The sequence below is a fragment of the Homo sapiens genome, chromosome 20 (assembly GCF_000001405.40).
Source record: "Homo sapiens chromosome 20, GRCh38.p14 Primary Assembly".
In the NCBI taxonomy this organism is placed as follows: domain Eukaryota; kingdom Metazoa; phylum Chordata; class Mammalia; order Primates; family Hominidae; genus Homo; species Homo sapiens.
Window position 1 is genome coordinate 60,134,609 of NC_000020.11, and position 288,358 is coordinate 60,422,966.

Genomic DNA, 288,358 nt, shown 5'->3' on the forward strand with positions numbered 1-288,358 from the left:
TCAAGCTGGTCTCAAACTCCTGAGCTCAGGCAATCTGCCCACTTTGGCCTCCCAAAGTGCTAGGATTACAGGCATGAGCCACCGTGCCCGGCCACAAGTCAGTTTCTTATAGTAAATCTCCCCACACCCATATGTGTGTGTGTGTGTGTGTGTGTGTGTGTGTGTATATATATATATATACACACACACACATATATGATATATATATACACACATATATAATATATATACATATATAATATATATATACACATATAATATACACATATATAATATATATACACATATATAATATATATATACACACACATATATATAAGATATATATAATATCTCCTATTGGTTCCGTTTCCCTGGAGAACCCTGACTAAACCACCTTCCTAGAGAATCTAGAAAGTAGACTTTGCAGGAACATTTTCTCCCTTTTGCTAGTTGTTTTGTCTTGTGTGAACCTGAAAGAGCCCATTCTCCGAAACAGCTCTTAAGCATCTAACTGGGCCTAGTTTCCAAATAGAGCCAAGCAGCCATTTGCTGACTAGAGGTCACACACATACTCTGTGTTCCAGGAAAGCACACACCCTTGCCATGTAACTTAGGGACATTCAAGGCTGTTTTTTCCTGTTCATGCCACCTGAATCAGTAGCTGTGGGAAAACCTTATTTTCCTCCTGGACCTGAGCAATAGACTGTGACAGCATCGGCCAATCAGAACTGAGCAGTTTACATCCCACAATTGCATAAGTGGCCCAGAGTGGGAGGCTGGGTAAGAGCTTTCTCTATCAAAGACAACCACTCTCTTGGTTCTCTCCGGGCCCACCTTTGTTTTGTACTGAAGGCTGCATCTCCCCAGTTTGCAAACTGCTTGTGCAAATAGAGTCTCTGTTAACCTAATGCTTCTTTCTCAGGTGTTTGGTTAACACTTGTACATGGTAGGCATTCTGTCTATATTTGTTGGGCAGATGTGTGCGTCGAAGTGGTTAAACTTTCCCAGCCAGAGTGGGCATCTCCTCTGGGGTAAGGAGTTGGTGACATGCAGGTACCTGAGGCCCTGCCATGGGTGCATGGGCTGTGATTGTCCATAGACCACGTTAACTTAAACTTCTGGTCTAACACATAGAGTGGGCATCTTCCTAGGAAACCCTGGAAAAGCAGCAGATAGGACTGGCTCTCAGCAGTGACGAAAAGCAATAAGAGGACAAAATGTGGTACTTTACACAATGGAGTACTATTCAGCCATAAAAAAGAATAAGAACCTGTCATTTGCAACAACAGGGATGGAATTGGAGGTCATCATCTTAAGTGAAATAAACCAGGCACAGAAAGACAAACATCACATGTTCTCACTTATTTGTGGGATCCAAAAATCCAAACAATTGAACTCATGGAGATAGAGGGTAGAAGGATGGATACTAGAGGCTGGGAAGTGTTGCGGGGGTGAGGAGGACGGACATGGGGATGAATAAGACCTAGTGTTTGATAGTACAATAGGGTGAGTAGAGTCAACGATAATTTAATTGTACATTTAAAAATAGCTAAGAATATAATTGGATTGTTTGTAACACAAAGGACAAATGCTTGAGGAGATGGATACTCCATTTTCCATAGTGTGATTATGGTGCATTGCATGCCTGTATCAAAACATCTCATGTTCCCCATAAATATATACACCTACTGTGTACCCATAAAAATGTAAAAAAATGATTAAAAGTCTAGATATAATTTAAAAGAGGAAACTGTCTTTGTGTGGAGGCCAGCTGAAGACAGATACTGCATCAGGCACTTGGCAGCCTGGTTTCCAGTAGCTTCTCAACCCAGTGGAGTAGACTCTATGGCCCCATTTTGCAGATGAAGAATGGAGGTGCAGAGAAATCACAGCTCTAGCTTTGTCAGGAGGACCATAGAGGTCCAGGGGCTGGAGGTCTGAATATTTAATAGAGGGATTTGAATAACCATGGAAGTTAGCCTGGAGAGAGATTTAGGAGGCAGATAAGCCTAGTGTTCACTGTGGGGGCAGATGCCTTCCCCATCTGTGCAGACGATTGGCCCAAGTGGCCATGATGACATGGCTCCTACCTACTTCCTAATGGACCTCAGAGAATTAAACAGCGAGGACAACAGCGAGTGTTGTCTCTCAGACCCTTGGCTTTTTCAGGACTGCCTGACCTTTCTTTGTCCTTATTTGGCTTCAAGTCAAGTCAGCTCAACCCTGATTGAGCACCGGCAATGAGTCATGTCTGTGAAGGCGACACAGCCCCTGTCCTTGAGGAGCTTCGAGTCCAGTGACTGTCACTTCAGTGGAAGTTGGGCTGGACACAGTCACATGTGTATGCCAGACATGAGGCTTTGTTCTCATTACAATAATTGCCCTGCATTATTCTAGCAATTAAGCTTCTCCACGTGTGTGGATGCATGTTCCCAATTTTTTCTGGCCTCTACCGAACACAATGTTAATATTTGAGAGCAGTCCTAAAAAATTAAATAATTATACAAACTGAATTAGGATAGCATAATATTACCAATCAGAGTAATGTGGCTTTGTAATCCAGTGTGATGTCATATGAATCTACAAATTAGGAAGCATGTCAGAGGAGGAAACCACATCCTTTATTGCTTTGCCTTAAATAGCTTAAAACTAATCTTTTCCATGAGCCAACAGCTATCTCTCATGTTTAATAATGCTCCTCCCTGCCCAGATGAAGCTAACTAAATGATGTTGCCCCCTGCACCTGCAAATGCCTGGTGCCAGGGCAGGGACACAGGGAATGGCAGAAGGGGAGACCAGATGTTGGCTGAGGCATTGATTTATGGGCATGACCTTCCATGTGCCCCGAGGATGGCTGAGACCAGGGTTTGATGAATGCAGTGCTCTGTGTGAGAAGTTCTAAGGTGACAAGCAAAGATTCTATCCTCTGGAGGGGCAAGCCCTATTATTAGGTTGGTGCAAAAGTAATCGCAGTTTATGCAGTTGTAATGGCAAAAACAGAAATTACTTTTGCACCAACCTAATACCAGACAGAGGAGGTGCAAGTGCATGCCACCAGGGCAGGTGCAGGTGATGGGGGCAGAGAAAACTCAGATGTCTCCAATCTGTGCAGAGTAGGGAAACAGAAAAAGCTAAGTGAGGAAAGTGAGATTGCTATCACACAGATGCATGTCTTAGGTTTTCTGATTCCATTCCTCATGAATTTCATTAAGTAATCAAAGTGCTAAGCATGAAATGTGGGTATGCTGTCACCAGGTGGCAGCAGCATCCACTCTCCAAAATGCATTTTGTTCAAACCTAGTATGTGCTGGGTATTCTGAGCACATAGCAGAGACTAAGGCAAAGAGTCCCTGGCACTGTGGAGCTTAGAGGCTAATGAGGTGGCAGGTGCTTACACTTTAGAAACCGTTGTGAGGAATAGCTAGTGGTAGTTAAATGATACAGTGATAGTTAACAGAGAGGAAAGCTTTTCTCTCACTCCAAGCTATATTTTTATTATCACTATTAATATAAATAGAAAATAAATATTAAAATAGTTATTAAATAAGCAAAAGATAATGTTGCATTTAGTTATACGATTAAGTAGAGGTTTTCAAATATTTTTTAGCTTTGTGCAACCGAAATTATATGAGGAAGCAAAAACCACAAATACAGAAAATAAGAACTTTTCTGTTTGAACAGAAACGAGGACACTGGGGAGGCCCTTCCAATGCAGGCCAGACTTTTAGGGGCTCGACAGAACACAGCTGGAGAAACATCCACACCACACGCGGTTTCACCTGCCACACGGCAGCCCGGGTGCCCGGATCACTGTGTGTGGAGACTCAGGCTCACCGGCAAACCTCTTCCGGTTCCGGTCAGGGTGCTGCCTCCCTATCCACTGGGAGTCCTTTTGCGTTTCAGATGCTCCCAGGCTCTCCCGCAGTTTAAAGACTTAACTCAGCGGCTTTCAGGGCCTGTGGTTGAGGGACTCCGAAAGAACTGTTGCTGGTGGACCGGTTCAGGGTCTTGACTTCGCCACACAAAAGAACTTGAGAGCACGTCCAAAGTAAAGGTAAGCAAGGGAGTTGATCGCACAGCGAAAGCGCACTCTGCCAGCGGATCGGAGCGGCCGCTCAAAGGCGAGGCAGTGCTGGCCGACACTGGGGAAACCCCCTTTATGGGGGTCTTACATGATTATTCATGAAGGGCTGGGAAGGGGTGTTGCCGTGAAGCATGTTCTGGGCTGTCTCCTGGTGGCACATGTGCTGTGGTTGTGCATGCTAGTACACACATCGCATGTCTCGTTAGCATCGTAAATCTCCACCCAGTTCTTTAGTATTCTAATGAGCGCAGGTCAGCCCAAGGACACTCATCTTGGGTTTCTGCACTTGGATGAATTCGCGGATTTTTCCTTCGCTCTTTGACCTCCTCGCTAAAGGATGGTCTAACCACGAGCCTGGGATGCGGCTTGTGCACCGCAGGTGGCTTGTTCTCGCCATCTATTTAGCAAGTTTGCTCTCCTTTAAGTGAGGCTGTGACCACCCTCTCTGACCTACCTCAGAACCTGTTGCTTAGCTTCAGAAATCCAGCCTGGTGCTGGGCTGAGGTCAGCCTGAGGTCAAGCCATGCCCCTGAGACTTAACTGCCCTTGGATACCAATTTTCAGCAACAGAAAAGAATGAAAATAAAGTTCACATGAGGGCTAGTGCTGCTGGCAATGAGAAGGTCCTGTGACTACTTTTATTACCACTTCAACGATAAGGAGGTGACCTTTCATTCTCATTTCTCTCTCTCTAATATTTTGCATTCTCCAACTGTTATCTGTAAGAACATCTTAGCGCATTTGAAAAGCAGGGAAAATATGTAATAAAAACCACAACCAACCACACCATCTTAATGATAGCACTATTATTTTGTAATTCCTTCCAGTATCTTTGCCCAAGGTTTATTACTTGTTGAGTATTTGCAATTGTCCTCAGTAAAATTCTGAGACATGATTTTTAATTTAACATACCTTAAGATTTTTGTTTGCAGGTGGCTGAATTTCTTCAGAAAAATTATTTTAAGGGCTACTCAACACTGAGCAGTTAGTATTCATTCAGGTGGCCATTCTCTGATGCCTGTATTGCTTCCAGCTGTTGGGAAATGAACCCAGTGGAGAATATTGTTTTTCTTTTGCTAACAACAACATCCGTTAGGACAGATTTCCACATGTCTGATTGCTGGGCCGATGACACAAACATCGACAATAGCGCTTCACGCGTGTTGACTGATGATTTCCAAAAGCTTATCTTCCCAGTAGGCAGTTTGCCAGATGCTTCCAGAAATAGATGAGAATGCCAATTTCATCACACTGTTGCCAGCACTAGGTATGTCCACTACATTTTAATGCTAGTGTAATAGGCAAAGGGGACCTGCTGTCTGTTTCACCATTCATTTCTTTGCATGGTTGTCAGGTGGGACATTGCATTCTCCTGGAGAGGCCAGATCACTATGTCTCCCAGGAGGCCCTAGCAGAAGCTGCTCTGGTGTCCAGCTCCTGTGTGAAGCCTCCCTGGTCCCTGACTCTTGGAACAGACTTCTTTTCTGCCCTTTAAACACCCCTAACATCATGCGTGGTCCTTTGCTATGACACAGTTGTTCCCCATTCTGCATCGTCATGAGGCTGTCTACACCCTCTCTCTCTCCTGGGCAGGGCTCCGGCTCTGCAGGGGATGGGGACGTGTGTTACTCTGTTAGTCCCCTGCCTTGTCCAGCACAGCACTGTACATGCCACAGAGGCCCCACAGAGCTTGATCAAAAACTAACAATGATTAAACCAAAATTACGAATGGACAAAAAATTTCCATCAAGAAACCTCAACATTTTAATGTTCATGAGGGGGGAATGTAGGGTAAATGCACCTGATAGTAATAAGCATACCCTTAGAATGACCCTGTATGGCAGATGCGCCTAAATGTGTGTTCTGTGCTAGGGAATCCAGGAGTGGCCAACCCGGAGATTGATTCTGTGTCTATGATAAACATCTGAGCCCCTGGCCTGTTCTGTGGAACGTGGGCCGTTCACGGGATTGAGGCCCTGAGTTTGGGATTGGATGAAGGTTGCCAGGGCGAGGTTACCAGGAGGGTGTTAAGTGAAAATGGTATGTACATGACATGCTGTTCAGAAGAGGTTACAGTTTTCCTGCCCGGCCCGCCACCACTGGAGCATTTCTGTACATAAGGTGATTTCCCTGTTCAGCCCACCATCATTGAACACTCTCCCTGCACGTAAGCCCCTAATAAAACCCCATGGCTTGGTTGCTAGCTCTGGGTCTCTTCGGCCTTCCTATTGAGCTTAATAGGGGTTCAGCACAACCATGGAACAAAGAACAACAAAAAAATTGGTGATCTTAGCTCTAGTTTTCTTTCCTCCCTGAATCACTTATGAAGGGAGTCATGTGGCCTTTCAGCCTTATCTCATTTGAAAACAGAGGCTGTAGGATCAAATCTCAGTCCCCTTAGTCCTATATTTAGGAGTCAAACTCTGACTTCTTCATGGGGCTGTCATCAGATGGCAAAGCACACAGGGCAAGGTGGAGCAGGAAGCTGCTGGACGCTCTGCCTTCCTTATCGAAATAGTGAGGTTACATGGGGAGAGCTGTGGTCCTGATTCACTTGAGTGTTTTTTAGGGACCTACTATGTGCCAAGCATTGAGCTGCCTCTGATAGTGAAGGTAGAATGTGATCAATAATAGCTGTGTTTAACAACACTGTTGTCTGAGCTACTTATGATGTTAGAGCTTGATGTCAGGAAAGCCAGGTGATCAGAGTTGCCATTCAGTATTTGGCCTCACTAGTAATTTCTTCATTGTATAAAGCAGTGCTTCTCGTGCACTAGCAAGCATCAGCACACCTGGAAGACTCATTAAAACACAAATTTCTGGACCCACTCACTGAGTTCCTGCTTCAGTAGATCTGGGGTGAGAGCTGACAATTTGCATTTCTAACACATTTGCAGGTGATGTTGCTGGTCTGGGGAAACCACAATATGAGCGCCACTGCTGTCAATTGAAATAATAACAGTTCCCATATATAGGCGATTTACCTGTGCCAGGTGTTATGTGGACAGCTTTACTTGCTTTATGTCAATTCCAGAGAGACTTACAAAGGAACTATTGATAGCTTTAATTTCTGAGATGAGGTATCTGAGAGTAAAAGCTGTGAAAACCCTGTTGAAGCTGGCACAGTGAGTGGGATTGGGGCTGAGCCCCCGTCTCTCTGGCTCCAGTCACATTGCTATCCATGCTTGGTGCACCCACTGACTTACCAAGCCACTCTACCTCCTTGGGGACCCTTCTCCCCATTTACCAATAAGTCACCTTCAGATAACACTGGGCACCCCCCAGGCAGTGCAGATGCCACCTAACAGAACATTCCCAGTTCCTCCTTCAAATTCTTGGGATGTTGTTGCCTTCACCCCACTTCTCCATGTGCCATAATCACTCAATAAATTGTTCCTGTCATTTTAAATGTTTGCCTTTTAAATATCAATAATCTTGTTTCAAGATTTTCTCTTAGTCTTTGGGTTTTCTGCAGTTTGAACATAATATACCTAAGGGTATGTGATTGTGGCTTTTGTTTATTTGTTGCTTGTTTTGTATTTATCAGTTCTCTGGGTCTATCATTCATTTTGAAACGTTATTAGCCATTATTACTTTGAACACTCATGTGCTGTTCTCTCTTTTTCTGGTATTCTGATAATACATACATAAAGCCTTTTGATGTTGTTCCACAGTTCTTAAGGATTCTATTGTTTTTTGTTAAATATGTTTTTCTCTTTGCATTTCAGTTTGGGAAGTTTCTGTTGCCATATGCTCAAGCTCACTGATTCTTTCCTTGGCTCTGTCTGGGCTACTGAAGAGCCCATCAAAGGCATTCATCATTTCTTTTGCAGTGATTTGATTTTTTGTATTTCCTTTTGATTCTTTCCTAGTATTTTCATCACTCTGCTTATATTACTTATCTGTTGTTGCATGTTATCTAGTTTTTCACTGGAACCCTTAACATACTAACCACAGTATTTTAAATTATCTGGCTAATAATTCAGAGCAATAGGAACTGAGGTCAACAGGCCTTAGTGTGAGGATTTATGTTCATCTGGCTCAGAGTTGGGCTGTGTTCAATATTTGCTGTAGGTGCCAGAAGCCTCGCCTCTTGACCTTGAGTCCTGCTCTTCAGAGCCTCTGTCTGGAGCTGTTTCAACTGTAATTCACTGCTGTTATACTGAAGCCCTGTTGTTGAGGTGGTAAATTGTAGGGGAAGGGGAGTGTCCTATAATCATCAAATTAAATCTCAGTCTTTCAGTGGGGCTCTGTGTCTGGCCTGTGACTTCACAAGTGTTTCCCCCAGCCTTAGGTGAGACTGGAAGGCTGGAGGGAGCTGCAGTAGAAAATGCCCTTCCCCAGGCTGGAATGAGGCTGAGAAGTCTTTCCCTTGGAGAGTGGACCTTCCAGGGGAAGGAGAAGGTCTGGTGTCTTTCATAAGGAATACTCTTCCTTTCCCTGCCAAAGCTGGGAGCAGCTCTTTCCAGGATCTTCACCATCAGAACCTGAAGGGCTCCTGGAGATAAAATCCATAAAAGTGTGAGGTCTCCCCAAGGCTGCAGTGACCAGTCTTACATTGCCTTCTTCAGTCTCACACATTCAGTTCATAGGAATGTGTCAACTTGATCATCTAAGTGTTCCTACCAGTTTATGTCTACAGCGGCTTCTGCTCCAGAGAGGCAGAGTTCAGCTGTGATTCTCTGGACTCATCCAGAGATGGAGAGATTCCAGATTTCTGGGTAGTGACTTACCCTGTTATCAAAAGGCAAACTTAAAACAAACTTAAAGGTCTTAATGGGCTTTTATTTTCAATTTGTCAACACCTCATTCTATAGAGTCCGTGTTCTAATGAGCTGAGCATAGGAAGTTGGCTTCATGGGCAGAAAGGGGCTGAAGAAAGCAGAAACAGAAAGCAGATTGGGCACTTTGAAGATATTTTCCTTGTAGGACTAAAACAAAGAGAACTTTCTTATTATGCTGACTGGTCATTTTGAAGATATTTTCCTTATGGGACTAAAACAAAGGAAACTTTCTTATGCTGACTCAGGTTAACCAGAATCTCTCGTTTTTTAGGAAAACTGGTTCATTTCAAAGTTCAGTTTCATTAGGTAGCCCTCAGTACATTGACTCTGTTCTGGTCTGCCCAGGGCCTAGTGCAGGAGGCCAGTCCTAAACAATGGCCTCCCATGAGCTCTGTTTCACACTGTGAACTCAGTTCTCCAATAGGTTCAAGAAAGGTCATTGATTTTCAGTTTGTCCAACTTTTATTTGTTGGAAGGACTGGAGTGATGACTCTCAAGCTCTTTACATATAAACTTGAAACCTAAACTCTCTTCCTTATATGTAAAGGAAAAATGCCCCCTTTCATGAATATATCAACGTATGTCATCTGTCAACTCTTTGACATAATTTACACACTCAGATAAGCCCAATTTTTAGCATTTTCTAATTGAACAAGAGACTTATGGTTTTTTCCCAGGAAATGTTGTGTCCACTCTCCATTCCCTTGTAGGAGATTTTTGTCGGGAAACAGGAGCCCAGGAGAGCCCAGGTGACACCATTTTAGAATTAATGCCATCTTAAAACCAGCAAGGCGCATTCCTTGCCAATCACAACCCATGGTCATAAGATGTTTATGGCTAAGGAAGCAGTTTACAATGACTGCAAGGACAAACTCCTATGACAACAAAATGTCCAGATGCCCCAATGTACATAAAAATATATGCCTTCAAGATACTTCTTATTATGCTTTGATGTACATATGCACTAAAATGCCAAATACAGTTTTCTTTAAATCAGCAGAATAATAAATTTTGTCACGCTGTCAGCCCGTCTGCACATAGTCATAGCTTAGCTTAGCTTTTGCATAGATAAGACCGCTATGGAAGAAAAACTTAAAACAAGGATGATGTGTTCCTTCTCTCACTTTCTGAGGATCCCCACTCTGTAATTGGAGTAGCTTTCAATAAATGATCTCATTTTATTGTATTCTGTGACTCACCTTGAATTCCTTCCTGCACAAGATCCAAGAACCCTCCCTTGGGGTCTGGATTGGGACTCCTTTTTCCAGTAACAAGATAATAAATGAGAGATGGAATTAATTCAAAATAGCACTTGTTGGAGTAACATTAAGGGGTAAAGATCATAGGAAGTTGGGAGAATTACTTCTTGTTTGGTCCAATATTTGAAACACTGTCATCAAATGAGCCCCGGATATTTTCATATTATTTAAATGACTGACTTCTAGCCCCTAGATTTTATCTTCCCAGGAATGTATAAGTAACTTTAACAACATGCTGTATTAAAACACATTGACACAATTATATTACAAAATGAGTGCATTTTTTTTCAATATATTGGAATTAAAATACACAATCAAAGTAATAAGAATTTTTCCCACTCCTCCTTCCCCTCCTGGCAACCTCACCTCCAGGATTTGTAACAGAGCCTCTGCCCCCAGCAGGCCTTTCCTCACCAGTGCTTGCAAACTGCAAATTATATGCAAGTTGTTAAAACAGTGCCTGGAGGCCTTTATCAGCCTGCTAAGGCTTATACATGTTTTGTTTGGTAGAGAGGAATAAAGCAATTAAAATCGGATGCATTCTGTTTATATGTGCAATTTAACTAACATCACCAGTGCCTCTCGATGTCTCGAGGTGCTCTCTGATACCAAGAACACAGAGGGATCTTTTCTGAACTTCTCGCAGGAAGTGGGTGAGGCCTCATGGGGTTTGGGAAGTGTCTCTTCCTTTCTCCAGAATCGTATGCTTTGTGGGCAGAGATCTTCAATGGATTTATCTAAACAACTGTGTGCAGTGGGAAGTCAAAGACCATGGATTTCAGGGAATTAAAAAGCTGAGGGTTTCAGGAAGAAAAAGAAGGCAATTTGAGGCATTTGGACTTAATGAAACTTACTCAGATGGTGACAGCAGCATTTTCTTGGATGCACAATTGGCCACTGGGGATGCTCATACAGCATTTTTTTTTTAAGGACTTGGTGGCTTCCCAGACAGGAAGAATTTGTTTTGACTAATTGTGTTCTCTAATGAACCCCTAAACACACTTCCTCTGATAAGCCTGATGAAGTGCTTCACCTGGGAAAAGTCTTGGTGCTGATTTTCTCCACCTGGCTCTCTGGGCTGCACTTGAAGCTAGCCTGGCTCCACGCTTGCCAACTGATTCTCCATCCTCCTCCACACCCAAATGACTTGTTTCATGATGGCCAAGCGATTAAGACAATGATCCAGATAGGGCAGGCATAGAAAGCCATACACATGTATCTTTGAAACCTTTGATGGTTGTACTTTGGCAAGGAATAAATTATTTGTATTACTATTGGATTTTCCATTCTTTTATTCCATTGCTTCACTGATCCATTTGGATGTCACACAAGCCTCAAATTTAACAAATGTGAAATAGAATGCTTAATGCTAATCTCTACAACTTATTTCTCCCCCTGTTCACCTACTGTTCCTCTTTCTGCAGTGGGCTTTCCCCAGAGTTTCAGATGGCAGGTTCCCTCTCATTCTTCGGGTCTCACCATAAGTGTCACCATCCTAGAGAGTCTTTTCTTGACCACTTGTTACGGAATGAATTGTGTCTCTACTCCCCATCCCTCCACCACCCCTGCAATTCATGTGCTGAAGCTCTAATCCCCCTATGTTACAGCATCTGGAGATGGGGCTTTTAGGAGGTCATTAAGTGTCAGGCCTCTGAGCCCAAGCTAAGCCATCATATCCCCTGTGACCTGCACGTATACATCCAGATGGCCTGAAGTAACTGAAGAATCACAAAAGAAGTGAAAATGGCCTGTTCCTGCCTTAACTGATGACATTACCTTGTAAAATTCCTTCTCCTGGCTCATCCTGGCTCAAAAGCTCCCCGACTGAGCACCTTGTGATCCCCGCCCCTGCCTGCCAGAGAACATCCCCTTTGACTGTAATTTTCTTTTGCCTACCCAAATCCTATAAAACAGTCCTACCCTTTGCTGACTCTCTTTTTGAACTCAGTCCGCCTGCACCCAGGTGAAATAAACAGCCTTGTTGCTCGCACAAAGCCTGTTTGGTGGTCCCTTTACACGGACACGAGTGAAATTAAGGTTAAATGAGGTCATAAGAGAGGGGTCTATGAATTTGCAGACTTAATGGTGGAGCTCATGCACTCTCTCTTCCTCCAGGGACACGCACAGAGGGAAGGCTCTGTGGGGTTTTGACAAAAAAGAGTCAAACTCTGTAAAATATTTGAAGGGATTTATTCTGAGCCACAAATGAGTGACCAAGGCCTGAGGCATGGTCTCAAGAGGTCCAGAGAACATGTGCTCCAGGTGATTGGGTTATAGCTTGATCTCATACATTTTCAGGGGATAGAAATTATAGATAAAAACAGAAATGAATACGTGCAAGGTGTACATTGGTTTGGCCTGGAGAGGCAGGGGCTCCCAGGTCATAGGTGGATTTAAAGATTTCCTGATGGCAGTTTGTTGACAGGGTTAAGCTCTGCCTGAAGAGTTGAAGTCAGCAGAAAGAAATGCTAAGATAAGGAGGGTTGTGGAAGCCAAATTTCTTGTTATGTAGATGAAGCCTCTAGGTAGCGGGCCTCAGAAAATAGATATTAATAGTAAATGTCTTTTATCAGGTGCTAAAATGTGCCAGACTCTTAGTTAAATCTCTCCTGGGTAGGAAACTACCTGGAAAGGGAAGGGGATTCTCTATGGAATGTAGATTTTCCCCATGAGAGACAGCTTTGCAGGACCATTTCAAAATATGTCAATGAAATATGTTCTGGGGGAAAATACTTTGATTTCTTTCAGGGCCTGCTATCTGTCATGTGACGTTCTACTAGAGTCAGGTTGGAATTTGATATCTTATTGCTACATGGATTTTCTTCTGTCAGTCTTAAGATCTACATTTTAATGTTAAAGCTGGTCAGTTGTGCCTGAATTCCAGGGGAGGAGGGTATAAGGAGGCATGTCGGACACCCACTTCCCATCATGGTCTGAACCAGTTTATTTTGAAATCCCCTTGGCCAAGAGGAGGGTGCCTTCAGTCAGGGGACTTTGAATTTTATTTTTGGTTTACAGAGGACATTGTGACAAGGTGGCCATTTGCAACCCAGGAAGTGAGGCCTCACCAGAACCCGACCATGCTGGCACCTGATTTTGGACTTACAGCCTCCAGAACTATGAGAAAATCCATCTCTTTTGGTTTAAGCCACCAAGTCTGTGATATTATGTTATGGCAGCCTGAGTGACTAACACATCACCTGAGGTGAAGTAGCCCCCATTATATTCTTCATCAAGACACCTTGCATTTTCCCTTTATAGCAACCATTCCAATCTGTGGGAATTTTGCTGATGGTCCTTCTGAAGGTCAGGCTTGGCCAGGTCAGAACAATGACCCTTTCATGTATCATTCACCTCTATGGCCCTTTCCCCACCCCATGGAAAGCACTGCAGAGCAAAAATAGGTGAGCAACAAAGACCTATTAGAAAAATAATTTCAGGATGTCAATCCTGTTAGATGACTTTAAAATTAATACTTTCTATATTTGCATAAGGGTGGATTATTTTATACTCACATGGTCTTAACATATCCACTCAGAAACCCTGTGAAATGGTGGGCCGGCACCGAGGTATCCAGAGAGTTATGTCCTATTTCAGGAGGAGAAAGCCAAATATTCAAAGCAGAGAGAAACCTCACTCTTCAGTTTTCTTTGTGAAGAGAGCACTCTGAGGATCTGTTTCATAAATAATAAAGAATGACAGACACAAAGAGGGAGAAGCAGGAAAAGATACAAAGACAAAGAGGAAAGGGGAAGCAGTATGGAAGAAAACAGGCCAGGCAGGAGCAGGAAGAGAAAGCGTGGAAAGTTGCAGAGATGCAGAGGCCAAGGGTTGGAGAATGAGCCAGGGGGAGCAGAAAAAATAAGCATGGAATGTCACAGAGATGCAGGGGCCACAGGGTGGAGAGTGAGGCCAGGGGCAGCATAAAGAGTAAGCATGGAAAGTCTCAGAGATGCAGGGGCTGTGGAGTGGAGAGTGAGGCCAGGGGGAGCATAAAAAAGCATGGAATGTCACAGAGATGCAAGGGCCGCGAGGTGGAGAGAGAGGCCAGGCAGGACTGTAAAGAGTAAGCATGGAAAGTCTCAGAGATGCAGGGGCTGAGGGGTGGAGAGCAAGGACACTTGTGATAGAGTGGGAAGTTCAAAAACCCAGAGAGGGAGCAGGAGCGGTCCTTTCATAATAAGATGTTTGGGGCATCAGACTGTTAGAGTTGGTATTTAGGCAGACATGAGCAGGGCAGAAGAGGGCCCCCTGCCCCAGGGATGTCAGGTGACCATCAGGTGATAGCCAGGTTGTTGTTAAGCTGTCTCTAATTGGCCATGCCTGGCACTAGGGAAAGGCTGTCTTCCAGTAGACAGGAAACATCTGAAGCTGGTGATCAGCTTCCTGATAGGATCTCAGGAGCTGGATGAGTGGGCCCAAGTATGTGCACTAAATGGCAAAATGGCAGAGTTTAACTGGTATGTGACCTTCCTCTAGGAATGCTTACCTGGAAAGGGTAATGATCTTGCACACAATTTCAGCAAACACACTGTGCATGCTCCTCTCCCAAGTGCTGGCAGGCCACTGCATGGGAGCAGCCTGCTGCAAGGGAAGAATCAGGGAAGAAGAAATGTGGACCCTGGAGTCATGTCATACAAGACCCCACCCAAGTCGAGGGTCAGACAGAGCACTTGAATCTCTCAAGTCGCCTGCTTGGCCCTTTCCAACTGTACTTTACTCCCTTTCATTCCTTCTCTAAAACTTTTTAGTAAACTTTTACTCCTGCTCTAAAACTTGCCTCAGTCTCTCACCCTGCCTGCTGCCCCTTGGCTGTATTCTTTCTTCTGCAAGGCAAGAATTGAGTTGCTGCAGACTTGTACAGATCCACCCCTGCTAACAAGACTAGACCGCAGCCTCCAAAGGCAGCCCCCACAGTGGGCGACTGCTGACATGGGGGTCTGGGGAATGATGACCTCAGTCACAAATTTGCCTTAGACTGATATATCATATGCACTTAAATGTTTATAGAATGGCTGGCAGGTGCCATGAACCAGGGGCAAGGAAAGGCTTGGGTTGCCCCAAGGTTCAGAACCTCAAGAGCAGTTCTAAAGTAGATAGTTCTTTCTCTTAGCATGGTGGCCAATTCCAAGGGAAGATGCTCTGAATAGGATGGCCTCCTGTATTTGGGAGCTGAGACTGCTTGGGATTGCTCAGCCAGCTCACTTGCAGACTGAACACTGAAGCTGTGTGTGTGACCTCCAGGACAGCCCCAATTTCTATGCCCATGACCATGTGTTGCATATAGTTTCTTTCTTCTTCATTATCAGGAGCTACTTTCTATCTGGCTCGACAGGACAATGTGCCCGATCATGTGGAGATCAAACATGTTCCCCGAATGTTGAGTATGCAGTGTGTGCACACACACAACCCATGCCTTAGATATATGACTTGTCTTCGTGAATCGTGAAAGCATACCTTTTCTTCCCTCAGCTTGCCTTTCCAGAATAACAATAAGGTAAAGCCCACATGGCTCCCAAATAGGATCTTTGGGGATTATAATTATCTAATAATTGACACCAAAGTGATCCTCCCGACTTGAAGTGGGAGGAAATTTGGATTTCTAAACTAGGGCAAACGCTTCTTATGAAGCATCAATGTGTGTTGTGTTCCCTATTCTCTTTGCTTTAAAAAATAAAGAGAATTATATTTCTTTTTCTTCAGGCAACTTTGCAGACTATCAAAAGACATAGATATCTGAAAACTGTATCTGCCTATTCCCTGTTAGCCGTCATTTGGAAATAAATTTGATCCTTGGTTACTGCTTGACATAATGTACAGGTGACCAGCAGGAGGGAAACCAAAGTATAAACAGATCCAGTCTGTTGACAGGGATTGAATGATGCAGCAACTTGATTGCATTGAGCCATTTAAACTTTCTTTTTCTTTTTTAAGCTACAGGTTGAATTAAAAAAATGAAGTAAACTCGAGAAATCCATTAAGCCAGATTAGTATTGAACTCCAGTCAAGACCGTCACCTGTGGTCATTAGATCTGGCTGTGGGTGAAACAAAAAGTAAAGTCTGACTCCTGCTTCTCATATCCACACTTATCCAAATCACCTGAGATTAAAGAAAATCCTTTAACTGGTGTTAGAGAGGGGACCTAAGGTAGAAGATGTAAAGCATGAACTACCTACAGTGATGCCTTGACACCATAGAACCAAAAGCTCCAGACTTCTGTTCTGAGGATGGAAACGCGGTTCAGCTGGACTTAACTGTGCTTAGAACCCCACACTGGATGTGTATGGTTCCCCTAGGAGGACCAGTAGGGAGGCTTACAGAGAGGAGCCACAATGATAGAAAGCAGTGACTGCTGGGCTAATTAATAACGATAACTGTGAAAGGTCATGAGTGGAGAATTGAAGAAAAGAGGAAACTAATATTTAAATGCCTCCCAATGTGTGATGCTTAATTCAGAGAATGAAGTCCAAGTCTGCAAGCAGTAGATTTTGCATTAAATGAACTGAAATTGGAATAGGACTCAGTGGGCATTTCATTTTGCCTTGGTCTTAGGTTAAGTAATTAAAATCAACATCAGGTTGTGCCTGAAAGGTACAGCAACTGAGCAACGGCTAACTGTTGTAGCGGCAAAATTAGCAGAGGATCAAAGAGAATTTCAGAGTTTCTTGCCAGAGTAGATATGCATAAAATTCTATCCTCTGGTCCAACAAAATACATACAGGGTACAATTAAATTTAGCTAAGTAAATTAAGTATAAATTAACTGATTTTTTTATTTCTTACACTGTATTAACATTTATCAAGACTTTGACCAAAAAGTAGAGATTTTATAGTTGGAAGGGACCCAGGTGATTAGCCTATCCCCCGTCCTCCATTAAGAGCTTCACCCTCACCATTTCTCATTTCCCTAGACACATCATTGTTCACACTCTACTTGAATCATCCCAGAGACAGAGAACTCACTACCACTCCCTTCCACTTTTGAAATGACAGTGGGAAATGTGTTGAATTCATAGAAGAGAATGATCAATTGTCAGATTCAAGACAGACATTGAAAAATGAAAAAGTTACGAAGAGGGGATTTCAGAATGAGTGCATTCTAGTGATCACACGTGAGGTGAACCCCAAAACATTGTAATGCTAGAAAGTGGAACATTGTGTGGCCTATGCTCACAGCATCATTGTGCGGGAAGAAACTGGGAGAAGGGCTATCATTCTTTGAAGGGTGGCTTTTCTAGCAAGGATCGACTTCCATTTCTTTGCTTCCAGTGAAGAAGGTTGAGCTCATCCCAAAAGGCTAGGATGAATAGAAGTGGAATTTCTTTGAGAGCTTACATTGTTGAATGGTTTGGATCATGGCAGTAGTCTCCTAACTCACCTACCATCAGTCCTGCAAACTCTGTTAAATTTTATCCATTCAGCATCTAGAGATTAGATATTATTTTAAAAATATTTTTATAATAAAGGATTACTTTATGAACAATAATGTGCACAGGTCTTACCATCTTAAGTATCTATTTCAATGAGTTTTGTCAACGGTGTGTGCTCCTGTGATCGTCCACCCAAGGCATGATATAGAATACTTTTGCCATGAAACCCCTAAACAAAAAGTTCCCTAGTCTCCTTTCCAGTTGATACCCTTAGTCTGGAAAGGCAAGCACCTTCTGATTCTGTCACTGCAGGTGAGTTTATCTGTGTTCTTCGATCTCATACAAATGAAAGCACACAGAATGCCTACTTTGGGCAATGGCTTTATTTTTGTGACTCAGTCATGGTATTGTGTATTAGCAGTAGTCCTTGCCTTTTTATTGCCAAGAAGCATTTTATGAATATACTTCAATGTGTTTATCTACTCATCTGTTGATGGACATTTATGTCCAGTTATGAGCTATTATAAACAAGGCTGTTGTGAACACTCTTGTACAAGTCTTTTTGTGGACACAGATTTTCATCTCTCTTAGGTGAATCTCAAGAGGGCAGACTTGTTGGGTTATAGGGGACTTGTATATTTTTTATAGAAAACTGCCAAAAAGTTCTCCAAGGTGCTATTCTACCCTCCTGCCAGCAACATATGAGAGTTTCTATCACTCTGTGTCCTTGCCAACATAGGGTATTGTCAGTCATTTTCACTTCGGTCTTACTAGTGAATGTGAAATCGTATCTTGCTTTAATCTAGTTTTTCCTAATGACTAATGGGGTTAAATGCCTTTTCATGTGCTTACTAGCCATTTTATGTCTTCTTTTGTGAAGTGCCTGTTAAAGTCTTTTTCCCACTCTTTTAATTGGAGTGTTTGTCTTTTTATTATTGATTTTTTGGAGTCATTTAAACATTCCGGATATGAGTCCTTTGTTAGACAAATGTGTTATGGATATTTTCTTCTCTGTGGTTGTGTATTCATTTGCCAAATGGTGTCTTTTAAATAGCAAATTTTTTTATGAATCCCATGTAACCTTTATTTTTCCTTTTTGCCTTTATGTTTTCTTCTAGAAGTTTTATGGCTATAGCTTTTACATTTCAGTTTATTACATGTTATTGTAATTATTATTTTGGAGTGGAGCAAGGCGAGGTCAAGCATTTATTTTCCCCTGGATACAGCTGTCCATTTGTTTCTGCAGTATTTGTTTAAAGCGCTTTCTTTTCTCCATTGAGTTGACTTGATGCCTTTCTCAAAAATCAATGTATGGGTCTCTTTCTGTACCTTTCATTCTTTCCACTGATGGAGGTATATTCTATTTTTGTGCCAGTATCAACTCATCCTGATTACTATAACTTTATGTAAACCTTGAAGCAGAAATTATAAGTCCTGTGACTTTGTTTTTTTAAGATTATTCTATTTTAGATCCTTTGAATTTCCATATAAATTATAGCATTAGCTTTTCAATTGATGCAAAAAACCTGATATTATTTTCACTGGGATTGTGTTTTATCTATGAATCAACTTGAGGAGAATAGGCATCTTAACAATATTAGTTTATCAGGCTGTGAGCATTTATTTAGTTTTTAAAATTAATTTGTATTATTACAATACAACATACACTTGGGTTGCATAGAATGTTTCAGTCAATGATGAACTGCATAATCAACGGTGGTCTCACAAGAATATAGTACCATATTTTACTGTGTTGAGATATGTTCAGATACACAAATACCATTTTGTTACAATTGCCTACAGCATTCAGTATAGTTACATGCTGTACAGGTTTGTAGCCCAGGAGCAATAGGCTCTACCAGATATAGCCTAGGTGTGTTGTAACCTGAACCATCTGGGTTTGTGTAAGTATAGTCTATGATGTTTCTATAAGGACAAAATCATATAATGACCCATTTCTCAGTAGATATCCTGCTTGTTAAGAGATAAATGACTGTATTATAGTTTTCAGTGATGAGGTCTTACAGATCTTTTGTTAGATTATTCTAGGTATTTAATATTTTGGAATGCCACTGTAAATATATATGTATACAGGTTAAAATGTTCGTTTTCCCATTGTTACTGCTTGTATATTGGAAATACACTTGAGTTTGGTGTATTTATATTCTGTAACCTTTGTAAATTCAATTAAGTCTAGTAGTTTTTCTTTGCAGATTCTATTGATTTTTTTTCATTTACACAATTGTGTCTGTAGTAGGGACAGATACACATTGTTTTTCTCAGTGATTATAGTTTCTTTATTTTTTCTTATTTCAACAGCTAAGACCTCTAGTACAGTGTTCAATGGAACTGGTGAGAAAAGACGTCCTTGCTGTGTTCCTGATATGAAGAGGAAAGCAGTCCTTCTCCATTAAGTAAAGTATAAACCTTAGGTTTTTCATAGATGTCCTTTGTCAGATTTCGAAATTTCTCTGCTATTCTCATTTTGCTGAAAGTTTTAAAAAATTATTTAAATAACGGATTTTGAATTTTGTCAAGTACATTTTATGCATTTATTGAAATAATTATATGGTTATTCTTCTTAATTTCATTTATGTAGTGAGTTATACCAATTGAGTTTTGAATGTTGAAACCACCAGAATTCCTGGGTTAAGCTCTATTCAGTTATGATAAATTTTATATATTGCCATATTTGCTGATATTTTGCGATTGTACTATGAAGGATATTGGTCTGTAATTTTATTTGTTTGATTTGTCATGTTTTGCTACTATGGTTATGCTGCCCTAAAACAAGTGGAGGAACTGTTCCTTCTTCCTTTTTCTCCTCTTTAAAAGAATATACATTTGGTATTATTTTCTTTCTCCAACATTGGATAGCATTCACAGTGAAGTTATCTGGATGATATTTAACTCTTGGAAAGTTTTTGATTACAAATTCAAATTCTTTAAAAGATATCGATCATTTAGATATACTAATTCTTGTGTCACTTTTGTTGGCTGTGTTTTTCAAAGAATGTTTCCATTTTATCTGACTCGTTAAGTTTATTGATAAAACATCATTCCTCCTGTTATTCTTTTAATGTCTGTAGAATGTCTGGTAATATTGCCTCTTACGGTCTTCATATTGGTGATTTATATGTTCTCCATTTTTCTTATAAGTCTTAATAGAAGTTTGTAAATTGTATTAATCTTTTCACAGAACCAAACTTTGACCTTTGATTTTCTCTATTGTTTCTTTGTTTTCTATTTCTTTGACTACCACCCATTTTAAAATCACTTGCTTTATTTAACTTCCTTCAGTTAAACATGTTCTTTTTCTAGCTAATTAAGTCGAAAGCTCAGTTCGCTGATTTTAAACCTTCCTTTAAGTATATATATACATCTATAAAGATATAAGTTACCTCTAGACATCAATTCAGCAGCATCCTAAAATTTTGATATTTTATTATTTGTCTTGTTATTCAGTAGATCTGATTTCAATTTTTCCTTGTCATTTATTCGTTGATATACATTATTTAGAGGCATTTTAACAAATTTCAAACCATTTTAAGGTTTTCTAGAAATCATATTATTTTCTTAGGTTATACCATTTTAATTAGAGAACATACTCTGTGCGTTTCAATGTTCTGCATTTATAGGGACTTGTTTTTATGGCCCAGCATTGCTTTATCTTGTTGGCTGTTCAATGGGTATTTAAATACTTACGTTGATTGAGAATGTTGAGCAAATTTTTATAACCTTATAAATTTATTGTTTAGTTGTTCTAGTAATTACTGAGAGAGAAGTGGTAAAACCTCTAACTAATATTGTGGATTTGTCTGTTTCTCTCATTTCGCTGTGAATTTTTACTTAAATTTTCACAATCTTGTTTTTTTTTTTTTTTGCCTAATATGTAGCACTGTTACATCTTATCAATTAACACTTAACATAATTATGAAATTTCCCTCATTGTCTTTATTAATACCACTTACATAGAAATTTTTTTCTGATATTAATGTAATTTTCTTATGTTTATTTTTTGCCCAATATATGTTTATCCACACATTACTTTTAACCCGTATGTCTATAGTTAAAGAATGTTTTTAGTAAATAGCATATAGTTGTATCTTCATTTTTTTTCCTTGAAACTGACAATCTCTGCCTTTCACATGTTTAGTCTACTAACAGTGTCGTAGTCAATAAGATTGTATTTCAGTCTATTATTTTGTCATTTAAAAAGATGGTCCCATTTATTCTTTGTTGTTCTCTTCCTTCTTTCCTATCTTCTTTTGGGTTAACTAAATATTTTTGTAGTATTCCATTTAATCTCCTTTTTTTTTTTAAAAAAAGCAATTATTTTAACATTTAGTGGTTCTATATATCACAATATTTATCTTTAAATTATCAAACACATCTTCAAATAATAATTTGCCATGTCATGAACAATGTGAATTTTTTTTTTTAGACTGAGTCTTGCTCTGTCACCAGGCTACAGTGCAGTGGCACGATGTTGGCTCACTACAATCTCTGCCTCCCAGGTTCAAGCAATTCTCCTGCCTCAGAATCCTGAGTAGCTGGGATTACAGGCGCCCGCCACCACGTCCAGCAAATTTTTGTATTTTTAGTAGAGACGGGGTCTCACCATGATGGTGTCGATCTCCTGACCTCGTGATCCGCCCGCCTCAGCCTCCCAAAGTGTTGGGATTACAGGCGTGAGCCACCGTGCCCCACAATGTGAATATTTTATAACCACATAACTCTATTTATTTCCTACACTACTCTGTCCTCTTAGTGTCATGTATTTTACCTCTGTATGTTATGCACCTGCAATACTTTTATTCGTGCTTTAAGCAGCTCATAGTGTGGTATAATTTCTCATAATCCTAAACAAGGTCTGTTAGCATTTTTTTTGGCAGCACATATCTGCTGGATGTGAATTATTTCAGCTTTTGTCTACATAAAAAAGTCTTTATATTTCTTAATTTTGAAGTATATTTTAACAGGATAGTATACTGTAGATTGGGAGGTTTTTTTTTCTCTTAGACTTTTAAAAATATTGTTTCATTGTTTTGGGCCACCACAGTTCTTATTGTGAAGTAGCTTACATTCTTTTTAGTGCTTCACTGTATGCAATATCTTTTCTTTCCCCTGTGGATGCTTTTAAGATGTCTTCTCTGTCTTTGATATCATCAGTTTGAGTATGTTATTCTTAGTTGCAGTTTTCTTTGTATCTATCCTGTTTGGGGTTTGCTGAGATTCTTGGATCTCTAGATTGATGTCTTTCATCCCTTTCTAGTAATTTCCAACAATGATTTCAAATATTTTTCTTCATTCTTTATTTCCAATTTTGGGGGGCTTCAATCACACTTATATTAAATACTTCATATTGACTCACAGTTGTCATTCTCTAACATTTAAAAAAATTGCTCTTTTTGGAATATAAATCGTTCTATTACAAAGGCACATGCATATTATGTTCATTGTGGCACCATTCACAATAGCAAAGACATGGAATCAAACGAAATGCCCATCAATGGTATGCTGGGTAAAGAAAATGTACATATACACCATGGAATACTATGTGGCCATAAGAAAGATCAAGATTATGTCCTTTGCAGGAACATGGAGGGAGCTGGAGTCCATTTTCCTAAGTGAACTAACACAGGAACAGAAAACCAAAGACTGTAGGTTCTCACTTATAAGTGGGAGTTAAATGGTGAGAACACGTGGATACATAGAGTGGAACAACACATACTGGAGCCTATTGAAGGGTGGAGGGTGGGAAGAGGGAGAGGATCCAGAAAAATAACTATTGGTACTCAGCTTAATACCTGGGTGATGAAATAATCTATACAACAAACCCCCATGTTACAAGCTTACCTATACTACAAACTTGTACATGTACCCCTGAACTTAAAAATTAAATTTAAAAAATTGCTTTTACTCTCTTTGTGTTGCAGATAGAATAATTTCTAATGTCCTTTCTTCAAGTTTCCAAATCCTTCTGATATCCAGTCTATAAAATTAATAAAATATTTTTTTGTATCATGTTATTCAATTATTGAATTTCCAATTGTTATTTAAGGGTTTGAATATTCTGCAAAATTTTTCTACCTATCTACTAGACCTTTAACACATTTTTCATAGTGATATTAAAGTCCTTATCTATTAATTCAATGATTAGGTTATCTGTGGATTTACTTCTAATGACTGTTTTCTCTCTTGAAAATGGTTCACCTTTTCCTCCTTTCTATGTCTCATAATTTTTAATCCTATTCTAGATATTGCCTGTATGAAGACAGTAGATATTGAATAAATATCTACTGGAAAGGTGGTGTGCCTCTTCTTTTGTCAGGACACAAGTGTTGGCAGCTGAGTAGATCCAATCTGCCTTAGAGCTGGGTCTAGGCTTTCATAAGACTCATCCCGATAGGGAATTAATTCATTTAGGCTTGTCTCATTTTTACCTCTCTGGTGGGTCTTTAAAAACTGATTTTGTGGTCCATCTGTCTTGTTCTCATCGTTCATGTGGTATTAACTACCTCTTGCAACTTTCTGCATTCTTGTGATAACAGATTTCTATTAACTTTGTTGTTATTATGATGTGATGATTTTACCAACTGCAACAACTATTTTAATCCATGTTAACTCATTAAACTGTAACAGAAATCATAGGCAGGGTGTGTTGCTCTATGAAAATTGAGGGGATGGGGCTATGAAAACTTGTGGGCTTGGAAGAGAACTGTGCTATTTCTTATTGAACAAAATAATGATTAATGGCAGGGACTGTTGGAAACCAGCTGGTTTCCATACCTGCTTTAAAAGCAACACTCAACTTTAAGAAGCAATAGACTGGATAGAGAAACTGTGGTATATATACATATAGTCTTAAAGAGAATAACGGAGTATGTCCAAGAGGAGACAAACTGGGGGAAGGGAAAAAGGTAGAAAGGAAGGGGAGAAAGAACGGGAAAGGGAGGAAGAGGAGGAGGAAATAGCAAAAGAGAAAGAGGAGGAGAAAGCGGAGGAGGAGAAGAACTGATGGAGGGAGGGAGAGAGAAAGAGAACCTTCATACAATTCAAACCCCTACAGTGGTCATCTCTGAATACCAATCCCTTGGGCTTCTCAATTATGAGTTCTTACATTCCCTGTTTTGACCGAGACTGGTTTGAGTTTCGTCCCAGTTTAGCAACTGAAAGGATTTTAACTATAAATTGATTACTTTCTGTTCAGTGGCTGTATCTTAACCTATTTTTACATCTAGTTAAAGTAGAAGTTGGCAAATTGTAACCAATGGGCCAAATCTGGCCCACTCTCTGCTTTTATATAGCCCATGAGCTAAGAATAAGAATAGTCATTGCATTTTAGAATGGTTGAAAGATGAAAGAATATGACATTCGTAAGGCATATGAAATTCAAATGTCAGTGTCTTAAATAAAGTTTTTTTGGAACACAGCCAAGCCATTCATTAATGTATCATCTATAGCTACCTTATTCTCATACACGTGAGGCAGAATTGAGAAGCTGAACTGAGACTGGATGGCTCACAAAGCCTAAAATATTCACCATCTGCCCCTTTACAGAAAATGTTTGCCAATCCCTGACCTAAAGAACCTACTGCAGAAAGCATTGGCATTACTGGGGCCGTTAAGAAGATACCCTTTATTTAGGGATGAGAAGGGGTCAGAAAGCCCCATGTTCATTCTAGAATTGCCCCTTAAAGCTCTGACCTCACAGTCTCTGCCTCCCTCACCTTTCTTTGCCTCTCTCTGTTTGGGCACCAGCATGTTCCAGGCTCTGTGGTTGGGGGCGGGGATGCAGTGGGGAGCAGTCACGAGTGAAAATTGCACTTGACTGAAGGTCCAGAGACCATTTACTCACCATGCAATTCCTGGAAACTCACCCAACCCCTCTGACCTCCAGATAGTGAAGTGGGGTACTTAATGACACCCTTTTCCTAGGTTAACTGGGAAGATCAAGTGCATAATGATACATGTCTGTTACATAGAAATGGGCAGCAAATGCTTCCTCTCACTAGTATTGTGAGAAGCAGTGAGATAAACTTTGGGACAGCACTTTGTAAATGATAATGCACAGCTGAAGGGAAGTAAATATAATGTTATAATAATGGCTACATGTTTAGTTAGGACCTAAATGACTTCAGAGTCACTACATTTTCCCCCCTTTGATTAAATAATTTTATATTGCAAACCTAATCGATGCCCTTGAAAAATTTAGAATAGTGCAAAAATATAAACAATGAAAAGCAAGACTCCACTGTCCCTCACACATTCTTCCCAAGGGCAGATGAGGTTGTTATTTTTATACACTTCAGAAATGGTCTCTGCACATATCACTAGTGAATATTTGGGGTGTGTGTATGTATTTGTGTGTATGTGCCTATACCACCATCTCTTTTTCATATCAATGACCATAACATAACCTGATCTTTACTTGACTGCATTTACTTAAAAAAATTATTACATTCACCAGGGATATGTTCAAGAATGTCTAAAGCAGTACTATTTGAAATAGCTAAAAACTGGAGAGGACCTAAATATCTGTCAACATGAGGATGAGTCAGCAAATTGTATATTTATACAATAGAATGTTATCCATTGATGAGAATGAATGAAGTACAAATGTAAATGGCCCCAGGACTTAGCTATGAGGTCACAAGTTAGGACAGTGGTCATCCTGTGTAAGAGAGACCCTGGATGGGTGCCTACAATGTCCTACTCCCTGTAGCTGTTGGCTGCCCAATGTGTAGACTTTGTGAAAATTCATCATCACATATGGTTTGTGCACATTTCTGTAAGCATGATTTTCTTCAATAAAATTCATGCTAGAAATTTAAAAAAACATATCTTGGAAGTCAATTTCAGAACATATGGGTTTGCCGCCTTCTCTTTCATAGCTGTAGACACCTTTATTGTACGGACAAATGGCATTTTCCCTCAGACTCCCACCCTCTCATGCACACTTGTTTCTGGCTATTTGCTGTTGAGTGCATTTTCCAAGATATTTTCTAATCACCCTTCTAAACAGAAGCAGGTTGTTATGAGCACAGACAGATGATACCTTGGTGCATGGGACCAATTCTGCCCTGCAGATGCCAAGAGGGAGCTCAGCCTGTTCCAGGCCACCACACAGGTGTGTGGAGCCCTGACCCTTTGTGAACCAACAATGGCATCGTGTGGGCAGACATGCTGCCTGCATGGACGCATTGCTGCTAATGGGTATTCCCAAGGCATGGGTTGTTATTTGCATTTTCTCATTGTCACGAGCACCCAATGTTCTGAATATTAATGAAACAATTTCCAGCCTCCTTTGCAGGCTTAAAATATTGAGCATCAGACATACTGCTTTGTTCCCATTTCAGCCAAGTTTAATTTCTCTTAACCAGCTTTGTTGTTGTAAAGTAAAATTAATGTATGATTTCAGTGTTTAAATCTCAATTCTCGGCAATTCACGACAGATTGCAAGTGAATGTGATTTGTTCGTTAACACCTAATGGGTTGAAATAATTTATTGCACAAACATTTCCAGGAAAACGAAGCCACTTGAGCAAGAGCAAAGCAGGAAATGTTACTTGTTTATCTAATAAACTACCCTAGGGTGAGCGAGTACATTAGCATTGCACAAACTTTGTGACTTATTTATCATCACTATTTATTATTAAAACTTTATCTGCTTCAACTTAGTGAATGGCTGCCTTGGGATATACCGCTTGCAGCAACAACAACAAAATAAAGTTTATGCAATTTGCATAATATTGTACAAAGAATATTAGCTTAGAACAATATGAATCCCTGGATCATTTGCACAGCCCTTTGGTGTTTAATGTTGGTAAATATTTAAATAACAGCAAGCCTGTATAATTATAAAGATTTCTCTTTCTAATCTGCCCTGGATGTACAGCTGTTGTAAATCACCACATTCATGTGATTTGACTGGGAGAATGTTAGGGATGATGAAAAAGCACTTGTTGCTTATGCTGGCAAAGATGATGGAGACAGAAGCACCTGCAGGAGAAGTCTGAGACAAGATGCTGAGGTCTTGCTGTATTTCCTTTTTGATGGTTTACGACAGCGTTGGTGTTTCACATGAACTGGGTCCTGCATAGAGTAAGCATGCAGGAGATGGGTCTCTACAGTTCCAGCTCCTCTTTCATGAATGGAATATTTGCCTATTAAGAAAAAATATGATTCATACCCCTGGGCTTTTGCACATGCTATTTTCTCTCTGGGTCATTCTCCCTATGTGTCACCTGCTCACCTCCTAGTTGTGGCTCACTCATCCTTTTGGTTTCAGCGTAAACCTCTGCATTCTTTGTGATGCCCACTTGCCCCTGCTGGGTCTAGCTTGGTCTCCCTATTAAGCACCTTCTTGATGCTTTGCATTGCTCTCTCATAGCTGAGTCGCTCAAATGTCTTTTTTCTCCACTGGACTCTGAGCCCCATGAAGCGGGGGGATGTGTCTATGTTGGCCAGTGTGGCAAATGGTAAATCCTGATTTACAGTTTTGTTGAATTAAAAAAATGAATAACTGAATGCCTATAGTAATCCATTTAAAGAAGTGTCTGCATAAGCCATCATCACAGGCTATGTTAACCTTTCATATTAGACACATTAAAAATGAATGCTGGCTGGGCGCAGTGGCTCACGCCTGTAAACCCTGCACTTTGGGAGGCCGAGGCAGGTGGATCACCTGAGGTCAGGAGTTCAACACCAGCCTGGCCAACATGGTGAAACCCTGTCTCTACTAAAAATACAAAAAATTAGCCTGGTATGGTGGCGTGTTCCTGTAGTCCTAGCTACTTGGGAGGGTGAGGCATGAGAATTGCTTGAACCTGGGTTGCAGAGATTGCAGTGAGCCGAGATCGTGCCACTGCACTCCAGCCTGGGCAACAGAGTGAGACTCTGTCTGAAAAACAGTAAAAAAAGAATGCTATGCTAATATGCTAATGCCTTATGTTGGTGAGAGTCTGCAGATGTGGGAGCTCTGAAATAATTCACAAGAACACTTTAGATGCGTGAGGCAAAAGTCTTAAAGTGATTATTTTATTTTTGGCTCAGCAAATACGTTTGTGGGAATTTACCCTAAAGCAGTAATTTGGGAACGTGTGGACATATTTAGGACCAAGGATATTCATCACAATGTCGTTTAAAATTGTGAGAAATTGTAAACAACTTAAATGGTCAACGGTAGAGAATTAGCTGAGAGAGTTGTAATTTATCTAAATGACAGAATACTATGAAGGTATTAAAATAATGATTTAGAAATATGTTAATGACATGGAAGAGGTTTATGATATACTCTGGGGTGAATAAAGCAAATATCAAGCCTTATGAAACTATGATTCCATTTTTTGAAATAGCATTTATGTAGGCAAATGACTAGAAACTTATATTAAAATGTTAAGTCATTTTCTGTGGTTTGGCATGATTTTGTTTTTAATGTGATACTTTTCAAAATCAAAAGCAAAATGAGACAAATAAACCTATGCATTGAGTTGTTGGTTTAACCCTCACAGAGGGACATCAGTTAAGTTACTATAAAAAACAGTTACTTGGCTGTACATCTTAATGGAATATACGTTAAGGACGTAAATAACATCAAAGAAATTTTATTTTCTTTTCAGTAATTATACTGTTAATAATAACTTTGGTATTTTGTTTGGAAACTACTTAAGTAAATTCTAGGAGAAATCAAATTATGTTAACATGAACAAGAAATAATATATTTAGCTTAAGAGAGAAAAATATAAAAGAATTGAAATAAAAACCCTGCAACCTTAAATTTGAATTGAAAATATCAGCATAGATGCCCAATATACTTTCACTTAAAAGATACATTTTCCGCCTCTGTCAACTGAGCAAACCCTGAAAGAACTTAACTAGTAGCAATGGATGTACTTAGCACCTGCACTGTCACTGCTGAGCACCTATCCACTAAAACAAAGCAGGGATTCTTGGAGAAATGGCTGACTCCTAATCTGGGGCACGAAATATATGAGAAGATCCCAGATCATCTTACTCAACCCCAGGAAGCAAAAGAAAAGGTTGCTGGGTCTCCTCGGAGGACCCAGTAGCTGACCTAAATAGGCTTCCACCGGACAGAGGTCACACACTCAGGGCTTCAGTAAGAATAACAACGTGGAATGGAAACACATCGTCTGTGTTCCCATCCATGTGTAAAAGACAGACAACAGACAACAATGGAGCAAGACACATCAACCATGTCGAAATCCACAGGTAAAGCACAAAACCACCACAGAAGCAGCAGCAAATCAACACCATCACGAAATGGATTGAAAGAATGATAGGGAACCAACTCACAATTTTGAAAACCAGCAAATAAAGAGAAAAAATTGAGCATTTTTCCTGCCTTAATTTTACAACTGTACCTCAGGATAACACAGTGGTTTATTTGGGAACGTTTCTTTTTATATTGAAGAGTTCCAGCTCAATAATAATGATGGATGATAGAATTCGAATATCATAATTTTTCAGCCTCAAAGGCAATAATTGGACGATGCTGTCATCCCCAATGACTGTTGGCATCACAAAAAAGAGCAACAACCTGGTATTGTGTCTCTAGATGAAAGTACATGATACCACTTAGGGGTTTTCTTGAAAAATATTGAACCTGAAGACCAGGGATAGAGCAATACGTTAAATGATACCACAGGGTTGTAATCAACAAATTTTAGAATGTGAGAGACCCTATGTCGTCACTGACAAATAAATTGTGAAGCCATTAAAAAGAGAGGAGGAAGAACCTACAGATAGAGATTTAAGGGTCATATTAGGCAACTGCAAGGCGAGGCCTTCTTTGGATCCTAACTTGAATAAGCCAACTATATATATAAACACATACACACTATATGTAAAATATATATATACACACACACTATATATATAAAATATACACTATATATATGCATATACTATATATAAAATTTATATATACACACTATGTAAAAATATATACACAATTCTATGTATACACACACCATATATATAAAATATGTATACATACAACTATGTATACACACACACTGTATATATATACTATGTATGTACACACACATATATATACACACTATATAAAATGAATACTAATGCCTAGTGCTGAGAGTTTAGAGATGTTTTACACTATATAAAAAAATATATACACACAACTATATATATACACACACATATGTGCAATCAGGGAAATGTTGACTTTCCCTGGATGTTGGTTATATAAAGACGTTATTGTCATATGTTATGCTGATAATGGTATTGTGGCCATTTAAAAAGTCTTGTATTTTAGAGATACGTGTGAATTATTTCCAGAAAAAAATAAGCTCACCAGAACGTGCAACAGAGGTAGCTTCTTTTGACTTTCACTAATTTTTTAGGTCCTTGAGACTGTTCTGTTTTGAATACTCAAGATGAGATTTAATTATTTTCAGTGCTCAGAAATTTTCTTCTATAATTTTATTGATCCTTGCCACAACTCCATTTATTCTGTTTCTCATTTTGTAATTCCCTTGGGTAAATGAGGTATCCTGGGCTGGTTCTATATTTCTCTTTTCCTTTTTTCTCCAAATTCATCATTCAATCATAATAGAATTAATTGAATTAAATGAAGTTGATCCAAAGCAACTTATATCCCACATCTTATATGCCAACTTATATGCAACTTATATGCAACTTATATGCCAACATCTAGATTTCACATCAGCCAGATATCACGACAATGGAAAGCTTGAAATATGAAAGAAAAAATACAAAGATCCTTCTTATTTTGTAGGAAAGTGAAGTTTACGGAAAAAAACTAACAATCACCTTTTATTCTGTAGAGAAGCAGTGAGAGCTGAGAGCTTCAGACACATTGGAAATAATATGAAGTATTTGAATCAATTATATGACGGCAACAAAGAATAATTCTATTTTTGTGGGTCAACCACTAATTGCAGTATAATGTTCTCAGCACTTTCATCTGTCATTGCTGGGAAATATTAATGGGACTCTTAAGACCAAGGCTTCAGCACAACTATTGGGTAATTAGGGCACGAATCCCCATGCATACTTAATTGTATGATATAGGACCAGGCTAACTTTAGAGTGGGGGTGGTTTCAGAATGACAATACAGAGAAACACCTCCTTGGTTTCTATAACTCTAAGACATCAGATTAAATTGAGTATGTTGAAAAGAATTGCACTGAAATATCCCAGACTGTGTTTCTGTTCTAATTAGCTTATTTACAAAGTTTAGTTCATCTATTTTTCCAAAAAGACGTTTCTCTGGACTGCCCGACAATTCTGTAGTCTTCTAGTTACTGAAATCCAGCTCAAAACATAGGTTCATTTCCCTTTTAAAAGGGAATTTATTGTCTCATATAATGGAAAAGCCAGAAGCCAGCATCCCAGGCATGGTGGATCCAGGTGCATAAATGGCGTCCTCAGGAATCAGTTCCTGTTCTCGTGTCTTTCCACCTGGTGATGAAGGTGGTCACCAGGAGTTTCTGGCCACATCTTACCAGTTTAGCAACCCTGCTATAAAGAGCACTAAGGCTCTCGTTAGCCTAGCTGTGGTCACATTTGCAGCCCTAAGCACATCACTTGGCCAGGGGGATGCTGTCCATTGGCCAAGCTTGGGTCCCAGGCCCACCTCTGAAACCACAATATGGGTTCAACCTCCCATACGCCAAATGGCAGAGGGTAGTTCTTTGGTGGAAACTTTGTCTCCACAACCTAGAAAAGGGAGAATGAACATTGGGCAGGCAGAAATCACAACAGACATCTTTTGTGGAATTTTAAATAACTTCTGGAATATTAGTCACTGCTCTGTCTAGCCTGACTGTTTCCAGGCTTGCTAAAGGAACAATAGCAAGGCTGACTTGAAATGCTGGCAGAAGCTTTGCTGTTCTGTATTTGAGGGTAAAAGAAGGAGCAGTTTGAGGAGAATGTGAATGTTGAGCTGTCCATCTGTCTTTCTCTCTAAGGATGCAAAAGCAAGAATGGTCAGATATACATTTACTGATGGATCGTTGACTTTTTAAAATTCCTATGAAAAAGCAACCTGTAATCCTTTGAGATTTTAGAAGTGATAAAATGAATCCCCTCTAGTCAACTACCCTAATGGGAAATACAACAGACACTTATTTATTCTAGCTTTACATTAACAAAGGTTATGTGATAGAATAGCTTTCAAGAATGCTGTTTCTAGAACTTTCTGTTTGGTCAAAGAATGAATATTATACAGTCACAAACACATGGCCAGCCACCTGAGGAAAGGCAGCATCTAAATGACACTATGAGATAGGAAGTTCAAATAGTCAAGTGTTTATTAAGGTGGGTATTCTGAAGTCTCATCAAACTTTAGCCCACATATATTGAGCAATGACTGTATACTGTATGATTTACTGTGCCTTGGGCATGCAGATATATTAATGACATGACCTCTGGTGTCTAACAGGGATGATCTGCTTATAACAGGTTCTACATCAGATTAATTCAAAGAAAATGGAGAAGAGGACTTATAGTGAAATGTCAGGAATTTTATGTTTTTCAATAAATGGAGCTTCATTCCTAGACCTACTGATGGAATGAATAGAGTAAAATTCAATTTTAGGATTTTTGTTCCAAAAGTCCTTACAGCTAAGGGGCGTAGATGTTAATCTCTGAAATGGGTGAGTTTGTTTTGTCTTAAATTGTGTACTGCCAGGATATATGATGTCAGACAAAATAGATTCAGGCATTGATTTCCGGGTGAGTTTAATTGATTGCTATTTCTTTCTGCTTGACTAGAGATTGAGGTTTGCTGATGTTTCTGCATGTCTAATATAATTTCCATTTGGTATTTGGCTTGCTTATGTAAAGGAATACATATTCAATTGAGTTGAGAAAGACCAGACCATGGTTGTTCAAAACCCTGGGGATGTGGCTTATGCTTGTTAGCACTTAGTCTTCTCTGGTTTCTACACACAGTTTCATTGTGACACCAAGCTCCCTGTCAACTTTCACCACAAAATAAGTACAAAAATATTTACATGGGTGTAAAGACTGATGGTTGCCTTAACATCTATGGCCAGTGGAGGGAAATAACTCATTAGAAGGATTAGAAGACCTGGGCCAATTTAAAATTATGTATAAATGCCAGATTCTAATGAGCATTTCAGCCACAGTGGGTGACAGTAAATTAATGTAAGCAAGGTTTGTCTTCTTTTCTTTACTTTCTCAAATCTCAGTGGGAGACATGTAGAGTTGGGGCCTGTTGCTACCATCTCAAGTACAAACATTTCTTTATGTCTGTAGTGAAAGTGGGGATCTGTTGTTGGGTCATTTCAGCCCATCTCAACAAATGCAGGTATCGAAGTGTGTGTTTGCAGGATGAAGACAAGCTGCATTCCAGGAAGAAAGTTTTCAGGCAAATAGTTTCAGGACCAATCATCAGTTATATCAGGACAAACAGGACTTCTTCATGATCGAGGGAGCCCAGGCTATTGTCAATTCCTGAAGCTTCCAATACATTGAAAAATGAAGGAATCTTGAAACAGGTTATAAAAATTGGATATATTTATATTCTTTTCATTGAAGAAATTTATGCTTTTTACACAGTCAAGTGCAGTGACTAAATGCGTGATCTTACTTGAGGATATGTCTAGCAATTACTCCCTGGACATTTGGGAATATAAGGCCAATACCATGAAAGACAGAGGGCAGAGGAAGAAGGAAGCTGGATTTTAGGCTATGTCACTGAACCACTGAATGACTCCTCACCTGAAATCCTCAGGTAAATGTCCTACTGCTATACTCTTCGTAGTTGAGCCAGTAAATTATTTTCTAAGTCAGGATGAGTTAGGTGCTGGTTCCTTGCAGCTGAAATCATCCTAGCTGATGTGGACCTGCTTCTGCCCAGTGCCTCCACCCTTTAACCACTCTTAGCACTCACACAATGCTGAGGCTGTCTTCATTTAATTGAAAGGTTAATTATAGGTGGAGGTCTGTTGTAGAATATGTGGTTATTTTGGTCTCTGCAACAGTAAACAGGTTTGACAGTGCTCTGACTGACTTGACTGGATGGATGGATTGTTGATATGACATAATTCTAGCTATTAGCTGTCAATCCTTTCATCCTGAAAGATGCTGTTTTCTCATTTCTTTACACTGGTTTGACAATTTATACAGCTTGAAATGCTTTCCTATGCATTATCTCATCTGATCATAAATCCACACTTGGGGTTATAGAATAGACATTTTCTACTTTTTCAGTGGAGGAAGCTGAGACAGCAGCCGCCCCAGGCCAACATAAACATAGAATCCAGGGCTCCCCATGAAATGTGTGTGACCTCCCTGGCTCCACATGGATGGGCCAGTCTAATCAGTGTCTGCATTGTTGGTCTGCATTAGGCTATAAGCGACTGAATACAGTGACTCAGACCAATCCAAGCAGCAAGGATATCCATGGTGCTATGTAACAAGAAATTCGGAGTCAGAATGCGGTCTAGGCATGGATGTCAGGCTCTGGAGACTATCTGCATTTTTCTGGTCTCCCATTGCCTTTGAGGGATTGGCGTCATCCTCCAGAGATGGCAAGGTGGCCACAGCTGATCCAGGCATTATCTGACTCAACAACATCCAGGAGCAGGACCTTCTCTTCTCCTGTTCTTTATTGGAGCCTGGAAACCTTTTCCATAAGGACATGCAGCAGACATTTCCATTTTATCTGCACTGGGTCCATGCCCACTCCCCCATCAGTCATTGAAGGGGAAAGGGAGCCTATAATCCTCTTAGAATAACCTGCTGATGAGAATCAGTTGTTGGATAGTGAACCACAGTAACCCCCACAGCATGCATCTAAAATGCGCTGACCTAGAGTATGCAGCAGGTGAAGAAAGTTGGCCTGGACATGGTGGATGGCTGCTGTCACAGCCCCTCATTTGTTCATGCCTCTCTGTGTCCTGGTATTTGCGTCAGTGTGGTCCACTCTCACGCTGACTCAGGACCTGGCCAGAGGACTTGTTTAGGTCAATGAGAAAAAAATCAAATATTACACAAAGGGCTTGTCTTCTATTTGCTCTTGGGAACTGTTACGGACTGATTGCATCCCACTAAAATTCATAGGTTGAAGCCCTAACTCCCAATGTGACTGTATTTGAATGTAAAGCCTTTAAGGAAGTAATTAAAGTTAAATGTGGCCAGAAGGGTAGGGCCCTACTCTGATAGGACTGTGTTCTTATAAGAGGAGGGAGAGATACCAGAGACTACTTCCTCTCCACAGGCTCACAGAGGAAAGGTCACATGAGGACAGAGCAAGAAGGCACCCGTCCACAAGCCAGGAAGAGAGGCCTCACTGGAAACCAGTCCTGCTGGCATCTTGATCTTAAATTTCCAGCCTTCAGAACTGTGAGAAAGTGAAGTCATATTGTTTAAGGCCCCCCATAGTCGGTGGTATTCTGTTATGGCAGTTCTAGCAAACTCATACAAGAACTTTACAACCACCATCCCAAGAACAAGCCTGGGCAGGCCTGCTGGGTGATAAAAGATGGGACACCTAGGTACCTTCATGGCCTCAGCCTGCAGCCAGCCAGCCTGTAGGCAGGCACGTTAGTTCAATGACCACCAGCTGACCACAGATGAGTGAGTCTAGTGAGACCAGTAGAAGAGCTACCTACTTGAGCCCAGCCCAGGTTTCAGACACACATAATTAAAAGCCAAATAAATGCTTGTTTTAAGTCACTGAGTTGTGGGGAGGTTTGTTATTCAGCTATACGTAATCGACACATGTAGGATATAGAGGTTTTCAGCCACATACTCAATTGAAACAACTTGAGTTGCACATCCTTTGTTGGTCTGATTGGGAATGCAATTTATTGACACTGTTGGTCAAAGCCATATCTACAGGGATCAGGTAGTCAGGCAAATGAGCAAGACAAGCTGCATAGAAAAATAATCATCAGGCCCTTTTAGTTTGAGTTTTGTTGTACATATTTGGATAAATGTACAGATACAGAAATAGCCACAGACCATAGGAAAGCAACTGTCTAAGAGAGGTGCCGGATGACAACTGGTACACACAGTCTCAAGGATGGGGATTCAGTAGGGAGTGGTGGGGACTATGGGGAGCTGGAATGAGCATGTCACTAACAGAGATAGCCACTGTTCCGCTCCAGCCCTTGTTGCTATGTAGGCATGTGGGCCCAGTGTTTTGCTATGAGAATTTCCAATTTTTCAACAAATACCAGAAATCTGGATTTTTATGTAACATTTTATATTTTTAAAACACTGATTCACTTGGAAGTAAAACACTGAACAGGCAAAATAAAACTCATTTTAGGCTAAACTGCCACTTTGTAATGTCTGCTCTGCACAAACTGGCTAACAGTAGAGTTAGAAGTCAGTAAACTACCCTGATGTCAAGTGGCTGGTTTGGCTGAGTTTTTACTTTCCTATTTGTTTGGGATTTGCATATTTATAGTGTACAGATGCAAATGAAAGGCTTTGCAGAAAAGTGGATTCTGAATCCAAAATATAATAGACAGGAAATAAAACAATGAAAAAAATACAGTCTTTGATTGCAGGTCTTTCTGCCTCCAAGCTCAGAGAAAACAAACAAAATGCAAAAACCTAATATGGGTAAACCCAGTAAGAAAAGTTTTTCAAAATCAGAAAACAAATAAATGGGGGTTTGGACCTTTGCATTCCAAAATTATTCTCAGCCAGATGGTGAATTTCTTGAATTAAGTCAGGGACCAGATTTTATTTATTTTTGTATCCAGGGCAGCTGGAAGCATCGAATCAAGTTTAAGTGAATGAATGAATCAATGAATGAATATTTCACATGGATTTATAGGTAATTAACATATGGCCCATGTGTTGGGGAGTGGCCCTGTGTGCGTTACCACCATGCTGTTTGGAGTCAGGAGACATGGCTTTTTATCTGACCTACTCTTCCGTTTTAGCCACATTAGTTATGTAACCTCTGTGTGTCTCCATTTCTCATGTGTGAAGTGAGGATAATAAAAAATGCATACCTGTTAGTGCTGTGAAGATGCGATGGAACCTGCCTGTAACTGTACTTCATGGCCTGACATGGAGCTCGGGTCCAGTAAATGTTTCTGAGGTTGATGCCTAGTTAGTTTTAAACAGTGGATTACCAGGGGAGTGGGCAGGAGAAGATGACACCTACTTTACTCCTCTTCAGGGACACGGATTTTGAGTCCAGCAACCTGAATTTGGACTAGCTTATGCCAACACATTCTTTCTATGGATTCTGTGAGAATCAGCTCAGGTCACCTCTTGGGCAGAGGTCTGAGGAATCTGGAAAGCAACCCAGTGCTGTTTCCAAAGCATTGTCAACAGCAATGAGGCAGATGCTGCCCTTGGGAATGATTCTTTGCTACAGAATTGGCCATTTTCAGCAACACACAGTGATGTTGTAATAAGGAGATAAAACATGTGAGTCTATAGCCGGCCTTTTATGGGGTGTTCGATGCATCCCAGTTGTTCTTAAATAAGCAAAGAGAAATTGCATCCTCTAGGCCGGTGGAAGCTTGCGGCTTTTCATTTTCTGCCTCTTTTTGGGTATTGTTGCTTTCCTTTTCACTTTGCTCTAATAAGGAATGTTCTCTCTAGAGCAAAATAAATGCCAATCTTATGCGTTTCTGAAGGGAGAGCTATTGTGGTTGGAAACTACTGAATAATTCTCAGAGTATTATTTTGTCATTATTACTCAACCTTTACTATCATATTCCTGATGTTGGCTGGGACCTCCTGGTCCTCTGAGGCACATAGACAAGGTCAGGGCCAGCTCCCATCACGTCCCATACTCGGAAAGGAAAAACCTGCACTGAAACTTCTCCTCTCCTCCAGTGGGCAGCAGGGTGAGCGGTGACTCAGAAGGTGGGAGCTCATTCTCATGGCTTCTTTGCATCCCAGGGGACACCTGCCTTGCCTGTGGGCTATTTTGCCCCATGTTGAACCAGATGGAAAAAATCTTTTTCTTTACAAATCATAAATTTGCCCTGTTCACATACAATGTATGTGAATACAGAAACCTTAAAAAAAAAAAAAAAGGCTGGGTGTGGTGGCTCACGCCTGTAATCCCAGCACTTTGGGAGGCTGAGGTGGGCGGATCATGAGGTCAGGAGATCGAGACCATCCTGGCTAACACAGTAAAACCCCATCTCTACAAAAATACGGAAAAAAAAAAAAAAATTAGCCGGGCGTGGTGGCGGGCGCCTGTAGTCCCAGCTACTTGGGAGGCTGAGGCAGGAGAATGGCGTGAACCCGAGGGGCGGAGCTTGCAGTGAGCTGAGATTGCACCACTGCACTCTGGCCTGGGTGACAGAGTGAGACTCCATCTCAAAAAAAAAAAAAAAAATAGAGATAAGAATGATGAGGATGAGGGGGGAAAACTTGTACTGGAATAAAGAGAGAAAAAAAGAAGTTCATGTAGAATAGTCAGGTAATGCTGTTAAAATGCCCTTTGACCACCCCACTCCTTCGCCAGGGAGTTTCTCTGATTCACTCGATATTTCTTGCTCCTCCGTCAGATTGTTCCTAAAACTCCAAACTCTCAGGGTATTTGCAACCTCTGCAAGGTCCACGCTCTAACCTAACAACAAATCCATGAAGACACAGCAGGCAGCAAGGCATCCCTTCAATGGGGCGTGCACCCCTTCAAGAGCAGTTGAAGTTACAAGAGGAATCTTTTATTTCTGTTATGTTTTCAACAATCACATTTACTGGTTAATTAGTGAGGTGAGCGTATGTCCTGGCTTATGCCAGTTGTTCTAGTGTGATTATTAAGAATGCCTGTGGGCACTGTCCAATTGTCCCACTTTCGATCATGAATTAAATGGTCACTCCATATACTTGCTTTACTCATTGCTTATCTGGAGTGGCACTATACAATAGATATATAATAGAAGCCAAATGTGTAATTTAAATTTTTCTGGTAGTCCTATTAAAACAAAAGGAAAAAGGTAAAATTACTTTTAATAATATACTTTTTCTCCTGCCTCAGCCTCCCAAGTAGCTGGGATTACAGGCACCCACCACAACGCCTGGCTAATTTTTGTATTTTTTTAGTAGAGATGGGGTTTCATCATGTTGGCCAGGCTAGTCTTGAACTCCTGACCTCAGTTGATCCACCTGCCTCAGCCTCCCAAAATGCTAGTTGCAGTGAGCCGACATGGTGCCACTATCCTCCAGCCTGGGCAACAGAGTGAAACTCCATCTCAAAAAAAATAAATACATATTATACTTTATTAACCCCATATATCCAAAATACTATCAATTTGACATGTTGTCCACATAAAACATGTAATGGGATACTTTACCTTTCTCTTTTGTAGGAAATCCTTGAAATCCAGCAGAGCATGTATTTTAATTGTGGCACCTCTCAGTTTGGACTAACTACATTCCAAGTGCTCAATAGCAAAATATGGCTATTGGACACTGGATTGGATGCTCAGATCTAGGTCCATATTACTCATTTTTATAAATGTTTTAATGGTACAAGGGTGAATAATCACAGAATAATCACAGAAGGTAGAAGCTGTAAAATTGTACTTTGAGTGTGGGGAGGGGTACATAAGGACCTCTTTCCAAAAGTTGAATATCTTATGGAACTTTAATATGTAAGATCAGCACAAATAGCATAGTGTTAGAATAAATTATTGTGTATAAATTTAAAATTTCAATATATAGTTAATATACAAGGGGACTTCAAAATGTTCATGGAAAAATCGAATTAAGAGATAAAAATAAAGAATATAAACTTTCTTAACATAAGCTCCATTAAGGTCAAGATACTTTTGTAAGCAAGGACACCAACCATTTAGACCATCCCCAAAGAACTGAGCATCCTGGGAATTGAACCATGTCAGTTCAGTCCTTTTTCCATTATTAACTGAAGAAAAATGGGTTTCCTTTACAATTTTTTTAATATTAGGAGACAAAAAAAAAGTCAAAAGGAGACAAATCAGGTCTGTAAGGTGCATGCCTAATGATTTTCCATCAAAATATTCCCCAAATTGCCCTTGTTTGATGAAAGGAATGAGCAGGAACATTCTTGTGGTGGAGAAGGACTCTCTGGTAGGCTTTCCTGGGTTTTTTTGCTGCTGACGCTTTGGCTTTCTCAAAACACTGTCATAACAAGCAGATGTTATTGTTCTTTGGCCTCATAGGAGTCAGTAAGCAAATTTGAGCAGCCCAAAAAGCTGTTGTCATGACTTTTGGTCTAGCCCAGTGCTCTTGTATTTTGACTGGGTCACTCTTGGTAGCTGTTGCTTTGGTTGTGCTTTGTCTTCGGGATGGTACTGGTGAAGCCATGTTTCACTTCCTGTTACAATTCTTTAAAGAAGTGCTTCAGGAGCTTGATTCCACTTGTTTAAAATTTTCATTGAAAGCTCGTCACTTGTCTGCAGCTGATATAGGTGCAACAATTTTGGCACCCATTGAGTAGAAATTTGCTCAACTGTATTTTTTCAGTCAGAATTGTGCAAACTGAACCAACTGAGATGTCTATGGTGTTGGTGATTGATTGCACTGTTAATTGTCAATCCTCTTCAATTAGGGCATGAACATGATGCATGTTTTCCTTGCAAATTAGGGGTGTGGTCTCTGCTGCTGCAGGCTTCATCTTCAACATTGTGTTGTCTCTTCATATAATGAGTTATCCATTTGTAAACTGATGATTTCTTTGGGGCATTGTCCTCATACATTTTTTGTAAAGCATCAATCATTTCACACTCTTCCACACAAACTTCACCATAAACTTGATGTTTGTTCTTGTTTCATTTTTAGCAGAATTCATGTTGCTCTGATAGGGGCTCTTTGCAAACTGTTGTCTTATCCTTCTTTGTACTTCAAACTAGATCCTATTCAGACAAGTTATAACAAGTTAGTATGAGTTTATTTTGGTGCAAAAATTGAAAATTTTCAAAAAAAATTAAAAAATTTTTTGAAATCCACACATGGTTTTTAAATAATACATATTTTCCAAGATTTGTTGAAGCTATCTTGTATATTTAATAAATATAATAAGAAAATTAAAAGAAACGATTTGTAAAATGTTAAAATAATCAACCTCATGTTTCTGCCACTCAACTTCAACACCTACCATTCCCTGATAATCTCGTTTTACAGGTACTCCTGCCCACTCCCCAACTAATGGTTTTAAGATTTACATGTATCTCTGAGAGATAAAGATTCTTGTTTTTACACATAGCTACAATAGTATTTAAAATATCAATAATTCCTCAATTTCATTCACTACCTAGTCAGTGCACAAATTTCCCCAGGTACCTTATAAATTTTTCTTTTACATTTAGTTTGTTCAAATCAGAGTCTAAATAAGGTCCATACATTGCAATTGGTTGATAAATTTCTCAATATTTTTTATCTGTATTTTTCCTCATCTCTTATAATTTACTGGTTTATTAGTCCTATGGAGTTTTTCGCAGTTTCGATTTTAATGCTTGATTCTCTGGGGTGTTATTTAATGTTCCTCTGTTCTCTGTGCATCTGTAAACTGATAGGGCTAAAGGTTGGAGGAAATTCCGAATAGAAACTTTGGCAAAAATATTTCATAGGTAGCATCAAAGGGTACATCACATCTGGATGCCTTTTTCTTCTTTTTGAGTTTGCGTGCGTGTGTGTGTGTGTGTGTGAGAGAGAGAGATGGGTGGGGAGAGGGACAAAAGGAAGAAAAAAGGTAGATTGAGAGATGGGGGGAGGAACAGAGAGAGTGGGCAGAGAGAGAAAGAGAGAGATTACATCAATCATTGTTGATCACTGCATAAGACCTTAATTCAGTAAGTGTGACAACATTAGAATGCCCTTGTTCTGTCATTTATTTCTCATTTGTTTGGTGGAACGTCTCTGTCAGAATAATTCTTCCAATTCAAGTCCTTGGTTACTCTGAGATATAGTTTGTATAGGAAATTTAGGATAAAAACTTAAATCTTTCCCCTTTTATTTACTAATTTTCAAAATAACTTCACTTCCTGGCATTCTCCAGAGGTGACCAATCAGTTTTTATTTTCTTTTTTGTTTTCGAGGTAGAGGATGGTATTATTAACTCATAGGTTTGAACATGTTTGATGTACTTCAATGGACTGTGATTATCTCTGGCCAGTGGGAGCTGCTGCAGGTTGATTGTGACTTTGTCTGCTGTCAGACATGACACGATGTCTAGGCTAATCTTGTACATTTCTCGACCTACAACTTTGATTCAGCCATTTCCCCATGAGGAAATTGAAACCGAGAATAGCATCAGCGTTGAAACTGGGGTTGCATTATTTAAAACTCTTTTGCTTGCAAGTAGCAGGAATTCCAACCCAAACTGCCCAGGCATGGTGTCATTCATTGGCTCCCATGATATAAAGAGCTGGGACTGGATTTGGGGGCAGGCTGACACAGGGGCTCAAGCCCTCTATGGGAGCTGGTGTCTCTCCCTCCACTTCCCTGCTGCATTTCCTTTAGGTGGCCCCAGGGGAGATATTAAAACTATTTAGCAACCACGCACTGAGGATCAGAAGGAACACAGGCCAAAGTTTTGAGTGGCTCCTGGAAGACCCCTGCTGTGCCAGCATTACTTCTTCAGTTGCTGCATTGTGGGGAGATACAGGAGGACCAGAGGAGGGGCTGGGGTGACAGGTGGTAGAGGGAGAACTTGGAGGACCTGAGGGTGGTGGCTATTTGCCAGCAAGTATGGCGGTATTTTGACAGTTTAACAACCAACTCAGTCTCCCCAGGGCTACCTAGTCTAGTTGGTTCCATTCTCTGACCCGCTCTTTGCACATGGTGGCCAGATGGCCGTACTCCTCACATCCAGCCAAGAAAGGCAAGGCTAACCCAAGTCCAGAGAGTCACTTGGATGGACTGAGGTGGACCGTGTGCCCGGGAATGAGCTGAGTTGATTAGCTCGTCCCAGGCTCCATTCCAGGAGCTGGGGCCAGAGCTGCACGTGTACCAGGACTGAGCATGGGGAGGTGAAGACCATAAATAAAAATTGGGATTATGGCCAGGGGAAAGGGTACCAGCTGTGGCAGGACAGCACCATGTGCCCACCACAGAAGGGGCAGAGGACATTTGCACCTTATGTTAGTTTCAAGGTCAAATTTGCTTTTATGTTTTGTTTTGGTTGCAGAATATTAAGAATGTTAGGCTTCACATTGGTATAGAGGTAAAAATTGTAGATGTTTTCAACACCTTGCCTTCCTATCTCATCAATTACACTAATCAGTGTGATTGAAAGAGAAGCAGTAGGAAACATTTTCCAACATGAATTGAAACACCAACAATCAGGACTGGTGTGTAATTTGTGGGACCTAATGCGAAATGAAAAGGTGGATCCCTTGTTCAAAAGTTATTAAAAATGTCAAGACAGCAATGGCAGAGTAGTAAACCTGTGGGGCCCTGTGTGTCTGTACAGCATTGCCAACAATATCTGGTAACAGCCCACATTTCTTTCCTTGAATAGAAAGATCAGACAAGAAGCACCCTAAAATTTCAAGTGCTGAAATGTCTATATGAACTAAGGGTCAACCTCAATGTGGTGTGTACTCACCGTTGTGCACAGTTAGTGCAGTGGTGAGGAGGCCAGGCTCTGGCCTCTTAATGCTTCTGTTTTTCAGTTCTCCCCACTCACTGGCTCTGTGGCCTTGGGCCAATGATTTCACTCCACCTCACTTTATCCTCTCCCTCTGTAAAATGCGAGAATAACATGATCTACCTTGTGGGATTGTTTTAAGGATTTGGTATGAGATATGAAAATAATTTGAAAGGAGATCATGGAAATTAATGTACTCAGAACGGGGCTGTTACAGAATGCTCACTCTACGTAGGCTTTAGCTGGTATCTCAGTGACAAATGTTATAGTTATTATACCTAAAGCGTGCATACACAATGTGTCATACATGTAGGCGTACTGCATGTGATGCTGGAGCACGCCCCACACAGGTGCTTCCCAGTCTTGCCTGGCACGTGGTTGAGAGAGGCACGTGTGTGCTTCATCAGCTTGATGCTTAGATAATTTTATCTGAGTAAAATGGAAAAAGCACTGAATTTTTTAAATGCACAATGCAGAGTTACAGCCTTCTTAACCAGTAAAACATGTTCAAGGAAGTTAAATTATGCACAAAAATTGCGTGAGAATTTATTCGAAGTTCTGCAGAAACACAGTTTAACCTGTGCTATAATTTGATATATATGACATTTAAGCATATTGCTCTTTATTATACAGGTTTTTTTGAAAATAGTTAAAATACATTTTAAGAAAAAGAAATTTGAGCACAATCTTGGCAGAACCCTTGAACTTCTTATCATTTCCACAAAGGTCTTTGTGATCCTGGGATATGGGGCCCCCAGAGAAAGGCCTCATAAGTGAGTTCCTTACAATGGGCACCTGCTTTTTATTATTAAACAGTAAAAAGAAAATCCCTTCCCAAACCCAAACTTGATTGAAACTTCATCTTAAAATAATGAAATGAAACTAGGAAGATATGTTTATCTTATAATTAATATTTACATTATAATCACAACTATAAGCTAATTTTAAAATAGAGAAAGAATAAACCAAGTTGACTTCCTTCCAATTTTTTTTTAATTGTGGTAAAATATATGTAACCTAAAATGTAGCATTTTAACCAATTTTAGCATATAGTCAGTGGCATTGAGGACATTCCCATTGTAAAACCCTCACCTTCATATATCTCCAAAACTTTTTCATCATCCCAAACTAAAGCTCTGTCCCCATTAACCAACAACTCTCCATTCCCCCTTCCCCCAGCCCCTGGCAGCCACCATGCAACTTCCCCTCCCTATGCATTCGACCACTCTAGGTACGTCATATAAGTGAAATGACACATGGTGGTCCTTTTGTGACTAGTGAGTGTTAATTGTTTGTAGAATTTTCCAAACCAGGTTGTATGACAGCACAATAAAATATCCTTCCCTTTCTGCTTGACTTTCACAGAACCATCAGGAAGAGGACATTTTGTAGAGTCATTCAAGGGCTTCATTCAAGGGCTTCATCAATTTTGCAAGAATATTCTTTAAGTTTTTATGTGGAAATGAGTTATAGTAAAGTATTACTTGAGCACAGTGCATGTCTTCTGTCTTCAGCCCAGTCAACTTTCACATCCGGGTACTTCCATGTGGCCATCCTCAGATGCAGATCTAGAACATTGCCACCACCCAGAGTCTTCTCACGTGATTCTTTGCAGGTGTTAACTCCTCTCCACTCACAGGTCACCGCTGTGCTGACTTTCCTTACCTCAGGCTAGTTTCCCCTCTTCCCCAACCTCATAGAAATGGAGTTGTTATCCTGAGTTCTTCTGCGTCTGGCTTTTCACCCAGCCTGTCTGTCATCTGTGAGGCTCATCCTGGCGACTGTTCTTTGCAGCTCACTCGTTGTTATGACTTTGAGCTATTTCTTGCCATGCAAGTACTATCATTTATTTATCCATTCCTCTCCTGATGGACCTTTGGGTTGTTTTAATTGCCTGTTATAAAGATGCTATAACCACTCTGCCAAGAACATTTCTTAATTCAAATGATTTTTTCTTCGAAAATGTCTGCGTTGTCACCATTCTTATAAATTCTCTTTTCGGTTCTTGTCTCTGCCGAAGAATCCTCTTGCGAATGCCTCTGCACAAGACTCTGTGTTTTCCAAAATCACAGTTATCTGTTTCATAACACCATACATCATTTGTGAGATCTTTACACTTCCTTTGAAACCAATTTGTCTTGTCCTTTTAGATGCTGACAACATGAGCCTCCCGTGGTCGGAACGGGCTTGTGAAGGCGGTGCTGGGGTGCACCAGGGCAGCAGCTACAGGTGAGTAGGCGGGGACATTTGAAAGGGGCTAATTTTCTCGTGGTCCTTTATAGGGGGATGTTTGTATGTTAAGACAGCTCTTTCTTCCCTATACAACTCTGTAGCTGGGGTTGAGTGCATGTAAACTCAGCTAACAAAATCTTCTTGCATTCGGTTTGAGGTCTATTGCTCTGCAGAATCCCCAGGCCTGCCACTTTCCTGGCACATCTTCTCAGCCCTTAGGCTCAGGCTGCAGTCTTTGATTAGTGGTGCATGTATGTGCGACGGGGACAGTTGTCACTGAAATTACAGACAGCTGAATGGTGATTTGAATTGCATGAGCATTAAGGCCTTTCTTAAGAGAGATATGCAAAACCCATGGTTTGATTCTCTTGAAGCATCGGGAAGGCCTGTATAGATAAATCCCCCTGACATCAACATAGCGGGGACACTCTAAGAACCTAATTTTAATGAATATACATTTTGACTTTCCAACTGCAAGAGAATGAGGGCAGATTTGTTTAGATCTTCCTAATTAATAGCCCAGGTTGACTGTACTTTTCTGTTTAATATAACTGATTTCATCTCATTAAGGGAGAGGTAGAAATTAGATGCATTCTCCACTTCCTGGTAAGAATATCTTCTTATTATAAGCTGGGCATAAAAACCCATCATGGCATGCGTACTGGGACTGCTGTGTTCTGGGTGGAGCCACGTTCGGAAGACCTTGTCTGTAATGAAATGGGACATTTTTCTGTACTTAGTTAATAATCTTTGGGCAGCATTTGATCATTTGAAAAAAGTCACACCATTCACTTGATCAGGAGGCATCTGCAGGGAATGCAGGTCGGGCCTGAGTCCTGTTGGCCCAGGAACAGGTAGTTGTGGCGTCAGGCAATTTTTGTTGTTGTTGTTGATGTTGTTGTTTTTGAGACAGAGGCTCGCTCTGTCGCCCAGGCTGGAGTGCAGTGGCACTATCTTGGTTCACTGCAACCTCCGACTCCCTGGTTCAAGCGATTCTCCTGCCTCAGCCTCCCGAGTAGCTGGAATTACAGGCACGCACCACCAAGCCCAGATAATTTTTGTATTTTTAGTAGAGACGGGGTTTTACCATGTTGGCCAGGATGGTCTTGATCTTCTGACCTTGTGATCTGCCCACCTCAGCCTCCCAAAGTGCTGGGATTACAGGAGTGAGCCAATGTGCCCGGCCTGAGGTGTTTTTTTAGTCAGGTAATTGAGGTGTTTCCACCAGGACAAAGCCTCTTGGTGGCTGAGAGGGACCCCACTGAACTCTCTGCTGACCGATGGGGGAGCATGCTAAGTGCTTAGGAACATTAGCACATACCTTGTGAAACTGATGTTTTTATGGTCAAAAAGGGTTGGATATCAGCACTTCCATAAGATACAGTGGACATTGGGACGCACATTTACTCCCAGTGACCCCCCACTCTGTTCCTTGGTGCTCTGTGTCCCCACCTCAGCTGCTCTGGGCTGTGGCTTTCTGCTCAGCAGTTCTTGTTTTGTTACTGCTGTTGTTGCCTTGGGGTGAGAAAGGATTTGTATCCGCACACAGAGGAAGATGAAAAATGTCATATTTCTTTATTTCGTAAAAGACTGAATTAAATACGACTCTCAAGCAATATCTTGGCAGGCTGGTGGGAAATTCAATCTCAGACATTTTGGACTTCCTTGTGCCTTCCTTTTGGGGCACAGACATTCTGGAGGTTTTGGTGAGTTCGAGGGTGGCTGTGCTGGTCTCCATCTCTGGTGCTCACTACTGATGACCTTGTGCATGCTGTATCATTATTTCGAAAGATGATTTTATCTCAGTGTTTTGAATAAACATTTTCCACTGTGCTCCAAGGGCCTCCCAGTGGACTGATGGGTATTAGTTCCCAGATATGGGTCTTTGTGGAGGTTGTAGGCCCCGTGAGGCAGGGGACCACACCTGTCTTAATCACTGCTTCACCTCCAGAGCCCGGAACAGCGCCTGGTTCATAGTGTCCAATAATTATTGAGTGATTGATTTAAACGGAAAAAGTCTCAGGGGTAACTGAATCAGGAAGTTGAGGATTTTAGGAGTAATCTGGATACAGTTCCTTCTGGACTAACAGACAACTTAGGTAGAGAAAACATTGTTGAAATATACTTACATTATTCAGCAGAAAGAGACCTGAGGAATAATAAAACACTAGAAAGGAAATCACTAAGGAATTATCAGTAGACTTTCTGCAAGCAGTACATTTGTATAATTTATTACTGGATATATAACAATATGATCTCTTTTAAAATATACTTATTTCAATATAACATACATAAATGTACATAAATAATACTTTGTGTAGTTAATGAGTCTTTACCTACTCAAAGGAAGAAAGAGAAGGTTATCAGCATCTAGAAAGCACACTCCTGCCCCCTCCCAATTACAGCCTTCTCAAAATCTAATCCCTATCAGAGGGTCTATCATTAGGAATTAATTCTGATTGTTGAACTTTATACCCAATGTGTACAGAGTGTGCTTTCTTTTGTGTTGGACTTCCTTCACTCATCGTTATGTGTGGGAGATGCACCCATGTTGTGTGTGGTTGTAGTGTATTCATTTTCATTGCAATGTAATATTCCACTGAAGAAGAAGTCGTGATTTATGCATTATACTGTTGAGGGCCGTTTGGGATGCCTACAATAAATAACAGTGCTATAACATCCTTGTTCCTGTTTCTGGTGGATTCATGCAAACATTTCTATTGAGTGGAATTCTATTTAGGAGTGGAATTACTGGCTGACTTAGATCACATTCCCCAGAAGCAAGAGTCTGAGATGGGTCTTACTGTGCAAGTGATTTACAGAAAGGGTGCTCTCAGGAGGAAGCTGGGAGGAAGCAAGGGAAGGAGGAGACAGCCTGGGAGAAGCTATACCATATATGGGTTCGGGTAGAGTCCAGGGCAGCCTGATGCCATAGGGAGCTCTGGGGGGTGACCAGCACCACAGCATTGATCCTCTGAGGGCTTTGGTATCTTTTCATCAGCCAGACATTGGCTGGGTGTCATCCCAGAGGGGTGGGGATAACATTGTGAAGCATCTGTATGTGTGATGGCTCCCATCAGCAAAATCACTCTCTGGAAAAGGTGTGGGACCTCAGCAGCTAACACTCTGAGGAGCTGGGACATCGGTGCCCTGGCTCATAAAATGGCCTGGGTGGGTCACCAAGCATGTCTGCTACACTAAGGCAGCAAGGAGCCAATGGCCAGTATTAGCAGGCATTGCTAGTGTTTGTATGGATAGGAATACCTCGAGCATCGTAGGAGGGTTTCTGTTGTTCCAGCTTCTCACCAACACTAGGTATTATCTGATTTTTCATTTTAGCCATTTTTTCCATTGTGCTCATTTGGCTAATAAGATACAGTGGTATCTTGTTGTGACTTTAATTTGCATTTTCCCGATGACTAATAAGGCTCCCTTTCCTTATGTTTATTGCTGTGTGTTTATATTATTTTAAGAAGTGTCTCAAGAACTCTACAATTACGTCGTCTTTAATTGGGTCGTCTGCCTTTTTCTTATTGTGTGGGTTAATTACCTATTCTGGACTGTAGTCCTCATCAGATATTTGCTTTAGAAATGCCTTCTCCATCACTACGGTTGTCCTTTTTAATCTTGTAACATATCCTTTGCTCAACAGAAGTTCTTAATTTTAATGAAATCCAGTGTCATCTTTTTCCTTTTATGGTTTGTGCCATTTGCCCTATTTAAGGAATCTTTGTCTGCCCCAAGCCCATGAAGATATTGTTTTATATTATCATCTAGAAACTTCATTTTAATTTTCACCTTTCATATTTAGAGCACCAAAGCTTTGGGAACAGATCTTTGCCTATAGTGTGAGGTGGTATCTCTTTAGTCATAAATCAAAGAACCCTATGTATGGTCTGTATCTCATTTTTCATTTGATTGGCTCTGTTTTCTATTCCAGTAGTTCTCAACCGGGGGTAAATTTTTCCCCCAACAGGGGACATTTTGCAATTTCTGGAGTCGTTTTTTGTTGTCACAAGTGTGTGCAGAGGCTGCTACTGGCATCTCATGGGTAGAGACCAGGGATGTTGCTAAGCAACCTACATCACACAGGACACTCCCTAATAAAAAAACCATCCAGCCCCAAATGTCAGTAATGCTGAGGTTGGCTAAGAAACCTGGCCTGTGACTACACCAAGGCCACAGTGTCTCACTGGCTGTGGCTGTGGCTCTGGCTCCACAATCAGCCCCTGCTTTTGGTGTTGTGACCTGTAATTCTGTGATTCTTTCCAGGCATACTTGGTGCTGCTTTTTTTTTTTTCTATGTAAATTTTTGAATCATTTTGTTAGTGTCCAAAAAAACAAAAAACAAACAAACAAACAAAAAAACAAAAACAAAAACAAAAAAAAACGCTGCTGGGATTTTTATAGGATTGCCTATAATCTATACATCAACTTGAGGAAAACTGGCACCTTTCCAATAAGAACTCTTATAATCCACGAACATGATATATCCTTCCATTTACCTAGGTCTTTTATATTTTCTATTTTCTAAATTTTTTTATTTTTTTATTATTATACTTTAAGTTTTAGGGTACATGCGCACAATGTGCAGGCTAGTTACATATGTATACATGTGCCATGCTGGTGTGCTGCACCCATTAACTCATCATCTAGCATTAGGAATATCTCCCAGTGCTATCCCTCCCCCCTCCCCGCCCCCCACAACAGGCCCCAGAGTGTGATGTTCCCCTTCCTGTGTCCATGTGTTCTCATTGTTCAGTTCCCACCTATGAGTGAGAATATGCGGTGTTTGGTTTTTTGTTCTTACGATAGTTTACTGAGAATGATGATTTCCGATTTCATCCATGTCCCTGCAAAGGACATGAACTCATCATTTTTTATGGCTGCATAGTATTCCATGGTGTATATGTGCCACATTTTCTTAATCCGGTCTATCATTGTTGGACATTTGGGTGGGTTCCAAGTCTTTGCTATTGTGAATAATGCCGCTATGGTGTTTTTTTGTTGTTGTTGTTGTTGGTTTTTCTTTATAGGAATCTAGCAAGTCTTCTGTTAGATTCATTCCTGGCTTTTGTACATTTCTACTGATATTGTAAATACTATTCTTCACATTTCGGTTTCTAGTTGCTTGTTACTGGCATTAAAATGAAATGACTTTTGTGTATTGACATGCACGTAGCAGTGATGCTGAATTCTCTTAATAATTCAATAGTTTGTGAATTCTTTTGGATTTTCTACATAGTATTAGATAGGAGAGTCTTATCTTTTTCTTTTCATGTTTTATTATATTGATTGATTGCTTACTTATTGTCCTGGTTAGGAGCTCCAGTACAATTTTGAATAATGGCTGTGCCCAGGCTGGTTTTGAACTCCTGGCTTTGAACAATCCTCCTGTGTCAGCCTCCTACAGTGCTGGGATGACAGGCGTGAGCCACCGTACCCAGCCTTGTTTTCTATTTGAATATATCCTGTATCTTCCTTTATATTCCTTTCATTCTACTTCAGGTTTTTTGGTTTTTCCAAATGTAATTTCTTGAGATTGGTAGTCAGACAATTGATCTTTCAGCTTTCTTCTCTCCTACATAGGCATTTAAGACCATGAATTTTCCTCTAAGCATGGCTTAGCTGCATACCACACATTTTGATATGTTGATATATCATTGAGATGTTGATATGTGTGTGTAAGTATGTAAAACGTTTTACATGTATTTTAAATGTATGCAAATTCTACAGCTGTTGGGTGACGTGTTCTACACATGTACATTAAGTCAGGCGTGTCAGTCAGAATGCATGAATCTTTTGTATGTTTTTCTGGCATTTTGTCTGCTTATTCTATTAATTCCTTAGAGAGGTATGTTAAAGTCTATCGTATTCATTGTAGATTTCCTGTTTCCTCTTTTATTCCCACCAAGTTTTGTCTCATATATTTCGAATATATGTTAATTAGGTACATGCAAATTTAAAATGATCATATTTCTCTGACATATTCTTTTGCCACGATGAGACATCCGTCTTTATTTCTAGTAATGCTCCTTTCTTTAAAATTGATTTGCATATTAGTCTAGGAAACCACCATTCTTTTGATTACTGTATGCATGCCTTTTTTCCCATGTTTTAATGTTCAACCCGTTAGTATCCTCATGTAGAAAGTGTGTCTCTTTTACATCATACATTTAAAAAAAATCTAATCAGACATTCTTGCTTTTTAAACTGGAGCATTTAATCCATTTATGTGTTATGCAAGTACTAATATATTTGAGTTTATAATTTTGCTATTTGTTTTTTCTGTTACCTGTTCTTCCCTTCCTTGCTTTCTTTTATATGAATCAATGTTTTCATGATTTTATATTCTCCCCTTTTTACCTTGTTATACATCCTTTTGCTGTTATTTTAATAGGTAAACTAGAAATTATAACATGTATTCTTGTGTCACTACAGTGCCTCTGTCTAATCTAATTAGCACTTTTACCACTTCCCAGACAATTCAATTACCCTAGAACACTTTAACTTCATTTAACCCCTTTACCATTTGTGTTATGGGTATATTTTATTTCTATATATATATTTCAAGCACCACAAGACAGCGTCACTCTTATGATTCAGTACTCTGAACAATTCTTGAGACTCATATATCTACATACATTTTTCTGTTCTCTACATCTTCCTGAATTTCTGTGCAGGATTGTTGTATTATACCGGTGGACATCTCTTTAATATCTTAGTTAGGCCTGCTAATTTTTGTTTGTCTGGAAATATGTCTATTAATCTTCACTTTTCAATGATATTTTCACTGGGCATAGAATTCTAGTTTGGATATTAGTTCCTTTAACCACTTTAAAGGTGTCTTTTTTTTTTTTTTTTTTTACTGGTTTCCACCATTTCTGTTGAGAAGTTAACTGTCATTATTACTGTTTACTCCTTTGAAAGTAATGCCTCATGTGGCTTTTCTCCTTAAGAACCTAAGAGTGGTTACTATCACATGAACTTTAAATATTTTTTTTTTAAAGAGAGGAGAAAAAAATAACCTAAGTGTGGCTTTCTTTTCCTGTATCCTGCTTGTCAGTTCTATTGTTACTTCTTTGTGATAAAGTGGGTTTTTAAAATCTGGTTGCTTTTCAGTTTTTCTTTGTCTTAGATTCTCAATTATTTCATTAAGATGTCCCCAGGTGTGATTTTCTTTTTATTTAAACTTCTTAGAGTTCATAACATTTTTGAATATATACTTCTATAATTTTATCAGTTTTAAAATATTCTTGACCATCACCTTATCAAATAGGGCGCCTTCCCACCTTTATTCCTTCATCTCTTTGGGGACTGTAGTTAATATGTATATTTAGTATTATAATCACATGTGTATTTTCTATCATTTTTCCCCTTTTGCACTTCAATGTGGGTATTTTTCTATTCTATCATCCAGCTCATGAGTCCTCTTTTTAGTTCTATCTAATGTGCTGTTAGACTTGTCTATTGAGTATGTAATTTCAGTTACTTTATTTTTGAGTTTTTGGATGTCCAGTTTCAATTTGAGACTCTAATTCTCTACTAGAACTCCCCATTTTATTATTTATTTTCTTGTATATGTTAACCATAGTTCTTTAAAAATCCATACCTTATGACTGTAATGTATGGATCATCTATGGATATGCTTCTGTTGTCTGCTTTTTCTCTGTGTCTTATTTCATGGTATACATGCTAATTTTTGAACTTTTTCTTGAATGATGGTGCAGAGCCTCTCTACGGTATTACAGTCTTACAGAGAAGAATTTTATTTTATTTGAGTTTATATCAGGCAGTTATATCAGGGGAAGACCACTCAGGCTAATCAGAATTTGGTTGATCACTTCAGGACTGGGTTTCTACTCTGTAAGACAGGGTCTTTTTTCTTCTATTTGCCGCTTTTCCCAGGTATACCTCTGAACTTCACTTTTTCTTTTTTAGCCCTGTAAGACTGCTGAAAGCCATGCTTAGTTTCTCCGACATCTAGAACTGTTTGTGCTTGTCTTTCTAACCTTTTGCTAGTCCCCACTTACGCATTGGCAAATATCTCAAGGGGAAAACCAGAGTAGAAATGCTGGGCTTGTGTCTCAATGCTTGCCTTCCCTCCAAGATCTTGGACCTATGTGTCCTGGTAGCCATCATGTCCTTGAATATAACCTTCATCTCCCATCTCTATAAACTGCCAAAAGCTCTGCTCAGCTCCCACTTCATGCTTGGCTTTCTGCTCAGGTTCTCAGCCTTTTGCCCACATAACTTGCAAACTAAATAAACCTCAAAGTGAAAGCAATGGAGAATACTCGTCTCATCTAAATATGTTTTCTTTTTCTCCGGGATCTTGGACTATCTGTCTTCGTTTGGTAGACCTTTCTCCAACCTTGAAAATAACACAATCACGTAAAATTCACCTTTTTAATATACATATTTCATCTAGTTTTTGTGTGTGTATGTTTTCAGCAAAAGATTTGTCTTGCTGCAGACTAGTCCTTTATATCATCAACCAGATGACTAATATATATCTTAGTCACTTGATTTCCTATTATAAAATAACATCCTATGTATCAGTTTTTGTTCTAAGCAACAAAAAAGCAAAGATTGTTTTTGTTCTAAGCAACAGAAGCTGACTCTGGTTAACTTAAATTAATTTTTTTTAAGGTGTACTATCTGGGATTGGCATTACCATGACCTTCATTGTGTATCTGAGGCTCTGAGGCTCTGGAAGGTTGAGTAACAGGCCCAAGGTTGCAGAGGCAATAGGGAGTGATGTAGGGATCCAAACTGATGCTCCCCAGCCCACAGATGCCATTGTGTCCTGCTACTCCCCAGTGACAAGGTAGTTTCACACACAGTTGTAAGAAATAATGCAGAGAAATCTTGCATACCCTTCTTTCAGCTTTCCCCAATCTTGCAAAACTAGGGTACAAGTGTATATCAAGACAAGGATGTTGGCATTGACACACTCAACCAACTTCATTGACATGGCACCAATTTAATGTGCACCCTGATATAGACTGAATGTGTCCCCTCAAAATTCCTATGTTGAAATCCTAATCCCAAAGGTGATGGTCTTAGGAGATACGGCTTTGGAAGGTGATTAGAACATGAGGGTGGGGCCTTCATGAATGGGGTTCGTGCCCTTATGAAAGGGACCGCAGAGAGCTCTCGTGCCCTCTTTTCTCCATGTCAGTGGCAGTTTGCAGCCTGGAAAGGGTCTTTACCGGAACCAGGCTGTGCTGGCATCTTGATCTTGAATTTCTAGCCTCCAAAACTAGGAGAAAAACCTGAAGCAGGCTTTAGAAACTAGAATCCTTCTTCCCCAAAGCAAGCCATGACACCTAGAAAGGTCACTCTTACCTCTTCCCTTCTCCCCTGAAGTTCCTCATTGTCCTTCCTCATACCCGGGGCGGGGGAGGAATGTTTTGCAGAAACACAGAAAAGAATCTGAACAAACCGGCCTTGCTGAAGATCCCCCCAGATTATTACCATTAGATCATACCCATTTTGTTCCATTTTACTTCTCCACAAATTAAATTTTTCATCAGACTTATTATAAAAATACATAGTTTTCCCTGGGTCTTTGAATATTCATTTCGGGAGGCTCCTCACATTAACCTTTATAAAAATAAATGTGTTATGCTTTCTCCTGGCAATCTGCCTTTTGTTACAGGGTTGTCGGTCAAGACCCTTGCCATGGGTGAGGAAAAGGTGCTTTTTCTTCCCTACACGTGGGTATTTAGTTCCCTGTAATTTTATGCCACGTGTAGATTCTTGTGAACATCACTTCAGTCCAGAAACAGCATATCCGTCATAAGGCCCCTTGTGCCACTTTGTCATAGCCACACCACGCGCTTTCCTTGTCAAACTCTGGCAACCATGGACCTGCCTCCCATCTCTAAAATTTTGCCATTTTAAGAAAGTTATATAAATGGAATCATGTACTAAGTAACCCATTGAGATTGGTGTTTTTCACTCAAGGTAATTCCCTTGAAATCCAACCAGGTTTTCTCACGCATCAGTAGTTCACCCCTTTTCATTGCTGAGAGGTATCCCACAGGGGTTTCCTTTCAGGATTGTATAAGATACACTATGTTGAAAGCTTAGAATGGTGACATTATAGGTGCCTACTGCATAATGGGACATCCTGTAATGGAAGCTGGTGCTTTTCCTCTATGCAGAAACATGATGTAATTTTTAAAAATTGAGTTCAATTACACATGCAACTTTAGGACAGAAGAGATCAAGTTACCCTGGATTAAGTGTTCAGTTACGAACGGTATTGGGAGGCTGAATTGAGATGCCTCCCTCTCCTGCAGAACTTAGAAACACTGGCTTCAACAGGGCTTTAAGAAATAGATCAACACGTAATTCCCCAGATGAGAGAGGCAGAGCCAGCTAGGGAGGGAGAGAGAAGGCTGGCTGGGACCTGGGTGAATTTATTAACAACTTCAGGATGAGGTTGTGTCATTCAAAGAAGGTTTGCTGTGCTCAGGAAGCTGTGTATAAATCCCACTGGCAAATACTGGGAGTTTCATTTAGAACCTCTCTGAGGGGTAGAGAGAGCTTTAGCCATGGAGGCAATCTGGCCAGGGTGGCAAAGCCCATCAGGTGAAGCTGATGCATCTTCCTAACCCAGTGACATTAAACATTGAACACCCCTCCCTCTTCCTGTGTCTATTCCAGGCTCCCCAGGCTATGTGCTGATTATTTGTGGTACCCCCATTGTCTGCCTGCAGGGAAATAATGCAGGAATCATAGAGACTTTGAGCATCCTGTGCCCAGCATGAGTTACTTCTCATTCTAAAATCAAACAAATGATGCTCTGAATACAAGTTGGCTTCTTATGCCTACCATGCACGGGCAATCTTTTCAATCACCATGATAATTACAGGACATTTTGCTGCCATTTATTGAACACTTATTAGGTGCCAGGCTCCCCAGGAAGCCCTCTGTGCATATTATTTTGTGTCAATCCCCGCTCCAATCCTATGAGGTAGGATTGAGAGAGGGGATTAACAATCCACAGTGTGCAGGTGGCATCACTGGGATTTGAATCTAGGTGGGTTTGATGCCAGAGTCTGTGTTCTTGACCACAAAATGACAGAGATGAGTTACTGTAAGTTAAAAATTGGCATTTGGAGCTTAGACTTCAGCTGTAAAAACTTGGCATATGTGGGGTTGCCATTGTGAGAAGGATCAGCTCTTGATGTGCTGGCAAACCAGCATCTGTAAAGTCTGTGACCACAGCCTGAACCAGGGCACATTTGCAGGCTGAAGAGGACAGTAGAAATCATGATAATGTTGTATAACAATGATGGGGGTCATTGTTTAGAATGAGCTCCGTTTTAGGCGCAACAGACCAACCAGACCAGAATGGATTCATCCATACTAAGTGCCATGTAATCAAACTGACTCATACGGACCAGTTTTCCAAAAAACAGGAGATTCCTAGCAGCAGTTGGAAGAAGCCCCATTTGTCTGAAACAGCATGATACAGAAGTTCCCTCCATTTTGACCTTATAAGGAAAGTAACCTGTAATGCCCATTCTACTTTTTATTCCTTTTTTCAGCCATAAAGTCCATCTCCTTTTCTCAGCTTACAGGATCTTCTTTCTAAAGCTTTAGATGGAATGTTGCCTGACACATGACTCACTAATGAAAGCCAGCTACATCTCTAAACTAAATTGGTGAGAATGCTACTTATTTTTTTTAACAACAGTAATAAGAGGAAGAGTAGAATAGCTAAAACTTAGTAAATGAATATTTGGGTCAAGTGCTGTTCTATGTGCTTTACACATGTTAACTCATTAATCCTTAAAACAAGCCTTTGAGATAAAAACAATGGCATTAGCTGCATTTGGTAGATGAGGAAATGGAGGCACATGGGGGCGAGGTGACTTGGTGACTTGTCCAAGTCATACAGTGGTGAGGAGCAGAGCTGGGATTCAAGCTGGACAGCCTTGGTCCAGAGGGCACATACTTCACTGTGGATCTGTGCCATCCCCTCCATTATTCAGGGCCACAATGGAGGAGCTCTGGGCCTCCTGTGCTGGGTGCTGGCCTGGCCATCCTTTGAGGGGAGGGGGACACTGCCAGGCTCTTGTTGCAGAGGAGGAAGACTAGATGCCCTGCAGTGTCTGGGAGTACTTCTAGCTGCTTCTTCTCAGGTGAGGAGGAATCATTTGATCTGTCAAAATGAGTTTGGGCCAGTGAGGGTTACCCAGGTCACAAACTCTGGTTAAGCAGAAGAGGATCTAGTAAGAGCATGAGAACTCTGCTTGGGAAATGGCAAGATCAAGGGCAGAGTTATGGTCCAGGTAGCAGGAGCTGGCACCAGGCATCTCAACTCAGTGTATCTGGTGGGAATCAGGTTAACTCTTTTCCCTATCTTGTGTCATCTTGGCTAACAGAATATCTGGGGGTTGGTGGAAAGAGAGCTCATGAGATTGCCCCAGCTTGAGTTCCAGTGCCCCTTTACCCCAACATTGCTAAGCAATGAAGCAACGGCAGGGCATCTTGACTTATAGCCAGTAACCAGCCCACCCCACCAAGCAATGGCAGGGCACCTTGAATGACAGCCAGCCTACCCCACTAAGCAATGGCCGGGCACCTTGACTGACAGCCGACATACCCCACTAAGCAATGGCCGGGCACCTTGACTGACAGCCGACATACCCCACTAAGCAATGGCCGGGCACCTTGACTGATAGCCAGCCTCCCCCACTAAGCAATGGCAGGGCACCTTGACTGACAGCCAGCCTACCCCACTAAGCAATGGCAGGGCACCTTGACTGACAGCCAGCCCAGTGCACTAAGCAATGGCAGGGCACTTGACTTATAGCCAGCCCATCCCACTAAGCAAAGGCAGGGCACCTTGACTTATAGCCAGCCCACCCCACCAAGCAATGGCAGGACACCTGACTTGCAGCCAGCCCACTCGACTAAGCAATAGCAGGACAACTTGACTTGTAGCCAGCTCACCCCACCAGCAATGGCAGGATACCTTGACATGGAGCCAGCCTACACTACTAGACAATGGCAGGGAACCTTAACATACAGCCAGCCCACCCCACCAAGCAATGGCAGAATACCTTTACTTATAGCTATCCTACTCAACTAAGCAGGGCACTTTGACCTCCCACCAACCCAAGACCATACACAGTGGGAGAGGGGCAATTTCCCCAAAGGGAGATGGGCATTGTGCAAAAAGTAGGGAAATAGATGTTGGGGTAGCCCAACCCAAGCAAATCCCCTAAAGAAGTGTGTGGTCCACAGCCACCATATTGGGTAAAACAGGGGAGGCAAGTGCTTTGGGTGGTGACTGCAGAAGAGGAGAAACAGTCCCTAACATTCTGCCAATTTACCTGTTAAAAGTCCTGTGTCTCTTCAATGGGTCCTTGCAGTCTCTAGGGAAACTCAATTTCCCATAAATGATGGTTAAAACAATAAAATAATTTCATCAAACTTGGGCATATTACATTTGGCTATCTTTAAAGTGGAAGAAAGTCTGGAATCATCCATTTTCCCTCTCATTACCTTTAATTTCCTTGCCATCATTTTTTTTAAAACCAAGTTAAATCCATTAAAAAGTCAATGAAAATGAATGGGTCTTTACTGGACATGCACACAATGTCCCTTTATGCAGAAATTGCCCGAAAAATTGCCAAAGAATTTACCTCCATAATTGGGATGTCTCTAAAAGTTTAAGAAAGTGCCAGTTTGTCAAAAAGAAAGGTAAAAGGAGATGAAACAAGTTCAAAGGTATTTCAAAAGGAAAAGACTTCAAATGGGAAGTTTCCAAATGATTCCTTTGGTCCTAAGGATAAGATATTTGTGCAGAATAGTTGGCTGGAGGTGCTGGTCCCTCGACACTGCTATGTGGAGGTGAGACCTGTGAGTGCTTGAAGAGAGAGAATGCCAGTGTGCATATCTGCATCCAACAGGGACAGGGGCCCACATATTTTATTGGGAGCAGTTGCTTTTAATTTTTGTAAGGCTTTGAAATTACCAAAATTGGGATGCTTTTGCTCATCATGAAATGGCTAAACTTTGCAGTGAAGGTGTTCTAAAGTAATGTTCCCGAAGAGAATGGACGGAGCACCTCCCTGACCTGCCCCTGCAAATCCTGCTGACTCTTCTGCACAAATACCTTTTCCTACAGTCCCCTCCCCACTGAGAAATCCAGCAAGGCTGGGACTCAGCAAGTGGCTTAGAGCTGTGAGATATGAGACTTCAAGAATGAATGTTGTATAGAAAGAACTTTTGGTACATTGGTCCCTGGAAAAACACAGTTCTGCATAACATTCTATTTTTATAAAATGAATTTTTCTGTGGTCAGTTAAGAGAAACCCATTTGAGCCCTTAGCATTGTGTACATTTGTGTATTCAGGTCTCTTGGGAATCCTACACAAAAGAAATTCAGATAACTTAGTGAAATTCAGTCTCTTTCAAATATATTGAACAATATACCCTTTGTTCCAAGGAATATATTTTTTGGAAATGCTCTTTTTCTTTTTTTTTTTAAGTTTAAGTTCTGGGATACATGTGCAGGATGTGCAGGTGTGTTACATAGGTAAACATGCACCATGGTGGTTTTTTGCACTTATCAACACATCACCGAGGCATTAAGCCTAGCATGCATTAGCTATTTTTCCTGGTGCTCTTCCTCCTCGCACGACCCCTCCCCCGATGACAAGCCCCAGTGTGTGTTGTTCCCTTTCCTGGGCCCATGTGTTCTCATTGTCATCTCCTACTTATAAGTGAGAATATGTAGTGTTTGGTTTTCTGTTCCATGGATAATGGCTTCCAGCTCCATCCATGTCTCTGCAAAGGACATAATCTTGTTCCTTTTTATGGCTGCATAGTATTCCTCAGTGTATATATACAACATTTTCTTTATCTAGTCTATCATTGATGGGGATTTCGGTTGACTCCATGTCTTTGCTATTGTGAATAGTGCTGCAATGAATGTATGTGTGCATGTGTCTTTATAATTAATATTCCTTTGTGTCTATACCCAGTAATGGGATTGCTGGGTCAAATGTTATTTCTGGTTCTAAGTCTTTGAGGAATTGCCACACTATTTTTCACAAGGGTTGAACGAATTTATATTCCCACCAACAGTGTAAAAGTGTTCCTGTGTCTCCATAGCCTCACCAGCATCTCTCGTTTCTTGACTTTTTAATAGTAGCCATTCTGACTGGTGTGAGATGGTGTCTCATAGTGGGTTTGATTTGCATTTCTCTAGTGATCAGTGATATTGACATATTTTTAGTGATCAGTGATGTTGAGCTCTTTTTCATATGTTTATTGTCTTTGAGAAGTGTCTGTTCATGTCCTTCACCCACTTTTTAATGGGGTTGTTTTTTTCTTGTAAATTTGTTTAAGTTCCTTGTAGATTCTGTATATTAGCCCTTTGTCAGATGGATAGATTGTGAAAATTTTCTCCCATTCTATAGGTTGTCTGTTCACTCTGATTGTAGTTTCTTTTGCTGTGCAGAAGCTCTTTAATTAAATCCCATTTGTCAATTTTTGCTTCTGTTACAAATTGCTTTTGAGGTTTTCATTATGAAAGCTTTGCCTGTGCCTAGGTCCTGAATGGTATTGCCTAGATTTTCTTCTAGGGTTTTTATAGTTTTGGGTTTTACGTTTAAGTCTTTAATCCATCTTGAGTTAATTTTTGCATAAGGTGTAAGGAAGGGGTCCAGTTTCAGTTTCCCTCATATGGCTTGCCAGTTTTCCCAGCACCACTAATTAAATAGGGAATCCTTTCCCCATTTCTTGTTTTTGTCAGGTTTGTCAAAGATCAGATGGTTGTAGATGTGCAGTCTTATTTCTGAGTTATTCTGTTCCATTGGTCTATGTGTCTGTTTCTGTACTGGTACCATGCTGTTTTGGTTACTATAGACTTGTAGTATAATTTGAAGTTAGTGGCATGATGCCTCCAGCTTTGTTCTTTTTGCTTAGGATTGTCTTGGATGTACAGGCTCTTTTTTGATTCCATATGCATTTTAATGTAGTTTTTTTCTAATTCTGTGAAGAATGTCAATGGTAGTTTAATGGGAATAGCATTGAATCTATAAATTACTTTGGGCATTATGGCCATTTTCACAATATTGATTCTTCCTATCCATAAGCATGGAATGTTTTTCTTTTTGTTTGTGTCCTCTCTGATTTCCTTAAGTAGTGGTTTGTAGTTTTCCTTGAAGAAGTCCTTCACTTTCCTTGTTAGCTGTATTCCTAGGTATTTTAACCTTTTTGTAGCAATTGTGAATGGGAGGTCATTCATGAATTGACTCTCTACTTGTCTAATGTTGTATAGGAATGCTTATGATTTTTGCACATTGATTTTGTATCCTGATACTTTGCTGAAGTTGCTTATCAGTTTAATAAGCTTTTGGGCTGAGATGATGGGGTTTTCTAAATATAGAATCATGTCATCTGCAAACAGAGACAGTTGACTTCCTCTCTTCCTGTTTGGATACCCTTTATTTCTTTCTCTTCCCGGATGCCTTGGCCAGAACTTCCAATACTATATTGAAAAGGAGTGGTGAGAGAGGACATCCTTGTATTGTGCCAGTTTTCAAGGGAATGCTTCCAGCTTTTGCCCATTCAGTATGATACTGGGTGTGGGTTTGTCATAAATGGCTCTTATTATTTGGAGGTATATTCCTTCAATACCTAGTTTATTAAGAGTTTTTAATATGAAGGGATGTCGAATTTTACTGAAGGCCTTTTCTGTACCTATTGAGATAATCATGTGGTTTTTATCTTTGGTTCTGTTTACATGAGGAATTACGTTTATTGATTTGTATATGTTGAACTAGCCTTGCATCCTGAGGATGAAGCCAACTTGATTGTGGTAGATGAGCTTTTTGATATGCTGCTGGATTTAGTTTGCCAATATTTTATTGAGGATTTTGCATTGATGTTCATCAGGGATATTGGCCTGAATTTTCTTTTTTTGTTGTATCTTTGCCAGGTTTTGGTATCAGAACTGTGCTGGTCTCATAAACTCATAAAATGAGTTAGGGAGGAGTCCCTCCTTTTCAATTGTTTGGAATAGTTTCAGAAGAAATGGTACCAGCACCTCATTGAACCTCTGGTATAATTCAGCCATAAATCCATCTGGTCCTGGGCTTTTACTGGTTGGCAGGCTATTTATTACTGCCTCAGTTTCAGAACTTGTTTCGGTCTATTCAGGGATTCAACTTCTTCTTGTTTCAGTCATGGGAGGATATATGTGTCCAGGAATTTTTCCATTTCCTCTAGATTTTCTAGTTTATTTTCATAGAGGTGTTTATAGTATTCTTTGATGTTTGTTTGTATTTCTGTGGGGTCAGTAGTGATATCCCCTTTATCATTTTCTATTGTGTCTATTTGATTCTTCTCTCTTTTCTTCTTTATTAATCTAGCTAGTGGTCTATTTTATTAATTTTTTTCAAAAAAAAACTGGATTAGCTATTTTCCTGAAGGGTTTTTCATGTATCTATCTCATACAGTTCCACTCTGATTTTGGTTATTTCTTGTCTTCTGCTAGCTTTGGGGTTTGTTCGTTCTTGGTTCTCTAGTTCTTTTAGTTGTGATGTCAGAATGTCGATTTGAGATCTACTTTTTTGATGTGGGCGTTTAGTGATATCAATTTCCCTCTTAACACTGCTTTAGCTGTGTCTCAGATTCTGGTATCTTGTCTCTTTCTTCTCATTGGTTTCAAATAACTTCTTGATTTTGGCCTTAATTTAATTATTTATGCAGGAATCATTTAGGAGCAGGTTGTTCAATTTCCATGTAGTTGTGTGGTTTTGAGTGAATTTCTTAATCTTGAGTTCTAATTTGATTGTGTTGTGGTCTGATGGACTGTCATGATTTCAGTTCTTTTGCATTTGCTGAGGGGTGTTTTACTTCCAATTATGTGATCAATTTTAGAGTGACATGTGGTGCCAAGAAGAATGTACATTCTATTGTTTTGGGGTGGAGGGTTCTGTAGAAATCTATCAGGTCCACTTGATCCAGAGTTGAGTTCAAGTCCTGAACATCTTTGTTAATTTTCTGTCTCAGTGATCTGGCTAATATTGACATTGGGGTGTTCAAGTCTCCCACAATTATTATGTGGGAGTATAAGTCTCTTTGTAGGTCTCTAAGAACATGTTTTATGAATCTGGATACTCCTTTATTGGGTGCATATATATTTAGAATAGTTAGCTCTTCTTGTTTAATTGAGCCCTTTACCATTATGTAATTCCCTTCTTTGTCTTTTTTGATCTTTGTTGTTTTAAAGTCTGTTTTGTCAGAAACTAGAATTGCAACCTCTGCTTTTTTCTGCTTTCCATTTGCTTGGTAAATTTTTCCCCGTCTCTTTATTTTGAGCCTATGTGTATCTATGTGTATTCAAGTGATGGGTCTCTTGAATACAGCACACTGATGGGTCTCAATTCTTTATCCAGCTTGCCAGTCTGTGTCTTTTAATTGGGGCATTTAGCCCATTTACATTTAAGGTTAATATCGTTATGTGTGGATTCGATCCTGTCATCATGATGCTAGCTGGTTATTTTGCACACTTGTGATGTAGTTGCTTCATAGTGTCATTGGTCTGTGTGCTTCAGTGTGCTTTTGTAGTGGCTGGTAACAATTCTTCTTATCTACCTTCTGAAGCCTACTTCTGTCATTTTCATCCATCTCAGCCTCAGCCCAGTTCTGTGCCCTTGCTGGAGAGGTATTGCAATCATATGGAGAAGAGGCAGTCTGGTTTTTTGAGTTTTCAGCATTTTTTCATTGATTCTTTCTCATCATCATGACTTTATTTACCTTTGATCTTTGGGGCTTTGAGGTTTCTGATCTTTGGATGGGGCTTTTTGTGGGGACTTTTTTGTTGATGCTGTTGTGGTTGTTGCTTTCTGTTTGTTTGCTTTTCTTTTTAACAGTCAGGCCCCTCTTCTGTAGGGTTGCTGCAGTTTTCTCAGGGCCCAGTCCAAACCCTATTTGCCTGAGTCTGTCCCACACCTGGAGCTGTCACCCAGTGGAGGCTGCAAAACAACAAAGATGGCTGCCTGCTCCTTCCTCTGGGGGCTCCATCCCAGAGAGGCACTGACCTGATGCCAGCCAGAATGCTCCTGTATAAAGTGTCTAGTGACCACTGTTGGAGGGTCTCACCCAGTCACAAGGCATGGGATCAGGGACCCACTTAACGAAGCAGTCTGGCTGCCCCTTGGCAGAGGAGGTGTGCTGCCCTGAGGGGAATCCCACTTGTCTGGACTGCCCAGATTCCTCAGAGCCAGCAGGGGAAAGACCAAGTCTGCTGATCTATGGAGACTGCGGCAGCCCCTTTCCCCAGGGGTTCCATCCCAGTCCTAGGGAGATCAAAGTTCTGTCCATAAACCCCTGGCTGGAGTTGCTGAAATTCCCACAGGGAGGCCCTATTGGGTGAGGAGGGATGGGTCTGAGTTCAGCCTAAAGAGGCAGTCTGGCCATGGTCTGCCACAACCGCTGTGCTGTGCTGTGGGGAATTCCTCCTAGGTCCAAACCACCCAGTCTCCACGGCACCAGCAGAGGGAAACCGCAGACTGGAGCTGCAGTGATGGTGGCCGCTCCTCACCCTGGCAACTCAGCAGTCTTAGGCAGCCTCCTGCCGAGTGGCCTCTGAGAACCTGCACAGCTGTGTGCTTGGGACCCGAGGCCCTGGTGGCGTGAGCTCACGAGGGGACCTCCTGATCCATGGGTTGCACATATCAGTGGGAAAAGTGTGGTTTCCCGGATGGGGTAGCACAATCACTCGCCACTTCCCTTGGCTGGGGGTGGGAGGTCCCCTTGCCTTGGGTGGCTCCTGGGTAGGCTGTCACTCCACCCTGCTTTTTCTCGCCCTTCGTGGGTCACGCCAACCGCCTAGTCAGTCCCAGTGAGAACCTGGACACCTCAGATGCTGGCGCAGGATTCACTCGCTGTTTTTATTCTGCTTGGTGGGAGTCTCCAACCATAGCTGTTTCTAGTTGGCCATCTTGGCCCCAGAAATGCTCTTTTTCTAGATTTTGGGTTATCAGTTGGGGCCCCATCTTAAAAAAAAAAAAAAAAACAAGTGGTGCTGATACTTATAGCAGAAGACTTTCTAAAACAGATTTTTCTACTTTAACTTGCCATTTTCTTCAGGCCAGAAAAGCTGAGACCTCAGCACTTTGCAGGAAGGAAATAGGTCTCTAGTGCATCCCGGAGACCCGGGGGACGAAGGGCTCTATGAGTTCACATGGTTTCAATATGGTGATGTCATGTGGCACAGCAATGTCCCCTGAACCTATGCCGGATTGGTTTTTAACAGTATCATCAAACAGCACATCTACCAGGACTCTTTAGGTTAAAAAAAATCCAGCTCAAACTGGATTAGAAAAGGAAGAGGGGAATTAATTGGCTGCAGGCATGGCAGATCCAGGGGCCCCAGGTGACATAAGGACTCACTCTGTTCCATTTCTCACTCACTATGTTGGTTTCATTTTCTAAGATGCCTTATACTCAGCAGTCTCTCTCCATGCAATGACAAAAGGTGGCCTTCAGCAGCTCCAGGCACACAGCCTCCCAGCTCAGCACCCTCACCAGAGAAAGCACAGATCCAGCAAACAATTAGAGGATGGCTTCATTTAATTGCATTAGGTTATGTGACCATCTCTGCACTCATTCCCATGATTAGATGTGAAAACTATTCTTAGAACTAGCCTGTGGGTCTGCACCATCCTTACCACATGGTCTGAGAGTAGGGAAGGGGTGAGGTCCCCAAACAAAATGATGACAGCACACCTGGAAGAAGGGGAATGCTTGCTGGGCAGTGAAGAGGTGTCTTTCACATTAAGGCTGAGAAATGGAAAATTAATCGGTGATCCAAGTGAGGCTCAAGAGGAAATTCTCCCTACTGCCTATTCAATTGGAATTCCCCTGAGGTTGGTGCTCAATGAAACTTTGTTAAATATGTTAAATGAAATAATTGTTCAAGAAAGCAGAAGATAGCAAACTGTCATCTGTAAGGCAAAATTGCAAACTACTGGAGATCGGTACAGTGGCTGACTCCCTTCCACCTGACTGGTTTGAAAATCAAATGATTTGACACATGGGCTCCTTGGAGAGATGAGGCGCCACAGCGTTTGGGCAGAGTTAGGCAAGGTTCCCACAAGATCTGCTGCAACCCAACACTGAAAACCCAGAATGATCCAGCCTTGCTCCCCGTCCTGATGTCTGCCGGCACTGCTGGGCAGAGGAAGGGCTCCTGTGTTATAGGCAGCTCCCCCACAGGCCCCTGGGTTGTCCTGACAAAGGAGAGGATGGCACCAGTCGCAGAAGCTGCCTGCCAACTCTCACAGTTGTTCTGGGCAGATAACTCCGTCCTGACAAGCCTGACTTGCCCTAGAGTCTCTCCAAAGCAAGGGCTGTGGCTGCAGGAGGGAGGGACATGGCTGCTCTGGACACCCTCAGGGTATTGTTCTTACGTGATCTGTGGACAAGCAGATTTGGTCCTTTAAACTCTGCCTTTACCTGTGGGCTGCTATTTCCCATCCACAACCCTTCTTCACCACTGTGGTTCCACTTAGGTGACTGCAGACCTAAAGCCCTACTGGGAGCATTGCATTTTCCAGCTTTCCTCTTTCAGTCTGTAATTGTCTTAAATAATAACACTAGGTGCAGCCCCGAATGGATGGCGTGCAGGCTCCCAGGTCACTAAAAAGTGGGTCCTAAACCATAGCTTTCTTTATGCCAGCTGTGTGTCTTTGGGAGAGAGGCTTACATTTTTGTTCCAATCTTTTTCGTTTTTTGATAAACTTTTTATTTCAGAATAGTTTAGATTTATAGAAAAACTACTAATACACCACAGAAAGCTCAACTGTCCCCATTATTGACAACCTACATCAGTATGACATATTTGTTATAATTAATCAATATTGATGCATTCTCATTAACTAAGGTCCAAACCTCATGTGGAGTTCCTTATTTTTTCCTCTGTGATGTCCCTTTTCTCTTGCAGGTGCCCATCCAGGACCCCACATGACAGCTAGTCATCATGTCTCCTTGAGAACCTCTTGGCTGTGACAGTTTCTCTGACTGTCTTTGTTTTTGATAACCTTGACAGTTTTGAGGAGGGTCCGGTCAGGGTTTTTGTAGAATATCCTTCAGTTGGGATTCATCCAATGTCTTTCTCATTGTTAGACAGGGAACATGGGGAGGCCTGTTCTATTTTCTTTTCTGATGGCTGACATGTAGTGAGCATCTGCTCTGATCTAGCACAGTGCTGATCACTGCTCCTGGATGATCTCATTTAATCATTACAAAGCAAACACCACATAGATATCATGATTAAGCCCATTTTACAGATGTGAAAAGTGAAGCACAGCAAGGACTAGTACCTTTGCTAAGTCCCGACAGCTGGGAAGATGGACAGCCGGTGGTGTTAATCGGAGTCTAGAGAGAACCAGAGATCAGGGATGCCAAATCCTCCTAGGATGCAGGCTAGAATGGAATCTTGATCATAAAAAACTTGCCATTTATTTGTGGCAGGTCTATGAGCTCTAGTTTTAAATTTTGTCAACTCCTACTGGCTTGAGCAAGACGTTTGACTCGAGGCCTGTAGCTTCCTAGGCCTGGCAACCTCCCACCATAGAAGGCCCTCCAAGGCCAGGGAGCCTGGACCTCTGTGGGCAAGAAGGTGTAGATGCAGCAAGCCTGGGCAGGGATGGCCTGATGAGTCCCACCCCAACTATGAAAGGAATTTGCAGGAGAGCTGGAAGGACAGAGGAGTTCAGAATTTAGGTGGGAGTGATGTCTAGTGTGGGCAAAAGGTAGCAGGGGAGGGGAAGCAAGGCAGCCTCGGGCCGTTTCACACAAAGGGTGGGTGAGCCCGGCCAGTCTGCAGCAGATATTCAGCCACTGCCCCTGCCCCAGCCCACTCATCAGCTCGTGGCTTCATCATGCTGTGGGATCCTGCAAACTACATTTCTCCTTTGGGTCCTGACAACAGGCAGGAGGCTGCAGGGCTCCTTTGTGTTCGGGTGTCCCCCAGCTGTGGGCTCCAAGCTCTACTTCTTCCAACACCCCAAAGCCAGCCTCGGGGGCCTGTGAGGCTCCTGTACACAGTGGGCCGTGCCCTCTGCTCTGTCCTCCCAGCTTCTAGGTTCTGATGGCTAACAATGAACATTTACTAGTTTAGTGTTGCCCTCAATTCAGTCTTTTTTTTTTTTGAGGCAGAGTCTCACTGTCACCCAGGCTGGAGTGCAGTGGCGTGATCACGGCTCACTGCAGCCTCCACCACCCAGGTTCAAGTGATCCTGCTGCCTCCACCTCCCCAGTAGCTGGGACTACACACAGTCTCACACCACCATGCCTGGCTAATTTTTGTATTTTTTGTAGAGATGGGATTTCACCATGTCACCCAGGCTAACCTGGAACTCCTGGGCTCAAGTGATCCTCCCGCCTTGGCCTCCCAAAGTGCTGGGATTACAGGTATGAGCCACCACGCCCAGCCAGTTCAGTTATTTATGTACCACCCTATGGATGGTTTTCAAATCCTACACTGCAAGTCAATTCATTCTTTTAAATATAAACATTTAAAATTTAAAGGTATGTATTTTTAAAAGACACTTCATATTTTTATTATCAGTGAAAAACGAATGTCTTAATTTGTCTTAATTTTTAAAAAATGCACGGCAATTAAACAAGTGTTTGTCCTTGTACTAAAATCTGTCTCCCACCATTCACGATGGAGTAACAGCCTCTGCAAAACCCTGGGGTATTCATTCAAATGGTATTTATTGAGGACCTATGGATGCAAATGCTTTTGTAATTGCTCTGAGGAGTTTTACAAAGGTGACCCAGACCCTCAGCCACAGTAAACCAGGCTTTCAAGCCTTCCTCCCCCACCGCCTTTCCACCCACAATGACCACTCAAACACGGAGCTTGGAATCCTTTGAAATGCCTGGTGGAGCTGGCTCTGTCCCTGATGGGTATGGCTGGTGTGAGGAACTGGGGACATCAGGGAGAACGCAGAACTGAACTTGAATTACTCACATCACACATGAGCTGAAACCCCCAGAAGTTTAACAGGACATTATTCATTATAATTTATGGAAATATATTAGAGAATTTCCCAATGTAACTGAAAAGGTCTAAATGATATTCAAAGGAGAATATTTAATGACATGTTAGAAGGTACTACATTTGAGAGCTGTTTGTTAAAGTGCTCCCAATTTTGACAAACGTTTGTAGAAGTGTTTTTTTTTTTAAATCCTGAGGGAACAGAAGTAATAATGTGGGTAAAAACTTTGAGTAATATTTACAAATGACACTGGGAAAAATAAGAAAGCATCTGACGTATTTTCTCTTGTTTGCATAATAAAATCAGACATCACTGGCTTATGTACATAATTATCAGGACTCATCTTTATAAAACCAATAAGGAATGTTAAATCAAGAATTTTTGTTAGAATTTTAAGTTAAACAGATGGTAAAGACTTACTAGTGCCGATTCATCTAATAAAAAAAAATCTCAGGATAACTTCATCTAATTTCATAAAATCAAAGCAAATAGAGTAAGTGCTTTACCATTTTCTTTTGAGAATATATACGTGTATATGAATATATATGTGTGTGTATATGAATATATGTGTATATATGTATGTGTGTGTGTATATTGCATTAAGTACATTTACAATGCTGTGAAAACATAATCGCTACCCACTTCCAGAACTTCCTTATCATCCTAAACAGAGGTTCTGTACCCACTAAACAATAACCCCCATTTTCTCCCTCTCCTCAGCCACTGATTATCTCTATTCTCGCTTCTGTCTCTGTGAATTTGCCAATTTTAGTTACCTTACATAAGAGGAATCATACAATATTTGTCTTTTTGTGTCTGTCTTATTCCACTTATAATATCTCCAAGGCTCATGCATGTTGCAGCATGTATCTGCATTTCATTCATTTTTAGAGTTGAATAATATTCCATTGTGTGGCTATGTCATATTTTGTTGGTCTTTCTATCTATTGAAGAGCATTTGGGTTGTTTCCACCTCTTGATTACCGTGAATAATGCAGCCATGAATATGGGTATTCAGGTGCCTGTTTGAGTCCCTGCTTTTAATTTTCATGGTTATATCCCTAGGAGCGGAATTGCTGTGTCGTATGGTTATTGGATGTTTAACTTTTTGAGGAACCCTTTTGTCATACTTTTATGTCAAATGAATCCTTTGGAAATTGAATTTATCTGTACAGTTATGAGGCACAGTCCTTTTTAAATTTTATTTTAAAATCCAGAAGCATTTGGTTACCCACTAATACCTACTGAGCCCCTCCTGATTGCTAGGCTGGGTTCTAGATGCGGGGACTATGTAGAGAACAAAACACAGCCCTTGTTCTCGTGCAACTTATGTTCTAATGTGGGAGACAGAAAGCAAGCATGTGAATCTATGATGTCAGAGAGTAAGAAAGTCCTAAGAGGACACAGAACAGAAGAGGGCGATGGAGAGTCTCCCTGAGCTCCTGTCATCACTGGGTGGCTGGGGAAGGCTCCTGCAGGGAGGCATTGAAGCAGAAACCTCCACTGACTGAGGAAGCCATGGTGGGGGAAGCTGGAAGGAAAACATTCCTAGCTGGAGGCACAGCAAGTGCAAAGGTTTGGCAGAATCCTAGAGCGGCTGGAAGCCTTGTGGCTGCAGCCCTGTGAGGGAGGGTGATTAGGGGGAAGCTGGCTGGATCACAGAGGGGCTCCCCAGCTGTATCAGTCAGTCCTCATATTGCTATAAAGAAATACCTGAGGCCAGGCACGGTGGCTCACGCCTGTAATCCCAGCACTTTGGTAGGCTGAGACAGGAGGATCACCTGAGGTCAGGAGTTCGAGACTAGCCTGGCCAACATGGTGAAACCCCATTTCTACTAAAAAATACAAAAATTAGCTGGGCATGGTGGTGCATGCCTGTGATCCCAGCTACTGGTGGGGTGGGGAGCTGAGGCAGGAGAATCACTTGAACCCAGGAGATGGAGGTTACAGTAAGCTGAGATCGCACCATTGCACTCCAGCCTGGGTGACAGAGGGAGACCCTGTCTCAAAAAAAAAAAAAAAAAAAAAAAAAAGAAGGAAAGAAAGAAAAATACCTGAGACTGAGTAATATGTTTGTTTGTTTTGAGACGGAGTCTCACTCTGTCACCCAGGCTAGAGTGCAGTGGCACAATCTCAGCTCACTGCAACCTCTGCCTCCCGGGTTCAAGCAATTATCCTGCCTCAGACTTCTGAGTAGCTGGGACTACAGGCACCCACTACCATGCCCGGCTAATTTTTTGTATTTTTAGTAGAGAAGGGGTTTCACCATGTTAGCCAGGATGGTCTCGATCTCCTGACCTCGTGATCCTCCCTCCTGGCCTCCCAAAGTGCTGGGATTACAGGCTTGAGCCACCATGCCTGGCCGAGACTGGGTAATTTATAAGAAGAGAGGTTTCATTGCCTATGGCTCCACAGGCTGTAGAGGAAGCATGGCAGCATCTGCTTCTGAGGAGGTCTCAGGGAGCTTCCAATCACGGCGGAAGGCAAAGTGGGAGCAGGCGTCTTACAGGACAGGAGCAGGACCAAGGGGGTGGGGGAGGTGCTGCACACTTTTAAACAGCCAGATATCAGGGGATCTCACTCATGATCAGACCGGCACCAAGGGGGAGATTAGCCCCCATTATCCAGTCACTTCCAACTAGGCCCCAGCTGGGGATTACAGTTCGATATGAGGTTTGGGTGGGGACACAGATCCAAACCATATCATCAGCTATGTGAGAACTTTGGGTTTCTGGTTGAGGGCAATGGCAGGCCCTTGCCAGGTTTTGTGCTGGGAGTGAGAGGATCTGGTTTCTATTTTGAAAGGATCCTTCTGCCTGTTGGTGAAAATGACTGGGGAGGGCAGAGAGTGGAAACAGGGAGGCCCACTTGCTCTCTGTGTGGGACGGCACCCCTGAGAGGGCATTTCTTCCAGGCTTAGGGAGTCAGTGCATGAAGAGCACGTTGAAACCGGCATTTCAATCTGACATTGAAGTTGCTTTCCAGGAAATTACACTCTTTCAACGCCTACATTAGAAGGGCTATGTGGGCCGTTCACCTTTTGCCTTTTCAATTTCTCATCAAACTCATTGCCCAGTGTACTCCTGTCATTACGCACAAATGAGCACATGAGGAGCAAATGGCATCCACACCTTTGCCAGCATCTCGGCAGCTGAGTCCTCCCCACACACAAAAGATGCTAAAGAGGACGTATGGGTCAAGATGCTCCTCTCTAAGCTAGGACCCAGGAAAAATAGTCTGTAAAATTAAGTGAATGCCTTCTTTCTGTGTGCTTCTCTCATCCTGTTTGAAGAAAACCAAATGCGAAAGAAGAATTAAAGAAGAAATCTGAAAGACTTCCCACGCGGAACTCTGGGATGGTAACCAAACCCAACCTCTAACCTTAATGTGAAGAGTATCTTGGGTTGTAATAACAAAAACAAAACAAAAAAATTTAGATTTTTAAGCACTTTGTTTATCTAGTTTTACAAACTTAGGAGTTACATGTTCCTTATTAAAATTTATTGGTGGAGGAGAAGAAGAGAATAGAAGAGGAAAATATCAATTGTTCCGTTTTGAGTACATGTTTCTCTTGATTAGTGAAGGGTTATTTCCAAATTTAATATGAGATGTTGGTGATCTGACGTTTAACATTTGAAGTTACTTAGAGTAACTTATTTCCCCAAATTCAGTAATGCCAAGAAACACAATTAAGCTGATTAACTCCATGGAATGGGCCGTCTGTGCTGTTTAATCCATTTTGGGGATGGTGACCTCCGACACCACACTTTGGCATCAGTATTGATGACTTCGTACATTTCCTGGCCCTCTCTACACTGGGGAAGTCATGTAACCACAGAAATAGTATTTATTTTTCTTACATGTTAAATCCCATCCCAAATCATATGGGAAGAGCAAAACGACAGTGCAAATTATAATCCAAACGAGATAAAGTGACAACAGTAGACCAGGAGGTCTTGAAAGTTAAAAGGCAAATAAAATCAGCCACTCAGAGAAACGAAGCCAGAGCAAACACAGGCAAAGGTCCGGGAAGGGCAGGAAAGAGTCCAGAGCTGAAGACCTGGCAGGCGGGAGGGTGGAGGTGGGGTTCAGGGGCTTTGCCAAGCAGGTTACCTGAGGGTCTTCATTCGGGGAGGAGGCTCTTTCCATCTCTCCACAGTGTCAAGTAGGAGTGATATTTGCCTGAGGCCAAAGCGGGTAGTGAGGGCTCCAGGTCACAAAGCCAGTGAGTCAGTGACCTCCAGAGAGCCAGGGTGGCTCCCACACCCAGAAAACAAGATCTGTCAGCCAGCAGCAGCTGGCCCTGCCCCTGCCCACAATCTCAGAAAGCAGGCATCAATAAATGGACCAGGCAGGAAACCAGGGCGTTTAACACATAAAGATAAGCAAATCATCACACATCAGCAGACACTTGAGAGAAATCAACAGTGGGGTGCATGACTCCAAATGCATCCAACTGAAGAACCAAAATGTAACGAATGGGAATAACCCAGCAAACTGAAGAAAATGGAGCAACTTTAGGTACTTTGGAGAGATTCAAGTATGTAAAGCATCATCTATGATGTAAATGAATCCACCAGAGATCTAAGAAGTTAAAAATGGGATTATTGAAATGCTGTATTAAGCTCCATGCATGGGCTGAGTAGCAGAATGGATATAGCTAAAGCTTAAGGGATTCTTCTAGAATGCACCAACATTCTATGTGTAAGATAGATGAGAGAATGTAAGATAGATAAGAGGCATAGAGAATGAATCTCCACGATGGACATCTAGTTAAAGAATTCTGGGAAGGAAGAAAAGAGGCAATGTGGAGAAGGAATTGAAAAGAAAAAATCAGTGAAAATTTTCCAGAGTTACAAAAAGACACGTGTCATCATATTGAAGGTACCCACTGCATTGGGAGCAGGAGAAATAAGAAAGGCCTGCGCTGGACACATTGTGCTGAATTTTCAGAAAACCAAGGCCGAGTAGAATATCAAAAGCTCCCAGAAAGAAAAATGAGGTTTCTTGCAAAGAAACACAGTTCAGATCGGCATTAGACTTCTCACTGCCAGTGTCAGATGTTAGGAGATGATGTGGGACTTGGCAGTTCTGAGGGAAGCTGGCTTGCACGTAGGATCTTGTGTTGAGCCGAAATCACATTCAGGTTAGAGAGCAAAATGGAACCCTGCAGAGATGCAAGGACCCAAAAAGCTTGCCTTCCAGAGATACTCTGAGGATGACTCGAGTATGTCCTCAAGCACCGTGAGAGTAAATCCAAAATTAGTACATGTTTGCAACACAATTCAAATAATGCAAACATGTACAAAGTAGAAAGTGAATTTCCTCCTTTTCCTCCCACCCCCAAGATAGCCACTGTTTGTAACATCACAGTGTAGAACACATTCTTCCAGATATTATGTGTGTGTGCGTGTGTGTGTGTGTAGAACACACATCTTTACAGAAAGACCACATTCTACATGATTTTGGCAAAGCTGCTTTTGTAACTGGAAATTTTACTATGGCAAACAGTCCAGTCTCCTTACGTGCATAACTCCTGGTTCATGGCAAATTGGTTCATGGTAAATTTCACACAGGCTTCTGTGCCCTAGAGGGCCTTAATTTATTTTACCAGTCCTATTAACAATGTTTACATTGCTTTTATATTTCACTACTAAACGAACACTGCAGTGAGTATCCCTTGGATTTTTATCTCTGCATACAAGCTAATATTTATGCAAGATAAACCTCTAGAATTGGAATAATTGCTAGATTAGAGGAAATGGCCAATTAAAAAAGTGATAGATCTTACTAACTCTTCCTCCAACATAATAGTAACCATTTATTATTTATTATTTTTATTTTTTTAAAGACGAGGTCTCACTCTGTTGCCCAGGCTGGCGTGCAGTGGCGTGATCACAGGTCACTGCCGCCTGGAACTCCCAGGTTCAAGCGATCCTCCCACCTTGGCCTCCCCAGTAGCTACAACTACAGGTCCATGCCACGCCACCGTGCCAGGCTAATTTTTATTTTCGGTAGACACGGTGTCTCACTATGTTGCTCAGGCTGGTCTCAAACTCCTGGACTTAAGTAACCCTCCCACCTCGGCCTCCCAAAGTGCTGGGATTACAGATGTCAGCCACTGTGCCTGGCCCATTTATTCTTTAGATGACCGAGTTGGGCATTCAGCTCATCCAGGGATGGGTGTGTGTGTGTGTGTGCTGGGGAAGGGGTGCTGGTATCGGAGCTTCTGAATCCTGAAAGTGTCGGACGGGGCTGAACCACAGGGTTGAGCGTCCTGCCTGGGCTGTGAAGTTTCTCCTACAGATGGCGCTGTTGCCTCGCGCCTGTCACTCAGGCCGAGGGGCAGAGTGGTAATTCTAAGACAAAAAGAAATTAAGCAGCACGCAAGCGGGCTGCCGCATTTTTATGTTTATGCCGAGACGACCCAAATCTATGTTTCTTCACCTTCCTGGCTGTACAACTCAGATAACTTTGTGATCCACTCTTCTTCAGAAGGAAGAAAGAAAAGATTCTATTTGACCGTCTTTTTTGAAATCCTTAGAAATCCACCCTTTGAACATAAGTCTTTGAGAACTTCCATCAATGTGCATAGTGAGTGTGTTTCAGGAGAAGAAATAATTTAGATTTTAGCTCAGTATTTTGTTTTTCATTCTATTTCTTCTTCTAAAAACAAAAACAAAAACCTCTTGATCCAAAGGAAACACATGGAGAATGGAGAATTCCACAGCAGCCTTGCAGCATGAGCGGCTCCGGATGGCCCTGCCTCTGGGCTCCAGACCCCCAGTGTTTGGTTCCAGGGCTTCTGCCCAGTGGTGATGGGGCTGGGAGACTAGACTCACTGTGTTGGGAGAGCAGTGGGTGTCTCCTGGGCAGGAGAGCCTCATCCCTGTGCGCACCCACGCTGGGGCCTTCTAGGTGTGTGTCCCCGAGTGTGTTCAGTATGTCTCATGTGTTCAAGTGACAGACTCGAGCTGGTAAGGACCTGGAGTGCCTTTCTACCCAGGCAGAAATCAGGAATAAAGTGTGAGCTGTTGACAATCAGGCTTCCCGGACTGTAACTACCAGGTTCAGAACATGCTTGGAGTTAGGTTTTAAATGTAAGTGGTAAGACTGTCCTCTCTGCCCGTTTGAAATGAGCACAGGCCGTGTTGCAGGTCTCTGATTCGGAGTAAAGATGAGCCTGGCTTCCTCTGCGGAGGAGGCCAGAAGCAGGTGCGGAGGGCTTAGCAGAGGCCTTTGCACTCAGAGACTTGCATCTCCTGCATCTTTTTAGGCCTGGAAGGCACCCGCATGCTCCTCTCGGCGCAAAGGTTCCAGGAGGTGGTGACCTTGATGAATCTCAGTCAAGATTATGAATAATTTAGGAGTAACACAACCCAGCCAGAGAATGCTTTCCCAGACAGCAGACAGGCTGCCGTTCTTCCAGGCGTCCCTAAATGGGCATCAGATATAGGAAGACTGGTGGGCACAGCAGCGGAGGGCTTTTTTCTTGGCATTATTAAAAGCTGACGTGCTTCTTTGTGTGAGTTGCTTGTTCCACTGACATAGAATTGTTTTGTTGTCACTGTAGCTTTAGTGTACACATAAGCAAAGCAAGCTCTTTAGGTACCGTGAAAAAGCGATGGTGGATATTTCTGTGTGTCTTGAGCATAAATTGTAAGAAAACCAAACAGATTTTAAAGGGTTTGGGGGGGATGGCGGGGAGATCTGGGTGTTTGCAGAAGAAGGGACTGTGGCTGGGGGTTCTGAACAGGCACTGCCATATGTCCCAGGCCACGTTTAGTGCACAGTGATTATGGCAAAGGTGGGAACTTGAAGGGGTGACCTGGTAGCATTATGCTAGAACCTGAGTGGCAGTGGTCCTGGGCTGGACACAGGAGCCTGGCCCTAGTGAAGGATCTTGGGCAGCGGTCAGGGAGCAAAGGCCTTGGGGTCATGGCCAGAGGTCAAGAGCTAAGTGGTATCTGGGAGCCAAGAGGTCAAGGCAAAGGGCCTCCTGCCAGTGTTTAATGTTGGCCAGAAGCAAACTCAAGGCTTGGGAGGCAGGTCAGCAAAGCAGGAAGGAATGGGCCGGGGAGGACCCAGGTAACAAGAACTTGGTGGAAGCTTAGTGAGAAAGCAAGTGGGGTGGAGAGGGAGGGATTCATATCGCAGGCATCATTTCACGGTCATGTGCCATGTGGCATGGGGTGCGTGGGAGGCCTCACGTGGGTTTCTCCTGCTGGCAGGAAGGGCTCCATCCTGTGCTCAACCCTGGGGATGCTGGACAGCTTTGAGGAGGTCACAGAACCAGGCCAGTGTTCGAACTCAGGAGCCGAATGTGGAGCCTGTGCTCGTAGGTGTCGCTAATTCCACTCCTGCTTCCTGTGTCCTGTAAGCTTAAGTGACATGCTCCAGGCAGCGCTTAATCTAGGGCGTCTGGATTCCCACCCAGGCGTTTCAGACGCCCAAGCCCAGCCTCCTCGACTCAGCCATGCTGCTATGCCTCTGACTGTGGATCCCAGGCCAAAGACAGAGGTTCTAACCCCCTTCTCCCCCAAGGTGGCTACCTTAGTTAACAGCTTTCTTGCCATCTGCCCTTCCCATCTCCACCCACCCCAAGTCCCTTCCTTTCTACCTGTGGAATGTCTACTGGTCTCAGCCTCCTCCCCCGAGTGCCTCTTCCCTTCCAGCTGTCATCAGGACCATGTGACTCCTAGGACTCACTCTCTGCCTGCCCTACCTGCCCCCAACTACCTCTGCCACCTGCTGCTACCCTCCCCCAATCCATCCTGTCCATGAATACCAGGGCCTTTCTAAAGCAGTGATGGAAGCTGAACACGCCCTGCTGGAAAGGCAGTGATGGCTTCCCCTTATCCTAACTCTGCAGCCTGGATGTCACTTCCTCTCTGAATCTCATGGTCCAGCTCTTGTGGTGGGAGCTGCCTGGAGCTCCATAGAAGGATTCGAAGGCCAGGTCAGAGCTTCCTGGAGCCTAGGGCCATGATTGATTAGTAATGCCTCCAGGGCACAGGACGGGTAAGCAGGGGTGTGTTTACCATCAATCTCTCTCTCTGGCAACTTGTGGTCACTTGAGCATACTATATGGTTTTGGGAGCCTGAGTTTTGAATGTCCCTTTCATTTCATAGGATATTTTACCCTCTTTGGGTCACTTTGCAAACTCTTAATTGTCCTTCAAGACTCTTCTCTGCAGAAGTCAATCCTTTGAGGTTTTAACAGACCCCACGAGCCGTGTTATCCCCAGTTGCTGCTATAAACCCTTGGATATCTCTCTGGGCCTTCACTTCATGCCCTGCAATCGTGAACATACTCCTCCCCCATCTTTCCCTGCCTGCCGTTTACTGTGGGTTCCTGAAAGCACGGAGGGTTTTAGAAATTGCAAATTCCCAGTAGCTGGCACATAATCAATATTCAAAAATGAGAGTTGAGTTTTGGAAATCTACATCCTTTATATCTGCCTTTAAAATCAGCCGAGGAGAGCACGAGTAAATGGAGTTCTTATTTAACTGTATAAATGAATTCTTTTACCTGCTCAACTTTCCTGAAAGAGTAAGGCCAAGGAATTAAAATACAAAGATAGCAGGATTCAGTTAAGGAAAAGAAATTAACATCCAGGTCGCTTCTGAATTAGCTTTGCTTCAGTTTGCACATACTTACAAAGCTCCTACTTTGTGCTGGACACAGTCATGGATTCCCCTGCGTGTCTACCCTTAGTGTCTTGGATGATGAGAATCAATCTCAGGGTTCCAGCGAGATGGGGATGCCCAGGCATAGGTTTGAGAACTTAATAAGTTCATCAACAGGTGGAGAAATGGATCCACCCCTTCAAGCCTTGACTCGCTCGTGTGCAAAGTGAAGGAGACCAAGTCACTCTTGGCTCCCATTCATTTACCAACATGCACTCTTTCTCCTCTTGGTAAGCATTTTCGATGGATTAGCCCCGTTCATACTTACAACACCCTTGGTAAGCATTTTCAATGGGTTAGCCCCATTCATACTTACAACAAACCCGCAGGGAAGGCAGTAGGATTATTCCCATTTTATAGACACAGAGGCTGAGGCTCAAGTTGTGAGAGGAGCTGCTATATCCACTGCTTTTTCAGAAGTCAGCTTCTGAGGATCCAATAAAATGCAGCATGGAAAGTAGCTCAGAAAACCACCCAAAGCCATCGTACTTCGTTCACTCTGCGAGTGGCTGTCAGCCAGCTTTCCTTGGTCAGGGATCTGGTCCACAAGTGCTGAACCCGAGGACGGAGCAGCGAGGAGCACAGACAAGTCTGGGCACTGGGGGACCCTGCAGCCCAATGAGTCGTGTGGGAAACAGATGTTCATCAAATTCACACCAGTTCAGCTCTCACGCCCCCTCTGTCTATTTGCTGTAGTATTTACCACATTCTGCCTTATCATGTACTTAATGCTGTGCACATCTGTCTCCTTTACAAGACAGGAAGGTTTTTGAAACAAGGGCCATATGCTTTTCATCTGTCCTAGTGCCTCGCGTGGTGCTTTGCAGAGCAGTCCGAGTGTAATTTCAGAAAGAATCAGATGATGAATTTAACTCCATCACTGCAGCCATGGTTTTCAGGTACATTCAGGGGTCGTGCAGCTTCTTCAGGAATTAAATCAATACCACATATATTCACTGAGCACCGACTGTGCCAGACTCTAGGGCATACTGGGAGGTGAGTGTCATGTCATCATCCCTGGCCCTGGAAGAGACATCAAATGCTGGGGGTTTTTTTGTGTGAGTTTTGAGGCATTGCTCTTTCTGAGCCCTTACATAAATTCTCATCCCAGGCATCCATGCAAAAGCCTCCGATTTTGCACATAGCACACTGACAGCTGGATCATGGGTGCCAGATTTTGTAGCTGCTAAGGGGAGGCTGCTGGGAGGAGGAGCAGGGAGGTGGCAGATGATGCAGGGAGAGAAGGATGGAGCTGCACCCTGGCTTGCTCCCTGCTCCAGTTGACTGGTACATTTCCCTGCTTCACGGCTCAGCCAGATGCAGTCACTTAACTCTGTGGTAGATCTCGCAGCACGACAGGTCGGGAGGATCCTAGGCCAGACCCTGGTCTTTCTTCCTGTGCTCCAGATAATTTGCCATCCCGCAGAACTGCTGGGTGGGGCTGCACACCATGCTGACCAGAGTGAGTGCATGATTCTGAGTCCAAGTCATCAGAGTGCAGCCTTGTCTGTGACAGTATTGCTGTGTGACTTTGGGTAAGTTACTTAATTTCCCTGTGCTGCAATGTCTCATGTGTAAAGTGGGATAGAAGAATAATCCCACCTTCTGAGGTTATGGAAAGGGTCACATAAAGGCATCTGTGCCGTGAGCTTAACATGGTGCTGGCAGGCATCCCAGGGCTCGGCTCATGCTGGATGCTGCCCTTGCTGTTTTAATCAAGGGCTGTTCAACCCGCTAGCAGCACCAACCAGCCCGTCAACCCCACACCTAGCCTGCTCTCACAACTGCTTGGGGAACTTTTACAAGAGACAAATTTTCTGCTATGCAGCCATGATGAAAAAGGAAATAGATGTCCACGTGCTGATGTGGAACAGTTTCCAAGATACATAGTGAGGAAGCACAGTGCTCTGTAATGTGCAGTCAGCTTCTATTTGTGTAAAATACTGGAGAGATTTACACACATGCTTGTATGTGCTCAAAATATTTCTCGAAGGATCCACAGGGAACTTGCTACAAAAAGGGCCTTTAGAAAAGAAATAAATGTTTGGGTACTGGGATTGGGGGGACAACTTTATATATTGTTTGAATTTTACCGTTTTTTTTTTTGTTTTTTTTTTTTGAGATGGATTTTTGCTCTTGTCGCCCAGGCTGGAGTGTAATGGTACAATCTTGGCTCACTGCAACCTCCTGGTTTCAAGTGATTCTCCTGCCTCAGCCTCTCGAGTAGCTGGGATTATAGGCACATGCCACCATGCCTGGCTAATTTTTGTATTTTTAGTAGAGAGGAAGTTTCGCGATGTTGGCCAGGCTGGTCTAGAACTCCTGACCTCAGGTGATCCATCCACCTTGGCCTCCCAAAGTGCTAAGATTGCAGGCGTTACTGTATTTTATTTCTTAAATGACAAAAGAGTCCATCTCCATCTGAATACAGATTCCTGGACCCTGTTTCTAGTCTTCTGATCTCATACTTTTCAAGTGGGATCTGGAAATACATGCCTTCATGATGTTTCCTAAGTGTTGTATATGATCCACTAGATTTTGGAACATCTGCTGTAGAGTGAGAAGGACAACCTGGGGGGCTGCTAATCAGCACCATCCCAGCATGTGGTGGGCCACAGGTTTGTGTTTGCCCGACTGATGTGAGTTGTGGAAGGGAAATGGAGGCAGATGCTTCAGGTTGGCTAATCCTATATCTGTTTCTAACTCCTTTCTCCCTTTTCTGTCTCCTCTTCGGAGGGTGGAAAGTGAAACACCCACTTTCTCAGACTCCTAGGAGTGGCCATATCTACACACAAGTGTTCTGGGAGGCTGCAGGAAAAGCTTTGGCTTTGGGGAGAAAAATGATATCCAGGGGTGATTGGCTCCAGGACTCCCTGCAAGCACCGAAGTCTGTGGATGCTCAAGTCCCTGATATAAAACGGCGTAGTTTTGCACATAACCTGTGCATATCCTCCTGTCTGCTTTAAATCATCTCTAGGCTACTTATAATGTCTAATACAATGGAAGTGCTATGGGAATAGTTGTTATAATACATTGTTTAGGGAACAATGACAAGAAAAAAGTCTGTACCTGTTCAGTACAGACACGATTATTTTCTCAAATATTTTTGATCTGCAGTTGGTTGAATCCAGGGATGTGGAACCCACAGACACGAAGGGCCAACTGTATTTAGATGGATTCCTTTCCATTTCCCTCTTATCTTTAACTCCTCCATGGTGTCTGGAGCTTTGGCAGCCATTTTGCACTCATGAAGAAAAGTCCAAGGGAAATTGTGAACACCTCAGCCGTGGTAGCATTAGACCCCTCAAATGATGCACCAGCCACCTTCCCAGACTTCTTGTCCTGTAGGTAAAAGAGGAACCCTTTTTTATTGAGGTTGGTCATGTTTTCTGTTATTTCCAGCTAAAAGGAACCTAATATATGGGCACTGAACTAGGGATGTGGGAGACTTGGGTTCCAGCCCTGGCTCTGCTTCTGATGGGCTGGGTGGCCTCAGGAAGATTTCTATCCCTTTCTGATCCCCAGTTTAACAACCTATAAAACATGTTGAGGCTGGGAGTGGTGGCTCATGCCTGTAACCTCAGCACTCTGGGAGGTCAAGGCGGGCAGATCACTTGAAGCCAGGAGTTTGAGACCAGCCTGGGCAACATGGTAAAATGCCATCTCTACTAAAAATACAAAAATTAGCCAGGTATTGTGGTGTGCACCTGTAGTCCCAGCTACTGGGGAGGCTGAGGTGGGAGGATCGCTTGAACCTGGGAGGCAGAGGCTGCAGTGAACCGAGGTTGCACCACTGTACTCCAGTCTTGGCAATAGAACTAGACTCTGTCTCAAAAAACAAACAAATGAACAAACAACAACAACAACAAACCCATGTTGAACATTATACCTCATAATGATGATGCTGAACATTTTTTAATATGCCAGTTGGACATTTGAATGTCTTCTTTTGAGAAATGTCTATTCAGAATTTTTGTCCATTTTAAATTGGACTTTTTTTTTTTTTTTTGCTATTGAGTTGACTTCCTTATTAGATATTTTGGATATTAGCTTCTTATCAGATACATAGTTTGCAAATATTTTCTCACATGCATAGGCTGTCTCTCCATTCTGTTGATCGTTTCTTTTGTTGTACAGAGCTTTTTAGTTGGATGTAATCCCATTTGCCTGCCTTTGGTTTTGTTTCCTGTGCTGTGAGCTCTAATCCAAAAAAATCCTTGCTCAGGCCAATGTCATCAAGCATTTCGTGGATGTTTTCTTCTAGTAGTCTATGGTTTTGGGTCTTACAACACCTAAATCTTTAATCCATTTTGGGTGATTTTTGTATAGGGTGACAGATAGGGGTCCAATTTCATGCTGCATGTGACTAGCCAGTTTTTCTGGTACCGTGTATTAAAGAGACTGTTCTTTCCCCAGTGGGTGTTCTCAGTACCTTTTTGAAAGGCCACTTAGCTCTGAGCGCATGGAGTTATTTCTGTGTTCTCTGCCCTGTTCCACCGGTGTATGTGTGTGTTTTTACTCCTCGGTCTTCAAGATTGTTGAGAGTTTGGAGCCTGGGTGCACCAGCTTCTTTGTATCTCACTGTCTTCCTCCCCAAACCCAGTGCCCAGCATATAGCCTGGCATGCATGAAAGGCTCAGCCAATTGTTTGGGTTTGATATACATGTTAATATTGGGAGATTGCTGCATACACTTAAGTGCCGATGTTTCAAGCTGGGGAGGCAGAAGTCTGGGGAAAACAACAGGTTGGAACTTCATTGCGACTCGGAACATGTCTGGCTGGCATATGAATCCATCTGCCATGACGGCTTGGATAAAAATAGTCCACATTGGAGGCTTCATTCTATTTGAATGTACAGATTAACCAGTACTATGACAACTATTTTCAGAAAGCAGCTTGCTGAAACTTTGTAATGATGTGTTTAGGCTTCACAGCTTCAAAACATGATCTTCTAGGTGAAAGATGGTAAATAGCTTCAAAGAAAGGTATTCCCCTCCCTTTCCTGCCCTTGGAAAACATAACTATATGATGAATAAAAATGACTCTGGACCTGTCCATACCACCCATGAAATGTTCCACTTCTTGAGTATTTTATGTAACCGTGTCAGCCTGGCACAGTGCATTAACACCAAGAGTTTCTTGTGATGTTTTCTGGCTGATAATATTTTCCTTACAAGTTCCCTATGAAATCTAAAGCAATAACAACAAAACAGGGCACTTCTACGCTCTTAAAAATGTCATTGTCCTATTTTTTAATTAGGCAGGATGTCCCTGATTTCCCAGGGGAGTCGATGGGACGCAGTGTTTTACAGCTTATCATTTGGACACCTTAAGTCTGAAGATTGGGTCCAGGTAACAGGGCCAACAAGAAACTCCTGCACCAGGGAGGTCAGGGACACAGGCCAGGAACGCTGGCTCAGGCATGGTGGCTGCAGCTCCTTGGTCACAGGATCTTGGGCATCCATCTCTGGCCAGTTTCCCCATCAGTAAAACACGAATGCTGGACCAGATAAGGGTTTCCCAACTCAGCACTACTGACGACTTGGGAAGGATGACTCTTTGTTGAGAGGGGCTGTCCTGTGCCAATTAAGATGTTTAGCAACACTCCTAACCACTACTACCCACTAGATGCTAGTAGCAACCCCCAGTTGGGATAACCGAAAATGTCTTCAACATTGCCAAATGCCCCTGGAAGGAGAGGGAAAAATGACCTGCGGTTGATGACCTCCTCGCTGTGGCTGACGTGCTTTGGTGATGCATATGGAGGAGATGATTCAGAGTGTTCACACTGTGCGTTTCCACTTCTTATGGCTCCTAATTACTCCCAGTGGCTCTGGAGTGGCTCCCCACCCTATGTGCACGTTCCTTCTGAAAGCCTGGGACAAACTTTACAGTTTTATATGTTTACTCAACTTTACAGTTTTATATGTTTTGTTCACGTATAACTCACATGCAGAAAAGTGCACGTCAAAAGTTTACATCTCAACGACTTTTCACAAAGTGAGCAATCCATGTGGATGTAGCCAGCACCTAAGCCAAGCTGCAGGACGGGAGCCACGCCCTCTCCTTCTTCTCCTCTTCCCCCTAGTTAGCCACTATCCTGACTTTGGAACCGTAGATTAGTTTTGTCTGGTTTGTTGAACTTGATACAATGGAGTCATCCTGTATGTGCTATTTATGTGCCTGGCTTCTTTCACTGTACATTACGTTCGTGAGATTCATTCATGCTCTGTGCACTTGCAGCCCATTCACTCTCAGCGTGGATGGTATTCATTATCTGACTGTGCGGCCACTGAATCTTCCATGCCACTGGGGAGGGGCCTTCGGGGCATCTACAGGCTGGGGATTATAAATTGCACTGCTGAGAACATTTGTGTGCATGTCTTTTCATGAATATGTGAATGCATTTCTGTTGAGTATATACTGAAGAGTGGAGTTGACAGGTCACAGGGCATGTACATATTCAGTTTTAGGGGCTGCCAGATACTTCTGGAAATTAATAAGAAAAAGACTGAAAACCCTATAGAAAAATCAGTAAAAGAGTTGAACGGTCACATCGCGAAAGAAGATGCTCAGTTGTCCAATAAACATGGAATGGTGGTGCTTAACCACTTTAGTCATCTAGGAAATACACATCAAAACCAGGCCATACTACTGCATCTCCATCAGTGGCTATAAAGAAGGACAAGTTGAAAAGGACATGGAGCAACCAGAAGTTCTGTATGCTGATGGTGGGAGTGGAAATCAGTGCAACCACTTTGGAAAACTGGCAATATCTTCTTTGAGGTTTGTAAGCCACAGAAAGGCACAGGTAAAAACGAACATTTATGATTTGGAACAACTAGGTTTTATATAAGATACAAAAATTAAACAAAGGATTTGTGCATTGCAAAAAGCTACAAGGAGGTCCAAAGCAGGAAGTTATGCAAAACATAGCATTTGCCCCTGACTGGGAGTGCAGGGAAGATGTGGAAGAGCAGAGAGGAAGAGAAGGAGGCTAGGGTTAGGTACCTACTCAAGAAGGTTGAAGGGAATTGTGGAAGGAGAGGGGCCGGTGTCCTGCTCCTGCTGTCAAACTCTAGAACCTTGTGGGGCTGCTGTGATCCCACAGAGAACGTGAAGAGGGCTCCCAGTTCCCTATGGCCAGTGCCAAGCTGCAAGTACATTAGGGAGTATCTCCAAGGCTTGTGGGTGGGGTAGGAAGTGAAAGACTAAGAGATCAGGGGCCAGGACCTTTTCAAGACTGGTGAGGAGGATGCAGGGAGGCCGTGGCAGGGACCACAGGCAGATGCCTTGCCAAGGAATGCCCACCAGCCAGAGAGATGGAGTCTAGCACCTGCAGACACATGCAGAGACCGGAGGGGCAGGGGGCTGATGGATCACCACCCTCCTCTGCCAGTTCACCCCCAGACAGGGAGAAGGAGCTAGAGAGTAAAGCAATGTAAGATGATTTGCCCAAACGTGACTAGTGAGTAAGATAAAAAAAAAAAATTCACATTTGACTAAAAATTTGGTGGATTAAACTGAATAGGTCCATAGGTGACAGCTTAAGTGTTCTTCTCTAGGAAGACTGGGGGATTGAGATAAAAGCTCAGTCAATTATAGCAGGCAAAGAAAAATTCACTGAGAGCAGTCAGGCCACTGGCTGTGAATTGCCCACGTCTCCCTTCTACCTGCAGCTCCCAACTGCAACACAGACGGTGTTCCCTTCTTCCCTCCCTGCTTTCCTTCTTTATAACAAAGACAACCATGAGCTATGGACTGGAGACCCAGCGGGCAAGAACACGAACACTGCTCTCTCCTTTACTTCTCTCTCCAGTCTAATGGGAGAAACAGCACAAAAGAGAATGACTACCTACACAGAATACTTTTACTGTTGTGTGTGATGAGTGATGCTTTAGGTGGTTGTTACAAAGAAGGCATCTCTGAGAAGCTTGGAAAGGATGAGGAGGAGGCAATTGTTCCAAGATAGTGAACACCCGGGAGCAAGCTCCAAGGAGTGGGAGTGGCCTGTGCAAAGGCCCTGGGGCAGGGCATGAGTAGGATTTTCCAGGGAGTAAAGGAAGTTGATTGTGGCTCAGTGCTCTGAAAGGATCATGGGCCGGGGCACAGACTGTGCAGCCCAGAGGGAGGGATTTTGGAGAAATAATGGAAAAACCATTGCAGGGATTTCAGCAACAGGAAAAGCAACCTAATTTATGTGATAGGCTCATTCTTCTTGCTGTGATATAGAGAATGTATTAGAGGAGAAGAGTGGAAGTGAGGGGCCATTTGGAGGTGGTGCCAGAGCCTGGAAATAATGGTGGCCTAGACTAAGCTGATGGCATGGAGAGAATGTGCATGGATTTAAGATCTCTTAGAAGCAGAAATATAATAACCATAACATACACTATTATTATTATAACCACCACTTCCTGATAACCTACTCTGTGCTGGGCAGTGTGCTTATAGTCTCATATATAATATTCAATTTAACCCCATGCGGTAGATACTGTCTTTATCATCCATGTTTTGTAGATGAAAAAATGGAGCTTCCTAAAAATTACATTGATACAGGGCAGGGGAGCCCCAAATTGGGGCTTAGACCAAAAGGGTTCTTTGCTTCACCCAGGAAAGAATTTGAGGGTAAGCTGGTGGTAGAAGAAAATGCTTTATTGAGATGGCAGTGTTACAGCCCCGTGACTGCTCCCACAGAACAGGCCACCCCATAGGCGGTGTGCTGAGAGTAGCAGGCCAGGGCAGTTCTGCAGTCGTATTTATACCCACTTTTTAATTTAAATTTAATTTAATTTAAGTTTTTGAGACAGAGTCTCGTTCTGTTGCCCAGACTGGAGTGCAGTGGTGCGATCTCAGGGTCATAGATAGTTTTTGTAAATGCTAAAGTAATATTCAAATTTGTATTACTTTCAGAGAATAAAGAACCACCAGTCCTAACAGCCCTAGTACAGTTTTTTCTTTTCTTTTTTTTTCTGGAGATAAGACTTCAGGAACAGGAATGGAAATGTCCTTTCAGAGAATCTCATGTCTAGAAAGTCCCAGAGAGGGTCGAACCTGAAGTTCTTTTTCCCTGAAACCAGAAGGAAAACCTCAGCTTGGGCTTAGGGCCTGTTCTGCCTCTGGAAACATCTCTGTTCTCCCATATATTATATTCCCCACTATGTGATGGCCCCTCACATTAGTCAGGAGTGCCTAGAACGTGTGTCCCTCACCGCCTTCCCAGGGGGTCTGCCCCCCAGAATGCCTGGCTTCACTTTCTACCTCTTTTGCAGAGCTTGCCTTGGCAAAACCATCCCCAACACCTCTCCTTCCACAACTCCCGTCCACCCCATTCTCCTCTCCTGCTTTGCCCATGATGATAATCACTAACATTTATTAAGCGGTTACTCTTTATCGAGAGTTTTGAAAGTGCTGCCTTGTTGGGCCCTGCCAGCCTCCCCAACAAGTAGGAGTTGTCCTATACATTCTGCTTACACATATGGAAACTGAGGTTTAGAGAGGTTTCAGGAACTTGACCAAGTCAGTCATGCTGGTGAAAGGTAGCCTGGGATTCCAGCCTCCATCCCTTTGAACAGCTGTGTCTCTGTTTCTCCATCTCCTCCTTGAGGTCAGGGCCTCATTGTCTCAGTAACTTCAGCGCTAGCAGAGTGCTGGGTGTGCGGGCACCCAGTACACATTTGCTGAGTTGAACTGAGTGCTAGAGAATGTTTGAGTGCATTGGAATGTTTGAGCTGGGCCAGATGCAAACCCAAGGTGTCCCATTGTCACAACCAGACACGGCGGCTGTACCCAGGTATGACAAAATGCTGCTGCTGCAGCTGATGGCAGGAAATCATGATGGAACACCTATTTTGTGTCAGACGCTGTGGAAAGCAATTCACAAAGTCATCTTCTATGGCCTGAACGTGATCTCCCCAAATTTATATTTTGAATCCTAATCTCTAATGTAATTGGGATTAGTGACTTTATTTTAAAAAGGCCCTGGAGAGACTCTTCAGCCCTTCTACCACTTGAGAGCATAGCAAGAAGACAGCCGTCTAGGAACCAGGAAGCCGGACCTCACTAGACATTGAATGTGTGGCATCTGAGTCTTGGACTTCCAGCCCCCACAACTGTGAGAAATGCATATTTTATTTTATTTTGTTTTGTTTTATTATTATTATTTTTTGAGACGGGGACTCTGTCTGTCACTCAGCCTGGAGTGCAGTGACACAATCATAGTTCACTGCAGCCTCAACCTCTCAGGCTCAAGCGGTCCTCCCTTTTCGGCCTCCCAAAATTCTGGGATTATAGGCGTAAGTCACCATGTTCATCCAAGAAATAAATTTTGTGTTGTTTATTTGGACTAAGATATCATCTTATTTTATCCTATGAAGGATCTGTTGTAAGCTTCAGTTAAGTGACTGGCCTGGCCGATGGAGACCAAACCTGGCCATGGGACTTGGGAGATGTAACCATCAGCATCACTTGCCCCCAAGGACCACCAGAGGGCAGATGAGAGGCAGGGGAGGACTCACCCTCAGAGCCCCAGGAGGAACCAACCTGGCTGACATCTTGATTTTGGAATTCTGGCCTCCAGAACTGGGAGAGAATATATTTCTGTTGTTTTAAGATGCCCAGTTGATGGTATTTTGTGAAGGCACCTCTAGGAAATGAACACAGAAGCTCAGGCAGGCCCGACTCTCAGTTCATTGGCCTCCTAGTAGGGGAGGCCTATAGAGCGTCTGTCGGGCTCACGGCAAATGACCCCCAGTTAACATTACGGTCTCCCCACATTATAACCATGGCGTGGCCTTTTCTGCTGATAGTTAGTCTAGGCAGAGGTCTTCCCTCGAGATATTCTGTCTGCTGAAAGGAAGGAGGATCTGGGAATTCTTCCACCATGACATGAGACATATTTAGCTTCATTGCAAACCTGAGGTTTTATCCTTTGGGAACATGAGGTAGTACCTGTGTGTGGAGGTGCGAGGGGGAGTGGGGCAGCCTGGAGAACCACCTGTGTCTTTGCATTTCCTGGGGGAGAAGGCCTAGGCTTGGGGGTTCAGCTGGGTCTTTGGCTAAACAGTATGATGGAGGAGGACAAGGGTGTCAGTGTCAGCCAGGCCCACTCTGAGTCCTGGCTGCTGGGCCGAGGGCAAGCTATCTAATGTTGCTCAGCCTCAGTCTTTGCGCCTGGGAAGTGGGCCTGGAGTTCAGGCAGTTAAAGCACTTAACACAGAGCCTAGAATAGGGAAGCAAAACAAAACATACATATATACGTATGTGTGTGTATGTATATGGTATAAGTGTTTATTAAAATTCACTTTAATTATAAAAGTTACACTGTTTATATCATCCCAAAGATTTAAATTTTTGAAAGGAGATCATATAAAAAGAAAAGAAAGAAAAAGAAAAAAAGTACATATAAAACAAATTAGAAATAAACATATAGAAGTACAGTCAGCCCTCTGTAATCCACAGATACTGCATTGAGGATTCCATCACCCTCAGATCAAATATATTAGAAAAAAGTAGCAAATATAACAATTAAAAATGATACAAATAAAAAGCAATAAAATGTAACAATCATTCACATAGCATTTACATTGGATTAGGTATTATAAGTAATTTAGAGATGATTTAAGCTGTATGGGAGGATGTGCATAGGTTATATGCAAATATTATGCTAGTTCGTCTGCAGAAGGTCCTGGAACCAATCCCCTTGGATACCAGGAGACGACTGTAAACAGAAAGAATATTTAGTGTATAGTTTTTGCATATTCTCTCTTTGCTGATACATCTCTTTACTTAAAAGTTGGACTTTATTATACAAAATGTTTTCGAACCCTTTTCCTTTAACAATATATGGTGAATGCTTTTCCATGTGGTTAAATGTTCATCTTCAATATTCTATTTAATGGCTCATTGTGTTCTGTGTAAGAATTTTCGTGGGGCTTTGAATGGCACCTACAGACACGGGAAGAAATAGGGTTTTGTGATGACAAAATGTGAGGAAATTGTGTACACAGAGATGGGACAGGAAGCAGACTGCTTGCAAACTCCCAGAGGCTTCTGTGAGACGTGCGGCTGTGGGGGCACCCACTCTTCTCCAAAGGGGCTCTTCCGGTTCACAACCCCAGCACGGCCTTCCCGGCAGAATACTGGCAGATTACACATTTTGCCAATCTGAATGTGTGGGAATTCTATCCTACTGTTTTCATTTGCGTTTCCTTTATTACTCAAGAAGTTGAACATATTTTCCATTTGCTCCTCCCATTTCCTCTTCTACAATTTGTCAATTTTTTTTATCGGTTTGAATGGATTTCTTTTATTATTTTATAGGACTACTTTATAAACTCTAGATAAGATTTCCTTGCCAGTTACATGCCTTGCAAAGACATTGTTTTGTCAGACTGGAATTTATCATTTAATGTGGTTTATAGTGTCTCTTGTCAAAGAAAAATTTACTGTTTAAAATAGTTAAAGTTGTCAATATTTTCTTTTTTTTGAAACAGGGTCTCACTCTGTTGTCCAGGCTGGTTGCAGTGGTATGATCACAGCTTATGGCAGCTTCAATCATAAGGGCTCAAGCAATCCTCCGGCCTTAGCCTCCTGAGTAGCTGGGACTACAGGCATGACCATCGTGTCCAGCTAATTTTTTTTTTTCTTTTGGTAGAAATGGGGTCTGGCTGTGTTGCCCAGGCTGGTCTCGAACTCCTGGGCTCAAGCAGTCCTCCTGCCTTGGGCTCCCAAAGTGCTGGGATTACAGGTGTGAGCCACTGTGTCTGGCCCCTTTCTTTATTGGTGTCTTATATACTTTGGATGTCTTAAGAAGTACATATCTACTGCAACACTGTGGAGACACTCCCCCATGTTATACCTTAGTAATACACTGGTAAGCACTCATACTGAGTAGCTCTGTGACTTGGGGAAAGATCTCTCTCTGGACTGAGATTTCTTGGTTTATAAAATGGGGGTAATAAAGGTACCTGCTTTGTTAAGTTGTTTGGCAGGTTAACAGAGTTAACCTATGTCAAGTCCTTAAAAGTGCCTGGCGCCTGACATTCACTCAAGAAAAGTTAGACGATTATCATTGTCCTAAGAGTCTTAGTTTTCCTTCTAGTATTTTTGCCTTAAAATTCATCTGGAGTTTGTACATAAGGTATGGATTTAATGTAATTGTTTCCCTATGACTAGCTTACTGCCCCAGCATCAGGTATTGAACGATCCATGTATTCACCACAGTTTTCAAGGCTACTTCTATTCCATATCAGGGTTCCAGATATCAATTTCTGTGCTACCCTGTTCCAAGGTCCTAATTTTTTTATCCCCAGGACAAAAATGCATGTTTAATTTCATATAGACTTAATAGCCGATAACCGAGTGGTCAGTACTCCCTTGTACATTTTTCTCCAAAACTGTCTTAATCATTCTTCATGTAACTTACCTATGTGGATTACAGGAGCTGCTCGTCAACTTCCCTGAAAACCCCGAGACCAACACTCAACCACTGAACTCTCTCTCCTAGACACACCACATTAGGACATTTGTTTACCTGCCATTTTGTTTGTTTAATAAGGTTTTATTTCGGAAAATGCTCAGTTTGATGAACTTTTGTATGTGTCTTCACTGGCACCAGGGACAGGTCTTTTCTGTGTCGGTGGCTCAGGTGTCTTGGGCTGTGTTATGAGAGTAGCTTGACTGGTCCTTTTCACAGGGTTCCTGGAGCTCACTGGAACCAGAGAACTTCAAAACTCAGGTACTCAGAGATAATCCTTGCATTTCTGAGCATGCTGGGGACTTCCTCACAGGACAGGCTGTCTGTGGCTTTGGTGACAAGATCAGGCTGTTGGGTAAGCTCTTTCTGGGCTTGCCCCAACGTGTCTGCCGAATTTCTGGCATGTTTCTGCTTTTCATCTTCTCATCTTCCTCTTTTTTGGTGACATTACAGCTCTGATTTTAACTGCATTTAGGTGGATAGATTCTATCTCAAAATTTCTGTCTTCTAACTTTAGTATTTTACCAATTTATATCTACTGTGATTACTGAGTTTAGTTCTACTATGTTATTTTGTGGTTTTTATTTATTGTCTTTTTAAAAATATTTTTTCTCCTCTTTTTAGTCTTCCATTACAGACTGAATAATTATTCAAAGTTCATTTATTCCCTGATTTCTCTGTATTGGTATGAAAAGTCCACATTTTATTACAATTATTTTTATGGCCAACTTGAAATTTATAACATGCACACTTGATTTAATGAATTATAGAGCTAATGAACATTTTTATCATTTTTATCCTCCCCCAAGCAACATGAAGGCATTTAAACTTTTTTTTTTTTTTTTTTGAGATGGAGTCTCGCTCTGTTGCCCAGGCTGGAGTACAGTGGTGTGATCTCCACTCACTGCAGCCTCTGCCTCCCAGGTTCAAGCCATTCTCCTGCCTCAGCCTCCCAAGTAGCTGGGATTACAGGTGTCCGCCACCCCTGCCCAGCTAATTTTTTTTTTTTTTTTTTAGTAGAGATGGTGTTTCATGGCCAGGCTGGCCTCAAACTCTTGACCTCAGGTGATTCACCCGCCTTGGCCTCCCAAAGTGCTGGGATTACAGGCATGAGCCACTGCACCTGGCCCTAAACTTTTAAATTTGATTACTCATTCTATTTTCTAAGATATATTATTTTAGTATTACACTTTCACCATATTTTTAGCCTCTGTTAATTAGTAATTATCAATATCATTTTTATAATCAATGAAAATTAAATTCCCCACGTGTTTACTGATAGTGGGATTGCAGCTATCTCTTGACTCTCACTCTTTGATACTTGTTTCTTATTAGTCAAAAACTTCTTTTAATAGTTCTTTCACTTTGGGTCTGTGAGTGGTGAATTTTTCAGTCTTTGTCTGAAAATGTCTTAATTTTTGCCTTCACTCTTAAACAACAGCTTATTTTAATATCAAGTTTTAGATTTTTTTCTCATAGTCCATAAAGGTATTGTTCCATTGTTATGTGGTCCTTATTATTACTGAGAAGTTGATTGCTGTTCTCATTATTGTTCCTTTGTAGAGAACTATGTCCTTCTGGCTGCTTCGAAGGTTTTCTCTTTGTCTTTGGTAATCTTCATCTCACTGGGACACATCTAGGAATGAGTATATATTTCATATGTTTTCAACAGAGGATTTATTTGTATCCTCAATTTTGAAAAACTCAAAATGATTTTGTTTTGAAGATTACCTTTCTTCCATCTCTGTTATCTTCTCCTGCAACTTATTTTGACTATACATTGGCCTTCTCATTCTGTTGTTTGTTTTGAAATTCTTGCCACGACTTCCATCTTTCAAATTTCTGTTGCATGACTAGTGATTTATTCAGCTCTGCTCTCCAGCTATGTCTAATATCTGTTGAGTTTTAGATATTAGTGACTGTATTTTTCATTTCTAGATTTTTAAAATTTAAATCCACCATTTCTTTCTTTCATAGTATTTTGTTCTTTCATAATGGAGTATCTTAATTCTTTACTCCCTGTAATTCTTCAATTTTTCCAAGTTCTTGGATAGATCGGTTATCTTTGTTGTGTATGCTGGTTCTCTGTTACAATGCAGCTTTTCTTCATCTAGGTTAGAATTTTTAATTTTCATTTTATCTTCAGCTGATGAGGCTATGTATTGTGACAGTTTTATGTAACTTTGGTTACAAAAACTCATCCCTACAGACCAATTTTCCTCAGCCTGAATGCAAATGTTATGTTCATTTTGGTTTGGAATTTCTGCCCCGTAGATGAAGTGCAAACTTGAACTCTGTATTCTGGATGGTGTAGACTTGGGTTAGAATTTCTAGCGAGGCTTGGCTTCTTTATTCAGAGCCAAGCAGTGCCGGGTCTCTTGCTGTTTACCTGTGCTGGTGGAAGTTCACTTGCTTGAGTGATATGTATGAGGAAGTTCAAGGCTTCATTTCAGGTTGCCCTTCAATTACATACTCCTCCCACAAACAGCTCATAAGTATGATTTTGCAGTTTTCTTGTTAACCCTAAATGAGTGGTTGTCCTTCTGGCTGCTTCGAAGGTTTTCTCTTTGTCTTTGGTAATCTTCATCTCACTGGGACGCATCTAGGAATGGGTATATATTTCATGTGTTTTCAACAGAGGATTTATTTGTATCCTCAATTTTGAAAAATTCAAAATGATTTCATTTTGAAGATTGCCTTTCTTCCATCTCTGTTATCTTCTCCTGTAACTTGTTTTGACTATACATTGGACTTCTCATTCTGTTGTTTATGTTTTGAAATTCTTCTGTTTATGTTTTGAAATTCAACTGAGGGCTATTTTGCCCCCCAGGAGACATTTTGTAATGTCTGGAGACATTTTTGGTTATCCTCACCAAAAATGGAGAGGGTGCTAATGACAACTAGTGGGTGCAGGCTGAGCACTGCTGAACATCCTACAATGCCTAGGATACCCCTCCCCCCAACCACACACACCACCCAAAGAGTGACCTGCCGTGGCATGTCAATTGTGCAAGGCTGAGCAGCCCTGCTCTAGACCAGAAGCCCACTGAGGACAGGGACTTGGTCATACTGGTGCAACTCTGTATCCTCTTTGCCCATTTTACTGCTTGGTAACTAGTAGTTACTCAGTAAATTTTGCAATGTATCAAACAAGCATTAACCTTCAAAGCCATTATTGCCAATGTGACAGGTTGAATATAGTATCTTGTTTTAATTTTTATTTACTGAATTACTGGAGAGGCAAAGGTTTCTGGTTTTTACATGTTTATTGATCATGATCACCTATATTTCTTCTTTTGTGAACCAACCCTTTTTTCCTTTGCTTACATGAATGTACTAATGCCTATTCAACTCTCTGTTAATATAGTTGGGGTTATGAATAGTAATGAGATTATTTGAGGAAAAAAACCCATGGATAGTATATAACACTGGACAAATAGAGACCTTATTATCATTTTATGCTGCCCAAGCAGCCTGCCCTTAGGAAAAAGTCCAAGGTGCTTTATACAGGCTGCTCACTGCACAAGAGGGCAAGGGGAGCGCCAAAATCCACCCAGCACTCTGCCCTCTCAGATGCCAAACGGTCACCAGGTTGGTGTGCCTGGAGCAGAGCCTCCTATCTCTGTTTGCATTTGCCCTTCAACGGTGTGATAGCTTGAGCATATCTTGGTACTTTTCAAAATGCATTCATACATGTGGTTTATTTTGGTCCTTACATAACCCTGTAAGAATGCTTGGGGTTGCTCTTTCTGGCAGGTGAGGATCCAAGCTGGTTGCACCTCAGAGACGCTGGCAGTTTCAGAGGGCAGATACTTGGATGCTGCTTCTGCACCCCTGCACTGTGTCTCTTCCCAAGGGCCTAGCATTAAAGGAGTCTCGGGGGGAACCTCTGCTGGGTGAGCCTCCTTTCAGCACGCAGAACCTAAGCTTCACATGGACCGATGGGACTGCATTTGTGAAAGGAGAGGACCTTTATTCTCAAAGAGATCAACCTCGCCTGAATGTAAGCAGGTCTTGGGGAACTCCTGTGGTTCTCTCTTTTCAAGGTTTTCCATGAGACACAGTCCAGCAACACAAGAGGTAACCATATCTACATGACCCTCGGAACCTTTGGGAGTGATGGATGCCTAAGAATCTCATGAAAACTGTGGACCAGGAAAATATACCTGCTTTCAGGGGCTTCAGGGTCCCTGGAGAGTCTGTTCAGGCCTCTCTGGGCTCCAGGAGTCCTTGGTTAAAAGCTGCAACTTATACAAAATTTGATTTTCATGGTCATGTCAAGGGATGCCAGAAATCAACGTAAAATTACCCAGGTGGCTTGAGTGCCTGCAGATACCAAGTTCTGTGCTCTTCCCACTTCTGCATCTTTGCATCTTTGCACATGCTGTGCCTTTCAAGGGAAATGCACCTGCCTGTTTTGAAGACTCGTATTGACAGCTCAGATGTCACTGTCTCTATCACGGATCTCCCTGGGGGCAGGGTTGAGCATCACTTTCCAATTCCCACAGCCCTTCCTTCACATCCTTTTCACTGTACTCAGAGTTCTAGTTATTTGCTTATATATTTGTTTTTCCAAGTAGACCGTGAGATGCTTACTAGCAGGAATCATGTCTTAGTTTTCTTGACTTGCCTTTGTTAGCCCTGTTTGCAGCCTGGAATATAGTTACATAACAAGTGTTGCAAAAATGGCAAAGTGCAATAAAGCATGGGGTTTTCATCAATTAAAAGGGTGTAGGAGATAGGAGATTCGTACAAGTGACCCTTATGTCTACGTATTGGGACAAGATTATATGTACCTGTTGGGCAGGTATCCAGTGCCTAGTCAGCACAGATGATTTGTGACTCTTCTTAAAAAAATCATTTCCTCCAAATACTGTAGACTTCTCTCAAATCAAACTCTACAAACTCTAATTCAAGAAGCACCAGCCAACCTGTTCCCTGACAGATGGGTGTGGCTTGAGCTTGGGCAATGTCAGCTTCTGTAGGCGCCCACATGGGACAAATGGCCCATGTCTGGGACAGTGCCCAGCATCTGGAGCTATGTTGGCCCTTTGAAGATTCATCTCAATGTCCCTGAACTGCTGGGGAGGAAACAGCAATGGTGTTAAGTTGTCTGGTATGAATTACTGCTGCAAATAAATCTGACAAACCAACGGTCATGGTGAGAAGAATTGCCTCAGACACACACTGTCAGCCTGCTGGGTTAACCTCCATCTTTAAGTGGGAGGAAAAACAAGCATAACTATCTCTAAGAACAGAAGGAAAAAATCCTTCACTGGAGGTCTCTGTCCAAACGCTATGACTCAATGGTTCTATCCAGACTTATCACCCTGGGGAACCTGGAGAGATCCATTTCCTGTGAGAGAGAAAGAGAACTGAATTCCAGCCATTCCTTCCCCACCACCTCCTTCTCTTCTTCCTTACTGGCACCATTCATCTATATGATAGTGTAGCCTTTTCTTGCTCATCTTTCTTTCCCATGCCATACAATATTCTCTAAAACATTTGTTCATAGCTGCATAGCATGCCTTCAAATGGTGGTGCCCTAATTTGGATACCACTCCTTTATTCTTGGGCTCCTAAGTTTTTTTCTCAATATTCACCATTGTAACTATCACATCTCTGACATCCTTGTTCTTAATTTGCCTTCATCTGAGATTATTTTTCGGGATACTTTCCTGCAAGTTTGCTATATAAGTAACATCAAATTACTCTCCATGGTGAAATCTACTAATTTATGCTCCCTGGCCCGATGGGTTTTCCATTCCACCTTTCCTTGATCACCAAACATCATTACAGCTTTCAAAATATCTCCCAAGCTTCTAAGTGAGAAATGGAATGTTGCTATAGAATTCTTTCCATTTCTGGTAACTTCAAACATTTGTATCTTCTTTCGTGATTACCTAATCACATCTTTTAACCATCTTTTTATTGAGGTGCTTCTCACTTTCTTATTTAGAAGATCTCTTTGGGTATTAATAATATTATGCACATATAATGCAGATAGTTTCTCCAAGTTATTACTTCCCATTTGACCCTGCAATCACTCATACTCATGGATTCTATTTTGGTGCAAGCCGCCAGTAGGGATCCAACTTTGTTTTATTATAAATGATCTCACATCTGTTGAATTAACCACTTCGTGTTAATTTTAAAAATAATTTTACTATTATTTTAACTGACATATTATAATTATATACAGTTGTGGAGTACAATTTGATGTTTGGGTATACGTATACAACATAGGCTGATTCAATCAACCAAATTAACATACCCGTCACCTTGTGCCATTCATTTTTAATGTCATTCTTATCACACACAATTCATGGGTTTGCTTCTAAGTTTTGAATCTGTCCTGGTGATATTTGTGATTATTTCTGGATAATAAGAGACTATTTTAACTTACTGTTCATATTTTGTTAAGACAATCCACCTCTGCGCTTCCCCTCCCTCCCTTTCTCCTTCTCTTGTTTTATCCCTCCTTCCCTTTCTCTCTCTCTCTCTCATAACTTTTTGGCTGACTTTATCCACTTTTTCATCTTGAAAAACTTTAAAATCATATTGTTAAGATTCAAAAAGCCTTACATAAGAACTTTCATTGGAATTTCACTAAATTTAAAGTTTGATATTTTTACGACATCAGACCTTCTCACTTAAGACTATGATGCCCTCTCCATTTCTTCATTGTCTTTTATATTTCTCAGTACAGTGCTATAATATTTTTATGAAGTCCTGTACGTTTCTTTTTGAGATTAGCCTGAGGTATGTTACGTTTTTGTGGCCATTATCCCTGGAATCTTTATTTTATTTTTTTAACTGGTTATTGTGGGTAAAGACACGCATTGATTTTCTATTTATTAATAGGTGATTTAATGAGCCCTTGTTACGTATCTCAGTAGCTCTTCTGTTTTCCAGGTAGACTTTTTTCTGTATGGTAGTAATAATCATCATCTCTATTTTTCTAACAGATCATTTTAGGATGCTTAATTACTTTTGATAGAACAATGACAAATACAAAGCTTATGGGGATTCTTACCTTTATATAGACAATAATGGTATGCTTCAAGTGGTACTGCCTAAAGATAGATAGTCTTTACCATGACAGCAACTTTCTTCTGATTTGAGTTTATTAGGAAAATGTGTCAGAAAAGAATGTTGAATATTATCAGATGCCTTTCTATGCCTACATCCATGTAGAAGGTGATGACAGGATTTTCCCATGTAACCTCTAATAAGATGCATTATTCTAGTTATATAAGTACTTCTGTCAGTATTCCTTTTATCTTTAACTTTTCTTTATCACTTTATGCTGGAGTGTCTTTTAGACATATATAATTGGATATATATGTACCTGTAGGAGATATTTTATCATTTGATAGAAAGTTTAACACATTTACATTTTTGTTGCAATGGATATGATATACTTGATCTTCTTCTTGTCATTCTATTTCCGTATTCTGTATTTATGCCTCTTTTTTTCTTTGCTGTATGGATTATATTGCCTTTAATCATTTCTTAGTAATCTTGAAGACATATGTCCATTTTTATGGCCATGAATAGTTACCTTTAAGTGTTAAGAAAACACCTAAACTTCTGTTTATCTGTAGTTATCAGTATAAAGAAGAATAAATATCCATTGTATCCCCTTCACATAATACAAGGGACACACAGTTAAGAATGTTTTGGCTAAACAAACAAACAACAACAACAACAAAAACAAAGCTGTGCTCAATGTATCTTAAATAATTAAAGGCTTATTTCTCTAAAATGACAAGAAATCTGAACATAGTCAGTTCTTGGCATTGGTTTAGTAGATCAACAATATAAGAGTCAACATCTTTGCAAATCTCTTCCTCGTGGTAATAAAATGGCTGCTCCAGTTCCAGACATCATATTGACATTCAAGGCAGTAAGAATAAGGGAAGATCTGTGCCAGCCATCTCTATCCCAGGACCCAATACCTAGAAGACTTCACTTAACATCTCATTGGCCAGAACTCTGGCACATGCCCCTCCCCACAAACACAGAGGGCACTCAGAGAGGGAGCATCTCTTCTGCCTGGATGGTATAGGTGAAAAGAAAGGTGTGCCAGCCTCAGGAGAATTAGCACCTGTGAGCTCTTCCCACTTCAATGTCCTCTGTAGGGACTTTCCTACAAAATAAATATTTTCCTTTACAAATTATAGCATTGCATTATCAGTTAAACTGAAGGATAATATAGCATTTTCCCAGTGCATAGTAGGTAGTTCAAAAACATTAGTCAAACCATTTTTTCAGCTTATTCATGAATCACCTACCTTTGAATGGCTCTGCTTAAATTGCCAAATTCTGTATCTTTTATTATGTGATCTCATTTTTTATCTGCATTCCATTCCAACATGATTGCCTTTTTCTATTCCAAGTAATAACAAAATACATTTTCTTTCAAATAATTTGTATTGAGTTATCTATGAAAAAAGCTCCTTCAATGAAAAATAGACATAAATGCTGTCACAGCATCAGGAATAAGTAAGCAGATATCTACCTGTATGGTATTGCTCTCTGATGTTCTAATGCTTTTGTATTTAGATACTTGATCTGTAGTTTAGTTAACTCATTTATGGCTTTAGAGAATTTCTGGTTTAGTACAGAGATGTCAGGGGAATTCCGGTTGCAGAGTGTTGACTGAGATGGTCTTTCTGCTTTCCTCATACCACTTACAGTATGACTACTTGTATAATGAAATATGCTTTCTTCAAGGCTGGATGTTTCCCTGCAAAGCCTGGCATGCTTAGATTTATTTGTGTTGGAAAGTTTATGCAATTATATACACAGTTGTAACTTAAATAGACATGAATCCACTGAAGTTAGTTTTAGAAACTATCCAAAATTAATGCATTTTTGTGGTGCTTTAGAAAGTACTTAAAATTCAGGCTCTTTGGGTTCAAACCCTGGGTCTTCCACCATAAGATATATAGCTTGAGCTAGGCAGTCATTCTTTTTGGGCCTTATTTTATAAAATTTATAAATTTTGATAAATTCAATTACAAAATCAAGTTGGTATATTACAGGATTATTGTGAAGATTAGGAGTCATATGAAAGGGCTCAGAATACTGAATGAATATTTTAACTTACCAAGTCATTTTAACCTTGGTAAGTGTCTTCTTTCTTGGTAAATCTTCAACTCAAGTTCGGATGAACAGGAAAAATGAAAGCTTTAGCTCTGGGGAAATTCTATCATGCTCAGCTCTGCTCCTCAAGCACTGCAGCAGGAACTCTGTTTCTTTTCATTGCATGCTGTCCAGGTGCATTTGTACCAAATAAAATGGTCATGGTGCCCCTCATAGCCATTGTCTTGCAGCTGGTAGAGCACTTCCTAAAAGACCAGGTGTAAGGAACAGCGTGGGTATCTTGTGTGCCTGGTGAGGAGTGCCTATGAGATCTGGGATGGACACTACCCAAGAACAGCCCAACCTGAGTGGACTGGCATGATGGGTTCTGCTCAGCAGGGAGTGGGAACCTAAATATCAGATGGGGTCACCCCGCCTCTTGAGTTCTTGACAAAATTATCTCAAGAACAGATAAGAAACCTGATGCCCTCCCCCTATCTCCACCAGTTCCCGGGGGCTGCCAGTTCTTGACTCCAGCCTCCAGCCTCCAGCTTCTACCCAGTTGACAGTTTTTGCGGCCCTGCAGCATTCCTGCCTATGCTGCTCAGGTTTGTATCACTTGGGCCTGGGTGTATGACTCAGTCTCTTTCCTCAACGATCACAACATAACTTCTTCCAGGCTGTCATGAAGGCAACTTCTTCACAATTCAGTGTCCTGGCTCTCTGCAGCTGAGTACAAACTATACAAGATATAGTGGCCGAAAGCATCAACAACTGTTAATGTTGCTCATGAATCTCCAAGATGCTTCACTCATATGGCTGGAGAATTGAGGCTGGGAGGTCAGACAGGGCTATTAGTCAGGGCCTTGATTCCTCTTCAGGCAGATGTCTCCTCTCTGTGGGGCTGCTTAGGCTCCCTAACAGCATGGGGGCTGACTTCTAAGAACGGAGATTCCAAGACACAGAAAGCAGAAGTGCCAAGTGTCGGAAGTCTAGACGTGGACTCAGAAGCCAGCAGAGCCAACATCACCTGCTCTTTATTCTGCTGGCTGGGCAGCCAGAGAGCCTGCACAGGTTCATGGGGGACCCTCACTCTCAGCAGGTCGCAAATGAACTTGACATCATCGCTAGTTTGCTACATTTAGGAAGTCACGGGGAGATTTTACAGCTCTGCATCCTGACAGCTGCCAACTGAATGTCAGACATTCTGAGTCTCAGAAGTCCCTCAGTGAACCATCCTGTCTGTGTGGCCATCCCTGGCCCTCTCTTTTCTCCCATTTTCAGCCCATTGCTCCTCTGTCTCTCTCACCTCTGTGTTTCTGTTCCCTTCTCATGCACAGCAATTTCATGACCATTTTCACTCCTTCATGTTCATTCACCAAATTTCAGGGTCTCACCTACCCGTGTGGCTTTGTAAGATATTTTTTCTAAACAAAGACATATTTCTCCTTAAGAAAAGATAGTTACCAGCTCTTGGAATAACATTTTTTTACTACCTTGCTACAAAGAACATGTAATTAACTAAGTTAATCAAACTGAATCATGACCTGATATCCCCTAGGTCCTATGCTAAGGTCTGAATGTTTGCATTCCCCGAAAAATTGCATGTTGAAACCTACCCGCCAATGTGATGGTATTTGGTGGTGGGGCCTCTGGGAGGTGATTAGGAATTAGTGCCTTCTTAAAAGAGGTCCCAGATAGCCCCCTTGTACCTGCCACCATGTGAGGTTACAGAGAGGAGGCAAGTCTGTGAGCCAGAAGCCAGGGCCCTCACCAGACGCTGCTTCTGCCACAGCTCTGATAGTGCGTGGCCAGCTTGCAGCCTGGGAGAAATGACTTTCTGTTGGTTATGAGCCACCCAGGCTATGGTGCAGCCTGGGTGGACAACGATGATTCTGCACTGCTCTGCCCTTCCTCTCTATCAATCCTCCCCACATCCTCTCTGCTCCAGACGTGCCTGGCCTCTCTGTCTTCCTCCAGGACTCCAGGCACACGCCACTCCGCCCCTGCATGACCACAAGGCCCCACCTCTCCCTTTCTTCTTGATTTTGTTTTAATACCAACTCATTGCCGAGGCTGTTGCTGGACATTTAACATGGTTTTACCCCACCTGGGGACTCTGTCTCTCCTGTGCGCAGTTGTATTTGATCCCCAGCCTTTGTTACCATACAGCGTGCTGGTGGTGCTTTGATTCAGTGGCGCTGTCTGTTTCCTGTGTGAGCAGGGGCTTTGCCTGCTTTGACAGCATCTTCAGCACCTGGAACAGTGCCTGGTGCACAGTGGGTGCTCACTAAATATTCAGAGGGTGAGTCTTACAGGAATGAACAAAAATATATTGGGAATTGGCCAGTAAGGGTTGCAAAGGCAAATGTGGTGAACTATGGCTCCGGCTTGCCTGGGACTGAGGCATTTCCAAGGATGCAGGACTTCAAATGTTAAACCCAGGAAAGTCTCAGGCAAACCAGGACAAGTGGGTCGCCCTAATGAGAACCCCCAAATGTCCTCAGAGAAATCAGGGTGCTGTAGCAATGACAGCGGGGTCTGGAGGGAAAGCCTGAGGGTGGTTGTCCCGTCTTGCATTTGGTCTGGACAGATCTAGGCTTCAATTCATAGCCACCTGCATCCTTGCCACGACTTAAGGCTGATCACACAGCCCAGCATCACAGTCTAACAATGAAGGATGTGGCAGGTTGTTGTCTTGGAGGAAGGACCTGATTTCCAATTTATCTGAGCTGCTTGGAGCCCATGCTGCTTTACAGCATTGTTCAGAACTGACGAGGACTCTGTCAACTCTCTTTTCTCTCTCTTCCTAAGCACTCTGCAGTGATATCTTCAAGCCCCTGGCTTCGCAGGGTGCAGCACACATCACAGACTCCTAACAAAATGCAAAACACAGAGCAGGCATGGCAGCTACACGAAAGGAGCGCCTCGTTCGAGGACTGCCCACCATGCGGGGCTGCAGTCACAGCACCGCCCCTGCTCTCTGAACCTGGCAGCAGCAAGAAAACATGACGTCCTGTCCTGGCTCACCTCTGATCAGAGTTGGGGGGATCTGACCGAGTCCTCTTGTTCTGTTGGGCAGAGACGTAGGGAACAAACCTAAGTAAACTTGAATGGAAACTGCGAAACTGCAGAGAGATGACATGTGCAAAGCAAGCCTCTTGAAGACTTGTGAGCAGGGAAGACCCTGGCACCTTTTTGAACTGCTTGGCTTAGGAAGATTTGCTTTGCCACAGCTTCTGTCAGAGCAGAGCAGGCTCCTGTATTGCCTGCTGGACCTGTGCCTTTTGGGCCGTGCAATTTGGTTCCACAATCCAGAGGCAGATTTTCAGACCATGCAATAAAACAAAGCGACATCATCAATGCCAAGCCCTGGTCTGCCCTGAGCCATGGCAGCGTTTCCGCTGAGCGAGCTGCCTTCCAAGGAGGATGCTCTCTGCTGTGCAGTGCTTACATCTGCTGTCACCAGCCGGCTCAGGGGTGACAACCAGTCACACTCCAGTGACTTCCTCCCATGTCCCTCCAAACATCTTTGGAGTGAAAGGGAGTCTCCAATTATATGCTTTCTTTTTCCTTTCCAAACCAAGACGATGTTCAGTAATTAATGGCATATTTTGAATATGCCAGGGAGATGTGCATTTTTCTCCAAGGAAGAGTGAAACAGCAGCACATGTAAATACAAACCTGAAGCCGGGGCTCCTTCCACACCAGCAGTCGGTAGACTTGCCATAAAGGAGTGGAGATTATTTTGCCCTGCTGAGAACGATCCTTTTTGTTCAAGGGGGAGAAAAGTTTTTGACAGTAGGTGCTGCTGCAGAGGCATCTCGGCAAGTCCTTTATTAAAATTTATTTCTCGTCTTTTATTAACGAGATTTGGTTCGGGGAGACTATCTTGTGGAATAATTAAACCCCTGCCTTTCAAGCCAGTTTTCAGCAGTGGGCTGGGATTTGGCGATGGGTGACTCAGCAGCAAAGAGGACAGGAAACAGTCAAGAGACAAACAGTGCAGATGTGTGCCGGGGTCCACATTTCCCCTGTGGGTGGTCCCTGCCCCAGCATCTCTACGTTGTCCCAGCTAAGAATATGGTCTTTGGAGTCCTACTAATGTGGATTTAAATCTGATCTCCACCCCTTCCTCCTGTGTGACCTTGAGAAAGCCTCAGTTTTTCCATCTGTAAAATGAAGAAATTGTTACGGGGGAATCAAATGAGATAATCCTTGCAGAATCCAGCACACAGCCACCTACACATGGTAAGTCTCAGCGCAGACATCCTTTCAAGTTGTGTTGCTGATAGATAAAGTCTCTCTGAGATCCGCCGATCTGCAGTCTTCTGAGGCCATGGCTTGACCATGCTGCCCTTCTACTGTAGAATGAATGTTTTCCTGCAGATCCAAGCTCTCACTATGTTTAATCAAATTTAACCCATAGAATATTCACAGCAACATTATTCATAATAATGCAAAAGTGGAAACAACCCAAACACACATGAACTGATGAATGGATAAACAAAATGTAGTATATCCGTACTTACTATATATGGGATATTATTATCTGGTGATAAAAAGGAATAAAGTCCTGATACCTACTACAACATGGGTGAACCTTAAAACATCATGCTAAAAGAAAGAAGCCAGACAAAAAAGGCCATATACTATGTGATTCCTTTCATATGAAATGTCCAGGATAGGGCAGTCTGTAGAGACAGAAAGCAGATTAGTGGTTGACAAAGAGCTGGGGAAAGTGGAAATGGAGAATGACTGCTGATAGCTATGAGCTTCCATTTTAGAATGGCGAAAGCATCCTAAAATTAGATGATGAGGATGCTTACACAACTGTGTCAATATAACAGAAAGTATTAAAATGTTTATTTTGAACAAGTAAATGCTTATGTTGTGTAAATGAAATCTTAAAGCCATTAGTATAGCTGATGATGAATACTTGTCCTTCAGTGTCCATTTGTGCACATAGAGTGCCATGTTCACTTTTATATAGAATGCATGCATTTATGTATATTGTATACAATGTAGGCATTTGTAGGCATGGTCTTTTTGTTTTCACTTGCATGGACTACTGAATCTGAGGGCAGGACCTTTGTGTGCTTAGAAACTCTTGATTGATCTGTGGGTCCCACCCACAGATGGAGGCCAATTTTAACTTGTCAACTGCTCAGAAGCAAGACAGAAAATTATCAAAGAGACTTGCACCATGAATACTTACTCAGGATAGATTAAGACAGTGGCTCCCAGATGCTAATCTGTGGATTGGTAGCATTTTTAGTGATGAAGTGTCTAAAAATTAGAACCAAGTGATTAATAGTATTGTCTCAATATGAATTTATTAGTTTTGACAGCCATACTATGATTATGTAAGATGTCATCATTACAGGAAGCCAGGTAAAGGATATATAGAAACTCTCTATTTTTGCAACTTTTCTGTAAATATACTTTTTTTCTACAATAAAAGTTTACTTACACAATCTACTACCCCCCAAAAAATCCAAAAACCCAAACTAACAACAGTGACAAAATAAAGACAAAGACAGAAAGACCTTGGCAGTAACTTAAAATAAAAAACTCTCTTCTATTCTAAAATGATCATCTTGATATTGGTAACGTTAAATGTTCCTTTTATGGAGAGGCATTAAATGGAATTTGCATTTATTCTTTTCCAACTTGACAACATAAAAGGTGACAATTCTATGTCTCCAGAGTTGTAGCAGATGCAGTCAGATTCTGTCCCTGTTCTCAGCCAGCACTCTTCCCCTGCATGGGTGGGATTCTCTAAAGAGTGCTGTCTACACTGTCTCCCAGAGGTGCCCAGGGAGTCTGTGCCCCAGTGGCCCACACAGGTAACCTCAAACTCTCTGCTGGGCACCCTATTGACTCCTTGCCTCCTCTGCCTTCCTTCCCCATCCCTACTGGTGTTTGTCAGGGTTACCTCCTGCTAAAATATCTGCCCTTGGATTCCTAGCCTTGGTCTGCTCCTGGGCTACCCAAATTAAGACATTTGTGGTTTGTGAAGTTGAGAATATGGGACTACTGACTAAAGCTTAAACTGAAATATGGAATACCATGTGTATGTGTCATTTCCAGGATGGCCATTAGCACAGACCAGGAGTGGTGCTAGACCCTGGGCGTGGGGACTCGATTCCTCGGGTTGTCACAACAAAGTATCAACAACTGAGTGACTTACAACAATGGAAATTTATTATACCATCTCACAGTTCTGGAGAGTAGAAGCTGGAAATCCAGGTGTGGGCAGGGCCATGCTCTCTTGGAAAGCTCTATGGGAGGATCCTTCCTTGCCTGTTCTAGCTCCTGGTGTTTGATGGCAAGCCATGGCTTTCCTTGGCTTGCAGCTGTGTGGCTTCAGTCTCTGTCTCTGTGGTCACACAGTGTTCTCCACGCATCCCTCTGGGCTTCCCTCTTCGTATAAGGACACTAGTTGTATTGGATTAAGAGCCCACTCTACTCTGACCTCATTGTAGCTTAACTAATTACATATGCAATAGTCCTGCTTCCAAATAAGGCCCCATTCTGAGGTCCCAGGAAGGACAGGGATCTTTGATGGACACAATTCTATCCAGTGCAGGATGCAAAGAGGAAGACATGGACAAGACCCTGCCTCAAGGTGCTTATAGACAACTGGGTGTGTATGCATGTATGTGCAGATATTAACTAAACAAACAGAAGCCAATGAATAATTACAAAGATATAGACTTTTTAAAAAGGATACTCTGAGCTCACATGAGAAAGCAAGCTGGCCCAGCCTGAAGAGGTGAAGGCGAGAAAGTCCAGAAACCCAGGTGAAGGATAGGAGCAGCCGTGGGTGAACATCAGCAGGTGTTCACCTCCCACCTGAGGCCAGGCGCTCTGTTCTCACTGGCTGTGCATCGAAGTTATTTTAAAGGCCCTGGAAGGGCTGAGAGCCAGGGAGAGACAAGGGGCAGAAAGAAGAGAGCATGTGGAGTTTAGCAGGTGCACTGGATGGAGGATGGAGAAACACCCAGTTCAGTGACCTACATACAGCAAGATCAGCAAGATCTTCTAGGAGCTTCCAGGAGACACGCCCCATCCTACAGATGGACTTAGTTCTATGAACACGGGGTCCAAGGAGGACCCACAGGCATCTGGGGATGCTAACATAGGGTGGCCTCTACAGAGCCCTTGCTGCATCTGGTTTAGGTTGGCTCAGAGAGAAAGATGTCCAGAGTGGAGGTGAGGGGAGTGGAGAGAGGAATGGGAGGGCTAAAAGGGCAAGGGACCTGGAGAGAAAAGGAAGAGAGTGAGGAGAGAGGGAGATGGATGGATGGATGGGAAAGGAGAAGAAAAGGTAGAAGGCTGGATGGAGAACATCTCTCTACAGACAAAGAAGACGGGGAGGAAGAGTGAGGAGAGACGAGGGGAAAAAGAACTGAGGCAAGGGGAGAGAGAGAGGGTAAAGGAGGGAAAGACAGATATGGAGAAAGAAATGGAGACCTAGAGACAGAGACAGAGGTGGAGAGAGATGGAGAAATAGAGCGATAGGGAGAGGGAGATTTCTTTCAGGAGAGCAGAGTGCGCTCCCTATCTGGAGCCTGAAGAATGGCTCTGCTCCTCCTGCTTTCTTCCTCCCACCCTTTCACCTCCCTTTTCGCTCTGGAACATTCCCTGAGGTCCCCTAATGCACTTAACTATTGCCTTGCTAACCAAGGCCTACACTTGCTGGCTGAAAACCACGTCAGTGGTTTCACCCAGAAAAACCACGTTCAGCATTCAGCTTCCAACAATAAGTGGCATAAGTAATAGCATGGGACCCCCTTTGCTGGAGGGGCTTCCTGACAATTTGTTCTCTCTGCGATGTTGAGACTGATTGCCTGGGAAAGACAATGAAATCACACGGGAAGTCCTATTATTGGGGTGAACCGTGTGACTCACTGGCTGCACAGTGGTGCATGGGGCATGGGGCGTTATTTGGGACTCTCTGGGAAGCATTAGATATGAAATTACTTTGCATGATGCAGCTCAGACGTGAATAGTGCAATGCTCAGGACTACATGATTCAGTGAGAAAATATAAATGGAAAATTACTGGAGCTGAAATTTTATTGCAAAGTTATTTATCTTTGTTATTACTTTCTGAATCCTTTTGTGCTTTTTGTTCACAGCGATGGATAGAGGCACTCTTACTTACACTTTAAGTAGAGATTAGGAGGGGAAAATATTCCTCGCTGTACCACAAAATACAGATTAAGTCTCAGCTCAGGCCTCTGATTTCACCCATTACAATGAAATGTCTACAAACTGAAATAATAACAATAAAAAAATTTTGTAGTCTTTTCCGCAGACAGTTCACATGGCTTCCTACTGATTCCATTTAGCCTTTCTTATTAGAATATTAATGGCAAAAATAGAGCTCTGATGGAGACGTGCCTGGGATTTCATAATTGCACGGACTCCAGCTTGTAACCCAGGTATTCAGAAGATGGGGCTGGGAATTTTGTTGAATCAGACCCGTAAGATAACACCAAAATCAATAATCTAAATAGCCACCCTTTACTTTTTCAAAGAGCTCTATTATGTTTAGGATTGTCACCAATATTCTCTTCTTTGATTATTTTTTAAACTGTATATGGTTTTTATTAAAAGAAAAACTAATTTTGCTTATAAAATAAAAATATGCATTGCAAAATATATGTATACATAAACATACACATTTAAGAGAGTTTTAACAAAAGATTTTCTGTTTTTACATTATTATCATGCAAGAATTTGCTGCTGTATTCAGAGAGGAAGAAATAAGAGTTTTCCTTTTCTCTTCTCTGGTTTTTACAGTCATGCCGTGAGGGCCCAGAGACTGTGTCACTGTTGTGATGATAGAGTGCAGGGCCCTTCAAAGGGAGGTCTGTGGGCCAGCAGCACCCAAGGTAACCCTGGGGAGCTTGTCAGAAGAATTCAAAATGTGCGTCCTGGGCCCCCACCCTGGACCTGTGTGGTGGGGCCCAGGAATCTGTGTTTTAACAATGGGTTCAAGGTGGACATGCTTGGATACAGAGGCCTTTTCACTGGTAGATGTTGCCACTGGGTGGGAATTAGGATATTGTGTCTGGAGTCAAATTGCCTGGGTTCAAACCTCAGCCCCACCACTCTGTCCCTTAACTCTGTGGTATCAGGTAAGTTATTTTTTTCACTTATGTATTTATTTATTTGAGGCAGAGTTTCGCTCTTGTTGCCCAGGCTGGAGTGCAATGGTGCAGTCTCAGCTCACTGCAACCTCTGCCTCCCGGGTTCAAGTGATTCTCCTGCCTAAGCCTCCCAAGTAGCTGGGATCACAGGCACCTGCCACTATGCCCAGCTAATTTTTGTATTTTTAGTAGAGACAGGGTTTCACCATGTTGGCCAGGCTGGTCTTGAACCCTTGACCTCAGGTGATCCACCTGCCTTGGCCTCTCAAAGTGTCGGGATTACAGGTGTGAGCCACTGCTCACTTGCTTATCTTAAAATAATGCCTTGGCAGTGGGGTGAGGTGCAGTGGGGGACATTTTGGGGTGCTTGCAAGTGTGTATCCTCATTCTCTGTTAATCCCAAAGGGCTCTCCTCCCAAGCACCCAACGAGCAAGATGGGTCTGAGGATACCTGTGAGAAGTAATTCAACACATCTTTCACACATGGGCCAATTTGCTGGTCTAAGTTAAATTGGAGTGACAAGGACAGCTGCTTAAAGAGTGAGTTCTAAAGCCCCAGGAATTAGGTGATGTCTTGAGCTGGGGTGAAGCAAGGCAAGTGGGATGGGGAGAGATGGCTGGCTTCTGCAGGAGTGAGGCTAAGGGAGGAAGGCAGGGCTGCCCGGCAGCCCGCATGTTCCAGAAGAGGCCACGAGAGATGTCTGTCCCACAGGGGCTTATAGCACCTTGCACTCCCTCAAAGGGCGGTGTCTCATGTCCCCTCTGTTAGGCTCTGGGTGGGCTTTTGTGACAGCTTTGATAATGTTCTGGAAGAGATGCTGCTGGGCTTCTGGGCTCCCGCGACCCCTTAGAGAAAGTGGTGCAGCTTCTCATTGGCTCTGTCTCTCTCCGAACACGCCCCTTTTGGAGCCCTCTGGAAAGGAAGACACTGAGCAACCAAATAACATATTTTGACACTAATTTCCTGAGACCATTTTTCTTTTTTCTTTTTTTTTTCTTTGAGATGGAGTCTCGCTCTGTCTCCCAGGCTGGAGTGCAGTGGCACGATCTCCGTTCATTGCAAGTTCCGCCTCCCAGGTTCACGCCATTCTCCTGCCTCAGCCTCCCAAGTAGCTGGGACTACAGGCACCCGCCACCACTCCCGGCTAATTTTTTGTGTTTTTACAGAGACGAGGTTTCACCGTGTTAGACAGGATGGTTTCGATCTCCTGACCTCGTGATCTGCGTGCCTCGACCTCCCAAAGTGCTGGGATTACAGGCTTGAGCCGCCACGTCCGGCCTCAGACCATTTTTCTAGAGATGGTGAAATTGCCCCTTACATGAATCAAGCAATAGATAAAAATATTGGTCCAGTGTTTGGGGAGAATGGTAGGATGTTCTCTGGCTGAGCTCTCTCTTTCCTTCTCTCTCTCTCTCTCTCTCTCTCTTCCTTTCCTTCTCCTTTCTCACTCTCTCTTCTCCCCATTTCCACTCTCTCCACTAGGTTCTCTTCTCTCTCTGTCTCCCTCTCACCCTCTTTGTCACTGGGCTCTCTTTACGTGTTGCTTTTCTAGAGAAGTAATCCCAACATAAGGTATATTGAGAAGTTTTCAATGGTTTTCCTCTCAGAACCCTGTTCATGGGGTCTAGCAGGGCATGCACCCCAAGAATCCTAATTCTTGGAATTTTAAATACTAACATTTGGGGATGAAGGCCTTGTTTCTGTGCTATCAAACAAATAATATTTCTGTGAACACACACAGATGCATGCCCCCCCCCCTCCCACACACACACACACACCCCACTCCAGTACTTACATGCACGTCCACCTTCTTCCAGGAGGAGGAAAGGAAAGGGAAGGAAGCTTTTTCTCCATTGCCCAAAGTCTTTGATATTTGTATTAGTCTGTTCTCACACTGCTATAAAGAACTGCCCAAGGTGGGATAATTCATAAAGGAAAAAGGTGTAATTGACTTGCAGTTCCGCATGGCTGGGGAGGCCTCAGGACACTTACAATCACAGTGGAATGCACCTCTTCACAGGGCAGCAGGAGACAGAATGAGCGCCGAGCAAAGGGGGAAGCCCCTTATAAAATCATTATATGAGAACTCACTCACCATCACAATAACAGCATAAGGGAAACCAGCCCCATGATTCAATTATCTCCACCTGGTCCCTCCCTTGACATGAGGGGATTATTACAATTCAAGGTGATATTTGGGTGGGGACACAGAGCTAAACCACATCAATATTGATTCCTTATTTACTGATTTTCTAATTTCCTAGAATTCATCTGGGCCTTGTACTGTCTTTTGGTGCAGGTTTAACCACAGTCTTGACTGTGTTAGGAAGTCTCCTGATGCCATGGACTCAGCCTTGCAAAAATGGTCTCCTCTGTATTTTATCCAGTTCTTTAGAGTAGGTAGGGAATTTTATTGATTGAAACATCTTTATAAAAAGACTCTTCTCCTTCCATCCCTCCTCTGAAACACATTTCTTTCTCTTGACATTTCATAAATTTCTGGTTATGTTTAGTAATAATAGCAAGAATAGCAGTGATGATAGCAGTAGAGTTGTAGTAATTGATCCATATGCTAAAATTTTATGATGTCTCACATTTTTCTTTAACGTGTATAAACTCACTGATTCTTTGGGAAGTCACTCAGTGGGTTTGGGACGAGGCTAACTGCCCTTGTCTTCCCATCAAGGGAGCTGTCACTCAGACAAGTTCAATCAGCACAGGCCATCCCCTGGCCTTGGGATTTGTGTAAGGATGAGAATGAGACCCCAAATGCCCCATAAGAATAGATCATGTGGGTGGGGTGGGAGAAAAGGTCTCCTGCTGTGAGATCAGAACTGTAAACTTCATGGAAGCAGGGGCTTTGTGCTTGTCCCTCCTTCTTATGGAGAAAGACTGTCTGGACATGAGGTGATCCCCAAGAAAGCAATCGAGGGGACATGTCAAGAACATTTGAACACAGAGTCAGCCTCGCTTCATTTCCATATGTCTCATGAAATTCCATTTACATGAGCTAGCATTTTTTTTCTATAACTCAGATTGAGTTCAGTTTTGTCATTTGCAGTCAGAGTCTTGGTAGTACAATTACTATGGCCATTTCGTTGATAGCAAGCTACAGATGACAGAGCCGAGGTCGTCTCCTCCAGGTCCCAGAGCTGCTATGTGGCTGAGCTGCAGTTCAGAGCCAGGGTGACTCAGCTTGCAAGCCTGTGCTCCTCACCTCCGTGGCATGCTTCTCCCAGGCTGGCACTGAATCACCGGAAGGACTCCTTAAGACATGGATAGGGGATCCACCCCAGAGGTCCTGAATCAGCAAGTCTGGGGAGGAGACTGAGAATTGACTTTTCTATCAAGTTCCCCAGTGATGCTGATGCTGCTGGTGTGCGTACCACGTTCTGGAACCTCCGCTCCCTGCTCTAGGGCCTTCTGGGTGGAGCCCTAGAGCTGAGCTCCCAGCTGTGGGCATGGCAGGCACTGAAGAGTGTTGCTTTAGGGTAATGTGTTAACAGTCTAAGAAGGTGCGTGGTGAGTAGGCTGACCATTTCTCTCTCTTATTGAACAAAATATTGCTAAGCCCTGGATTTTCTCAGCTGTAAATCACTGAAATCTGAATAAAATTACCCCTACAATGAATCAATCAATAGATTAAAATATTGGCCCAGTGTTCAAGAAGGACTGAAGGATGCTCATTGAGCTCTCTCTTTCCTTCTCTCTCTCTTTTCTCCCCACCCACACTCCCTCCCCCGTGTTCTCTTCTCCATCTTTCCACTGTCCCCCTCTCCTTTGCTGGGCTCTCTTTATGCATTGCTCTTACTCTGTACCAGCACAGGTGGGCTCTTGGCATGTGACAGGGCAGCCAGCCAGGCAGCTCTGTGCTGTGGGGTGATCTTCTCTGGCGGCTCCGACAGACACGCGTGCAAGAGGAGACTCTGAATAACTGGGCCTTAGCTTGGATGCACCTCAGTCATGCTGTGGGCAGAGAGAGCCTATGTCACCAGAAAAAAGGAGAGGGCTGGAGAAACATGCTGGAAAGACAAACAGCAAAAACATTTTCCTGGATCATCCTGGCCCAATGTAACCATGAGTCATTAAAACTGGAGGAAGGTGGAAGAGTGCTCAGAGGGTTGAGACAGGAGAGGAAGGAGAAGAGATTCAAAGCATGAAGAGACTCAGCACTGCTGGCTGGGATGATGGAGGAAGGGGGCTACAAGCCAAGAAGTGTAGGCTCCCTTTAGACACTGGGCAGGGCCCGCAGCTGACATCAAGGAGACAGGACTTTGGTCTTGCAACAGTGAGGAAATGTGTTCCACTCACGCAGTGAGCAGGCAAGGAAGCAGGTTCTCTCCAGAGCCTCTAGAGAGAAACCACAGCCCTAAGACACCTTGATTTTGGCCCCGTGAGACCTATGCCAGCCCTCTTACTGCCGCAGGGTGAGATAGGAAATTGGTGGTGTTTCAGTCACTGAATTTGTGGCAATGGGTTATAGCAACAATGGAAAACTACGGAAGAACCAAATACCCCAGCTGTATCAAATTAAGAGACATAAGCCCTGTTGCAAACCCTGGCTCATTGCCTCACCTGCAGGGTCCGTCGTCCTCCCTGAGGTGCAGTTTCCTTGCCTTTAAAATAGAAATAACAGCACAACCAACCTCCCAGGTTGCTCTTTTAATTGAATAACATTATTCTTGTAAGGCACCCAGCACATACTAGCTGTTCAATAATTGTTAAATTATGAAGAAGAACCAAGAGAAAAAAAGAGAGAGAAAGAAGCTCCTTTGATATTTTTTGGACTTTTAAAAATAAACTGGGTCAAAAAGAAATACAGCTTAAATATATGTTGCAGACTAATTCAGTTTTGAAGTCTTTTGAGAGCTTTTATATTTTCATCTCTATAAAATTGTAGAGTGCCTGAAAATACTCCAAAATACATTAAAATTTCATTAGAAGGTGCTGTATGGGGCCACACCTTATTTTTCTTGAAAGGAAAGGAATGTGAAGGGGAGGGAACCAGAAACACATAATTTCAAAATTCCACTTCCAAATGCATCTATTTTTTGACATTTAAAATCGCAAACAGATTCAAATGCCTTGGCTATAGTGTCACAGCAAGTTGAAAACCAAGCACATTAACATGGAATTATTTCTGTATTAAAAGGTTAACCTTGTCGGTGCTCAAATGTGCTTGCTTCCCATTTCATATGGCTGGGTGTGTGGTTTTTCTCCTGCATTACATTTCCCTATCACACAAAACAGCCTTGACCCAACTCTTTTATTTTTGCTCGACTTCCCTGTCTTTTAGGATGGACATAAAACCTTGGAGTCTTGGGGTTGGAGTCCTGTATACACCGTCTACCAGGTGGGGCCGTGGGCTGGTTATTCAGCCTCTGTGATTCTCCCTGCTGGCACCTGTAAAGTGGGGACAACAGTGGAACTATCTGACTGATTGAGTGGTTGGAGGATGGGACAAGAGAACCCCGAGAATGCACTTGGCAGAGTAGCCCCTGAAACTCACAGGCTATAAGTGTTCTCATCGCCTCCACTCACCCCCTTAACAGTTCTAGTGCCGAGTATCCAACCCAGGCTGGTGTTTATTCACTCCAGCGTCACATAAGTAATGTCATTCAAGGTCTCTGGATCTTATCCGCCTGTCTTTTACTTCTCAGCTCCTAGGTGCTCTGCCCATTGATTTGTTGCTGCTATTCTAGGAGGGTGTACATTCAAAAATATTTATCATTCTTCCCCTGCCCACCCTACCACCCACGCCTTGACTGTCCAGGGATGAGGGTTTATTCTCAAATCATTGGTCGGGGCCAAGCCCACACACTTGCAGTATGGAATCGTCCTTTACTCATTGGTTTATTAACAGAAAATCATTTTCTAACTCACTATTACAATAACAATGATTATTGCAATTGAATTGCAATTCAAGGTGTCTTCCAGTGTTTCAATGGTTATTTTTATTTCGCAGTTGCCAGTATTGCTAATAACTCATAAGGGGTTACAGTCATCACCCACTCCTATTAGCTTCAAGGTGTCTGCAGCAGATGCAGGGAGGCAGGAGTTCTTGCGGGGCAGAGGGGCTTTAGCAATCCCCTTGTCTGAGTCTCATCCAGGGAGTCAGCTTCTGTTTGATTCCTGTACTCGTCCCCCTGCCACTTCCACCTGTCCAAGGCTTCTGAGGAGCTGTCTGGTACGGAGGCACCTCAGACCCGCCAGGACGTTCTGTCTGACTTGACGTCTGACTTGACATCTGCCCTTTGTTCTGAGGGGCCAAGGTCAGGCAGTGGAAGGAGAGCTGGCTGCCTGCCTCTCTGCACAGGGAGGCTGAGTCTACTTCAGACCACCTGTCTCCAAAGCTCAGACCACTTAAGATGTGAACACAGAAAACCTGCAAGAACCTTTCTGAGGGGATGTGGGGTCTCTGAGTTGGGATTTCTCTCGAGATAAGGATTTGAGTGATTGAAGGAAACACCAGTTAGAGAGTGGGGAAGGGAGACAGGGACTGAAGGAGGTTGCATCCTTGAAGGTGCATCCTCAAGCTATACTCCATGAGGCAACTGACCCCACTTGCAGCCTTTGTGGCACCATGAGGGAAGTGGAGAAAATGTCTCTGCACTGTCCTGAGAGAGGTGTGGGAAAGCAAGGGCTCATCTGCAGCCTCCACCCATCCTGGGCCAAGGCTGCTCCCATTACCCATTCTGGACTCAGAGCTGCAAGTGCCCCCCAGGTAGCAGCCTTCCGTGTTTTGAGGAGGCTCCTCACCCTTCTCCAGCCAGCTTCTTTCTTCAGCCTGATGCTTGGGGCTCCTGGCAACTTGAGGTCCGACCTCCTGGCTGTAGTGGTGGCAGTGACAGAGAGAGGGCTTAACAGAATCTCCATGTAGGAAAGAATCTTAAAGGGTGAGCATTAGGTATGTAAAGGGAGGGTGTTTACTGCAAACTGCAGGTGCACTGATGCCCATGTATGTCTGCAGCCACTGTCATTCCTACCTGGAGAGAGCTCAGGAGAGAGATGGTCAGGACAGAAGTCCGTCTGTGGCTGAGTCAGTACCTCAGGTGGGAAGAAGCTGATGGAATCCTTCTTGGGCAGCTCCTGCCCCTCTCCAGCCTAACTGTAAGCAGTTTGGAGCCCCAGCACTGGCCGGGGGCGGGGAGGGGGGCGGTTCATTTTCTCCTTACGTCCATCTGGAGCTCCCTGAAAATGCTGACAGGAAGGTACAGGATGTTGCAGTCCCTGCTGGGCTGGGGCAGCCCAGTGTGGCCTCTCCAGGTGGAGTTCCAGGCTGCCGTGCAGTCAGGTGGGAGAGGAAGTCTAGGTGGATGGATGGGGCCATGGCTTCGAGCTGGTGGACAGGCACCTGGTAAGAACTCCTATTAGGACACTCAGAAATTTCTGGGGCCACTTTGAGGATCCTCATTTCATCAATCAGGCCAGTAGGTAGATACTAGTGGAGGGTGTCTACCCACCACCAGGGGGTCAGCCTACCCATTAGCAAACACAGGGAAAGTCCAGTTGATGGACAGGCTGTAGAGTAACAAGCCTCAAGATTAAGGAATTGTTTCATATTAAAAGGAGACTAAAGAGATGAGAACTAAATGCACCAAGTGATCTTGGATGGATCCTGTGCAGGAAAAAAATCCTATCAAGGACATTATTGGGACAATTGACAAAATTGGAATACGATCTATCATTTAGATTTTTGTATTAATGTTATATCTTCTGAAGTTAGTGACTGTGCTGAAAATATGTAATAAGTCTTGTTCTTAGAGTGTAGACACTGAACATCATGGAGAAATGGGCACGGTGGGTGCCACCTGCCTAAAAATGACTCCGAAACGCAAGCTTGCACACACACACGTGCACACGTATGGAAAACTAGGCAAAATGTTAAAAATTAGTGAATCTGGGTAAAAGGTGTATTGGAGATCTTTGTACTATTCTTGCAAATTCTTTTATAACTTTGAAAATAATTTCAAAATAAAACATTTCTTAAAAAGGTATTTTGAAGGCCAGGCATGGTGGCTCACGCCTGTAATCCCAGCACTTTGGGAGGCCAAGGTGGGCGGATCACGAGGTCAGGAGATCGAGACCATCCTGGCTAACATGGTGAAACCCCGTCTCTACTAAAAATACAAAAAATTAGCCGGGTATGGTGGTGGGCACCTGTAGTCCCAGCTACTTGGGAGGCTGAGGCAGGAGAATGGTGTGAACCTGGGAGGCAGAGCTTGCAGTGAGCTGAGATGGCGCCACTGCACTCCAGCCTGGGCGACAGAGCAAGACTCTGTCTCGGAAAAAAAAAAAAAAGATATTTTGAACTTAGGTTTAGTTACAACTTAGGCCAGAATAGCACACCCATAGGTGCACACACAGGATTGTCTCCCTGAAGGTAAACAGCCCCCTGCCCCCATTACTCCTACCCCCACCCCACCCCCTCACCGAGCGTGGTTCATGGAGCACCCAGGCAACCCCACTGCAGACGCCAGCATTCGGGTGCATCCACTCAGGAACTCTGATTTGGGACTCATGCTTGAAACAGCCAATTGCGTTTTTTTCTGTCTTTATCCTCTTATTCCACGTGACCTCTTTTGCTGTTTGCTCTGAAGCTGACCCTTACTGAGCCCCAAGGCCCTTCCAAGTGAATCATGACTGTGTCACATGGCCTGTATTTTAAGCCAGATTCTTGCTAACATACTCGCAAAATTGGGTGAAAATTTATCCGGTCCTTTTGGCATGATGTCATGAAAGAAACTTAATTTTTTTGCTAGAGTGAGCCTGTCAGGCAGGGCCAAGGAGGTTACAGGAAGGGTATGGCTCACCCACAGACCCTCCTGGGGAAGCCAATATCCAAAATGCCCAGGCACAGGAACTGTTAGGTCACTTTCATCAGTGAGAGGGATGGGCAGAGGGCCAAGCACTCACCCTCAGAGCCAGAGACATTGCCCCGAGGCACCTTTATATTAGAAAACGACAGGAAATAGAACAGTGCCACACAGGCAAAGCATCTGTCCATTGTGATCAAATCAGGTGCAAAGTATAAGAAATGAGAGGACCCTGTGATGTTGCTGGGGTCTTCCTTTCTCAGTATCTCCTTGAAGCTGAGGTCCAGGAGGGGCTGGGTCTGGCTGGAAGAAGGATTTGCAAGAGAAGGAAATCTACCCCCAACCCCCAGAGGAAAGAGGGTGCTCCCCGTGGTGCACAGTGGCAGCAGCTGGAATTAGGGCAGGCAGTGTAAGGCTGCTGCAGACACAGAAACTGAAAACACACAAGGACACTCCCAGGGATTCATAAACACACCAGCCAGGTGTCCTCTCCACAGCCCATTTGCAGCTGGCAGAAAAACCCTCCCAATCTGCAGGGAGGAGCTTCACAGGGACCCTGGAGAGAATGTTGTGCTTCAGCGAGTTCACATAAAATCATCTCTGACGGTGTTGAGGAAAGGTGAGCAGGGGACTGGCCACCCTATATTAGGTTTGTAAAATTTTAATATTATTCCTTTTAATTTGTGAAGTCAATATTTTCTTTTCTCTGTGCTGGGAAAGGCTGCGCCGTGGGGGCCGACTCAGGGTCCTCTCCTCGCTGGGAGGCCATGGCCTCTTATGTCTTATTCACTGGCCTCCTGGCAGACTCATAATGAGCCCACGGACCTGCTGTGGAATGAAGCCAAAGCTGTGAGTGTGTCTGGGTGACTTATTCTCCTCTCCCAGTGCCAGGGAACTTTGGTCTCTCAGTCACTCATGGATTCAGCAGATACTTCGGAGCAGCTGTTATGGACCAGGTGCTCATAGCTCTCACATCACTAGGTACTGAGGTGAGAGCTGTGAGTAGAATGGCAAAGTCCCCACCCTGGGGGGCTCACATTCCAGCCAGGAGATGCACAGGAAATAAGGGAGCAGACAGCCCCACGGGGTGTGCTGTGAGATGCCAGCTATGATGAAGCCGCTCAGGGCTGGAGCGGGTGGCTGGAGATTAGGTGGGTCAAGGTCTTCGGGAAAACTGCAAGGCCACCTGAGCCCAGGGGACAGGTGCCTTCAGATGAATTAGGGGTCAGGGAGTGGGAGCAGTGGAGGAGGACCTGGGATGTGGGAAACAGTGGGAGGAGCACAGCCTGTGGGGCTCAGGAAGGGTTTTGGGTTGCATCTGAGTGACAGGAGAAATGGGTTTGGAGATAGAGTAATGACATGGTCAGAGCCGTGTTTTTATAAGGAGCTTCTGATGGTGAGCAGAGATGGGGTCTGGGGTCAAGGACAGAAGCAGAGGGATGAGGCACTCAGTATCAAAGCCAGTCAAATCATTAGAATGACCCTACTTGAATTCAGTGTCTGTGATCCTCAATGGCTGCCCAGACTGAGCTGTGCGAGGCAGAGTGTCCCTGTTCCTTATCTGTCCCCATGAGTGGTCATGGTATTGGTGACAGCGGGAAGCAGCCAACACTTAGGGGGTACTCTTGATGGGCTAGACCAATGCTTCTCAACAAGGGGGATTCTTCTCCACAGCGTACATTCAGCAATGTCTGGGGGCATTGTCATTGGCACATTTGGGGGTTGTGCTCCTGGCATCTAGTGGGTGCAAGCCAGGGATGGCGCTCAGCATCCTGCAGGGCACAAGATGACCCCACCTCAGAGTAGTGTCTGACACAGAAAGTCCCAAGTGCTGAGGCTGAGAAATCTTGGGCCAGAACAGGATAAAGGCTACGTGTGCTTTGCTTCATTTCATCCTAGGAGAACCCTGTCAGGAATTATGATTCTCATTGTGTAGTTGGGGAAGCTGAGACATGGAAGGCTGAGCTGTCTGACGTGACGCAGCTGGGGAGTGGCCGAGCTGGAAATGGAGCCCAGGTCTGTCTGACTCTGGAGTCTGTGCCTTTGACTGATGCAGAAATTCAGAACATCCGTGCTGAGGCGTAGCAGGGGTCCAGCATACACGGGGGCTCAAGTGCATAAAAAACCCTCTCTTTGTTTTGAGATGCAAGTTCGTCAGGACCTCCAAAACATTGCCTCCCATCTTCCCCTCCTCCAAACTGTTCGGCGATCCCCTTGGTTTGTTCAGCCTCCCCAGAGTCATCAAAACATTGACACCGCTTCCCTATTATTCATCAAAAATGCACCCTGTCACACCAGCAAGCCAGGGGTTAAGGCATCTCAAGGTGAGGGTGGAGGAGACTGAGTTCAGCAGAGGGTGAGTGGCCCTGTGGGAGCCGTGCCCGGACATGACAGAGGTGGGATTCCAAATATGAAAAACACCTTCCTCCTGCCCCAGGCCCCTTTCTTATGAGAATCCAACAGGCAGCCAGTGGTCTCCAGCATGGGGATTCCTGGACCACGTCATGTGGTAGGTGACCCCTGAAGGCTCACTGCACCTGCTGTATCTATTGGACATGTGTGTGTGTGTTTGAGTTGAAGACTATGTATAGGAATTCAATTCAGCAGACATGTGGATGCTTACCACATGCACTGCCTCCACTTGCTTTTGCCTGTGTGCACCTGCTCATGCAACATCTTCATGGCAAACCCAGGGGCACATGCACTGGGGTAGTGCAGGATCCAACGGTGCCATCTGCACCCAGCAGACTTTCCAGGAGAGAAGATTGACTGAGCACTCAGCCATCAATGTCAGCCTGTAGTGGAAGGCTCTAGGGCAAAATTCTTTTATGGGCATCGCAGAACAAGTCTTCATTGAACACTGTGAACCAGACAAGTGGGAAGGTGGATGAAGAGCTAATTCACTGAAACAAGGTGAGACCCCACGGACCAACCAAAATGTGGAATCAAGGCTGCTACTGTAAGGACTTTCAGCTGCTTAATCATGTATATTCCTTCTCCTGTTATAGATGAGATGCCCGAGAATGTTCCCTCCCCAACTCAGAATCCTTTGCAAAACCACCAGGATCTTGGACAAAGAGGTAATGAAGATTTTCTGCAATTAAAAAAAAAAGAAAGAAAGAAACTTGGAATGAATCTATTTTTGCCACTTCAAGTGTGGGTTCACCTGACCCATAATTGCCATGTTCCTGCTCATTTTGCCTCTCCGCCCCCAACTATTGATTTGATTTGGGAGATAAATATGCTGCAGTGTTATTTAGAGTCAACCTGCCTCTGAGTGTCGGTTAGGAGGGTGGGGAGGAGAGAAGGTGGCACTGAGCAGAATTTTAATCAGGTTTTAGCGGTCTCTACCTGCTCATGTAACTAATCAAATACTCCTGTCCCGAGGGCAGAAATTCACACAATGCATTTCCATTAAAAAATTACTCTTTAATCAACTTCCTCCTACTCAGGGCCATCCGAGGGGCAGGAGGACCAGGCATTCTTGCCAAGGTCATCCTGATTGTGGAAGCTTGCCAGGACAGAGTCCCATCTCTGGAACAAAGTCTTCTTTGTGCGTGGTGAGATGGAGTTGGTGTCTTTTGGTTTTATTAACCTAGGGACTATTTACCCATCTCACTATTTCCCTTGCATATGTCTAAAAGGCAAAACTAGGAAAGGGCTAGGTGGTCTCTGAATCCTCTCCTCTCTATCTCCCTAAAAGAGGTGGCTGTTTCTGTCAAGACCATTTGGTGGCTGGAGAGACCCACGGCAGATAGCTACTTACTCAGCTATTTCCGTGTGTGTGTGTGTGTGTGTGTGTGTGTGTGTGTGTGTGTGTGTTGCGGAGGTCTTCATATTTGAAAAAATATTTTCTTTATATATGACAATACTTGATTCCAACAAATTATATCATAATGCTGGAAGTCCAGGCAGCCTGTTAAGCCAGAGTGGCAGATCCATTATGTGGCCTGGGAATCAGTGTGGACCCTTTCAGTGACCCTGAAATCCTAAGTGTAGATAACACACCCTGCTTTCACGCTGAAGTGCTGCAATATGACCCAAAAGGAAGAAATAAAACCTCTCAGTTGTTGTTGCTAAGAATTCCTATTACCAAGAAAATCCATTCATGCAGTATAAACTGTTGGTTTTCTTAGAGGGCAAAAATCAGGGTTAAGCCTGGGTTTTGGCCTCCTACAAAAACGTAAGGCAGCAATGAGGAAAGACGTGATCCTTTACTGAAAGAAAACAAATACTTAGGATCATAGGAAAGGTTTCACAGCTAGATTTTTTTTGGGATGGAGTCTAGCTCTGTTGCCTAGGCTGGAGCGCAGTGGCAAAATTTCAGCTCACTGCAACCTCCACCTCCCAGGTTCAAGTGATTCTCCTGTCTCAGCCTCCCAAGTAGCTGGGATTGCAGGTACCTTCCACCACACCTGGATAATTTTTGTAATTTTAGTAGAGACGAGGTTTCACCATGTTGGCCAAGCTGGTCTCAAACTCCTCACCTCAAGTGATCTGCCTGCCTTGGCCTCTCAAAGTGCTGGGATTACAGGTGTGAGCCACTGCGCCCAGCTGGCTTCATAGCTAGATTTTGGATGCTAGAGTCTGTGGAAATTTTGTCTTCTCTCTCTGTCTCTCTCTCACCCTTCTGAATACCTGCCCCATTTTCTTTACTTTTCTAAAATGTTTCCATTGCTTTTCTATCTTGCTCATGCTTTTCAGTTGCAAATGGTAGAATCTGTCCTAGCTAGTAGCTAGTTTCAACATAAAGGGATTTCCTTAAAGGGCCTTGGTTAGCTCACAGCATCCCTAGGAAAGTCAGTGACTTGGGCTTGAGGTCTATGCACCCAGGAACACTAGCCCTCACTGAGCTGCTTCCTTCAGGGTCCAGGATGCCCACTGCCCCTGCTGTCTCTGAAGCTTGCTGTGGGGCAGGCTGATGCTATTGGTGTAGACCTAGACACAGGTCCCTGCAGTTAGGACAGATACCTGACCTGGTCCCACATGCTGTGAGGACACAAGACCCCGTGTCCTTATTCTTTGCCAGAGCTTGGAAGCAAGGAAGACAGATACATCAGGACGGTGCCTAGGCAGTCTGCAGCTGATGGTCCTCTATCCACTTCATAATCTTTACTGTGTGCCAGTGAACAAGAGCCCCAGGTGCCCACCCTCCTCAGAGACAGTTCTGTGCGAAGGATAGACCAAACCAAGCAAGCAGACAAATAAATCACAGTAATTGTATGAGGAGGAAAATCAGCAAGGAAACCAGCAGTCAGTGTGCGGAGAGCTGTTCCCCAGATGGAGTCAAGGAAGTCTTCCTGCAGAGGTGACGTGATTGAGACGGGAGTTGGGGAAGGTGCACTGGAAGCTGGGTGGGTCTCAGAGGGCAGCCTGGTGGTTTATTCGGCCTGGTTGTGTGTGCCAGGCACGGCCGAGGGCACTAAAGGAAGGGTGCCTCACTGCAGAGGAGGAGGAAGCTCCAGTGCCGGCAGGCTCCTGGGATGGAGTAAGGACATGTGGGTGTCGGGATGTGATTCTGGTGAAGCATTTGAGCCCTACCACTCCAAAACCTGAGTTCAAGAACTCACCCACTACATATGAGCAGTGTGGACTTGTGAAAATTAACCTCTCTTATCCTTGGCTTTCTTTTTGGTACAGTGGAGTTGATGAAAAGCATCAGCTTCAGAGGATTGGAGGAAAGGCACGTAGAGTGCTGATGACAGGGCCTGGCACACAGCAGGAGCTCAACCAATGCTCAGCGCTGAGAAGGGACTCACTGTGCTTAGCAATATTGCTGCGGGAAAGCCAGATTGTCCCTTCAGGATCCATCAATGCCGAGGGCAAGGAGAGAAAAGCATTTGGGATTTTCTTTTATGGGTCTCTTCTTTCAATTTCATTTTCATGTATCTCAATTTTTGTTGACTGTATTCACCACTACTTCTTGACTGTTTTTTATGTTCTAGGCACTTTTCACAAATATCTATTTAATCCTTAGTTCTCTATGAATTAAATAGCTATTTGTGAAATCCTATTGGTGGAATCCTCCCACCTTTGTGAGTGTGAATGTGTGTGTAACTTATGTATCATAGAGTTTAAGTAAACTGTTAAATATTACACAGCTATTGAGTGGTGTAGCTGGGGTTTGAACCAAAATCTACCTGGCTCCAAGTTCCTTCTCCTGACTGATATTAGTTTGTTGGGCATCACGAGGTGAGGGCATCTAAAAAGTCTTGTGTGTTTAGATCCTTCCTGGATTTCTCAGGGACTTGTTTCTGTTGACCAACAGGTGTTAGGAGGTAGAAGGAAATGCATGTAAAGTACCGGCCTGCAACTGTTGCTTCTGGCAGAAGAGCTGAGCTTCACCCATCTCTGCCATTAGATAAAGGATGTGGTTGCTATTGCCCAAGAGACTTCTTCTTGGAAATAATGCCGGAAAAAAAAAAAAAAAAAAAAAAGCAATTCCTTGCAAATCCAGCAGTCACTAAAAACACGGAGAACTAAGTTTTTAGGATGGTCAAAAGCCACCCACCTAGTCCATTTTATTTGTTTCCTGTTCATTTCTTTTATTTTCTTCTTCTATCTCCATAATCTTTATTTCCCCACGACAAGATTCTCATCTAACTCTCTATTTAACATACCAATGCTTCTTGAGGACGCCGTTATCTATTGTTTCTTACGGTGCACATTCATTAGCACTTGCCAGAGAGGGGCTGTGTACTGTCATTTCTGCGCCTGCCTTTGTTAGTTTTAGATTAATTCCTGCTGTGGTCATGTTCTTTGGGATAATTTTATCAAGATTTTCTTTCTCTTGCTTTATTACTTGCTTTCTTGGTTACTTTATTAAATTTTAAAATGTCTTATTAAGGTTACTTCTTTCATTGTGACAAAAGTATAACTTTTCCAACTTTGCTCTAAAAACTTGTAGAACAAACTCTTAATAGCCGCCCCCCTCCCCAGGGACATGGGGCAGGACTAGGGTGGGAGTGTGGTGGGGAAGAAGAGCTCTTACTTTTTAGTCTAAATGTTTCTTTATGGCTTCAATTATTTATAACCATCACAGACTATTTTAATGAATTGTTTTCAGTAATAAATAAGACTTGTAGATCTGATAATGTTATTTTTATAAACTTTTTTTTAATCAGGCCATGCTCTTCAAGATGCAGAGGTATAAGAAGTCCTTAGTGAAATAACTTTTAAGAACTGTGCATTAAAAAGATGGCTAATGGCAATCCCAGCACTTTGGGAGGCCGAGGTGGGTGGATCACGAGGTCAGGAGTTCAAGACCAGCCTGGCCAACATGGTGAGATCCTGTCTCTATTAAAAATGCAAAAATTAGCTGGGCATGGTGGTATGCACCTGTAATCCCAGCTACTCAGGAGGCTGAGGCAGGAGAATTGCTTAACCGGGACCCAGGAGGTGGAGGTTGCAGTGAGCCAAGATCACGCCACTGCACTTCAGCCTGGGCTACAGAGCGAGACTCTGTCAAAAAAAAAAGAAAAAAAAAAAAACAAGGAAAAGAAAAGAAACTAGTGTGAATATGAGAGCTTCATTGAATCCAGGGATATGGCTTAATAGAGATTTTTAAGGCCACTTGACCTAACTAGAGTTTGCAGCTCAAATAGAAGTTTTATTGGGTTCTGTTATTGGATTATCCAGTGGGGCAGAGGTAGAGCTGCCAGCTCCCAAATTAACACTGTAGATTGGCATCTACTGCAGGCAAATGACTTCCAACTTGGCCATCACTGAAAACCATATGGAAAGACAATTTACAAAGTCTCTGGAGGCTTTTTGGTGACTTAGTGATTGGCCTTTTGGAAATGGACAGAGCAAGGAGACAGAACAAACCTGAATATTTGGTGGCTGCAGCTCTTTTGGTCTTCACAATCCATTAAGTCCTCACCTGGGTAGGTGTCTACCTGTTACAGGTGGGCAGGTAAGCCTGCTCGCTGGCCATGGAGGCAGGACACCTCTGGATGGAAAATGAGCCTGTCTCGGAGAGCGACCCCTGGTGGATGGGGAGCTTTCCTGCACTTCACAAACATCACTAAAGGTGAATCCCATTCCCCTCCTCTGTCTACCTCCTTCTCTCTGGGCTCGTCTCTGTTTCCAGTCATCTAAATAGAAAGGAATCCTTAAAGATACAGTAGTCAAAACATTGTAAGCCCTCTCCTACCCCTCTGTCCACTCCCCACACTCACACATCAGATGTGGGTTTCTTAAATATAAATCTAGGATTAATGCATTCAAGCCTGGTTCCTTGGGGGAAAGCTGGAATAACCAGCAAATGTCAAAATGTTTTCTTTAAATATCTAAATGAGTGGAAAATAAAACAATATAATTTCCCCAGGAATTACCTGGCCACTGGTCTTTTCCATAGACATGATACATCCCCTTATTTCTCCCCAGGGTGAATCCAGTTGGGAGTATTTGACACTGCAGATCTCGGGTGCTCAGAGGGAGGCACCATTAGTTTAATAAGAGAAGGTCCTGAGTCTGAGGGTTCTAAAGGTGGCCCCCATAGACTCTAGGCAAACTGCTCAGCCACGGTCTCATGAATATCACATCTTTCTGTAGGTCTGGAAGAGACCTGGCAACACCTCCAGAAATGGCCTCCTTCTCTGGGTAGTACCAGTTAACCTCTAGAATCTAGTATAACTCGAAATTTTTATTGGAATTATCCAACCATTACCCTGCTCGCTGTATTAGCTCTGCCCTCGAGCGCTCTTGACTAAGTATCAGGGGAATGAAGAGCTTTGTCAATTGGAACCCAAGCCTCCTGATCTTAATTAGAGATGTGCCAAAGTACCTGAATTTAATGGGGGAGGTTGGCAGACAGTTCTCTCTCCACCCCTCTTGCATTTAATGACTTCATTACTGATTACTGTCCACAGCAATGCAGAAATTAAATATGCTCTGCAGAAAAGCAAAAAGGTTGAAATGCAGTTGCTTTTGCATAGCAAGTTCCACGCGAAGCTTTGCACTGTTTGCAAAACGGGGAGAGCCAAGATGTTAGCATGCCTCCCCCACACATACCCTGCCACAGCGCAGCTCAGCCCAGCAGTCTGGCCTCCCAGGCCCGGGAGGGGCCCATACGGAAGGTGGGGAGAATGAATTATTCATGTGCTCGCTCCCATCCACAGATAATTCAATATTCTGCTCTCAATAATCTTTGCCAGCGTTATCTGTATTCATTCTCTCGTTCTGTAAAGAAGGCTGCTAAGTAATTGTTAAATATCTTTCCTGCTCCCTGAATAAATTGGAGATACAGAAAAATAATAGGGATATGATTGCAACATATTCATTTGGTCATGTTTGCCCTGATTTAGTGGGGCACAGCAGACAGCTCCAGCATTCCAGAACTATTGCCATACACCGAGAAGGGTCAAAGTCACACTTTTTTCCAACGATTTTTCTCAGACACTCATGCTCCTTAAAGCTCCCTCATAACCCATCACCCTGTGGTGGGGACACCAATTCTTAGCGTCCAGGTATCTTTTCCACTGAAGAGACATTCACGTCAAAATTCTGACAGTTTTCTTCTTTTATTTAAGCTAAACATTTCCATTTGAGACAAGAACATTTTAACCATTACATCCACAGGCTTTGTATGGTGCATTTGCAGGTTCAGTATCTCCCAGGCCAAGCAACAGTTTGTGCATATAGTAAATACAGCTGGAGGAAACTGTGTTTATAACACTTAGTTAGAAGGAGTAAATAGCCCTGGGTACTGATAAGAAAGGTAAAATGTATCCAGAGCTGCTGCAGAAGACAGAGGCGGAGGAAATGATGGAAATGGTGACCCTGTTGGTAGGAAAATCACCTGGAAAACAAACAGTTGCTTTAGCCTTTACACACGCAGAAAACTTTCAAGGAGAATGACTTCGACCCAGGAGGATGGGCTTTGACCTTGTTCCTGAAGGATCCAAGCCCTGGCTAAGCTTGGGGTGGGGGACCGGCTCCAGGATGAGATGTCTGTCTGTGTCATTTTCCCTTTCTCTGTGAGCTTGTGAGCCAACCCGGAAGACACTGGGTGCTTTGGAAAAGAGCTCTCTGGGTTTGGGGGATCTGCTGGGGCTTACAGGTGGAGAATGGGGGGGACCAGCAGCGGGTTAGGGTGAAGATGGCCTCAGAGCGTGGCGGGCTTCTGACAGCCCCCTCCATCCACGTTGGATCTCCAGTGTCATCAAGGTTGTTTACTGAGCTCCTGCTTGCAGTTGGCCTTGTGCTATAAAAAATACACTTAGACACTTAACACTTCTCTTCCTGAGAGCTTAGTCTATGACAACAGGGTCACAGATATTTATAAGCACATGTATCTATTAAATAAATATCTGCTGAGGCTAGTCTCTCTTGCTATGAAATCCTTTCTCTGCCTTTATTCTCCTGCCTTTTTTTTGTCATGTTCAGCTGGTCTTTGGTGCAAATTCTTCTGAGTACCATGTGGTGGCTCTGCGTGGTGCTGCTCTGCTTTCTTGGTCCAGGGACTCTCCCGAAGTACAGGGTGCTTTGGTGTAAAGGGTTTTCTCACCAGGGTGATTGTGCCCCCTACCCTGGCCCCTATGGAATGTTTGTCAAAGTCTGGAAACATTTTGGTTGTCACGATGTGGGAGAGATTGCTACTGCATACAGTGGGTGGAGCCCTGGACTTCACCATGGGTGCATGAACATCATCTGTGCACAGCACGGCATCCTCTCCCCAAGAATCTTCCAGTCCCAGAAGTCAGCAGTGTGGCGGCCTAGATGCCCTCATTGATAATGGGGCTGCCCCTTCAGGCGTTGCTGGGTTGAAGACCGGACTGTCACTTGCCAGTAGCAGGTTCTTTAACTTCTATGTGACTCCTTGCCTCATCTGAAAAACACATACCTAGGGCTCCTCCTCAGGGATTCTGGGGGTTGATGAAATCGTGCTTGTGAGTACATAGCAGAGAGATTATTCCTGGATCCTGTAACCGTGCAGGCCCAGCTGTCATCATTGTTGTTGTTATTTGGCTTTTAAACATCCAAACTGTATATGCTTCAATATAACCTCTCTGCTGCTTGTTGCCTCCTCTGCTCAAGAACCCTCAGTGGCTCCCCACTTTACCCACTTGCAATGGGCACCGCTTCCTGTTCGCCAGGGAAAGCACCTGGTAGCTTGGCCCCCACTGCCTGTTGTTTGATGCTTCTGAGCCAACTGTCAGCTGCTCAGCTTCCTCCAAGGAAGTTGCCAATGCTTCAGAACTTCTGTTGGTCCCAGGCAGTATGGGGGGGCTGCGGTTTAGAGAGATTCAGTGTGTGCAGAGGTCTCCTCACCTGGCATCAGTGGGGAGGCCTTCACTCATCTCTCTCCTGTGTCTACACAGCCCCACCTGACCATCACAGCGAGCCTTGCCTCTTCTTAGATCTGTGTTCCCGGATGGGGTGGGGTGTGGTGCATGGAGCACCCCTCCTTCCCTCCCCTGAGTCCTTCCCTGATGGAGACAGCTGCTTCTCTCCTTGCGGAAATACACTCCGGTGGCGGTGGGGTGGGGGGAGTGGGTTTAAGGGACAACTTACCAAGTGATACTGGTGACCCTCAGGAGGTCTGGTGTTGCCACCTATGTGGAAATGAGCTCCAGGGAAGAGGAAAACAGCCTCTGTTATCTGACACTCGGAATCTGCTTAAAAGGCTGCCTATTCCCAAAGACTTCCCCATTGTGCAGCTGTCCCTTCATTTGCTGCAGCTAAGGGGCCCGCCATGCCTCTGCTACCTTCCCGGTGACAGGGAAGCGGGGCTCTAGGTGGTGGAGCCCAGCCCCAGCCCATCAGAGCCCCCAGCTCTTCCCCTGGTAAATTCTGTCAGGTCCTCTGTCTTGGGTCACCTGTCAGCTCCTTCCATGGGCATTCCATGAGTACCTGACAGAAAGGCACCTTTTCCCAGTCATTCTGCATCATGTTACCTGCTTCTGGTTTCTCTATACTGTTGTCACCATCTGAGACGAGCTCACTGATTCATCCCCTTGTGATTCCTGTGAGCTCTGCATGGGAACAGGACGATTTCTATTTGGTTTATTCATCAGACTATCCAAAGAGCTCAGCTGAGGACCTGGCATGCCACAGGTGCTCAATAAGTATACACTGAATGCACTTGAATATGGCAAAGGCTCTCCTCGTGCCCCATGGAGAGGGAAGAGATGGTGGAAAGTGAGATGGAGCAGGGGAAAGGCTGGGCTCTTGACCTCATCATCTCTCTTCGTGAAGGCCCCCCATGATTGAGGCTGGGACCAGGGCAGGCTGTCATGGATGTGGCATGGTGACACCTACGAGGTTGGTGGATTCTTCTCAGATTCTGCAGTGCCAAGGTCTCTGTCGAAGGTTACACTAGTATTCTGAGGGACGGGAGTCATTCTTAACTAGACAGGTGTGCCCATCACTCCATGGCTCTGGGTGAACATTTGTTGTGTTCAGGAGTCTGGACCACAGGCCAAACGGAGCAGCAATGCTGCCATCAGACACGGCTGGGAAAACAGTCTATGGAAACTGGCAAAGGACACAGACTGTGGGCATGAAAGGTGAAAGATTAGCCCAGGCCCCCACTCCATGTGGACGTCCAACCCACAGCTCCTCCATGTGCTGTGAGAAAGAACCCCTGTCATTTCAATCCACAAGGTGGATTGTGAGTAGCCTGTGGGGCCTCAGCGCTGGTAAGAACGTCAGTCTTCATTCTCTGCCTCTGGACAACCTCAGCCCCTGCACCTTGCACCTTGCTTCTTAACTGACCCTTGGTGCAAACTGATCCTCCCACCTGCATCCTGTCTGACCAGAGCCCAGTGACCCAGCAGGTGCCCAGTCCCTGGAGCCTGCTGTCACATTCTCCAGAAGGCATCCCGTTCCTATTGGCTGCGACAAGTTTTGTTTAGAAGAAAACTTGCCCAAGTGGGATTGTGAATGGGCCTCTAACATTGATGCTTCTGAAACGCCACAGCGTTTCTACTCTGTTCCTAAGTGTGAGTGTTGGTGGCATTAGCAGGGTTTAAAATCAAGAGCTAAAGGGTGAAATGTTGGAGCAGGCTGCAGAAAAGTCTTAGAATTTGGGCTCACACAGACCCTGTTTGAATCCTGGACCCACCATTTACCAGCTCTGTGACTTTGGGCAACTTTCATCACTTCTCTGAGTCCGTGTTTTCCACCTATAACATGTGGATAAAACAAGTATTTCACAAGGCTCTTAGCTGCAGATTACATGGAGTGTGACTGTTTCTGCCTGCCCCAAATTCCTTTCCTCTCTGCTAAAAGGGCCCCTCCTTGCTGTGAGGAGTACATTTCACTTGGTTCAATATCCTGACCTTCCCCTAGAGATAGGCAATGATCTGTCTTGACTGAACCAATCAGCTCAGGTATGTACATGTGACTAGGTTGAATCAGTCGACTCAGGGACACACATGACCAATTCAAACCAAGCAGCTCAGGGGTGCACACATGACTAACTAAAGCCAATCAGCTCAGAGACATACATATGACAAGACCAAACCAAACAACTCAGGACGGCACACGTGACCAGGATGGACTAATCAGTGCAGGGATGCCCACATGACTGGACCTAACCAATCAGCTCAGGGATAGGCACATGACCAGGTTGAACCAATCAGCTCAGAGATTTACGCATGGCCAGGTCAATCAGGATTCCCCCTAAGTTGTACCCTGGTGACCATCAAGCCTACTAGGAGGGAGGGCTGGAGCCAGGGATGTTCTTCGAACACATAGACTGGGACCTCCCTGGAGTCCCTGAACTTTGCAGTTATATAAGCCAGTGTATTTCCTCTCCGCCATGCTAGTCTGAATTGAGCATTTCGGCAACTGCAGCCAGGAACGCATTGTGTGGTGCAGGGCATGGCGGGTGTGCAAGGGCGGGAGTGGGCCCAAGGCTCTAGAAGAAGAAATGTCATTTTCTCTTCACTGCACACAGGCATTGGAGCAACTGGCTGGAGATGGGCTGAATGGCCCTTCACAGTCACTCCTAAAGGCCACCCACTCCTTAAACATCTGGGAGAAACCAAAGGTGCCTCTGTGAAGCCTTAGCTCTTAGCCACTTAGTGGGATGCAGACTCTCATCCTTGAAATGGGCGCTGAGCAAAATGTATGTCCTTAGTGCAGCTCTGAGAGAGATCTTCTCACCTGGTAATTCCCCAGTAGCCAAAAGAGGCTAATGAAAATGCGCTTTCGTTCCCAATTCCTCATGTAATTAATTTCTTCTCAGCAATGTAGAGCATGGTATCATCTCCATGGATTGCAGGTGAAGAAAAGTTTTGCCTTTCCTGAAAAGAGACTTTGATCCTCATATGCGTGTGATCAAATCTTGATGTAACTTGAGTCAACATTTTAGGGTCCGAGTCTTTGTATTGAGTCCCTAGAAGCCTTGGTCTTGGAGGCAGGAGCTGTCTTTCTGATGGGCAACATAAAAGTTAAGCTAGTTAAGGCCCTTGTTAAATAAGTGACAATTGGTAAACTCTCTGAATTTCAGGAGCCTAAGTAAATTGAGTGTGGCACATAAGGGCTCACATGGAATCTGGTTTCATAGGGCTTGACAGCTGAGCATCACATAAATAGGACTGACAGTACCAAGCCATGAATTATTCCTGCATAATGACGTTCTTCGAGACTAAGACAAAAGCTGTCATTACTTCATTACTCTGCTGTGTCTTATTTATTCGGGGACTGCTCTGCGGAAACCATGAGAAAACATTTTCTTTATCCCCCGTACAGGATTGCCTCCATCAGGCAAAAATGGCCTGCTTCCAATCAAAGCACTCGCAAATCAATTATCCCCAGAGTCATGAAAATTCCTGGAGGTCACTGCAGACTGAGCTGGAGAGGGAAATCTGATATGTCTCTCCTCGGTTCATTAGCTGGGAGTGTTTGCACCTTCACAGTATCCTTGCTGGAGGGTCTTCAACCTTTTCCTGAGAAGTCACTACTTCTGATTTCCCTGAAGTCTTATGACTGTTGATGAGAAAAGTCAGAGGCCGGCACGCTGAGGACACCTTCTCTAGGTCATTTCGGGGACCTTCAGAGAGGAGATTCTGTCAGTGAGGAGCATCTTGGAGATTTACCTGTTGGTGCAGGTGGTAGCCATCCCTCTGGGATCCTGGACTCTAGATGTGGTTCCTGGCTCCTTGTTACTTCCAGTGATCTCAGTGTGTGGAGGGAAGTGGCACGCATACACCCAGGCTGTGCACTTGCCAGTGAAGCAGATGAAGAACTTTGGGGGAGTGTTTTAGGAAGACCAGTGGACAGTGTTTGGGTTTCCTCAGAAGCCTAGTACAGGGCTTAGGAGAACTGGGGCTGCAAGCAGACTGGCTAGGTTCCCACCTCTGCTTCTCACTAACTAGGTGACTGGGCAAGTAACTAGGCTGCCCTGTGTCTCAGTCTCATCTATAAATAGGTTGTTGTGAAGATCAAATAATTTAACACTCATAAGATGCTTAGCACAACACCTGGTACACAGTCAGAACGGCCAGCCTTTATTTTTATTTTTATTGTTTTGAGATGGATTCTCGCTCTGTCATCCAGGCTGGAGTGCAGTGGCTCGATCTTGGCTCACTGCAACCTTCACCTCCCGGGTTCGAGTGATTCTCCTGTGCCTCCTGAGTAGCTGGGATTATAGGCATGTGCCACCATTGCCTGGCTAATTTTTTATATTTTTAGTAGAGATGGGATTTCACCATGTTGGCCAGGCTGGTCTTCAACTCCTGACCTCAAGTGATCCACCTGCCTCAGCCTCCCAAAGTGCTGGGATTACAGGCATGAGCCATCGTGCCCAGCCAGTGTTTATTTTTTAATATGTCATTGGACTGTCATATTGGATTGAAATCTTGACAAAGGAGTATAAAAGAACTAACATATTAGAAACATATCATTGTTGATAGGCACTTAAAACGAATAGACATTGTACCTCCAATAGAAATGCAAGTCCATGGAAAATTGCTACTTGGGCCAGGTGCCGTGGCTCATGCCTGTAATCCCAGCACTTTGGGAGGCCGAGGCAGGTGGATCACGAGGTCAGGAGTTTGAGACCAGCCTTGCCAACACGGTGAAACCCTGTCTCTAGTAAAACTACAAAAAAAAAGTTAGCTGGATGTGGTGGTGCATGCCTGTAATCCCAGCTACTTGAGAGGCTAAGGCAGGAGAATCGCTTGAACCCAGGAGGTGGAGGCTGTAGTGGGCCCGGGACTGCAGCACTGCACTCCAGCCTGGGCAACGGAGCAAAACTCTGTATCAAAAAAATAAGTAAATAAATAAATAAATAATTGCTAGTCGATGTCCCTACATTTTGCACTACCCTCCATATCTCCAGAAACAATCATTTGCATAAAGTAGGGTCCTTATCATGAGTGACCCCTTGCTCCAGAGAGAGATACTGCTCAGCAATTCTTAATCCAAACTGGCCCAACCTCTCTCTCATGGAGGGTCCAGAGAGGGAAGGGTGAACAAATCTTGCAGATATTTTGCAACTGAATAGCTCTGTGATCTGTATGTGATCTAATAAACTTGGTGGTTTATCAGAATCATTTCCGTGACAGAATCTAGAATGCTGGATTTAATGACAACCATGATAGGGACACAGCACTGATTTCTTTTAGAGACAGGTTCCACAATGCCCCTTGAGGGCTGGCTAGTAATGACATGCAGAATCGGTTTCTCTCTGTTGGAAGGGAGAAGCCTGGAACACCATTACCTTTTTAAAAAACACTTTTCTCAAGAAGCAAGATGCTGGCTGGGGTGCAGTACTGCATGTAAGTTTAGACATCAGAGATTTAGGCTGATCATGGTTAAAACTTACCTGATTCTCAGTCCTGCTTGGTATGAACTTCACAAAGGTTAGTACCTTAAGAATTGCTGACACATTTATTACAATTTCAAAGCTACAACTCAAATCCCAGGAACACAGGATTGCAGTGACCTACATAATTTGGGCTCAAATACCTTCAAGGCATTCCGAAGAGACAGAGAACACCAGAACAAGGGAGAATTGGAGTGGAGGTGGATGCTGAAATTCCAGTATAAAAATCTACTCTGGCTGAGGAATAAGACAAAATGTAAGTGATTTAGGAAAATTATCCCAGACAAATGAGAGGTGAACTTTGGAAGGGGGTATAAATCAAGATAATAATTTCCATATTTGCTGTTTCTTTTACTTTTTGCAGAAGAAATGCAATATAGTCGCTACTCAGGAATTTTGACTGAGGTTGGACATTGTTTAGAAATGGGAACAAGTTTGAAGGATAGGATGGAGGGAAGGAAAATATTTTTTATTGCTTCCAATATAGTGGCTTTCATAAAGCTGAAAGTCTCCCCTGGAAGAAGACCTCAGGGGCCCTTTCCTGAACAGGTGAGAATGGTTTGTAATTAACATATTAATTGGTAGGTGCTTCTGAAATGCTGGAGGATGCTTGAGAAAGGACTTGAGTAGTTCCAGCATTACCTTTTCCAAATTGTTCTTGTCATAAATTGACTCAGCCAACCCTCTTCTTTATACAAAGGTTAACTTCCCGTCCAGCAGGTGTGGGTTATCACAGTCTACATGTGGCAGTTTCTGTATAATATTTGCCTCTGGGTGCCCCTGTGAAAACAGCTAAAAATAGGGACTTTTGGAGAGAGAAGTCTATCGGGACAGCTAAGGACTGCAGGTGACCTTGAAGCCATGAGGATAAGTCCCCGCTTTTTGGAAGAGGCAGCCGGAACCTGTTAGACTGCTACTGAAGCTCGGTACGTTATCTATACCGGCATCTAACTGCTGCCAGCCACTAAGAAATGTTTTCTTGCTACAAACAAAAAATAAAAAGAAAAATAACATTATCTGCAGTAGCAATCTACAGTTTACTCAGTCCTTTTGCATATATGATCCTTACACACCCTTTGAGATAAAGAGAACAGATTTTGTTACCTTGAGAAAGGCTGAGTGATGTGGCTGAGGTCTGAGTCAGAATTCAGACTCAGGCCTTCTAGCTCTGTCTAATGCCTAGAATTTCTCTCCTGGGGCATCATTTATTCCTGTTTTTTTTCCAGTCATTTGGGGGGCACCACATCCTGTAGACAATGGTCCTTGCTAGAGAAGCCCCCAACATCAAAACTAGAAAAAATAGAAATTAAGAAAGAGGGTTCACATAACAGAGGAATGCTTCTCCCTCTTCTCAAAAGAATTGCCATTGAGTTTCTTTAAACAAGAGAGCATGTTGCCAATGTGATTTGGTTAACTATCACAGAGGATGTCCTTCTCGGAGTGTGTCCATTTGATAGACAGGGACACATCTGAGAAAGCAAAGCCCACCCTGTTCAGGAGACCTCCTTCACAACCTCTTAGCCTTCTCTGCCTGGGCAGCTCGGGCCAGATGGCTCTGGGGGGTCTCCCCTCATCCTGTGCCTGGTTCCTGGCCTGCTCCCACTGCTGGCTGGGCTTCAGGCATGTGCCTGTGCTCCTCCATGGGGCGTGTTAATAAGTGGCATGGTTGGCAAGTCCTAAGGTGGACTCACTGCTCCTTCCTGGCTTTCAGCAGCTTTCTTTCAAAAGAGAAGACAAAGGTGTTTCTGAAAGTCTGAGCACGAATTAACTCTTCTTGTTGAGCTGTAAACTTCCCTATTGGCTCAGCAGCCGTCTCCTCTTACACAAACACATGCCTGAGTACTTGTGTGCATACACACACACACAGACACACACACAGGCTTCTCTCAAGTAGACGTGCACGCACACATACACACACAGACACAGGCTTCTCTCAAGTAGACGTGCGCACGTGCACACACACACACCCACACACACCAGCCCATCTTCTTAGTTGCCTGACTCAATCTGAGACCCTTATGGCGAGTCTTCCTGTCAGCAGTGCTGCTTCCCACGTCAATATCCAGCCTCTTATTCATGTGGATGTGGATGGTTCCCCTAAGGGCATCCTTCTTTGTTCAATCTATAGTAGTGGTTCCCAACTGCGAGCAATTTTATCCTCTTCCCATGGGATACCTGGCAGTGTCTGGAGACCTGTTTGGCTGTCACAACTGGGAGGGGTGGTGCTGCTGTCATCCGGTGGGTGGGAGCCAGGAATGCTGCTAAACCCCCTATAGTGCAGAAGATAGCCTCCCACAGCCAGGTATCCATAGTACTGAGGTTGAAAAGCCCTGGTCTCTAGGGGAAGATGGAATAAAGATGAAATGGCATAAAGATAAAGATGGCATAAAGATGAACAATTCATTTTTGTAAGGAACCCTGGCCCCTGGCCTAGAAGTTTTGGATAGCACTGGGATCTGTCTTTGGAATATTTGAAAAGGAGAGATATGTCCAAACTCACAGAATGATGCCCATGCATCATACAAATCTTGCCTTTTTAGGAACAATGATGACAAGGACAGCAACGGACATTTTTCCTTTTAATTACAAAGTGTGGCTAGTAAGCAGGGCGCCATAACTTCTAAATTACCGTCCTCCACGGGGCTCATTCCCCGAGCAGCCAGGCAGAGGAAGGACACCTGGTCTGATGATGTGCTGATCATGTTTGAGTTACAGGCAAGGAGAATGATCTGGTCTTTGCTGAAACACTTTTCCTCCTGTTATTAAGATACTGCATTGAAAAAAGACACTTGCAGTGTTTGGTGCTATTAATAATTCTCCATTTGTGACATCACCTATATCCCCAGAGAAACAGAGTTTCAATTACTGCATTACAACAAAACTCTTGCAAGATTGGGCTGATAGATGGAGATATTAAAATGGAGAGGCTGAGAGTGTCTGCCTGTGTAGGGGCTGTGAGGAGGGGCACTGTAATTTAACATCGAGATGGCATTTGAACAGGAGAGCGAGAGTCATCATCACAAGAAGCAGAAGCGTCTTTGGCTTGTAACAGTATTAAATATAATTTGCCACTGAATGCACCAGCTATATTTAGCTGGATATTGAAAAGGGGAGAAGAAGGATATGTTTAAATAAGGTTTGGGACAGCTTGTCCTATACAGACTCATCACACTTGATGTACACATATCTCTACAAGTTAGGGGGGAAGAAGCTTCCATCTAATGGTTCCCTTAAATGGTGGTTTCTGCCCCTTTTCTATCTCAGAAATCCTGAACACAGCAGTTCTCCTTAACGAAGATTTTAATGGGAGATATTTGTTTGCACTGCTCTGTCGTTTCTACTTGCATGAGGCTGCCATTTACAACAACAAGTGTAATAGCATCTTTGAGCTTTTTAATTAAAAATTAATTAGGAGATTTAAGAACAGACTCATTGGGGGTTACTGTACAATAACATGTTTACAAAATTAGGTCTGGGCTTTTTGTTCCAGCTAAGTGTTTCAATCAATTCTGTGTCTATTAAATGTAATTATGTATGATGCTTCCTCAAAATTATAATGTAGCATTTAAAAAGCAGCTGGGAAAAGTCTATAATTTTAAGTTTGGAATTAGGGTAACTATTAAAATGCAAATAAAGGCAACTGTAGTTGGTTGACTGGGGAGTGGGAGGTAACAGTTAAAAACAAAGTTTCAGCCAGAGAGAGTTCATCTAGAATGCCTGCCTGTGGGTTTCACCTTTCTTCTCACTCCTGCTGGATCTTCCTCCTGGGGAATGCGAGGGAAGCAAGATTGCAGTGATACCGAATGATAAGAACCGTAAGCGGAAAGGATTAACAGTCTTGCACATTTCCTTGCTAGGTATTTAAGCACGTATTACTTTTTAATGGAGGTATTAATTGATTAAATGTTTGCTTTAGATTTTGGTCCTTTAAACACATATGTTTCCCAAATACTCTTCATTTTCTCGGTTCAGAAACAGCACTTTTAGACACTTTGGAGAGAGGTTCTATATGCATTTTTTTCTGTGTGCATTTCCTTAATGGGTAATCATTTGATGAGAGATTTTAATGTGTGTGGAGGCAGAGATTTAAGATCTGGAATGTCTGAGTACTTTCTATCCCATTCATTCATGAAGGTCTGCAGCAGCGTCTTCAGTTTGCACAGCATATTGAGTCCCACCTACCTGATAACTTCCTGGACAGAACTGGGTTATATCAAAACATTATGTGAAGTAATTAAAAAGCAGTGCTTCTCAAAGAAGATGCCAGGGTCTGTTTCTGCAGCCAGCTCCCTCCTCCCTACCCTGTGATGGGCACAGAAGAGGTCAGTTCACATCTAACTAGAGCAGACTTCAAGAAGCTTGCTGTGGTGGGACTCCCCAGTGGATGGTAAAATGATAACCAGATAAGAGTGATCTTTGAGCAACAAAGGAAATAGACAGACCCAGGCTCTTTCTAAGCATACGAGGCACAGAACTTACACTTGTCGGTGCTGATGGAAGGGCCATTTCAAGATGGCGCCCTCTCCTTGCCTAATGGGACCTACAGCCCAATGATGCCTTGTATTTTTAAGTAGAGGGAAAACTCTCTATAGGGATATCTCCTGAACTGCAGTGTGTCAATATGCTTCTGATTTGAGTGTGTTCCTGTAGATCACTGTGTAGACATAATCATTAGGCAGGCACTCTATATACTGAAGAATTCAACTCTTCCCCAGATTTTTCTTTTACCTTTTGCCATTATCGTTCTCAATGAGAGATGTGCTGGGAGATCTGTAAAAAATGGGGTGTCAATGCCCCAACGTGGCTCCTGGTCATTGGTGTGGCCATGGGTGGTGCAAGAGGCCGCCGGTTGTTCATCTTTCCATGATCCCTCATGTCTCCGCAATGCATACACCCGGAGTCCCCCCAAGACAAAGGGAGGTTTCTTGTCTTGCTCCACAACATGACCGTGACTTATCTACCATGAGTAGGTAAGTCCTTTGGAGGGATTCTAGTAGGGGAAAAATACAATATTTCTCTTGCTATGTCTGTGTAATATATGCTTATTTATTTATTGGAGATGGAGTCTGGTTCTGTCATCCAGGCTGGAAAGCAGTGGCGTGATCTCGGCCCACTGCAACCTCTGCCTCCCAGGTTCAGGCAATTCTCCCACCTCAGTCTCCTGAGTAACTGGGATTACAGGTGTCTGCCACCATGCCCTGCTATTTTTTTTTGTTTGTATTTTTAGTAGAGATTGGGTTTCACTATGTTGGCCAGTTCATCTTGAGCTTCTCATCTCAAGTGATCTGCGCGCTTCAGCCTCCCAAAGTGTTGGGATTACAGGGGTGAGCTACCACATCCAGCCAATATAGTATTTTAAGGTTATAAAAATGGTCTAACTTACTGTCATGGCTTTGTGGGACCTAATTAATTTATTGGAGCTATCCTCTTTTGTCTGTTTTCTCAAGAGTAGAGTTAAAAATTTGAATTCAAATTCAAATTTTTATGGCATTTCCCCCACTGTGCTGCTTGAATACCAGATGTCAATTATGAAATTATATTTATCATATAAACCTGAATAGAAGAAGCATTTTTCTAAAAATCATCCCTCAGAAAAGGAGAATACCTTTAGGTTTGTGTTTTTAAATGTTTCTCTTTTCATATGGCTCTCTTTTTATTTTAAAGAACAATCTTTTGACTCTGGAAGACACATTTGGCTGAGACAATCTCTTTCAGTTCCAGCGTTGGGTGCTTATAGAGGGCACATGTCAAAATTGGGATTGAAATTTTTTCTTAAAGTAATAAAAATTAGCACAGATTTGGTGAATATTCCCTGGGGGCAGGACTTTACATTTTGAAACTTTGAGGGTTATTGCACACGGCTTTGAAGAACCACTTTAAAAAGTGACATGGCCAGCAGTCCTCTGGAGATAACTGATGTGCACCCGCAATAAAAACAAACGAAAAACAAACTCTCCTTGTGTTCTATGAATGAGGACTTGGATGAGGAATCAGTTTCCATTCATACGTGGAGTCAAAAAGTACCAATTGCAAAAACCTGAGAAGTAAGATAAGATGGTGTACTCTGGAAAACCACATTGATCATTCACTAAGTGACCCCAGCGATGGCACTGACGTCAAAGACGCAAGAGAAGAGCCTGAGTAAAACTGTCTCATCAGGAATGAGATGGACAAAGCGATGTTTCCAAGTCCATATTTTCTATATCACTCAAATATGCTATATGTCCAAACAACTTCAGTGTTATTAATAGGCATTATTAATATTTTTTTAAACCTTTATTTTAAGTTTATGGGTACACGTACAGGTTTGTTATATAGGTAAAATTGTGTCTTGGGGTTTTGTTGTACAGATTATTTCATTACCCAGGCATTAAGCCTAATACCCATTAGTTATTTTTCCTGATCCTCTCCCTCCTCCCACCCTCTACCCTCCAACAGGCCCCAGTGTGTGTTGTTCCCTTCTATGTGTCCGTGTGTTCTCATTATTTAGCTCCCACTTATAAGTGAGAACATGCGATATTTGGTTTTCTGTTTCTGCATTTGTTTGCTAAGGATAATGGCATCTAGCTCCTTCCGTATTCCTGCAAAGGACATGATCTCGTTCTTTTTTATGGCTGTGTAGTATTCTGTGGTGTATATGTGCCACATTTTCTTAATCCAGTCTATCACTGATGGGCATTGAGGTTGATTCTGTGTCTTTGCTATTGTGAATAGTGCTAAAAGGAACATAAGTGTGTGCATGTGTCCTTGCAATAGAACAATTTATATTCCTTTGGGTACATACTCAGTAATGGGATTGCTGGGTTGATAGACTTCTTCGTCTTGTCCCAGGAGCTTTCTCCATGGAGGGTGATCATAGTCTCTTTGAGAGAATTTCAAATCGAGGAAACAGGGAATCACTTTATATTTGAGCGCAAGTATGGGTGTGTTTGTTTTGCTTTTTAAACATGAAATCAGGATCAATGATTGGAAATTATTAGTGGAGGTTGAAGGAACTCATCATTGATAAACACCTGCTGCTTGTGTATTGCCAGATAATACACAAAATTCAGATTTAATCAACAAATCTTGGAGTGTGTGTTAATACACTTGTTCTCAATGTCTAATGTATAGCAGAATTGCCTGTGTAGTTTATTAAAAATACAAATTTCAGCTTGTCATATTCCAGCAGCTGGGATGGAATCAGGAATCTGAATTTTGATCATGCACTCCACTATAGCTGTGATGGAGGGTGACTGAGGGCTGTACTTTGAGAAACACTGGCCCTGGCGTGAGGAGGGGCCTCACAAGGAAGCAGCCATCATGCTGAGACCTGAGGAAGCATCCAGGGAGGACATCCATGCATGAAGATCCAGCATTAAGAAAAAGCATGGGCAACAGAATGCCACACAGCAGGGAAAATGGAGGAACTGGATTTATATGTGGAGAGTGAAGAAGTAACTTTACCCAAAGGGAGATCTGGCCTATGTCCTTGGCTACTGGGAGTGATCTCTGGGTTCCTGGAATGTTCTTCCCTCTAGGAGTGTCCAATGTTTGCAGTCTAAACATGTGATTCATGATGAGGCCTTCGGGACATGCCACATCAGTCCCAACCTCTGGAGGAATTGGAGAACAAAGATACCAGCCTGACCTTGCAGGAGAGACAGGAGACCAAGGGCCAGCCACACAGACACTGATGGCTCTGGCTGGCAACATGCTGGAGTGTCCTCATGCATCCTACCTGGGAGGAGGTAACACCAGCCAGGCCTTTGTGGGGATTGATTAATGGGACCAGAAGCTTCCCCGTGGGACCCCTCCTAGACCTGCCCTAGCTGTCCCTCTTTTTGTCTGGTTCTAATTTGTGTCATTTTACTGTAATAAAACTGTAATTATAAATATAGCATTTTCCTGAGTTCCGTGAGTCACTCTTGTGAATTATCCATCCTGAGGGGGTTGTGGAAACCTCCAATTTTGTAGCCAGATGACCAGAAATGAGAGTGACCCTGCAGACCCCTGGACGTGTGTCAGAAATCTTGGCTGGCTTGGCCATCTGGAGAGCTGAGCTCCTAACCCTGAGTTTGACTAAGTCCTCTGCAATATTTCATCCTGAATGAGTCTCAGGAACACAGACTAAAAGAAAGAAATAAGTTTCACAAAATTGAGATACCATTTACGCCAATTTTGAAAGAGGATAGAAGAATTCCATATACTGCTTTGTATTGTATATATTAACATATATACATATAATTCATATTCTAACACTCAACATATATTTACATACATGTAAAGTGCATAGGTAAACACATATACATTTTATATATAAATCAATGTATTCATTTATATTTACATACAAAGTTTTAATATGGGAACAGAAGGATACCCACCAATTTCACAATAGTGGCTGCTTCTGGGGTCAGGATAAGAAAGTCAAATGACAAGCTCTTAACGTTTGTTAATTATGGGTGATGATGGGTGATGATTATTGGATGTTTGCACTATTGATAGTCCATATGTTTTTTGCTATTTAAAATTAATACTTTTTATAGTGGAGATGGAGATAGTGGCTTTTTTTTTTTTTTGAGACAGAGTTTCACTCTTTGTTGCTCAAGCTGTAGTGCAGTGGCACAATCTTGGCTCACTGCAACCTCCGCCTCCCAGGTTCAAGCAATTCTCCTGTCTCAGCCTCCTGAGTAGCTGGGATTACAAGTGCCTGCCACCATGCCTAGCTAATTTTTGTATTTTTAGTAGAGATGGGGTTTCACCATGTTGGCCAGGCTGGTCTCGAACTCCTGACCTCAGGTGATCCACCTACTTTGGCCTCCTAAAGTGCTGGGATTACAGGTGTGAGCTGCTGTGCCCAGCCTCGATAGTGGCATTTTCAAGCACTGTGAGGAGACCTTTGATGCTGGAGCTTGGGCAGGAATGGGAGAGCCCTGAGGGCAGGGCAGCCAGAGGACTAGTGGCTAGCTACATGGGTGAGTGGATATGCTAGCAAGTGTGGATGTTTTTCATGTCCTAGGACAACTTCTCCAAGGACATCCACATCAGGAGGGGTTTTCTAACTATTAAACCTGCAGAAGAAGGAGTCAGGAGCTGCTCATCTTTGGAAGTGCCTAGCAGTGGCTGGAGGACCTGGGATGCCCTGAGGGACAGTCAGCCAGGTAGGACACCTGCCAGGCAGCTGTGAGCCTGAGACTTTCCTTCCACGCAGAGCAGATTCCAGAGCCCCCCAAGCAGGAGCTGCCGCATGGCTGCATGGATCTTTCACCTTCTCAGACTGTCCCCCCATGACTTGGGAAGGCATAATTCTTGTGGTTGAATAAGAATGAGGTGAACGACAGAGGCCCCAGAAGCCACCTAAGATTGGAGGGCCCCACCCTCCTGCTGGAAACATCTACAAGGCCCTTTCCCCATCCTTCCAGCCCTGCTGACTTGCTTCTTGGGTGACTCCATGGTTTTTTGCCTCAGTCTAATTATGCTCAACAGTGGCACACGTCAGTAAAAACCCCATCTGGCTCTCACATCACAAAAGACTGTATACGCCTTGAAACTTAATCTGTGCTGAGCTGAGCACATGCTGCTAAATCACAGGCCCCCGAAGAGTCAAGGTGACATGGCAGGCAGAGGGAAGACCAGCCGTCAGAACCCTCAGCACCACGGGGCTACATTTCACCTTTAGTTGGGAGGAAACTGAAGGCATGCTTTCTGGTTTATCTGGATGTTCAGAGGAAATGAGGGAGGTCTGGAAACACACATTGAGACCAACCCTGTGCCAGGCACTGTGTAAGAAGCACTTCCCCCGGAAGGCATTATTGCCCAGCAATTTACACTTCATTTCTGTTTGATTTAGTTGATGACCCTGTGAAATAGACCACAAGTCACAGATTCACTGTCTAAGAATCTGCAGGCCTTGTAAGCCCCCAAAATGCTTCATGGGACAATGTTAGTCACATGTCGAACTGGCGCTCCCAACTTCAGAACCTCCCTGTGCCTTTCCTGACCTCATAAAAGATTTCCAGGGGAGAGAAAACCCCAGGCAGGACAAGAAGTTTGTGGAAGCCTGGATTCCAGAATAGAGATAAATCTGATGTCAAAAAAGGTGTTTTAAATTTTTTTCAGTGAGCAGGTGGGTAGGTGGGTACAGACATGCCCTTACTTTCTGAGTAAATGCTTTTTGAGAATCTGTGATGCCTGATTCCTGAGCTGAACATTAGAGAAACAGTGCTGGTCTACATAAGGGGAAATATATTTCTAAAAGTGTGGAATCGTTCTCATTTATAAAATGCTTATATTTGATAGTTCAGGATTTTTGCTTTTTAGGGTTTCACTAAAATTTAAGGTTACCAAGGATTAGAATTCTAGTTAGCACATAATTCTATATTCAAAATGTGCCAAAAGATGTGTTATTAGTGAGAGAAAAAATAATTTTGTGTAATTTAGAAGTTATCTGAAAGTTAATTCAAATTATGGACTTTATTTTATTTTATTTATTTATTTATTTTTTTTAAAATTATTATTATACTTTAAGTTTTAGGGTACATGTGCACAATGCGCCGGTTAGTTACATATGTATACATGTGCCATGCTGGTGTGCTGCACCCATTAACTCGTCATTTAGCATTAGGTACATCTCTTAATGCTATCTCTCCCCCCTCCCCCCACCCCACAACAGTCCCCAGAGTGTGATGTTCCCCTTCCCGTGTCCATGTGTTCTCATTGTTCAATTCCCATCTATGAATGAGAACATGCGGTGTTTGGCTTTTAGTCCTTGCGATAGTTTACTGAGAATGATGATTTCCAATTTCATCCATGTCCCTACAAAGGACATGAACTCATCATTTTTTATGGCTGCATAGTATTCCATGGTGTATATGTGCCACATTTTCTTAATCCAGTCTATCAATCATTGTTGGACATTTGGGTTGGTTCCAAGTCTTTGCTATTGTGAATAGTGCCGCAATAAACATACATGTGCATGTGTCTTTATAGCAGCATGATTTATAGTCCTCTGGGTATATACCCAGTAATGGGATGGCTGGGTCAAATGGTATTTCTAGTTCTAGATCCCTGAGGAATCGCCACACTGACTTCCACAATGGTTGAACTAGTTTACAGTCCCACCAACAGTGTAAAAGTGTTCCTATTTCTCCACATCCTCTCCAGCACCTGTTGTTTCCTGACTTTTTAATGATTGCCATTCTAACTGGTGTGAGATGGTATCTCATTGTGGTTTTGATTTGCATTTCTCCGATGGCCAGTGATGATGAGCATTTTTTCATGTGTCTTTTGGCTGCAAATTATGGACTTTAAAAAGGGGTTATTTATTAAAAAAGGTAGGAAGGAACCAGTAAATAGGGGAGAGAGATGTGAAGAACATTATGTGTATGAAGATGTGTTTTTGGTAGGAAAGGTTGTAGAGACAATAACTTTGTATGAGAAAGGATCTTGTATGGTAAATGCTTGTCCTAAAGTAAAATGCCTGGTTGTTTAAAACAAGGGATGTTTAGGACAAGTCAGAGAGTCCAAGCATGTCATAGATGGTCTGTGTAAGTCATGAAGAGGACTTGTGTAGGAAAAGTAGAATATACATTTGATAAAAGTCATGAGAATGTGGATTTTTGCCTAAGTTTTGTTAAAGGATTGTTTTAAGTGAGATAGGAAAAATCTAGAGGCTTGAACAAGTTGTGTAAGGTTTATTAAAAATTAATTATAAAAGAGATTCTGTGTGTGAACATATTGGCTAAAGTTAAAAAGGAAAACTGGTAATTATACTTCACCCATATGCTAGCTTGCAAAGGATACAAGTTTTTGCTAGTACTAGTAGACACCTTTATTATTTATTGGCTGGGTTGAAACTTACCTTACCGGAACAGAGAAGGCTAATGAAGTTATAAAGATTCTCTTAAAGGAAATAATCCCTCAGTATGGGGTACCCTAAAGCTGCCAAAGTGATAACAGCCTGTCTTTTGTCTCCTAGAAAGCTCAAGGGGTTGCTAAGGCTCTCGGAATCAAATACCATTTACATTCATCATGGAGACCTCAATCCTCCAGAAAAGTGGAAAGAGCTAATCAAACTCTAAAACAGGTTTTAGCTAAGCTATGTCAGGAAACATCACAAACTTGGGTCAGCTTATCTGCCCATAGCCCTCTTAAGGATCCATAGTTCCCCTAGAGCAAAAATTAATATGAACCTACATGAAATGTTATATGGAAGGCCATATTAAACTAATGATTTATTACTGATCCAGAAATGGCCAGGCTAATAAAATACTTAGTTAGCCTAGGACAATTTCAGCAGGCTATACAAAAGTTTGGAACTCAAAGACTGCCGACACCAGGAACTAACCAGCAACCCAAAATCAGGCCAGGAGATAATGTACTTGTTGAAACATGGAAGGAGGGATCACCTGCTCAAAAATTGCAAACCAAATGGAAGGGACCATTTTCAGTGGGACTGGTCATGCCTTCTGTGGTCAAAGTAATAGGATTAGATGGTTGGATACATCTTTCCAGGGTCAAGCCTGAGACACCTGAAGCCCTGGACTTGGAATCTGAAGCTGTCATCAGCCAGTACACCTATGAACCTGTGGAAGACCTGAAGTACCTGTTTAAAAGACAGCCAAAAGATAAGTAAATACTTCCCAAATTTCCTTGGTGTCTTTGTTGCATAGTTGCTGTAGGCTGGATAATAGTAGCCATTGTTATATTTTTACAATTAATTTCTTTCCTCCAAACAGATAGAATCACTTCCTTTCTAATAATTAAGCAAAGTAAAATGTTGTAATCCATTTTTGTAACAATCATTCCTGACAGGATAGGTATCCATCACCACCCCTACCCCAAAGTTCCCATTCTATAGAACAAAATAACAAATATGTATTTTTTGTGTTCCATAATAGTCACCCATAGCCTGTGTATACTGGGACCAGGCATATGGGAATCAACTTTATTTTACAACAGCTTCTCTTTAGCTCTCCATCAGTTAATGGATTCTGGGTATTTATTAAGAACTTTACATTTAATGGAAAGAATGTTAAATACCACCAGCCCCACTCTGGCAGAGGACTGTTGGCTTTGTTTATCTCCATCATCATCCCAATACTTTGCCATCTCAATCCCAGCCCAATCTTGGGCCTTTGAGAAAATAACCTATCATTCCTAACTATAAGGGTGGAACTCCCTTCAAATTAATGAGCCTGGATGACTTATATGACTTCAAAATTATGTAAATGACAAGGGTTAGAATGACAGTATGAGTAGTAAACCTCCTCCAGTCCCATCAGAACAAACTTTCTGGGGTTACGTCCCATTAGAAACCCATTTGGTGGCCAATATCAATGTACACAGAACTAAAATTCCAGGTGCCACTTTATATTAAGAGAAGCCACAATTTTTGTCAGGCCCTGGAAACCTTGAAAAGTCATCGACACAACTGCACCCTGGAAATTAATCCCTCACATAATCATGTAAGCTATGCAGTTACCCAATCAGCATTATTTAGAAAACCTGTATGGTTTTCATGGAAATCATTCTGAGTTAAGGACACTTTAAAGGATATACAGTCTAAGTACTGTCAAGGTAGGCCCACTAGCTGTGTTCACATTTTCCATTGGGAAGACTGTACTGATCCTCAGATATCTGGTTGCCTTTTGATTTGCCGGTATGAAAATAGCTTTGGGTGATTGTTGGAGGACACTAAGTGTAACTAACTCCATTCGGAAAACAGAACTGCTGGGGCAACTCGGGATACTTCCCAAGGTCCTTTCCAGCCTTTAACTGGGGCCATCTTAGCAGGGACCTTAACTACTTGGAAAAACAAAAATGGCAAGCTAACCCACATGTTCATCATAGAAAACAATTTTTGTCTTGAACAACAAGGAGCTTTTTTTCCTGCGTGGAACTGGTTCCTACTTATGTTTACCAGCCAACTGGACTGGAACCTGTACACTTGTTTATTTAGCCCTGGCAATTAATATAGCTCCCAATAACCAATTCCTCATTTTACCTTTGACTGCAACTGCCAGGCACAGATTAACCAGTCAACTCATACCCTTTTGGTAGGGCTAGGCGTAACAGCTGGAATAGGAACAGAGGTTAGCGGGCTTGCAACTTCCCTATCCTATTATCAATGCTTGTCCAAGGATTTTATGAAAAGCTTGGATGGCATTGCCTAAAGTATCGTCACCTTACAAAATCAGATAGACTTCTTGGCAGCAGTCACTTTATAAAATAGGAGGGGACTGGATCTCCCTAATGCTAAAAAAGGTGGCTTATGTCTTTTTCCTAGAAGAAGAATGCTGCTTTTATGTCAACCAATCAGGATTTGTAAGGAATGCTACCCAGAAAAATTAGCTGACTGGGCCTCTGATATATGACAACAGCTGTCCAAGTCATGGCACTCCTGATCAAAAATGCTAAGTTTGGGGTTCATGACTCCTTCCTCTAGCTGGCCCTTCATTAATGATGATACTTCCCTTGGTTTTCGGATGTTGTTTGTTAAATCTCTTAACCAAATTCATTTCCTCTTGCCTGGAGACCATCAAGCTGCAGATAATGATGCAGCAAGGCTTCCAGGTAAAGACACCACCCCTGGACATCAAGAAGCTAGCCTCTCTCCACTAGACAGAGCAGGGCAGGATTTCTGTGATCCCCAATAGGTAGGGACTGCACCCAATTCAGGATGAAGCAGTTACAGAAGAAAGACCGTCAGTCTCTCTGCCTGCCGTGAAGACTTTATGGGGATCACATCTCTCATGGGGGAGAAATGAGGCAGGAAAATAGGTACTGGGGGCAGGGAACCTAAGGCCAATTCACATTGACTTCCTAGAACTAAATCAAAAGGAAAAACCCAACTTTCCACATAACAAAAGAATAGAAGCTACTCCCTTTGCAATCCCCACCCCCTTTCTGCATGGCAGATGAGAAATGGAAAGTACCTCTGATGGCTTCCCTCTCACAACCAATCAGAGTGGACACGAGCCTAGTTTTCATTTGCATAGGGGTGTAACTTTGTAACTTTACTTCAGCCTCTGATTGGTCCCCTCCCACAACCAGTCAGATGTTTGCGTAGGGTATAACTTTCTAAGTTCACTTCAGCCTCCGATTGGTCACCTTCTGAAACCAATCAGACTGGTCACAGGCCACTCCTTCATTTACATAGAATGTAAACCAAGTAACCAATGGGACACCTCTAGAAGGTATTTAAACCCCAGAAAATTTTGTAACCTGTGATCTTGAGCCACTTGGTCGAGACTGCTCCCACTTTGTGGAATGTACTTTCATTTCAATAAATCTGTGGTTTTGTTGCTTCATTCTTTTATTGCTTTGTTTGTGCATTTTGTCCAATACTTTGTTCAAAATGCCAATGACTTGGAAAACTCGTAGTCAAGACCCTCCACTGTTAACGGGAGGAGGATTAGAGGGAGGGAGAGGAAAGGAGGAGGAGGTTAAGGAGGAGGAGGAGGTATGGACAGAGGGAGAGAAGGAGGAAGAAAGCTGAGAGACAGAGAGTGAAGAAGTGGAGGTGGAAGGAGGGAGGAAGGAGGAGAGAGAAGAATAAAGGAAAGAGTGAATGAGTCACTGTTTCTGGGTTGTGGGACTGGCTGTGGTTGTAGCTTGCCTGTCTCCCTGTCTCTGGCCCCTTAGGCCAACCACGGGATTCCTGGCCCCAGGATATTTGCAGCACTGGTGTTTGGAACTTCTTACTGAAGTCCATTCCAGAAGTTCTCCCTCTGACCCCACTCTCTGCTTCTGTGGCCCCCAGTCGGGTCCTGCTTCTGGCCTGGGATTTCACATTTAGATCTTTTGTCCAGTGACTAAACCTCAGCATGGCCCAGCAACTGGGGGCCTGGTATCTCTCTAGGTGCAGTGCCCATCGCGGCTGCTCCTGTTCTGGGGATTAGGCGGCCACTGACCTGTCCCCACTGGGGCCACCTTTCGGGGTCTTTGCAGCAGCACTGTGCTCTCAGGTTTCTGGAAGAGGGTATTTCGGCAGAGATAACAGAATCGGCCAGCAGTACCTACCCATGTTTTCCATCCAATAAGCCATCACCTTCCAATTACCATAATGCCTGTAAGTGTAACAAAAGGCTCATTCTGGTGACAAATGTGGCCCTGCACTCTATGTCCCTTGAAGGATAAAAAGGTGTCTCAAATTCTAGTTATGAATTCTGTCACTAGTTCTAATAAAAACTTGCAATAATTAAATTAGAAGCAGAATATAGCTTTTTTTAACATAAAAGGAGAAACAATTTTCTGAGATAAGTCAATTCAAAAAAAATGTAACTGCTTGTCCTATGTATTTATGAAGTAGAAACTCATTTTCCCATCCAATTTTAGCTTCTTATTTCATGTTGGGTAATAGGTACTTCTGATAAGAACAACACCCTCTGATGGAAATGTGAGTATTGTCTTATCCTCAAGTTCTCTTCAGACCCAGATCAAAGATTTAAAAAGGTCATTAAGGTTTGAATATTTCACTCAACTGACTCAGGCTAATTACAGACGGAGTGGTGGTTTGGCAGCTAACTCCATGGTTCCCCACCTTTCTGTGTCCTTCTTTTTATTTTTTATTATTCTTACCTAAATGCTGCCTACCCTTTACAAATAATTTGAAGATCTCCTCCTCCAGGAAGCCTCCAGGGATTGCCTCTGGATGGATGGAGCTTTGCAGCTGGTCACCACTTGCCCTTCAACCTCCTGTCGACAGGGTTGTCCTCAGGATGGGTCAGGAGGAAAACATTCTCCATGTCTGTCACCCGCCTTCTGTCACCCACCCCCTGTTATTAGGCTGTTCTTACATTGTTGTAAAGAAATACTGGAGACTGGGTAATTATAAAGAAAAAAAGTTTAATCAGCTCATGGTTCTGCAGGCTTTACAGGAAGCATGGTGCTGGCATTTGCTTGGCTTCTAGGGAGGCCTAAGGAAGCTGATGATCATCTCGGAAGGTGAAGGGGGAGTAAGCACTTCACATCATGAATGCAGGAGTGAGAGAGAGAGAGAGAGAGAGAGAGAGAGAGTTGACGGGGAGGTGCCACACACTTCTACATGATGAGGTCTCGCAAGAACTCAGTCACTATCATGAATATAGCACTAAGCCACAAGGGATTTGTCTCCATGATCCAAACACCTCCCACCAGGCCCCACCTCCAGTATTGGGTATTCCAATTCAACATGAGAGTTCAGCAGGGATAAATATCCAAATGACATCATTTCTCCCCTGGCCCCTCCCAAATCTCATGTCCTTCTCACATGGCAAATACAGTCATGCCTTCCCAGTAGTCTCCCAAAGTGTTAACTTGTTCCAGTATTAACTGAAAAGTCCAAAGCCCAAAATCTTATGAGACAAGGCAAGGCCCTTCCACCTATGAGCTGGTAAAATCAAAACCAAGTAATTTATTTCCAGGATACCATGTGGGTACAGACATTGAGTAAACATTGCCATTATAAAAGGAAGAAATCAACCAAAAGGAAGGTGCTACAGGCGCCACACAAGTCTGAAACCCAGCAGGGCAGTTATTAAATCTTAGAGCTCCAAAATAATCTCTCTTTTTTGACTCCATATTCTGCATTCAGAGCACACTGGTGCAGGGGATAGGTTCCCATAGTCTTGGGCAGCTCCACTTCTGTGGTCTTTTCATGGATCAGCCCTGACTACTGCTCTCACAGGTTGAGTGCTTATGATTTTTCCAGGTGCATGCTGCAAGTGGCTGGTGGATCTACCATTCTGGGGTCTGGAGGGTGGTGGCCCCCTTCCCATAGTTACACTAGGCAGTACCCCAGTGGGGACTCTGTGTGGGGGCTCCAACCCCACATTTTCCCACCACACTGCCCTAGTAGAGGTTACTGTGAGGGCTCTGCCCCTGAAGCAGGCTTCTGCCTGGGCACCCAGGTTTTCTCATACATCCTCTGAAATCTAGGCAGGGGCTGTCAAGCCTTCACTCTTGCACTCTGTGTGCCCACAGGCTTAACACCACGTGAAAGCCACCAAAGCTTACAGCTTGCGCTCTCCCGAGTAGCAGCCCAAGCTGTATCTGGGGCCCTTTGAATCATGACTGATGCCATGACTGGAGCCACAGCAGCTGGAATGCAGGGAGCACTGTCCTGAGGCTGTGCAGGGTAGCGGGGGCACTGGCTGGCCTGTGAAATCATTCTTTTTTCTTAGGCCTCTGGGCCTCTCGTGGCGGGGGTGCTGCCTGGAAGTTTTCTGAAATATCTTTGAGGACTTTTCCCCGTTATGTTGGCTATTAACACTTTGCTCCCTTTTAGTTAAGAGTAAATTTCTCTATCGAGTGGTTGCTCTATAACCAATTAAATTTCTTTCCTGAAAAAAGCTTTTTCTTTCTTGGCTTCATGGCCAGGATGCAAATTTTCCAAACTTTTATGCTCTGCTTCGTATTTAAATATAAATTCCAACTTTAAGTTATTTCTTTGCTCCCACACCTGAGCGTAGGCTGTTAGAAGCAGCCAGGCCAATTCTTGAATGCTTTGCTGCTCAGAAATTTCTTCCACCAGATACCTTAGGTCTCACTCTCAAGCTCAAAAGTCAACAGGTTCCTAGGGAATGAACCCAATGCAGGCAAGTTCTTTGCTAAGGCGTAACATGTGTGACCTTTGCTCAAATTCGCAATAAATTCCTCATTTCCATCTGAGACCTCCTCAGCCTGGACTTCACTGTCCATATCACTATCAGCATTTTGGTGATAACCATTTAACCAATCTCTAAGAAGTTCCAGACTTTCTTTCATCTTTCTGTCTTTTTCTGAGTTCTCCAAGTTCTTGCAGCATATGCTTATTACCCAGTTTCAAAGCTGCCTCCAAAATTTCAGTTATCTTTATAACAATACCTCACTCCTCAGTACCAATTTTCTGTATTAAGCCATTCTGTCATTGCTATAAAGAAAGATCTGAGACTGGACAATTTATAAAGAAAATAGGTTTAATAGGCTCATGGTTCTGCAGGCTGTACAGGAAGCATGGTGCTGGCATTTGCTTGGCTTCTAGTGAGACCTCAGGAAGCTTACAATCACGGCAGAAGGTGAAGGGGGAGCAGGCACATATGGCGAAAGCAGGAGCAAGAGGGAGGGTGGTGGGGAGGTGCCACACATTTTAAACAACCAGATGTCATGAGAACTCACTCACTATCGCAAAGGCAGCACCAGGCCATGCGGGATCTATGCCCATGACCCAAACACTCCCAGCAGGCCCCACCTCCAGCACTGGGGATTACAGTTCAATATGAGATTTGGGTGGGGACAAATATTCAACTTTATCAGCCCCTTCACAAGAAATCCATTTCGAAGAACTGACTAGGTCCCCTCCCCCTAGGCTTGAAATGGGCTGGGCTATCCTCTGCCAGTTTCAGGCCCCAGCTTGGGTTGGGGATGAGGACAATGGGTAGAAAGACAGGAGAAGTGGAGGGAGACAGGTGGGTCTGAGTAATTGAGTGAAAAGTGATTATGGAATATTTGGTCACTGGAAAACAAAGAGAGACAGAGAGAGGATCAGAAAGGGGAGACAACTAATGACGCAAGGCACTAGGTTTGGGAGAATCGTGTGGGATTGGAAGTTTGAGAGGAAAATGTTGGGAGAGGGGGATGGATAGAAAGAATTTGAGGGCAGCTACAGGGTGTGGGACAGACCAAGAGTGAGTGGAATAGGGATTTAGAAATAAAAGCCTTACTATGGGTTATGAATTGCATTCTCTTTGATGTTCTTTGAGAGACTCCAACAAAAAATGGAAATAATCTAAATTTTGTTTGAGCATTCAGAGGTGTGATTGTGTGAGCCTGTTTCTTTATGTGACTCCACGCAGAGACTGGGCCCCGTGATGAGCCCTCTCCTGTCTGGGTTCACGCTGTTGTTCACATGGTGCCCTGTGTGCATAGCATCTGGAGTCAGAAGACCTGGCGCTTGAAAGCTGGATGCAAGATGTTGCAAAAGTTACTTAGCTTCTTTAAGCCTCAGTTTCCTTAACTGTAAAATGGACACACTAATAATAGCTTTCTAATAGGGCTGTCTTCAAAGCAAACTGAGATAATTAGATGTGGAGATGCAAGGTTAGGCTTATCACACTGTAAGCAATTAATTATTAATAGATCTTTATTTCTTTGCTTTTTTTTTTTCATTCATCCCCTGATATGGTTTGGCTCTGTGCCCCTACCCAAATCTCACCTTGAATTGTAATCACCATAATCCCCACATGTGAAGGGCAGGACCAGGTGGAGGTAATTGAATCATGGAAGTGGTTTTCCCCAGGCTGTTCTCATGATGAGTGAGTCTCATGAGATCCGATGGTTTTATAAACATCTGGCATTTCCCCTGCTTGCACTTCTTCTTCCTGCCGCCTTGTGAAGATGTCTTACTTCCTCTTTGCCTTTCAGCATGATTGTGAGTTTCCTGAGGCCTCCGCAGCCTTGCTGAACTGTGAGTCAATTAAACCTCTTTCCTTTATAAATTACCCAGTCTCAGGCATGTCTTTATTAGCAGCATGAGAACAGACTAATACATCTCTTCATGTTACGTCTTACAACCCCAGCTGTTGCGTTTGCTCTTTGTAGAAAGGACTGTGTCCTCTGAGCCCAACCAGGATGGCATACATTTCTGGAGCTCCAGGAGGCCATCTGGGGTGAGTCTACCCTGTAACCCCAGGGGGCTCTTTCACATGCTGCCCCAAGAGGGGCAGCCTGTCATGACCCAGGCACAGATATGTGTGCCCTGACACCCAGCCTGTTCCCTTGAAGGGGTTTCTGTGTGCTCTATGCTAAGCCTTGTCTGAGTTTCTTGACCCTGGCTGTGAGTCTCATGAGCGAGCCATGAGGGTTTGGCCTGTTTGCTCAACCCCTAGAAAGAGGACATGTACAAGTGGGCTTTCACCGAACGTCCCTGAGCAGAATCAGAATCATACATTCATAATCATATTTAATTCCTCAACAACAAAAGAGACACATTTGTCTCAGGGCTAAGTACTAAAAAATGCATGGAGCAGGAGAAAATCATCAACAAAAATTTAACTGAATGCCCATGACTAATGATTTATTTAAGGTGTTCTGGCTTGATTACAGCTGGCTGTATTTGAAAACAACCAGCTTGTGTGGGAGGCAGAGTAGGGGGCAGCTGTAGGGCAGCCTGGGCCTGGCTGGTGGACTGAGGCCCCCATCTACAAGCCAGGCAACTTGGGCAGCTCCCCCTCTGTGTATGAGGCACTGAGGTGTTGTGTGCAAAATGACTGGCACCAAGCTAGTGCTCAATAAACGTCACATACTGTTACCGTTTTTTGCTGTAGTCAGGAGTGTTAATGCCATTTGCTTCTCCTGAAAATAAAATCTTAATTTTTTGTACTCCAAAATGACAGATAAATATTTTATTTGTTTGATACTGAGTGTTCTGCATCTGACATCCTAATGAACACTGAACATATTTCCATTCACTAATGCTGTTAAAAGAACCACAGGCTTGGTTTTGCAAAAAGATGTATCTTTGCAACCAACAGACTTACCCATTACTGCAGAGATGAGAGGACTTTCTGCTGTTTGAATGTATGCATTAACCAAAAATACAGAAGCGAGTGTGACCTTGAATATTAGCATTGGGAACAACAGGTGGTCGTGGACATAAAGTCTTACCCACAGCTAGGGGCAAAGGGCATGCTACGAACATTTCATTGAACATAGGATCACAAGCATGCACATTGTCACATTGTCACATGGAAGCTATTTGCAGAGGGAAAAGTGGGGACGAGGGTACAATGACTTGGACAGAGACCCCACAATCTATGGGAAGGCCTAAGATTGTGAGGTAGACACAAATGCCTTCTCCTTCTGGCTATTTTAAGATAAGCATTCTGAAAAGCACACATATTGACTGAGCTCTATCCAATAATGATGAAAAATACAGACCAAAACACAACAAGGAAAAAGAAAGTGATCAGAGGTGTGGTGGTTGGTGAGTGTTTGGCTTCTCTACCTGTTCATCCCAAAGCCCACTGCTGGTAATTGCTGCTGCCTCTTTGATCCCAGACAAGGAATAAGGGCCAGGCCTGATGCTCAGAAGAAGCCAAGGTGGCCTCTCTTAACACAAAGGTAAAGAGCATGGGTTTGAGCCCTCTTGTGCAAGGTGCTTTGCAAAGCATGACTTTGCATATCTATTCTAATTTTATCTTTGCAATAACCTGTGGGATGGAAAACACTTCCACCCATTTCACAGATGTAAAAAATGAGGCCCAGCAGGGGTAAGATGCTCTCAATCACACAGTGTCAAAGTTTCAGCCTCTGGGAGTGCTTGTTCCTCCTTGTGTTGGTCTGAAATCTGATTTCCCAAACTTCTGCCCACAGTCCAGGCTTCCTACTTGCTCAGCACATGCCTGACCTATCCTGGGGGACAGACCTTTAGGTGGCCAAAGATGGCACTCACTTCCCTGCAGCAGTTTCCTTCCATCATTGCCACATCCTTCAAGCATCCTTCATGCATCTTTCCCACAGCCTGGCTTTGAGTCTCTCCAACATTTTATTTTAAATCTACCTCCAGCTGATTGATATCACTCTGCAAAATTTAGTATTTAGAACCTCATGCCACACCACGACCTGGTTTTAAAACACCTGAATTAAGTTTACAATGATCAACTGTATTAACTCTGTCGCTAGGGTTCTCTTATTGCAAGCTAAGTTTGTGCCAGCATTGTCAGCAGCCAATAATAGCATGAACTTACACGGAGATCCTTGTGCATTCATTGGGTCACAGAGCGCTGTTGGGTACCTCCTACACACCAGGTCTTGGTCTCTAGGATATAATGGTGAGCAGCAGAAAATTCAGATGCAGAGCAGTAGGGAGGGCAGAAAGGAAGGAAACAATCAAACTAGTGCGTGTCAGGTTGCCACTCTGTGTGTGCTGTAAAGGGAAGGACGTGGTGCGCTCATCGTGTAAACAGGCAGGCCTGGCGTGGTTTGAATGGGGATGGTGAGAAGACACTCCCCTAAGGAAGTGGCATTTAATCTGATAGGTAACGAATGAGAATAAAGTGGGTGAAGTGGTCAGGTGGGGTGGCTCACACCTGTAATCCTAGCACTTTGGGAGGCTGGGGCGGGTGGATAGCTTGAGCCCGGGAGTTTCAGACCAGCCTGGGAAACATGGTGAAATGCTTTCTCTACTAAAATTATGTAAAACCAGCTGGGTGTGGTGATGCATGCCTGTAGTCCAACTACTCAGGTGGCTGAGGTGGGAGGATCACTTGAGCCCAGGAGGTCAAGGCTGCAGTGAGCTGTAATCGTGCCACTGCACTCCAGCCTGGGTGACAGGAATGAGACTCTGCCTCAAAAACAAAACAAAACAAAACAAAAAAACCTGGGAAGAGGCAGGAGATATAGAGGGTGGAGTGTAATAGGAGAGTGTTCCAGGAAGCATGTGCAAAGGTCCTGAGGCAGGGAGGAGCTTTGTGGTGAAGGACATAAGGAAGAGTGGCTGATGTTCAGAGAATGAGCATGTTCTGAGTCAGGAATAGAGAAGCTGGCCCCAGGGCAGCCATGCAGGAGCTTGTCAGACATGGCGGGGGGTTGGGCCTTTATTCTGAGAGTAATAAGAAGTCACTGAAGAATTTCAGGCAGAGGAATGAAATGATGAGGCTGCAGCTTGAAAAGCTCCCTTTGCCTGCTAGGTGTAGACGGGAACCTCACAGGGCAAGAAAGCTGGTAGGAAGGCTACTGAGGCAGGGGAGGGGAGAATTGATGGGGTCTGTGAGGGAGGTGTGAGTGTTGACTGATGGAAGATCTGGGGCATGAGCTCCTTCTCATGATGGAGTCCACAGGCTGGCCCCAGCAGTTACCTTGCAAGCTGGAGTAAAGACTTTGGACCAGGTGCTCTCTTGGGTGGAAACAAGACCCACCAGAAATGGTCCTACTGGTTCACCACCTTTCTCTACTTGGAAATCAGCTAGTAAGGCAGGATTCCCCCCTTTGACATGCATGGGCCACCTTCATCAGTGGTTAAGAAGAAAAGGTAACACTGGGACCTGAACTCGCGTTATTTAAAATGGGAAGTTTGAGGGGAGGCTTCGTGCCAAACGGAGCAATATTTGTTGTAAATGGTGCATGCGCTGTATGTGGCAAAAGGCATTTTTTGATGTCAGCTATTTCTTTGAACTCTGAAGAGCCCTACCTTTCACTGGCTTCTGTCTAGCAAGCCACCCCTTCAGTGTCCTGAGCACACCTTAGATCAAAGCCCGCTGCACCCAGGCCTTTTTTATGTTCCTTTTGCACAGGTGAGATGAAAGTTGCTGGGAATGGGGATGTCATTCCATGAGCCAGATGAGAAATGGGGGGATGGGCATCTGCGGGAGGGTCCACAGCACAGTCCCCAGGAAGACAGCAGCTGTCCCCTTTTCTCTCCAGTGACCAGCATTTCACCAGGGGAGAATTTGGGCTCAAAGTTTTCCTGTTTGGGGTGGGACACAGAAGCCCAGGCCACCCTTTCAAGGGCATAACGCTGTCAATTTCTTAACCCTATTTGTCACACTCATATGGATGCCATAATTAGTTATTTAATTATGATGTGTAAAACCAGAAGCTAACGAGGATAAAATGATGAAAGTTAATCATTTTGCCACCCCAAGGTAATGAGCTTTCATCCTGTCCTCAGATATTGGGGTTGGAAATCAGATTCTTGTAAAACGACTCTCTGTGGGCTGACTTCAAAATGTGGGGAGTGTCTATGACATGGCTCCTGTGTCACTTCTGAGGGACGGAGGGAGGCAGAATTAGAACAACACAACAGTGAGCACAGGCAAAGAGGGGGAGGTGCCTGGTGGTCCCTCTGTGCCTGGCGCTGCTCCAAGGACATGACTCCCATGACCGGCAGTGAGCAGTCAATTCCGTAGTGGCACCATCACCCCGGTGAGGAATAAGAGGCTGAGATGCGGACAGGAGCGGTGGCTCACGCCTGTAATCCCAGTACCTTGGGAGGCCGAGGCAGGCGGATCATGAGGTCAGGAGATGGAGACCATCCTGGCTAACACGGTGAAACCCCATCTCTACTAAAAAAATACAAGAAATTAGCTGGGCGTGGTGGAGGGCGCCTGTAGTCCCAGCTCCTCGGGAGGCTGAGGCAGGAGAATGGCGTGAACCCGGGAGGCGGAGCTTGCAGTGTGCCGAGATCGCGCCACTGCACTCCAGCCTGGGCCACAGAGCGAGACTCCGGCTCAAAAAAAAAAAAAAAAAAAAAAAAAAGGAGGCTGAGATGCCAAGTAGCTTGTCACATATCACATGGCTGGAAAGCAGTGGAGGCAGGCGTGCGGTCTGGTTCTGCATCCCAGCTTTTAGAAGGTCTGTTGAGCTTGCATGGAGTAAAAAGGTGCTCTGGGACACCTGCTATCAGGAAGCCAAAGGCAAAACTGCACAGACATGCTCCTTCAACCAGCGCACACGGCAAAACTCAGGCCACTTTGGCTGCTCTTACTTGTTCTCTATAAAATGTTTGTACTTTATAACAGCGGTCCCCGACCTTTTTGGCACCAGGGACTGGTTTCTTGGAAGACAATTTTTTTTTTCCATGGACCAGGGCAGGGGGATGGTTTGGGATGATTCAAGCACATTACATTTATTGTACACTTTATTTCTATTATTATATTGTAATATATCAAGAAATCTACACAGCTCACCATAATGTAGAATCAGTGGGAGCCCTGAGCTTGTTGTCCTTTAACTAGACGGTCTTAGCTGGGGGCGATTGGAGATGGTAACAGATTGTCAGGCATTAGATTCTCATAGGGAGTGTGCAACCTAGATCCCTTGCACGTATAGTTCGCACTCTAGTTCATGCTCCTATGAGAATCTAGTGCTGCTGTTGTTCTGGCAGAAGGTGGAGCTCAGTTGGGAATGTGAGCCATGGGGAGTGGCTGTAAACACAGATGAAGCATGGCCCGCTCTCCTGCCACTCACCTCCTGCTGTGCAGCCCAGTACCCGTCCGTGGCCCTGCGATTGAGGGCCCCCGCTTTATAAAGAACCTTACACTTACTTCACTGTAAACACAATTTGAAATTCTCATTCTTTTAAAATACTTAGTTCTCATACTTTAAGATATGTAAGTTTGACAAGTGATCAACTTTTGAAAAAGCAGCATTTAGGTGTTTGGAAATAAATGGCATGACTGCAAGGTGTTTAGCCGATGCTGTTTCTTAGTGATGCCTGTGGAAATAGCTATGTTAGATTGTAACTGTTTCCTGTGTCTGCTGTAACAAATTACAAAAAATTTCGTGGCTTAGTGCAACAGAAACTCACTCTCCCACAGTTCTGGGGGCCAGAAGTCCAAAGTCAACGTGTCGGTGGGGCCACACTCACTCCTGAGGCTCTGGGGGAGGGATTTTCCTCACCTTTCCTAGCTTCTGGTGGCTCCTGGAGATCCTTGGCTGTAGTCACCCCCTCCCATCTCTGCCTCTGCCTTCACATTACCGCGTCCTCTGTGTGTTGATGTCTTCTCCTCTCTGATCTTGTAAAGGACATTTGTCACTGGATGTAGGGGCCACCCAGGTCATCCACGATGATGACATCGCCAGACCCTTAACTTCATCTGCAGAGACCCTCTCCCACATAAGGTCACATTCACAGGTGCTGGGATGTGAACAGACCTTTTCTTGGCTCGGGGAGGGGGCAGCATTCAACCTACTGCTGAGGTCATTTGTTCAAAGCACTTAGAACAATGGCATCAATAAGAGCTCAAGGAATACTGGTGGTTGCTATTAATATAATAGTAATGATTATTATTTCCTAGGGTAGGGTTTGGGAAGCCTCCAGGCCTTTTGGTTAAAACTGAACTGATGAGCACAGAGAGTCAGTGCAACAGGTGGGGGAAAGGCCTGGGAGCCTGGCGGCCCCTGCTCCCACCAGTAAGGCTGCCTGTCCGAGGGGAGGCCTGGGGGCTCCAGCCTCATCCCCCATCAGCACAGCGAGAACAGTGGTTTCTTGCTGGGGATTGCAGTGTCTGCCTTTCGAGTTTCCTTGGAGCAGATGTTCTGAGAGTTCAGTGTTTTCCCTGCTGAGAAGCCCAGGGCTCTGACCCTGCCAACATGCTCCCGAGATTCCTAAACACAGCACTGATTGGAACCTGACCTCTTCACAGTGCAGAGGATCCTTGGGGGCTCCTGCTCTTTAGTAAAAACACAGCTCGCCTCTCATTTTCCACCTGGAGCTCCTCACCCGCAAGCCCTGGTGGAGCTGCTTTGAGGATGGACCAGAGCCTCATTCTGTGATGCTATCATTTCTGCATCCACAGATTCACTGCACTGGCCATACACATGCTCGGCTGCCGGGGGACCAGGAATGCAGGGTGCGGGCTCCTGACCTGTGTTTCTAAAGTCTGCTCATTCACCCCTCGCCCAGTGCTTCTCATGCTTTCAAGGAACACACACCCTTTCAAGGGTCTTGTGTGTGCCAGGCACCCTGAACAGGCCCAGCCCCGCACTTAATGAGCTACTCACGAATCAGAGGACAGGATGGTGAAGTGACAGGCAGTCACACTGCTTGCAAGGGGGTGACATTTGGGGGCAGGAGGCTGTAGGGTCCATGAAGAAACTCCACTGTAGGTTGTGGGGTCGGAGGAAGCCGAGGGCTAAAGGATGAGTATCACCTGGAGAGAGGAAGAGGTTTCCATTGACCTGGAGAGAGGAAGAGGTTTCCATTGGCAAGTGGTACTGGATTCCTGTTTGCTGTGGGAGCTGCCTGGGTGTTGTAGGATATTGAGTTTAGGCAAAGCCCTGGAGGCAGCAGATAGCAGGTGTGTCTGTAACTATGTGACCCCAGGGAGGTTGGCGCCCAGTGGGCAGCCTGGGGAGCATAAGAGGAGGCTGTAGGAGCAAACAAGCAGGCAGGATCCTGGAGGGCCCATAGGTACTGAGGAGTGTGGGCTACGTGTTTGGAGCAGGAAAGCCACATACTCCGAGCAGCCTTTTACAATGGCCCACCTGCTGTACTGGGACCTTATCACTCCATGCTGGGCTCAGATTAACACCAGTGAAAAACATCTCAAGATCTGCTCCTGTGTGGTTTCTCCTGGTCAGTCACCCAAGAACCAGCCCTGCAGCTTTCTCCACTGGCCCACGGCACAGACTCCAGAGTGGCCGCCGCACTCGCCCTGTATGGGCCCTGCAGCTTCTGTGCCATCACTTCCCCGAGCTCACTCACACCTTGCACCCCAGCACCGGGCCACCCAGCACCGTCCACACTGTGCAGTCGTGTGCTTCCCGAGAGTTGGTTATATTTGTTCCCAAACCTGTTTACTCCAGTCGTACTTGCTAGTGTAAATACACCCTGCAATTAAATATTACATAAAAAAATGAACATCTGAGTGCAAATAAGAAGGCCGTCGCTTCTATAAATAAAGGTTGAATTTTTGGAAAGACTCAAACAAGGCAAGGTACTAAAACTTTCTTCAAATTTTTTTTTCTGTGAAACAGCAATAAAGCACTGAGGGAAAAATAAGTCAAAATTCCAGCTGATGGCTATACCTGCTGCTGCTTCAAATTCTCTTCATGTTCTCTCGCCAGGATAAACAAACTGGAGGTGGTTTCATGGGTGTGGCGCATGCGAGGCCCACAGCAGAGGGCAAAGGGTTTATCTTTTTGTTTGGTTTTGTTTCTCAAAGGTTGGTAAATCTACACCTGCAGGCATGTTTAACTGTTTTATGTTACAGTATTTAAGATGCATCATCTTTAGCAGTGTCTCCTGTTGTATTGGGTAAGAGGGTGTGGGCTGAGAATGTTTGTGGTCAGGAAGAAGAGGGCACCCCTAAGAGCTCAGGGTGGCTCCAAGCTCCATCCATGTCTTGGTCTGTAAACTGGAACACCAGTGACAGTTTCTACCTATGAGACAGCCGTGTGGAAAGGTCTCAGCCATGCCTGGTACATGATCAGCACCCCAGCATTAGATGTTGAGAGAACAAAAAAGTATAGAAGAGAAGTGAACATTTATTCCTCTAGGAAACAAGCAAATTACTTATATATATAACATATATTAGATATAAATTATATCTAATATATGTTATATATTACATAATTATATATAATTTATATATATTTATACATATATAGCTATATAATTATATAATTTTATATAATTATATATAACATAATTATAAATATATAATACATACATATAAAATATATGTATGTATTATATATTATGCATATGTGTTATATATAATACATACGTAAAATTATATAATATATACATATTATATATAAAATTATGTATAATATAGTTATATAAATATTATATACATATTTTTTATATATATATATAATTTTTTCTTTTTTCTTTATTCCTTAGAGAATACCTCCACAGATGACTTACATTTCAGTCAATTTTAAAAAATAATCCTGAAACAATGGGAACTCACTTCCTGAGGGAGAAAAGGAAGAGTAGACAGAACAAGTCATATGCTGTGATTGGCAAGCCTATGAGGTGTCTGAAAGGTCCCCAGGATGACTGACAATTGGCCTCTTGAAATTAAACAACCATATCCTGCCGCCTGGGCACTCATGCACCGAGGCATGGGTATGTTTTGCATGCAAGGCCTGCCCTACAAAGTGTCTAGTAAGAAGGCATTATCTTTTAAAAGATAAAATACAGCTCAGGTAGATTAACTTTTTAAAGCTCCTTCTGTGATTTTATATTTTATATATATATATATATATATATATGGCATTGAAATGAATGAGGGATTTACAGAAGCACATAAAGGGGCACATTTTCCTAGTGCGTCATTGAGATTTAATGCAAAGGAGTGGACCCTGGTGGAGGGATGCAGGTGAAAAGTGCTGGTTTCCCCTCTTAGGGTGACTTTTTCTTGCCTTTTTGAATGCAACTGAGTTTGGAAAAGGAGCTATGGGGTCTCCAAAGTGGCCGGACCTCCTCTCTGAGTATGAAGGGGATGCTGCTGACAGCACTGTCAGGCTGTTGACCATTACTTTGCATCTGGTGTGTAGGGTAGGGTGCAAAAGGCCAACTGTTGCTGAGTGGAGTGGACACTCAGTCCAATTAGAGCTCTCCGAGAATCTGTTTGCAGCCAACTCGCAAAGCCAGCTGGGAGAGTCTGTGCAGAATGATTCTTAAAGTGATTGCTCCTCTAGAGGGAAATGTGATTTCAGTGACCACATTTAGGGTTTGGGTAATATTGACATCGTTTTATATATAATTGTGATGATATCATTTCTTACCATACTTAAAAAGGACTTAGAGACACTGGCTGAGCCACTTAGCTAGGACATCCCTCCCTTCTCCCTAACTGCACCTGTCTCTCACTTTGAAGTTCATATCTCAGAGCAAGACCACCCACTACTCCACCTGTTGTCATCCACAGATGCTCTGGTCCCTCCCCTTATACGTGAAGGGGATTGCAGCCACCTCCCTGCACTTTCTTCATATAACTCCTGCTATATTCTTGGTGATTTCTGTGTCTTTTTGAATGATCTTTTCAATATCCCGAGTTCTCAGTTTTGTGACCTCCTCTCCTCCAAAGATACTGTATTTTTCCCTATCTCAGTCACTCAGTCCCATGGGTCATATTCTAGACTATGGATTCTCAACCTTGGGGAGCTTTAGAAAATTCCACTCTGCATGCTGTGCCCCAGATCTATTAGAGCACAGTCTATTGGGATACGAGCTGGGCATCAGCATTTTAAAACTCCCCAGTTTACTTCATTGGGTAGCTAAGGTCACGAATCCCTGCTCCTCACTGCATCCCCGTTGGAGCTGGATGTCCAGTGTCCTTCTCTCCGAACTACACCTACTCCTTTTCCGGCTCCCCCAACTCCAATTCATCAATTTCATCATGACCTACATTCTTCTCACCCTTTTCAGCTCTCAGTCCCCTTTGCATCCTCACTTCCTTCCTCATCTAGTTTAGACTCCATCATGCAATATTAAGATCAGTCCCACGAAGACACTCTCAGCTGTCTCTCACCTCTGTTGATGCCATTAATATGGCAAGGTCTAAGCAGGTGAAATCCAACCTCCCACTTATTTCTTCCTGCACCCAGGCAGGTAAATATGTACACACACACACACACACACACACACACACACACAGACACACGGACACACACAGACACACACACACACACACACCACTCAATGTTCTGTTTTTATTTTAAATGCAAAACCACAGATGAGTCACGAGTCTTTGGTTCTGCCCATCAAGCCTATATTATTCCCTAAGTCTGCCCATTATCCACTATCTGAGATGACGACTTCACACCTCCTCCCCTTCTCGAGCCATTTACCCCTTGTCTACTGCATCTGTTTCTAGCTCTTGACCTCGTTTCCTATTTCACTAAGAAACAAACACTCATAATTGCCACATATCCCATCAACACATCCACCCGTCACACTCCTCTGAGCCCCAAGACTCTGCCTCCCTGTCCCCAAGACCCTCAGAGACCAGATCTCCATGTGTGCACTGGCATCTATGCCTCCTGTCTTCTCCAGCACAGCACCCCAGGGGGTTTGTTTTCTGCATGTCTCAGCATTGTGCTTCCTTCATCCCTTAAAATATGCAGAAACATCTCTTAACTCAACAAACGTGCACCAGAAAACCTCCCTTGGTTTCAATGCCCCTTTTCTCATCGCCCAATTTCTCTACACCCCTTTACAATGAAACACATGGAAAGTGATCTCAGTATTCATCGCCTCCCCTTTCTCTCCTCCCAGTCTCTCAGGGATCTCTATGGTCACACTTTTGTGCCCACCCCGGGAGATCTCCAATGCCTTTTGCATTGCAAAATTTAGTGATCCATTCTCAAAAGCACTGACCAGTTAATATTGCATTCCCCTTCTTGACTTTCTCAACCTGGCTTGGAGGCATGATTTTTCTCTTCTGTAAGTTTTCCTTCTAAGTCCGTGGCTAGTACTTCTAAGATGTTACTTCGTTTTGTTGAATCTCTCTCATCTCTCTGCCACTAAATGTTAGAATACCCTGGGGCTCGGTCTGTGGGCCTCCTCTCCATCTGCACACACTCTCTTGGTGATCTTCTAGTCTCCACATTTAAATGCTCTCTACGTCTCTGCTTGGATGTCTAGAGGCCATTTCAAAGCTGACATGTCTAGAGTGGAAGTCCCACCCCAAACTTTCTCTCCTAAAGTCTTTCCTATCTTAAAATGTTCTAGGAGATTTAAGCCCTGTCCTTACAGGTCCTGCAGCCAGAAATACGATTCATCCTCAACTCATTCTTCTCTGACACCTCACACTGAATCCATCACAATGCCACTCAGCTCAACCTTCAATATATGTTGAGAATTCAACCTGCCTGATGTCTAGCCTGCATGTGGCCTTCTGCCCTGGCCTGGAAACTGGATTTCCTGTTCCTGCTCCTGCCCTGCCACCACCTCATTGCCTAAAGTAGCCAGAGTGAATCTGTTAAAAGGTAGACGGGGCTAGGGGTGGTGGCTCATGCCTGTAATCCTGGCACTGTGGGAGGCCAAGGCGGGCGGATCACTTGAGGCCAGGAATTTGAGGCCGGCCTGACTAACATGGTGAAACCCCGTCTCTACTAAAAATATAAAAATTAGCTGGGCATGGTGGCACACACCTGTAACCCCAGCTACTTAGGAGGTTGAGGCAGGAGAATTGCTTGAACCCAGGAGGCGGAGGTTGCAGTAAGCCAAGATTGCACCACTGCACTCCAGCCTGAGTGACAGAGTGAGATTCCATCTCAAAAAAAGAGTAGACGGGATCACCTCACTCTGCTTCTAACCCTTCAGTGGCTCTTTTCTCACTCAGCTGGACACATGAAAATATAAGTGAAGGACCTTGTAAGCCATGCCAAAGGGCAGGCTCTTGAGGCTGGAGAACTACAGGGCAAGGGGAGATAAAAGACAATGAGAATAATAATGAAAGGAACAGGTCATGCGGCCAGTAAGCAGGTGCTGAAGGTTCCAGCCTCGTCCCTCTGATATCAGAGCATGTGCTTTATTCAGTTCACTCTATTGCCAGCCAGGGAAAACTTCTTAGGGCAGGGTCACCGTGCAGTGGGGCTTTGGAGGTCACAAAGGTGGGTTGGTTGTAGGGGAGAGAGAGTAGCACGGCAGATGAAGAAAATCTCATTGAGTATATTCTAGCCTAGGAAAAGCCAACACATCAAAAATACAGAGAGTGGCTGGAATAGGCAAAGGCTAGGAATGACCTCTGGTCTTTGCTATTTTGTGCCAGGACCTCTGCCCTCCGCCCGTGAATGGGGTGAAGGTGAGGGACTGAGACTGTCAATGCAAAGCTACTGTTGCTCTTAAAGAGCTTACTGTTTGGAAAACTTGCCAAAAACCTCCAAGAAGGTTCTGAACTGGTAGGTGTCAACCTTGCAACACACAGTTTGGTTCAAGGCAAGTCTTGTACAAGAGGACTCATTGATACCAGAGGCCAAGGCAGGAGAATGGCAGGAGTTCAAGACTAGCCTGGGCAACAAAGTGAGACCCAGTCTCTACAAAAATAACAAATAAAATATTAGCTGGGCATGATGGCATGCTTCTGTAGTTCCAGCTTCTGGAGAGGCTGAGGCAGGAGGAGCGCTTGAGCTGGGAGGCCAGGGCTACAGTGGATGAGCTATGATCACATCATTGCACTCCAGCCTAAATGACAGGGCAAGACCCTGTCTCAAAAAGATAAAATAATTTGGAGACAATATCTGGCTTTCTTCATACTTAGCCCAAGGCAACTCAAGTGTTACATCTAAGGCCGTCTCGGAGTTCACTTGCATCTTTTCTATCTCCCTACTTCTGGATTCCTTTGAATCTAGCATTAAGCCAGGAGTCTAGATTATTGATTATTGGTTATTTCACTCATTCCCACATCTTAATCGTAGCCTCTTATGTGCAAGGCAGCTAGCCGTTGGGCGTTGGGAGCCAGACAATCTCCTGATTTTTACTGAATTCCCCCACACTGAGAGTCCCAATGCCAAGTCTCTGGAATAACCCTTCTGATGCAGTCATCCAAAATCTGTCTTCACAAGGGTTTCTGCAAGGCTTCCCTCTGCAGCTTCCTCACATCTCGGCTGTATGTTGTCTACGTGAGGGGCACAGGAGATCGGTGAGAGGCATCGAAAGTACCAGAGATGCTCACTCAGAGCCTTAGAAATGCCTAGACCGTTCCTGGTGCATAGACAGCATCGATATTTTCGCTGCTCCATTTTTACTGCAACAAATATGAACAACAATTAAATCCATTTTCGTGGGATAATTGCCTGCAACCTGATGTCCTTGTAAGACACATTCTGCAACTTCAGTCATGTGGATTACACAGCACTATTTAAAACCTTCCCATTACCAGATAAGGTGGAGGGAAGGAGGAAAGAGCCAATCCATGGCCAAGTCCATTCCTAGATTGTCCAGCCTTTTGTGTCTGTTATTAAGCCCTTCAAAAGTACACTGCTTCCCTGGAGAGAAAATATATTTACATAGTTCCCAATCACTCCACCAGAGCAGCAGTGGCCTCAAGATAAACCTCCCAGCACCAGGGAAGAGGGGATTACACACACCACAACGAAGTCCAATTATATTGAAAACTAACAGCTAAATTTCTCTGCCCCTGCAGTTCCTAGAGTGTGAAGAGAGAAGGAACAAACGGAAGAAAAAAATTGTTGTAGCGCCTTAATGATGAGTGTGTGAGAAGCAGCCAGTTCCCTGTTCCTGCCGTTCATTTTCTGTGTATCGGTCCCTAACGAGGATTGGCAAGATCTGGAGATTGTCCTGGTCCCTCCTCGTGCCCTCTTTCCCTTATTCAAAGCACTGTGAGCCTCTCTTGCTTGGTTCCAGTTGCCTTGGAATGTGTTTTGGAAGAAATGTCCTGGATAGTCTCCAGGCTTCTTTATATTCTTTCTTTTTAGTAATTAACTTTGTATTGAGTTCTCCCACCAAAATGAACAGCCAGGCCTTCCTTCCAGATAGAAATTGTGGCAAGAAACAAATGGGAGTTGAAATAAATAACATCGTGTTGCTTGATAAATGTATTTGCAGTAGCAACAGAGACTGCCACCCAAGGAGTTCTAATTACGAATCTGACCCTGTAGAGCCAATGCCACAGTTGCTACAGAAAATAAATAGGCTAAGCAGGGCCTGGGGTTGGTTATTTCCATAGACTTGTCCTGGAAATGTTAATCAAAGCAAACCAGAGGGAGCAGGGAGCCAGGGTTATTCTGATAGTGCTAAAAAAATTAAGTTCCCGGCCGAGCGTGGTGGCTCACACCTGTAATCCCAGCACTTTGGGAGGCCGAGGTGGGCAGATCACGAGGTCAAGAGATTGAGACCATCTTGGCCAACATGGTGAAACCCCGTCTCTACTAAAAATACAAAGACTAGCTGGCATGGTGGTGAGCGCCTGTAGTCCCAGCTACTTGAGAGGCTGAGGCAGGAGAATTGCTTGAACCCAGAAAGCTGAGGTTGCAGTGAACAGAGACTGCACCACTGCACTCCAGCCTGGCGACACAGTGAGACTCCGTCTCAAAAATCAAGTTTCTGTTAGCCCTTTGCAATCTGGTCATAGTTCTTTCTCTCTTCCTCCCTCACTCTTTCTTTATGGAAACTATGCCTACCTGTGTATTTTCTTTGTGAAATATGATTTCACACTTTAGCTTATAAAAGAGGTTTTGCCAGGTGTGATCGCTCACGCCTGTAATTCCAGCACTTTGGGAGGCTGAGGAGGGTAGATAACTTGAGGCCAGGAGTTGGAGATCAGCCTGGGCAGCATGGCAAAACCCTGTCTTTACTAAAAATACAAAAATTAGCCGGGCATGGTGGCGGGCACCTGTAGTCCCAGATACTCAGGAGGCTAAAGCAGGAGAATCACATGAACCTGCGAGGCGGAGGTTGCAGTGAGCTGAGATCACACCATTGCACTCCAGCCTGGGCGACAGAGTGAGACTCTCTTCTCAAAATAAATAAAAGGGGTTTTAAAATTTGTTGTGGGGGGCGGGGAGGATTGGTAAAGGCTAGGAAATTCATTTAAAAAGAAGACCCAATGTTTGTCATGGCATCTTCAACTTCCACCCTCAGGGATGGAGGGAGATGTGCACTTGGCCTTTTCTAGTTGGACAGGTGTGCAGGTGAGGGCAGGACTCCTGGGGGCTTTAATCGGCCAGGGTTTGCCTGGTGCACACTGCCAAGAAGGTGAAAAGACGCAGGATAGGGATCTCCTATAGGCGGTAAAGGGATGGGTCAGGTGTAAGTCATCACACGCTCCTAAGCCCTGAGCAAATCACCCAGGATCCGGTGGAGATGACATTGTCATGACAATTCTGTCCTTCCTTCTGCCTTCCACGCACCAGGTAGAGGGGTAGGGCGACTGTCAGAGTTCACTCATGACACAGAGCCCCTCTGCTGGGTCAAGCAGGAAGGGATTCAGGACCGGGAAACAGATGCTTACAGGTCATTGTTGAAAGTGCTGAGGAGGGGCTCTGGCTGGCTCCGGGTTTTCTCGAGCACTGTGTAGCAAACCTGCCAGGACAGCACTGACTACCACAGCCAGGACAGTTCAGAAGCCTGGAGATCAGGAGTCTGCCAGTGGAGTCAGCACACCTGCTTTTCACCTGTGATCCCAGGAGAGGAAGCAGCTGCCTCTGAGGCCTCAGGCTCAGTGGCCTATCTTTACCCCAATGCATGCAGGTCAGAATGTAGCTGAACAGCAGCCCAGGGTCCTGCCCTGCTGCCAGCGGGAAGAAGAAAACAGCCAAAGCAGGAGGTGATCTTACCTACCCCTCCACCTCCACCTCGGGCCCAATTTGCATCCTGAGTCCCTGCACGGGGGCCTGCCAGGGGGACTTCACATGCTCAGCTGATGCAGGTGGAGGGGAAGGGAGAAGGCTGCCTGGATGCGGGGCCTGTCCACCCCTTCCACCCCATACAGCATCTGGTTCTGGTGTGGGTCCTCTCCTCCTCTTTCTCTACACACACACACACACACACGAGAAACACGCAGTCTCACACGTCTGATGCTGCCCCACACGTGTCGCCAACATCAGCCTTTGTCCAGCCTCAGCCTCTTTCCTCTCTGAGGGTTTGGCCACATCCACTGGCACTGCATTTCTTCCCTGCAATTTTGCTACGTCTAAGTATTGTCTCTATTATGATCTAGTTTTTGTCACCTTAGTTGACTTGTTAAGCTGAAATAGTTATTTCAAAAGGAACCAGTTACACAGATGGAAAGCCAGTGTCATTTGTATTAATAGGAGATAAAGGAATAATTAATACAATAAAAAGGGAATGCATCTTTATGAAATATTAATTATCAAAGGATCTGAGTCCAAGGACTGTGCTCTTTACTGAAAAGATAAATGAGTAAAGTGAGGTGTCAAAGATACATTATTCTGAAACTGAGCCTTTTTCATCAGATGGATCAAAAAGCAATTACAGTTGAGCCTTGAACAACAGGGGGCTTGATCTGCATGGGTCCCCCTACATGCTGGTGGTCTTCTACCTCCGCCACCCCAGAGACAGCAAGACCACCTCCACTTCCTCCTCAGTCTACTCAATGCAAAGACCATGAGGATGAAGACCCTATGACAGTCCACTTCCACTTAATGAATAGTGGAATATGAACAGAGAAAATCTATATGAATAGAGAAAATCTATATGAATAGAGAAAATGAATAGAGAATATGAATTGAGAAAATCCATTTTCTCTTATTTTCTTAACATTTTCTCTTTTCTAGCTTTATTGCAAGAACACAGGATACATATAACATACAAAATGTTTTAATCAACTGTTGGTTATTAGTATGACTTCCAGCCAAGAGTAGGCTATTAGTAGTTAAACTTTTGGGGAGTCAACAGTTACTTGTGGATTTTCACTTGTGCAGGGGGCGGTGGAGCAGTTGGTCCCCTAATCCCCCACGGTGTTCAAGAGTCAAATGTGTGAAAGGGTAATACACATTGCTGTGCCTGCCAGCTGAGACGATACAGGACAACAGTGGTCATCAGCTTATACTTTTTCATTTCTCATTTAATTTTTCAAACTATCCTGGAATACGTATTATTCCCAGTTTAAGATGGGGAAGTTGAGATGCAAGAAGAAATTGGACACGGTTCCAGATTGAGGAAGTGGGGGTGCTGGACCTGTACCCAGCTTCTTGACCTGAGTCCTGGGGGCTCCATATGAATCAGAAGGGGGCAACCGTGTGTCAAAGCCCTCAGCTCCCAGCATTAGACTCATGCTTACGACATGCAGCTTTCACCCCTCTTTGATCAAGAGAGGGTTTCTTCTGTAATGTTTCCCCCATTCTGAGATCTCAAGGCAGTTTACCTCAAGGGACATGGTGATGGCTCTTTTCAATCTCTGGGTTGGTTCTCTAACATGAAAGACCACATGGCCGGGTGCAGTGGCTCACGCCTGTAATCCCAGCACTTTGGGAGGCCGAGGTGGGCAGATCACCTGAGGTCAGGAGTTTGAGACCAGCCTGACCAACATGGAGAAGCCCGTCTCTACTAAAAATACAAAATTAGCCAGGTGTGGTGGTGCATGCCTGTAATTCCAGCTACTTGGGAGGCTGAGGCGGGAGAATTTCTTCAACCCGGGAGTCAGAGGTTGCAGTGAGCCGAGATGGCGCCATTGCACTCCACCCTGGGCAGCAACAGTGAAATTCCATCTTAAAAAAAAAAAAAAAAAAAAAAAAGAGAACACGGAGAGCATGAATAAGTGGAGCCTACACTGCAGAGATCTGTTGGATTTTTCTGGGAATGGCTTTGCCTTCATAAACATTTTCCTTTCTCAAGTGTCAGGGACAGGGAATCAAAGCGGCACATGCTGACCTTTCTCCACAAAACGGAACCTCCCGGCCCCGGGGCCATCTGTCTCCATTGATGCACGGCAGCTAGAAAGATGAGGACTCAGACCTGGGAAGTCTCTCAGAGCAGCTCTCTGGCAGGCCTGTGGCTCATTTTTAATTGCTCAGCAGTGAAAATTATAGAGGAGAATAGAATGTCTGCCCTGGCAGTTGGACGATTTTCTTACCAGTAACCTGAGGATGTGACCTGGTGGGCTCTGCAGAAAGAGAGGAGAGTTGTAAGTCTGTCACCTGTGAACATCTGGCAGAGGTTATTATGCATGCAAATTTTATGCATGAAATTCAAAGATGGAGGCCGACACCCCCTCCCCCCGCAAGTTTTATGACCTGTGGATAAGTTATGCGTGAGTTATGCATCTGACTAACGTAGGGGCAGACCCGGGAGCGTCTGTCTGGGTATTTCCAGCTAGCTGTGTCTCTGGTTCTGAGCAGGAGGATTGATACCCCTCCAGGCTCTGCTCTACATCTTTCCCTTCCTACCACCTTCCCTCCCTCCCTCCTTCTTTCATTCAGCAAATGTTGAAAATGCAGCCACAATGCACCAGGTGCTATGCTGTACACCAGAGATACAACCACCCAAAAGAGAGACCTGGTTTCTGCTTCCAGCTGGCAACGTAGCATGCTAGTTGAGGACGCAGACCTGAAGTCCAGGGGTCTAAGTCCCAGTTCTGCATCCACGACTTCTTCCTACCTGTGCAAACCTCGGGAAGTTACCTGGCTCCATTCTGCCCCATCTGGAAGTAGAATTGTGCTCACCTTCTAGGCTGTGTTTGTGAGGACAGGAGGTACATACACTTAAGGGAAGCAGGCCTAATTCCAGGGAGACTAGGAATATGCATGTTGGGGTCTTTTTCCTCCCCAATTTTGGGGCTGTGCGGGAAGAGAAGATGGAAGTGGGACCCACCCACTTCGTCTAAGCCTCAAGTGGAGAACTGAGTGATGGAGGGCAAAATGTATAAATGGATGCAGCAAAGGGGCCTGGGGCCTTTTGTCTGAGAAGTTTCTGCAAACAAAGAAAGTGAGACCAAAGTCAAATGGGTCCCTCCATGATCCTTTGTGGTCAGTCTGTTTAGCTCAGTTCTCTGCCTGTGGCAGAGCATAGGGGAGCAGGATCCATCATCCATGGGAAGGAGACAAGGACTATGCAGGGTGGCTGTGCCCCAGCTGATCTTCAGGCAGGAGCCTAGCACCCACGTAAACTAGAGAGAGAGCTGCCCAGAGATGCCGCCGCAGTTATCCAGGAAGGGGAGGCAGCAGGAGGCAGGAGAGATTTGACTAGTGAGGACCAAAGCTCAGGGGCTACAAACACACAACACCTGTACCTGGGAGAACGAGACAGAGCTTGGTCCTACCACCAGCCAGTGAGGCTTTTGACTTGCCCTCTGCCCTGTCTTCTTTCAGGTCCAATGTCATCTTCTCAGTAAGGGCATTTCTGGGCACCCTATTCACCATCGCACGCCCTGCACCCACTCTCTTCTCCACTCTGCTTTCCCCTTTAGCTGTGGTCACACCAAATGTATTATGCATTTTATTTCTTTATATTGTCCACTGGGGTTCTACCTATGAGGATCCAGGTAGGAGTTCTCACCGTCTTGCTCACAGTACCTGGCACAGGGTAAGCCCCTGACAAATCATTCTTAAATAAATGGATAGATGGGTGAATGAAGAGTGGGTGTCCTGATCAAGTTTGCTCACACATTAGGCTTATAACCTCTTTAGAAAGGGGCATCTGTCACTCTGATGGCCCTGAAAATATCTCATAATCTGTCTTTCCAATTTTCCCTATAATGTATTTTCTTAAAGTAAACTTCAGTTAGAGTAAATTTCCTATAGAATTAAATGTGAAAAATCCTAGTGCTTTGTACCAGGTCAGAATTAACTTTCATAAAGATGACCTCGGAGCTGTCCCTTTTCACATCTTTTTTTCAGGGAACCATGAGTAAAAGTATAAAGACATTTAAAAAATTTTCCTTAAGGAAAAGAGATGCTAAAGTCTTCTCTAGTCTACATTAGACAGAAGAAATTGAGCCAGGACCTTGGGTTGGAAATTCTTATCTGTATATGTATTTACTCCTTTGCTTAATCATTCTCTCAGTCAACACATATTTTGTACTCCCTAGGTGCTAGGTGTGATATGAAGTACAGGCAGTGATGAGTAAGCTGTGCTCTTGGACTGAATGCTTTGAAGGTCAAGGAGGACAATGGTGGGGGAGAGGACATTGGCTGTAGACAACAGGGAGTTGCAGGTGGTCTTCTGGTGGGCCTCTGTGTGAGTCCACTGAGAGTCAAGGCAAAGATATAAAGAGTGATGAAGGTATGAACAGAAAGAATTGAGGTAGCAAGGGGAGGATACATTTTTTGAGAATTTTGGAGGTGAAGAGGAGAAGTCAAGGGTTGTATTGGGAGGAAAGAGCAGGGTTGAAGTTTGGGAATTGAAGTGATTATGAATATGTTGTAAGTACGTGGGATGTAGCCAATGGAGGGAAGAGCTGATGATGTGCGGAAGCCACTAACCCACTAAATCCCTTTCCCGCATCACAGGCCCTGCTGAAAGGGTTGACAATGAAGACTCTCAGGCCACCGTAACTCATGGAGAAGCCCTGAGCATCTGGCCCGCTTGTAAGCGAAGGAATGTGCTGGCATCAGGGCTGGGTGGGATTTCATTTTCCTCCTATCAAGTTACCCTTAGCCCTGGTATCGTGGAGAAGTTTGTAGCCACGGGCATGCCATCCAACGGAGGCAGCCTCTACACTTGTGCCCTGAAAAATCTAAAGCAAAATAAGTCATTTGGCAAATACATGTGGGTGCCTGAAACAAGCCAAAAGACTTCAGCGTTCAGGATGTGCAAGCCACATTAATAATAATGAGAAGGAACCAGGTCATCTGTTTCCTGATGCTCAGTCCTGGCAGCCTCTTAGGTGGAACAGGGGCCAGACGCTGGCTAGAGAGCTCTTACCTAGAGTTATTGGTCTGTGTGTTGAGACATGGGGCGTCTCCTGGTGGCCTGAGTGGGATGAGGACATCAGCTGAGCAGCAGTGGTGCTGCTCTGCAGCTTCAGCTTACGTGTTGTCCCAGCCACATAGCGCTGGAAGAAACCTGCCTGGAATGTGATCAAGTGAGTTCTCAGGAGTGGGGAGGTCACACGTGCTGCATTTTGATGCTGACTTTTTATATTCAAAGCAATTTGCCCAGGTGAGCTCAGTACAAGTATTGCATTACCTGATGGTTTATGGATAAAATACCTGGATGTACAACTTAGTTGTCTCAAATTCAGCAAAGTTGTTATAGTCTAAGTGATGGGGGTGGGGGGTGTTCAGTAGAGGTCTGAAATCCTGAAATCTGGGATTACAGTGATTCTCATAGGGAGATTTCAGGCACTTTTCTGTCATCCACTACCTGCCCTTCTGCCATTGCAGGGTCTAGTTATCTTTATCTCCTCTGAGGTCTGAGTTCTACATTCACTTGTTTCCTCATTTATTCATTAACAATATTCATTTCTTAGCCAAGGATGGTGGTGCACACCTGTACTTCCAGCTACTCAGGAGGCTGAGGTGGAAGGATTGAAAATCCATCCATCTGTCCTCCTACCCATCCTGCTATCCATCCATCCATCCATCCTCCCATAATCTATCTTCCCATCCATTTGTCCTTCCTTCCTTCCTTCCTTCCTTCCTTCTTCCTTCCTTCCTTCCTTCCTTCCTTCCACCCATCCATCCTCCCATTCATCCTCCCATGCATCCTCCCATCCATCCACCCAACCATCCTCCCATCCATCCTCACATCGATCTTCGCATCCATCCATCGATCGATCTATCCATCCATCCATTCTCCCATTCATCCATCCTCCCATCCATCCTCCTATCCATCCATCCATCCATCCACCCTCCCATCCATCCATCCTCCCATCCATCCACCCTTCCATCCATCCATCCACCCACCCTTCCATCCATCCACCCTCCCATCCATCCATCCTCCCATCCATCTATCCATCCATCCTCCCATCCTCCCATCCTCCCATCCATCCATCCATCCATCCATCCATCCTCCCATCCTCCCATCCTCCCATCCATCGTCCCATGTGTACATCTGTCCTGCCATCTATCCATACATCCATTTCTCCGTCCTCCCATCCATCTTCCCATCCATTCATCCATCCATCTTCCCATCCATTCATCCATCCATCCTGCCATCCATCCTTCCATTGATCCATCCATCCATCCTGCAGGAGACCAGGAGTTCAAGGCTGCCGTGAGTTATAATTGTGCCACTGCACTACAGCTTAAGTGACAGAGAGAGAAACCATCTCCAAAAATGAAAAAAAGAATATATTGATTTCAGGCCAGTTACATAGATTCTGTGTTGAACAAAACTAGATGTGTTTCATTCCTGTCTTTAAGGAGCATAAATCTAATAGGAACAACAGATAATTTTTAAAAAATATATCAATGTGTGTAAAATTTCAACAGGAATAAGCCCCAAGGAGGTGTGGTACCTGGGGCTATAAGAGTAGCTAATAGTAGAATTTGGGATAGTCTTGGGGAAGGAGAGGGCAGAGAAGGCTTCCTGGAGGGGTGATGGTTGCTTTGAGAGTGGAGAGAAAGAACCAGTGTTCTTGGAAAAGAGGGTGGCCTGAGCGAAGGGCCTGTGGCAGGAGGGAGTGTAGAATTCAAGGAACTGGGAGGAGGTCCTTGTGGCTAGGAATATGCAGAGTAAGGGGAAAAAGGCAAGAAATAAGGCTGGAGAGTGGGGAGGGCCACAGCACACGAGGCCTTCCCTGCCCACCTTGCCCACATGCCCCAGACGTACTGAGGAGCTGGATTTGGTCATTGTTCTTATGAGTGCTGTGTTCCCAGATTTCCCCTTCATAATCTGGCGACATCCACCAGAGCCAGCTCCTGTGTCCCTGATGTGATTACCCCTGACTCCTTCCCCTCCTGACACCTGCCCCAGGTACTCACACCTCTACCGATGATGCCTCAGCCTGGCCCTTTGGCTTTTTGACCTTGGACCCCTCCCCACTCCCTCTCCACCTCTCTGCTTCCCACTTCCCTTGTTTCCAGCTGCTCCTTTCCCTGTGAGCCATATTGGTTCCAGCCCCAGCCTCTGCAATAGCTTCCCCAAATGAAGTGAATCCGAGGACCACGTAGGATGTAAGCCCCGTCACCGTGGTGTTGGTTAGTGAATGTCTCTTTACTGTCTATTTCCCCATTCAGTGCCTGTCTCCCCAACCGACTGAAAGCTGCAAAAGGACAGAGTCCTTCCCAGGGCCCAGCACAAAGCTTAACACGCAGAACATGCACCATAAATGATATCCAACCATGACCTTCCCCTCCCCCAAACTGCCCCACAGAGCCCAGTCCCACAAAGCCTGAGACAAAGGAGCTGCTTTTCACACAGACAGACACAGACAGACTGATGGACAAGCTGGAGGACCCGGGGACGGTGAGAAACAGGCTCCAAAAGCATTCTGGCTGCCAGTATTTAACACACAGAGCTATTTTCAGATGCTAGTCACAGACATTTTGAACTGCATTAGAATAAACAGAATTCTGAATTATCTTCTCAGCAGTACATGAAAGAACTGTCTATCACCCAAAAGGGAAAGAGAGAATGATGAATTTCTAAGGTAAAAATTCTGGAAGAGGGAGGAAAAAAATCCAATCCACAGGCGGTTCTGGAATCTTCTCACACAACAGGTGGTCCCCCGCCCTCCAGTCCCCTAACTCCTGTGATTAGGAGAAAGTGGAAAGCTGTCAGCTAGACTGGGCTCAGGCTGGGTATCTGGGCTCTTGGAAATGTATATTTATTTGCTCATGCTAATGGTCAGCAGGCCAGGATAAATGGGGCTGGGGCATTAATGCAGAGCCCTGTAAATCATGCATGAAGGGGAAGACCATGCCCAGCACCGAGGGGCCAGCCAGCCGAGGAGGCTGCATGAAATATTCAGCAGCCAGACAGACTCAGGCCTGCTCCAAATCCCCACGTCCAGACCTCTGAGGATGTGATTTTTGCAGAAAGCTTTAAAAGAACCTCAAATGCCTTATCCTTGTGTTCCCCAAGTCTCCTATCAAAGCTGGTTCTTGCTGAATGGTGTCTCTGTGTTCCGCCTCTGGGGCGTTGGTCATGAGGACCCCACACTGATGGTTCCCCTCCCCTGTGCCACTGCAGCACTGCTCACCCATCCGGCCCCGCAGCAGGCTGTGGTTTCCCTCCCTGTCAACCACAGGGCCCTTGTACATACTTTCCTGTTTCAGGAAGGTCTCTGCCTGGCTCATCTTGCTCTCCTTCTCTTCTTTAGGTCTCAACTTGGATGCTACCTCTCCAGAGAGGCCTTTGTTGCACCACCCACCCCACCCCTAAGTTGGCCTTCTGTGCAGTTCTCTAGCTCTGTCCTCTGTCCTCTTTCATGCCCTATCACAGCTGTGCTCATTTTGGGGGCATGCTGTCACTGGCTCTTTGCTGTCCTCCTTTACCAGAATTAATCTCCATGCTAGAAGAGGCTCTGTGGGCCCATCCTTGCTGCACTGCAAAGCAGCATCTGGCATATGGCAGGACTCAGCATAAAGTCAAGGAGTGAAAAACAGGTGCCTCTCAGCAGGCATGAGGTGAGCCTGGAGGTTCATCCCTGGACTCTACATCTCCTCTGCAGAAAATGTTCTGATCCTTGGATATGATCTTCAGGTTCCCTATCCGTGAAGTCTGTACAACCAATAAGCCAGGCAATGATTTGATGAATAGGAATAGTAAGGTTTTTTTCCTGATCCATTCTAACTGCAGTAGCCAAGTTAACATATGGCAGTGTGCTTTCTCAGGACAAACAAACAATGATAGATTCATACCCAAGCTGAGAGGGGCGAACTGTAATGCCATCCAGCTTCCCTCCCAGTACAACAGGGCCCTCTGGCTTTGTGTGGGTGCTTGTGGATAGACACCTCACTTCCTTCCAAGGTAGCTGGTTCCACTTCCAGCCAACAGCTCAGGCTGCCTCCCAGCCCAGCTATCCTGCAGGTTCCAGCCCCACAGCACGTGTGTCTCTGTGTCCTCTAGCCAGTAGGCTTCTCCCCCAGAATGCTGGATTTCTTATGGAGATTTTCCTGGATAAGATGAGCAATTGGGCTGACCATTGGACCATGTGTATTGATGCAGTTATTGTATGCACCCAGAGATGGAGAGGCCTGGTGCTTCCATTCTGATGTGCTCTTGGAGAAAGCCATTGAGGAACTGTGGTCAGCAGGTGTTCCAGGAGTTTCAGCGCCATGGGCTTAGTGGGGCTTCATGGCCCTGTGTATGCATTTCCGTGTCCTGCAGCCAGGGTGTCAGCTCACTGCATTCATTCAATAGCTCCTGAGTTCCCACTGCATGCCAGGTACTGTGTGTGTGGTGGTGGGGGGTGACTTTTTATCAAGCAAAGTCAAACCACACATGCCCCCTGCCTTTTAAGAGTTCAAGATCTGTAGCACAGACAGCCATGGGGACTAGGAGCTCCAGCACCGTGAGCTGTAGTGGATGTACACAGAGTGCCCCGTGGGCAGGCACAGGTGGCAGCTAATTCCAGCCGGGCTGGCTTGGGGATTCCTTATGTGACACCCACTGTAGACCCAGCCTGCAGCTGTTTCCTTCAGTGGTCACCTCCGCCTGATGAAGGAAGGCAATGCGTTCTCGTGTGAACGGCTGCTCTTTGCTTCTGGTCCAGGCCTGCTCGGACTCCATCTCGCTCATGGCGTGGCTTTGAAATGATGCTCATCAGGCTCCCTGACCTGCTCAGGGATAGGCCACTGTGAGAGTTCCGCTTTGATTTTCAAGCAGCTGAGACACCAGAGGCGTGGTGAATCCCCCCAGCCCTCCCCTCAGAATAAGCTATCTGTCCGGTGAGAATAGTCACTCCTCCTGTTCTTTGAGGACAAGACCAGCAAAAGACTTGAGTCACCATTTCCAAAGAAAAACAAGGAGAATGCAAATTTCTCGGCTTAAAAATATATACAAAGGGATTGATTCTATATAACTCTCTGGAGTAAGAAGAGCTGTGACTTCCATTGGCTGGTGCTGTTTAGAGAAGGATCGCTGTGCTGAAGTTGAAAAAGAGTGTATTCAGCTTTGATATTTGGAGAAAGTGTCCCAACCATCATGTATTTCTGCCTGGTTTTCTTTTAGAATGCACCAGCTGGAGTCGACATTAAAGGGCCCCATTTCCCATTTGCTGCAGAAGATGTTTAATTGGAAGTCTCTCCCTGTCCTTTTGTAAGCCTCATTTCTGCATATTAGCTTTACACATGAGTTCTGGGGTGACTGGTCAAGACGGGAGTCTGTGTGTAATTAGACCAGACCAAGGAAGAAGCAGGAAGTTTGCTGGCGGAGAACATGGGAGTCTCTGTATCGCCTTTAATCACTCTTCCTGCTTGGTGTAATGTTCACATGTTGTCTTTCATCACAGCCATGGGGACAGAGCGCCAGTTCATGCTATCTCCTCACGGGGCCCTTCGGTCCATCTCCACCCACCACCCAGCCCTCACTGTCATCTGTCTGACCCCATTGGCCTTGCTCTTCTTTTTGGAACATGATAACCTCCCGCCAGCCGCCCCAGCACAGTCTCAGGACGTTTGCATGTGTCGTGGCCCCTGCACACTGTTTCCTCAGCTCCTGGCCTGCTTGTTCCCTTCCCATTACCCTTGTCTCTGCTTAAGCATCAGCTCCTCAGAGGTCCTCCTGACCAGCCCATTGCAAGTACCCTTTCCCCTTCCTCCTTGCGGTTCTGTTGCTCCCTCCACCTTGCAGCTCTGCAGCTTCCCGTGAATGTGATTGTTTACATGCTGACTATCATGTCCCCCACCTGGCTGTTCACCCCTTGACACCAGCACCAGCTTTCTTTCTGGCTGCGTTGCTGCCTGTGCCTGCAGTGGTGGCTCCGTAAGCATCTGCTGAACAAACGCATGGATGAATGAGCCCTTTCAGATCCAGGCTGTGTGGGGCTCAAAATTAAAGAAAACAACATACAAAATGACACATATAAAATTAGGAATGGGGTTTATTTAAATTCTTAAAAGCTGCTAAATTTCTGTACGTCACAAAACTATACAGTATTGAATATTTTAATAGTTACCTGATTGTATTGTACGTTTTCCTACATTTTTCTCTTGCATACATTTTGCCTTTTCATATGACAAAAATGTTTGGTATTGCTTTTAACAGGACAGAAAGATAATTCCTCTAGTGTGGTCAGATAAAGCTTTTTTTTAAAGTTATGGATAGTTGGTGGCATGCAACGTGCAGATGGTCACACAGACAGACTCATGTGGCATTGGGTAAGGTTTTGTCCTATAGACACAAGAATTTTGATGTATTCTTTTTCTTTCTTTTTTTGAGACAGTCTTGCTCTGTCACCCAGCCTGGAGTGCAGTGGAGCAATATCAGCTCACTGCAACCTCTACCTCCAGGGTTCAAGTGATTCTTGTGCCTCAGCCACCCAAGTAGCTGAGTAGCTGGGATTACAGGTGTACACACAACACCCAGCTAATTTTTGCATTTTTAGTAGTGGCAGGATTTCACCACGTTGGCCAGGCTGGTCTCAAAATCCTGGCCTCAAGTGATCCACCCACCTCGGCCTCCCAAAGTGCTGGGATTACAGGCATGAGCCACTGCACCCGTCCTTAGATTCTTTTTCATCCCATAAAAAAAAAAGATTCATTTACATTTGTGTATATGCATTACAAATTATTCCTTACAAGGGAGAACATTTATTTTGACTAGGTAATAATGAGAACTGAATCCTCTCCTGATAATAGCGTGTCTGATGATAAGAAGATTTTTCTTAGACTGGCTTCTGGCTCCATACATTTCAAACCTTGCTCCTTTTCCTCTTCCACCAGACCCTCTGGTGCTGGGCACCAATGAGAAGCTCATCTGGCCCCGGGATCCTGGCAGGACACTGGGAGCACTATTTCCATGGGCAGCAGGGTTGTTCCTGGAGACATCACTGACCCAGGACACCTAGCACAATGGCACTCGATGTGAAAGTGGCTTCGTACAAATCTGCCACTCAAGCCTAAATAAGTGCATTCCAGAAGAGCCGCAGCCCCTCTAACAGCTCCTGAGGTGAGGGAAACCCTAGGGATGGGAAGTTGGAGCAGAAAGAGATGGTGGCCTGAAGTCAACTGCAGTGAAAATCTCTCCCCATCAGCAAGTTTTGCAAAGCTATGGCCACAGGGACACATGACTGGGGCCCCTCCTAGTCTTGGAAGGAGCCCCCATGGAAATGAGGGCCTCACAGTGAATCCACCTCTGATCCTACTTCACCTGCAGTCAAATGAGAAGAGATTTCAATCAGCTAAAGACACCCTATCCCCTCTCCCCGACCCCTGCGACCCCAGGAGCTCCTGCCTTGTCACTGTGTCCCCAAACGAACCGCATCTGAATCAAGCCCCTTTCTCTCCCTAGTGGTCAACATCTGGGCTGTGATGGGCAGCTCCCACTCTTGCCTTAGAATATGACTGGAGAGGTGACTTCTCATCACATGGAGAATATGTTCACCCCATGGTGCTTTCCACCCAAGCTGACCATGGCTTGACTTTTTGGTGTAGTTGCTAGCTCTGTGCCATCCTTGGCAATGTGACCCTGGAGCAGCTGTCCCCAGTGTGCATTTGGGGGATTTCATGTAATTATGAATAGGATGCAAATTTTATAGCCCCAGTGAAGGGAAACACCCCTGGCGAGGCTTCCCGGGGCCAGAGAGAGGACTCCACTGAGGGAGATGGTGGCAGGGCCATTCTTTGTGTCCTGCTTTTTTTTTTTTTTTTTTTTTTAACATCCTCTTTATGTCCTGAGAGCCATGTGCAGATGAGGAAAAATGACATGCAATGCATTTTTGCCTGCCACAATGACTTTGCAATCATAACAAGCAAAATGTTCTAAACAGTAAGTGAATCGAGGAAGATATACTGCCAAGTCAGGAAGAAAAAATCCACCTGTTCAGTGATTTCAGGAACTGCTGAAGAAAATCACCAGTGAGTATCAGTTTCTGCAAGAGAATCTAATGCAGGCTTTGCTTCTCATCGGAATCCCCCAGCTGGTGTCTTGGTTGACTGAGAGTCTGGGGGAGAGGGCAGAGAATGGATTTATTCTCTGCTAGGTTTTTAACAGTCAAGAAGGGCTGTGGTCCTAAGGGGCACTGGTCAAACCTTAGTGTGCATCAGAATTATCTGGATAAGGCTAGGCACAGTGGCTCACGCCTGTAATCACAGCACTTTGGGAGGCTGAGGCGCGTGGATCACCTGAGGTCAGAAGTTCAAGACCAGCCTGGCTCTTTTAGTAGAGAAACCCTATGTCTATTAAAAAGTACAAAATTTAGCCAGGTGTGGTGGTGAGTGCCTGTAATCCCAGCTACTTGGGAGGCTGAGGCAGGACAGTCACTTGAATCTAGGAGGCAGAGGTTGCAGTGAACTGAGATCGTGCCATTGTGCTCCAGCCTGGGCAACAAGAGTGAAACTCTATCTCAAAAAAAAAAAAAAAAAATACCTGGAGAGCCTGTGAACATGCATAGTGCTGGACCCCATGCCAAAGATACTGATTCAGCCTGTCTGGGGTGGGCCAGAGATTCTGCATTCTGTCTAAGGAGCTCCCAGGTGAGGCACATTTGCAGACCACAGTCTGGAGGTTTGAGGACTTGGAAGACCATGGCTGACATATCTTGAGTCTCTGCCTTGGTATCCTTTGCCAAGCAGAGAAATGCACTGTTTATGTTTTTCAGGAGCTCAGGAAGCAGAATGCAACCCATGCAGATGTAGGGGCTGGATTCTCTCTATGACTGAGTGGGAGTCTCAGCCCCAAGAAATGCCCCGGGTTGGCCCTGAAATCCACAATGGCTTGCTGGGCTGGAGGCCACCAGCTGATGGGACCCAAGAGAGGAATGAATTATTTATCTGGACTCCTCACAGAGAACAATGCCCTGCAAATGTCCCCCGCACCATGCTGGGTGGAATTCATAGTCAACCTAACAACCAGCTTAGCATCTTCTCTCCCGGACCTTGCCCCTCCAACCGTATCGAACTTTGAGGAGCAATTAGGGAATTGCTTGACATCTTCCCTGCGAGCTCTTGGGTCACAAAAGCTAATTAACCTTCCTCTTGCCTTCCAAACTAAGTAACAACCTCCAGAGCCAAGTCTTCTGGAACAAAACAGGAAGGAAGAAAGAAACTAAGAAAGAAGCACTGTCTCTGATTTTTTTTTTTTAATGAAGGTTAACATATAATTTTTAAAATGAACTCCATGGAAAGGAGGTTGTGGGGTTCACAACCCCTGGGAGCAGTTCCAGCAGTGCCAGGACGGTCTCAGTGGCAGCCCTCTGCTCATCTTTGAGGTCTACTTTGCCCAGCAGCTAACTCTTGTAGGTGGAAACATGGTGGCTTCTTGTTCTCTGGGAAGTTCTGGATGGGAACTTGATGTGGGAAGTTGTGAGGTGCCCTGAACTTGGAGGTGGGGCTCATTGGCACCACAGTGATGGTCCCATCTGTGCCATGTAGACTTGACCAAGCAACTCAAGGTGTCCTTAATGTCCCAGACTGAGAGAGAATTTGCCGGCCTCCACCTTGGAATATTGTTGACTTTCAGTGCACGACGCAAGTCCTCTCCTTCAACACTCCTCTCTAAGAAGATACACAGTCAAACACTTAAGGACTTGGGCTTGCGGAGGGTGTAGATCTGGGCTCAGATTCCCATTCTGACACTTACTGGCTACGTGACCTACACTGTGATTCCCAAATGCCTGCATATCCACATACCACTGTGTCCCACTGCACTAGCTACCCGGAGCTGCCATAACACATTGCCACTAACTAGGTGGCTTAAAACCAGAGGAATTCATTCTCTTATAGTTCTGGGGGTCAGAAAACTTTTTTTTATTTGTTTGAGATGGAGATTCGCTCTTGTTGTCCAGGCTGGAGTGCAACGGCATGATCTCGGCTCACCGCAACCTCTGCCTCCTGGGTTCAAGCAATTCTCTTGCCTCAGCCTCCCGAGTAGCTGGGATTACAGGCATGTGCCACCACGCCCAGCTAATTTTGTATTTTTAGCAGAGACAGGTTTCTCCATTTTGGTCAGGCTGGTCTCAAACTCCCGACCTCAGGTGATCTGCCCCCCCTTGGCCTCCCTAAGTGCTGGGATTACAGGCGTAAGCCACCACACCTGGCCCTGGGGGTCATATATCTTAAATCAAGGTATCAACAGGACCAAGCTCCCCAAAAGCTCCAGGAAAGGATACTTCTTGGCCTCTCTTCTGGCTTCTGGTGGCTGCAGCAATCCTTGGGGTTCCTTGGCTTATGGATGCATCACTCCGTACTCTGCTTCCGTCCTCACTTGACCTTCTCACCTACCTTCCTTTACGTCATCTTCCTTCTGAGATGCTCTGTGTCCAAATTTTATTCTTTGTAAAAGGATGCCAGTCATTGGATCAGAGACCACCTTAATCCAGGATGACTTCATCTTAACTAAATTACATCTGCAAAGATTCTATTTCTAAATAAACCCACATTCTGAGGTTCTGGGTGGGCATGCTATTTGGCAGGACAAAGTCAACACAGGACACTCATTTTCAGGATTGATCGCATGGTTTGAGGAAGCTGATGGTGACATCTCTTCTTAAATCTGTTTTCAGGAAAATCATACTGGTAGCCTTCAAGTGGCCATGGTGGGAGCATTGACCCAGGGAAATCCACATTTCCCAACACATGCTGGATACCTGAGGACTCCAGAGCTACTATCTGCTCATATCTGCTCAACATTAAAAAAAAAAAAAAAACCTCACATTGTTAAGTGAAAAGGTTTATTGGCAGATTTGCTTAACTCAATTTGCAAAGATACCTTAGACCAGGGGTCGGCAAACTACATTCCACAGAACGAAGCTGCCCATTACTTGTCTTTTGTTTGTTTGTTTGTTTTGTTTTGTTTTGTTTTGAGATGAAGTCTCGCTCTTGTTGCCCGGGCTGGAGTGCAATGGTGTGATCTCAGCTCACTGCAACCTCAACCTCCCTGGTTCAAGCAATTCCCCTGCCTGAGCCTCCCAAGTAGCTGGGATTACAGGCACATGCCACCATGCCCAACTGATGTTTTTGTATTTTTAGTAGAGATGGGGTTTCACCATGTTGGCCAGACTGGTCTCGAACTCCTGACCTCAGGTGATCCACTGCCTCAGCCTCCCAAAGTGCTGGGATTACAGGCGTGATCCTAAGTACAGTTTTATAGGACAACCATGCTCATTCATTTCCGTATCGTCCACGGCTGCTCTACAGCAGCAGAGTTTAGTGGTCAGGACAGAACCGGCACAACCTGCACAACCTGCACAACTTTCAAAGGCTGAATATTTACTCTCCGGCTCTTTAGAGAAAGTTTGCAACTCCTACTTTAGACTGATGCTTCTCCAATGCTAACGCGCCAGTCACCAAATCACCGGCATCTGGTCCCAGCCTCCAACCATAAACCACAGCTGAATGGAAACTTGGTAGCGCTTGCCTTCAATAGCAGATGCTGTAAGAGGAAAGCAAGGTGACCAAGAAAACATTGCAAAACTCTGGGCAGAATCTGGGGCCTGAAGACTCTGAGTCAGAGGCCTCTTTTTTTGCTCTAAACACATATTAGCAAGAGTCCAAGAGGCATCAAAGATGAGTTAGCAGCAAAATGAGGCTTTGTCCTTCATGTAGAAAGGATTAAATGATAGTTGAAAATGCAATAACTTTCACCCTGTGGGATTCAGTGATGTTCAGTGCTGTGATTATGTCCAACTTCAAATCTTGCTGTCCCAACTGGGACAGCCCAAACATAGGGAGCCACTGCACTAAGATGTTATGATTTATTAAGATAATAAAGCTAGCGGGATGACAAATGTTTCATTTTTCCCCCATGTGTTTCCCCCAAAGGACCGTCTGCTTTTGCATGTGATTTGACTATGCGCTGAGGACCTAGCGTGGTATATCAGCAAAGTGGAAAAGTGACTGAAGTGACTGTTTATCATCTTGTACCAAGTTACACCACTTTAAGCTTTAACTCCACAGCTCTTGCATTATTTTAAAACCGTCTGGCAGATCTCTAAAACTAATGGTACAAACCACTCTGTGATACATTAAAATACATCCCACTCTGTCATACTGCAAACAAGTAGCTGCTCCCCAGTCTTTGAAAAAGTACTTTCAAGATAAAATATGTACTCATGGGTTCTGCAGGTTTTTAAAAAGTCTTGAATCTTCACAGATTTACTGGGGGGGAAGGGGCGTTTCATGTAAAATGTGTTTTTCCTTGACATTTAGAGGTCTTGCAAAGTGGTTTATTATAGATCTTGTGGACATCTCGCTATTTAATTAAATTTCAGAAATATATTCTCTGCACTCATAAGAAGGAATATGAAGAGTGTATTTGTTCACTGTCTATTTATTATTCGTTTTCTGTTTCTAACACAAAATTATCAGTTCGAAATAAGTCATCAGAGGCACTTAAAATTTTTCAGGGTCAGAACTCTAATTAACCTCAGCAACTCTGCTTAAAATGTTGAATAATATAAGACAAGTCCTTACAGGAATCTTTGGTAATATTCAGTCTTGGTGATATATTTACAACTATTTTTTAAAAACTGACCTTCAATGTCTATTTTCAAAAGACGTGAGGGAATGGAAAGCAGATTGAGAAACAAGTCACTTGTGAGGTCTCATCCAACACATTTCAGTAAATTATTGCTGGATGTAAGCAGCTGAATTTGTAAACGATTTCATTACCTTACATTTTATAGAGAAAATTAAGAGTAAGTTCACAGTAAATGAACCTCTAGTCTGAAAATAGCTCTTTCTCCTCATTTAAACCTGAAATCAGAAGGATACAACCCAAATGTGTTCCACCCAACACATTTTGAGATAAATACATTTCACAATTGTCTTATTGGTGGATTTGCTTAACACAATTTGGGTATTTGTTACCCTCTGATGAATTCAGAGGAGTTTTTCAGAGGATAACATTGCATGTTTGCAAAAAGTTTGCATGTTTGCATGTTGCGTGCAATAAGTTTGCATGCTCACAATAAGTTTGCGTGTCCTTTAGTGCTATCTTTTATTTTTCTGTTAGGGATTCTAGTTTGCAGTAGAACAATTTCCTCCTGCAGCCTCATTCAAAGTACCATCAGGATTCAACCTGTTTCTCTCCATGAGACTGTTTTGCTCCTAACTTATCAGAATAAGAGCTCACGAGATCAGCAGCTGACGGAAATTGTCGGAACAGGAGCTGCTGGCACCCGTGTAGAAAGCACAGAAAATATGAACAGTTGGAGGCCCCTCCAGGCAAGTCACCTGGGAAGGCTGGTGACAGGTGAGAGGAATTGGCACAGCAGGTAGGAAGGTGGTGGGCAGGCAGGTAGGTGGGCACCTTACCCATTAAGAGCTGGAAACCTTGGCCAGGCTCAGTGGCTCATGCCTGTAATTCCAGCACTCTGGGAGGCTGAGGTGGGCAGATCACCTGAGGTCAGGTGTTCGAGACCAGCCTTACCAAGATGGTGAAACCCCATCTCTACTAAAAATACAAAAAATTAGCAGTGTGGTGGTGGGCGCCTGTAATCCCAGCTACTTGGGCAGCTGAGGCAGGAGAATGGCTTGAACCTGGGAGGCAGAGATTGGAGTGAGCCGAGATTTCACCATTGCACTCCAGCCTGGGCAACCAGAGTGAAATTCCATCTCAAAAAATAATGAATAAATAAATAGCTGGAAACCTTGAGGGGAGGCAAGACTGAGAAGGGAGAGCCCAGGGCAGACATTAATGTCCAGTGGGCTGACTGGGTAAGAAGTGAGGAAGTGGAAGCCAGAGCCCAGGGAAAGAGGGGAGGGAAAGTGCTGATCCCGGGGCCACTGGGCACCAGGCTCGTGTTAGTTTCCTGTGTCTCCTGTAAAAAATGACCGCAAGCTCAGTGGCATCAAAGAGTGCGGATTTAGTATCTTACAGTTCCAGAAATGGGAAGTGGGAAATGGGCATCCCTGGCTAGAATCAAGGTGTTGTCAGAGCTGTGATCCTCTTGGAGGCCCTGAAGGAGAATCCGTTTCCTGGCGTCTCTGGCTCTGAGGGGCTGCCCACTTTCCTTGGGTCACAGCCCCACCCTCCATTCCTAAAGCCCGCAACCCTGGGAAGAGACCTGCTGCTGCTGTCTTCCACTTATAAGGACCCGTGACCACACTGGACGCCCCTAGACAGTCCAGGATATGCTCCTCATCTCCAAAATCAGCTTAACAAATGGAAACCCTCCTGTAACCCTAAGCCCTCTGTTTCATGTATAGTGACATAGCCACAAGATGTGGTTGTTAGGCTCTAGGTATCTTTGGAGCCATTATTCCATCTTCTATACACCAGTGCAGAACAAAGGCTTATTACTCATGGGGAATTTGCAAGATCTGGTACCAAACAGGATGTGGCTGGAGGCACAATTGACCCTTGGTTCTGCTGTGTCACACACCACCTGCAAATCTAGTGTCATAAAACAACTGTTTTGTTATGTGCACAGAATCTCTGGGTCAAGAATTCAGCCAGAGTGTGGCAGGGACACTGTGTTTCTTCTCCATGAGATCTGAGGCCTCAGCTAGGAAGATTCACACATGGGGGTGGCTCCATGGCTGGGGGCTGGAGACGTCTGAAGTTACCTTGTCTGTGTGTCTGGTAGTGGATGCTGGCTATTGCCTGGGACCTTGATGGGAATTTCTGGCTCGCAGCTGGGACAGCTACAGCCAGCCTTTCCACCTGGCCTTGGTGTCCTCACAATATGGCCACTTCTGGGAAGTGGAGCTTCCGGTGCCATGGCTGAGGGCTCCAAAGGCCTCCAGCCACAGAGGTGGAATCCGCATTGCCTCAGAGGTCACACCACAGCATTTCTGCCACAATCTGTTGGTTTTAAGAAAGTTACCATCCCATCCCCTCCACCTCCCTAATTCACAGTGAGGAATATTAGATTTCATCTCCTAATGAAGGAGTGGCATGGACTGAGAAGAGCCTGCAGGATGGGAGAGCCTGAGGCATCCGTCTTCAGAAAAACAATCCGCCACTTTCTTTTAGGATCCTGGCAAGGCCAGTCCTCAGCAGGAATGCAGTGGTGGTTTCCAGCTCAACCCTTATTCTGGGGTTGCCAGATGTAGCAAGGAAAACTACAAGACATCCAGTTAAATTTGAATTTCATATGAACAATGATTTAAAGTATAATTATGCCCATGTGATATTTGGGATATACTTATGCTAAAAATTTTGTTTATCTGACGTTCAATTTTCACTGGGCTTTTTTACATTGTATCAGGCAAACCTACTCCATGCAGAATGCCCATTTAAAAATATGTTGATCATCATCCCTGGACATGAGGGAGGAGAAAGAGTAACAAGGAGGCAGCTTTTAAGAGGAAACTCCTGCAGAGGGAGGCCAAAAGACCCAGACCCCAGGTGGTTAAACTTGTTTATTCCTTGGCCCACTTCCTCAGAGCCAATGTGATCCATTTCCACTTTCCACAGTCTGTAAAAATACCTCCCAGCCTTCTGGTAATTAATGGGAAGTATAGAACCTAATCTTCTGATGAGCTTTCAATTAGCCTGTGTCTAATTTTCAAATGCTCATGAATAAATGATTAACTCGGATCAGAAACAAAAATCAAAGAGCTCACCTGCTTATAAACAGAACAGTTTGAGAGATCACCTCATCATCATTTTCATAGACTGCACCATCATTGCCTTCCTTATGACCCAGAAAACAAGAATCGTCAGCCTTTACTGAGCATATTCTCTGGCAGACACCATCATGGGTTCCTTAGTCTCTTGAAAAACTCACTGGCTAGTTTCTATTATTTTCTGAACTACACAAACCAGCAGATGGGTGGGTGACCAGCCCAAGGTCCCACAGCCAGAAAGCAGCAGAGCAGGAAGGATTCAGTCTGGGTCCCCCAGCCCAGGTCCTTAGATCTTCCATAGGAAGCACTTTTGTCCCTACGTTTCTTCAAGAGCATAGCCTTTTTGCCTTGTGAGGTTAGAAAAGTGAACTAGTGTGCACTAGCATTGGGGTGAATAGGTCCCTCTGGCTGCTACAGTGCCATGAATATTGTCCCCCCAAATATGTCTTGAGTCCTAATCCCTGGTAATCCTGAACGTGACCTTGTTTTGGAAATAGGACCTTTGAAGATGCCATCAAGGGCCTCCAGATGAGATCATCCTGGATTTAGAGTGAGACGTAATCTCTTTAGGGCTTTAGGTCTCTTTGCTGTCCTTATAAGAGAAAGGAGGGGACGTTTAGAGGCGCTGACAGAGAAGAAAGCCATGTGAACATGGAGGCAGATTGGAGTGATATTTCTACAGGTCAAGGAATGCCAAGGTTTGCTGGCAGCCACCAGCACCCAGGAACGAGCCATGGAAGGGATATTCCCTCAAAGCCCCCAGAAGGAACCAACCCTGGTTTCAGATTCCTGGCCCCCAGAACTGCAAGGCCATGGATTTCTGTTGTTGTTAAGCCATCGGCCTTGTGGCCCTTTGTCACGGTAGCCACAGGAACACGGAGACTGTCCCTCTCTCAGGCCTACCAGCTGCTCTGCTCCATCCCTATCATCCCCAAAACCAAAGCCCCCATGTTTCTTTTCATCACAGAAAACACACTGCTTTAGCTTCTCCTCCTTGTATGTGAGATGCAAATAGTGATTTGTGATTCTGTGTGTGCCTCTGCCTGCCCACCTGGTGCTGGGGAAAAAACAAATCGTGTCACCAGCACCCCTACTGGGGTCTTCAGAGGGAAACTTAGAGTAACATGAAGGCTTTGTGCTTTTCTTAGTCACATAATAAAAATTACAGTTTTTATAACTCGAGTGACTAAAACACTTAAATCACCTCCAGGAGTGAGCCGGCCAGCCACTTGTCAGTGTGGCTCCTGAGAGAAAGCTGAAGGGGGCATGTGTCTGGAAGGATGAGAAATCACTTGCTAAGTAAGAAGCTCACTGAGTTTAAACCAAAACTCAGCACCTCTGGTTTTAGGCAAACTTTTCAAAGTCTTACAGTTCCTGTTTTCCTGTGTGCAAATACCCCTAGGAAAGGGTGGAAGCAGAACTGAATTTTGCTGGTTTGCTTCTTTCTTAGGGTAAATTCTGCTATGTCTCCTCCAGCCCTGACCAAACTTCAAATATGAGGAAAATAAACATTGTCATATATCAACCGGCCAGTTCCCAGCAATTCCTGCCTGCGTGCCCATGCAAGGGGAGGTCTGGTGCTGCCTCCTGTAGTAACTACCTGTGGAGCCAGCTGAACTCATTTTCCCCTGAACTTCAGAAAGTGCCAGAATCACCCCAGAGCACTTGAGTACTTGCCCTGTGAAGACAGCAAGGAAATGGGAGAGGATTTGAAGGATTTGCTTAAGAGCGGCTTTGAAGTCCTCCAACAGGGTGAGAGAGCCAGCTCAGCACAGACCCAGCCTAGAGAAGGAGCATTTTTCTAGTGGGCTCATCTTTAATTTGCAACTATGGCACAAAGGAAGGAGCAGCTGTGGAGACCAGGGCATTGGTGAAATGAAAGCATATTGTTTCCCTCCATCTTCCCCACCCTGGGGAGGCCAGGGTTTCTCCAAGGCAGACACTCTCTAAGTGAAATCTATGGAATTTTGGAAACAAGATAAAAGACATACTCGACTGCAATGCACATACTCACCGTGGAGCCCGGCACGCAGGGTAAAGACTCGCTGGGTTTGCATTGCACATTCTCACTGAGGAGCCCGGCACGCAGGGTTCAGACTCGCTGGTTTTGGGTTGGTGGACTTCATTTTCTTTCACGCTGCTGCTTGCCCAGTGGGTGTAGACAGCAAGAAAATGAAGAAAATCAGTCCAAGGCCCCTTGCCATGGCTGTGCCAGTCACTCACTTTTAACCTGCGCAAGTTCTGATTTATTCTAAGCCAACTGCCTTCATCAGAGAAATGGAGATAATGGGGATAATGCTTTACTGGGTAGTTTGGAAGATCAAATAAGGTCGTGTCGGTCAAGATAATAGCATTGACTGTCATTGATTGAGTGCCTGCCACGCCTGGGCACCATGCTAAGTGCTTTGCAGGCAGGGCACTGATTTGCTCCTACTTTACATTGGAGGATAGGGAGGCACAGAAAGGCGAGGGAACCCACTCAAGGTCATTTGGCGCAGTAAGGAGCCAGGACTCCAACCCATATCTAAGCTGGTGCTCTAACTCATTACGCGTTTTTATAAAGCACCAGACTGTAAATATTTTCAGCTTGGCAGGTCTGAGTGGAACACAAGAACTCAATGAAAGTGCTTTTTCTATTCTGTCACTCACAACAATCAACACAGAAGACCTCTGTGATCAAATGTGGCAGGGAGGGGTTTCCCATACACACAAAGCAAGCAATCAGTTCTGCAGCAGGCCCAAGCTGGGTGTCCTCTAATGCAATTCCGTGGAGATAGCACCAGGTCCCGCAGGTTGAGGGCTGAGTCCCCGAGACTGCTTCCCACCCAATTTCAGTGCCAATCACAAGCCCCGGGTTGTTTTACCAGGGCTTCTGCCCGAGGGGCTGTAAATTGGAGTTCCCAAAAGCCCTTCCTTGGGCTTAGTGAATTTGCTAGAGTGACTCACAGAACTTATGTTTAACAGTTTATTACAAAGGATATTTCAAAGGATACAAATACACAGCCAGATGAAGAAACATGTAGGGTGAGGTCTGGAAGGGTCTGAGTGCAGGAGCTTCTGTCTCCATGGATTTGGGATGCACCAGCTGTCTGGCATGTGGATGAATTCTTGTTCACCTTCCTGCCTCCTGGAAGCTCCCCAAACCCTGTTCTCTTGGACTTTTTATAGAGACTTCTTTGATAGGCAACCACGTAGAAATGTGACTGGACAAAAAGATCTGGTCTAATACTAACGGGCCGAGTGGGGAACTCCAGTAAAGCCTGTCTGTTCAGATTCTTCTAGGCCTCCTCATACAGCATTCCTTCCTCCAGAGTGTGGGACAGAACCCATTCTGAAATGGGCCTCTTGTGACCTGTAATTAGACAAAATAGGTCAGAAAATATTTTTGTTGCTAGTTCCCAGAGAGGCAGGGGAAGATTCCTGCTTTGGGGAGAAAAGGAAGCAAGTGAAAGGAGGGAAGGGGAAGATCAGAGAGACAGATTCTGTTTCTAGGCCTGTTCCTGAGGCCTAAAGCACACAAGGTAGTAAGAAAGGCTATGGGAGTTATGAGCCATGAATGAAAACCTCTCTCTCTCGATGTATACATATATATACGTACACACACACACACATATGTATATATAGTTATCATATATGTTTTATATATCTATAGATAACCTAATATCACCACAGGTCTCTCTTGTATCTACTCAACTACTCAACTCTGCCACCGTAGCACAAAAGCAGCCATAGACAATCAATGAACAAATGGGTGCGGCTGTTTTCCAAGACAACATTATTTACAAGTCAGGCCGTAGGATGGGGAGGGGCTGCAGAAGGGTTGAAGGGTCTGTCTTTGTCCCTTTGGGCTGCTATAACAAAACACTATAACCTGTGTGGCTTGTAAACAACGGGAGTTTATTTCTCACAGTTCTGGAGTCTGCCAAGTCCAAGATCAAGGCACCGGCAGATTCAGTGTCTGGAGGCCCCACTTTCTGGCTCATGGATGATGTTGCATGTGTCCTTGCATGGGGGAAGGGGAGAACTCCAGCCTCTGCAGCCCCTCATAAAGGCACCCATTCCATTCAGAGGGCCCCACCCCCATGACTGAATCACCTCCCAAAGGCCCCACCTCCTAACACCATCACACTGAAGATGAAGGTTCAGTGTATGAATTTCACAGGAACATGAGCATTGAGTCCATAAGAGAGTTTTATTTGGAGTGTTGGAAGTGCCTGGAACTAGATAGAGGGGTACACTGGGAATGTACTAAGTGCCACTGAATTGCTGGCTTTAGGATGGTTAATGTTATATGAATTTCACTTCAATAAATTATTTGTAAAAATCAGGCAATAGACCCAATTTGGCCCACAAGCCATAGTTTGCTGACCCCAGCAAGCTATCCCTTGTCCCAAACTAAGTTAGATGTAGATATCTGAGAGAAGTTAGAGATCAAGTCTTTATCAGCTGCCAGCACCTTAAGTTGATTGCTTCCATATAGACAGAGGCTCTTGAGTCAGGCAGGAGGGATCTACAGTCTGGGTGTTCAGTGCCAGCCCAACTGGGTTTGCACCGTGGCTGTGCCAAGTGGTAGCGGAGTCATCCCAGGCAAATCATTCAGTATCTCTGGTTTCGTTTCGGAGGTCTTTAAGATGGGGACAATAAGGATTCCTTCCTTATGGAGTTAAGAGGATCGGCTGAGTTAATACAGGTGAATTATCCAGACAGAGCCCAATGCATAAGTATCTCACCTACGAGTTTGCAATCACTTTAATGTTAATAAATGAAGGGGCTTTCCTTACCCACGAGCTGCTGCTTGCTAACACGAGAGCTCCCTCAGGCAGCCCTGTGTTTTCAGAGTTGGCACAAGCAAGCCACGGGTAGGTATCGTAACAAAGGCAGTCAGGGCAGTTCGAGGCAGATGTGGCTTCTTCCCAGGAGCCGGCAGGTGCTGTGAGCAAAGCCCAGGCCTGATAACGCCTGTTTCTCAGGAGGTAGAGCCACACACATGGCCTGAATCTCTCCATTCTTCAGCGCTCACAGCCCCTAGAAGTGCCCAGCTGACAGTGGAAGAGGCTTCATCTTGGCCACGGAAGGTTGGCCTTTCCCTGGGTGTGGGTCAGGGCTCAGGAAAGAAACTGACCATGAACTGACACTGGTGATGAAGAGTTTGATAAGGAGGTATTTTCCAGATGTAGGCAGGTTGAAAGAACCCTGGGCTGCTAATAATGGAGGAACCACTTCTGCCCCAGTGCCTGTAGGAGCAAGGAGGGTAGCAGTTATGGCAACTGAGAGAGGGAATCTGTGAGGAGCCACAGCTGCATGAAACCAGCCACCCGATGGAAACGGGGGCTTCAGAAGAAGGGCAAGGCCAACCTACTGCACTGGAGCAGAGAGAAAACCAGAGGAACAAATGCCTCAACCATTCTTCATCCTCAGATGTGTTCTCCCTTCAGGGGCCAAAGCTGAACAGCAGCCGCTCTAGGCTGAGACCATCTCCACGGCAACCATTTCAACCAACAGTTGAAAGTTCAACAAAAATCCTAGAGAAGGTTCTGATTCTCCAGGATGGAGTCTTCACTGTTGCCAGTGGGAGAAAGCATTCTGATTGGCTAATCCTTGTGTGCAAAGGGGTTCAGACAAGAAAGAGAAGCTCAGAGACCCAAGAATAAAGGAAGAGCAGCAGGCGGCAGAGGATGATTGTATCTGCTGACATCTGCCACACTCATTTTTTCTCAGAAAGAGGCTGTTCCAACCTTCCCTGGAATCACCAGTATTTTGCAATGACCTTCCGCAGGAGCCTACAGATCTCCCTGTTTCCCCCGCCCCCTCTTTCTTCTCCTCTTTTCTCCTATTTCTTAAAGAATAGACTGTTTCTTAGAGCAGTTTTAGACTCATAACAATATTGAGTGGAAGATACAGAGATTCCCCACATATATACCCTGTTCCCACATGTGCACAGCCTCCTCCATTATCAGTGTCCTTCACCAAAGCAGTGCATTTGTTACTATTGCTAATCCTACATTGACAGGTCATTATCACCCAAAGTCCATAGTCTACGTAGGGCTTACTCTTGGTGGTAGACCTTCTATAGGTCTTGACAAATGTATAATGGAATGCATCCACCATTACCGTGTCATGCAGAACAGTTTCACTGCCCTAAATATCCTCAGTGTGCCACCTATGCATCCTGCCCTCCCTCTAAACCCTGGCAACCGCTGATCCTTTTTCTGTCTCCAAAAAGTTTTGCCTTTTCCAGAATGCCACATATTTGAAGTAATACAGTATGTAGCATTTTTGGTTGGCTTCTCTTGCTTAGTAACATGCATTTAAATTTCTTCCAAGGCTGGCTGCAGTGGCTCACGCCTGTAATCCCGGCACTTTGGGAGGCCGAGGCGGACGGATCACCTGAATTTAGGAGTTTGGGACGAGCCTGGCCAACATGGTGAAACCCCGTCTCTATTAAAAACACAAAAATTTGTCAGGCATGGTGGCACGTGCCTGTAGTCCCAGCTACTTGGGAGGCTGAGGCAGGAGAATTGCTTGAACCTGGGAGGTGGAAGTTGCAGTGAGCCAAGATCGTGCCACTGCACTCCAGCCTGGGTGACAGAGTGAGACTCCATCTCAAAAAAAAAAAAAAAAAAAAAAGTTTCTTCCAAACACTAACTCCATTGTCTGAATGCATCACTGTTTGTTTATCCATTCACGAACTGAAGAACATCACTGTCGCTTCCGAGTTCTGTCAATAATGAATGAAGATGTCATGAACATCCATATGCAGGTTTTTGCGTGGCCATACATTTTTATCTCATTTAGGTCATTACCAAAGATTGAGGTTGCTGGATTGTATGGTAAGACCACAGTACTCCCTTATCCCACGGGGACAAGTCCCAAGACCCACAGTAGATGACTAAAACTGCATGAATTTCTTTTTCCTTTTTGACAATTCTGTGGATAGAAGATTCGTTTTTACTGTAGGTCTTAGCAACCTCAGCATACCATATTTTTTCTTTCCTTATTAAGTCTAGAGCTTTCCTGTTTTCACTTAAAGCACTTTATGGCTTCTCTTTGGCATATCTGAATTGCCAGCATCAATAATCTCGCCCTTTGGGCCCACTATTAAGTAAAATAAGGGTTACTTGAACACTAGCACTGTGAGGCTGTGACAGTCAATCTGATTACCGAGACAGCCACTGAGTAGCCGAGGGGCAAGCAGCATAGGCAGTGTGGAGACCCCGGACAAGGGATGGTTCACATCCCAGGTGGGACAGAGCAGGACAGCCAGAGATTTCATCATGCTATGAAGAATGGGATGCAATTTAAAACTTATGAATTGTTTATTTGGGGAATTTTCCAGTTTTTTTTTCACACCATGGTTGACGGAAACAGCAGAAAGTGAAACTGTGGACAAAGAAGACTATTGTGTGTTGAGCTTTGTAAGAAATTGCAAAAATGTCTTCCAAAGGAGCTTAACTCTTTTGCATTCCTACCAGCAGTGAATGGGAGTTCCTGTTGCTCCACTTCTTTGCCAGCATTTGGTGTCATCGGTGTCCTGGGTTTTGGGCACTCTAGTAGGTGTGTAGCATCCTTGTATTTATTTATCCTAAATGTGGATTAAGTGCCTCTCCTAGTTTCTCAAAATAGGATTAAAATCATGCTATTTTGGTATTTATCACAACTTCATGGAAAGGTGGGAGGGACAGGAAGAAGTTGAAGGAAGGCTATGATTTTAAGCCAAGTTCCATCATAGAAGTCGGTCTTCACGAGACGTGCTTCTCCTAAACCCTCAACCGGACACCAGGTTTCTACACCGACTCTCCAGGACTGTATCCCACGTCCCACCTGCCATCAACAGAAGCATCTTGAATCCTAACTCCTACTATGGGTCTGACCACCTTAAATCTTTGGGAAACAACAGAAAGACCTCTGCAGCCCGAGCCCGATACACACAAACTCAAATACCAAGCCCAGCTCCCGAGACACACCACCAACTCCAGGTGAATTCTGTCCAAAGAGCTGACAGCTCTTCAGATGATCGTGCAGCATGATTTCACTTCTCACTGATCAGAATCTCTTCATTCCTCCGCAGGGTTTGGGATTCCTCTTTGCCAAATCAAAAGGCTCATTGAAGTGCTTTGTGATTTTTTTTTTGGTTAATTTTTTTTTCTGAAATAAAGGACTGATATTCCTCCTAAGGACAAACTCAAAAATTTCTGCAAGCTTAAAAATAGCAGCATGTCTCCCTTCATACCCATCAAGTATTCAAAAATACAGGGTTGAGTCTCAGAATATCCAGTTTACACAAGGAAATATTAAAATTAAATTATTGTGAAAATCTATTTTCTGCTGGGAAGAACTGACCTGTGATGTGGCATGATGTTTTCTAGAAAAGCATCTCGATTTTGCCTGTTCACAGGGAATCATAGCTGGACCTCAGAGGTCTACATGTCGGGAGATCTGTTGGTTTGGCAAAATGCTTTCTCTCTTCTTCCACCCATGTCTGGAGATGCATTATAATTAGTCCCTCCTGGGTTCTGTTCTCTATTTTTCTGATTTTTTAAAAAGTACTTTTTAATAGATGAGCTCTCTCTGCCACCCCCAGTCAAGACTTTGCAGTTTCTGTAATCACAGAGGTAGGAAATCAAAACAACAGAGGAGATTTGGCTCTGAGCTTCTGTGTGTGTCCCTAGCGGTGGGGGACATTTTGCCCAACAGATTTAACTGGTACCTTTGTGTTCTGAAGATAATGCTACTCCATTATCTGCTATTGTGATAAACATTTTATGATTTCAGAGAAAACCTTGTGTGTGTGTGTGTGTGTGTGTGTGTGTGTGCGCGCGTGTGCGCGCCTCTGCACAGATTGGTTCCTCTTCCTCTTCATTTGGGAATGTTTACCACATCTTCTGGAACTGCTGATTTCAGTCAGTAAACCAATTGCAATCAATATGGGCATTAAGCATCGATCTAAGAGGCAGAGCAGTCCATGAAGGGGACCAGCCAGCAGCTGCTTCTCTATGCAGTGTTCTCTTGGACTCTAAGTCATCCCCTGGGCCATCAGGATCCCCATCCCACATCCCATAAGGCCTGGGGGGCCGCAGGCCTGAAAAGACTGAATAACATCAGATCTCTCTGGCTCTGCTGAATACAATAGGAGCTCACATCCTCAGGGAATGTGCATACCCTGAACTGTTTCTTCAGAAGCACATTTGTCCTGTGCGCCTCTGCACACTGTCTTCAGAGTTGTAGGTGCCAGGAGACATCTGACCAGGACTAAAGAACTCACTGACTTACAAAGAACAGTTATGAAAACAATGGTGAAGGGTCCTTGTTGGAGCGTTGTTGATTGTTGCTGCGCCCATGACTGAGTAGAGCGTCAACGAGGCAGTGAAGAGCCATGTGGAGGCTGATTCCAATGTAACTGCTGTCCAAACAACACGAGCCCCCACGCAGTTTTTACTATAGGTGGCTGATTTCGGAGCACAACAGTTTGAAAGGACTGAAAAGGAAAGATCCACAGACAAGATATTTTCCACATGATTTCAAAGGGGTTCTACTTTCCTGAAGCCTCACTTTAGACCCTAAGTTCAGAGCTCTTATTCTCTTAAATCTGCTCTGAAAACAAGCATGCTTATTTATCCCCTGATTATTTAACAAATACCAATTGAGAGTGTATTAGGTACCAGGCATTGGTGACATCTGGGTGAACAAAACAGATGGATCCTGTCCTTTGGGAGATTACAGTTTGTTGAGAGAGAACACACTATAAGACAATAATGAACAAGTAGAGTTATAAAATGCACAAGGGCTATAAATAAGCCCAAATCATGACTAATAGAGATGAACTGGTGCTGACATGGGAGGTCATTTACTCAGAATGCTGGTCCAGAAAGATCTCTGTGAGGAGGTTGCATTTAAGCCAGGCAGAGAGAGGATGAGGACAAGGGTCCTGAGGTTGGGAGGAAATGGGATGGTCCAGCACGGAGTAGAAGTCAGTGCGGTTCCTCCCGGGGATCCTAGGGGAGAAGGGGAAGAGGTGAACAGAACTGAATCATGCAGAGTCCTGCAGGACAGGTGGGGGTTTGGGATTTTCTTCTAAGTTTGATAAGAAGCTAAGTACGGATGTGACCTATGGCCCATTTTAGGTTTAAGACTCCTCTTCAGCTGTAGTGGAGTGAACTAGAAGGGGCAGGAGTGGGGGAAGCTAACTAGTGCAGTTATCCTGGTGAGGGCTGATGGCAGGCTGGACTCAGATGGTTGCGGTGGTGATACCAGCGGGCTAGGGGAGGTCTCCAAATGCCAGTGAGACCTCGACCCCGGCCGGTGTCAAGGCTCTTGATGCTGTCATGTGAAGGAATTCAAGGATGAGTTGGAAAAAACTACAGAGATTTATTGTGAAGAGAAAAGCTTGCACTCAAGACGGGAGTTCAGGAATACTCAAGAGAGTCACACCCGAGGCAACTTGGGACTTCCATCTTTATGGGTTTCTCTAACGGGGGGTGGAATATTCATGAAAATTCCTAGAAAAATGTAAAGGTTTCTCAAAACTGTGTTGCCACCCGTTTTTACACCAAACATGTGTGTTCCCAGAATTGTCCTGGCACTGATGGGTGTGTGACTCAGAATGTTAATGAGCATATAATGAGGTCCTAGGTGAAACCTAGGTCAAATCCAGTGCCACGCTGGGTCCAGTGGTCTTAGCCAGCGTGGCCCACATCCTGTTGTTCAGGGTCCCATTGGCCCCTCTCTTCTGCAGCTATTTCAGCAGTTTCCTTTTGCTAATCATGCGACACTGCTGCCTGGAAGTTTCTAGTCTCCGGTGACCACCTGACCACCCTGTATTACTCCTGTCTCAGTGGGGATGGAGAGAGGTAAAGCAATTTGGGGTACATAAGTGGTGTGCCAGTAAGCCAGCTCTCTGGAATAAACAAAGCCCTTAGTGTTAGGGTTTGCCGATTTCCATGGTGTAAATACTCCCACAATGGGCTGACCCCTAGTCACCAGTGCGAGGTCATGGCCGAGGTGAGAGGCCTCATGTACGGTCCAGCTGCTTCCCCCTGCTGGCTGGGAGGAGAAACCTGAGGCCTGTGCATTGACCAGTCTCCCACTGTTTGGTTTGAGTCATTGAGAATGGCAGTTCCTTCAGTTGGGAAGGTACAAGACTGCAAGGGACACAGATTTGTGAGTGGGGCAGAGGACCTGCAAAGAAAGGCTGTCTGGAGCTCCTGCCCTCACAGGTGTCTCCACCAGCCCACAGAGGTCTCTCCCCTTGGAAACCTCTTGCAATGGTGTTGGTTCTACCTGATTAGTCTCTTATCACAAGCACATGGCCCTGCTCGCTAAGTGTCTGCTCACATAGTTATGCAGAGATCTGTGCAGTAAGTGGTAGCAACAAGAGTGCTGGGCTGGAAATCCAGAGATCAGGAAACTGGGACTGGTGGAAAATATGCTCGGGGTTACCTGAACACTGAACTGCTCAAATGCAGGCCTTCTGACCCGAAAGGGCCCACCTTCTCCTCTAGGTCCAGCTGCTAAATTTGCTAATTCTTAAAAATCTATTCAAAACAAAACATAAAAACTAACCAGATTTTTTTTCTCGTTTTTTTTCCTCTGCCCCGTTTTTCTACTGAATTATTATGCAAGAGGAGAAGTAGCCTGTGCTGAAAAATGCATAAATATTCCGTCTATAGTAAGGCAGAGAAGTAATGAACCTCAGTGTAAACCCTGCAACATACAGAGACAGCAGCAAATGTGTTCATTTAGAAATTACGCAGGTAGTGTGCTTTGAGCTTTTGTTCTGTGTTAATCCTTCAGGCGCTGGTTAAACCAAGGCGTTGTACGCGTGGTGGACCTTGATCTGAGCCCTGCTGAGATCAAAGGCTCAATCCGGAAAGCTTTCTGCTGATTTTCTTGTGTCTTCTACCATCTCCAAGCACTCTGAGAGCAATTTCAGAGCAACTGTCAAAGCTGGCAGATGATGTTTATATCAGGATGCTGTTTGTACTTATTTATTTAACATCTGATGGTGGCAGCCAACCTGCCCATTAGACAGTATTAATAAAATGCACAATGTTAACAAGGTATACAGGAGACTTTTCGCTTATCCTTATCCACTTAACCCAACACAGAGCTTTTAATCTGCATTCAGGTAAAGCAAGAGGTTAAGAAGAAGCAAGAAGCTGGGCGTAGTGGCTCATGTGTACAATTTCAGCACTTTGGGAGGCTGAGGCTGGAGGATCACTTGAGGGCAGGAGTTTGAGACCAACCTGAGCAACATAGAGAGACCCTGTCTCTATAAAAAAATATAAAAAATATATAAAAAAAAAGCTGGACATGGTGGTGTGCGCCTGTAGTACCCAGCTACTTGGGAGGCTGAGGCGGGAGGATCATTTGAGTCCAGGAGGTTGAGGGTGCAGTGAGCTCTGATCACACCACTGCACTCCAGCATGGGTGAGAGACCAAGATCTTGTTTCAAAAAAAAAAAAAAAAAAAAGCAAGAACTCAAGAACTCTGGGATCAGATGGATCCAGGTTTGAATCCCAGCTCAGGTTCTTATTCACTGCTCGGTTTCTGCAGGTTTCTTAAGCTCTCAGAGTGTTTGCGTTCGTGTCTGAAGTGAGAGTCATCTTAGAGCCATGTCCTAGAGCTGTTCTGAAGATTACAAGTCCAGGTTTAACCATATTAATGATGGTCATTATCATGATTATTATATTTATATTCATAACCTAAGTCCAACAGATATGGGCTAAGAGCCCAGTTCTGCCTTTTACTCACTGGTCACCTTCATCCCAGCATTCTCCAAGGTTGTTTGGGTGCACCCCAGATGTTGCCTCCAGCCCCCTATCTCCCGTCAGCTCTGAAATTTCTGCACACCCTGGGAATTTACTTCCTTACAGTCCACTTCAGGGCTGGGTTTCTCTTTTCCAAATCTCACTTGCTCTTGTCTCTCTCTTCTGACTTAAATGTAAAATCAGGCTCTTGTCATCTGATTCACACACACATATACACACTCACTCACTCACAAAACATCTGTGTGTGTCACAGGCTTTACTGACAATGGAGGGAGTTGGAGGGCTTTCCTATATGAGACCTAGGTGCCTGACAATTAAAGCGCCTCCACTCTGAAAAGCCCTGGGGCCCTTCCACCTTGGCACTTGCATTTCCTATCTTTCTCCTCAACCCCTCCCCTCTCTCCTCTCCATCCTCTGTGGTCCCAGAGCCTACTCCTACATGGAATCCCAAGACCTCTAGAAAGACATGGCGATTCAGAAGCAAGAGCAGGGAGGCTTTCCTCTGGCCCCTTCATTATCCAATCTGAGAACCTTTGACGGACTAGCTACAAAAAAACCAACCAGGATAAATTCCTTACCCACCTCTCTAACCTCTCCCTGATGGCACTAGGAGGTCCCACCAATCATTTGAAATCTTTAACGGATGAAAAACAGATGTTAGACATTCATCCAAAAGCATTGGTCAGCCACGGTAGCTCACACCTGTAATCCCAGCACTTTGGGAGGCTGAGGTGGGAAGATGGCTTGAACTCAGGAGTTCAAAACCAGCCTGGGCAATATGGCAAAACCCCATATCAACAAAAATACAAAAAGTTAGCCAGGCATGGTGGTGCGTGCTGTAGTCCAGGCTACTTGGGAGGCTTGAGCCCAGGAGGTCGAGGCTGCAGTGAACCAAGATGGTGCGACCGCGCTTCCAGCCTGGGTGACAGAGTGAGACCCTGTCTCAGTAAATAAATAAATAAATAAATAAATAAATAAATAAGCATTACATTAAAAAGGGGTGTTTTCTATTTAGCACTATTATGTCCCAGGGAAGAAGGACTCCTGTCCTAGAAGCTGAATCTGTACAACTGCAGCCAAACCCTCTTCCCAAAGGACCTCATTGAAAGGCAGAAGTCAAGAAGTGGTTATCACTTTAAGAGTTAAAAGAGAAAGGTACTATTAATTTTCCATTTTTAGCCATGAAATCTGTAGCTGTATGCTTATGAGAAGTATTATTTTAACCTTTGTATTTCTCTTTACATGACTTTGTGGAGACAAAATTAAAAGTTAAAAATTGATACCTGACATCAAAAGCTCAGCATGCTGAAGGGTACAAGCCACGAAAAGAAAAAAAAAGAAGAAATGGTGGCCTTTGAAGACTTTGCTAATAGACACATTGAAGAGTTTGCATTGTCTACAAAGATCTATGTCAGAGAAATAGCCTAGAGAGATATGTGGCAGGGAAGGAGAAAATAAGATTTGAGTACTTTGGCATGAGCCCTTACAATTAACATAAGACATCTGAAAAGGTTTCCAGAAACTAATCAAGACAGTATACAATAAGGTACACCTGCCAGCATACCCATATTTCTTTTCTATTTATAAATTGTGGATTCTTTCCCTGTATCTCTAATAGTAATGAAACATTTTACCTTAGCTCGTCTTCCCTGCTTCAGTGACACCCTCTGGTGTGCCATGACCCAGCTAGCCTTAGTCCACAGTGGGTCCAGGGAGGTGATCACCCATGTGCTTATGAAGGTAAAAAATTCCTGCTCAGGTCTCAATGCAACTCTGTCTCCAAGAAGCCCTAAGAACGAGGAGAGATAAACTTAAGAATACTGCATGCCTCTTTTCTGATTATAAGAAACATCTCTGTAAATAAACCATGACTATAAAAATATAGACAAGATAAGTATTGTGTTGGAAGGAAATATATCCATCAAGTAAAAAAATATTAGTAGATCAAAGGAGTGAAAAGAATAACTAGCATTTATTGTATGTTTACAATGTAACAGGCACTTTACTTAAACTGTTTCTTTTATTTTGTACAATGACCACTTTAAGTACTAGAATTTCTATTCCCATTCTACACACAAGGACAGTGGGGCCAAGAGAGCTGAGTGGGGGCCCAAGGACTGCCAGTGCAGAGTCTTGGCTTCCAGCAGGGGTTTCGGAGGCTGCCCTACTGCAGTGACACAGCTGCAGCTCCATAGAAAACAGACCCTCTTCTCCCCTCTTTCCTGATCAGTCACCATGTATATAGGTGACAAGAACTTTCTTCTTTCTCCTTTCTTTCTTTCTTTCCTTCTTTCTTTTCTTTCTTTCTTTCTTTCTTTCTTTCTTTCTTTCTTTCTTTCTTTCTTTCTTTCTTTCTTTCTTTCTTTCTCTTTCTTTCTTTCTTTCTTTCTTTCTTTCCTTTCTTTCTTTCTCTTTCTTTCCTTCCTTCCTCTCTCTCTCTCTTCCTTCCTTCCTTTTCTCTCTCTCTCTTTCTTTCTTTTCTTTCTTTCTCTTTTTTTTTTTTTTCCAAGACACAGTCTTTCTCTGTCACCCAGGCTGGAGTGCAGTGGTGTGATCTTGGCTCATTGCAACCTCCACCTCCCGGGTTTAAGCAATTCTTCTGCCTCAGCCTCTGGAGTAGCTGGGATTACAGATGCACGCCACCATGCCTGGCTAAATTTTTTTTTTATTTGTGGTAGAGATGGGGTTTCACTGTATTGTCCAGGCTGGTCTCGAACTCCTGACCTTGCGATCTGCTTGCCTCGGCCTCCCAAAGTGTTGGGATTACAGGCATGAGCCACCGCGCCCAACAACAAGAACTTTCTAAACTCACCTCTTTGTTTATTTTCACCCCTTGCTTTCCAACGTGAAATGTGCAGTTTTGTGGAAGTTCAAACAAGCCACCCAGCTGAAGCCTCCCTGGGGAGACCTGAACTTCTGCACTCAGGCAAGACCAAAATTAAGATGCTTTTGCTCTTTCCAGGCTTGTCTTTATCCATCTAAATAATAAATACTCATGTCCCTCTATAGTGATACATCTCACCTTTATGATCAAGCACCTCAGTGCCGTTTGAGTGATGGATTTGTCAAAATTCCTTGAGGGCTGGCCTCTGCCACTGCAGGCTTGCAGCCCCCACCCCCATCTGTTTTACTTTGGAACTGCAACAGCAGAGCATCTGGCTGACCTCCGGCATATCAGGCGGTTCCTTGTGCACTGAGGTGCTGCAGTCTGTGCTGGGCCCTGGGGCTCCTTCCCCAGATAACACCGTGGCTCTTCAGGCTGGGGCCTGCCAGTGTCAGGACTTCAGCCTGGCCACAACGGGTGTCCTCACTTCCTTAGGACCTGGACAACCACATAGCTAGCTTTTTATTTGTTAATTTATTTTTATTGGATATTAACAAATTATAATTGTATATATTTATGAGATTATATTTATAATTATATATATTACGAGATACAAAGTGATGTCATGACATGTGTATGCCATGTGGAATGCTTGAATTAAGTTCACTAACATATCTATCACTTCAAATGTGTATTTTCTCCTTTTGCCTCACTGAAACATCCTTTCGCCTCTCACTGAAACATTGCATCCTTGACCAGCATCTTCCTATTCCCCGACGCTCCAGCCCCTGGTAACCACTATTCTGTTCTCTGCTCCTATGTGTTTTGATTGTTTTAGGTTCCACAGAGAAGGGAGGTCATGCAGTGTTTTTTCTTTTTGTACCTGGCTTAATCCTCTTAGTATAAGGTCTTCCAGGTTCATCTGTATTTTCAGAAGTGACATAAATTCCTCATGTCAGCCCATCTCATGCAGGTGGGTCAGCATTTGTGTCCACAAGGCCCTCTCTTACGAGATACCTGAGATTTTCAATGCTAAGAGCAGGATGAGTACCATCAGAAAATATGGCTCAGAATTCAGGAAACCTTCTACATAGAAGAAAAAGTAGATAAGCAGGAAGGTATCTTCACTTTGACAAAAAAGCCTGCTGGGTCCTTGAAAGTGGCCACATCCAGAACAAACATAGGCCCTAAATGGAAAAGAGAATTGACTTAAGGAGAGAAACTCTTCCCACTGCCTCCCAGCATGAAGACATGAACACTTAGGTTGAGCTCCAAATACATTTTTAAAAATATAAAACAAACACACACACCTCTCTGTGCTTTATATTTTGTCCAAGAACATGATGGAAAGGCATTCTGCAGGTTCCAGTTTTCTTTGGACCCATTTGAGCAGTTCTGTGACAGCAGGTTTGTGAAAAGCTTCAGTTCTTTTATGTCGTGGACCACTTAGCGTCCATCCCCTCTTCTCCATGAGGAAAGGAGCATAGAGCAGCCTACTTTAGCCAGCCGGGATTGACTCACCTGCACTGAAGACTCACCTCCACTGCAGCATTGGAGATTTGCCTAAGAATATAACTAGCGTGTATACATACGTACACAAACACGCACACACAATATGTAAATGTATTAAGATGACTGACTAGGCTGGGTGTGGTGATGCATGCCTGTAGTTATAGTTGCTTGGGAGACTGAGGTGGAAGGACCCTTTGAGCCCATGGAGTTGAGACTGCAGTGAGCTGTGATCACACCACTGCACTCCAGCTTGGATGACAGAGCGAGATCCTGTCTCTAAAGAAAATGTCAGTTATGGCACAGAAAGTCCTGTGTCCTGGGAAACCTCACAGTCCCAGGCAAACTGGGGTAGTTGGTCACCCCAGTGTCTGCATTTCTAGAATGGACAAGCTTCATCTCCCCGCTCCTACTTCCTGGAGGCTGGCACCCACTGAGGCTAGAAGGAGACCTTCTAGTTGTGTGATCAAGCCTGAGATGGAGAGACATTCTGTAGGCATCACAGGGAGAAGGATGTGCACGAGATCTCACTGTCTTTAGATGTTTTGCCCCAAAGTTGCATCACCACAAGGCCCTTGGTTTAAGTCACTGTCTTTTCCCTACTCCATCCAGTAGCAAACCCAGAGATAACAGCATGAAGACTGACAGCTGTGTAGAGGTCGCCCAGAGGGCGCTGGTCCTCATTCTGCCTCCTTACTGGATGTAGTCTGAACACAAGTGTCCAGGCCCAACAGTGGCTGAAGCTCTTCATTCAAGACTGAATCTCTGAGCAACCTGGCAGCACTTAGAGGGGAGAACATGGCATGTGCCACGGACAGAGACTGCAGCTAAATTCCAAGGGAGGACTGAGGAGCAAGGAAACAAGAGGGCCCAGGGAAGGGAGGGGTCCAGAGGGAAGCGTGACAGGCACCGACCATGCTGTTGCCATCCCTGCAGGGACCCAGAGAAGGGCAGGTGCTGTGCTGGGCTCCGAGAGAGCCCTCACTGCAGAGTAGATGTGGGAAGGAATGTTGGACTGTGAGGTAACATTGGGATGGGTGGCAAGGGCCAGGAAAGGGCCACATCTTCCTTCCAGGTCAGCCTTTCATTTATTCATCATTGATGGAGTACCTACTATATGCCAGGAACCATTCTAGGTATTGAAGCTACAAATATAGCAGGGCTGAATAATATCCTCATATTCACATGCACATAGAATACTGAAAGCCCTCATTTTCTTTATATCAAGGAATGAAAACTCTGAGTCTTCATCCTTCCTGGCAAGAGGAAAATGCAACCTCATTAGTTTTGAGGAATTACCCCCCATCTGCAGGCCCCATAGAAGTTGCAGGGTTTTAGGCAGCACCAAGCATTGAGGAGGCTGCCCTGGCCATTGCCATCAGGCAAAGGTGCCTGTGTGCCAGGGTAAGACCTGAGAGGTCCAGGGGCTCTGCTGCAGGTGCTGTCCTGGGCTCCAGGAATCACTGGCCAGGAGCTCTGGGATGCAAGGCAGGTGTGTCATACAGGTGTGTCCTAAGTTGTAGCCAGCGCTGGGGTCTCTGCTGCTTATGGATCCTCTTTTCCCATCCTCCTCATCTATCTGCTCCTAGGAGGCACTCCTTTCCTACAGTCCTGCAGATTCAACTCCATTCCAGCTTTCCAACATCCTCTCCTCGTGTTCTTCCCACCCTCTGCCCACTTCTAATGTCTGCCAAGTTCCTTCCTGTTTCAAGGTCTTTGCACTTTCTATTCCCTGTACTATCAGTGTTCTTTCCTGGATTTTGCATGGCTGTGTCAGCCTAACTTTGGCCTCATTTCAATTGCCATCTTTACAGAAGGGCCTTCTGTGGTCACTTGATTTTAATGGTCCTCATCCTTCATCACTTTCTATTCTACACCGTGTTTGCTTTTCTTCATCGTAAAATATTGCATCTTACGTATGATGGTGACTTGTTTATCACATGTCTCTCCTAGAAGAATGTAGGCAAATGTAGGCAAACTTTGTCTTGTTCACCACTGAATCCCTGGTGACCTTTCCAGCCTCTGGCACATAGTAGGTGCTCAATAAATACCTGTTGAATGAAGGACGAATGAATTCAGAAAGTCTGGCTGCTCCCACACTAGGTACAATACACTTAGGGTTCCTAACTCCTGACTCCGAAGCATCCCTGTGAGTAGAGTTGACTGACTAGAGAAGTGGTCTGTTTTATTTTGTTTCTGGATCTCATAGAATACATCTATTTCTATCTTAATTAAAAAATAAGAAGAGGCAATAAAATGTGCTGTTACAGATTGGCGGGGTAAAACAATTGGCTTGACAGTAATCTAGGAATTTAATTATAGCAAAACATGCCCATGGAATATACATACTCAGGAAGAAAGAGTTTAAGAGCTTCAATAAATCATTGTTTTTAAAAACAGAAGAAGGCTTTGTGATCGTCCAGTTACTGCTGATGAGGCCATAAAGAAGCTCTAAGCAGCCTCCATGCCATGCATCATGGGCTCTAATGTGCAGGTGCCTCTTTAGAATGGAAAGCTGCCTGGGAAAAGGCTAAACCACGTGGTTATTTGTCTCAAATGGACAACAATGACTCAAAGTATGGGGAAGCTGGTTAGCGAAGCTCCTTCATGACTGACCACGTGGTCCTGCACATCTTTGACTAGGGTCCTAAGGAGAAAGGGAGAAGGGCAAGAATTGGCAGGAAGTGGTTGCAGCCCCAGTTGGGCAGTCACCTGGGTAGACAGGTTCTGGGAGCTCACCAAGCACAGCAGGCCTGGCTGCTCTTCCTCCAGGTTCAGGAGGGCTGAGGGCATCCTTCTGGGGCCCGCTTTCCTGGGTATGGGTGCAGATACAGAGTGGCTCTGCAGGCCTTCCTGTTCTGGCACCTCCTTCATTTGTCAGCTCCCCAGAGAGGCCTTTTGCCTATCTACCTAAAGAACTTTCCATTCTTGCCCCTCCTCACCACCTACCCATCACCGTCTTTAATCTTCTTCAGAGCCTTTATCCCCATCAGAAAGTGTCCTATTGAATAATTTTCTTTTTTGCGCTGCCAGGTCTCCAGTAGAATGCAAACTCCCTGAGGTCCGCTGCGCTCCCACCAGTACCTTGGACAGCGCTGGGCTCGCAGTAATTGTGTGTTAGCGAATGAACAAGTGGGCAAGGATGGAACGCTCCACCTGATCCTGAAACCGAACATTCATCCACACCAGTCTGCTCCTTAAGGGAGTGCAAGTGCTCATGACATTGATGAGTTCCCAGTGAGTCGAGGCTCTGACCCCACCCTGAATCTGCAGAAGGGTCCACGGATTGAAGTCATTATTTATTTTTAATATTTATTTATTTATTTATTTATTGAGACAGGGTCTTACTCTGTCACCAAGGCTGGAGAGCAGTGGTGCAATAACAGCTCACTGCAGACTCAGCCTCCTGGGCTCAGTGGATCCTTCAACCTCAGCCTCCTGGATAGCCGGGAGCACAGGTGCATGCCAGCATGCCCAGGAAATTTTTGTATATTTGTAGAGATAGAGTTTCACCATGTTGCCCAGGCTGGAATTTTTAATCCTGTAAACATTTGCTTGGAGCCCAATCCTGTGATAAAGCTCTTACCATCTACACACACACACATGCGTGTGAAACACAGACACGTATACATGTAACACGTTATTAATAGTGGAGTAATCATTAGTGTGGATTGCTAAACCTTTCATTAAAGAGTGCAGTAATCATTAGTGTGGATTGCTAAACCTGTCTAGCTTTCTGGCTCTTGTGCATATGGTAGGATTATACTTCTGGTGTTCTCACTACCCTACCCCATGCTTGGATGGGTTTATGTAACCAACCCTAGTAATGAGTTGTGAGTGGATTGACCTGTGTTACTTTCATGCCTGAGCACATCCTTCTGGTGTGAGAACTGAAAAAGTTCTGCCCTTCTTTGCTGCTTGGAGCAACAAGGCTCTACCTACTCAGCCTGTGACCTGCTTGGGTGAGAGTCCCCTGGTGCAGTCCTTTCACTCAAATGATGATGGGTATGTTGCTTAGAGGAGAAATAAACCTTTGCTGTTTGGAGCCACTGTGGTTAGGAAGCTTTTTGTTACTATAGCATAGCCTCGCCCACCGTGACTAATAAAAAATACTGTTTTCTTCTTTATGCAAAAATAAAGTATAACATCAACATTTTAATATGACAGAAACTTGTTGAACTCACCCAAATTCTTACTACTAAGAGGTTTGTAATGTTTCAGAGTATGTCCCTATATTCTTCCAGGGTGTGTGCGTGTGTATGGGCATGTAGAGAGAGGAAAAGGTATGTCTATTTAGATGTGTGGACATAAATATAAGAGACAAAGAAAGAGGCCTCTGTATCTATGCACCTGACTCTGACTTTATCATTGTGGCCAGTCCTTAGATTTCCGAGTTTCTAACCTGTCAAGTAAGTGAATTTGAGCCCAAGGCGGGGTCTCGATACACCCAAGGTCTTGGAGTTTAAGAGCAGAGCTGCCTGAGACAAAAAAACAAGTCTTTGTTCTCCCAGAAAGGCTCTCTCCACCACGACTCACCATTCTCTTTATTTCTTTGTTTCTTCTGATGATGGGGGATTTTTCTTTTTATGCTTGGAGCAGGGCCCAGGAAGGTATTTCAAATATCATCAGTTCTTTTGAGGCACTAGTCATTCTGTGCCTGTCTTTGCACCTTTCCTTCCCTCTGATTCCTTGGGTTTTGTGTTTATCCTCAGGCTATTTTGTTCTTCTTTAGATTGGAATAATTTCCCAGGGCTCAGGTACTTCTCCTTGGGTTAAACCGAGCTTTTTTCAAAATGTTGCTTAAGGACCATGGGCGTAAGCATTGCCTGGGTTTCTTTTTGAGCCTTCAGATGCCTGAGCCGTCTCCAGACCTGCTGAGATGAAACACCAGGGCTCGGGCCCGGGACCCAGGCATGCTTAACTCCAGGAGGAGTTTCTTATGCACTCTGAAGTTGAGGCCCATGGAATGGGCAGTAGTGTGATAATAAGCCCTGTAAGTGATTATTAAACCTCCGCAGTCCTGGGCTCAACTTTGATCACCTGTATGGTGATGCTGTCATTTGGTGATTAGGGAGTATGAAGGTCAAGTTGGAACTTCAGCAGTTTCAAAGAAACTCAAGTTGAAGAGGGATGATAAGAATGTGTTTGGGCCGGGCGCGGTGGCTCACGCCTGTAATCCCAGCACTTTGGGAGGCCGAGGCGGGTGGATCATGAGGTCAGGAGATCGAGACCATCCTGGCTAACAAGGTGAAACCCCGTCTCTACTAAAAAATACAAAAAATTAGCCGGGCGCGGTGGCGGGCGCCTGTAGTCCCAGCTACTCGGGAGGCTGAGGCAGGAGAATGGCGTGAACCCAGGAAGCGGAGCTTGCAGTGAGCGAGATTGCGCCACTGCAGTCCGCAGTCCGGCCTGGGAGACAGAGCGAGACTCCGTCTCAAAAAAAAAAAAAAAAAAAAAAGAATGTGTTTGTTCCTCTGTTCATGATCTTAGATAGGACTGGCAGGAGTAAGTCCCTTCCCTTGCATTGGACATCTGTGCTTGCCTGGCACCTGTACCTGGGAAATGGAATGTGTGTTTTCCTTTTATGGAACCACGCTTCTCCTGTTTTTGGTCCAGGGGGTTTGAGAGAGGCTGACTCCATCCCTATCCATAAGGGAACCTCCCTGGACCTGGCCTAGACAGCCAGTTTTTCCTGTTTCTTTGACTATAGTAATTTGTTCAGGGATGGGCATGACTCATCAAGCAAAGAAGACTTGAGACTTGTGCTTAGGGGACTCCTTTTTTGGGAAAGAGCTCTCTCTGCCGGAACAACAAGCTGATCAGAGGTGAGCCTGGTGCTGCTAGTGGCCACCAGAATAAAGGGGGAAATTGCCCCAGAATAAAGTCAATGGGAATGAATGTAAATTGAATGATGACATTGGGGCACCTGTATTTGGCCTGGTCCTAGGTCGTTGGGTTATGAGAGTCCATTGTTTTCTCATTTTTAATAGACCAATTTGTATCAGGTTTCTGTCACAACCAAAAGAGCCCTGGCTGATGCATCTTGAGTCTCACTCCCCAATCTGGGTTTCACAGATTGCTTGTGATGCTGGCCTGGTGCTCAGAGCTGATGGTGGTGTTTCTAAAAGGTGATTGGCAGCCCTGCAGGTAGTGTTCCTGTGACACTGGGCCAAGTGACTCAAGATGCCCAACGCGTTCACCAGGGATCGTCTCACGCAGGTGGTTGGTTTAACTCAGCAGATGGTGCCACCAGCCTCATCCTGAGCCAAAACTCAGAACAGCTGGTCGCCCCATCTCCTGTTGCTTCCCAAGGATGCAGAGAACTCTACTTGGAGACTCTTCAAGGCCTGTTCAGAGGTTCTGCCATTCATTTTCTGCCAACCACGCTGGCCCTGGTTCCAGCAAATGGCTGGCTGCACCTCCCCTCACAGGCCCTCTTGTGGAAATAGGACCAGGAAGCTGCCTGCTTGGGTTTTAGTTTTGTCTTTATTTATAAAAATAGAGTAAATCAAATATGTTGCAAGGAATTCCAGTGTGTGAATGATAAAACAGAAAACTCTTCCTGCAAAACATACAGAGCATTGTGGTTCCAATAGGCTGGGAAACGCTGGTTGCAACAGAGTAGATTTTTGTGCTGCAGGGGCAACGTGGTGCTGCTAACTGCTAACACACATGGGCTGTGACCTGACCAGGCAGGGGTGCCGGCAGCTTTTGCCAACCCAACTTGCCCATAGGACCTTGGCTTGGAGAGCGTCTCTGGGGATTACATGTTCTGCAGAGCACTCCTTGAGAATGTCTCAAGGATGAAGATGCAAAAGGATCTTCTCCCCTCCCTGGGGTGCATCTGTAGCCTTGAAAAGTCCAGCATGAGAATCAGGGTTCCATTGTTTACCTTGCTTATCTGCCAGCTTCAGGAGGGCAGATGCCTGCCTGCCTCATTTGCTGCTCTGTCTCCAGCACCTGCCACGATGCCGATGCGTGGTTGGCACTGGATGGAAGCCTGTTGAAAGAGGCAGTGAATGGTGTACGGATGAGGCCACATGTGCTTAGCATGGAAGTGAGGCGAATTGATGCAGCAGGCAGGCTTTCTGTGGCCTCTGAAGGGCCGTGGTGTGAAGGGAGGGATTAGTTATACTCCTTGTGGCTTTAGAAACCAGAAGTGGGGTCCATGGGTGGGCTTGTTGTAGAAGAGGAATTCAGCTCAGGATAAAATAGGCTTTTCTAGCAGTTGGTAGCAGCTCAACAAGCAATGCGCTGCCTCCAGAGCTGGGAACATATGAGGATTATTTTAGAAGGATTTGTGCCTCAGATTTAGGCTCGCCCACTATTATTTTTGATGGTAAGTCTGAGTCTACAATCATGTTGAGATAGCCATGTGTTCTTTCCCTGTAACTTCTTAATATATGATTTAAGCTGTTTCTGAAAGCTGTTGGCATTGAACTCCATGTTTATCGAGTCGACTTCAAATATTTGAAGGTGTTGGTAATGTTTGTTATTTGCCCCGAGAAGCCCTGAATCCATACTGCTGGGTACAGTTTGGCTTTCTTTCATAATTTCAACATATATAAAAATAAGATAATACAATAAAGTGATTGAAGAAAAAAAGTGCTTCCATTTTCAGCAGTTCATTTACAGAGTGGCTGCTTTCTTGGTGTTGTTGAGTTTTAGGGTGTGTCTCCCAGAAGTACAACCTGATAAGAGGATGCCTGTGCAAGGGCTTTATCAAGAAAGTGATCCCTGGGGAGACTGGCAGGAGGGAGTAAGAACAGCACGAGGATGGGGGGAAGCGAGCAGGGTGTGATCTCAGGTAAAGCCATGCAGACACAGAGCAGGCTTCCCTGATCCCGCAGGTGGATTCTGGAGTCTAAAAACATCTCCATCCTGTCACCATCAGAGACAAGATGGGGGAGTTGTCACACTCATACACTGCTGGAGAATGCTCTAGTTCTTAGACAGTACTTGCGTAAGTATCAAGAGTGAAGTTCCATGGTGTCTGAACTAGCTCTCAAATGCTGCAGCAAAGAAAAAAAAAGTAGACAAAAAGAGAGAAAAGAAAAATAAAACAGTGTATGCATGCTATAAATGATTCTTCAGCAAAAATATCTCTATATAAATATCTATATATAGATACATAAAGCAGACACAATGTGGCAAATGAGTGTTTAAGTGAAAGTCCATTGTTTCAACTTTTCTATAGGTTTGTAATTTTCCAGACAAAAAGAAGAAGAATTAACCATGATTCCACCTTCCAAAAATAAACACTGCCATTTCTGTTCATATTTTGGTCTGTAGTATTTCCTTCCTACTGTGGGTGTATGTGTGTAGGTGTGTGTGTGTGTAGAAGATATATTGAAAGTTGCTCTCAGAGTGGGAAAGGGTAAAATGAAACTATGGTGATATTTACACAGGGAACCCATGAACACCCAAATCCTCCCTTAGCCCAGACACTCCTTCACCATAAAACAACACAGATCCCAGTGAGCTGGTTCACACTAGTGGCGGCCTTCTTTACTTGGTCAAGGTTTGCTGGAACGCCTGTTGTCCTCAGTAAATCCACCCAAGTCCTTGGTTTGATGGAGTCCAGGAGGGTGGCTGGGGCAGGGCACGCTAGCTGCAGAGCCAAGGTCTTCCCAGCAAAATGGGAGACCCTGGAACCACTTGTCCCATGAGGCCTCGCATGCAAAGGAAGAGAGAGGCGGTGATTTTCTTCACAGGTCCTATGGAAGGAAAACAAGAGATGCCATGTGCTGGGACCTTGGTTACTTTCTCAAGTTTTCTGAACTTAGGCAATTCTTCTAAGGTACAGATCAGTGTGTCTTGCCCTTAGACCCAAGTCACCTTTGGGGAGGAAGAAGGAAGAGGCTAAGCCCGGAGTCTTGATGCCATCAAAGAGATGATGGGATAGCCACCACGGTGCTGTATGTAACCTGCTTTATTTATTTGGTTATTTGTAAGTTGATAGACTTTGTTTTTAGGGCAGTTTCAGTTTTACAGAAAAAATGAGTGGAAAGTACAAAGAGTTCCCACATGCCAAGTTCACCCCCTACCAGTTTCCCTATTATTAACAGCTTGCAGTACTGTGCTGCATTAGGTACAATCTGTGAGCCAATATTGATACGCTATTATTAACCAAAGCCCATAGTTTGCATTAGGGTTCACTCTTAGTGTTATACTTCTGTGGGTTTTGACAAATGTATAATGACATGTATCCACCATTACAGGATCATACAGAGTCGTTATTGCCCTAAAGACCCTCTGTGCTCGGCCTGTTCTTTCCTTTCTTCCTCCCCCAGAATCCTTGGCAACCACTGATCTTTTCATTTCCAACATACCATGAACATTTTCTTATGCCATTATATATTATTTAAAAATAAGCTTTTTAAAGATTTACTTTAATGTTCTCTAGTTATTATATATATTTTTAAAGACATGCATTTTTTAATTTCAATGTTCATTTTAGATACAGGGGGTACATGTGCAGATTTGTTACATGAGTACGTTACATACCGGCTGGGCACAGCCGCTCATGCCTGTAATCCAAGCACTTTGGGAGACCATGAGAGGATCACTTGAGGCTGGCAGTGTGAGACCGGCCTGGGAAACATAGTGAGACCCCATTTCTACAAAAGAAAGTTAAAAATTAGCTGGGTGTGGTGGTGCACACCTGTAGTCTCAGTTACTCAGGAGGCTGAAGCGGGAGGATTGTTTGAACTCAGGAGTTTGAGGCTGCAGTGAGTCATGATTGCACCACTGTACTCCAGCCTGGGCAACAGAGAAAGATCTTGTCTTTAAAAAACAAAAACAAAACACATTAAACCATCTGTATTAGTTAGAGTTCTGTAGAGGGACAGAACTGATGGAATATATATATGTATACTCATATATATACACTCATATATATACTCATATATATACACTCACATATATATATATATATATATATATATATATATATATATATATATATATATATGAGTTTATTAAGTATTAACTCACACCATCACAAGGTCTCACAATAGGCCATCTGCAGGCTGCGGAGCAAGGAGAGCCAGTCTGAGTTCCAAAACTGAAGAACTTAGAGTCTGATGTTCGAGGGCAGGAAGCATCCAGCACAGGAGAAAGATGTAGGCTGGGAGGTTAGGCCAGACTCCTTTTTCTGTTTTTTTTTTTGTTTTTTTTTTATTATACTTTAAATTCTAGGGTACATGTGCACAATGTGCAGGTTTGTTACACATGTATATATGTGCCATGTTGGTGTGCTGCACCCATTAACTCGTCATTTACATCTGGGTGGGTACAATCTAATCAGCTGCCAGCATAGCTAGAATATAAGCAGGCAGAAAAATGTGAAAAAGGAGTCTGAGATACCATCTCAGATGATTATATTCTAGCTATGCTGCTTATATTCTAGCTATGCTGCTTATATTCTAGCTACGCTGGCAGCTGATTAGATTGTACCCACCCAGATTAAGGGTGGGTGTGCCTTTCCCATCCCAATGACTCAAATGTTAATCTCCTTCAGCAACACCCCCACAGACCCAGTATCAATACTTTGTATCCTTCAATCCACTCAAGTTGACACCCTGTATTAACACTCACACCATCTACGGTTGGGCATTTAGGCCATTTTCAGTTTTTCACTCTACTGTCACATTGCTGTGATGAACATCCCTTCACATCACGGTTTCCCAACAGTTGACACTTTGGGAAGGATAATGCTTTGTATGGGATCTGCCCTGGGCATGGTGCGATGTGTGGCAGCACCTCTGGCCCCTACCTCCTAGATGCCAGAAACACCTACCTTCCTCCCCTCAGTTGCAACAACCCAAAATTTGTCCAGACCTTGCTGAATGCCCCTGGGGCAATATTGCTGCTGGTTGAGAAACACTGCTTGACCTCCATATATCTGCACACATCTGATTATTTTCTGGAGCTAGGGTCTTGCAAGTGGGATTAGTAATTCAGATTGTTTAAATATTTTTAATTCTTTTGATAGAGTTTTGTATACTGTCCTTCACAGAGGTGTTTATCCATATATGACAACAAATTATCCTCTTCTCCTTCCAAGGAGAGGCTACTTGGGGAAATGGGGGGAGTGTGAGGTCTCAGAGGATCTGATCTGTGATATGCAGATGTCTGGGGCCATCCTTGGAGTGATGGGTATGGGCAGAAAGAGCTCTCCACAGGACAATTAAGTTTGCCTGTTAGTAGCTTTGCCCAGCACCGGCCTGAAATCACCAGGCAGTTAAAGATGCTGATGCTATGTCGTGAGTTGCGATCTTTTGTAAACCTCTCTTTCCCTCTGGTCATCACATCCCTCCTGGCTGAAGGGAGCCCCAGGAGGGCAGGTGATGTGGCTTGGCTATGTCCCCACGCAAATCTCATCTTGAATTGCATCAAATCGTTCCCATAATCTCCATGCGTCCTAGGAGGGACCAGGTGGAAGGTAATTTAATCATGGAGGAGGTTACAGTCTTGGTGTTCTCCTGATAGTAAGTGAGTTCTCGTGAGATCTGAGGGTTTTATAAGGGGCTTTTCCCCTTTTTACTCCCTCACTTCTCCTTGCTGATGCCATGTAAAGAAGGACATGTTTGTTTCCCCTTCCACCATGATTGTACGTTTCCTGAGGCCTCCCCAGCCATGCTGAACTGTGAGTCAATTAAACCTCTTTCCTTTATAAATTACTCAGTCTCAGGTATGTCTTTGTTAGCAGTGTGGAAACAGACTATTACAGCAGGGGAAGCAGTTAGTGGCCTCATAGCACAGCCCAGTGGCCTAGCGTGAGCCCCATGAGGAACTCAGCCAGGCTCCAGTACTGGGTCCTCAAAAGGGGCAGATGAGGCTGAGCTGGTGACTGCACAGGCAGCTGCCTGATGAGAAGGGACTCCTTAAAACTAATTTAACAAAAAGTAGGTCTTCCAGCTGGCAGTGGCTTGGGCGTGAGGAACCAGACTTGACCTGACGTCTCACCCATGCTTTGTGACCAGCCCCCTCCAAGCCCCACCACGGCCCTGCCTCGCCTGCATTTTGATCCATAAACATGAGGTTTTGCTCATGATTACTTCATTTTCATCAGGAAGGGATTTAATTACCAGGTCACCGAGAGCAGAGAAATTCCAGACAGCACTTCACGCCTCCAAAATTTGCTCCTAGCTCTCCTCCCACCTGAGGTCTTAAGAACACAAACCCTCTGCAGATCTGCTGCCTCTTCCTCCTTATTTAGGTGGCTTCTCTTCAAGATTCCCCTTTCCTCTAAGTTTGCTGATTTAGATCAATCTATTTTCACCAGCTATGAAGCTTTTCCCTCCTCTAGTCAATACATGCCCCTTTTGATCAATATTCTTCTCTCTGCTAAAATTGTGTTTGTGTTTCTGTGTTGCAATCTTCTTTGTGCACATGTACCAGGAGCTGTGGGTATGTAGAAGCATGAATTGTCCACATCCCGAATCCCCTCCTGGGGAGTTTGCTGCCCCATGTTTAAAGGGAATTTACGTCCCCCTCCTGCCATGAGTTCCCACAATGGTCAGTCACTCCAGCCTCACAGCCGCCCTCATATCTCACTGTGCGGATGGGAGGTGGAGTCCACTGTGCCACTCTATGTTGGGATCTGGGGGTTTCTCCCAACATAGACTCATGGTTGGGGTAGCTGTGTGGAGACATCACCTCTCACTTCCCTCATCCTCATGTATCCAGTGCAGGTGTGCAGGGGCGGCTGATCCTGGAGAATGTGCTTCTCCTCTGCATGTAAGGGAGGCTCCATCTGTAAGGGTCACTGGCTGTGAGCTAAGCCAGATCCTTGCATGCCAGCTTTCGGTGCTCATTGGTACCAGCCACAGCTCCTTGTGAGTGCTTTAGGAACACAAGTCTCACCTTAACCTTCTTAATAAATCTCATTTGGCCATAAAATAGTAGGTGCTCACTAAATATGCTACAGTAGTCCCCTCTTATATGCAGGGATTAATTTCTTAGACCTCTACTAGAGGCCTGAAATCAAGTATAGTACTGAACCCTATATATAATATGCTTTTGTCTTACAAACACATACCTGTGAGACAATTTTATCTATAAATTAGGCACAGAAGGAGATAAATAATATCTAATAATAAAATAGAATCCTCATAACAATGTATTTTAATAAAAGTTATGTGAATGCAGTCTCTCTCTCTCAAAATAGATATTGTACTGTACTCACCCTTCTTCTTGTGCTGATGTGAGACGATGAAGCCCCCAGGTGATGAGATGAGGTGAGGTGAGTGGTGTAGGCATTGTGAGTCACTGTTAGGCTGCTATTGACCTTTTGACCACAAGTCAGGAGAAAGATCATCTGCTTCGGGGGATCTTGGATTGTGGAGCCATGACGATGTCCTACCGATGGACCAATGTCAGGAACAGAGGATGTGGATGACTAATGCGTGGGTAGTGTATACAGTGTGGACGCACTTGAGGACTAAACTCTGATATTTTACTTCTCTTGCCCAAATTCCTATCTAAGGGGCCTGGGGAGTCTGCTCCACATCTCTTTAGAGGGGTCCTATTTAACATAGCTCACTTTCCAACCCTACTCTGGTATAATATCACATTATAGATAAAGAAGGAAATCAAAATATTTTACCCCTAAATATATTTATTTGCCATATTTTGAAATGACCTGCAAAGCTATTTTTGCAGGGGACAATTGTCTCTGCAAAGAATCTCTATTAAAACAGCTGGATCTTTCCCCGTCCCAGGCCCTCCCAATCCTGAAGAGACTAACTGAGCATCTGGCACCTAATAGAGGCCCGAATAGGAAACATTTGCCATCTACTGTCTCCAAGGGTGGTCACCTATGAGCTTTCATCTATACAACAAGGGACTTGCTCTCCACGACCCCTTATTTTGACCCAGACACGCCTTTCTAGTGATTCCAGGCCTTTCAATAATAACTTAGCTTTTTCATCCAATTGCCCATCAGAAAATGTTTGAATCCACCTGTGTCCTGTAAGACTCCTTTTCCAAGTTGTCCTACCTTTCCAAACAGAAGCCATGCACACCCACATGCACTGATTGATGCCTGACGCCTCTCTCAAACATGTAAAACCAAACTGCCTGACCACCTTGGACACATGTTCTCAGAACCTCTTGAGATTGTGCCCTAGGCCTTGGTCACTCATATTTGGGCAGAATAAACTGCATTAAATATTTTACAGAGTTTGACTCCTTCCCACGACACCCTGGACAAAGGATGATTTACATCCCAGGTGGGACAGGGCAGGATGGTGCGAGATTTCATCACGTTACTCGGAATGATGCACAATTTACAACTTATAAATTGTTTCCTTCTGGAATTTTCTAATTAATATTTCCAAAACTCAGTTGTCACCAGGTAACTGAAACCATGGGAAAAAAAAAAAAACCTGTGGATAAGCAGAGGGTCTACTGTAATTAAGTCATGGAGAATGCTATCTCATCTCCCCAAGGACTACTGTTTTAAATGGCATTCATTTAATAGGGATCGTCCAGTTTTCAATAGAAGAAAATAATTACATCTCATTGCTTGAGCAGGGTAACATGGTTAGACAGGTCTGAGTAAGAGCCTTATTTTTAAAACGTATGAAAACAAAACTCTCTTTTGTTTATGAAAACTATTTTTAATTTATATTCTTGTCTACATGCACACAGGCCAAACCAGTGACTTGGTGCCTGCATCATGATCTTAACAGGACAGCTGATGAGTAAAGAAGAACTCAACTCTGTAGTGGGGAGGTCAGAACAAGAGCTCACATGTATCCCAGTGCCTCCTGAAGCCAAAATGAGCAAATGCAAGATGGTGGGATGAGAGGTGATGTTTACAGATCTGGATCTTTCTCCACAACTGTAGCCTGTGGGCCCTGGGACCGAGTAAATTAAGATGGAAACCATGTGGCTGGCAGCCTCCGAATTGGTTTTATTGCCATATGATGCCTACACCAGGGGAATTGAACAATGTCCTGGACTGAGCCTGAGTCAGAAAGTGAAACTTTGACAAAAGGTTTCATAAGTTTCAAAATGATATATAAATTCCCATGGTCCCTTCCGTCAATTCACTCCCAGTCAACACCACCAACTCCTGAAGGACATGGGGGATGGAGGGAAGGAAGTATCAACAGAGAGTGGCAACCTTCACAGAGTGTCCTGAGTGGTCTAGGTTTATTCTTCAGTAGTGCAGATAAACTGTGTCTAAACTCTCTGGGGCTCCAAGTGGGAGCTTCAAATTCTTAAATCTAGATGGACAGTCCTGTGGTTCTCTAGGTGTCATTCCTGGACAAGCAGCAGCAGATCACCTGGGAAATTTACTGGGAATGCACATTATCAGCTCCCCACAGGCCTCCCGAATCAGAAGCCCAGGGTGAGACCAGCAATCCGGCTTTCATGGCCAGCAGGGGATCCTGATGCATGCTCAAGTTTGAGAACAACTGGGATACACATTCCACATTACCAGCATTCGTAATCTTATTTACGGAGGGCTCTAAATTTCCTGCTAACTGAACCACTCTAAATTAGCTGAGAATTAAAAGAAGAAGGAATGCTATTACATAAATGAAGGCTATTCAAATCTCCACGCCTTGAGGAACAACTTGAGCCCTGGAGGGCAGTGGCAGGGGAGGAAGTATTATAGTAACTGGTGGTTACAGAGCAGAGATTGAGGCCAGTCCTCCTGGGTCAAGCGCATGCACCGCTGCATCCAGCTGCATGATCGGGGCTAAGTTCCTTAATCTCTTTGTATCTTGTTTCCTTCTTCCATAAAATTCTCATCTATAGCGCCTACCTTATGCAGCTGTTGGAGGGTTAAATCAGTTGAGTGAAGCATTTAGAAGCTTTCCTGGCCAAGACTAAGCGCTCCTTGTTGTTGTTAGTATTATTTATCTGAATTAATTTTCAGTTCTTCTCCCATTTTTAACAGATCTCAACAGTGCTCTTATCTTCTTCCATAGCAACACGTCAAAAAACAAATGCACCATCATCCTTTCCGTTTAAATTAGGAATGTGACCAGATTTAAGGAACAGACATTCAGTTTAAACAAATGAAAAGTTATTTTTCTTGCCTCGGAATCTGAGGCCTGGCAGTTGCTGATGTCTTTTAGTGACTCATTCATGTGACTCTCCTCTAAGACCCCTTCCTTTTAGCTCTGCAGAGTCAGAACTGGGTCACTCGTGGGTCAGTAGGCCTGGGGTGGGGGATGAGAATTTAAATGGCCAACAAGTCTGCAGGGACTGCTGCTGCTGCCAGCCTGCAGGCTCCGCTTAAAAGCCAATGCCTTGAATGCATCAGGACTCATCATCTGAGACTGGGAACATTGTGCCTTGAAGAAAATCAGGATGGTGTTAGCACGAGTGAAGGGGGACAGATGTGAGGTCTCAACAGGCAGCCCGAGACACATCTCCTTCCAACAGGCTTTGTCCTGACTTTCCTTGCTCTGATGAGGTCACCATCCATGTCCTAATCCCCAGAATTCATGGCACACCCTTGTGGATAACAATGACCATCCTCAAGTGCCCAGAGGACACACGGAGGATGCTGAGTTTCGGGGGAATATTTCATATGATGCTGGTAGTGAAAAGAGGTTTCTTCGGCCTGAAAACTGGTGTTATAGTAGAAACGTGGCACGGCAGCTATAGCCCGCAGGGGCTTCTCCTATCTCTGGACATCCTTCCTTTCTCTGCATGACACCTCTGCATGCTGGCTGAGCACCTGCTGACCTCAGAGGGGCATCCTTCTGAGGAAGTTTGTGGTCAGACCAGAAGGCATAACTCTCATAGAGGCAAAATCACTTTGGAAAATACAAGTAACTTTAATAAATCCCTTCCAATTTGAGAACAGATTATCATGTCTTTATTGAATCCCATATAAAATGATAGAAGTTTATTTTCATTAAACATGGACTACGTGCCAGGCACTCTAAAATACCCTAAGTAATGCATTTAATCTTCACAACAACCCACTGAGGAAAGTGCCAGCATCATGCCCGTGGATTGGTGAGAGAACTGAGGCACAGAGAGGTGAAGGAACTTGCCCAGGTCACACAGCTTGTCAGTGGTGGGGCCAGATTTGAATATAGGTAGTCTGAATTTGGTGCTGTTTCTCTCCAAAATGAAAGGTCTTGGCTGGCACCTTGGAGTCATATTGTAGGAAAAACACATATCTTCAAGTACCGGAGTCAGAGACTACGGTAAGCTATTTCCCTGGAAGAGGCACAGGGGAAACAGGGCAGCTGGGGAGTCACAGGCTCACGGCCCCCGCTCAGCTGGGGAGTCAGGCTCACGGCCCCCGCTCAGCAGGGGAGTCACAGACTTACAGCCCCCTTCAGCTGGGGAAATCACAGACTCACAGCCCCCACTCCGGCTCATTGCAGACACGTGCTCCCACAAGCCCCCCACTCCGGCTCATTGCAGACACATGCTCCCAGGGTGGAACAGAGAGTTTTGCAAGTGGTTCTGTCGTCCATCTCTTTGTCACTTCTGGATTTCCTGCACCTGGAACAGTGATCGGTGCAGAGGAGTTGCTCCATGTCCCCGTGTTGCAGAATGAATTAGATGATGAGCACAACGTCCCCCACAGAGCATTTTACCCAGGGTCTTCAGTCGCCTCCTGGGTCTACTTCACCAGGGTATAGTTACGCTAAATGGTTTTCTCAAATATGTTTAGCGATGCCCTGGTATAAACACACCTGCTGATAATTTTGGATATGACATGATTGGCGACTACCTCCTATCCTCCACCACAGCCTCATTCTGATTTTCGTTTTAACTCTGTAATTATGCAAACTCAAGTTTTATACGTGATTGATTTTTTTTCCTTGCATTATGGAGGAATTTTCCTTTGTGTGTACATGTGATAGATGGAAAGAGAGAGATAGGCAACTACATCAGCAACACAGAACAGCAAAATGACCAGCTACTGAACTCACAGGCATCTTTTTGACTAGCAAAGGATAATCAGCAACCAGCCTCACTAATTTCCATGTTTTAACCCCAATTAAGAAAAGTGCCTTCCTGCAGGTGGTGTCACTTCAATCCCCTCCCTGAATGTCTTCAGCCTGGTAGAGCCCAGGTTTGTACTCTCCCTTAAGGGTCAAGAGGCCATCATGAAAAGCTACTGAGCTAAGCCCTGGGGATGCGAAGTGAGCAAGACGTGGTCCTGCCCTCATGAGTTTTACATTTTAACTGGGAAAATGGAATATTGACAGCGAAGTGCATAAGCATAGAATTGCATTGTGGTCATTTCTATGAAACGGGATGGGGGGCACTCCTGGAGCGGATCCCAGTGGACCCGGCCTGAGTCGTCACTTCTAAAGGATGGGTAGGAATGTGTCAAAGATGGGGAGAAGTCATTCCAGGGGGAGGAAACCAAAGGCGCGAAGCGGGAGAGTGAAGTGTTCAAAGTGCCGAAGAAGGTGTTGCTGTCATCTATCCACTTCAGGCTCCCCAGAAGTGGAGCATTCTCCAGAGGTTTGGGGAAACCACCCCATGTGAGTCTTTTGGAGCTGGGGTCCTGTCTCCCACGAAAGGGCCGGACAAGGCCAGGCCCTGGCTCCCTTGCCCCTGTGGTCTGTGATGAGGTTCATGACTCTGAGGCAGGGGTGGGGATGTTAGCTCAGTGCAGTAGGGACTTTAGAGTTCATCCAGGTGATGATGATGCAGGTAATGGCATCTGGTGGCCTTAGTGCCAGCCAGGCTCCCTCGGCTGCTTTCCCCGTCCTAAGCCTGGTCCTGTAGCACCCCCATCAGGCCTATGGGCTCTCCAATAGCCTTGAGCCCAGCAGTAACTTCCCATTGCTCTGTAACTTAAGTTAACCAGAGGCAGATTCTCTTCTTGGCAGTGCAGAACCTTGACCCTTACAGAGGACCAATGTGGCTGGAGCCCAGGTAGGAGGGAGAAAGTGCAGGACCCGTCAGCCGGCCAGCCCCTCCCTGCCCTGCAGGGCCTCGGCAGTGGCAAGCTGCGAAAGGGTTTCAAAACACATGGGTGTGGAGCAGGCCGTATAAAAAACTCATTATTTCCTGAGGCATACAGGGTTTGGAAGGGGACTGGAAGGAGGATTCTATTTTCTCTTTCTTTTGAACATCTGGAACTCTAAAGAGTGTTACTTTTTAAGTTGCCACCAGGAATGATGGAAGAAACGGGTTACCCATTTACAGGATGATTACCAAGCTGCAGCCTGCATGAAGTCCATTTTTACAGCTTGCTCTGACCCCCCAAAATGCAGAGTTGATAATGACAGTTGGGGTAATGCTTTGAGTTCAATGGCGTAGCAATAAAGAAATCTAAGTGGAAAGTGCTTCTCACTCCTGGCTAAGTCCTTCTCTCAGCAAAATTTCGCTTCAAGTATCTTTTCATAATAAAATAATTCTGTATTCCAGCTGAGAACTCCATGCACTCACTCGCTAGTCATGTGGCAATAGCCTGTTTTTTCACTGCTGGGCAGGATTTGCTAATGGGCACTTTATGGCTAAGTGTGTTGTCCCTTTGGGAAAAAAATAATTTTATCCCAGCGCATGTCTGTCTCCAAGTCTACTGATCAGTGGCATTATTATGCTTGCAAGAGTCATTTGTAAGCTTTTCAAGTGATATGCCAACGTCTCTCCCCTCCTCCGGTAAAAGAGAAAAAATGCTAAAAGCAAAAAGCTAGATCTCCCAGGGGACGGGGGGAAGCGTCCTTGCCATCAAATCGATCTTTATCTTACATGTGTTATAAATCAGGATATGCCCTGCTTGCTGCTGTTTTTGTGCATGTTCCCAAAGGCAGCCTAGCTATTAAATAAGAGCAGAAGTGGTCTCAGAAGAGAATTCAAGTTCCTGTCTCACTCCTTAGCTGTCAGATTGAGAGAAAGGGCCCCAAACTCTGAGCCGTGATTTTCTCATCTGTGAAAAGGGAACAGTAAGGATATTTGGTTTTTAGGATGATTGTGAAGATTAAATGACATAATAAAGTCTAAAAAGCACTGAGCATTATTTTGAGTACAGAAGAAATGCTACTTTGCAGTTGTCTCTGCTTTTTCTTTCTTCAGTAGGTGCAATTTTTGCAAATGCCTCAATATTCAATGGATAGTCTATGTTCGAGAGTATTCTTCTCACCTATGCTGTTAATCACAAGCCAATTTGGGGACAAGACAGAGATAAACATCTGTATCTTTATTTTTTCTTAAAACATTGCTGAATTTCTTAAAAACAAAACTTTCCTGAAATTTGCTTGTTATGTGCTGAGAACTAACACATACTCAGTCCTTACTGACAGTGACTGTCTGTGAGAGGTTTGTGTGTGTGTGGTGTGGATGTTCTTATGAACATTTTCATAGATGGATAAGCTGATATTCAAGAGGTTGAGTAACCTGCCTAGGGTTGCCACTGAAGTAAGAGTCAAACAAGGCGATGAATTAAGGTGCTTGAGAAGCCGAGTTTCTTCTTAATCTTAAAACATCCTCCCAGCTTCTCTGCCATTCTTTGGTGCTCTCATTCCTAAAGGAAGATAACCCCAATTTAGAATATGTAGGTCAGCATGACAGGTGGTCTGGAAATGGGTCATTAGAATGTCAGATATTCTGGCAACAGTGTTTCTCAAATTCAGCCATGCGGGCTGCCAGGTCCACGTCTCCTGCCCCCATGAAGTGAACTTGAGCTTTCTTGTTGGTGGCTCTTGAACGAGAGACCAAACAAGGCACTGACCCGCCGTAGTTGTTGTCAAGCAACTCATGTAAGCCCAAAACCACCAAGGGAATGTCCTTCCCACAGGTGAGCTAGTGTGGGGTCCTAAGCTTGACTTGTTCATGGTGGCTGCCACCAGACCAGAGGGGAAAACTGAGTAAAAACCATCCTATATTCACTAATAAAATATAATACAGAAGTATATTTGTCTTTTATAAAACTTCTTACCCAATACATTTAGTGAACTCAGTTATTTTTTTTTTCACCTTATTAGGCAGGAATAACATTGATCCCAAAGCTAGTTAGGGAACAAATAAGAAAAAAGGTATTATAGGAAAATCACTTTTGATTAATTAGATGTGAAAATTCTTTAAAATTTTTTTTTATTATTATACTTTGAGTTCTGGGTTACATGTGCAGAATGTGCAGTCTTGTTACTTAGGTATACACGTGCCCTGGTGGTTTGCTGCACCTATCAACCCATCACCTACATTAGGTATTTCTCTCCCCTAGCCCCCAACCCCCTGACAGGCCCCGGTGTATGATGTTCCCCACCCTGTGTCCATGTGTTCTCATTGATCAACTCCCACTTATGAGTGAGAACATGCAGTGTTTGGTTTTCTGATCTTGTGATAGTTTTCTGAGGATGATGGTTTCCAGCTTCATCCGTGTCCCTGTAAAGGACATGAACTCATCCTTTTTTATGGCTACATAGCATTCCATGGTGTATATGTGCCACATTTTCTTAATTCAGTCTATCATTGATAGGCATTTGGGTTGGCTCCAAGTCTTTGCTATTGTGAATAGTGCCGCAATAAACATGTGTGTGCATGTGTCTTTATCGTAGAATGATATCTAATCCTTTGGGTATATGCCCAGTAATGGGATTGCTGGGTCAAATGATATTTCCAGTTCTAGGTCCTTGAGGAATTGCCACACTGTCTTCCACAATGGTTGAACTAATTTACACTCCCACCGACAGTGTAAAAGCGTTCCTATTTTTCCACAACCTCTCCAGCATCTGTTGTTTCCTGACTTTTTAATGATGGCCCTTCTAACTGGCATGAGATGATATCTCATTTGGTTTTGATTTGCACTTCTCTAATGATCAATGATGATGAGCATTTTTTCATATGTCTGTTGGCTGCATAAATGTCTTCTTTTGAGAAGTGTCTGTTTGTATCCTTTGCCCATTTTTTGATGGGGTTGTTTGTTTTATTCTTGTAAATTTGTTTAAGTTCCTTGTAGATTCTGGATATTAGCCCTTTGTCAGCTGGATAGATTGCAAAATTTTTCTCCCATTCTGTAGGTTGCCTGTTCATGCTGATGGCAGCTTCTTTTGCTGTGCAGAAGCTCTTTAGTTTAATTAGATCCCATTTGTTAATTTTGGCTTTTGTTGCCATTGCTTTTGGTGTTTTAGAAATGAAGTCTTTGCCCATGCCTATGTCCTGAATGGTATTGCCCAGGTTTTCTTCTAGGATTTTTATGGTCCTAGGTCTTACATTTAAGTCTTTGATCCATCTTGAGTTGATTTTTGTAAAAGGTGTAAGGAAGGTGTCCAGTTTCAGTTTTCTGCATATGGCTAGCCAGTATTCCCAACACCATTTATTAAATAGGGAATCTTTTCCCCATTGCTTGTGCGTGTCAGATTTGCCAAAGATCAGATGGTTGTAGCTGTGCAGTGTTATTTCTGAGGCCTCTGTTCTGTTCCATTGGCCTATATATCTGTTTGGGTACCAGTACCATGCTGTTTTAGTTACTGTAGCCTTGTAGTATAGTTTGAAGTCAGGTAGCGTGATAGCTCCAGCTTTGTTCTTCTTGCCCAGGATTGTCTTGGCTATGCAGTCTCTTTTTTTGGTTCTATATGAAGTTTAAAGTAGTTTTTTCCAATTCTGTGAAGAAAGTCACTGGTAGCTTGTAGTTCTCCTTGAAGAGATCCTTCACATCCCTTGTAAGTTGTATTCCTAGGTATTTTATTCTCTTAGCAGCAATTGTGAATGGGAGTTCACTCATGATTTGGCTCTCTGTTTGTCTGTTATTAATGTATAGGAATACTTGTGTTTTTTGCACATTGATTTTGTATACTGAGACTTTGCTGAAGTTGCTTATCAGCTTAAGGAGGTTTTGGGCCGAGACGATGGGGTTTTCTAAATATACAATCATGTCATCTGCAAACAGAGACAATATGACTTCCTGTCTTCCTATTTGAATACCCTTTATTGCTTTCTCTTGCCTGATTGCCCTGCCCAGAACTTCCAATACTATGTTAAATAGGAGTGGTGAGAGAGGGGCATCCTTGTCCTGCGCCGGTTTTCAAAGGGAATCATTCCAGTTTTTGCCCATTCAGTATGATATTGGCTGTGGGTTTGTCATAAATAGCTCTTATTATTTTGAGATATGTTCCATTGATACCTAGTTTACTGAGAATTTTTAGCATGAGGAGTGTTGAATTTTATCGAAGACCTTTTCTGCATCTATTGAGATAATCATGTGGTTTTTGTTATTGGTTCTGTTTATGTGATGGATTACATTTATTGATTTGCATTTGTTGAACAGCTGTAAATTCTAGTAAGTTCTAGTAGAGTTGAATTTGCTCCTGACCAAGCTTTCTGATGATCTTACAAGTCACTACTGTGATCTGTAGTTGGAGGGATTATCATGGAGGAAATGTGGATAGTTCAAGCTCATTGCCAATTAATATGGTTTAGATCTGTGTCCGTGCCCAAATTTCATGATGAATTGTAGTCCCCAATGTTGCAGGTAGGGCCTGGTGGGAAATGATTGAATCCTGGGGGTGGATTTCTCCCTTTGTGCTGTTCTCCTGACAGTGGGTGAGTTCTCATGAGATCTTGACATTTAAAAGTGTGTGGCACCTCCCTCGTCCCTCCTCCTGTTACAGTCATGTAAAGGCTGCCGCTCCCTTCACCCTCCACCATGATCGAAAGTTTCCTGAGACCTCCCCAAAAGCCAAGCAGATGCCAGCATTATGCTTCTTGTATAGCTTCCTATGAGCCAATTAAACCTATTTTCTTTATAAACTACTCAGTCTCAGGTATTTATAGCTGTGGGAGGATGGGCTAATACACCAATCAACTACGATAAAGTTGGAGGACAGGGTGGGACAGGGGAATATGTCTACTGTTTCTGACATGGTCCCTCTAATCTTCCGAAACAGTGATTCTCAACTGGGGACGATTCCCCTCCCAACCAGGAGACATTTGGCAACATCTGGAGACATTTTTAGTTGTCACAAGGGGGAGGGGGGTGCTCTTGGCGTCTAGTGAGTGGAGTCCAGGGAGGCTGCTAAACATCCTACAATGCACTGGACTGACCCTCACAACAAAGAATAATCTGGCTCCAAATGTCCATAGTTCAAAGATTGAGAAATCCTGTTTGAAGTTTAAAAACAAAAAGCTGATCATCAAAAATCTAGAATTGTCCACTGAAAAGGTCAATTTTACTGTATATCAATTTAAGAGTAGAAAAATAAAACATTATCACACAGGCCTCTAGATTTAATTACCAATTCACAGAAAGTGCAGAAGAGTAGGACTTGTTAAAATGAGGCCAGGAGGATGCAATTTGCAAAATCTAGACTTTAGAAAAGTCTATAGTACATGTGACCTTACCAAACCCTGTAAGAAAATAAAAGACAAGATACATATCAATGAATTGCAATGTATAGACCTCATTTCTAAAAACCAAACTAAAAAAGTCATTCTTCGATGTTCACAGGGGATTGGTTCCAGGACAACCTTCCACCCCCAACCCCCAACACCAAAATGTGTGAATGCTCAATCCTCTAGCATAAAATTTGCATGTAACCTACACACATCCTCCCATACACTTTAAATCATCTCTAGATTACTTGCAATACCTAACACAGTATAAATGTTATATAGTTGATATATTGTATTGTTTTTTATTTGTATTTTTATTGTTGCATTGTTACGTTTTATTTTCTTCAACTAGTTTTGATCTGCATTTGCTTGAATCTATGGACGTAGAACCCACACAGATACAAAGGCCACTGGATATAAGATGATTAAGGAGGTGAACAGAAACTGAATATCTCATGGTGTTAAAACATTATTGTTTTTAATGCAGTATCATATTGTGGTTAGGTATAAAGGAGTCTCTGTCTTTTAGCGATATATTTTGATATACCCACAGAAGAAATTATGTTTGAATTCTGTTTCAAAATAATTGGAGGGAGGAGAGTCTGTGATTACAGATGGAACTAAATTGGCATGAGTTGATCCCAGTTGATGAATGCATGGGGCTCAATATTCTTTCTCTGTACTTTTGCCTATGTTTGGAATTTTCCATACTAAAATGTTTTCAAAAACAAACAGTGCCAAAAGCCGAGTTACATCGGCCAAATTCTCACAGCTCAGGCAATGCTATCTAACTCAGACGGGCCCTACATGTCTGTTCTCCTCACAGTACCCCACGAGACCACCGAGGGGCCTCCTTGGCTTCCACAGAGGACACTGGGACTTGGAGTTTGAGCAATTGCCTGTGTGGGTGGGTGCGTTAGTGGTGGGGCTGGAATTCAAGCTCAGATCCTTCTGCCCCCCAAATCCTGGTTCTTTCTGGTCTGCCCTGTTGCCCACCTCCTGCAGAAGGCAGGTGTTGCTGTGCAGGGTGGGCGGCAGCCTATGCTGATCAGCTCCCTTCTAAAGCTGCACATAAGCCCTCCTTGTCACCTGGTATTTAGACAGCTGAACCTTAAGGAATCACAACATAATGCCTGATTTCTACCCTGGGAACTGCAAACTAATTCCAGGTCGAAATGTAAATATTGTCCCCATGGAGAAGAGGTGGTTTTAGCTGCTTATAAATGGGAAATGCTGGCAGCTGTTAATATTGATAGTTATTCCCTGAAAAATGACTTCAAGGTTCTACTAATCAATTGTCTCTCAGAATGAAGAACGGCGCACTCTGCTCTCCCGGAATCACAACATGTATTTATAAATACATGCTTCACAGAACAGACAGGAAAAATGAGCCAAGTCTTTGGCATGATGATCTGTTATTCAGAGTGAAGAAAGCAATTATTAGCATCTATATTGGACTTTGAATTTACAAAATTCTTTCTTTAAAAAAAATGGCCATTGCAGCTATTTTGTGTTTCCGTTGTTTGATCTTCAATTAGGTATACTGAATTGTGCTACTTGGCATTGGATTGAAAGTTAACAAGGGCTGGGACTGTTTTTTTTTTTTTTTTTTTCTCACTTGGTAAATAAGTAGCTTTGCACTTGGCTAGAAACATCTGGATGATTTAGGCACTGGCTTGTAACAATGTTTGCTTTGCCATGTCCTCCTAGAACTGATGTTTGCATGAAAGGCTCATGGCAATGAGTTTCTTACTCAGCCTGGATTTAATGTGAGATGTATGAGGGAGCTTTTGGTTCTCTCTCTTCAAAACTCTTCTGGGAACTGGGATCTGGAGAGGTGTGAATTGGATTCTAAGATGATCTCTTGTTGTAATCCCTGCCCTTGAAAGTGGGTGTGACTGGTAACTTGCTTTTAGCAATTGAAAATGGCAAAGGGGATGGAATGTCATTTATGTAATTGTGTTACAATAGATGGCAACATCTGTCTTGCTAGGAGACCCTCTCTCCCTTGCTAGCTTTGAGAACAACCCCACCCCCCGACCATGCTAAGGATGCTTCTGTGGCAGGAACTGTGGGCATCCTCTGGGTAACAGCCAGCAAGGGAGACCTCAGTCTGACAGCTGCAAGGGAGTGTGGCTGCCATCCAACCATGTGAACTCAGAGACGAACCCTGCCACAAGCAAGCCACTGTGGGCACCTTGATTGCAGCCTTTGAGAGACCCGGAAGCAGAGAGAGGGCCCAGCTAAGCTGTGCTGGACTCCTGGCCCACAGAAACCACGAGATCATAAAAATGTGTTGTTTTAGGGAACTAGTTTGTGGTCAGTTGTTACACAGCAATAAACTGATAGAGCAGGTAAAATAACCCACTGTGGTTACCCAGGTAGTTAATGGTAGACCAGGGACTAAAATTAATTTCACTTTACTCTTTCTGAGAGTTTGCTCAAGGCAAAATTTTTAGGCTCCTGATGTAAAGCAAGGAGATTAGCTGGTGGAGTTAGTGATGGAAAATGAATAAGTGTTGAGGGTAAGAACTTTAAGAACTCTTCTAGCACATTCCCAATTTACCTTTTTACGAAAGTAGAAGACTTCTGAGGATCAAATATCATATCCCAATATCTCAGCACTTACTATAGCCTAGGATTTTTGAGAAAACTAACTTATTTAATCCTCAAAATAACCATATTTATTCTATATTATTTATGCCTATCTATATTATTATGCTTAAAAGAAAACTAATGTCCAGAGAGATGCAATGACTTGAAACATTTTATGCAGGTGGTGAGCAGTCTGACACCATAGTCCGGCTCTCAACCTCCACAACCTGCAGGTCCATTTTAGTAAAATAAAACTGCCTGGCACATAGTTATAAAGTGGGCACAAGATCGTATTCCAGTGTTATGAATGAGTGAACACACTGCAGATATGTGGGGACTTGGGTGTGCAGGTGGGTTGTAAAATGTGCCTGGGATTTGGCTTAAGCAGGTATGATAACACATGCAGACACAGAAATGATTGTCATTAAGAAAGAAGTTGTATTATGCTCAAGGTCCTGAGAGACAGGGAGCAGACTCACCATGTGGGGCCATGGGGAGAAGCACGAAGGGAGATGAGCGGGCAGCGGGAAGGAGGAGCTGCAGTGGGAACCTTCACTGTGTTTTCATGGGAAGGAATGGGAGAAACAAAGTGAGCAAGTGGGGCAGGCTTTGCATTGGAAGTTTTGAATAATTCTGGCAGTCTCTGAGCTATAGGAGTGATAAGGTTTGGCTACATCCCCACCCAAATCTCACATCGAATTGTAATAATCACCTGTCAAGGGCAGGGCCAGGTGGAGATAATTGAATCATGGGGGCGGTTTCCCCCATACTGTTCTCATGGTAGTGAATAAGTCTCACGAGATCCGATGGTTTTATAAATGAGAGTTCCTGTGTACACGCTCTCTTGCCTGCTGCCGTGTAAGATGTGACTTTGCTCTTCATTTACCTTCTGCCGTGATTATGAGGCCTCCACAGCCACGTGAAACTGTGAGTCCATTAAACCTCTTTCCTTTGTAAATTACCCAGTCTCAGGTATGTCTTTATTAGCAGTGTGAGAACAGACTAATATGAGGAACTTATCCTAGTTGTTTGGTATCTAGCTCTGGGGTGATTAGGGGAGGAGAATTGTGTCTCAGACTTCAGGAGCTTAAGAAGATGTGGGTATGAACTTTGACTGATTTGCATATGCAAAGTGTGCTCTCAGGCAAGACATTCGCTATCTAGGAATTAGCTAACCCTAGGAGAAGTGGTCCTTTTCCAGGTCCCCAAGGCCTCAGATGCCAGAGCATCAGCAATAGAGAAAATAAGAAAATATAGTTAACATAAGATGCTATAATGCCATACGAGCTGTTGACAAAGCATTGGCAATAGTTAGGAGATCAGACTCTTTCTAAGTTATGAAAGAGCACTGCAGAAAAGTTAATTCCTGGCCAGCGGTGGTGGCTCATGCCTGTAATCCCAGCACTTTGGGAGGCCGAGGCGGGTGGATTACCTGAGGTTGGGAGTTCAAGACCAGCCGGACCAACATGGAGAAGCCCCATTTCTACTGAAAATACAAAATTAGCTGGGCGTGGTGGTGCATGCCTGTAATCCTAGCTACTCAAGAGGCTGAGGCAGGAGAATCGCTTGAACCTTGGAGGTGGGGGTTGCGGTGAGCCGAGATCGTGCCATTGCATTCCACGCTGGGCAATAAGAGCAAAACTCCATCTCAAAAAAAAAAAAAAAAAAAAGTTAATTCCTTACAGATGAACTCGGGTCTTTGGGGCCAAAGGCATCACTGTGTCACTCTTATTCCAAGCACAGATAGTGAGATGAGAGATTGCAACTCCTCCCTCCTCTGAAACAGTGACATTATGTTTACATGTTTAGAAAAACACAGTGGCTATCTCCATTCTTAGGTAATGTGTGTTTGATCATTCTTGTTGTTTTTCTGTGCTTAAATACAACCATTGCTTTTAGAGACCCCTGATTGGCCCTTTGTCATAATAAGCACTGACAATGATTTCTAAAGTATAGCCTCCTCTCTCTTTAAGGGATTGAATGCTCGACATCCAATACTCTCCTGACTTACAAAGTTAGCCAGTGCATGCTTTGTTTTTGGTGCATCTTCCAGAAAACTCACCCGTCTATTTACCCATTAGGTTAGTTACATTCATCATGAACTGTGGAAGGTGAATGTTGGAAAATGACAAGATTCCTCTAAGAAGTCTATTACGAAGCCCAGCTTTTCTTCCCTTTCAAGTCTATAACCCATTTTTTTTTTCTACAAAGAAGAATACATCGTTTTCTTTTTAATGTGGTGTGAATATAGAAAGACTGGAAACTGTGTCTGGGCATCAAAACCAGAAAATCACCCTGCCTCCCATCCCCAGCATCAGAAATCCTGTCATTTGCAGCAACATGGGTAAAACTGCAGGTCATTATGTTAAGTGAAATAAGGCAAGCACAGAAAGACAAATATTGCATGTTCTCACTCATATATGAGAGCTACAAAAGCAGGTTTTGTGAAGATAATAGATTGGTGGTTACCAGAAGCCAAGAAGAGCTGGTGGGGGCAAAGGGGAAGGTTGAAGAGAGACTGATTAATAGGTATACCTACACAGTTTGATAGAAGAAATAAGACCTACTGTTCGATAGGTCAGTAGGGTGACTATAGTTTACAATAATCTATTGTATATTTCAAAATAGCTAGAAGAAAATAATTCCAATATTTCTAGCATAATGAAAAGATATTTAACATGATGAATACCCTAATTATACTGATTTGATTTTTACAAATTATATGAATGCATTAAGTTATCATATGTACCCCCCAAATAGGTACATTTATTATGTATCAAAAAATAAAATAAAAAAGATAAGTCTCTAAAGTCTTCCCCGTAAATATATTGCAAGGCATAGAAACATACAGTTAAGAAGCAAAAGGAAGTTGACAAAAAGATGCAACCATGTCAAATGCTTCCTGAATTAATCCACAAAATGTATGGAGAAGATCTAAAAAACTTAGAATGTCTCTTAGGGTAGACTGTTTTATCTGCAAGTCAGAGTGCTGATGCCAGGCATTCTCCAACATGGTCTGTTCACATCCCATCTTCATTCATTCACTCATTTATTTCTTCAACTGACAAATGCTTATTGAGCACCAACTGCATGTTTTACATGATTCAGGTGCTGAGGAGAAAGCAGTGAGCAATCATTTCCTACCTTCACAGGGCTTACTTTCTGATGACGGGCACAGCCATTGGAATCTGTTCTGCTCCAGGACCCCAGAGACCACCATTCTGCAAATTTCCTTGATACTTCTTGATGCACCACACTTAACTATGTGGGGCATTCCTCCTTTTTGAAACACCCTTCTCTTTTGGACCAGAGAGAAGGCGATGGTGTGGTATAATTCTAGAGAGGTAGGTAGGATCCAGACCATTTGGGATGTCATTGGTCACAGTGGAGGTTTTTTTTTTTTTTTGAAAAATAAATGGAAACTAAACTATCTTAATCAGGAGCATGTTTCTCTCTTATTTGTTTTTATTTAAAGACATGATGTCTTTAATGTGGATGTGGCAAGGGAGGAGGAAGAAGGATCTCTTAAATGTCTTCTGGAGTACAAACCAGGCCAGAAGTAGTAGTAGTTTATCAGCAGAGGGAAGAAGGTGAGGGAACCTGGAAAAAATTCAGAAGCAGTGGCATGCTGGTAAATGTTAACAACTATTTCTCTAAGAGAAAAAAGATAGCAATTTCTGGCATTTACTAATTTCAAGCAACCAAGTTGACATCATTGAATGCAGATTTCAGGAGAGATGCACAAAATAGCTGGAATGAGCCGGCTTCGTCACAGCACGCTCTTAGAAGGGGAAATGGACAACACATGGTGATGAATTGGGTGTGGGGAATGAAGGGGAGAAAGAGGTGCCAAGAATGACTGGTAGCTTCTGATTTGCTGAATAGGATGAATGATGGAACTGTCCACAGGTAGAAACAATGAAGAGGAACAGATGTGGGGGAAAAAGACCCGTGAAGCCAACAATAATGGGGGAGTATTAGTCAAAGTTATCAGGGACCGGCAATCTGAATGGGGACCCAGAGCCTGAGTGGATGGTATATCAATTCAAATTGTGTGTCAACATTTTTAGGTCTACGCTTACCAAGAGCTCCATGAATTTTTTTTAACCCAGGATGGAATTCTATTATGATTATTTTGCAAGCCTATTGAATTTGAAGCTTTTGTGAGATGTCCTAGAGGGTGGGTCAAGAAGGTGGTGGGATATGCCAGCTAAAAATCAGAGGAGTGTTCAGGTATGGTGGTTCATGCCTGTAACCCCAACACTTGAGGCCAAGAGTTTGAGACCAACCTGGACAGCATAATGGGACCCCATTTATATAAGAAATTTTAAAAAATAGGCATGCATGGTGGTGCATGCCTGTAATTCTAGCTGGAAGGCTGAGGTGGGAGAATCAATTGAGCCCAGGAATTCGAGGCACTTGAGCCCAAGAATTTGAGTGCAGTGAGCTATAAGCATGCCATTGCCCTCTAGCCTGGACAAGACCCTGTCTCCGTTTTTTAAAAAGAATAGAGAAAAAGAAAATAAGAGGAGTGATCTTGGCTGAAGATATACATATGAGAATCATACAGGTGTAAGTAAAATGGAGAGGAGATTACCTAGCCTGAAAGTAAAAACTTCACCTGTGAATGGGGTCTCCAATCTCTCCTTTTCTCTCCCTCTTTCTTCTATGAATGCAGCATTTACTGTCTGGGTCAAAGAGGATGTGTCCTAAAAGGAGAATGAGAAATAAAACCCAGAAGGAGAAAGAAAACGTGGAGAATATTGCTGATTGCAGCCAAGGGAAGAGAATGTTTCCAGAAGGAGGTTACCACTGCGAGGTCAAGTAAGGGACTGGAGAATGCTTCTGTATCTTGGCAGGTGGGGCCATTGGAGGGAGTAGTTGTGACCAGGTGAAGGGCTGAGGGGCAGAGCAGAGTAGAGTGAGGAGTAAATGTGAGATAAGAAAATGGATCAGGGGAATAGTCTTATATTTCAAGAGATGACAGCTAGATTGGACACTCAAGTAAAATGTGAGAAATTTTTTAAACAGAAAATACTTGAGCTATTTAACATTGATGAAAATGATCCAGTTAAAATATGCAAGCAAGAAAGGGACATGAAAATTGCAGAGTAAAGACCTCTGAAAATTCCCTCTTCCATAAAAAAAGAAACTTGCAGAAAAGATCAGAATAAGCTTTTTCAGAATTCGAGAAATTAACCAAAGCTTGCAGCAATGCAGGAAGGGTTTGTTTTTTCCCCAAGAAAAGTGGCTGAATCTCAGTAAGAAGATTGAGCTTTGTGGTATTTTAATTTTCCATTGTCTCATCTCCCACTCTCCAATTCCATAATGATCTTGAAAAATAGCAGCTCACATCCCCAGTGCAAACTGAAAGTCACTAGAGAATGCAGAGGGGAGCTAGAACTCTTCAAAGCCTCATTCTCAAGGAACTGTCACTTGTGACATGTCAGGTAATCCCTGGAAGACCCTTCTTACAAGGCTGTCTGTATGTGATTGATTTGGAGCTTACACAGTAGGAAAAACCTCCTCTCTAGGGGTGATTATTTAAAATAATTACTGGCAGTTCTTTTAACTTTGTAGCTGCCTAAGGTGGTAGATAACCATTTATGTAAAAGTATTCTAACAAAAACCTTTAAAAGGAAATGCTAAAACTCCTAAAATTCAACATTGAGAAAACAAATAATTCAATTAAAAAGAGGGCACAAGATTTGAACAGGCACTTCACCGAAGAAGATAACAGATGGAAAAGAAGCAAACAAGAAGACGTTCAACATCATATGTCATTAGGGAATTAAAAATGAAAAAAATGATGAGTTTCCACCGCACTCCTATTAGAATGGTTAAAATTCAAAACAACACCAACACAAAATGTTGGTGAGGCTATGGAGTAACAGGAATTCTCATTTATTTCCTAGGAGTAACGCGAATAAAAAGCAATGGGACAGACACTTTGGAAGACAGTTTGGCAGTTTCTTACAAAAGAAGAAATTGGCCCAATGTGACAGTCATGTCCTACTACTTGGCACTTGTATTCCTTGGTATTTGCACAATTGATTTGAAAGCTTATATCCACACAGAAACGTGCACACAAATGATTATAACAACTTTATTAATAATTGCCAAAAACAGAAAGAAAGCAAGTTGTTCTTCAGTAGGTGAATGAACAAAAAATTGTACTACATTCGTACAATGGAGTCTTATTCATCCTTAAGATGAAATGAGCTATCAAGCTATAAAAAACATTGGGGGGGGGGATCATAGATGCATATTGCTAGGTGAAATAAGTCAGTCTAAAAAGCCTACATACTATATGATTCCAACCATATGACATTCTAAAATAGGAAGAACAATGGAGATAGTAAAAAGGATAGTAGATGCTGGGGGCCAGGGGGCAGTATGAAGAGAGAAGATGAGTAAGTGGAACGTAGGGGATTTTTAGGGAAGTAAAATTATTTTGTATAATACTGTGATGGTGAATACCTGATATTATGCATCTGACATCATGCAGTGGGCATATAGAAGCCCATCAACAATACAATACAAATGGTAAACCTTAGTGTAAACTATAGACTTTAGGCAACACTAATAATGTATAAATATTGGTTCACCAATTGTAACAAAACTACCACAGTGATGCAATAAGTTTATATTTGTGGAAACTATGTGAGAAGAGGGAGGAGGAGTATATGGGAACTCTCTGTACTTTTATGTTCTATTTTCATATAAACTGAAAACTGCTCTAAAAAATAAATCCTACTAAGTAAAAACATAAAAAGGAAACATGGAGCAATGAGAAATCCATAGAGGTTTTGAAAAGCTCTGAAAGTATTCCTGGAAAAATAGAGGACCATGCACATACATAGAGCATGAACATGTTCAGGAAAGACCTAAAAAGACCCTAAGGTCTCACTTCTGGCTGATCTTGAGAATATGTGTGACAGCAAGTGAAGGCTAAGGCAGAGTTGTTAATTACCTGGCTGAGTGTTGAAGGCATACCCCTACAAGTAAACAGTGGCTCTCAGCAACACTTAGAGATATATTGACTCCATCTATTTAAATATGTCTATGTCCAGTAGTTAGCTAACCACTAAAGACTTCGGTGATCAAACACAACAATGAATACAGACTGTTCAGAATTAGTTCAGAAAAGTCACTAAACTAAACAAACAAAAAAAACAAACCCAGCAACTACAATAAGCAGCAATTGCAGACCCTGGGGACAGAAGAGGGCAAAGAGAGAATCTGATATCTACTATTGCTACATTATATTATTTAAACATCAAGTTTTAAAAAAATAAGAGAAAAAAGAATGTATGACCCATACACAAGAAGGAAAAAAGCAATCAATAGAAACTATCCCTGAAAGAATGTAGATGTTGAATTTACTAAAGAGAGACTTTAAATTAGTTATTTAAAATAAATTGAAAATAATATAGAAAATAGCAAAATGGAAGATGCAAAATGGCAGAGGTAAATCCAATAGTATTAGTAATTACACTAATTGGAAATGGATTAAATTCTCTAATCAAAAGGCAGAGATTGACTTAATGGATAAAAAACATAATCCAACTATATGCTTTCTACAAGAAACATAATTTAGATTCAAAGACAAAAGTATGTTTCAAATCAAAAGATGAAAAAAGATCTATAGTGCAAACAGTAACAAAAGGAGATCTGGAAAAGCATATACTATGCAAACGTAAGCAAAAGAGAGCTGGAAAAAGATACTTCATGCAAACTGTAACCAAAATAGAATTGAGGTGGATATACTAATATTAAAATAGATTTTAGGACAAATATTTGTAGTAAATACAGAGAAAAATACTTGATAATGATAAAAGAATGGATTCAAAAAGAAGATATAATAATTATAAATGTATGAACCAAGTAACAAACTCTTAAAATACATGAAGGAGGAATTGATTAAATTGAAGGGAGAAATATAAAATTCAACAATAGTCAGAAACCTCAATACCCCACTTTCAATGATGGACATAACAACTAGACAAAAGATCATCTAGGAAATAAAAGAGTTGAACAGTACTATAAACAATTAGGCATAAGACATAGCTATAGAATAGTCCACCCAACAATAGCATAATACACATTATTTCCAAGTGTACGTGGAAAATTCTCAAGGATAGATTACATTTTAGGCCATAAAACAAGTTTCAATATATTTAAAAGAACTGAAATCATAACAAATCTCCTTCAACAACGATTGAAATTAGAAATGTAAACAACACACTCCTAAATAGCCAACAGGTTAAAGAAATAGTCACAGTGAAATTAGAAAATACTTTAAAATTAAAACCCTACATACCAAAATTTATGGAATGCAGTTGAAGTAGTGCTTAGAGAAAAATTTACAGAAATCAATGCCTACATTGGAAAAGAATAAAGGTCTGTCTTAAATCAATAACCTAGCTTAAAAAACCTAGGAAAACAAGAGCAAACTAATCAGAAAGCAAGCAAAAAAGGAAATAATAGAAGAGCAAAATAAATAAAATGGGTCATAGGACATTATGTTAAGTGAAATTCTCAGACACAGAAAGACAAATAGTACGTGATCTCACTCATACTCATCTAGAAAAGGTCAATATTAGTTACTGTTACAGAAGTAGTGTGTGGAATGGTGGTTATCAGGGGGTGTGGTGAAGGGTAGTGGTGGGGAGATGTTTGTCGAAGGAAACAAAATTTCAATTTGTTGGGAGGAATAAGTCCAAGAGATGTAGTGTACAACATGATGACTATAGTGAACAGTATACTGTATTATCAGAAAATGTAAGAGTGGATTTAAAGTGTTCTCACCACAAAAATGACAGCTATGTGAGGAATGTATGTCATTCCACAGTGTTTATTATATGCACTTCGAGACATTGTTATACATGATAAATATATACAAATTTTATTTGTTAATTTAAAAATAGAGAATAACAAAACAAAACTTTTTTTAATATTAACAAATGGATAAGTCTCTAGCTGGACTAGCAAGAAATAAAGAGAAAAGGCTCAAACTTACAGATATAAAAAGGATTATAAAGAAGTATTATGAACAGTTGTAAGCCAATAAAGTAGGTAACTCATATAAAATTAACAATTTCTGGAAAGACACCAACTATCGAAACTGACTCAAGAAAAAATAGACACCGAAATAGACCTAAAACAAGCAAAGAGATTAAATTAGTAATCAAGAAACCACACACAAAGACAGGTCCAGCAGACGGTTTCACCTCTTAATTCTACTAGACATTTAAATAATAATTAATAGTAATTTTTCACAAACATTTTCAAAAAATAGAAGAGAGAACAGTTCCCATTCATTCTCTGAGGCTATTACTATACCAATACTACACAGGAAAAGGCATCATAAGAAAAGAAAACTATAAAGCAATATATCTTATAAATAAAAATGTAAAAATCCTTAATAAAATATTTGTGTATTGAATCTGTTAACATCAAAAATATTCCACACCATGACCAAGTGGGATTTATCCCAGGATGCAAGGTTTGGTTTAATGTGTGAAAATTAATCTTTGTAATGTACTAGTCGAATAAAATAAACAAAATCCACATGGTCATCTCAATAAATACTGAAGGCATTTGACAAAATCTAGCATTCTTTGGTGATGAAAACACTCAACTAACTAGCGATAGAAGGGAACCACCTCAACTTGATAGAGAATATCTATGAAAAAACCACAACTAACATTATACTTAATGGTGAAAGACCAGACCTTCCCCCTAAGACCAGGAAAAATACAAGGATGGCTGCTTTCACTATTTCCATTCAACACCATACTGGACATTCTAGAGAGGAAAATTAGGCAAGAAAATGAAATAAAAGACATCTAGATTGGAAAGGAAGAAGTAAAAGCATCTCTACTTATAGATGAGTTGATTTTATATGTAGAAAATCCTGAGAAATCCATTAAAAATCTCATAAACTAGTTAAGCGAGGTTTCAGAATACAAGATCAATATATGAAAAACAGTTGTACTTTTCTCAGATTTTTATTTTAGGTTCAGGGTCACATGTGCAGGTTTGTTATACAGGTAAACTCATGTTATGGAGTTTTTTGTACAGATTATTTTGTCATCCAGGTACTAAGCCTAGTACCCAATAGTTATTTTTTCTGCTGCTGTCTCTCCTCCCGCCCTTCATCAAGTAGGCCCCAGTGTCTGCTGTTTTCTTCTTTGTATCCATGAGTTCTCATCGTTTATCTCTCATTTATAAGTGAGAACATGCGGTATTTGGTTTTCTGTTCCTGTGTTAGTTTGTTAAGCATAATGGCCTTCAACTCCATCCGTGTTCCCACAAAAGACACATATATTTTCATATACTTGCAATGAACAATCTAAAAATGAAATTAAGAAAACAATTCCATTTGCAATACCACCAAAAAGAACAAAATATTTAAGAATAATAACAAAAGAGGTGTAAAACTCATGCTCTGAAAACAACAAAACTGTGTTGAAGGAAATTTCAGAAGAGCCAAACAAATGGAAAAAATGTATGTTCATGGACAGGAAGAAGTGGTATTGTTATGACGGCAATACAGCCCAAATTGATTTATAGGTTAAAAGCAATCCCAATCAGTATGCATACCTTTTAACAAGCTGTTTCTAAACTTTATATGGAATTGTGATGAACCATAAATATCGAAAACAGTTTTGAAGAAGAAGAATCAAATAGGCAGACTCACTTCTTGACTTCAAAACTTACTACAATGAAATGGTCATCAAGAAAGTATGGTCCTGGCATAAGGATAGACGTATAGATAAATGGAGTAAAAGTGAGAGTCCAGAAATAAAACCTTGTGTCTATGGTCAACTGAATTTTGACAAGGATGTCAAAACTATTCAATAGAGAAAAAAGAGTCTTACCAACAAATGGTTTAGGGACAGCCATATGCCAAAGAATGAAATGGGACTCTTCCCTCTCACCGAACACAAATAGGAACTCAAAGTAGTTTAAAGGCCTAAATGTAAGAACTAAAATTATAAATCTTTTAGAATAAGTCATAGGGGAAAATCTTCCCAATCTCAGATATGATAAAATACTCTTAGATATGACAATAAAAGTATGAACAGCAAAATAAAAAAATCAATAATTTGGACTTATCAAAATTCTAAAAGTTTTTGCATCAAAAGATACTATCAAGAAAGTGAAAAGTCAATAAACGGTATGGGAGAAAATATTTGCAAATACTATATCTCATAAAGGACTTATATCTAGAATATATAAGAACACTTATAATCAAGAACAAGAATATAAATAACCCAATTTAAAAATGAGCAAAGTATGTAAATGCACGTTTTTGCAAAGAAGATATAAAAATGTCCAATACGGACATGAAGGATACTCGACATCATTAGTAATCAAGGAAACGCTAATCAAATCCACAATATGATACCACTTCACATCCACTAAGATGACTATAATCAAGAATCAGAAAATAACAAGTGTTACTGAGGATGTAGAAAAAATAAAACCATTATATACTGCTAGTGTGGTGCAGCTCCTTGGAAAGTAGTCTGGAAATTCCTCAAATACTTAAACATAGAGTTACCTTATGATTCAGCAATTCCTTCCTAAGTATATGCTCAAGAAACATAAAAACATATATCCATACAAAATCTTGTACACAAATGTTTAGCATTCTGTCATTCATAATAGCAAAAAGGAGTAAACAACTCAAATGTCCATCAACTGACACATGGATAAATAAAATGTGGCATATCCATACAACAGAATATTATTCAGCAATCAAAAGGAATGGAGTACTGATACATTCTTAATCATGGATGAAACTTGAAAGCATTATGCTAAGTGAAAGAATCTCGTCAGAAAATGTCACATATTATGAGCTATTCATTTGAAGTATACAGAACAGGAAAATTTATAGGGACATAAAGCAGAATAGTGGTTGCTTAGGGTTTGGGAGTGAGAAGGTATGGTGGTGATAGGTAAGGTCGTGGGGTTTCTTTTGGACATGATGAAAATATTCTAAATTGACTATATTGATGGCTGCATGTGTCTGTAAATATGCTGAAAATCTGACTGGAGCACTTTCAGTGGGTGAATTCTATGCTAAGTGAATTATGTTGCAATAAAACTGTTGATATAAGAAGTATAGAATCTGAGTATACCTATAACAAGTAAAGAGATTTAATTAGCAGTAATAATAATAATAATAACTTATCACAAACAAAAGCTCAGGATTAGATGGCTTCACGGGTAATTCTACCAAATATTTAAAGAAGAATTGGCATCAGTACTACACAAACACTTCCAAATATAGACGAGGAAGGCATACTTCCCATGTCATTCCATGAGATCTGTGTTATGCTGATTCTAAACCCGACAAATAAATCATGAGAAAAGAAAATGATATACCAATATCCCATATGACCATATACACAAAAATCCAAAAAAACACTAGCATGCTGAATCTAGCACCATAGTAAAAATATTATATACCATGACTAAGTGAGATTTATCCCAGGATGCAAGGTTGGTTTGTTACATGAAAATTAATCAATGTAATACACCATTTAATAGAATAAAGAATGAAAACAACATGGTCATCTCAATAAATGTGCAAAAGCATTTGACAAAAGCCAATACCCTTTCATGATAATAACATTCAAGAAATTAGGAATAGAAAAAACTTCCTCAGCAAGATAAAAGGCATTTATCAAAAATCCACAGCTGATAAAATCCTCAGTGGTGAAAGACTGAAACTTTCTCTCTGAGATCATATACAATACAAGGATAACCACTCTCATCATTTGTATTTAACATTGAACTAGAGTTTTTAGAGAGGAAATTCAGGCAAAAAATAAAATTAAAGACATCCAGACAAGAAAGAAAGAAGTCAAACTATTTCCATTTGTAGATGAAACAATCTTATAAACAAAAAATCCTAAGGAACACACACACACACACACACACACACACACACACACACACACACACACAATTAGAACTAATGAATGACTTCAACAATGTTGCAGGATATAAGATAAATATTAAAAATTAGTTGTATTTCTATACACTTGCAATCAACGATTAGAAAGTAACTTCAAGAAAATTCCATGTATAATAGCATCAAGATGATAAAAATATTTAGCAATAAATTTAACAAAAGAACTGAAAACCATGAAACAGTGTTGAAATAATTTAAAGATGCAAATAAATGGATAAATATTCCATGTTCATGAACTGGTAGAATTAGTATTGTTAAGACAAAAATACTCCCTGAATTAATCTTTAGAGCTGATGTAATCCCTGTACAAATTTCAACTGTCATTTTTTCAGAAATTGAGAAGCTGATCTTAAAATTCACATAGAAATTCAAAAGACCTACAATAAACAAAACAATCTTGAAAAAGAAGGAAGTAGGAGAACTCACATTTCTCAATTCCAAAACTTAATACAAAGCTACAGTAATCAAGACAGTGTGGCATAAGCATAGACATATACATCAGTAGACTAGAATTGAGAATCTAGAAGTAAACCGATACGTCTATGTTCATTTGTTTTTGACAAGAATAATCTTTAAAACACATGATGTTGGGATAATTGAATAGTTGCATGCCAAAGAATGAAGTTGGGCCTTTACCTCTCAAATCATGTACAAAAATTATTTCAAGATGGCTTAATTATCTTTATTATTTCTTTCCTTCTAGTGATTTTGGTTTTGGTTTGTTCTTTTCTAATTCCTTGAAGTTCATCTTTGGGTTGTTTTTTGAAATCTTTCTAGATTTTTGATGTAGGCATTTGTTGCTATAAATATGTCTCTTAACACTGCTTTTGCTGTGTCCCATACGTTTTGGTATGCTGTGCTTCTATTTTTATTTGTTTCAAGAAATGTTTAAATTTCATTCTTAATTTCTTCCTTCATCCATAGGTTGTTTGGGAGCCTGTTGTTTAATTGCATGTTCGTACTCACATGTGGAAGCTAAACAAAAGTTGATCTCATAGAAATAAAATGAATATAGGATACTAGAGACTGGGAAGGGGGAAGGGAAGGGACATGGTTAGGAAGAGATTTGTTACAGGACACAAAGTTACAGCTAGAGAGGAAGGATCAGTTCCAGTGTTCCATAACACTGTAAGATGACTGTTGTTAACAATAAAATATTACATAGTTTCAAATAGCTACAAGGAGGATATTGAATGTTCCTAACACAAACGAATGACAAATGTTTCAGATGATGGCTATGCTAATTACCCTGGTCTGATTACTGTGCATTATATGAATTGAAACATCACTATGTACCCTGTGAATATATTCAATTATTATTTGTACATTAAAAATTAAATTAAAAAATAAAGTACTAGCTTTTAACAAATGGCTTATTGAGTTTTATAGAGCTAAAACGATGAAATTCTTAGAAAAAAACCAGCACGTAAGTCTCTGTGAACTTGTATTAGACAACGGTTTCTTAGATGTAGCACCTAACAGAAAAGCAAGTAATAAAAGATTGATAAGTTGGACTTCATCAAATTTTAAAACTTTTATGTGTCAAAAATGCTATTATGAAAGTGAAAAAAGAACCCATATAGTAAGAGAAAAATATTTATGATTCTTATTTCTCATAAGAATCTAGTAGTCAGAATACAGAAAGCACTCTAAAAGCTCAACAATAAAAAGACAAATAATCCAGTAAAAGTTGGGAAAATATCTAGCTAGACATGTCTTCAAAGAAATATACAAGTGGCAAACAAACACATGAAAGGCTGCTCAACATCATTAGTTATTTCGGAAAAGCAAATCAACGTCCTCATGAAATTCCATTTCGAACCACTGCATGGGCTTAATAAAGAACAAATGGCTGGGCACAGTGGCTCACGCCTGTAATCCCAGCACTTTGGGAGGCCGAGGCAGCCAGATCACCTGAAGTCAGGAGTTTGAGACCAGCCTGGCCAACATGGTGAAACCCCATCTCTACTAAAAATACAAAAATTAGCCGGGCGTGGTGGCGGGCACCTGTAATCTCAGATACTCGGGAGGCTGAGGCAGGAGAATCACTTGAACCCAGGAGGCAGAGGTTGCAGTCAGCTGAGATCATGCCACTGCACTCCAGCCTGGGGGATAGAGTGAGAGTCTGTCTCAAAAAAAAAAAAAAAAAAAAAAAGGGAAAATGACATGTAGGTGAGGATGTGAAGAAACTGGAACTCTCATACATTGCTGATGGGAATGTAAAATGGTACAAACAACTTTGGAAAACAGTCTGGTAGTTTTTGAAAATGTTAAACATAGAGTTACATCTGTGTAACTTGGCAATTTCACTCCTAGAAATATAAACAAGAGAAATGAAATGAAAATATATGCTCACAAAAACTGGTACATGAATGTTCACAGCAGCATTGTTTAAAATAGCCAAAATCCAGAAACCACACCAATGTTCCAAATGTCCATCGACTGATGAATGGATAAATAAATGTGGATGTTCATACACTGAAATATTATTTCACCAAAAATAAAGGAATAAATTCCTGGTATATGTGCACCATGGATGAATCTTAAAAATATGCTGAGTGAAATAACCCAGGCATAATAAGCCAAATATTATTTAATTCCATTTATGTCCAGAATAGGCAAAATACGTAGAGACAGAAAGTAGATTATTTGTTGCCAGGGGTTGTGGGGAGGCGGAGAATGGGAGTGCCTACTCATGGATACAGGTTTCTTTGTGGGGTGATGAAAATGTTCTAGATTAAATAGTGGTGATGGTTGCACACCTTGTGAATTTATGAAGAGGCACTGAAATGTACATTTTCTAAGGGTGATCTTATGATATGTGAATTATATCTTAATAAAAATAGGTTTAGAAAGAAAGAAAAAAATAACAACATGCACCCAAGCTGGTCAATCCTGTAAGGCTTCTGAATGAGCAGGAAGGGATAGACTCCAAGGTTTAGAGAGTCTGATGTAGGATGTATGTTCTGCCCCCTGTGCAGGGTTCTACTGAGGATGTGGAGGAGGAATGCCTGGGGGACTTGAGTATTGGTGGATTTTGGTATCTGAGGAGTCCTGGAACAAATCCCCCTGCATGCAGAGGGAAGAATGCACTCAGAGAAACATCAGAGCAAGTTTTAGGATACTCAGAGAAACATCTCAATTTTAAACAAAAAGAGAGAAAGGAAGAATGAGTATGGATACTGTTACAAACATGTTGGGAAAGACAGCTTCTATTCTAGTCTTTAAGACTAGAGATGAGGTCATCTTTAAGGAAGAGTGGAAAAGAGGGTAATGCATGGACATTTGGGGGACTGGAGAGCATTAGAAATAGATACTGTGGGGGTCAGGGCAAGAGCCAACTGGGAAGCAGGGTTGAGAGCAATTGAGTTGATGACTGTAAATTGATGATAACATCATTTTCCCTCCTATGTGACTTTCTGCAACAAGGCTTGGCTTTTTGGGTGTGGTCATGGAGAAATGAAATGGTTCGCTTCATCAAGGACCAGTTTATCTAGACAAGTGAGGTGATGAGCATAGGGTCCAGCTCACAGGTCCTAGAACTGTTAATAAAAGAAACAAAGAAAGGAGAAGGCTGTGAGTCTGGAGAGTGGAAGAGTGGTCATAGTTGGAGTAATTAAAAAAACATGCTAGACGGAGAGGAGGTCAAAGAGTGGGCAGTAAGCTCAAAGACCCGATTTTGTAGCTGATAGAGTTACGAATGGTAGCAAGGTCAGTGGGAGGGCGTGGGTGTGTTAGCTCAGCGAGACAGAGAAGGGAAGGTGGAGGGAGGTGGACCCTTAGCTGGAGCAACAGGGCATTGGATGTGTCTCCCATGTGGATGCTGAGGTCGTCAGGTTTTCCCACTTCGGAGACTTGTTACTTTGTCTTCCAGGGTGCTCTTCTCCCAGACTGGGGCATAGCTCATGGATCACTCCTTTTCATTATTCAGGATGTGGCACAAATAAAACATTTTCAGAGAGTAGCTTCCCTGTCTCTTTACTTCTTGCCCCCAGCTACATTCATTTTCTCTCAAAGCACCTGATTAATTTCATCCATGTTTTGTATTTGGCATACCTATTTAAGTCTCTTCCTCCTTCCGTTTCCCTTCTGCTTCCCTTTCCCCTCCCATCCTCTCCCCTTCTTCCCTTCATTCCTTCCTTTCTCTCTTCCTCCCTCCCTTTCCTTTCTTCCTCCCTCACTACTTTTCCTTCCTTCCTTCCTTCCTTTCTCCCTTCCTTCTTCCTTTCTTCTTTCTTCCTTTCCTCCTCCCTCCATCCATTCCTTCCTTCCTTCCTTCCTTCCTTCCTTCCTTCCTTCCTTCCTTCCTTCCTTCCCTTTATTGAGCACCTTTATGTGCCAGGCACAGTTGCAAGCAGTGGGAATAGAGCACAGGACAGACAGACTCCTTGCTTTCATGGAGATTAGAGTAGTAGAGGGTTGCTACTAAACGAAGTAAACATGAAAAAGTTCTTTTAGATGGTGAAAAGCGCTACAAAGGAAATAAAACAGGGTGAGGTGAATAAGAGCAAGTCAGTCCTACAGTGATGAAGAAAACAGCATTTCAGGCAGAGGGAATAGCCAGTGCAAAGGCCCTGAGGTTAGAATGAATTTGGCGTTGGGGGCCAAAGAAGATGAGCGTTTTGGAGGAGAAAGTGCCAGAGAGAGTGGACAAAGTGAGGATAGAGGGGAAGGTTGGAAAACCACGGATTTTATTCCAATTGCAGTGTAGAGCTGTTGGTGGGTGTTGGCAGGAGATGTCAAAAGTCACTCGGCAGTGGTGTGCTTTTCTGTTTATGACCATGGACCTCGTGGGAACAGGGACTGTGTCTCATTCCCTTGCAAGAGATTCTCATGGTCTGTTCGAGATCCTGACGCATTCCCCATTAGTTGGAGATGAGTGAATGAATGAAAGGAGGAAAGTCGGCCAGAGCTCAAACAGTCGCATCTCTGCCCTTAGCATGCCGGTGGTGCTGCTTTGATTTGGGCTTTGGGGGACTTCCTGACCGTTTAGTTTAGTTTTTGCATTTGCTATGTTTGACATGCCTCTAAATTTGATATTCTTTTCTCCTCATATTTTATGCCAAATTTTCTTACCTTGGGAACTCTGGCTTTTTTCATCTGAGAAAAAAAAATGCATGTTTTGATGCTCTAAAATAAAATTTACTGAGAAGTAAAGAGGTTTTTTTGCTCATTATTCATTTGTCTATTCAATTTTGCATTTTTAAAATTAATTTTTATTGATTTTTTTCAGCATTTTAAATCAGAATCAGTCTGCATGCCAGGGATCCTTGGAGTCAGAATGCAGTAATAAGTTGTTTCCAAAGGCGACTGAAGCTTGCCCGGTAGAAGCTGCCCCAGCATTTAGTGATGCACACAAGGATTCTCAAAAAATTCTCAAAAAAGTGAAATCCACTTATATAGCTGGCCAAGAGAGTCCTCCATGGCCTTATCATTTCTTGACCTCAAAGTGACTGCATTCACCTTGTGAGAATAGAGTTACTGCATCTGTTAAATAATGCAATCATTTTTATTAATTCTCAATCCATCTATGTAGGTGAAAGTATCATCTGAATGGCCATATGGTTGACTATTAAATGAATGCAAAATACCTGCATGTCATAGGAGGGATTCTGGATGGGCGCACAAATTAGACATCGTGATTTCCTGTTAAATACCAAACCCCGATAAAATCCTCTCCTAGGAGACCATTACTATGTGGTTGTATATTTAAAAAAGGAAACGGTTCAGAGAGAAAGCGCAAAGCAGCAATGCATACTTAATAGCTTGTTCCAAGGAGTAAATTAAGCCTGGAACTGTCGAGGTATTAAACCTAGCAGAGCGGGTCCTGAGTATTAAAGAGAGAAATTTCAGAGCGAGAGAGTTCATTCTTTTCCATTGACTCAATGGTAAAATAAAGTGAACTCTGACAATATGATTTAGCAACGACTCTAAAACATAACATGTTGGAATGACTGTGTATCAAAAGTTATTTTTCTGTTCTATTACCTTGAATGAATAGCTTAGATCACTGAATCTATTCACTGAGCTATGGCTCAGTGCATCTTTGATAAGGAGATAAAAAGCGCTATGGATTTTGGTGTAATCTTATTTATGACCACATTGCTCGTTCTGTATTCACACATGGAATATCCATGTTTGTTAACACACATGCTCACATGAATATTTTACCTGTAGGCCTTCTATTGAGCTAGGATATGTTCGGTAATAAAGAATTTTATTGTATTTTTTAGATCTTAAAGAAATAGAAATTTAGAAAATCCTTTATTGGAAATTCACTGAAGGGAGACGTGTTATCAAATTAGTACCCATACGCTCAGCTGGTGATGCACAATGATGACTCTATCTCCAGTTACTCACTGCTCTGTGAAAAGGGTTCAGATAATTCAGCCCATAATCTAGGAAGCACTAAATGTCTCCCATTCCATGGTTTCAAGCAGAGTTCAAACCACCACATCCCTTATCTTCCGAGTTAAAATAGAAAGTTTCAGTGAGCCCTCTGGATGAAGTCTCTTCTTGCAAAGTGCTGTCATTTGGGTGCGGGGAGGGAAAGCCAGTCTTGGCTTCTCCACAGGCTCAGTCAGCTGATGGAGCCCCCACCTGTCCCACGTAGCACCTCATCTGTCCCCAGGATCCTTCATGCTCTGCATGAAACTGTGACTATGAAGTCTCTCCATGACGTGGTGTGGAAGCCCCCAGCAGGTTTCTGCCTGGGTTTGGGATTACACGCCTCAGCTGGAACCTAAGCTTTGCCAACCTCATTCTCATCGGAGAGCAGGGTGCTCTCAGACCCACCTTCCTCTCACCTTGCTGGCCGTTTCTCAGACTGCTTACGACTCAGTGCTTTTTCTCGTGCTTTGTGCTCTGTCTGGAACACGCCAGCTTACCTGAAAGAATCCAAATCTTGTCAACTTGTCTATATCCCGCTATCTTCTGAGTCTACACACATCCATTCACTTAATGAGTCTTTACTGATATTCTCCAGGTGTGAGGCTCTGTCCTAAGTGCCAGGTATAGATGATGTTCTGAAGGAGACCGATGAGATCCCAGCACAAACAGAGCTTCCCCCACCAAGGGGACAGTACGCATGCTGTTTTGATCTTTTCATTCACATCATGGTGCCTGCGAGGTGGTTTCCAGAAAGTAAATTCAGTAATTCATTCCACAAATATTTACTGAACTCTTGCCACGTGGCTTGCCTTGTTCTCACCACTGGCGGTCAAGTGGGGACAAGACCGGTGAGGTCCCTGCCCTCCTGGACTTACCTGGATGTGTCAGGGCAGGGGAGAATGCCCAGTAAACAAGGAAGACAACAGCTAAGGCAAGTGCGGCTTGCAGCTGGGCCCTGAAGACAATAATCGGTGTCATGCTTCCTGGACTTCAGCGAGCTTAGGAGTCATGGGGGCCCACCCCAGAGTTTCTGATTCAGCAAGTCTTGTGTAGGGCCTAAGAATCTGCATGGAACAAGCTCTGAGGTGATGCTGTTGCTGCTGAACTGAACATGCTGAGATTTTTCATTGAGACCTGGGGGAGGAAGAGAAAAAGGCAGAAAGTTTCAGACAGAGGTGCAGCAGGGGCCAAGTCCCTGAGGCCAGGGTCACCCAGTCAAGGAACACAAGTGGCCCACCAGCCTGGGGTAGAATGAGTGAGGAGGAAGGTCATAGAGAGCTACAGTTGGAATCAGGTGGGTCCAGTTCACACAGGGAGCAGTAGGTCACAGTGGGGAGCTTGGATTTTCAACAGAAAGCAATTAAGAAGTGTTGGGCCATTTTAAGAGTTGAGTGACTTCACCTGGTGTATGAATTTCCTATTGATTTTCTAACACATTACCAACAACACAGTGCTTTAAAACAATATAAATGTATTCTCTTTCAACTCCGAAGGTCAGAAGTCCTACAAGATCCCACAGGGATAAAGTCATGGTGGCAGCAGGACTGAATTTCTTTCAGATGCTGTAGGGGAAAATCAGTTTCTGCCTTTCCCAGCTTCTAGTGGCCCCTGCACTCCTTGGCTCATGCCCTTTCCTCCACCTTCAAGGCCAGCAATGGTGGGCCAAGTCCTTCTCTCCCTCCCTTCTTTCTGGTTCCATCTTCCACTATTAGGGATCCTTGTGGGTACATTGGAGCCCGTTGGATAATCTAGGATACTCTCCCTATTTTAAAGCCAGCTGATCAGCAATCTGAATTCTATCTCAACCTCAATACCTCTTTGCCATGGGACCTAATATACTCACAGGTTCCAGGGAGCAGGACGTGGACATGTTTGCAGGGGAAATTGATCTGCCTGCCAATCTGATATGTTTAAAATGAACATGGCAATACTGTCCAGAGAGTGGCAGGACCAGGGAGGGACTAAGGACACCCACGTAAGGCCCTGTTTGTTGAAGGTGTGAAGCAGCCTGGTTTGAACTATGGTAGGGGTTGTGGAAGGGAAGAGACCCTAGTGGCTTGGAGAGACAACTGGGGGAGAGCTGAGGAATACATGGAGGGACTGCCCACTTTTTAGTTTGAGCCACGGGACTCGTGGTGATGCCTTTAATTTGAGAGGGAGGAGGAAGACAAGAGTCGGGAGTGAGGTTGATGTTGGTTTAACTGAACTGATTTACCAATTACACACTGGGCTTTGGAACAACACTAATTTTCTTTAGTTTTTGAACAAGAGAGTAAAGCTAGGGCTTTAGGCGTCTTAAGGAAGCTGTCATTCTGTGGGCTGGCACTTACTGACTTTACAGGGCCAAAGGAATATACATCAACTCTAGAATGTTCCATAAAGAAAAGCAAGATGTTTGGAGACCATGCTAAAAGTCAGTGTGGGTGGACTTCTGCGAGGAGTACAGGCTGATCTGAGGTCCTGCGTTTGTATCCCAGCTGGATATGTGCTAGTTGGCTTGTCCAAAGGACTTGCTTAACTTCTCTGAGTCTCTTTTGTCATCTGTGAAACGGGCCTGAGAAATCCACTTTGTGGGGTTGTAGGAAAGATTGGCTATGCCGTGTGCAAATACTGCTCCTAAGAGCTCATTCCTGTAGCCTTGTGGTCTCTGTTGAGTTATAATGGGTTCAAAATCATTTGTTCTTTTATGAATGCTTTAAGGCAATGAGTTTTCATGCTGCTATTGTGACCCAATTAACATGGCCCCATGTAAAGGCCCTTCCAAGCAGCCAGGAATTGTGAAGACAAAAGTTTGTTTTTGTTTTTAATTTCAGCATCATTAAAAATTATTTTTATTATTCACCCTTCTGGATGGGCCAGCAGACATTTAGAAAAGTTGTTCTAATTAAGTATTGGAAAATGTCTGTAAAAGTTAAGCAGCTGTCTCTGAGAGGTAGAAAACATTAAATATTAAAACAGTATGTTATCTGATGTTTTCTGAACTGAAAACCTCTCCTCTCCTCCATGAACATTCTCCATTGTCTCTGTACATTACCATCTGGGTACACAGACAAAATCCTGTAGAAAAATCAAAGTCATATTAGTATGTTTGCTTTTTCAAATCATTGGCAGTACGTAATTAATTAGCAGGTCTGATTTTGGTTTTAAATTCAGTTCTGCTTCCTCATTAGCCAAGCATGAGAGGCTTCACAACCTGAAGACATTTGGAATTTGTTTTCCCATTTGTATTCATGACACCTGTGATCTGAAATGACCACTCTAATGTCCCCCTAGCCTTCTTTGAAACAAATTAGTGGAGTCAATGGCTTCTGGCCTGAGGTCTCATTCAATGAGCCAAACGTAGCCAGGATGCCAAGTTCCAGTCCAGCATGGGGCTTTATATACTCTGGACATAAAGAGACCCTGACAGGCCTTGTTCCAGCCTGGCAAGAGGCCAAAACGGAGCAGCTGCCCTGCTCTCATCCTGAGATATTACATCCAGGGGATGGAAACAGCTGCACAGGATCCCCCACATGGGAAGGAGCGACAAGAGAGGGCACAGCTCCACAGGGGCTCAACTGCAACACAGGGCAACTTCTAAGATTGTCATTATTATTTATTGGCAAAAAATTCCAAACTTTTACTATCACTTTGATTATTCCTGCAGAGTATAAGATTATTGCATGTGGATTTTTATGTTTGACCGCTATTTAATATAGGAATGATACAATGGATTTGGGGGACTTAGCGGGAAGAGTGGGAGGGGGGTGAGGGATAAAAGACAACATATATGGTGCGGTGTATACTGCTCGGGTGATGGGTGCACCAGGATCTCACAAATCACCACTAAAGAACTTACTCATGTAACCAAATACCACCCATACCCCAATAACTTATGGAAAAATAAAATAAAATGAAAAATAATAATACCTTAAAAGTGAACGACACATATATGATTTGTACAAAGTAGATTAGAGAACATAGAAGGAATACAGAATATAGAGGTAGATACACATATATGGCATTTACAAATTTTCAATACTACTACTTATCTTCTGATGTATTATATAATTTAGTCATTTATGTTAATTGTCTTTTCTACCAGAGTGAAAGTTCCTACTAGAATTTTGTTCTGTTTGCTTGTTTGTGGGAAATTGTGTTTATTTTCTGATGCATCTCTATGATCCCGAGGAGTTTCTGGCACCTGGAAGGTACTAAATCAATCTGTATTGTGTCACTGAATGAATTAATAAAAGTGGGTGTCCATTAGTGAGCAGAGGATAGAGTTCCAGAAGGAGATGAGACACATGGATGGTATTTTTGAGCAGGGCATGGGATGAGATCCCCCAGGAGGGATGGAGTAGAGAGAGAGAAAAGAATAAAACGCAGTGGCTGAGAAGGTCGGAGGAAGCCCAGGTGAGCGCGGTATCAGGGGAGCCCAGTAAAGAAAGCGTAAGATCGATCCACGGGGTGAGGTTCAGGCTGACTGTGAGATTTATTGACGTGGAGATTCATTGTGATCTTTCTAGAGCAGCTGATACTGGGCTGAGGGTAGGAGCATCCAACTGAGAGAAGGTATAAGAGAGAACAGGAGGAACGGAAATGAAGACATCAAGTACAGCCACCCTTCCGGGATGTGTTTCCAGACAGGGAGAAGGGAAATTGGCAGCTTGAGGAGGATATGAGCTCAAGCTCATTAAGACTAGAGGAATCTCAGCATACTGTCCATGGAGGGGGATGATTCTACAGAGGGGAGAAAGCTGATGATCCAGAAACAAAGGTGACAATTGCCGAATGACACTCTTGCATTGGTGACAGGGGCTGGGGTCCTTCCTGTATGTGCAGACACTCCAGGCTTGGGAAAGAGTGTGGGGTGCCCATTTATAGTGATAAGAGGGCTATGAGAGAGATGAGGAGCCAGGTCAAGGTGAGAGAAGGGCTGGTGAGAATGTGTAATTCTCTCCTGATTGCTTCTGCTTTTTCTCTGTGAACTAGGAAGTAAGGCCATGAGCTGAGAGCAAAGACAGGGCATGGAGAGTTGGGGATTGGAGGGAGGAAAGTGTGAGTGAGTTATCTCGGGGAGTGGGTGGCAGTGGTCTGGAGAAATGCTGTAGGGTGTCCAGGGGGCCATGCCCAGGGCTCCTGCGAGGGCACTGGAACTGAACCTGCAGTGAGACCAGGGAACCTGCCTGCGTGATTTTCTGGAGAATGGTACTGTTGTACTCAGATGATAAAGGTGGTGTGTTTTTCTTGGCAGTGACAGGACCTAGAGGAAGACCAGGTGTGTGAGTGGGAGCTGAGATAGGGAGAAGGTCCAAATTATTGGAAACAAGGTAAGAGAATCATGAAGCTGGGGTGTAAACACCATCTACATAAATGCTGGGATTTTGAGAATGTTGGAGGGACAGGTGGCCAGTTAGTGCTGAGGCTTCCAATCCCAGGAGTTGATTTTTGTGGGGATTTGGGGACCTAGCTGAAGAAGTTGGAGGCATAATTGTGCGCCCTGGTATTGGAGATTAAAGGAGGCTAAAATGAGGGTTACAGAGAGATGATAATAATGCAAATAACAATTGTGCTGTGCATTCAGACACTTCTTGCTCTCGCTGTGATTTAAATGCATTGGTCTGGTGTGTTCTTCATGACACCCTGATGAAGAAGGTACGGTCTTATGCACTTTTTACAAGTGAGGACGCTGTGGCACAGAGAAGTTAAATAACTTGCCCAAGCTCAAACAATCAGACGTGGAACGAGTTCCCCAACCCAGGTGATCGGGTTTTGAGACTGGTGCTCTCATGTCCTGGCTGTTCCTGAAGCTCACCCGCTTGACACGACTTTTTCACCCCTCTGACAGCAGATGCCATCCAGGGGCTGTGGAAGTGAGTTTCTGAATTGGTGTGATGCTCTCAGAGCCTGGGCAGCACTCAAGAGCACTGTCCTCCCCATGCCCCAGACCGCAGTGCGTCTCTGGTGAGCAGAAGGCTCAGGGTGACCCTCAGCATGGCCAATGGTGTCTGACAGAACAGGGTCCAGCACTGTGCCGTGAACTTGGTATCCACTCAGTACTACATTTCCCTTCGATATGTATTAGAAACAAATGCAAACATACAGAAAATTGACAGAATTTATAAGGAATACCTTTATATACCACCCAGATTCTTCTATGACCATTTTAAAGAGTCTTGTTTTTTTGTTTTTTTTTTTTGAGATAGAGTCTCACTCTGCCACCCAGGCTGGAGTGCAGTGGTAAGATCTCTGCTCACTGCCACCTCTGCCTACTGAGTTTAAGCATTTCTCCTGGCTTAGCCTCCTGAGTAGCTGGGATTACAGACGCCCGCCACCATGCCCAGCTAACTTTTGTATTTTTAATAGGGATGGAGTTTCACCACGTTGGCCAGGCTGGTCTTGAACTCCTGACCTCAGGTGATCCACCTGCCTTGGCCTCCCAAAGTGCTGGGATTACAGGTGTGAGCCACCGTGCCTGGCCTAAAGAGTCTTGTTTTATGGCATGTTCATCCACCCATCCCCCACTGTCTCCAAGCATCAATCCATCATGTTTTTTATATACATTTAAAAGTAAGTTACAGGCAGTCGTGCCCCTTTTCCTAAACACTTCAACGTGTAGATCATAAACTCACGTTCAATATTTATTTAGAGTTTTTTTCCTTTATGGTAATGTTTGCATAAGATTAAATGCGCAAATTGTAGGCATATCATTTTATGAATTCTGACAAATGCCTGCACGTATGTAATGGAAAGCCCTGTGACAATACCGACCATTTCCATCCCCACAGAAAATTTTCCCAGCCTCTTCCCTATTACCCACTCTCTACCCAATCCCAAGAGGCAACCCCTTTCTGATTATTTCTTACCATACATTATTTTTCCCTGTTCTAGAATGCATATCGATGAACCCATACACTGTGCTCTTCTGTGTAAGCTTCCTTGACGTAGCATCATGATTTTGAGATTCACTCATGTGTGCACCATAGACTGGTTCATTTCAATTGCTGAGTACATTATTGTATAGACATACCACAGGGTGTTTATCCACTCTCCTGTTGACTGCTATCAGGAATTTTTCCCCATTTTTTTGGCTATTGCAAAGAAAGCTGCTAGGAACAATTATGTACTGTGTAAGTCTTTTGTTGGCACATGCTTTTATTTTTCTTGGGAAAATAACTAGGAGTAGAATTGTTAGGTCATGGTGTAGGTCTGTGTTTAGCTTTATCAGAAACTTATATGAACTGTGTGTGAGAGTTCCAGTTCCTCCACATACTTACCAACATTTAATGTTGTCAATCTTCTTAATTTTAGTCATTTTGATGGGGTCTGGTTATTTCTTATTGGAGTTTTAATTTGCCTTTTCAATATATCTAATGGCATTGTGCTTATTGACCAGCCATGTATCTTTGTTTGCAAAGTCTTTTCAAATGTGTTGGCCAGCTAGTAAATTCTGTTGATTATCTTTTCACTATTGAGTTTCAAGAGTTCTGGGCTCTCTATTCTGTCCATTGGTCTACGTGTCACTCCTATCCCAGTATCACACGGTTTTGATTATCGGAGCATTATCACAAGTCTTGAGGTCAAGTGTAAGTCCTCCAGCATTTTTCTGTTTTTTCAAATCTGCATATAAATTTCTTGCATGAAAGTCTATTTAGACTTTCTGCACCTTCTTGGGTCAGTTTTAGTAAAAATAGTATTTTTCAAGAAATTTGTCCATCTAATCTAAATTTTCAAATTTTATTCATACAAATTTACCCTAAGTATTTATTTGTCTTCCACTTAAACTATGTAGAATATAAGTTGAGACCTGTCTTTCATTCCTGATATTAGAAATTCTCTCTCTTTCTCTAATCTTCCTTTCCTTTCCTGATTATTATTATTTTTTCCTTGATCAGTTTAGATAGAGCTATGTTAATTTGGCTATGTTAAATTTCCCTGTCACTTATCCATTTTCTGTTTCATTAATTTCTATCGCTTTCCTCATTATTTTAATTATTCTGCTTACTCAGCTCTTTATTTGATAGTTTTTACAGGTGGAACTTTCAGTCATTGATTTGGACCTTTCTTCTTGTCTAATATAGACATTAAGGATACAAATTTCCCTCAAGTACTCCCTTAGTTGATAGGTTGCATTTTTGTTCCTATTTACTTTGAAATGCTTTCTAATTTCTTCTTTTACCCATAGATTAATTAGGAGTGTGCTGTTTAATATCCAAATAATTGTTTTTTCCTAGATATCTTACTGTGATTGATTTTTAATTTAATTACACTATAGTCAGGTAATATACTCTGTATAATTTCAATACCTTTAAATTAATTGATATTTTCTGGCTCGGTGTACAGTCTATCTTGTTAAATGGATCATGTGCACTTGGAAAGAATGCATAAGATTAAATGCATTCTGCAATTGTCAGGCATGGTGCTCTACATATCAGTTAGGTCAAGGTAGTTGCTAGTGCTGTTCATACTATTCCATGTCTTTCTTTCTTTCTATGGTTCTGCAATTCCCTGAGGGTGCTCTGAGGCTCCCTGGGGTGCTGCAATGAACTCACAGGGGCATCTGGGATATTTAAACTCAGTGGCCTCTGTTCCACACTGTGTGAACTACTACTATTAAGTCTTTGGCAGATCTTTCAAATATTGATATATTCCATTCTACTGTATAAAATAACCATATTCATTAATAACACCACTGATTTCATCAGAAACATTGTGAAGTACTGGGAATCTGTAAAGTTCATGGTGGAAAATACAAGCTTTTCAAATTCTAATACCAGTTCCAAATACCTAAGTCTAAAAAAGCCATAGTTTGTCTGTCATTTCTTTTTCAAATAAGGACAATGTTCCATGAATAAAGTGCTAGATTAGTTAGCAATTCTAACAACTGCAAAAATACATTTTCTTGACACAGACACCTTTGTTTATTGTGTAGTGAAAGTGCTTTATGAGATGTTTTCATTTAATTACACAGAATATTAAAAAGATGTGTAATCAAATTTTGGGATTGAATGCAATTAATATATTCAATAATTAATAATTTTTACCACTGTATCGATAACATTTTTAAGTGAGATTGGCTGTTGTGCTTTTGTGTTGCTGTTCAGCTGTGGGCAAGTGGTAGTGGGGAATGCAGTGACTGCTTGCAGTTAGTTGCTGGTGGCTTGATCCACACTCACGGCTCCGGAAGTTTTACCCACCATGGCTGTTCCTCCATCAGTGCAAATCACAGTACAGAAAAAAAAAAAGGCAATGAAACGAGCTTTGCCTTTTCAGATTACCTTGAGGACTCTACTAGGGGGAGAAGTCTGTGGACCAGAATGTGAGAACCATTGAAGAAAGAGATTATTTCGATAATCCAGTCTCCAGAAATCCAACATTTCTGTTATATTGAACTCTGACTCTGCTCCAAATTACTCTCAGCTGATTCTTACATAGTTTCAAAAATCATCTTAACAGAGTACAATGCAGCAGGTGAGAAGAAATCAAATTTGTTAGACCAATCTAAGCAGAGAGAAGAATCTAATTATTCAGTCTTCAAGTATGCATATATTCTGTAAATACTAGGCAATTGGCAGCAAGGGGGAAACGAATTTGCCACATGGTGAAGACAAGCTGGGAGTTTGCACACGGCCTGAGAGAGCAGGTCCTTATGCCTCACTAGCTCCAGCCACCCAGGTGCTCAGCAGTTAAGAGCAGGCGGAAGAGCTGCATCAATCTGAGTCTGTTAGGGTAAAATTACCCTAAATCACTCCTTGATATCAATTCCCCACAAGTAGGAAAAGTCCAAATACAGAAGTCCTTGCTCTGGAGAGCTACATACAGCAAAGCAGAGTGGTGGAGTTAAGAGCTCTGAGCTCAAGACAAGGAGCTGAGATTCGAATCCTGGCCTTGCTGGTTAGAACTTCTGTCACTGTGGGTAGAATATTTCTTCCCTCAAAGCCTCAGCTTCCTCATTTGTAATACAGGGCTGTAAGTACTCACCTTGAACAACATTTATGAATGTTAAAAATGATAAATATGCCAAATATCCAGCATAACCTCTGATTCATATTAAACACTCAAGAAATGATTGTTGTTCTTGCTGGTTTTCATATGAGCAGAGTAGTCAGGCGCCTTGACGTGGAACCCAGACAGTCAGGGACTGGATCAAAACCCCTTTATTTATCAAGTATGTGACTTAACTTACCTGAACCACACAAGTCATTGGAAAATGAGGACAATAATACCTACGGAATGTCCTTAGGGTTGAAGAGGCAGTGTTTGTAAACGCTTAGAACAGGACTGGCCCATAGCAAGTGTCATGCACATGTGAGCTATTGCTGTTTGTAGTAATGCTATCAAAACCTTCATCATACTGTCATTATGATCTTTATCATCACCATGTAGGGTGACCAACAGTCCTGGTTTGCTCTAAACTCTCCTGGTTTTAGCACCAAGTCTCGGATCCTGGGAAACTCCTAAGTTCTGGAAAAAAACACAACAGAGTCGAGCTCTCCCTTGGACTATGAGTCAACAGTCTGCCAGCATTGGTGTTAACGGCCCACTCTCATAAGCCAGACTAGGTCATTACAGTCATCACAGAGTTTATGCGACCAGGCCAGCACCCATTCCACCCCCCAACACATTGGAAGGTAAAGTTTCATTCCTTTCTCAATAATTTCCAGGGAACTGGTCATTCTAAGCAACTGGAAGAAAAACATTTCTACAACAAAGAAGCATTTGAGCGTGAAAAACCTTTTGAGTCCCAGTTTCCGCTCTGCCTTGGAAGCACCGTGATTTGGAGGGGGCCCAACAGCTGTGAGTTTCACTCTCACAAACCAATCATTTCTAAATAGAGCAATACCACAATCTTAATTTTCCACTCAATGGTGAAAGCAGTCACATTATTCAAAATTATTCATCAGCACTTAGTAATTCACATTCTAGAGCAATCTCAGAGTGCTTTAATGTATATATTACAGGCGAGATTTACAGTGGGAATTACAGTATGGCAAATCATTCTTTAAAATGGTGCTTAAATCACACAACTTTAAAATACTAATTATGTAAAATATATTCTGAATTTTTAATTTCTACCTTTGTTTAACAATACTCTCATTACCAACTTCAGAAATGGGATAGCTATATCTTCAGAAACACTCACCCTGAATCCATCCATAATAGAAATAACCCAGTGTTTTTACAATGTCGCTGTCTCCCCAATGCCCCCATTACAAAAAAAAAGCAAATAATGATCATCTAAAAGTCACAATCATCTCAAGACAATGAAGCATGAAATTTCGTTCTGAGACAAAATCCATCTCTACGAAGAGCTTGAGAATCTTTGATGGTCATGAAATAACTATTTAGGTTAAAAGATAAAATTTAAGAAATATTTCTGCTAATGATGTAGCTTGGAACAAAGATACATTATCACCATGTGGTTCCTCCTGTGTACCCATCGACACAGAAACTGGGGGAAGATTTTGCAGCCACATCGATTTTTTTGTTGTTTTTACCCATTTGAAAAAACTTGATTGACCTCTTAGAACCGAGGAAGATTGGTCACTGTTTCTTTGCTGGAGTCTGGCCAGAGGCCATGAAGAGTGGGGAGATGCCCCATTTACACACCGTTGGTTCCAGAGAGCCACTCTCAGGATGCATTGAAGCTCAGACTTTGTTTTAAGGTGGTTTAAAGTAGCTCTCCCTGGCTAGCGATGGTGGCTCATGCCTGTAATCCCAGCACTTTGGGAGGTTGAGGTGGGTGGATCCTCTGAGGTCAGGAGTTCAAGACCAGCTGGGCCAACATAGCGAAACCCTGTCTTTACTAAAAATACAAAAATTAGCTAGGCATGGTGGTGGGCACCTGTAATCCCAGCTACTGGAGAAGCTGAGGCAGGGAATAAGTTGAACCTGGGAAGCGGGGGTTGCAGTGAGCTGAGGTTGCACCATTGCACTCCAGCCTGGGCAACAAAGGGAGACTCCATCTCAAAAAAAAAAACAAAACAAAAACAAAAAACTCTCCCCATAACCCCACACCAGGTGTGGCTCTCCTGTCCTGCACAGAAGCCCACATCTGTGGGCGGTCCATCTCAGTGTAATCTTCCCAAAGTGCTGGGATGACAGTCATGGGCCATCACACCTGACCTAACAGTGTTTTAGACTCCCTGCTGCCATATGCTTAAAAATGAGCCAAAGCCCCTGATGTGCCTAGAACATTGTTCCCTTCTAGTTCTGAAGCACCCTTTCCACTAGGGGAAGACTGGTCCACAGTGGTTCTTGGGTGGCTGGCCTGGCATTTCAAGTGTTTAGGTGTTTTTATTTATTCCCCTCCTGCCCCCAGTCTAATCTCTGTGTTTTACCTTAACTTCTTCCCTGGGACAGTCTGCCATTTTCCAGTTCAACCTTTCTTTCAGATTGTGATCATATGGGAGCCTTTGGAAGGCAAGGTGCAGGTAGGGGTGGGTGTGCACAGGCACACATGCCACAGCCACAGCCACTGTATCCGGCGCTGCAGGTGGGAATGCTGACCCTGTTTTTTCCAGGAGTCGCTGATTCCGATTAATCAGTTAGCAGCTGGTACTTCCTGCTGACTCTAGGAAGAGTTCCGTACATACGGGTTTGGAATGGAGAAGGGGGAAGGAGAAGGGCTAAGTGGCAGAGGAGAAGGGAGGGAAGAGAAAGCTACTTCAAAAATTACTGTTGTTTCTCCCAGGCAGAGGTCACTTCTTAAAATCTCCAATGGTACTCAATTCTGCACACTGAAGATTTTCCTATGATGTGTCTACACCTGGACTTGACATCCTCCCTCGTGTGGAGGGCAGCACTGAGAGGGTCCCTGATGACCCCTACCTCCTGGTATTCACACCTGTGTTTAATTGCCAAGCCTTAAGTGTGGACAGAACCCAGTGACTTGCCTCTAGCCAAAAAAATATGGCAAAAGCAATGAGACGCCACTTCTAAGATGAGGTTACAGAATGACCTGGGCTTTCTTCTTATTCACTGTCTGTTGCTCTCTCCAGCCCTCTCTGCCTCTTTGTTTTCATCTCTGCCTGTCTGTCTCTCACAACCAGCTGCTATGTCTTGAGGACATTCAGGCAATTTATGGAGGTGCCCAGTTGGTGAGAAACTGATGTGAGCGATCTTGGAGGTGAATTTCCTGAGACCCACCAATAGACTCTGAAATGACCACAGACAGCCCCGGCTGACAACTTAGCTGCATTGTCATGAAAGACCCTGAGTCAAGACCCCCAGCTAAATGGTGTTCAGATGCCTAGACCACAGAAGCTGAGATAATAAATGTCTGTTGTTTTGGGGCCACTCAATGTTTGGGTAGTTTGTTATGCAGCAGGAGGTAACTGGTGCATCCTCCAGCCTGCTGCTATCTTTTCATGAGCTTCTCTGCCAGCGTCAGTTACCCAAGCCATCTAGCCCTTTCTGGCTTCTGCCTCACGTTTACTGTGTATATCAATGTGGTCATTTTGAGAATGTTACAGAAACTGAATCATCTAGTAAGTGACCTGTTGAGACTGGCTTTTTTCCCCTACTCACATAATGCTCTTGAGATCCATCCAAATTCTTGTGTGTACTCATAGGTTGTTCCTTTCTATGGCTGCATAGTGTTCTGTGATATAAATGCACCACAGTTTAATTATTTGCATCTTCAAGGACCCAGGTATCAACACCAAGTCTAGTCGACTCCATTCCTTAATCTGTGCTGTGCTGTGCTGTGTTTTCACCCTCAGCTGTTACACTGAGTCAGGCCCTCGTGGCCTCTCCATGCAGCACTACAGCAGGGTCCTGGCTGGTCAGCAACTAGAGGTCCCAGATGCATGGATTTTAAATGAATATTGCAGCATTTTCTAGGTAAAAAAAAAATGAGAAAAAAACACACTTGTTTATAAATAAATGATGATTATTTTGAAAAAATAAAGAGAGCTGGCTGAGCACAGTGGCTCACACCTGTAATCCCAGCACTTTGAGAGGCCGAGGTGGGTGGATCGTGAGGTCAGGAGTTCAAGACCGACCTGGCCAAGATGGTGAAACCCCATTTCTACTAAAAATAGCTGGGCATGGTGGCAGGTGCCTGTAATCCCAGCTACTTGGGAGGCTGAGGTAGGGCAGAGAATTGCTTGAACCAGGGAAGCGGAGGTTGCAGTGAGCTGAGATCACACCACTGCACTCCAGCCTAGGAGACAGAGCAAGACTCCCTCTCAAAAAAAAGAGCTAGGTAATTTAAAGTTAAATATTATTACACAATGTCAGTTGTGGCAACATGGCTCCCTGACCCAGCCCTGAGCCCTCCCATCACTCATCCCCACAGCAGCCAGAGTGACATGCCTCAAAGTGTCCTTCCTGCCATCAAATCTCCCCAAGGCCAGTCCGTTGTCCCTCGGCTGTTTCACATGGCAAACTGAGGCCTCCCTGACCGGGCCTCTGCCTGCTTTCTCAGTGCTCGGCTTCCCCTCTCACCAGTCTCCACACTCCCCATGCAATCCTGGGCCTGCTCACACCCATGAGGGCCCAGGTCCTCTTCTCTGGACTTAAGAACCAAGCCATTCCCTCCAGCAGTGCCACTGCTGCCTGCCTCTCAAGGGTTAGTACAGGCACCGCCTCCTCTGGGAAGCCTCCTCTGCTTGTCCACTCTTCAGAGTTAAGTGCTCCTCCTTTAGCTCTTCTAGAAGCCTGTGTGCCTTCTATCATAGCAACACTTATGGTTTATTTATTTCAATAAGTTGATGCTCAGACGGCACTCAGTAATTGCCAACCACCATTATTTCTACTACCATGGTGATGATGATGATGATGATGACGATGACAGCGATCTGTTTTCTTCAAAAGCCCCAGATCCGCTGAAAACAAGGACTCCCTTGTCACCACCATGTCCTCAGTGCTCCCCAGTGCCCAGACAGTGCCTATGGCAAGTGCCCCGTGCATATGTGTAGCATGAAAAGGTCAGCATCCTGCTGTTTGGAAGTGGTCATGAAAACATTCATTTTATCAGATGTTTAGACTGGAAGTTTAAGGAGCCTAAAGTCCATATGAGCTCAGGTGCAGATTCCAGAAGCAGGGGGACAGGAAGAAAGTGGCAGCAACAGCTAGCTGCCCACTGTGTGTGCCAATGATGGAGTAGGAAGCTATGCACCACGTTCTCACAGCCTCTGAGTGCTGTTGCTCCTTGAGAAGGGAAGGCCCATTCTACTCTGTTTCTTTCTGCACAGAATTAGATGTGTCAGTGAATTGCTCTGAGGAGTAGATTAGTGTCAGTTCCTTGGGTCAGTGCAGAAGGGCTTGTGTAAAAGAAGAAAGGATAAATAGCCAGCTCCCCACCCTGTCTTTGGGAATGCACTTTCAGAACTCTCAAGTCAGAAAGCCCATTTCCTGGGGAAACCAAACTCACCACAGACAGTTAATGCTCAACCAGATTTCATAAACCCTGTTGTTTTCATACTCTGGAGGCTCCAGTATTTTTAAGCTGGAGGGCTCCCCCATGCATGGACTGCACGCTGAGAGCTGTGCTTCACACCAATTGCTCCATAAGCATCTTGTGGAGAAAATCTCCATAGCTTGTGAGAGACAACCTGGAGCCAAACATCAATGCAATCCCAGTCTGGATGAGATAGGACATCAGTCAATGACGCTGAGTCACCCAAGGTCCTCTGGAGGCTGGAGCACACAATGGGAGGCTTTTTGAGGTTGATATAGCTGGAGGACCCAGCTGGAGGCTCCCAAATGGGACCCTTGCCCCCAGGAAAAGGTGTTCTTCAGAGCATGGAAGCCATGAGTTAGCAACAACGTGGATCAGATGGGGACAGAGAGAGCAGAGACACTGCACTGCGTGTTTTGAAATCTCAGTGAGATAGCCTAATTCACCACATTCGATTCTGCAGGAAATCAACTCATTTGACAGAAGAACAAAGCATGCATTGTTCAAGTATAAGAGGCCTGGGCTGCAGGGAACCTGTCCTGACAAGGGGATAATCATCTTAGCTCTGAGAGAATGAACATCACACATTTTGTTCCAGTGAGATATGCACAAGCATTCCAGGTATATTAAACCCGTGACATCTAATATGGTTGGATGTTATTACTGTGGTGAATTTCCCCAATTATTGCCAAAATCTGTTCATTGTGCCTGAGGTCGGAGTGGATCATATACTTGTTCCATGAAGCCTTCATTTGGTGATTTAAAAGATATGCTTCTTTTTAAAAAGTGTCCGAAATGGATAAAGAAATGGTGTTCTGATTGAAACTGAATTTGATTAAATTAAGATGAATCTCTGTGTAGCTCCGCAACCCTCTCAGATGGCCGGAATCTTATTCCCTCTTGACCTTACTTGTGTGTCTCAGGTTCCTTGGACTTGGGGTAGAAGCTGAGTTCAGCAGCCCACTGGCCCCCATGGCACAACTTCCTCATTCACTTTGTTGATGAAATTTCTGGCTCCTGTGAAATGGCGTGGGACTCTTCTGTTAAAGGATATCTCTGAGACATGATACCGATCGTGGGAATCTTCTGTTAAAGGATGTCTCTGAGACATGATACCGATCGTGGGAATCTGCTGTTAAACGATGTCTCTGAGACATGATACCGATCGTGGGACTCTTCTGTTAAACGATGTCTCTGAGACATGATACCGATCGTGGGACTCTTCTGTTAAACGATGTCTCTGAGACATGATACCGATCGTGGGACTCTTCTGTTAAACGATGTCTCTGAGACATGATACCGATCGTGGGACTCTTCTGTTAAACGATGTCTCTGAGACATGATACCGATCGTGGGACTCTTCTGTTAAACGATGTCTCTGAGACATGATACCGATCGTGGGACTCTTCTGTTAAACGATGTCTCTGAGACATGATACCGATCGTGGGACTCTTCTGTTAAACGATGTCTCTGAGACATGATACCGATCGTGGGACTCTTCTGTTAAACGATGTCTCTGAGACATGATACCGATCGTGGGAATCTTCTGTTAAACGATGTCTCTGAGACATGATACCGATCGTGGGACTCTTCTGTTAAACGATGTCTCTGAGACATGATACCGATCGTGGGACTCTTCTGTTAAACGATGTCTCTGAGACATGATACCGATCGTGGGAATCTTCTGTTAAACGATGTCTCTGAGACATGATACCGATCGTGGGACTCTTCTGTTAAACGATGTCTCTGAGACATGATACCGATCGTGGGACTCTTCTGTTAAACGATGTCTCTGAGACATGATACCGATCGTGGGACTCTTCTGTTAAACGATGTCTCTGAGACATGATACCGATCGTGGGACTCTTCTGTTAAACGATGTCTCTGAGACATGATACCGATCGTGGGAATCTTCTGTTAAACGATGTCTCTGAGACATGATACCGATCGTGGGAATCTTCTGTTAAACGATGTCTCTGAGACATGATACCGATCGTGGGACTCTTCTGTTAAACGATGTCTCTGAGACATGATACTGATCGTGGGAATCTTCTGTTAAACGATGTCTCTGAGACATGATACCGATCGTGGGAATCTTCTGTTAAACGATGTCTCTGAGACATGATACCGATCGTGGGAATCTTCTGTTAAACGATGTCTCTGAGACATGATACCGATCGTGGGACTCTTCTGTTAAAGGATGTCTCTGAGACATGATACTGATCATGGGACTCTTCTGTTAAACGATGTCTCTGAGACATGATACCGATCGTGGGAATCTTCTGTTAAACGATGTCTCTGAGACATGATACTGATCGTGGGAATCTTCTGTTAAAGGATGTCTCTGATACATGATACTGATCGTGGGAATCTTCTGTTAAAGGATGTCTCTGAGACATGATACTGATCGTGGGAATCTTCTGTTAAACAATGTCTCTGAGACATGATACTGATTGGCTTTTTTCTTCTAGTTTGGTATTATTGCAGTGAACAAAATAGACCAAAAATAGGTGCATGAGAGAGATGGGTGTGGGTAGAATACACCATGTACATGTGTGCATATATGTAATATGTATACATATGTATACTCTATACATATCTGCAGTAGAGAGGCTGCAGTCGTAACATCACAGTGGCTGTGTGTTTACTCTGTGCCAGGCTTTGTTTCAGAGCTCTACACGCATGAATTCTATTATCCTCATTAGCAACCTCTGAGGGAGGGACACCTATCATTTCCCTTTACTGGAGAAGAAACTGAAAAAGAGTTTTATTAACTTGCCTAATGTCTTGTAGCCAGTAAGTGGTGACATGTGTATGTGTGCTCATGCGTGCGTGCGCATGTGAACTATGGAGTGAAACACAGCATACATGCACAAAGGCACATGGAGCTTAAGTGCACAGCTCAGCGAATTTTCACTCTGAACACAGCCATGGAACCACCTCAAATCAAGAAAAAACTTACCCCAGAATGACCCCTTGAGTCCCAGGCTTTACCTCCTGCTCAGAGGAACCCTCTGTATGAGTCTGTTCGGGGTCCTCAATAAAATATCACAGGCTGAGCAAGTTAAACCACAGAAGTTTATTTCTCACAGTTCTGGAGGCTGGAAGGTCACTATCAAGGTGCCAGGGGAGTGAATTCTGGTGAAGGCCTTCTTCCTGTCTTGAAGATGGCCATCTCCTCTCTGCATCCACACATGGCAGGAAAAAAAGAGAGAGAGAATGGGCACTCTCTGATCTTTTCTTATAAGGATGCTAATCCCATCACAAGGACCTCACCTTCATGGCCTTATCTAAACCTATTTACCTCCCAACAGCCCCATCTCCAAACACCATCCACCTTGGGAGCGAGGACTTTGACGCATGAATTTGGAGGGTACACTACTCAGCCCATAGCACCCTCTTTTGTTTTACTTCTAAACCATAGATCAGCTCTGCCTGTTTGTAAATGTGCATAAATAAAATCCACACCTAGTAAAGCAAACATGGTTTTGTGTCTGCCTTCTTTTGCTCAACATCGCTGTGAGAGTCCAGCAGGTTATTGCACAGGGAAATTGAGCATTTGCAGTACTCTCTAGTACTGGTGTGTGATGGACCTTGGGGTTGTTTTCAGTCTGGGGCTCTTTCACACAGTGCTGCTGAGACGCACTTTTTCTATAGGTTTTGGTAAATGCAGCCCTGCATTTCCACTGGGAATATACCCAGGTGTGGACTCACTTGGTTACTGGGTATGTGTAGGTCCCTTTCGAAAATACCGCTAGTTTTCCACAGGGCTGTTCCAATTTCCTTTCAGCCCACAGTGTATGAGTTTCCATAGATCCACACCCTCGGCAATACTTGGAATTGTCAGTCTTTTTCACTTCAGCTCATCAGATGGGTGTATGGTGGTATTGCGTGGTTACAGTTTGCATTTTCTGGAGGTAAAATGAAGGGAAACTCCCTCCCGTGTTTACTGGCCATTTGAAAATCCAGAAGGCACTGAGTCAAGCCTTCCTGTTGCATTGTCCGCCTTTTGCGTTGTATCAGTCCGTGTTTGTTTACCATTGGTGCTCTTGGTGTTCCATTTAGAAAATCATCGATGATCTCAATGTCAGGAAGACATTCTCTTATATTTTCCTCTATGAGTTTTGTGATTTTTCCCTTTCACAGTTAGATCTACAGTAGACTGGAATGGAGTTTTGCATATCATCTGAGGGAAGAGTGCAGGTCCAGTTTTTGCCCACATAGAAATTCTATTGACCTAGCACATTAATTTAGAAGAAGGACCAACCCCATTGTACCACAGGATTACTTTTGCCATGAATCAAGTGGTTTCCGTGTGTATCTGTTTCTGGACATGAGCCATATTTTTCACCACCACCAAATGGGCCTAAGTGTTGCAGAGAGAGGGTTAGTGCTCTGACAGCATCATGGAGAGGGAGGCCACTTCCCTGTCTTCCTCCTGCCAGTCTCCAGGTCTCAGCTGAAATGCTCCCTCCTCTAGGAAGCCTGTGATTTGGGGCACCCTGTGCAGTGGGTGGTCCTGCCTTTAAGCTTCTTATTTATAGTTGTAGAGTTCTATGTAGCCTGGAAGAGTTAAGCTGCAACCAGGGTATTTAATGGCTGTACCTACGCTTATCAAGGGCTTTCTATCATCTATTTTAACTGTTATATATTCTTCCCTTCGCGATGGTTTGAAAACAGGATTTGGGTAAGTTACTCCAGATGGTGACTCTGGAGCCCACGTAGACAAATGTAAGGTTCATCATCTTTTGCAAAATGCCAAGTTTTCTGATTTTTTCTGCAATAGTCTAGTTACCTACTTTTTTGTAAACATACATGCACACAAACATGCACATACACAGAATACACACATAAACATGAACACACATATTTGAAGGCACATGCCCACACAAGCACACATGCACACACACAATCTTCTCTAATATTTGCACTGTTAAATATTTAGAAGTATAATCCCTTCTTAGAATATTCAGCAGATTATTCACACTAAAAACCCCGCAGCTTTTTAAAAGATGTATTTCACTTTTTTCCTGTGTGTCAGACAGAATTAATCAAGGCTCTAATGATTGTTCTGCAGGTGTTATTTCAAAAACAACCAATACTCCCCAAATCATTAAATTTACAGGGAGACTTTTGATTACAGAAGCTGATGACTATTATTTCTAAAATAGAAGAGATGCAGAGTGACAAAAATCAATGACATGGCCGTTAGGTTACAGCTAAATTTATTCAAGTTTTACATTGCTGAGGTCTCACACCACTTTCTCTGCAAATACTCACTTTATAGTGACTCTCCAGTATAGATACCTAGATATTTATAATTGTTATTCTGATGATTTGGTATTTATTTATTTTTTTGCTTTTCTTTATTTTGTTTTATTTAATTATTTTTATTTCAATGGCTTTACAGGAACAAGTGGTTTTTTGTTACAGAGATGAACCTTGTATTGGTGAAGTCTGGGATTTTAGTGCACCTGTCACTCAAGTAGTGTACATCATACCCAACAGGCAGGATTTTTTATTTTTGTTTCTGTTTTTGTTTTTTTGAGATGGAGTCTTGCTCTGTTGCCCAGGCTGAAGTACAGTGGCACGATTTTGGCTCACTGAAACCTCCACCTCCCGGGTTCAAGCAATTCTCCTGCCTCAGCCTCCCGAGTAGCTGGGATTACAGGAACGCACCACCACACCCGGCTAATTTTTGTATTTTTAGTAGAGATGGGGTTTCACCATGTTGGTCAGGCTGTTCTCAAACTCCTGACCTCATGATCTGCCCGCCTCAGCCTCCCAAAGTGCTGGGATTACAGGCGTGGGCCACTCTGCCCGGCCAACAGGCAGTTTTTAATCCCTCACTCGCCCTCCCCCTTTCTGATTCTCAAGTGTGCATTATACCACTCTGTATGCCTTTGCGTACTCATAGCTTAGTTCCCACTTATAAGTGAGAACATGTGGTTTTTGGTTTTTGATCCCTGAGTTACTTCACTTAAAATAACAGCCTCCAGTTCTATCCAAATTGCTGCACATTATTTTGTTCCTTTTTATGGCTGAGCAGTATTCCATGGTGTGTGTATAACATTTTCTTTATCCATTCATCAGTTGATGAACAGTTCAGTTGGTTCCATATCTTTGCAATTGTGAATTGTGCTGCGATAAACATTCACACACTGGTGTCTTTTTGATATAGTGACTTTTCCTTTGAGTAGATACCTGGTAGTGGGATTGCTGGATCCAATTTCTGAGCATTGGCCATAGTAAAGGCCTGGCTGTGTGGCAGTGAGGGTAGTTTGATATAAGCACCCAGGGATTCCATCTGTGTTGAGGCCCAGTGATGGGACAGTCCATGAGTGTAGAACATCTTCTAATGACACTAATAGGTGAATAGGGATTTCTGTTGGGAGAGCTGCTCAGTTGTCAACTTCGAGGAGACGTAGTTCTTCTGGTTTCAGGTCTGTCGTAGGGGCTACATAAGAATCGAAGCCTAGGTCTTCATAATCTGTATATTCATAGCTTCAGTATCATTGGTGGCCAGTTGTTTTGACAGTGAGAGAGGGGTTGTTAATTTCATCTGTTATGTACAGGATACGTAGGGTTGGGAGGGCAATTAACATTAGGATTATAGTGGGCAAGAGAGTCCACACAGTTTCTGCTTCTTAGGGATCTATAGTGCTAGTATATATTAATGTTGTTGTCAATATGAGGGAAACAATATATCAATATGAGGGAAATAAACCTTCTTTGAGTTCTTCATGACATCTCCATACTGTTTTCCATAGAGACTGTACTAACATTACCGCCCACAGTGTCTAAGCCTTCCCTTTTTACCGCTTTCGTGAGAATATCTATTGTTTATTGACTTTTTAATAATGGCTATTCTGGCTAGGGAAAGTTGGTATCTCACTGTGGCTTTAATTTGCATTTCCCTGATGATTAGTGATGTCAAGCATTTTTTCATGTTTGTTGGCCATTTGTATATCTTCTTTTAAGAAATGTCTATTTATGTTATTTGTCCACTTTTTAATGGGGTTGTTTATCTTTTTCTTGCTGATTTGTTTGAGTTCCTTGTATATTCTGGATATTAGTCCTTTGTTGGATGAATAATTTGCAAATATTTTTTTCTCACTCTGTAGGTTATCTCTTTACTCTGATGACTCTTTCTTTTGCTGTAAAGAAGCTTTTTAGTTTATTTAGGTCCCATTTATGTATTTTTGTTTTTGTGGCATTTGCTTTTGGGGTCTTAGTCATAAATTCTTTGCCTAGGCCAATGTTTAGAATAATTTTTCCTAGGTTTTCTTCTAGAATTTTTATGGTTTCAGATCTTATATTTAAGTCTTTAATTCTCCTTGAGTTAATTTTTGTATATGGTGAGAGATAGGGATCCAGTTTCATTCTTCTACATGTGACTATCCAATATTCATAGCATCATTTATTAAATAGGGTGTCCTTTCCCCCAATTTATATTTTTGTATGCTTTGTCAAAGATCCGTTGGTTGTAATTATTTGGCTTTATTTCTGGGTTCTCTATTCTGTTCCATTGGTCTATGTATCTACTTTTATACCAGTACTATGCTGTTTTGGTTATGATAGCCTTTTAGTACAGTTTGAAGTCAGTTAATGTGATGCTTCCAGATTTGTTCTTTTTGTTTAGGATTGCCTTGGCTATTCAGGCTCTTTCTTGGTTCCGTATGAATTTTAGGATTGTTTTTTCTAATTCTGTGGAAAATGATGTTTGTGTTTCGATAGGCGTTGCAATGAATCTGTAAATTTCTCTGGGCACTATGGTCATGTTCACAATATTGATTCTTTCAATCCATAAGTATGGGATGTATTTCCATTTGTTTGTGTCATCTATGATTTCTTTCAGCCATATTTTGTATTCTCCTGGTAGAAATCTTTTATTAATAACTCCTTGGTTAAGTATATTCTTAGATATTTTATTTTATTTATGTAGTTATTTTTAAAGGGATTGAGCCCTTGATTTGTTTCTCAGTTTGGACATTGTTGGTGTATAGCAGTGCTACTAATTTGTGTACATTGATTTTGTAACCTGAGACTTTGCTGAATTCATTTATCAGATTTGTAAGTCTTTTGGAGTAGTCTTCAGGGCTTATATTGGCAAAGAGAGACAGTTTGACTTCCTCTTTTCCAACTTGGATGCCCTTTACTTTTTTTTTTTCTCTTGCCTGATTGCTCTGGCTAAAACTACCAGTAAAATGTTGAATGGGAGTGGTGAAACTGGGCATCCTTGTCTGGTTCCAGTTCTTAGGAGGAATGCTTTCAACTTTTGTCCATTCCGTATGATGTTAGTTGTGGATCTGTCATATATGGCTTTTATTATTTAGAGGTATGTTCCACCTATGCCTAGTTTGTTGAGGGTTTTTATCATAAAGGGATGCTGGACTGAATTGAATGCTTTTTCTGCCTCTATTGAAATTATCACATAGTTTAGTTTTCATTCTGTTTTTGTGATGAATCACATTCATTGACTTTCATATGTTGAACCATTCCTGCATCCCTGGGATAAAATCCACTTGATTATGGTGAAATAGTTTTTTTCATATGCTGTTGGATTTGGTTTGCTAATATTTTGTTCAGGATTTTTCCATCTATATTCATCAGGGAATATTGGTCTGTAGTTTTCTTTTTTTCTTTTGTTATGTCCTTTCTGGCTTTGGTATCAGAGTGATACTGGCTTGGTAGGATGATTTACAGAGGATTCCCTCCTCAACTTTTTGGAATAGGTTCAGTAGAATTGGTATCAATTATCTGAATGCCTGCTAGAAATTGGCTGTGAATCCATCTGGCCTTGGACTTTTTTGTTGGTAGTTTTTATTATTATTATTATTGTTATTACTGATTCAATCTCACTGCTTGTTATTGGTCTATTCAGGATTTCTATTTCTTTTTCTCTGATTCAAGCTAAAGGCATGGTATATTTCCAGAAATTTATCCATTTCATCTAGATTTTCTAGTTTGTGTACATAGCTGTGTTCATAAAAGTCTTGAACGATTTTTAGTATTTCTGGGGTGTCAGTTGTAATGTTGCCATTTTAACTTCTAGTTAAGCTTATTTGAATCTTCTTTCTCCTTTTCTTAGTTAATCTAGGTAGTGGTCTATCAATTTTGTTTATCTTTTCAAAAACCAACTTTTTGTTTCATTGATCTTTTGCGTTGATTTCGGTTTCAATTTCATTTAGTTCTGCTCTGATTTTTATCATTTCTTCTGCTAGCTTTGGGTTTGATTTATTCTTGTTTCTCTACTTCCTTGAGGTGTGATCTTGGTTTGTGAATCTGTGAGTTTTCAGACTTTTGGATGCAGATGTTTAGCACTATAAACTTTCCTCTTAGCCCTGTTTTTGTTGTATCCCAGAGGTTTTGATATCTTGTGTCACTGTTTTAATTTCAAAAAAAATTTTAACTTCTGTCTTGATTTCATTCTTAACCCAAAAATCATTTGGGAGCATATTGCTCGATTTCCATGTATTTCTACAGTTTAGAGGGTTCCTAGAATTCATTTCTAGTTTTATTCCTCTGTGGCCTGGGAAGATATTTGATATGATTTCACTTTTTAAAAATGTATTGAGACTTGTTTTGTGGCCTATTATATGGTCTATGTTGAAGAATTTTCCATGTGTTGATGAGAAGAATGTTCTGTATACACCTGTTAGGTCCATTTGTTCTAGAGTGCAGTTTAAGTTCAGTGTTTCTTTGTTGACTTTCTGCCTCAATGATCTGTGTAGTGCTGTCAGTGGATTGTTGAAGCCCCCCACCATTGTTGTGTTGCTGTCTATCTCTTTTCTTATGTCTGGTAGTAATTGTTTTATGAGTTTGGGAGCTCCAGAGTTAGCAGCATTTGTATCTTCTTGTTGGATTGATCCTTTTGTCATTATATAATGACCTTCTTTTTCTTTTTTCACAGTTACTGCTTTAAAGTCTGCTTTATCTGATATAAGAATAGCTACTCTTTTTCACTTTTGATTTCCATTTGCATGAAATGTCTTATTCCACCCCTTTACCTTGAGGCTGTAAGAATCCTTACATGTTAGGTCTGCCTCCTGAAGACAATAGATATTTGGTGTGTGGTTTTTTTTATCCATTCCACCAGTCTGTATCTTTTAAGTAGAGCATTTAGATCATTTGAATTCAACGTTAATATTGAGATGTGAGGAACTATTTTAGTCACAGTGTTGATTGTTACCTAGTGACTTTGTTTTCTTCATTGTCTTATAGTTTTATAAGCCTTGTGAATTTTATGCTTTCAGAAGTTTCTACTCTGCTGCATATCAACATTTTGTTACAAAATGTAGTACTCCTTTCAGCATTTTTTATAGGTTTGGTCTAGTATTGACAAAAATTCCTCAGCATTTGCTTGTTAGAGAAAGACTATTTCTCCTTCATTTATGAAACATAGTTTTGCTGGATACAAAATTCTTGAATGACAGTTCTTCTGTTTAAGGAGATTAAAGATAGGACCCCCATCCCTTATGGCTTGTAAGGTTTCTGATGAGAAGTCTTCTGTTAGTCTGGTAGGTTTTCCTTTATAGGTGACCTAACGCTTTTTTCTCACTGCTCTTAGAATTCTTCCGTTCATGTTGACTTTAGATGGCTTGATGACTACATGCTTGGGTGATATTCTATTTGCAATAAATCTCTCAGGAGTTCTTTGAACTACTAGTATGTGAATGTCTAAATCTCTAGCAAGGCTAGGGAAGTTTTCCTCAATTATTCACTCAAAATATGTTTTCCAAACTTTTTGTTTTTTCTTCTTCATAAAAACCTGTGACTCTTAATTTTGGCCATTTTACACAATCCCACATTTCTTTCTTTCTTTCTTTCTTTCTTTTTTTTTTTTTGAGACAGAGTCTCGCTCTTTCGCCAGGTGGAGCACAGTGGCACGATCTCGGCTCACTCCAACCTCCGTCTCCTGGGTTCAAGCGATTCTCCTGGCTTAGCCTCCGTAGCAGCTGATTCTACAGGCATGTGCCACCACACCCAGGTAATTTTTGTATTTTAGTAGAGACGAGGTTTCATAATGTAGGCCAGGGTGGTCTCAATCTCTTGACTTTGTGATCTGCCCACCTCAGCATCCCAAAGTGCTAGGATTAAAAGCGTGAGCCACCGTGCCCATCCACAATCCCACATTTCTTGGAGACTTTGCTCATTTCTTTTCATTCTTTTTAAATTTTGTCTGATTAGGTTAATTTGAAAACCTTGTCTTCCAGCTCAAAACTTCTTTCCTCTACTTTGTCTAGTCTGTTGTTAAAACTTTCCACTGCATTTCGTAGTTCCCTAAATCTGTCTTTCATTTCTGGAAATTCTGATTGGTTTCTCTTTAAAATATCTATCTCAGAAAAATTTTCATGTATAACCTGAATTATTTTAAACAATTTATTTATATTGGTTTTCACTTTTCTCTTGTATCTCCTTGAGTAACTTAATAAGCAACATTTTGAATTCTTTATGTGGTATTTCTCAGATTTCATCTTGTTTGGATCCACTGCTGGAGAATTAGTGTGATCTTTTGTGGGCGTTATAGAACGCTGTTTTTTTTTTTTTTTTTTTTTTTTTTTTTTGCCAGAATTATTTTTCTCACTCCTTCTCATTTGGGTAGATTATTTCTTCTAATTATTTTGAATATTTATTTTTTATTTGACTGGGTTTTCAAAAATTAATTTCTTATTTTTCCCCTTGGGGATGTGACTTTAATGTTTACCGTTTATTGTCACTTAGCTTTGGATCTGGGTGTTTTCAGTGATGAAGGCTCTGTAAGAGTTCCTTGGTTATAGAGAATCTTTGTGCAATTGCTTCCTCAGATGCTGGTTGTAGTAGCAATGTGCTGGGTATGTGAGGAGGTTCACTGCCTCCTATGGGCTGGAATGGAAGACGTTTCATGAAGCATATCTTGTTCCCCAGTGGTATGTACTTAAAATTTTTTTTTGCCCCAGTGTTTTAATCACTGGGTTGAACAATTCAGACTTTAGGTCAGTGATAGGTGTCCATGGGTAAAACCTGGCTGTGGCTAAAGAAGGTGGATAAATGCAGTAGCCCAATGGTGGGCAGACCTCCTAGCCTTGACAAAGCAGCTGTGTAACCTCTTAGTAAAATGTACCAGGGTGTTTTCAGGGGGAAGGGAGGGTGCCACCATAGCTCCTTCCAGGCCAGCAGAAAAGTAATCCATGTCCCAGTCACTCCTGATCCAGAGTTCCAGCTATTCAGATCAAACAAGCACCTCTTTTCATCTGCAGGAATGCTGATGTTCCATGTAGAGAGGGATTATGACTCCACCTCTCATAGAAGCCTGAACCTGGAGGGCACTCCTTCTGTGAAGACACAGTCACCCTGAAGCTTTTCAGAAAGGCTGTCTATGAACACACCCGTATGGAGGTCTCATGAGAGAAGCCCCAGCTGTGTCTGTAGTGGTGGGCAAAAGGGAGAAGAAGCCCCCTTATCCAAGACCCTTCATGAGCACCAGGGCTGCCTGACTGTTGTAGAGCTGCAGACTTTCCCCACTGAGCTCAGCACTGCACCTGTGCCTCTGCTGAAAGAAACTTCCCACAGGCAGGAAGTTCAGGGACCCAAGGCCTGCAGTCTGGTTACTTTTGTCCCAGGGAGTGCTCCCTTATTGTCCTTCACTCCCTCTACCCCTGGAAGTAGCAGTCCCTGAGGGCCATACCACTGTGAACCCTGCTGTCCCTGGGTCTAGCCACCCAGTTGGGCCGCCACCCTCCAGGCTGGTGCTGGAAATGTCTCCCAGGGATCCAGTGATGAGAACTGTTCTCTAGTCTCCCAGCAGTGGGGACCAGCACCAGTTCTAATGGAGTGGGAGGGGTGTGGCATCGACTTTGTGAGACTTTCTTGGTTATAAATAGACTTAGTGTGTTAGCTTTCTCAAATGCCAGCTGTAGTCCTAATGTACTGGGCACTTAGACAGACTCCAGATCTCCCAGTTAGCCAGGGTAATGCAGATGACGGCGATAGCTGAGGTTGTGCAAAAGATTTCTCCTTTCTGAGCACTGTGTTATTTTTTCGCCTGGTTCACACTGTAGGCTGCTGCCCATTGCTTCTGTCAAAGGGTGGGTGGTTTCTTTCAGGTTTTCTGTTAAGTTCTTGTGTTGGTTCTGAAAGTTCTAGTATTTTTCCTGTAGCTTTAGACATCCAACCTGATATTACCAAGATGACTGGGAGTTTGTGGCTAATGCCTACAGAAGAAGAGATGCATCCCTTCCCAGACATCTTATCTGTTGCCCTGGGTAATGAAGACATTCAATTTTTAATTTTTTAAAATTATTATTATTTTTTGAGATGGAGTCTTGCTCTGTCGCCTATACTAGAGTACAGTGCCGCAGTTTTGGCTCACTCTAACCTCCGTCCCCTGGGTTCAACTGATTCTCCTGCCTCAGCCTCCCAAGTAGCTGGGACCACAGGTGTGTGCTACCATGCCTGGCTAATTTTTATAATTTTTAGTAGAGATGGGGTTTCACCATGTTGGCCAGACTGGTGTCAAACTCCTGACCTCTAGTGATCTGCCCGCCTTGGCCTCCCAAAATGCTGGGATTACAGGCATGAGCCACTGTATCTGACTTCAATTTTTTATTTTTTCAAATATTTTTATTTTTAATTATTAAGGATACATAATATGCACATTACCCTGATAATTTCTGAAATATTTTGTAAGGATTAATATACAAAAATTTATTCAACAATATTTATTGGGGTGCTAAGAAATGCTAGGACCCAGGTTAGACCTGGGCTATATGAAGATGAACCAGGCAGACCTATTCTTGCCTTCATGAACTTTTTATTTTCCAGAAGAGATGGACATTAAACTCATAACCATTTGCAGGCATGATTCATAAAAAATGCACTTGAGTACTTCTGTATGGTCATCTTATGGGAAGAAGCCCCAGGGAAGAGTTTGTTAAGCTGAATTCTTGAAAGCATGGAGGACTCCCTAGGACATTGGTTCTAGATATAGAAAAATAATGTTTCCTTTTTATAGCTCTCTTTACCCAAAATCATGTTTCTTCACTTCAACATTCAGTAAGTTGTGGAAAGCTCAAATTTTGAGTTAAAATTTGCACCATCATAAGCTCAAAACAGCTGTATCAAGGAGCATAAGCAGGGACCATTTTGCAGAAAACCCTGGAGGTTTGTTCCTACTTACATCTCCTTTGTCTCCCGCAGTGGGGTAGGATTTTTGCATACATTTTCCTCCCCTCTGTCAGGGGACTTAGGCAATGTCTGGAAACATTTTTGATTGTCACAATTGGAGGTGAAAGCATCTAATGAATAGAGACCAGGAATGCGGCTAAAAATCATACAATTCCCAGGATAGTAACCCCACCCTCCAGCTCCCCACAGAGAACCACCAGGCCAGAAGTGTCAGTAACTCTGCCTCCTCTGGTGTCCTTCTCTGGACTGCAGGCTCCTCGATGTCAGCACAGGGCGGCAGCTGACCCTGCTGTGCACACATGTGCTCTGTCCTGGATGTCGCGACGGGGTGAGTCCTTGTCCTACCAGCTACCAGGTCCGCAGCTGGGAGGTCTCTTAAGTTCCTTAAGCTTTAGTTTTCTCCTCTCGAAAACAGCAATGCCTTCCTCACATACTCATTTAAAGCCCTTATCAACCCTGGATGAAGTTCACAGCTTCTAAAATTTATATCCTAATTTATGTTATTTTTCCTTTTAAAAGTTCAAACAAAAGGAATACATCCCCAAATTACAGCTTAAGTGACGATGTAGAAGGAGAGCTTATTGGCCGTTGAAATGGCCCTGGCACTGAACAATGGTACAGGTTAGATTATCAAG

The 288,358-nt window shown here is 43.3% G+C and overlaps 3 long non-coding RNA genes, 1 other non-coding gene and 1 pseudogene across 6 annotated transcripts, besides 3 other annotated features; 3 read left to right on the forward strand and 2 right to left on the reverse strand.

The window, feature by feature from the left end:
- The first annotated feature begins 3,883 nt into the window (after positions 1-3,883).
- On the forward strand, positions 3,884-187,648 carry MIR646HG (MIR646 host gene). Its single transcript, NR_046099.1, has 5 exons — positions 3,884-4,036; positions 19,799-19,898; positions 46,227-46,305; positions 184,313-184,399; positions 186,025-187,648. It is a non-coding gene; the product is annotated as an MIR646 host gene (long non-coding RNA).
- Positions 76,532-76,771: a silencer, noted in NCBI's record as "fragment chr20:58786198-58786437 (GRCh37/hg19 assembly coordinates)". NCBI's record gives its function as "represses an EF-1alpha promoter that drives an FKBP-Casp9 reporter gene in an ReSE screen in HepG2 liver carcinoma cells {active_cell/tissue: HepG2}" and the evidence as "EXISTENCE:reporter gene assay evidence [ECO:0000049][PMID:32094911]".
- Positions 78,643-79,143: an enhancer, noted in NCBI's record as "H3K4me1 hESC enhancer chr20:58788309-58788809 (GRCh37/hg19 assembly coordinates)". NCBI's record gives its function as "activates a minimal SCP1, AML or CMV promoter by ChIP-STARR-seq in primed H9 embryonic stem cells {active_cell/tissue: H9 hESC(primed)}" and the evidence as "EXISTENCE:reporter gene assay evidence [ECO:0000049][PMID:30033119]".
- LOC105372698 (uncharacterized) lies at positions 121,183-152,666 on the forward strand. Its single transcript, NR_171673.1, has 2 exons — positions 121,183-121,245; positions 149,869-152,666. It is a non-coding gene; the product is annotated as an uncharacterized LOC105372698 (long non-coding RNA).
- Positions 137,739-138,240: an enhancer, noted in NCBI's record as "NANOG hESC enhancer chr20:58847405-58847906 (GRCh37/hg19 assembly coordinates)". NCBI's record gives its function as "activates a minimal SCP1, AML or CMV promoter by ChIP-STARR-seq in primed H9 embryonic stem cells {active_cell/tissue: H9 hESC(primed)}" and the evidence as "EXISTENCE:reporter gene assay evidence [ECO:0000049][PMID:30033119]".
- Positions 173,866-173,959, forward strand: MIR646 (microRNA 646). Its single transcript, NR_030376.1, has one exon. It is a non-coding gene; the product is annotated as a microRNA 646 (primary transcript).
- A 10,435-nt stretch (positions 187,649-198,083) lies between the features above and the next one.
- On the reverse strand, positions 198,084-209,509 carry LOC105372697 (uncharacterized). 3 transcript variants are annotated; one of them, XR_007067686.1, is made up of 3 exons: positions 200,174-209,509; positions 199,937-200,048; positions 198,084-198,166 (listed from the first exon to the last, which is right to left on the reverse strand). It is a non-coding gene; the product is annotated as an uncharacterized LOC105372697 (long non-coding RNA). The 3 variants fall into 3 exon arrangements; XR_007067684.1 differs by having other exon boundaries at positions 200,170-209,509; XR_007067685.1 differs by lacking the exon at positions 198,084-198,166 and adding an exon at positions 198,994-199,468 and having other exon boundaries at positions 200,170-209,509.
- On the reverse strand, positions 279,788-280,264 carry MTCO2P1 (MT-CO2 pseudogene 1; annotated as a pseudogene).